At 63.3% G+C, this 243,793-nt stretch overlaps 8 protein-coding genes and 2 long non-coding RNA genes across 35 annotated transcripts; 2 read left to right on the top strand and 8 right to left on the bottom strand.

Moving 5' to 3' along the window:
• Positions 1-284: 284 nt before the first annotated feature.
• Positions 285-8,777, bottom strand: TEDC1 (tubulin epsilon and delta complex 1). Of its 8 annotated transcripts, XM_045452226.1 has the most exons (12): positions 7,763-8,774; positions 7,588-7,666; positions 6,797-6,999; positions 6,376-6,531; positions 5,166-5,264; positions 4,050-4,200; positions 3,569-3,575; positions 3,390-3,415; positions 3,263-3,276; positions 2,660-2,746; positions 2,091-2,258; positions 285-1,985 (listed from the first exon to the last, which is right to left on the bottom strand). In XM_045452226.1, the coding sequence occupies exons 1-12, from the start codon at positions 8,093-8,095 to the stop codon at positions 1,662-1,664; spliced, it is 1,647 nt and encodes a 548-aa protein (XP_045308182.1). In that variant the 5' UTR covers positions 8,096-8,774; the 3' UTR covers positions 285-1,661. The 8 variants fall into 8 exon arrangements, with proteins under 8 accessions (XP_045308182.1, XP_045308179.1, XP_045308174.1 ...); XM_045452223.1 differs by lacking the exons at positions 3,263-3,276; positions 3,390-3,415; positions 3,569-3,575; positions 4,050-4,200 and having other exon boundaries at positions 5,156-5,264; positions 7,763-8,770; XM_045452218.1 differs by lacking the exons at positions 3,263-3,276; positions 3,390-3,415; positions 3,569-3,575; positions 4,050-4,200 and having other exon boundaries at positions 6,797-7,017; positions 7,763-8,767.
• Positions 8,778-10,319: 1,542 nt separating this feature from the next.
• Positions 10,320-11,976, bottom strand: CRIP1 (cysteine rich protein 1). 2 transcript variants are annotated; one of them, XM_045452217.1, is made up of 5 exons: positions 11,851-11,976; positions 10,857-10,951; positions 10,725-10,782; positions 10,569-10,615; positions 10,320-10,448 (listed from the first exon to the last, which is right to left on the bottom strand). In XM_045452217.1, the coding sequence occupies exons 1-4, from the start codon at positions 11,888-11,890 to the stop codon at positions 10,575-10,577; spliced, it is 234 nt and encodes a 77-aa protein (XP_045308173.1). In that variant the 5' UTR covers positions 11,891-11,976; the 3' UTR covers positions 10,320-10,448; positions 10,569-10,574. The 2 variants fall into 2 exon arrangements, with proteins under 2 accessions (XP_045308173.1, XP_045308172.1); XM_045452216.1 differs by having other exon boundaries at positions 10,320-10,615.
• Positions 11,977-19,128: 7,152 nt separating this feature from the next.
• On the bottom strand, positions 19,129-24,422 carry CRIP2 (cysteine rich protein 2). 3 transcript variants are annotated; one of them, XM_045452214.1, is made up of 8 exons: positions 24,295-24,422; positions 21,460-21,554; positions 21,311-21,368; positions 20,816-20,956; positions 20,668-20,736; positions 20,493-20,587; positions 19,763-19,820; positions 19,129-19,683 (listed from the first exon to the last, which is right to left on the bottom strand). In XM_045452214.1, the coding sequence occupies exons 1-8, from the start codon at positions 24,335-24,337 to the stop codon at positions 19,616-19,618; spliced, it is 627 nt and encodes a 208-aa protein (XP_045308170.1). In that variant the 5' UTR covers positions 24,338-24,422; the 3' UTR covers positions 19,129-19,615. The 3 variants fall into 3 exon arrangements, with proteins under 3 accessions (XP_045308170.1, XP_045308169.1, XP_045308168.1); XM_045452213.1 differs by lacking the exon at positions 24,295-24,422 and adding an exon at positions 23,678-24,173; XM_045452212.1 differs by lacking the exon at positions 24,295-24,422 and adding an exon at positions 21,766-21,920.
• Positions 24,423-27,712: 3,290 nt separating this feature from the next.
• Positions 27,713-62,107, bottom strand: MTA1 (metastasis associated 1). 7 transcript variants are annotated; one of them, XM_045452208.1, is made up of 22 exons: positions 61,976-62,106; positions 49,078-49,145; positions 44,996-45,089; positions 41,299-41,349; positions 41,071-41,197; positions 40,940-41,003; positions 39,557-39,674; positions 36,956-37,058; positions 36,088-36,187; positions 35,584-35,772; positions 34,486-34,560; positions 34,332-34,390; positions 33,902-34,017; positions 33,524-33,675; positions 33,242-33,431; positions 33,009-33,098; positions 31,866-32,018; positions 31,704-31,739; positions 29,990-30,001; positions 29,065-29,096; positions 28,549-28,700; positions 27,713-28,368 (listed from the first exon to the last, which is right to left on the bottom strand). In XM_045452208.1, the coding sequence occupies exons 1-22, from the start codon at positions 62,001-62,003 to the stop codon at positions 28,218-28,220; spliced, it is 2,160 nt and encodes a 719-aa protein (XP_045308164.1). In that variant the 5' UTR covers positions 62,004-62,106; the 3' UTR covers positions 27,713-28,217. The 7 variants fall into 7 exon arrangements, with proteins under 7 accessions (XP_045308164.1, XP_045308160.1, XP_045308165.1 ...); XM_045452204.1 differs by having other exon boundaries at positions 35,584-36,187; positions 61,976-62,107; XM_045452209.1 differs by lacking the exon at positions 29,990-30,001.
• A 2,148-nt stretch (positions 62,108-64,255) lies between these two features.
• On the bottom strand, positions 64,256-83,573 carry TEX22 (testis expressed 22). The gene is made up of 7 exons (XM_045450849.1): positions 83,417-83,573; positions 82,267-82,849; positions 81,720-81,781; positions 81,303-81,508; positions 68,929-69,057; positions 68,586-68,741; positions 64,256-65,338 (listed from the first exon to the last, which is right to left on the bottom strand). Exons 1-7 carry the CDS (start codon positions 83,571-83,573, stop codon positions 65,267-65,269), a joined length of 1,365 nt encoding a protein of 454 aa, XP_045306805.1. The 3' UTR covers positions 64,256-65,266.
• Positions 82,890-138,853, bottom strand: PACS2 (phosphofurin acidic cluster sorting protein 2). Of its 8 annotated transcripts, none has more exons than XM_045452196.1 (25): positions 138,668-138,843; positions 109,975-110,062; positions 107,372-107,461; positions 106,194-106,319; positions 104,881-105,043; positions 104,052-104,125; positions 103,783-103,863; positions 102,624-102,683; positions 100,082-100,239; positions 98,138-98,228; positions 97,730-97,804; positions 96,613-96,755; positions 95,632-95,764; positions 95,275-95,379; positions 95,029-95,135; positions 94,420-94,574; positions 93,852-93,974; positions 93,440-93,548; positions 92,685-92,717; positions 89,381-89,423; positions 88,208-88,250; positions 87,886-88,021; positions 86,817-87,043; positions 86,497-86,610; positions 82,890-85,838 (listed from the first exon to the last, which is right to left on the bottom strand). In XM_045452196.1, the coding sequence occupies exons 1-25, from the start codon at positions 138,784-138,786 to the stop codon at positions 85,720-85,722; spliced, it is 2,715 nt and encodes a 904-aa protein (XP_045308152.1). In that variant the 5' UTR covers positions 138,787-138,843; the 3' UTR covers positions 82,890-85,719. The 8 variants fall into 8 exon arrangements, with proteins under 8 accessions (XP_045308152.1, XP_045308154.1, XP_045308153.1 ...); XM_045452198.1 differs by having other exon boundaries at positions 103,807-103,863; XM_045452197.1 differs by having other exon boundaries at positions 93,864-93,974; positions 138,668-138,842.
• On the bottom strand, positions 112,295-122,153 carry LOC123584373. The gene is made up of 3 exons (XR_006705380.1): positions 120,750-122,153; positions 117,029-117,033; positions 112,295-112,306 (listed from the first exon to the last, which is right to left on the bottom strand). It is a non-coding gene; the product is annotated as an uncharacterized LOC123584373 (long non-coding RNA).
• Positions 138,854-162,620: 23,767 nt separating the features above from the next.
• BRF1 (BRF1 RNA polymerase III transcription initiation factor subunit) lies at positions 162,621-224,167 on the top strand. 3 transcript variants are annotated; one of them, XM_045452188.1, is made up of 18 exons: positions 162,623-163,141; positions 169,947-170,027; positions 184,816-184,989; positions 196,424-196,455; positions 199,056-199,128; positions 205,862-206,011; positions 206,949-207,042; positions 208,850-208,976; positions 209,416-209,476; positions 209,568-209,660; positions 212,861-213,130; positions 214,337-214,398; positions 214,773-214,854; positions 214,942-214,997; positions 215,846-216,102; positions 218,883-218,934; positions 219,286-219,457; positions 219,932-224,167. In XM_045452188.1, the coding sequence occupies exons 1-18, from the start codon at positions 162,958-162,960 to the stop codon at positions 219,967-219,969; spliced, it is 2,058 nt and encodes a 685-aa protein (XP_045308144.1). In that variant the 5' UTR covers positions 162,623-162,957; the 3' UTR covers positions 219,970-224,167. The 3 variants fall into 3 exon arrangements, with proteins under 3 accessions (XP_045308146.1, XP_045308144.1, XP_045308145.1); XM_045452189.1 differs by having other exon boundaries at positions 162,625-163,141; positions 209,437-209,476; XM_045452190.1 differs by lacking the exon at positions 205,862-206,011 and having other exon boundaries at positions 162,621-163,141.
• Positions 200,565-202,780, bottom strand: BTBD6 (BTB domain containing 6). The gene is made up of 4 exons (XM_045452191.1): positions 202,288-202,780; positions 202,105-202,195; positions 201,847-201,965; positions 200,565-201,718 (listed from the first exon to the last, which is right to left on the bottom strand). The coding sequence occupies exons 1-4, from the start codon at positions 202,662-202,664 to the stop codon at positions 200,686-200,688; spliced, it is 1,620 nt and encodes a 539-aa protein (XP_045308147.1). The 5' UTR covers positions 202,665-202,780; the 3' UTR covers positions 200,565-200,685.
• A 3,534-nt stretch (positions 224,168-227,701) lies between the features above and the next one.
• On the top strand, positions 227,702-235,402 carry LOC123584367. The gene is made up of 2 exons (XR_006705379.1): positions 227,702-228,736; positions 234,312-235,402. It is a non-coding gene; the product is annotated as an uncharacterized LOC123584367 (long non-coding RNA).
• The last annotated feature ends 8,391 nt before the right edge of the window (positions 235,403-243,793 follow it).

Raw genomic sequence — 243,793 nt, 5'->3', positions numbered from 1 at the left:
CTGCGGACCTGCCGTGTCACGTGCAGAAGAGGACTAAGGTCCCTGACCGGGGCTGGGGGCCGGGGACCGTGATGGCTGCGCCCCCGCCTACAGGACGGCGGCCATGCTTCTGTGCTTCTGAGCCACTAAGCGCGTGCTAACGTGGCGGCAACAGTAGGAGCCAATGTCAGAGCCCAGCCTGCTCCCTGGACCACCGAGTGTGCCTCGCTTCCCCCCGACTTGGCCTGTGGCACCTCGTGTCTCTCAGAATCCGCGCCGAACTCCCACAGACACACAGACACACGTGGGGTCTCGAGTGGGCTGTATTGGATCCACAGAGCAGTTTGAGAAGGGACAGCTCCGGAACACCGAGTTTACATTTGGTTTCGAAAATTCGTTCTCGGGGGCCGGTGGGTGTCCTGACGCAATGGCACTCACAGAGGACAGGGAGCTTTGAGTGACTTGTTTCCAGGAAGGGTCCTGTCCAGCGGCTAGGAGGATGGGGGAGGGCCCAGCAGGCAGGGGTTCGAGAAGTGACTTCACACACTGAGGCGGCAGGTGGAGGGGCCCCGGGCCACAGCTGGAGCACGTGAGGAGCTGGGAGGGGGCCGTGTGGGGAGGGGAGAACCCGACGCCCCCCAGGGACGGGGGTCGGGGTGGGGGCAGGCTGGCCGAGACCAGGCAACACCAGCAACACGCCAGCCAGGCAGGAAGAGCCAGTGAGAGAATGTTCTCGCGGGGCCCAGGCGTGGAAGTGTCCTCGGGCCTGAACTGGCTGGCAGCAGGAGGCCGCGGACAGGCCCCTGGGCCCGCCCAGCAGCAGCCTGGGGTTCAACCGCCCTAGGACAGGGGAGCCTGGCGAGGGAGGCAGGGACGCGGCTGTCTGCGCCTGCTGGGTGAGGGGTGCCGAGAGGCTGAGCCCCCAGGATGGAGGGGGCCTGTTCCGGCAAGCTGGGGGCGCATCCCCCAGACACAGATGGCTCTTTGTCAGGGCCGAGCCCAGCTCCCCGACCGGTCTCGGGAACAAAGCCCCCTCTGTCCACAGTGGCCTCCCCCTCACCCCCAGCACCGCTCCCAGGAGAGGAGCAGAGCCCCCTACCCCCAGGCTCCCAGCCGGCGTCCCTGCCCCCCACGCACACACCAGGCACCCACAGGGCGGGGTGTGCAGTAGGGGCCCGGGGCACAGTGTGTAGGGGGCATGCGGGGCAATCCCCCGAAGGACCCCGATCCCCACGCCGTGTTGCAGGCCATGCCTGACCCGCCGCCACCTGGGCAGCGCTGGACCAGCCCAGCTTCGGCAACCACCCCCCAGGGTCCCCTTCCCCTGGGCCTGAGCACAGACCGGACCCTCCCCAACCCGCCCCAGATAGGAACCTGGAAGGGTGGCAGAGGGAGGGCCAGAACAGAGCCTCACCCCTGCAGGGAGGTCTCTACGACTTATCTCTGGGTCCTCTCTTGGTCCTGAAGGCCCATGGACTCCACACTGGGCCTGTCATGCCTGCCCCCAGTATTACTAGCCAAGGGGCTGGGCTCTGCCCCAGGTGGGGACAGCCCCAGGGCTCAGGGAGACCATGCCTGGGGCCCTGTGTCTGCGTCGTCCCTGCCACCACCCTGAAATCTGCCCCTCCGAGGCCCAACCAGGGCGGGTCAGGGCAGGTCCCCCTCGAGGTGGGCACAGGGCCTCAACGACCGGGTGGCAGGATCCAGATGAGGCCGGGCAGGGCTCCCGCCAGCCTGGCCAGTTCCTGCCGACACTGTCTCTGCAGCTGGCACAGCACCGCCTCCAGGCAGGCCTCCCGGCTCCTCAGCACCTCAATCACCTGGGCCGCCCGCAGGCCTGGGCCCCCCGAGGCTCCGGCGTCGCTCTTCACCAGCCGGCAGGGCCCGTGGGGCTGGGCTGCGGCCCCACCTCGCTCCCAGGCCCGCTGAAGAGCTGCCAGCTCGAGTCCCACGGCCTCCCGTGAGGCCCGCTGCACCGCACTCCACTCGGGCCCCCAGCCTCCAACCTGCATGGGGCAGACGGCAGCTCGTGAGCCAGGGGCGGCCACATCCTGCCCGGGACACGGCCTTCGGGCCCCCTCGGCCCCAACACCAGCCCCCAGCCCTCTCACCCTGGCCTCCCAGGCCGCCCGCCGGGGCTCCGCGGCTCCCCGCAACTCCTCCTGTAGGGTCTGCAGCTCGCGGGCCACCAGCTCCCACTCGCCAGCCCCCCGCTCGGGGATCCGCGGCACAAACGTGGGCTGCGAGGCCTCTGGAGGGCAGGTGCCCAGGACTGTGTCCTGCGGAGAGAGACCGAGTGAGTGGCAGGCAGCTTGTCCGGGCCTCGACCCCAGGTCCAGCCCCTCAGCCAACGGGGACAGAGGGCATAGAGGCCCGGGGGCAGTGGCCACCCCACCCCCACCCCCCGGTGGCACAGTGAGCTGGAAGCCAGGGAGGCACCCAGACTTGTGGACCCCTGAGGAGTCTGGGCTCCCCAGCAGCCGGGCAGGGTAGGCGACGGACAGACAGACATCCGCAAAGAGGCAGAGACTCAGAGCCAGCCGGCCTGCAAAGCCAGCTTGGTGGCTGGGTGTGTCTGTGGCCTCCCCCAACCTCCTCTTCCTGTCCGAGGACTAGGAAGACGCCCCCACCCCAGGGCTGCCGTGGTCAAGGCCGGGACAGCGAGGGGAGCCAGTCACACCATCCACCGCCAGAAGACCAGCTCCTGGCGCCTCCAATGCAGGGCTGCCTCCAGGCGCACATTCTCGCTCTCCAGCCTCCGAAGCAGCTGCAAAGCAGACCATAAACCGCGGCCGGGTCAGAACCCCAGCTGGGACCCCCAGCACCGAGCACCCGACCACCGTGCTCACCAGTCCCCCTGGCCCCACAATGGCAGAGCCACCCCCCTGCGGGCAGGATGCAGCAGCCCCACCTCCAGGCTGGGGCCTCAGAGACACCCACCGTCCCCACAGGGTCAGGGGCTGAGCCCAAGCGCCGACTCGGGACCTCTGCCCCACATCCCTCACTGACTGGGGGGCTGCACCCGGGAGACTGTAGGCAGATGAGGAGGTCCCAGAAGGGGCAGCCTGCCAGGCTCTCGGGGCGGGAAACCCTCTGTATGACCTCAGGAAGGCAGGGCGGAGGCCGGGCCTGGGCACCGGCATGCAGGGCCCAGCTGCACCCGCACAGCCCCCTGCCCGGCTCACGCAGCCCCAAACCTGCAGACCCCACGGGAACACGTGGCCGCGCGCTGGAGCGCAGCAGCACCTGCCCCAGCCTCGGCCTCCACCACCAGGGGGCCCACCGACCGGGGAGGTGCTGTTGAGGCCTCCCCCCCCCCCCACCCGCTCCATCCCGCCCCCGCTGCCCCCTCAGGAAGCCACAGGCCTGCACCTGCTGTGGCCCCTCTCTGAAGGCAGCCACCAGCCTACCATCCAGGCCACAGGCACTGCTCCTTCTGGAAGACAGGTGCGCCGGGCTTCCTGGGAACGCAGCAGCATGCTCTGAGGCCAGGACAAAGGGCCAGAGCACGGTGGCCACACGAGAGCTCTGACAAGCCGCCGCTCACGGAGGGCCAGTGCACAGGCCCTGTACGACAGGCACCCGTGACCCAGGGTCTCCCCTGGCCGGGAAGGGACCCCTGCTCTGCCCCTGCAAACAGCAAACAGGCTGCCAGCCGAGCCACCAGGGGCCTGCTTGCTGCTGCAGCAGGAACCTGGGGCTCCAGGGGTCCGGAGGCCAGGTGGGGAGCGGCCTTGAATGCCAAGCCAAGGACCCCGCCCATCGCTGTAAAGCCAGGCACAGAGAGAACCACTCTGTGGGCCCAGGGGAGCACGGCCTGGAGCCCGGAGGTTGTACGCACACGCACAGTGAAGGTGGAACGGTCCCCAGGTGCTCCCCACCTCCCAGGCTATGGGAAGGAGGGCGGGCACAGCAGGAAGAGGCAACACGCCCCCACTGTCCCCCCACGTGCAGGCCCCGTGCTGGAGTCTCCTGAGGCAGCCACCTCCCCGCCGCACCCCACTGCGCTGTGGCCAGGGCAGGCGGGGAGGCACGGGGACATGAGAAGGGCTGCAGGCCCGGCCAGTAACCAAGCACGCTCACTGCCCAGCTACTCTGCAGCACGCCTGGCCACTCACACAGCAACCATAGATCACTCCAGAAGCTTCTGGGACCCATCCCAAGAGTGCGGGCTCTTTGGGTACACCGATCCGGGCTTCTGCCAGCCACCCCTCCAGAAACCTTGGGAGGAAGCCAACCGTGACCCCCAACGACCTCATGCCGTCTGCAGTCCAGAGGCGCCCGCACGCCCCAGCTTGGGGGGGGAGGGCGCCACGGGCTCCCACCCACCACCACCACAGAGACCGGGACCCCAGGCCACATCTGGCTGAAGCCGGCGCAGCCTCAGCCCTGCTCCAACCCAGAGGGACCAAGGGCAGGAAGCCTGGGCCTCGCTGAGTCACCCGTAAAAGGCGACCTGGCCGAGGGCACCTCAGGTCGCCAAGATACCGCCTCAGCACTTCCAGAGAATGAGCGCAGCCCTGCCTGGGAGGGCTGGCCAGGTGCTGGCCAGGACTGCAGGCCTGGCAAGCGCCCCCCCCCCCCCCGGTGGCTGCCCCAACCCCACAAAGGGAGGCACAACTCTCTGAAAGCACACACCTCCCGAGCTGGGGTCCGCTGGGCCTGGAAAGAGGGGCCACACCAGCCCTGAGCCTCAGCCCACCTGCCTGGCCAAGTGCCCCCCAGGCTGGACAGTGCCAGCCTCACACTCTGGACCAGCCAGAGCCCAACCGTCAGGTGACAGCCAGCCCTGGGCCTGTCCCAGGACGTCCTGGCCATGCCAGCCTGAGGGAAGGAAACAATAATGACAGACGGGGGCATCCTGAAAAGAAAGTCAGCGAAGGACGGGGCATGCTAGACCAGCCCCCCTCCCTCGCTAACTGTGAGGGAGCCCCCACAGCTCCCCCAGCCACACGCACACACACGGCCACGTGGCCTGGAGTTCTGCAACACCGGATGGTCTGGGAGCTGGGGGAGGCCCTGAGGACATGTCTGGGACCCCCCACCAGCAAGATGGTGAGTTGGGCAGTCACCCACAGCTCAAAGCCAGTCGCCTGGGTCCTCCCCCCCCAGGACCCTCTCCACCTCGACCCCCACCACCTCACGCCGTCTGCAGTCCTGTGGCACCGACACGCACCAGCCCTCACCTGCTGGCCGCTCTCCGCGTCCCTGAGCAGCTCGGTCTCAGCAACAGACAGGTGGCCAAGGCTGCGGTCACTGTGGCAGCCGCGGGTGTATGAGTGGATCTGAAACAGGCAGCGTGAACCCCAGGTTGAGTAGGAAGGGGCGCCTCTCCCAGCTCCAGGTGAGGCTTTGGGGGCCTGCCTTGCAGACGAGGAAATGGGCCATGCCTGGCCAAGGTGGTCAGGGCAGGCCAGGGTCAGGCTCAGGACAATAGTCAGCACCGCTGGGGAGCTGGCCCTGGGCCCTGCAGGAGGCTCCTGCAGAGAGTGGGGTATGGGCAGTGCCGCCTACAGCTTCCCCATCCTGCCCAGTTCCCAGGGGTGTGGTGGAACTGGAATCGGGCATCCCTGCTTCTAAGCTCACTGACTGCCAGGTCCGTGTGGTGGGAGAAACAGCCCCTGGACAGGCTAGAAGATCCAGCGAAGACAATGGCAAGGACACAGAGTGACGGTCTGGACCTGGGGGACAGGGAAGGCTTCCCGGCAAGGTCCGGCCTCAAGGCATCACGGAGGTCACTCGTGGCCATGTCCCAAGCAGGAGGAGTGACAGGAGCCCAGTCCGAGCCGGAGCGACACAGCTCCGGAGAAGAGCTGAGGGACGAACAGGTCCCCTCCAGGGGCAGACGTGCAGGGTGGGGGGGGTCCCAGCATCAAGGAGCCCTACATCGGTGGGAGTCTGAGGCCCCCCGCCCAACCCCCTCTCAGCCCAGGTTTTGCACTGGACCTGTAAGGGTGACCTGTGCCCCACAGCTGAGCCTTAGTGGCCTTCGGGAACTCTACAGAAGCCGCCCGCTGCCCATCAGCCTCCACCCAGGATGTGGCAGAAGGAGGGGGTACCTTCCTTCCCAAAGCATGCCCAGGCAGCAGCGGCTCCCACAGCACCCAGGGCCTACTTCGTGGCTCAGAGACAGAGTCTGAGGCCTCTGATGACTTCCGGGAACAGGAAAGTCAACCCCACAGGCTCCTGGCCCCAGTGATGCCCAGCTCCACCTGCCCTATGACCCCTCCTGGGCCACCTGGAGCCCTGGGCTCAGGCTCTGGGCCACCACAGGGCAGTGGCCAACCAGTCAGCTCCCAGCCAGGCTTGGGAAGGGCCACATCCAGTCAAAGGCCAGGCTCCAGCCTGTAGTATGGACAGTAAGTGTCCCCGGGGGACAGTCCCCAGTGACGGTACCTTGCCCAGGAGGGCACACTGCTCCTGCTGACTGGTGATCAGCTTCCGCCACTGGAACCGCAGCTTTCCCATCAGCCACTGCAAGTGGCGTATGTCCACAGGGCCATCTGCTTCCACACGGGGTACAGGGGGGCCAGGCCTGGCCAGGGCTTCACACTAGAGAGGGACAAGGGTCACGCCCTGCTCCCACACCCCCAGCGGAGACCCCAGGAAAAGAGGCCCCTGGAATGAGTGCCATGGTCCTCAGGGGTGCCACACACCCACAGTCCAGTGAGCACACACCCAATACTGCCCCCAAGGGAAGGGCAGGGGAGGAGGAGAGAGCAGTGGAGAGGGCGACACCCACCCCACAGGGCTGTCCCAGGCCGCATCCAGGGTCCCGGCCAGGACCCGGCCCCACTCCCTCTCACCCCACACCCACCTCGCACAGGGGTATCTCGTCGCCCAGCCGCACGCGGGTCTGGGCCAGCAGCCGCTCGAGCAGGGGCCCGCGGGCCAGGAGCCAGGCCAAGGCCAGCAGAAGCTCGCGACTGCCCTGGGAGCCGTCCTCAGGGAGCTGTGCCAGCGCCCGCCTGGGGTAGCCCTGGGAGCGCAGCTCCGACTTCACCACTCGGACTTGGGCCTCTGTAGATGGGGGTTCGCCTGCTCAGGGAGCCACCCACTAGGAGTGCGCCACCAGACCTTCTAGGGACCCCCGCATGACCCCCAAGCAGAGGCCAGGTTTAGGAGGGGACAATCCGGGGACTTACAGGATGAGAGAGCCAAGGCTAATGGGGGCACGGCTTATGAGGTGGGCGGGGCTCTGCCAGAGCTGGGAGCGTGGTGGACTGGGTGAAGCCAGGACCCGCCTGAGGCGGGGCTTGCCAGGGGGGCGGGGCTAACCAGTTTGGGACTTTACAGGAGGCGGACCTCGTGATGTGAGTGGGAGGAGCGAAGGCCAACAGGGCGTGGCTTACTGCTGGGACGTGCTTGACCGGGGAGGGGCTTGCGTGAGTTGGACGGCCCCTGGTGGGTGGGCGGGGCAATGGCCCACCTGGGCGGGGCTTGCAGGGGGCGGGGCTAGCCGTTCAGGGCGGCCTTACAGGAGAGGGACCCAGCGAGGCGAGTGGGAGGAGCCAGGGCCCACGCGGCAAGGCTCACTCTGGGGAGTGATTAACGGGGCGGGACTTGCGTGAGTGGGCGGAGCCAGGGCCTCCCCGGAGCGGGGCTTACCCTGGGCTGGGGGCGCCGAGGCGCCGTTGGCTGACAGCGGCGAGAGCACGCGAAAGAGCAGCTGCCAGAGCGCCGGGGCCTGCGGGGATCGAAGAGCGACAGTCAGCTGGGCCGGCCGCCACCCTGCGTCCTCCCCGGCTCCTGCCGACCCGGCCCCCTGCCCCGCGGGCCTCACCGCCTCCGGACGGTCGAACTTGGCGCGGCGGAAGATCTCGGGGCTGGGCCCAGCGGGCAGCGTCCGACTCAGCGCGGCGATGGCCTCGGGCAAGGCCCCGACCGCGGCTCCCCGGTCCACCCTGCGCCGCCGCCGCCCCATGCAGCTTGCACTGACTTTCCTCGGATTGCGCGCCGCGGCCGCTGGGTCCCAGCGTCCAATCACCGCGCCGGTGCCGGCTCTGCTAGGCCCACGCCCAATCACCGAACGGGTCGAGACACGCCTCCAGCGTCGGCCCAATGAGCGGTGCCCCCGGCCTTTGAGTGCAGTCTCTTCTGTCCAGTGCGCAGGCATTTCCGGTGCTCTCGGGGCCAATTGGCGACGACAGCTCCGGGGTACGCTTTTTGTGGCCCAGTCGCTGCGACACCCCACAGCCGCCTCGTCCAGACCCCACCAATCAGCGCCTCACCCATCTTAGCGCCAAACGGCAGCCTAGCAACCCGCGGAGGGCTTTGGGCCGCGCTCGGGCGCCCCCTGCGGCCTGGAGCTCAACGCGGCCAGGCGCCGCCGACCCTCGCGGGCGTCCCTGTGCCTCAGCGAGCCCGGCCGGCCCGTTCACCAGGGGCTCCCGCGGGCTGCGGGCGGCCCCCTTCCCACCCCAAACCTACACCCGGACCCCGGCCCGGTCCTCCCGGCCTCGCTGTTCTGCACCCAGGGAGTCTCCTTCCGCCGCCGCATAGGAGCGGCCGAGGACGCGGTGCCAGGGAGGGCAGCGAAGCGCTCGCCCGCGGTCCCAGAGCCCGGCAGTGCGCACGGACGCCCCGGCTCGTGAAAGGCGCCGGGCGCGCAGCGCTGTCGCGTGTCCACGGTGCGCGTAGGAAACGCCCCACACAGCAGGTGGCGGGCGCGGGCACGCGGGGCGGCTGTAGAACCCTGCACGTCGGTTAGAGCTGACGGACGGCACGGGCGAATTTTGTACGTGTGGCACGTGAATTACACCTCAGCGAAGAGGTCGGGAGGACAGAGCCACCAGCCCTCCGACCCTCGCCCTGCCCACGCCACCCTCCTACGCTTCCTCCACCGCCCCCCCCCCCCCGCCCCGGCGGGGGCCACGCCCGCAGGAAGTGCGCCGGCGGCGGGTCCCGGCGCCCCAGGTCCCCGCCTTTGCCCTCCTCCCTCTCTCCCGCGCGGCCCGCTCCTAGGCCTGTGTTCCACCCCCATCCCCACCCCACACACCGTCGCGGGGCCGGTCACCTGCCCCGCGGGCAGGGGACACTACTGCCAGGCCCCCAGCTTCGCCGTGCCGGGTCCCGCAGGCAGGCCACTCTGCTGAGCCAGGCGTAGCGCCCTGCGGCCATCAAAATAAAGACCACACCCCTGAGCCACCCGCCCAGCCCAGCGGGTCTTCTCTCTGAGTGTGCCACCTGAAGTGCTCTCCTGCGTCCTGGCCTGGTCAGGCCCCCTCTGGCTGCAGGCCTCATCCCTTCAACTGTCCCACCTGGCTGTGGGCTACACGGGGGCAGCGCTGCCCCCCCCCCCAGCACTTGGCCCAGATTTTCCGGGGTATCCCCACTCCTCACTGTGGCACAAGACACTGCTGAATCTCAGATTCAGCCCCAGCCCCCACCCTTCCACTGTGCTGAGAAACCCCGCCTCACCTTAGCACCATCTGTTCTCTCCCACCCCCTCCCCACCAGATGCACTATGGCTCCCACCCTTTGGAGTTCTGTGAGCCACCCAACAACCCCCTCCCCCCCCCCCCCACACACACACACCCTACACGCAGCCCTTGAGGCCCCCAACAGCCCGTCCAGCTCAGCCCTGCAAGGCCTGGGTAGGGCCAAGGCCTGGGAGCGGTGGCCCTCTGCCAGGACTGGAGACTGAACGGCCAGTGGGGGTAATGAGTGTGGTCCAGTCTGCAGCTGCTGCCAGAACTGACATGGGCATTTCCAGAAAGCCCCCAACTATCCACTGCCCAGCTAGTCCTCAAATTCCCCACTTGGCCGCTGGCTACTTGCTACTCTGGAGGGAGGGCATACAAAAAGAGGGGCGGTGCTGTCCAGGCAGATGCCCCTGCAGGAACGTGGCTGGCCTGGTCCACCAAGGCAGGTGGGGAATGGAGACAAGGGTGGGCAGGAAGTGGAGAGAGCAGGCGAGGACTCCCCACCACAAGGCCCCGAAAGCTTCTCAAAAAACGGAACCAGCTTGAGCACAGCTGATTCACCCTGTGGCCGCCATCAACCGACTACCAGGCCTCATGTTCCCGCTGACCTGTTGACCCACCCTTAGCGCCATCCCTGAACCGAGGGGGCATTAGGGGGCCTGGGAGCTGGGGAGCTGAGCCACCACAGGGCCTTCCAGGATGGCCAGCCGCCTGCCTTGCAGAGGAAGCTTCAGCCTTGTGGCAGCCCCGGGGAACAGCACAGCAGGAAGAGCAGGGCTCCTGGCAGGGCCAGGAGTCAGAACCCCCAGCGGCGGCTCCCTTGAACCATCCCCCTGTCACCCTGTCAGTACACTCAGCGGGCATGTATACACACACACACACACACACACACACACACACACACAGAGGCAGGGCTTCTGAGTGCTCAGCTTTATTGAGGGCAAGGGAGACTACAGGGGAGCCCCGGGTGCCTGGGGATAAGGCCTGGAATCAGCCTGGAAGGGCAGTGGCCCGGTGGACAACCAGGGACAGCGTTTCCACGACCTGCGCAGAGAGGTCAGAGGACAGAAGTGAGTGCAGGTCCAGTGGGCACTCAGGCCTCACCCGGGAGTGCAGGGACCATCCTGAAGGCCCGAGGGTCGGCGCTGGGGGATGGGGGTGTACCTGGGTTTATTTGAAAGTGTGACTCTCAGCGCCACCCCGCCCAAAGCCTGCAGAGAAAAGAGTAGGCAGGTTACCAGGTTGGGGGGGGGGGGGGAGGTGCCGGGGAGGCTGGGGGGAGGAGGAAGGCAGCTCAGGGGCCATGCGTAGGAAGCGTACCTTTGGGCCCAAACATGGCGGCGTAGCAGGGGTGGTTGCAGTAGGGCTTGCCTTCATGCTGCAGAGACAAGGGCCATGAGGGGCTGTCGCCCCTCACCCTGCGCCCACCACTGCCCTCCGGGCCCCACCTACCTCAGCGTGGCCCCCTGATGTCAGCGTCTTTCCGCATTTCTCACACTTCAGGCAAGGCCGGTGCCAGTCCTTCCCCAGAGAGGTCACCCGCTCAGCTGCAGAGGTACATACACCCCTCCCCTACTGTAAGACATTGCTCTGGGGCCACAGGGCACACCCGTCTGCTAACAGAACAGCCTAAAGTAACAGCCTTCTCCAGCTCCTTCTGCGCATGGTCTCACCCACGCCCGCCTGGTGGCCCACCCAGGGTCTCAGCTGGCCTCCGTGCCCGTGGTGGGGAGGGGCACCCCCAGTCCCCTAGGCGTGTCCGGCCAAACAAACGGCAGGGGGCGCTGCGTGGAGCTGCGGGAAGAGGCCTCGAGGGCCAGGGTGGGGGGCCTGGGTGACCTGCGGAGGTGGTCGGAGATGGGGCCTGCAGGCGCCCTTCTCCGGGGCGAAGGCGGGGGAGTCCCTTCCCACTTCCTCCCGCCTCCCTCCTGGGTGGGCCCCGGGGCGCGGGGCAGGGAGGCGGCACCCGGGGTGTGAGCGCGCCCGGGCTCGCGCCCCGGGCGCCGGTTTCCGCGTCTGTTTCTACTTAGCTATGGGAGGGGCGGCCAGAGCGCAGCGTTTCTTCCTTGGCCGCGCGGTCCCCGCCCAGGGCGCGCCGAGGGGGAACGGGACAGTTGGGGAGATCCAGCGACGGGGAGTCCCAGAGTCAGGGAGACCCAGAGAAGGGGGGACCCGGAATCGGGGAGACCCAGCGGGACCGAAGGAGAGAGAGCGGGCCAGAGACGTCGAATCAGCAGAGACCTCGGGCCACCCCACACAGGGGTCCTGATCCGCATACCCAAGCCGTCGCCGGCAGGGCTGAAGTGTCGGCTCCCGTCACGCTGCCCCAGGGTCCCCAGCGCGCCCAGCCCTCCGGAGAAGCCCTGTTCGTAGTCCCTGGGTGCACCGCGGTCCCGGCCGGGAGTGGGCCGGGGCGGGGGGCGGGGGGCGGGAGGGGTGCGCTCACCAAAGTACACTTCCTTGTCGCACTTGGGGCACTTGGGCATGGCGGCAAGGGGTCAGGCGTGAACGGCCGGTCAGGAGCAGACAGGAGAGCCGGACTGGGTGGGTCCCGCGGGGTGTGCGCCTTTCAGGGACCCCAAGACCCCGCCCCTTTGGGACCCGCCCCTCGAGCCCCGCCCCCTGAGTCCAGGATTTGGACCCGCGGACTTGGATTCCAGGCCAACCAGCCAAGTAAGGTCATCTGGTCCACCCCCGCCTTCAGGCAGCATCGGGCCTAACCGACGACGGGGTAGGGGGGCGGTTCAAGGAGCGCACGGGATCCCTGGGGATGCGCTGAAGGGGCGGGGCTCCTCCGGGGGCTACTGCCCCGCCCCTTGCCCACGGTCCAGGATCCAGGGAAGGGGCTTCCCAGGGCCAGGAAGCCCCGGCCCCCCAGCGCCCCAGCCCCTGTCCCCAGTCCTCCGACACCAGTCCTCCGAGCCCCAGATAGCTGGGATCCAGGGAGTCACCGATAAAATGCAAATAGATGCAAACCAGCGTGTGCGAACTTCCTTCTCCCCACACACTTTGACCCGACCCTCTCCCAGACAGAGGGCTGGGGACCAGCGACGTCTCAGCCTTGTAGCCCCTCCCCCCTCCGGAGTGAATCTCCCCTCCGGCCTTCATCACACGCGGAGCTAGGACGCCCACCCCTCCCCAGCCCCCCACCCCCAAGGGACATCCCGGCCTCTGCGAGCCCTCCACCCCCGCCGCTGCCTGGGAAGTCCATTGGACAGCAGCCCGGGAAATTTGGAAGAGGGGACTTCGAGACGGGACGTCCCCTCCCTCCCCTCCGCGGTAACAGTGACCAGTGTGAGCGCGGGGGTGGGCGCGGCCACGCACAGGGCATCTCTGCGGGAAGGGCTCCTTATCTCTGCGGGAAGAGCACGAGAGCCCACGACGGGAGTGGCTCAAGTCCGACGCCCAGGGCAAGTGCGGGCCGGTGCCAGGTGGAGACCGTCCTACTCCACCCACCCTGGGAGTGGGAAGTGTCCAGGGGGCTGGCGGGGTCTCCCAGCCGCCTTTCAGCCCAGACCTAGGCTTCAGCCTGGCTGGGGTCCCGGCCTCCATGTCCCCTTAGGAAGTCCCTGCCCGCTAGGCCATTCCCTCCTGGCCACTGGCACCCTGGCCACAGTCCTCTCTGCTGGGAGCGGGGGAAGGGGGGGGGGCTGTCCCCTCTGCCTGCTCAACGGATCCTCCCCCGGCCACACCCAGTTTCTTGGCTCCTCAGCTAAGCTCCAGCCCCCTGTCGAGGCCCCAGCCCCTTGGCCCCCCAGCGCCGCAGCCCCTCCCCCCGCCCCGGCCCCCCAGCGGCCCCCCAGCGCCCCACCCTTCCTCCCTTTCTCCGGGTTGCCCGTGTCCCTCCCTTAGGCTACCACCCTCCTCCTCATCTGCTGACACACCCATCTCTCAACACCAAACCGCCCTGGGCCTACCCAGGCCCCATCTTCTTGGAAGGTGCTGGAGACCATCCTCTGACAGGACCCAGGGGCTCCTGGCCTCCCCACAGGCACTCAGCGACTCCAACGTCACCCTCCCTGAAGCCCACCTCCCCACCATAGGCCTCCGGCCTGGCACTGGGAGGGGGGAGGGAAACCATGGGTGCCCCCACCCGCACCCCCACAGGGCCCGCCCTCTGCCCCCCAAAAGAGGCCTGGCTTGGGGTAAGGGTGGCAGCGGCCAGGGACGCAGGGCCACAGAGGCCACCTCCAGAGTGAGCCCTCGGTGAGTAGGGCACACTAGCTCCCACACCCTCACGTCCTGCCCCTCATGCTTCCCTGCGTCACCCCCTCCTCCCTGGGACCCCCTTTCTGAGACCACAGTTCTGCCCCTGGCTGGGACTCTGCGAGCCCTGGGGTCTGCAAGGCTTGCACGGCATCGCTAAACGCTCGGCGGCTGGCTGTCCGCCGCCCCCAGGAGTGGGGGTGCACACCACGCGCCACCGGAGCCCCGGACTCCCACCCATCGACGCTGGCCTGCGCCAGCCTTGAAGCCTCCACACTCACTGTCACGTCTGGGCCCGTGGCCCTCCCTGCCCAGCGCTGGGGCACTTACTTGGGCACGGTTTCCAGAGGTAAGGCCACCAGCCCGACCTCCTCCACCCCCCCCATCCCATCCTTTGGTGTCTCCCTGGCCTGTGCCCGATGCTGCTGCAGACAGATAGGGTCACTAGGGTGGATCCTGACTTCCCTCGTCTCCTGGCTCCGGGATCTGGAAAGAGGCCGGGATGGGGAAGAGCAAGGGTGGGGGGATGGGCGCACAGAAACACACACAGCAGGGGACAGAAATGTAGACAGGCCCGAGAGGCCCAGAGAGGCAGGGGCTGCGGGAAGGGCCCGAGGCCCACTGGTTGGGGGCGGGGGGGGGGGGGGCTGTCACAGTGGGTCATGGGGCTCTGGTCACACACATGTTGCTCGTAGCACCAGCAGCTTCCTGAGAAGACTGCCCTGCATGGATGTGCGGCATGTGCTGGGTGGAGGCCTGGGGCTCCAGGGCAGGGCTGCCTCCACCCCTACCAGGGTGATGTGCTAGAGGGGTGCAGTGAGCCCCACAGGGAGCCCAGAAGCACCCACCTCTGTCCTGGTGCCCACGGGCATCACTGTGTGAGTGCCTTTGTCCGGGTACCCCAGCTGCCTCCCCAGGTTTCTGTCCGGCCCACAGCACCACCTTAAGGCTCCAGGCAGGTGGGGCCAGGAGCCAGCTCTGCCCACCTGTCCACCCACCCTGCCCCTGGGCTGCCCCCCACCCACACGCTGTGACTCCAGCCCCTCCCACCATGGGGGAGCATGAGACAGTACCATCCCTGGGGTGGTGAGGTTCCGGCTAGCTTTCTCTGCTGTTATTTCCTGTTGCCATGGTCACAGGGCTGCGGGGGTGGGGGCGGGGGGGGGGGGGGAAATGCCAAAAGTAGCCAAGGGCCATGTGCCTCGCCCTCTAACTGGTACACAGCAGTTTTTCCAGACATCAGACACACACACACACACACACACACACACACGCTTGCTGGAACCCTCTCAAATCTTCAGCCACAGGCTGGCAATGCTCCTCCGGTTCCCTTGGGCTCCCTACCCATCTTGCCCACCTGAGGGGATGGGAGCCCCGCACCAGCTGCAGCCCCCACCTCCTGGAGGAGATCGTGCCTCCCCCCAGAGTCTGTATCCAAGCCCGCCTCCGTCTGAGGCTCGGCTGGGTACCGGTCAGGGCCCTGACAGCTTCGCCGGAGACCTGGGCCCCACCAGGTGCAAGACGTCCTACTGCCATCAGCTCACCTGGCTCAGGGGGCACCTGTGGGCGAGGGGCACTGACCTGGCCCAGGGGCCAGTTCCAGACCCAAATCTGCCTTGCTCAGCCGCCTACCCCTTGCCCCACTGTTTTGGGGGTGCTGTTTGCATTTGTTGCCCAAACAAATGGAGGACACAGTAAGCCCCCTAATACACCCCAGGGTGTAGCCTTCCCCCACTTTGCCCCCTAGTGCTACCAGCAGGCACAGGGGCTGTGTCTGGAGCATGAGGGACAAAGTGGCCAGGACAGGAACACCGAGCAACCCAGCCACTTGCCCCAGGCTGCCTCTGTGCCCACAACATCCTGCCTGGCACAGGGACAGCATGAGGGCACCCCGGGGCCCAAAGACCTGTGGGAGGCGGCTGTGGGGTTCTGGGTGCATCAGCTGAGGCCATGTTCACCCTTCTGTCTGCACACCCCCATGCCCTTGGCTGTTCATGCACCACCCAAGCTTGGCTGGGGACCCAGATGGGAACCAGGAGGGACGTTGCCCTGCAGGACGATTCCCAAGAGGGCCCCGAGGTACCTCCACAGCAGTGCTGGGCTCCAGGCACCTGAGAGCCAGTGACCACTGAGGAGTCCCTGCCTGGGGCCAGCCACCCTCACCCACTGGGAAAGCTCTGCCCCTCAAGCTGGACAGCACCCCTGCACTCTCTTCTCTCCCGCTGTTTTCTGTGGCACTTGCTCTGGCCTCCCCCCACCATCCTTGAAGCCCCCACCCCGTGCCCTGGCCTCCAGGCCCCTTCCTCAATATGGACAAGGATGTCCCCTCCTAGGGCTGAAGGGCCAAATGCCCCAGGGCAACTGCTGGCTCCCTCTCCAGGGTCTCCCCCCTCCCCCAGGCTCAGCTGAGTCACGGACACTCAGACGTTCCCAGGGCCTATTTTCAGCAGCTTGTCCCCCGGGACCCCCCACTCTGCTCTGAGGTTCTGCCCCAGAGTGGGCCTGCTGGGCCTTCGAGGGACCTTCCTTGCCCCGAGGCAAGAGAAGGGATCAGACGCTGCACTTTCCCAGGACTTGGCTCCTGTCCACCCAGGACCCCCCAGACCAGGTGAGAGGGCAGCTCCTGTCCTCCTCTCCTGGAAGCAGAGGCGGCATGCAGAGAGGATGGGGGGCACACGTGGCCTTGAGCTCCCTCAGTCAGCCCTACCTGGAGTCGACAGTCTGGACAGATAGGGTGACCCTCCCTTCCCCCGAAGGCTGAGCCTTGTTCCAAGAATCTATGTCCGGGAGCCAAAGACCATGCAGAACCGCCTCAAATTCCAGCCTCTCAGGTCCGGCAGCTGGCCGAGCCCCTCCTCCCCACTGCCAGAGGGCAGCCAAGCCCTGGGAAAATGTGCTGTCCACACCTGGCTGCCCTGGTCCCCCGCCAGTCTTCACCTGGCCCAGCCCCCAGCAGCCCAGAGCCCGGGGCATCGGCCCTTGCTGATTTCTTGACACTCAGCCCCTGGAGCCACAGCTGGTGGTCAGTGAGCTGCTGCTTGGACCCAGGGATGGGAGGGAGTCAGTCCCCCCTCCGCCAGTCCTAAGAAATTCAGGGAGGCTGGCCTGGGCTGGGTGGGGCTCTCAGGGAGCCTCTAGCAGGGGAAGGGCTGCCTAGGGCTGATGCTGGGGTCACTGACCCAGGGGGGGCAGCTGGGCAGGGCCTGGAGGGAGAGGTGCTGGGCATCCAGGACATGGGAACCTAGGGTCTGGACTTCAGCAAAGTGGGGACAGAGGGAGGTGCAGGCAGAGCAGCCCCCCCCCCCCCGCCCCCGGCCCCACCCCGGGATGCCTGCCTGGTGACAGCAGCCAGGGCCACACTGGCCCACGTCGGGGGTGGAAGGCATGCGACCTCGCAGGGGCCTGGCCTTCCCAAGCCGGGGAAGACTGGACTGGCAGGAGGTGGGGTGCAGCTGGGGAGGAGGATGGTGAAGGAGGCCCCTGCGCCATGCGCAGCCCTGGGCTCTGGACGGGGAAGGAGGCTGTTAGATGGCATCTCGGGGCCGCCTCCCTGGCCGGCACCGAATGGAGGGAGGGGCGGCGGTGGAGGTCAGGCAAGGGGAAGTGGAGAAGGCGGCACACCCCGGCACACAGGCCCATTGCCGCCTCTCCCGCATCTTGAGGGAGCGTCCGGGGCTGTGGGCGACGGAGGAAGCACCTGACTTGCTGGGGGGCTTCCTGGAGCCGGTGCCAACGAGAAGGCCGCGGCCGCGCGGGCGCACCGCCGTCACACCGTTGTCACAACGACGCGCCTAGCGACGCGCGCGGAGACCAGTGGTAGCGGCACCGCCCGGTTTCCACGGCAACCCCTTGGAAACAAACAAGGCGGCGAGTCCTGCTCCGCCCGCAGGAAATGGGACGCGCTTTCCCGGCCGGCCCTGGGAGCCGGGGGCCGCTGCGTCCCAAAGCGGGCCGGAGCCGACCTTCCCCGAGGCGGTCCCGGCACCCTCGCCCCCGCGCTGCCAGGCGGGCTTTCACCCACCCAGGGCCCCCTCCGCCCCGGGTTTGGGGAAAGGGCGCGCCGCCCACCCCCTCTCCTCCCCACATAGTTTCCACTGGAGGCTCCCGAGGGAGGGCCCAAGTTGCGCCCTTAGCAGCTCCCCGCCCGGCAGAGGGCAGGAATTTCCCATCCGACACCGCAGCCAGGGCGGGCGTGTGCTGCTCAGAAAGTCTGGATTCTCCCCCAAAGGTCCCCCCGACCACGGAGCCACAGCCTGGGGCAGGTGGGGGCCTTCCGCCCAGCTTGCACCAGTGCCCCGGTGGTACTTGCTCTGCCCTGGGGGGGCGGGGGTGGGGTGGGGGGGACACCGGCTGCCCCTGGGGTGCCTGCCCCAGCGGCCCCTCCCCCCACCCCTCCCCCCCAGGCCACCTGCCCTGCACACTCTGGCTGCATTCCAGGGCTAGCCAGGTGAGAGGACACACTGCTGCCCACAGTGCGATGGGACGGCCCGGCATCGCCGGACACCCGAGCCGGCCGATCCACCCCCAGGGACACGCATGGCCGCTCCAAGGACAATGGCTATGGCATGCACGCAGGCTCAGCTGTGTCTGAGCTGGTGGACTGGAGGGAGAGCCGGGGAGGGGCCCTGTGCCAAGGGTTGAGGCACAGAGAGCTGGTCCTGGGGTGCAGGGCACATGGGCCCAGATGCCCCGGCTTTGAGGAGGTCAAAGCTTCTGGGGCTGCGGTGCTAGGGGCAGGTCAGGGTAGATCGGCCTGGTTTCCGCCCGGGCCTGGAGTGGAACAGAAGGTACGCCCTCTGCTGGGCTGTCCAGAAGCGGCGGAAAAAGGAAGACAGGAGGGAGGGCTCCTGACAGGTTCAAAGGGCAGAGACTGGGCTGCCTGGGGAGGCCAGGGGTGACTCCACGAACACTGCAAACCCGGACACAGGGACACCGGCTGGGAAGGAGCACCCAAACAGGGGGACTCAAGCCCTCAAGCCCTGGCCTTCAGACTGCCCCCGTTCTGTCCCTTGGCCCCCACTGATGCTGACCACACCCCTTCCCCATCCAAGCCACCACACTTCCAGGCCGGGTCCTGAGGGCCCACCTTGCCTCTGCCTCCTCCCCAGCTCCTGCACTCCTAGAGAGGACCGTCCTCCCGTCACCTGCCCCCTTTCCCCCATGTGCCACGCCCTTGGCTCTCTGTCCCAAGGCAGACCCCGCCCTGATGGATGGAGGCATCTGCTGGCTCTGGTGCCCACTGCTGACACTTCTGGGGACCAGGACCCCAAACCCAGGATGCTTCCCATGCTCCCACCTCCACCTGCTCTGGTCCCTGTCTCAGCTGCCTTTTCCACCTCGGTGCTGGCACCACGGCCCACAATGGAGCTGCCTGCCTCCCCACCCGCCCCTACCAGCCTTGGGACTAGGGCCCCACTCCCACCAGAAGCCAGCCGGCGGGTGTGGGGACCGTCTGTGGATGGGACAAGGGGTTACAGTCCCAACGTACGTCCATCCCCCAACCAGAGGCGCGGCAGGGTCCCCCAATCCTCAAACCTTTATTGACAGCAATCTCAGCAGTTACATGTGAGCCGCGTGAGGGTGTCAGGCAGGCACTGCAAGGCGGTGGGGGCGATGGGCAGAGGGCTCCTGGCAGGGACGCCCTGGGTCCGCCCTGGGAACACCGTGAAGAGCGTGGCAGCGTCACCGGCGAGGGGAGCAGAAATAACACTGTGAGGCAGGCCTGGGGCAGTAGGAGGGGGAGAGCGGGACGCCCACCTCAGACAGACCCACGGAGGGCCAGGAGACACGCGGGGCCATGTGGGACCACGTGGACACAAAAGGGGACCACGGGCAGGGGAGAGGAACGGGGATAGGCAGGCGGGCCTCCTCCCGCACAACACCCGGGCCCTGGACGTGCAGGGGGAGGACCGGACGGCTGGCCGCGCTCCCCCATAGGGCCAAGCAGTAGGCTCTGGAGCAGGGCCGGCAGAGGAGAGGCCCGGCTCCTTGGACGGGCTGCATCCCTAGGGCTGAGCTTTGCCCTCTGGGTCTCTGTCATAGATGTAGCTGCCCACGGCTCCGGTATTCACTCCTGCAGAAAAGGGCACAAAGGCGGTAGGGAGGAGTGGGGAGGAGGGCACCAGAATCCCAGGCCTCCTGGCGGCACTCACCTTTCGGTCCAAAGAGTATTCCGTAGCAGGGCTTGTGGCAGTAGGGCTGGCCATCATGCTGGGGGCGGAACAGGGACAGAGCTGAGATTTCTGCGTTCCTCTCCCCACACCCCCACCTGGCTTCCTCGTTGTCCACACACCCCGCCCTCCCTCACAGCCTTCAAGGACCCCAAAGCCATGCCAGGTGCCACTCACCTGATGGATGGGGGGATGGCGGTGGGGATGCCTGGGAGCATCCGCGCACCCGTAGGCCTCCACTCTGGCCACCGGGGGATAGCACCCACCGCTGGCTCACCCCCAACCCCACCCCCAGGCCACCCCGGGCGTCACCTCCAGGTGCCGCCCACCTCCGCAAACACGCCCCCCCACACTCCGCAGGCCCGCCCCCCCACCACTGCAGGCTCGCCCCCTCTTCTCCGCAAACCCGCCCCCCACCTCCGCAGGCCCGCCCCCCCTCCGCAAACCCACCCCCCACCTCCGCAGGCCCGCCCCCTCACCTCCGCAGGCCCGCCCCCCACCACTGCAGGCTCGCCCCCTCACCTCCGCAGGCCCGCCCCCCACCACTGCAGGCTCGCCCCCTCTTCTCCGCAAACCCGCCCCCCACTCGGCAGGCCCGCCCCCATCTCCGCAAACCCACCCCCCCACCTCCGCAGGCCCGCCCCCTCCTCCGCAAACCCGCCCCCCACCTCCGCAAACCCGCCCCCCACCTCCGCAGGCCCTACCCCCTCACCTCCGCGTGCCCGCCTGGAGTTAGCGTCTTCCCACAGCGCTCACAGCGCAGGCACGGGCGGTGCCAGTCCTTGCCCAGAGAGGTCACCTTCTCGGCTGGGAGGGGAGACAGACGGTGATGCAGAGGGGCCCTCCTCGGGCACCCCCCAGAGGCTGCTGCCGGCGCTCTCACTCACCAAAGTAGACCCTCTTGTTGCAGCGAGGACACACGTTGGGCTCCCCCGTGAACGTGGTGACGCTGGAGGCTGAGGGAAGGAGGAGTCAGGGCAGGGCACGGCCTGGCCGCTGGGACACCCCTCCGCCCGGACACGGAGCCCAGCCCACCTTTGCTGGGCCCCCTCGGGGGGCCGCCGGCCTTGCGCTCCTCAGCCCGGACCACGGGCACCTCGATGGGGCCGGTGACCTGGGGGCCCTCGGCAGAGGGTTTCTCGTAGATGTAGGAGCCGGCCCCTCCGATATTCACCCCTGCGGAGTGGCAGACACTGTAGGGCGAGCGGCCTCGCCCACCCCCAGCCCCCACACCCCACGGCACTTCTCTCCACAGCCCACTCTGGGGGGTCGGGACCCCCCCCCCCCCCGCAGAGGGTGCCAGCCGGCTGGGGCAGACTTCTGGGAGGGGCGTGGGGGACGCTAGAATCACCAGGACGGAAGAGACTGTGGGGGGAGGGTCCAGAATGGGCAAGGGGAGAAGGGGACCAGGGGACCCCGGGGCTGCTGGTGTCTTCCGGGCCCAAGTCTGTGCCGGGTCCAGGAGGCACCCCGGCCGCCCCTTCCGGGACCAGAAGGGTTCCCAGGCTGGGGGCGGGGCCCCAAGCTCACCTTTGGGTCCGAACAGCGTGGCATAGCAGGGCTTGTGGCAGAACGGCCTCCCGTCATGCTAGGCAGAGGGGTGTGGCGTGAGGGCTGGCACCCGCCCACCGCCCAGGCTTGCCTCCCACCCCCGCCCTGCCCCGGGGAAGGGGGCTCACCTCAGCGTGGCCCCCGGGGGTCAGTGTCTTGCTGCAGCGCTCACACTTGAGACAGAACTTGTGCCAGTCCTTGCCCAGAGAGCTCACCTTCTCAGCTGGGGGCAGGACAGGAGGTCAGGGCCAGTGCCCAGGGCCCTGGCGTGGGCAGACTCCTCAGCCCTCCCTCCGAGCCCCCACCACACGCCGGAACCCCCTTCTGCCCCTCAGAGCCCCTGCCGGGTCTCTCTCAGCCACCCTCACACCCCTGTGAACCCTCTCAACGACGCACCTGCCCCTCCCTCAAACCCTGGCCTCACACTCATACACCTCTCCATCCCTCACAGACTCCTGAACGCTCCCAATTGGGCCCCGAAGGGGTGGGCAGAGCCCCCTGCGGAGGGGACAACCCCAGCCTCCGGACCCTCCACGGCTGTGGACCCTCCGTGGCTGTGCCGTGCCCCCTGCACCCCATGGGACAGGATGCCTACCTGTCTATATTTGGTTTCCCCGTGATAAGGCACTGCCTCCAGCTGCTGCTTCCACACTCAAGGTCAGAGACCAGCTGCTAAGGGCCCAGTCACCCCCACCCCACCCCCTGCCCACTGGGCCACCTCCTAAAGGCCGGAAGTGTGGGGGGCCTCCCCAGGAGAGCGCGGCAGGAAAAGGGTGGTGGAGGAGAGGGCAGGAAGAAAGGCTGGAGCCAAGCCGGAATTCCGAAGGGAAGGGAAGGGAAGGGGTCTGAGCAGAAGCATGGAGGGCAGGCGGAGGGCAGGCGGACCGGGCCCCTGCCACGCTGGCCGCGCCCTAGGACCAACGGATCTTTTGGCCCCCTCGCAGCGAGGTTGCTGTGCAGGCCAGGCCTCCCCCAGGGCCCTGGCAGAGTGGAGAGAGAGGGCCCGGCCGGGTCACTCCCCACACCCAGAGGCCCATGGGTGCTGCTGCTGGTGGCCCAGGTTTGGGGCCCTGGGTGCCGGCTCCCCGTAGCCCTGGCAGGACCTGCTGGACCGCCGCCCACACCCACCCCTTCCTGGAGGCAGCTGGGGCTTGGATCCCTACGGCCACTCTACCCGAGGATGCTGGGACAGGCTGGCCAGCCACCCCTCCCGTGTCCATGCTGGGGCAGTCGGGTGCCACGCCAGCCCGGCACCCTCTCCCAGTCCTCCTGCTGGCCAGCAGCGGCCGTGGCAGCTGCACTCAGGGCTGCCAAAGCCACGCCGCACGGGCCAGCACTAGCATATGGCTACGCGGGGGCAGGGGAATGACCCTCAGACCCCACTGGGCGGGGAGATGGCCATATACTGCCAACCCCGTTGGGAAGACAGAATTGATCGGGTCTCTTGGCACGGAAGGGACCGGGGCTCCCCCACGGGCGGCACCATTGTTAAGGACACAAAGGCAAAGCATTCTGAGGCCACTCTGGGGGTGTCCTGGCCCAGGTTTCACTCTGCTCAAGGGTGTGGGCTGCTGGGGCAGGGGTGGGGTGGGGTGCCTGACTGGGGGATGGGCAGGATCCCAGGCCAAAGGCCCCCCTCCTTCCACCAGCGCCTCCCGCCCAGGACAGAAGCCAGGCGGGTCTGAGCAGCCTTTGTTTTCTGCTGGGAGCCAGTGACCGCCCAGGCAGGCAGGCAGGCAGGCAGAGACGCTTTCGCGGCTGTCCACAGAACTGTCTGCCCCAGCCCTGGAGAGCCCTGAGCTGGCCTGGTCGGGGCCAAGTAGTGGGCAGCGGGCCTGGCAGGAGGACCCCAGGGCTGTCCCCCACCGTGAGCCTTATGGGGATGAGCCCCCTCTGGGATGGGGACGGAGGACTGGGCCAGCTACTGGGGAGTCGGCCGGAAGCCCCTGGGCTCCCAGCCAGGCCAGAAGCGCTCCAGGCCAAATCCGGTCCCTCCCCTCTGGGAAGAGCAAACAACCATCCACCTCCCTCAGCAGGGAAGCCGAGTGGCTTCCTTCACCTTGGCCTGTCCACATTCCAGACCCCGACCACTGTCCCCACGATGACCAGGGAAGGGCCCCCTGTCTGTGGCTCCAGGAGGGTGTTAGTGGAAGGATCCGGGGGCAGGGACTTTGCCACCCTGGCAAAGTCGGGACAGGATCAGCCAAGAGAAGAGAGAGTGGCTGAGTAAGCCAGACAGGCGGGTGTGATCCCCAGAGAGTGGGTGAGCGCCAGGGGCTGCCGCATACCCTGGGGGGCCATCCTGGCAGAGACCCGCCACCCCCTCCCGTCTAGGGCTCTTCTGACCTTGAGGAGGCAGGGGCACTTGGCCACCCGGGCTCCAGTGTCCTCTCATGCTTGTGGGGACCCGTTTGTCATCCCACTTCACGCGCAGCAAAGTCCTGAGGGAACTCGCGCCAAGGGAGGGAGCACGTTGGGACACGCAGGAGTTGGGAGGCCAAGGTCGCCCCCGCGTGGACCGAGTCCAGACAGAGCCCATATCTGACCCGGGCCCGCTGTGGTCAGAGGTCGAGGTGGAGGCTGGGGGGTGGTCACTGCTGGGGGCCGGCCACGTGTCCACGGGAAGGGCCGTGAAAGGCAGGAGCGCACGGGAGGCTCCCAGAGCGTGCGCCCCGCCGACCCCGACCCCGCCCCGCTCGGCGCCCGCGAACCCCGCACGTCCCCCCACAGCCCGGCCTCATCCTGGGAGGATCACGCACTCCCGCGGGGCCCACCGGCCGCTGCGGGGTTCGGGCGTGGCTGCCCCCACCTCGTCCAGCTCCACCCTCCGGCCGCACCCGCGTGGGCAGCGCGCCTAGCCGGCCTCGGGGCCGCGCATCCCGGGGCCGCGCATCCCGAGGCGGGGCGCGCAGCCCGGGGCTGACCGCGAAGTGCGGCGGGCGCTGGTCCGGCCCAGCACTCACCGAAGTACACCGTCTTGTCGCACTTGGGACACTTGGAGGCCATGGTCGGTGCGCCCGTCGGCCCTCAGCCCGCGCCCTCTCCGCGCCGCCGCCACCGCGCCGCCGCCCCGCCCCGCCCGCCGGCTGCCCGCGCACCCATTGGCTCCGCGGCCGGGGCGGGGCCTCGGGAGCCCGCTCCCCGGGTCCGGCGGGGGGCGCCGCGGGGGCGGGGGCGCACCTGCCGGGGCCGCGAGGGCGGCCAGACCCGCCCGGCGCCCCGACGCCGGTGCCTCGCTCGTGTCCATGGCAACGCCGGGGCAGGGGCGGGGCGGGCGGGGGTCCGTAGCCCCCTCGGCTCGGGGGGCATTCCTGGCTGTTTAGGGCCTCGGCCCGGAAGGCCGGCCCCTGGACACGCAGACGGACGGCGGCCCTCGGCGCCGGGTGCTCCCCCCCTCCCGCCCCCGGAGGACCCCACCCACCCCGCCGCGCGCCCCCCGCCCCCCGCCCCGAGTCCCTTTGTTGCTCGGTTTCTATAGCGATGGCCGCGCGGCGGGATCGGAGCCGGCTCCCCCGCGGGGCGCGGCCACCTGGCCGGGCCCTGGTCCTGCCCCGCCGCCCGCCCCCGCCTGACACCGTCGACGGTGCTGAAGCTCAGTGGGTGGAAGGCAGGGCGCCCGACGCTTCCAAAAACAGCGGGAGAGAAACTGCTGGAAGCGAAAGAGGGGGAGGGCGCCGGGCAGCAGGGGACCTGGGCGTGCTGCCGGCTTGGGAGGCACTCTCCCCAGGCTCTCCACCCAGAGGCAGTAGAAATGGGAGAGAAGAGGGGTGACCCCCCCGCCCGGCGTGCTCTCCGTGCAGGTGCCCAGCGCGCTGGCACTGCCATCCGCCTGCGCCCCCACCACCGCTGCAGGATGCCTCCTGCATCCCTCCTCTGGACCCACTAGCTCCGTGCCCAGGGGCCTCTGACCTCCAGCCTCCTGGCCCCAAAGCCGGAGAGCTAGGGATCCCCTCAAGGTCCGCCTCCCAACAGGGGCCTGCCTGATCCCTCCCAACCCTCCCTGCCCCCATCATGGAGTCTGAAAAACCGGGTCCTGGGGCCCAGGAGGACCCCCTGGTCTCCTCCCTTGGGGCTCTACCTCCCAATAAGCCCCTCCCTGGGCCTCCAGCCTGGCAAATGGGCAGAACCCCAAGCCCAAATGACCCCATCCAGTCTGGGCAGCTCCCTCCAGGCCCCTGGGCCCCCCACTGTGTATCTTGGAGGTTCTGTGCTGGACACCGAGGTCTGCCTCCCCACCCCCACCCCCATCCTCTGCCGGATGCACCCGCCGGGCCCCTGGTGCCAGGCGTATTTGCACACTAGAGGAGTGAGCAAGCCAGTGTCCCATGGCCCCTAGAACCAGGCCCTCCAGAAGCCGGACTTTCATGGCAGTCCTGCCTTGGCCAGCTCCTGCCCTCCCCTCCCCGCCCATGCCCTGCACTCACACTCTATCCACTGCTGTTACTGTGAGGACAGCAGCCTAGAAACATGTGGTCCCAAGCCTGACTGACCAGCCTGACCAGCCCCTTTCCCGTCTGCACCCTGACTCTGGCCTCTTGCCAGGCAAGGCAGGCAAGGGGGGTGGGGAGGCCTCCGCGGTCCTCTTCCCGATAGGGTGGCCCGCGATGGGGCTCCCCCCAGGTCAGGCATGCACAGCCCCCTGCTTGCTGAGGCTCAGCATCAGGTATCAGGTGTCTTCTGTAAGGAGGCTGTGTGGGAGGGGCCCAGGGCCCAGCCCTGCCTGGAGAGTGAGGAGGCATAGCAAAGGAAACGATGTTGGAACTGGCCAGACACCCCAGGGATGGTGGGGGGGGGGGAGGCGGGGGCAGGTTGGGGGACAGGTGCCCCGCACCCAACTACAGTCAGTCCTGGGCCTGACCGGAGGCTCCCTGATGTGACAGGATTATTCTGGGTCGATGGACACCGAACAGCAGTGTCCACCTCTGAGACCACAGAAGGCTACAGATGGGGGCAGGGACCGGGCAGTGGGATGGATGAGGACAGCGGGTGTCCAGGAAAGCAGCTAGCCAGCCAGGCGTGAGCGCAGGTCCCTCCCCCGGGGCCACAGTGGCACGGCGTCCTGGCGACGTTGGCAAATAGCACCCGGGGGACATCTTGGGCCTGCTGTGGGGACCCCGGGGCCGGGCTCGGTGGTAGGTGGCAGGAAGCCCGGGAAGGACAGGGGGCTTGGAGGTGTGCAGGCCGGGGCCCCCATGGGGACGACTCCTGCTCGCCTGAAATGCCCCCCCCGTCTGAGGAGGAGGGAAGGGGGCCTAAGGAAGCTCCCTGCCCCTTCCTCAGACCCCGGGTTGGGAAGAGGCTCCCACGTAGCTCAGTTTCGTCAGCCTGGCGCCTGCCAGAGACGCCACATCTGAGTCTCGGAGCGGGCAGGGCAGGGGCACCAGGCCGCGGATTGAAGTGGCTGGGTGGGGCCACTTCTTCAACACCCCGGCCTGTCACCTTACAGGGCCCCATCACGGGCTCGAGGTGGGCAGCCAGGACTCCCTTATCTGTCTCCCGCGGGGGAGCACAAGTAGTTTCTATTTGAATTCCTGGCTGAGATGTGCACCCTGTCACAGGAGGGCTGGGAGAGCAGGAGGCGGGGCTCCGGGAGGAAGGAGGTGGGAGCCCCGCCCCAGGAGGGCCCAGCTCACCCTTCTCCGGGCCAGCTGGGGTGGCAGTGAGGTGTCCCCCCCCTCCAGACCCCTCTCCTCAGTGGTTAGACGGCTCGCACCTGCCTTGCTGGCCTGCAAAGGTGGGTGCCGAGGAATGGCCACAGGTGGAATTTCTGAAAACAACGTACTTGCTGAAATCTGAGCAAATTCTCACTCTGGAAACTCTACACCTGCTGGGGGCTGACCCTGCAGGTCTGGGCAGAAATCCTCACAGACAGCTGGGGCAGGGCTCTGCCAGGAGAGGGCGGTGGGCTGGCCTGACCCAGCTGTGCTGGCTTGCCCTGCTGGGAGCCAGGCACCTGCCAGTCTGGGTCCAAGGCCAGGTCCAGGCCACTCCCTGCCTCAGCCAGACATGGCTGTGGCCGGGGGGGGGGGGGGGGGGTGGAGGGGTCTCAGCTCCTCCATGGGAAACAGGGGGTCACTGGGCCAGGCCCTGCAGGAGACAGGTGTGGGGGTAGAGGTGAGGGAAGGACAAGACCCCAGCCCAGCCTGGAGGCCAGGAAAGCCAGGGGCCACATGCTGCTTGCTGGGGCTTTTTCTCAAGGGTCCTCCCGCCTATGGACGGTATCTCTGGCCTTGAGGTGCCCACCTGCCTGGCACACTGCCAGGCCACCCTTGACCCAACCCTGGTAAGTGAGCTCTGCCCTGGGGTGCTGGGGGGGACAGGACAGCCCCGAGGCTCAAGGCAAGGAGAGGGACAGGGGACAAAAGACACGGGAAGGGCCAGTTGGTTTTTTCTTTTTATAACTTTTTTTTTCTTTGTTTTTTTTTAATATGAAAATTACTTGAAAAGACCAGGGGCCAACCCCACCAGGCAGCTCGGCGGCCGCTGGCCATGCCGATCCTAACATTCCAGATGTAAGTTTACAGAGCTTAAGTTCATCTACAAAAAAAGTAATAAAAATAAAATTTAAAATGGCACCTTCAACAGAACACAACAAAACTTGCGGCCGCACGCGAGGCCCACAGGGTGGTGCGGGCTCCCGGGCGGCTCCTCAGCTCCGCTCCGGCCAAAAAGTAAACACAAAGCTAAAAACGACTCCCGGGCTTTCTGGGAGTAAGTGAAGGGGCACTTGCCCCCGAGGCGCCCGGAGGAGCAGTTTCTCTGCAGGGGGGGGGGGGGGGGGGGGGGGGGGGGGGGGGGGGGGAGCACTACCAAAACCGGGCAGGGGCGGGCGGGCGGGCGGGGGCGCGGGCTGTGGTCGGAGTGGCCTCGCCGGGCAGCGGGGCACCTAGTCCTCGATGACGATGGGCTCGTCATTGACAGGGGCCGGTGGGGGCGGCCGCAGGGGCAGGGCCTGGCTCTGGCGCAGGGCGATGGGCTTGTAGGGCCTACGGGCGGCACGCTTGGTCTCCGAGGACGATAGCAGCTTGCGGATCTTCCTGTGAACGCAGCGACGCCAGCAGGTGACCAGGGAGCGGAGGCCCCCTGCCCCCCTAGCCTCCAGGGAGGCCCCCCTGGATGCCCCACTCTGCCACCCTCGGGGAGGCAACCCGGCCCCCTCCCAGCCTCAGGGAGGTCCCCTGGACCCCCCACGCTGCCAGCCTTGGGGAGGCCCCCACCTGGTTTCCTCGGTGGCCATGTAGAACACATCGTCAGGAGCATCGATCCAGTTCATCCTCCGCCGCTTGACAGGGGGCAGGGAGCCCCCCCGGATCAGGCGCACTTTGGTGGGGTAGGACTTCCCATTGAGCAGGAGGTTCCGGCTTGGTCCCTGTGGCAAGGGGAGGCCTGAGGACGACGCCCTGGGGGCCTGCCTCCACGCTGCACCGCGAAACCCCCAAGGCAGCAGTCCCAGCAGGAGGCATGCAGGCCTGGCCCTCCGGGCAGGCAGGGGACCCACTGAGGGCCAGGGGCACCCCGGAGCCAGCCCCCTCCCGGTCCCGCTGAGCCTCCCTGATGCTCCTGACACAGGGCCCGACAGGGCCACCCAGGCCTCCCCGCCACCAGCCCAGGGAGCCGTGCGCGGACACACGTTGTGCTTGCGCACTGGGGCGGGGGGTCCTGTCAGGGCGGGGACGGGGACGGGGACGGGGGGCAGGGGCAGGGGTCCCGCTGGGGCCCGGCCTTGCTCTTACCATGTGCCTGGTCTGCCCGTGGTTCGCCAGACCTGACAACGGGGAGAAGAGAACGTGAGCCCCCTCAGCCAAAGGGCGGGAAACCTGGGGCCACGTCCCCCCATGGTCCCAGCCTAGCCCAAGCAGCCCCCACACGATCCCACAGCTCTTGGGGGTTCTGAGGGCCACCTCTGGCCCAGCCAGTGAGGGCGGCACTGGCATGCGCTCTAGGCGGAAGGCCAGGAGTCTCGGTTCTGACGGCACAGTCCCTGACACGCGGGCTGCCTGCCTGCCCTGGATGGGGCCGAGACGGTGGGAGCCTGGTTTACACGGCAGCCAGGCAACGCCTAGCACAGCGATAAACACAGCGGCACCAGGACCCCCTCTCCAAGGCGGCCTCTCCTCGGGCCCCACTGGGCTTCTTCCCCAGGGGCTCCAAGCATCCCTCGCCGACCCTGGGGCTAGCTGCCCTGGAGGAGCAGATGGGAGCTTCTAGCAGCGGCCAGGACGCAGGCGCTTCCACCCCACGGGCTGAGGGTCTGGGGCTGCAGGCCTCGGCCCGTGACTTGGAGAAGTCACCGTCCTAGGTCACGGTCCCCCCAGACCCCTGCCACGGGCACGCGAGGCTCCCGACTTGCGAATGCGTGCCGGTGAAGACCTGGGCAGAGAAGCCGGGTGAGCCCAGGCCTGCCACCGTCTCCCCTGCTCCACCTGTGCCAGTGAGCGTGCACACAGACGTTGAGTGTGCCCGTGTGCAAGCGAGTCCTGCCAGAGGCCCCCCCAGAACCAGCTCTTCCCAGATATGCTTCTTGGCCAAGGTCCGTTTCCCGAGCGGTTGCCCGGCCCGCCCCCCTGCAAACCCTCTCCTCGCTGGGGGAGCCCTAGGCAGGGCAGAGGGCGGGGCTCCGGCACGTGGCCTGCAGCCCCGAGACCCAGCACTACTTACCCAGGTAAGTGCCTATCAGAGCGATGGGCGCAGAGGGAAGAGAACACACGGTTAGCGTTAGTTAGACAATGAGCGTGTGTGCTGCCGGGGGCCGAGGGCGGTGGGTGCAGAGCGCATGTGCCTGGTGGGCTGGGTTAGTGAGTTAAGGCCCCAAGGGCACCCGAGTCCAGGCCCTGGCCCAGAGCTCAGCTCAGGCCTGCCCAACAGTCTGGCAATGCCCCTGGGCCTAGGCTGCCCGGTGGTGCCTCAGGTGGCCGGCCCGTGGTCTCCTGGGCAGGGGGCACCCCCGACCACACCACCACATGCTAAAACTGAGGGAGACACAGAAGCACACCGATTTGGATAAACCGACAGAAGTAATTAACTTTATCCACCCTGCTCGTGAATCACTTTTTAAAAAGGAAGTCCCAAAGACGCCCGCTGACTTCTGTGGAATGAGATCATTCACGGGTATCTAGCAGAGAGCAAGCCGGCCAGCCCCCACTGCGGAGACGGGCACGGGGTGGGGGCTGGCCGCCGAGAGAAGGGTGGGCGGGCCAGGAGTGACGGCAGGGGCACCGGGGACCCAGGGCAGGCCACAGGGAGTGCAAGGGCAGGAGCTGGCACCAGAGCCGCCGGCTGACCCCACAGGACGCGCCTGCCGGGGCTCCTGACGCGGCCGAGAGGCAAGGACGAGGCCGGGCTGGATGGGCGCCGCCTGCTGCCACCCACAGGTCCCCATGCCTGGCCCAGCACCGTGGCCGGCACCCCGAGAAGCAGCTCGTCGGTCCTGAGCCCGTGCAAGGGCTCCGGGCATGACCACGCTTGCCGGCCCACAGCGTGGAGTGCCCACGCCGAGACCCCAGTCCTCCCAAGATCGCCCCTCCTGGCCCCCCTCTGCCTCCCTCCCACACGGATCCTGCTGAGGGCTAACCCTCCAGGGCCCAGCGGCCCCTCCCTGCCACCGTGGCCACCCCTCTCCTAGCACCTTCTTTGGGAGCAGCCGAAGAGACCGTGGGTGCCCCCTGCCCAGCTAAGGGAGCAAAGCAAGGCCCCGAGTCACTGGGGGAGCGACCACAGACGGGCCCGGACAACCCAGAGTCCTGCTCCCCCAGGCACTGCCAACCTGGGTGCTTGTGGTGGCAGGGTCTCAATGCACCTGCCCCTCCTGCCCCGCACCCCCCTCCGCCGACCTCAGTCCCCTTCCCCTGGGTGTCCCACCCCACTCGGGAGAGGGTGGCGCTGCCTCGGCTCTGGAACCCCTTCCCTTGGGGCACCTCCCGGTGCCGTGCGGACCACGTGCAGCCCACAGCTCGGTCCTATCTGCCCCACTGGGGAGGCCAGGGTCCCAAAGCCCCCCCCCACCCCCCCACCCCCCACAACGGGCAGGGCGCACAAGAGGGTCGTAGGCACAGCACGGGCAGCCACGCGAGCTGAGGCTGACGGCATGCGGGTGGTCACAGCGCGATGGCAGACAGTACAGGCAGGCGGCGGGGGCGCCAGGGCCACACGAGAGGACAGTCCACTGACCGGGCACCGGGCCGGGAGGGAGGGGACGGCCCACCAGCCAGAGGCCCCGGGGCGGGGGGCGGCGTCTGGGCGAGTCGGGGGGAGCACGGGGAGCGGGGTGCGGCCCAGCCCACGTGGACTGCCCCGCGGGCGTGCCCTGAGCCGCCCGCCGTGCACCATGCACGCGAGAGCACAGCAGCCGCGCCGCGGCCGCCCCGGGCCTTACCCCTACTGGGCATCAAGAGGCGCTTCTTCATGTTGCCTGCCAGCGCCCGGCGACGGGAGAGAGAGGGAGAGAGAACACGGTCAGCACGCAGGGGTGCGGCGGGGGCGGGGCCGGGCACCCCAGGGCCGGCGGGCCGCGCCGGCCGCCCCGCCGGGGACTCACCGTCCACCCCGTTGTGCTGCTCGTAGCTCCTCTTGCCCAAGATGGTGGGGGAGCCGTTGTTGATGACGGGGGCCGACTTGGCAGGGGTCAGGCCGCTGAGCACACCGGACACGCTCTTCACGGGGTCGGGCTTGGGGGGGCGGGGGTGGGTCTCTGTCGGGAGCAACACGGGAAGGGCCCGGTCTGCGGCCAGCGAACACACACGGCAGCACCCCCGGCCCATCCCGGCGGAGGACGACCACAGGGCCCACCGGGGAGACACCCCCCATCCCGCACCCCTGGGCGTCCCGCAAGCGGGGTTGGGCCCCGCAGGTCACTGGGTAACTGCCAGCAGCTCGCAGGCTCCAGACACAGGCCCGTAAACAAGCAGGCCCATCAGAGGCGTCCAGGTCCAGGCCACCGGGGCTGATGGCAGAGGGCTGGCCGCTGGCCAGACGATGAATTAACAGCCGGGGTTGGCCCAGCCAAAGGACACGCCCCACTGAGGGCTGGCCACGGCAGGCTCAGGCTCATACCTGCCAAGGCTCCCAGCCCTTCATGGCTTTCAGGGGGGGCTGAGGCCCAGCCCCAAGACCCAGACCCTAGACATCCGATGACGCCAAACGCACTCGTGTCTACATGGGACACACTTAGCTCACGGTTCTGGAATGTCCTTCCCAGAAGGTCAGACACCTCCGTGCTGGGAGGGACTGACTCGTGACCCCGCCCCGAGCCCAGAGAGGTGGCTGGCTCTGTTCCCTCCTGCCCAAGCTCGCTGGCTGAGCCCCCAGGACAAGCTGCCTACGGCTGGCAGAGTGGTGGGCAAAGCGGAGGCAAAGGGCACTGGCCAAGGTGTTAGAGGTCCCCAGGCCACCAGAGCCCGCGCTGGGAGCTGCTGGCCAGGTGCTTCGGTTCAGCTCACCCCGCAGTGGGCCTTCCCTCAGGGACGGGCGGTGGAGAACCCCGGTGGGTGTCTGCAGGGGGCGCCTGTCCTGGGTGTGTCCAACCCAAACCCAGGACCCCCGGGCCCCTACAGGCTGCAGCAACACACAGGCAGCTCAGGGGCCTGGGCAGCGGTCGAGGGCTATGGGAAGGCATGTCCCCTCCCCCACAGGCGGCCGCTGGCTGGCCTCGCTGGCCGTGCAGGGCATGGGGGAGGCTTACCTAGGTACCGGAGCACAGCTTCCAGAGGCTTCCGCACGGCCTGCTTCAGCACCAGTGGGCTCTGGGAGGCTTCAGGCAGCCGGGCTGTGCCTGTGTGTGGGGGCCCGGCATACGTGAGAGGGGCCCGGGGCCAGAGCTCCCAATGGGGCACCCCCAGAGCACCGGCACGCCCCTCCTGCGGGGACAGGGCACAGGGCGCAGGGCTTGGGACGGAGGGGGAGGGCGCCACTCACACTCAGCCTTGATGGCCGCGCTGTTGATGGGCATGTAGGGGTGTCGGGCCGCGTGCCACGGGCGCAGGATCTCTCGGCACAGGCGCCGGGCGATGCGTGTGAGCTTGGTGGTGTGCAGGTAGAAGGCCTGTCTCGTCTTCATGGCGAACTTGGGGCTCCCGCTGCTCCGCGCTGGGATGCCATGGGGGCTCTGCGGAAGGGGGCGCGCCGCCCCGACACAGCGCCATGACCGCGGGCCGGGCGCACGGCCACGCGTGGGGGCGGGGAGGGGCGCCCACTTACCATGTTACTGCGGTTTGGTCCTGGCCTCTCTCCATCTAACCGGGTTGGCATTTTCAAGCCACCATATTTCTTCCAATATGTCCAGCAAGAGGCGCAGAGGCGACACTGCATGTTAGGGGGACCCCAAGAATACCACTGGTAAGACTGGGCGGCTACGAACAACAAAGTTGGAAATAGACGGGTCCTTAAGCAGAACCAGTGACGGCAGAGAGCATTCCACAGTGTCGCCCGCCCCCCGCCGAGCCGCCCCACCGACCCAAGACGAGGGCTTCCCCGGGCAGGGAGTGACCCCCGCCCCCCGCCCTGGCCAGGACCCCAGGACGGTGCAGGGCGCCCAGCGCTGGGGGTGGGCCCCGATGCCAGGCGGCGGGCACTTACTGTAACAGCTCTCGCAGGCTCGGCCGGCCCCAGGGCTCTGGCCTGGCGCCCCGGCCCCATTCACCACGCCTGCCTTGACGTTATTGACGCTGATCTGGTTCGGGTTTGGCTTGTTACTTAGGGTAAGGGAGAGAGGGAGGACGTCATGGGAGTGCCACGCCGCCTGTGTGCAGCTCCCCGGAAACTGAGGCTGTCAGGCACTGGCAGCCCCCGTCCACGCCCAGGGCAGGCGGTCTCTTGGCCGGCAGAGCTGTGCTCAGCTCCAAGTGGAGCCCCAGGCCGGGTGGGCTCGAGTCCTGGAGCCCGTGCTTCCTGAGAGCCACTCCACACCCGCCCCAGCGGCCGAAGGGAGGACAGGGGCCTGCCCAGTCTGCAGCCCCCAGGGTGGCGAGGACACGTGGACAGGTGGACAGGTGGAGGGCGCACTCACTAGTTGGGAATATACACTTGCTTTAACTTGCTCTCCGCCTCCGCTGCTTTCAAGCGTTTCTGGAAACAGGAGCCACGTGTGAGGGGATGCAGGTGGGGGCGGGCGGCCCACTGGCCCCGTGTCCCCAGCCCCCAGCGTCCCCACGGGCACCCACCTGCTGCACGTATCTGTCGGTGGTCTTCCACATGTAGTAGTACTCGATGATGCTGGTGAGCGACTTCCACGGCAGCTGCACGAGAGGGCGGGGCGTGAGGCCGCAGAGGGCCCCTCCCCGGCCAGGGCCCCTCCCTACCCCCCCCCCCACCCCGCCCGCCCCGGAGTCCCTTTCCCCTGCACATGCGGCCTAGCGGCGCCCCTCCCAAGGACTCCAAGTTCCCGAAGCGTCAGCAACACAACTCCCGAGTTCTGTTCGCACCGCTGCTTCCGGCACCAGCTTTGAACCCCAGGGGCTCCCGTCGGGCCAGCCCTTCCTGCTCTGCCTACGGAAACCGTGTCCTCTGAACGCAGAGGAAGCGTGTCCGTGGCATGGATTTAGCTACGACACCCGTCTGTGCTGCGTCCACTCAACCTGTCACGGAGGTGGCCGCGTGGTCTCTAAGTTGGGGCCCCCGTCCTGTGGCCGCCACGTGAGCCTGGCTGGGCGTTATCTGCGGCCCCGTCTTCTAGCGGCTGCTATCTCCTGAGAGGGCCTTGCTCCCTGTATCTGGGACTCTGAGTTACTCCTGTCAGACTCTGGGCGAGTCAGGACAGCGGCTCTCCCCTCCGCTGGGCCCCTCCACCTTTGGCGGGTCCCTTCTGCCCTCCGGAGGCTTCCCAGAAGCCAGCCCACCTGTGACGCTAAATCAGATACTGGCCTGCCTGTGTGTCCCAGCCCCACCTGGAGGTCCTGCCGGCGACCCACTGGGTTCGCTGTGGTGGAGGCTGATCTCCTTTTAGACGAGTGTGTGTTTTCGCAGGTCATAAGGGCTGGGAGGGGTCCCCGAGGGCACGGGCCCTGCTCGGACAGTCATTCCCAGGAGGGACACTCTCCAGGGACACAATACAAAGACGCCTAAAGACGAGCTCAGCTGGTTAACAGCAGCCAACAACTCACACAAGCACAGAGGTCAGTGCCGGGAGCCCGGGGTGACGCCCAGCGTGATGCCCAGAGCCGCTGACCTTGGACCTGGCAGCGGGAGCCGCAAACACACGGTGGGGCTGACACGCGGTGGCCCTGGGGAGTGGGGCCCCGAGCCCACCATGTGGCACTCACAAAGTCTTGCTGAATGTCCGTGAAGTCCTTCCCGTACTTCTCCAGGGCCTCCTCGAAAAGGCTGGCCTCCGAGGCGGACCATTCTTCCATCTCGTCCCTGCAGAGCACGGGCCCGCCCTGTGGCACCAGCGCCGAGATGGCCTTGGCAACGTCGTACACGCTCTTGTGCAGCGTGTCCATGGCATGGAACTGTATGTAGCAGGACACGCGGAGGTCACCCGGGTCGGGTCCCAGCTGCTGCGAGGACCCGCAGGCGCCCCAGGCAGGGCTGGCCAGCCCACCCACCCGGGAAGAGATGAGGACAGTCGCAGGAGGCAGCGGGGGCGCAGGAGAGATGGAGGGGGGCTCGCTCCCACGCCTAGCCCGGTGGGCTCTCCGGGAGGGCACGGGATGGATGGACGACCCCAGCCTCATGGAGCCACCTGCCGGGAGCCCGGACACAGCTGGCCCCGGCAACAACCGGACGGGGTCCTGTGCAGACGCCCCAGCATGCAGCCCCCTCACCAAGGTGATGTCCCGGGAGGCGGCCGCGGCGCTCATGTGCAGGCTGGGCTGTCGGACGGAGCTGCTGCAGTCCAGAGCTCTTGCGAAGGTGCCCACAGAGCTGGGGGGGTGGGGGCAGGGAGACACTGACCACGGGAGCCCGACGTACAGAGGGCACCCTGGCCAAACCCGGAGCACACCAAGATAAGAGGACACGGCTGGCTAGGAGGCCCCAGGTACCAGGGACAGAGCCTGCCGCCGGCCACCACTGCCTGGGGCTCCACCTCCCCAGCTCACTGCAGGGCCCTCCCTCCACAGTGAAGGCGCAGGGTCCAGAGGAGACACATGGGAGCCTTCTGGGCGCGTGGCTACCTGTGTCCCCACAGGGCCTCCCCTCCCGCTGGCCCAGCCCCAGGGCTCCACCAGGGGGTCTGCTGGAGCAAAGGCTGCTTCTTGGAGCACTGCCTCCCTTGTGGCTCTAAGGCCCGGGTCTTAAGGGCCATGTCCTCCCTTCTCAGCTACCTCCCCCCCCCCCGTCTCCAGGACAACAGCCCACAGCCCATCCAGACACAGGCCTAGCAACTCTATCCAGTCCTTCAGTCCTGGGGACCAGCCCTGTCCGTGCCTGGCCTGCAAGGCCCCGAGGTAAGCAGGCAGGTGCACGGGGCCAGCCCCTCAAAGCCAGAGCTGCCCCCAGGACCCTCAGGGCCCCCGCAGAAGCCCAGGCAGCCCCTAAGAGCAGCAGGGATGAGAAAGGCTTCCCGGACCTGTCTGGAACTGGGGAAGGGGGTGTCTCCACAAGGGGCCCAGCCAGCAGGGGCAGGGGAGCCGTTCAGCCCCTGTGCCTGGGGTCCAGGCAGAACCCCGACTGCCCCAGAGGCCCACTCACCGGGCCACCACCAGGAACTGGTCGATCTGCTTGTCTATGAGGGGGTTGTGGGCCTCCCACACCTTGGTCTCCAGTCGGGACTGGTCTCGGCCATCCTCCTCACCTACGAGAAACGCGTGATAGGCTGCCAGCAGGACCCTAAGAAGAGCCCGTGGCTTGCAGCCTTTTGGAGCCAAGGGTCCTGGGGGATCAGCCTGCCGGCTGCAGGGCCACACACACCCTTGCTTCTGCTGGGACTCGGGAGGGCTCATTGAGCCCGGGGTGCAAGGCTGCAGCACACGTTCACGCTGCTGTCGGCCCAAACTTCCAGGTCTGCTCAGCACACAACGGGTTTTCACCTCTGCAAACACAGCGCATCCCAGCCCGGCTCTGGAGGAGGCTGAGGAGGCGCCTGGGGGCCGGGGGAGCGCCTGTGGCCCGAAGCAACCAGGTGTGGGGACAAGGCAGAGGAGGCTTGCTTTGGGTCTCATCAAGCTCCTGATCCCGAGACGCCACGGGGCCACACGGTCCACTCAATGGCCAGGTCGGGGGACTCTGACGTGGCCTCGTCCAGTGCTGGCGTCTGCCACCCAAGGGCCCCTCACAGTACCCAAAAGGCTGCATTTCAGTTTATCCTCCTTCTATGTGACCCCCTGCCCCCCCGGCCGCTCCCAACACTGCAGACTCCAGGGTCGGGGCATCTCTGGGGGGCCGCGTCCTGTGCAGATGCGAGGGCAGAGCTCCTGAACCCAGCAGGCACAGCCACTTCACGGGAAGTACACTCACTCACGGAGAACAGAGCGGAGGCTGCGGGAGACGCCCGGGAAGAGCTGGCGTCCCAACGTGGCCAGCCCTTATTGGGTGAACACCTCACAGCCATTCCCGTCCGGCTCCCTGGCCGAGGCCACGTCCGCAACCAGCTCAGGCCCTCAGGCTGCACGCGTGCAGGAGACGCACTCGCTCCCCTTGACTGTGGCGGCAATGGGCTCCCTACCACGCGCAGGAGCCCTCGCGGGCACATCCCACAAAGTCGGTGCCCAGGGAGCCCACCGGGGAGCCTGGGTGAACAGGTGGCCGGGGCCCGCGGGCTGCTGTGACGCACAGGCGGAGCACGGGTGGGATGTTCCTGACGTTGTAGGCAGTGCCCTTCCTAGGGGGACTCCCCTTGAGACACCCCCCCCCCCCCAATATCTGGGGTCCAACGCCTCCTGGCCTCCATGGTTTGAGGGCCACGACCTGCAACCGGCACCTGCACCCGCGTTAGACTTTAAACGTGCTAGGGGAGCGCGTGTGCCTTCATTCACTCTGTGCCCGCCTCGCCGCGGCACCCAGGAGCTGGGGGGCGGGGGCCCCGTGCCGCTCGACCCAGGCCCGGCGCCCCCGGGGCAGCCCTCACGGCCTTCTCGGGCCTGCGGGTCCGGGGCCGAGGTCGGCTCCTGCCCGGCACCCGGGTCACGGCCCGGGAAACCGAGGCTGGCTGACATTCGAGCCGCCCGCTCGGGGTCCTTCTCCAGTTACCACCAGACGCGGCGCCCTCGGCTGGGCCGGGGAGGCGGGACCCGGCAACAGCCGCGGTCAGGCTAGCAGACAGGGGCTGCCACGGGGACACCGTCACGTGGCAAGCAGCGGAACAGTACGGGTGGGCAGGAGGTGGGGAGCGTGCGGCTCCGGGCAGCCCCCAGAAGCGGCCAAGGACCAGAGAGCGGGACACAGGGCGTAGGTCCCCCGCCACACGCCGCCTCACCTCCGACCGGCAGGGTCCTCCCGGACGCACCACCAGCCAAGGGGAAGCCAGCGTGCGAGCGCGTGTGTGTGAGCGTGTATGCACGGATGTGTGTGCACGCGTCCACACGTGTCTGTGAGCACATGCGTGTGAGCATGCGTGTCGTACGTCACGTGGGCATGTACGTGGGGGGCGGGGCACACGCGAGGCGAGACCAGACGTTTTTAAAAAACTAAACCGGCCTCAGAGAACTAGCCCGTTACGTCCGCAGAGAGAGGTCCTGAGAGAGCAGCAGAGAGGGAAGGAGGAGAGAGAGGGGCCCGAGGACCCCAGACCCGCTGGCCCAACACACAGCTCGCTGCATACAGAGCACGCACCGGTCCCGAGGAGCTCACTGAGGGCCGGGAGACCCAAGACCGCGCCTCGAGTGGGGGAGGGGGACACAGGACCGAGGCCGGGCTGGCCCCACAGGAGGAGCTCAAGTGAGGAAAACCCCCAAGGAGATCATCACGGCCTACGGGCCCTGGGGTTAGCTGTCAGTCCGGTAGGGGCACCCGCGAGGAGGGGTGGGGCCGGGGAGGCCGACGGGGTGGTTCCCCAGTGGATGGCGGCCACGGGCGGCCCATTAGACTCGAGGGGCGCAGAGCACGCAGGGCTGCGTGGGCTCCACGCCCGTGAGCCCCGGCCACCAGCACCCTAGCCGCCCACAGCTGCTTCTCAGCCGCTAGCCAGACCTCCTGCCGAGACAGGACGCACGGAATCCCGGGAGGCACTGCCCACCGGCAGAGGCAAGGTGAGCCAATTCATCCAACCAAGTTTTTTGGAAAAAAAGCTCCCAGAGCCGCGCAAATGAAACGCAGCTGGTGCGCGGACGGCCTGCTGGCGGCCCAGAGCCCTACCTTCCTTCAGCAGGTCGGTGATGTCCGCCTGGTACCGGTTCCCCACGCGGATCTCTCCCTTATCTGCCAGCAGGGTCTTCTGCTGGGGGTCGTAGACTAGAGAATAGAAGAAGAAATCCTGAAAAACAGCACACAAGACCGCGTCAGCAGGGCGCCAGAGAGGCCTCACCCGGAGCCCGCCGCCGCGGGGCCGTGAGGAAGCAGGACACACGAAACCCCACGCCGCGCAGGCTGGCAGGCCGTGGCCAGGGAGCGTCCGGCCCAGTTCACGTGCAGCCGTCACTGCGGATGCACCACGGGGCCACAGAAGGTTCTGGACTCTGTGCCCAGGGCCGTGCTTCTCAGGAACCGCGCCGAGCCGCTTTGCTCGTTTCCAGCGAGTTCAGAGGCCCGACCGGCCCACCCTCGGGGCTCACCCTGCGGTGCTCCGGTGACCCTCTGCTGCCCTAGGCCCCCAAGTCTGTTGGGCCCCCTGCAGCCACCCTGCCCGCTCTGCTTCCCTGACGCCCGAGGGGCCGTGTGCAGACAGGGCTCGTTTCTGCCACAGCTCAGCGGCCAGTCCTCACGCTTTTGAGGACAACGTGCTCCCCAAGCAGGCGAGGGGACACCAGCAAAGGGCCAGGCCCCCGCCCCGGGGACACACACGGGCCACAGCCCACAGCAGACCATCCTGTGAGACTCTGACACCACGGCTCCCTCCAGACGGCTCTCACCCGCCACCGGCTCCTGGCTCACTCAGCAGGACCGACCTGGGGCCTTGTCCCCCCCCCCCCACGGTGGCTTCCCTGACTCCCGGCGAGGAGCCTGAGAGCGGCCGCACCACCGTCCTCGCGTCTGCACCCAGTCCCCCAGCCGCCGCAGACCTGAGCTCCCCAACGAGCCGGGCTCTGCATGGTGGGAAGGGACCAGGGCTGAGAACGAGCGGGTCGCCTCGGGCCAGCCCCCTCACCTGCCCGAGGATCTCCTTGCACGGCCACCTGCCCCAACCTGTCCTTCTCATAGCGTCCCAGCCCCTCCAGACCCCTTCTCCACGTCCTCAGTGCCGGCTCTGCCCAGGCCATGCAGCTCCCCAGGGACAAACCCATTGTCTGGGAACATTTTCACCTGTCACAACTTGCGGGTGGCATCAGTGGGGACCATCCCACAAGCGCATGAGGTCCCCATGCGTGTCTGTGGGACCAGGAGGCGGTCCCGTGGCCCCAACTCCTGGCAACACTGACGATGCTGATATTACAGACTCAGGAACCCTTCCGAGGCCTGGCCGCCTTGGCTCCGGCTCGGCCCAGGGACGGTGTGAGCGGGTGGCCTGCAGGGGCACACACCCCTGGCTGAGCCCCCGCGGGGTGGCTGCGGGCTGGCAGGGGGCAGGGCGGCCAGCCTCACCTCCCGCTCCAGGTAGGACTTGAGCGACTCCGTCTCGTTGAGCAGGGTGACGCTGCATTTCCCTCTGCAAGAGAAGGGCAGGCGTCAGAGGGGCAGGGTGGACCCCGGGCACCCGCCGGGCCGCTGGGTACCTGATGTGAGTGGCCGGCAGCGACTCCAGCTGCCGCGAGAGGAACAGCTCGCGGTGCCGCAGCTGGTGCTTGAGCTTCTCAGGCAGGTCCGCCGTTTCGGGGTTCTCCACCTCCTCCTCCGTCTCCCCTGAGGGGCGAGGGTTTCCCGTGAGCTCGCCGCCCCAGGGCCCCCAGCCCGGCACCCGCCCAGCCGGCTCGTGAGGACCCTCCCGCACAGGCAGCTCTCACCTTCCTCGCCGCTGTCGGCCCCCGGTCCGGTTCTATAGCAGACTGACAGAGCTACGTGGCAGACAGACAGACAGGCGGTACCCAGACGGCAGGTTAGCAACGGAGCACTGCTGGCCCACCCGGCCACCCACGGCCCGGGGCAGCCCCAGGTCAGGTCGGCAGTGCAGCTGCTGTTCCCAGAGTGCTGACCCAGGCGCCCTCAGCCACCCCTCCGGAGCTGGCACATTGGTGCCCACAGGAAGCACACGGTACCAGGGGTCAGGGGACCTTGGAGACACGGTGGAAGTCTGGGGCGGTGCGGGGGACGAGGGGGCCAGGGCAGGGACACGCAGAGGTTGGCCACCCCACAGGGGCTGCCGCACTTGGGCAACATCTGGGAACCCCATTCTCCATCCTGGGCCCTCCCTCCGCCCCCGCCCCCCACCCACCACAGCCCTCTGCTGCCCCCCTGTGGTGACTGCAGGGAGTCCCCAGCCTCCCCCCCCCCCCCCCCCAGCCCCTTCCCCCTCCGCCCGGCTCAGGCAGAAGCCTGGGCTAGGGACACCAGGGGAGGTGGTCCTGTGTTTGCTCCAGGCGCGTGGGCCACCAGAGTCCGAGTGCCCACTACTGGCTTCATCTTCCCCTGCCTGCCCCGCCCACTCCCGCAGACCCACAGGCACAATGCACCCCCAGCCGGGGACACTGCCACTGTCCAGACACCCGCCAACCGGCCCACCTTATGCTCACGGCAGTCCTGTGATGGCACCGTGGGCCCAGGCAGCATGGCTAGGAACGGGGCCAGCGACCATCATCCTGGGACCCCCCCCCACAGTGGCTGGGAGACCCCCACCCATCGCGGCCACCATCAGCAGTGGCAAGGAGGGGCCCCAGGAGTGGCCACGGCTTGGGCCACATCAGCACCTGAGGAGACGGGGAGAGAGCGAGCTTCCCACAGCCCCTGTGCTCCAAGCCTTCCTTCGCGCCTGGTGGACCCCTGGGTGTGGGTGGCACTGGGGCACTTGGTCTCGAGGAACCCAGGGGGTCAAGGTGGGGGAAGGCAGCCTGTGGTGCAGAAAACCCTGCTCTGGGATCCAGTGTGTCCTGGTCCCGGGCCGCGTCGGGGGCCGGCCCTCCCAGGCACGGGCAGGCCCTGCACTCCCACCGCACCCCTGGGGCTGACACACACCCCGTGAGCCCCTGCAGCCTACTCTATCACCTGTGCCTGCCGTTCTCCCAGGGCAACAGGGTGCTGTCTCAGGACAGCCCTGTGCGTGCGGGCGTGTGCGTGTGTGTGAGCGTGTGTGCACGCGCAAGTCTCAGGGCAGGGGGCCGCGGCCACGTCCGCTATGGGCTGAGGAGGTTGTTGTGGTTCCCCACAAGGGGCAAGGGCTGAACAAAAGGTGGCTGGGAGACCTCAGGAAGGGCTTCACTGCTGCGGGGACGCCCACGTGGCCTGGGACACCTGGCCCATGCTGGGGGCTGGACGCCCTGGCAGTGGTGGGCAGGGCTTCTGTCTCAGGCCCTCAGACCCAGAAGAGACCCCAGCAGCTGACTGGCCATGCGGGCCAGGGGCCTGCCTGACCAAGCAGCGGGCCCCCTGGGTGTCTCCCTTTCACCAGAAGGGTCCCCGGGAAACCCCAGAGTATCCTCACACCCTCCCCTCGATGCTGGGCTGGGGCCTGGGCAGAAGGGCGGATCAGCCTCATCCTAGCCACAGCAAGCTCACGGAGGGACACACGAGCAGAGACAGCCCCATGCAACACGGTTCCCGGGAACACCACTGCAAGACAGAGCGGCCGGCACAAAGCACGGGGCTTCCCAGAAAGTACCAGCAGGGCCCTGCTCTGACAAGGCCATGCCACCGGCCTCACTGGGCCCCGTCACACATGACATGCACCCCGGGACAGCGCTCTGGGGAGCCTCGGAGGCCACTGCCCTCCCAGCAGCTCCAACGTGGTCGTCCTGGCAACAGCGCCCCCCAGGTCCTTCCTAGAGCCCTCTTGGCCACCAGCTGACCTCTGGGGGGCCTGGCAGCAGGAAAGCCCGGCCCTGAGGCCACGGTGGGCCACCACGTACTGAGGGGGTGAGGACTGCGGTCGCTCTGGGCGAGGCAGCGGACACGGGTGAAGAGATCCTCAAGCATCAACACTGCAAGTCAACAGTGACTCCACCCAACCTGGGCCACAGACACCGGGGTCTGGCCAGCCCACCCCTCAAAGTCCCTCCCACCCTGCGGCATGGAACAGAGACCACCATTGCTGATGCCTATAGGGCCAGCAACCGAACAGACCCGTCCTCCGGACTGTGGGCCCAAGACCCCCGGCTCTCTGCCCCGACACCCACAGCCAGGAGGGCAGGGGTGGCGGGTGCAGGCTTTGGGGCTGAAGATCGAGAATGTATGCTTCCCGGGGGCGCTTCATCGTCCACAATTAGACACAGAGCCACCTGTGTCACAAGAAGGCCACCGGTTATAGGACACGCACCGAAGCCTGGACCCGCGGTCTCCCCCTGACCACAGACGTCCTCTCGGTGGACATCTCCTGGGAGGCCAGGCGAGGCGAGGCCAGCACAGAACGGGCTGCACTGATCCTGGCGAGGGTGCGGCCCCCCGTGCCAGACCTCACTGCTTCTCTCCTCACCCCTGAAGCCTTGGGAGACCCAGTCCTGGAGCACCCTCTGACCCCTCCAGGACCCACGGAGGAGCCCGACCTGGCCTGGGCGTCCTGCCTCTCACAGCACCGTGCTGGGGACACAGGCAGAGGGGGTCCCTGGCCTGACTGCTGCCCTGACCTGGAGCCTGACCAGGAAGTCGTGACTCCCCCGTGTCTGGACCTCCACCCAGAGGAACCAGGGTCGATTGGGCGGGGGGGAGGGGGGCGCACAGGGGAGGCCTTCACCCATGCAGGAACGATACCCGGTAAACTCCCTAAGAACGGTTCCTGTCCCCTGGCTGGACGGCCCTGTAGGCAAGCACCTGGGAGCCAGGGTAAGTCACAGTCATGACCACTGGTGTGCCCCCCCACCCCAGGAGGGAAAGTCTGGGACCCCTCCCCTCGCTGCCTGGTGGGAGGGGCCGTGCGGGACCCGGGGCTGGCGGTGCACACAGGCAGCCGCACCCCCACGTACGTGGGAGCAGACGCAGGCCGGGCCCCCGGGGATGCCTGTTTTCAATCAGGAGCCTTGGCCACCGATGGGGAGGGAGACCTCAGGGCTCCTGCCAGGCTGCTGGGAGCCCCCCCAACGTCAGTGACTCCGAGACTCAGGCTTGAACTACAAACAGAGAGACTCTGGTTCTAAAAGCACTTTCCAGACACCAGTGTAAACCTCCTGGCCAAGTGGAAAGGAGTGAGGTGTAGCGGGACCAGCAGAGTCCTCGCCCCCGCCCCCTGCAGCCCCCTCCCACCTGGCCTCCCTGAAACATCCCAGGACGGCTCGATCATATCAGGAAAAGTCCTGCAGCAAGCACACAGCAGGCCCACCTTTCAGAGAAGGGGACCCCGGGGGGATGAGCACAGAGACCCCATGCACCCAGAGCCCAGGTTACAGCTACAGGACAGGTGGCCTCACCAGCCCAGGACCCCACGAGCCGACCCAGGGAGGGGCGGGGGAGGTGGGGGCCAGCCCAGGGGGAAGCAGGAGGGGAAGGTGGGGGCTGGGCCCAGGGGGAGGGGGCGGGGAAGGTGGGCCCCCGCGCCCTGCAGGAAAGGCCCAGACTCACTGGCGTGCTTGTCGGCCAGGGCGATGAGGGTGCTGGAGATGTCCCGCCTCCGGTAGAAGCACACCACCTTGGCCTCCACGTTCCCGTTGGCGGTCTGGAACAGCAAGGCAGGGTCTGAGGACTACCCCCCACCCCCCACCCCCCACCAACTGACAGCCCCCAGCAGGGCCGACTCTCACATGGGACCCTGAGTGTGACCAGGAACAGGCCCATCACAGGAGGGGCCGTGCCCGGGAAGATGCGGGGCAGTGACACCTCCAGCTGACTGGGGACGGGTTGCACAGACCTAAGCCCAGCCTGTGTCCCTCCCCTCCAGATCTGTCTCCCCCCCATCCCCCTCTCTGTGCCCCTCCCTTCCAGACCTGTCTCCCCTGCCAATCCCCTCCCCGTGCCCCTTCCCTCCAGGTCCGTCTTCCCTCTCTCCCCACTGTGCTGTCTCCAGGACACAGGTGGACCCCAGCCCACCAGCCGGGCTCACTTCTGCTGGACTCCGTGTCCCTCCCCCAGGCCTTGCTTGCTCAGGGCCAGCAACTGGTGGACATTCGGCCGAAGGCGGCCGTGCCTCGGCTCCTGGAACACCCTGCCTTTCCAGCACCCCTCTGGGTGCGACCAAGGCCAGCTGACCACTGACCCCGGTGCCAGGGAGCAGCCCCCAAGGGGCTGGGAGCAGCTGATGCGTGCCCTGGGGACGATGCTGCCATCCCAGGGCTCAGAGACGCCTTCAAGGGCTTTCAAAGACTTTGGCCAACACGGGAAGAGAGCAAGACGCTGAGGGAGTCTGCTGGGTTAGGATTAGGAACAGACCCTTCCTCAACTAACGGGAGCTTCCAGAACCTTCAATGACACCAGGCTCACGACCACCACTCCAACCTTCCCAGGGTGCAGCGTTCTAGCGTTTACATCCTGAAACGAAGTCGTCTCTAGGTCGAGTGTGGACCGTCCGGCTCATTCCACGGAGCCAATAGCCTCTTAGGAAGTCTGGTGATGTGTCACACACTGAGCCCCGGGCACTCCCCGAGGCTAGGAGACCACCCTCTGCCTAGGAGAACCGACCACCTTCCAGGAAAGCAGGGTAGCTGCGACGAACGCTCCCTGGAGCCCGCGGACGCCCCGGTGTCCAGAGCGCGCTGCGTGCCCCACGGCAGTCACGCCCTCGTAAACGGCTTCAGTGCTGGGAGACGCTTAAAGCCACCTCGGCCACGGGGCCCGCGTGGAACAGTGTCTCCTAGAAATGGTTCCCAGGACGGCCTGCCGGGCTCCAGGTGAGGAGAAGCCTCACGGGGACCGCCCCCCAGGACCGTCGTCAGGGCCGCGGCAGCGTCAAGGGCGAAGTCTGACACGACAGCCACCGGACCTGTGAGCTCGGGAGCGGCGCCCCCTCGTCCGTGGGGGGCCGGAGGGTGGCCCGCTGTCTTCAGGGCCCAGGTCCACCACGGAGCTCGCCTGGCAGGGTCTGTGGGGCGCGGCCCTCGGCCCCCACTCGTGGTGGCCCTGGTGGCCCGGCCCAGGCCCGACCCTGGAGACCCAGCACGTGCACACCTCTCCCCCACACGCCCAGGAGGATGGCTGGCAGCTGGGGGGCAGGGGCTCTCCGCGTGCTCCGTGACCCCCCTTCATCCACCTTCTGTGCTGTGCTGGCCTGACATTTCCACACGCCCCCACAAAGCCAGACGCCAGTCTTCCAAAATTTGGCTTCTCATTCCAGGACGGCCTCCCCGCCAGGACCCCAGGACCCCCCCCCCCCCCCCCCCGGTTCCCACACCCCAGACGCCAGGCCCCGCCCCTTTTCTTTCAAGCCCACGGTTTCCTTCAGCCCCTCCAGCCCCTTCGGGACCTAACTTCCCGTGGAGACAAAGCCAGCGCAAGAGAGACTCAGGCACGGTTCTGAGAAGAAAACGTGACAATTACTTTGAAGGTTTACAAAAGCCCAGAGTCCCGGGAGGGGTGGGGACCTTTGTCACCCGCCACCGCACAACACAGGCTAGGCTTCACAGGAGGAGGTGGAATATCCAAGAAGAGGTCCCCAAAGAGCAGACCCCTGAGCCAATATGACCACTGCTGTGGCTTTTTTGACAGGTTTTAAAAGAAAACTCATTTTAGAATCGTTCCCAACTTACAGAGAAGTGGGGGGGGGGGGGGGGGGCAGGGGCAGTGCGCTGCCCCTGCCCCCCCCCCCCCCCCCCCCGCCGATTCACCCACTCTTTCTTGTCTGCAGGTGCCAGTGCTGCCCGGGCCCCAGCCCGCTGTCCCACGTCTCAGGCAGGGCCTGGGCTCACCCTCAACTCATCACCTAACCCTGGGCTCTGGCTTTACTGCCAACAGTTCCAGGTTTTACCTTCCACCTTTCTGTGGACACGATGTTACCCGCCCCCCCCCCCGGACAGACAGGGCTTTTGCTAAAATTCAAGGCCTTCCTTGGACACCTGACTCCCCTGGGCCGTTCCCCCCTGACCACGCCCAACGGACAATGTGGGGAACACACCAGGGACGCATGGGGGACACTGCTCTGGGGTCCAGGGCTCGGGGTGGGGGGGGGGCAGTGGCCAGGGTGGGACCGCCAGGGAGGAGGGCCCGCAAACTGACCCCCTTGCGGCCCCTGCTGGGACCCACTCGCCTGGCCCCACTCTGAGTGGCTCCAGAATCCACTTCAGCCGGGCCTCAGTCCCACGTCCCGTGGGGCGGCAGGGGGAGGCTGATAGGGGCTGAAGATGTGCCCACCAGCGTCCGAGCCTGCAGGCCACCCCGTCCTTTTACATGTGACCCCAGGAAGGTCTCTCTGCCCCCACCCGGACCTGACCTGTAAGGGGGTCCACAGGCACACAAACCCAGGGGTCCGACCAGGCTCAGAGCTGACGAACATCGGCAACCGCCCCTGCTCTTGTCGGTGCCTCCCGGTCACACAACGGGCTCTCCATGTCGCAGCCCAAGCGAGGGGCAGGGACTGCGCCAGCCCGCTCAGCGAGGCCACCTACAGCCATCTACAGTCACCTGCCCCGGGCTGCAAAACCCACTGTCAGTGGCAACTCCAGCTGGCAGCCTGGGGACGGGGGGGGGGGGGGGGGGTGAGGACCCCCGCCTCCCCCAGCCACGCGCTTTCGCGCGACTGCCCCCTAAGCAACCTCTCTCTGTTGCTTCCTTGTGACCCAAGTCAGCACAAGCTGACACGCGTGGGTGGGTGACCGGCTAAGGATGCCGCCCGCCCCTCCTCCTGGGGCCCCTGCGAGCAGGTTCCTGCCAACGAGGCGCCCGCGGGGCACAGGGCCCGGCAGCACAGTGGCCTCAACACGTCCTGGTCGCCCGCCCCGGACCTGAGACCTGCGGACCTGGCCTCAGGGCACAGGCTCCCCACCCCCCCACCCCCCCCGCGGTGCTGCCACTGCTGGAGGCTCTTGGGGGCACAGGTGCCCCTAAGTCCGGCCTTCTCACCCCTCCCCGCCTCCTGCCAAGCATCCCAAGCCACACTGCCACCAAGCCTGAGGAAAGCAGCTTCAGGGAGGGCCTCGAAGAGCACAGCACGGTCTTCCATGGCCAGTAAGCGACCGCCGCAGCCCTGCCCCCCAGGAACCAGGGGAGGGAAGGGCCCACGGGGCCAGGGAGTGCACTGACCCGATGCCCCCGCACCGTGACCACAGTGGACACGCGGGAGGCGTGGGCCCAGCGCCCGGCCCCAGTCATGGCCTCACCCCACGCCCGCCCAGCCTGGGAGGGCCTGCCAGAGGCTCCAGGGACGTGGATCGAGGGGAGGACGGTGCACGTGAGCAGGAAGGAGGCAACGTATGGGCAGGGCCCACAGGGGACCGTGGCTGCCCAGGCAGCTTCCTTCCTTCTACAGCGGGGCCTCCGGAACCTCCAGCCCAGACACCGCTGGGACGCTCCTGTCCCGTTTGAGCCCCTGCCAGGCACACCCGTCACAAGGCCACGGGGGCACCACCGCCCGACTCTCCAAGGAAAGGAACCGGTTCCAGGCCAGTGAGCCTTGGTACAAAGCTACCAGAGGGTCTATGGCCAGCCCCAGAGCCCCCCGCCAGCAGGACCCCCAGCATGCACACACACACACGCACACACACGCGTGCTCACGCTACCTTGTTGAGTTCCTCGATTCTGCGGATCAGGTACGGGTTGCTAGAAGAGTTCTCGAAATAGACGTAGTCTGCAAACAGGAAGAGAGAGTGTCACCCACAGCACTGAGCCCTGGGGAGCAGAGAACAGGAGGACACAAAGAATATGGGGTCCACACCATCCCAGTGGGGAGAGGAAGTAACCAGAGACATGTCAGCGGGTGCTGGGCACGGGCTCAAGATGAGGTGGGAGGGGGCCGCCCCAGACAGGAGCCCACCCCCCAAGCCCCATCCCTGGGGCCCTACACCAGCCGCCCACTGGGAGCTCTATCCTCCCAGGAGGGGCTAGGGGGACCACACTGCAGCTCTGCCCTGGGGACAGCTTCCCAGGGGCCACTGCTGCCTGAAAGGTGGGCCCTGAGTCACACAGGCTGGGAGGGCAGGACAGCCAAGCACTGCCACCACGAGCCCCAGAGACCATGGCAGCATGCTGGGCGGGGGGCCAGCAGGCCCCTGCATCTCCTCCCCCTGCCCCGATGAGCCCCTGGCAGTGAGCGGAGGCCAGGGCCTGGGGCGAGGATGGTGCCAGGTGCCAGAGGAACAAGGCCCAGACGAGCTACCACCCGGCGGGCCCCCCAAAATGCCAGGTCAGCACGGGCTTCCCTCAGGCTCCATCTCGGGGAGACCTGCCCTGGGAGGCTCACACGGAAAGCCCAGGATGGCCGTGAGACCACCGAGTTGCCAGCGGGGCCCCCTGGCTGACGCCTAGGCAAGCTGGGGGAGGTTCGGCACCGGGGACGGCTCCGCCTGCCCCTCGGTGCCCACAGGGCCGGCCTGCGGGGGACGGCTGGTCGGGAGGCCGGCCTGAGCCGGAATCTGGTTAAGGCCCGGACACGGCCCAATGCCCACACTGAGCACAGATTCTGCGGAAGGACCTGGCCTGGCCCACCCGTGCTGCCTGGGACCCCGAGGAGGGGCCCGAACGAGCACGTGTCGCCTGCGGGGCTCCCCGGTACAGCCGGAGGACACGGCTGCATCGGACGCGGCCGTGCCCCCACCGGAGCCCCACGGGACCAAAAGGCAAAGACACCAACAACCCAGAGGGGCACGCTCATGGGTTAGGGGAAAACAGGGGTCAAGGAGGGGCCGTGGACGGGCACGAGGTCCGCTTTGAGGGAGACGGAAATTCTCCGCATGCGGAGCGTGGCGCCGCGGCTCAGCTCGCAAAAGAGGAAACTTCAGGGAACTGCACGCTCGCGACGGGTGGATTCTCGGAAACGCACTGTTCACGCACCGGTCTCACGCTGACCTTCTAAGCTTCTGTTCGAAGAAACTAAAGAACGAGTTAAACCAAAAACGTCATTCACGTGCACTCCAACCCGGAGACAGCCCAGCCGCTCGCGATTCCAGCGGCCGACCCCTCCGAGGGCGCCTCCCAGGGTGGCGGGCAGGGGGCCCGGGGAGCAGGAGCCACAGAGCCCCACACGCTCCCCGGAATTCACAAAACCGTGCACTCGAGGAGCGCGCGTGGTTGCGCGTCAGCTACGCTGCGGGTGACGGGAAACCGAGCGACGCAAGACCGCAGATAACGAGCCAAACGCAGGACAAGTGAAAACAAGGGCGAGAGGAAGCGAAGGAAGGACGCGGCTTCACTGCGACACCGGTAAGCGGGCACACCCAGGGTGGGCTGACCGAGGAGCCAGAGACCTGAGCTAGGGACGCCGGGGCGGGGGCGGGGGCGGAGGCGAGGGCGACGGGGGGCGACGGGCACTGGGCACGGCTTTGCGCCGGGAACGGAGCCCGGGGAAGACTGAGCAACGCTTCCCAGACACGAAGCCCCGAGCTCTCTGCAGAGAAGCCGGTACCCTGACGTCTGCTAAAGGAACTGGGCTCATAGATAAAACACCTTCCAAAGTCAACCAAGAAAGTAAAAAGAGACGACAGACAGACAGACGGCCCTCCAGGCCCAGACGGCGTCACCGGGGAACCCACCAGACGCAGGAGCGGGATCTGACGCCAGCTCGTCCAGAGAGCAGACGCGGAGGGACGCGGAGGAAACGGTCCCCACCGGCCCTCGCGGCCACGACGCCGGCACCGCGGCCACGGAGCGCGGGACAACAAAGCGGCTCAAGGGAGCGGCAGCAGGCCCAGGCCAGGCGTACACGGAGGGGACGATGCGTCGCAGCCACCGGGACCCCCCTGAAAACGCCAAGGCCCACGGCAGCCGGGCAGGGAAGGAAGGCGGTGCGGCCGTCGCGGTGGATGCGGGACAGACACGTGCTCCCGACGAAAACTCTCTCAGGAAACTGGAAATCGGGGGAAGCGTCGTCAACCCCATAAAAGGCGCACGTGGAAAATCTAGAGCTGACGTCACACCCGACGATGAAGAACCACGCCTTCCCCCCCAAATCAGGAGTGACGTGAGCACATCGGCTCTCCCTGCTGTGCACACTCCGTCGCCAAAGTCCGTGAGGAAGAGAGGTGCAGACACCGGGAAGGGCCCTCCGTCTGCAGAAGACATGCTGTCCTCACGGAAATTCCCCGAGTCCACACAAAAGCCACTGAAACGAATGAGGGTTTAGCCAGCTCCCGGAACAGAAAACAGCATGTGGACGCTACTATTTGCAATAGGCCCGAGGAGCCTTAAATACCTAAGTATCCATTTGAGAAAAGGCCTACGGATCTTCAAACATCGAAGCCCCGCGCACGGATCTGGCAACTACAAAACACTGGGGAGGAAAATGAGCGAAAAAAGGGCTCACGGGTTAGGATGCAGGCCAGGTGGCAAAGACCTGAGGCCTGCAGGGCAGGACGCTGCAGCAGGAGTATTTTGTAGGTACGAACGCAACACTCCCACACGTGAAACAGTAATAATCAGACACAGTCTTTTATGATTTTTTTAAAAACTTTTTAATGTTTATTTTATTTATTTTTGACAGAGAGAGACAGAATCCGAAGCAGGCTCCGGGCTCCGAGCCATCAGCGCAGAGCCCGACGCGGGGCTCGAACCTATAAACCACGGGATCATGACCTGAGCTGAAGTCGGACGCTCAGGTCCTGAGCTGCCCAGGCACCCCTCAAACACAATCTTTTGGAACAACACAAGCCTACTAATGAGAAGAACTGAACTGTTTTGGGGGAGGACCTTTTGCTTCCCCGCGGTCCAGAGTCGGCGTCGAGCACCACCCAGACCGACAGCGATGCCCGTCAAGCGCTGACGTGTGGCGCGGCGGGTGTGGCCAAGCACGGTATCTACGGGCAAGCATACGCTCTCCTGGGCACATTCACCGCTTGGAAAGCCTACGCCAAGCTCCATCACGTTTTTCTCCTTGACGTTCTCCTTTCAGCAGACAGGAAGGCCTGGACTGTCCACACCCTGCGTGTCCGCATGTCCCAAAGGAGAGTATGGCCCCTAACCTGCTCCTGGGGGGTAACCCCAAGCCCTTGGGAGTCCCACGCCTGGTGAGCCACGGCTCACTGGGGATGCGCGGCCACACGCACACAAGGTCGGGCGAGCACGCTTCAGGCACGTGGTCACGGGTGGTGGCCAGAGAACCGAGCACTGTCCGTGGATCACTGGGAGAGGCCGGCTGAAAGCCTGATGTGCTCGTTACTTCCGCTGACTTGGGTGCGGATGCTTCTGTTGCAACCAACCGCAAGGAGGGGTATGAAGGCCTCAAGGAGCCCTCGGGCCCACAGTGGCGCAGCAGGAGACCCTCCACAGCAGGGGACGCGGGAGCTGCTGGCAGTCAGGCCTTGGAAACACAGAAAGTCCCTCGGGGCGTGAATGGGGTCCGGAAGCACTGTCGGAGCCCTAGATGAGGTCCCTGTACGTGGGACTGGGGCGGAGATCTGCCTCTCGTCGTAACCAGGACGCTGAGGAAACTACGCAGAGAGGCCGGAGCTTCGGACGTGAGTTGTCACCAAAATGGCTTTACCAGCAGAAGTTCGCACACGTGCAATTTTACATAATTTTCAGATGACCTCACAAAAGACCCCGACCACGTATGCGGCAAGAACTAGTTTCCAAAGGCACACGATGAAAACGGTGGTTCAGAGCAGTCCTTCGCATCCCCCAAACTTCAGTTTCGGCCCTGAATTTAAGAAGTCACAAGAAGGAGCACCTGGGTGGCTCAGTCAGTTAAGCGTCTGACTTCAGCTCAGGTCATGATCTCACGGTTCGCGGGTTCGAGCCCCACGTCGGGCTCTGTGCTGACAGCTCAGAGCCTGGAGCCCGTTTTGGATTCTGTGTCTCCCTCTCTAGCTGCCCCTCCCCGTCTCACACTCTGTCTCTCTCAAAAATAAATGTTAAAAAAAAACATTGTTTTTAAAGAAATTAAAATTTAACAACCAGGGGGCGCCTGGGTGACTCCGTTGGTTAAGCATCTGTTTCTTGGTTTCGGCTCAGGTCATGATCTCAACAGTTCGCAGGTTCAAGCCCCGCATCAGGCTCTGTGCTGACAGCACGAAGCCTGCTTGGGATTCTGTCTTCCTCTATCTCTGCCTCAAAATAAACGAATAAACGTTAAAAAAAAAAAAAAAAAAAATTTAACCGTGGCTGCGCCATGGAGCTGCCCAGCGGGGCAAGGAAGACACCAGCTTATACTTCAGACGGACAAGAATTCTGTGAACCGGGCTGCCCAGAGGTGTCCGACCGGCCGTCGGCTCAGGTCATGATCTTGGGGTCCGAGGTCAAGTCCCGTGTCAGTCGGGCTCATAGCGAGAAAACGGTTTCAGAACTGTCTCTCTCTGCCCCCCCCCCCACCCCTGCTCTCGCACACTCTCAAAATAAATAAAAATTAAAAAAAATAATAATTCACAGAAGTGACGGTGTGTAAGTCCATGAGGTCAGAGGAAGGTCACGCTGATGCATGGGTCGATGAGGCAGGAGGGACTCACACTTGTCACCAAGCGCGGCTTGGAGCCCCGTCCGCATAGTCACGTCACACGCGAGACATGGGTCCCAGACAGGGTTCCCGAGAGAAACGCACTGGGGGGAGGGGGGCATGCGCGGACCGGGTGGGAGGAGGCACCGGGGTCCCGAGGTCACGCAGCCCCGCTGGTCCCGTGGGGAGCTGGCTGCGAGGAGCCGCTCCTTTGGAGACCCTGCGCTTCTGCTGACAACTGTCCGCGCTGAGCTGTGGGGACGCGATGCACACGTGCTGCCTGCCCCCCGGCCCCCGGTTCCCGCGAGGGGACGGTGCGGCACGGAGACCCGCGTGACTCACCCCGACCCCAGGCCGCGGGTGACCCCAGCCCCTGCCACTCAGCCCGCCGGCGTGGCTCAAAAGCAGCCAGAGGCTGCCCGCAAATGAGCCAGCCAGGCAGCGTCTGAGTGACACCGCAGCGTGGACCCTCTCGGAACCCACCTACAACAGCTCGACACCACCCGACCCGCACTCCGCTGCTGCTTTTCTGTGGGGAAAATCTACGGGAGAGCCGACTCATCCCGACAGGCTCGGCAGCCGGGGAGAGGGACGAGCCCGGGAGCCCACAGTCCTGGCCCCGAGGCTGCCCACGTGGACCAGTGGCAGGAACCGTGGACACGTGGCAAACCGATGTGACAACAGAGCCAGCACGTCCAGTGAGAAAGGAAGATCATTTTTTTAATGTTTATTTTTAAGAGAATGAGGGCAAGAGGGCAGAGAGAGAGAATCCCACAGCACAGAGCCCCATGTGGGGCTCGAACCCACGAACCGTGAGATCATGACCCGAGCCGAAGTCGGATGCTCAACCGACTGAGCCGCCCAGGCTCCGACACTCACAACGTCAACAAACGATAATGGACGCTCATGAACGTGCCAAAAAAAAAGTGAGAGTCCCAACCCTGACCTCACACAAAATTTAACCTACAATGGATCACAAACTCAAAAGTAAAACCCAAAACTATGAAACTTCTATGAGGAAACAGGGCGAGAATATTTGTGAGCCTGGGCCAGGCAGGTTTTGTGGAGGCGCCAAATACACACATTATAAAACACAAAACCTGTAAGACACGCCCCCGAAAACCAGAGCGTGAAAGCAGCTCCCACAATTCAACAGGAAGAAAAACAAGCACCCCGAGTTTTAAACCGGGGCAAAAGCCCGCGCACACACCCGCCCGCCCAGGCCCGGCGCGCCCTGGGGGAGCCGAGGTGCAGCGCTGCCGGCGGGACGCGAGACGGCCCGGCCATCCCGCCACGCAGCATCTGCGTGTCACCAAGTGAAATCCGCGCTCCCGGTCCAAACACACAGCCCCGCTCCTGGGCGCTTTCATCCGGAAGTCGGGACACACGCAGAACTCAGCACGGGAGTCCACGCTCATCGTCGCCCAAAACTGAGGACGGCCCCGCCAGGGTCTGCGTGCCTCCAAAATTCACGCGGAAACCCTCACCCCCCCTCCCCCGGGAGATGGTGCCGAGAGGTGGGCCTTCGGGGGGTGCCTAGGTCACGAGCGGGTCCCCTCAGCCAGGAAAGCGACCTCACCAGACACCAGACCTGCTGGAGCCTTGCCCTTGGACGCCCAGTCTCCGGGCCGTGAAAAATAAATGTGTCCGTTACAGGCGGCCCCACCTGTGTCACAGCCGGAGCGGACGGAGACAGGCCCAACTGTCCACCGGCTGCTGACACGGGCAGGAACGCCGGACACGTTACACTCAGGGAGGGGAGCCAGGCTCAAAACGCCGCGCACGGTGTGGCTCCACTTCCGGGGCGTGCCGCACAACACAGACTAGCAGGAACGCACGCAGGTCCGCGGCTGTCGCGAGCTGGGGGGAGCAAGGGCTCAGAAAACAGACGAGGAGGAAGTTTGTGGGGCCGTGGAAATGTTCTCCAGGGCTGAGGTGGGCACACACCTGCCATCTGTCAGAGTCAAAGACTGTCCCCGAGAAAGCACTTAACTCCGTACAAGCCCGACCTCAACAAGCCCGACTTCAGAGAGAGTGAGCAGGGGAGGAGCAGAAAGAGAGGAGAGAGAGAGAATCCCAAGCAGGCTCCGAGCTGTCAGCACAGAGCCTGATGCAGGGCTTGACCCCACGCACCGTGAGGTCATGACCTGAGCTGCAATCGAGAGTCATGAGCCACCAGGCGCCCCTACCAGCCTGACTCTAAGTGTTAGGATGCCATGCACAGGGCACGCCCCTCTGTGACTGCGCTCTACGATGTCTGCTAACACCCAGCGGCTTCGAAGGGACAGAGGGTCAGGGGCTGCCGGCCCGATCAGCACAGGACCTGGTTCTGTGTCTGCTTCCGTTCAGCGTCCGCTGCTGATTCACTCACTGAGCTCAGGGCCAGCGGCTCTGTAACCAGCACCGAAGGAGCTTTCCTGACGCAGGCGTGTTCCCCGCGAGGCCCCCCTGCGCGTACAAACACCAGACCGGATGGCACTCGAAACAATACAACGAAAATGTATGAAACCACGGTACCAGACAGGCCAGAAGGACCCCGGTTTACAGGGCACAAGGCGTCACCTCCTTCGATCCCAGCTGGGGACCTGCTCGTCGGGCACTCACTTCTCACAGCTCTGCACGGCTGCCACAAGGACCGATCTGGGCCACAGATCAACGTGGGGAGTAGGCGGAGGCAGTGGTATGGGACCAGCAGGGATCGTGGGGACGGTGCCCGCTGAGGGCAGACCCAGAGAAGCAGAGGGTGGTCCTGGCAATGAGACCAGCCCGCAGGGACGGGGGCCACGGGCAGCCGGGGTGGGGGGGGTTGGCAAAAGGAGGTCCCACAAGAACACGGACACCCAGCTGTGCCCGGCACATCACCGGAAGGCCCCGCCGCCCGCCCTCCACGCCCTGATTGTCAGAGTCCCTCCAGAAGTGGCTCCCACCAGGTCTGTGGGGGCCGGGGACCCCTCCCCCAGGCCCGGGCTCCCCCTCTGCCCCTCCACACTGGGGACACCTGCAAGCCCAGCATTTTACTTTTTCCAAATGTGGGGATGAATCAGGAGAAACCAGCAGTAGCCGGCCAGGCACAGAGCCCTCGAGCCCCGGCCGCCACGTGGAACCTGACTCGCGTCTCTGTGTGACTCTCTCCCAAATAGTGCACAGGAGTCCCAGGACTCCCGCCTGCTAACCCTACGGGCCCTGCAAGCTGACGGCCTGGCCACCTTCACGCAGGCATCCCTCTCCCGTCCCTTCCCTGGAAGGCTAGCCAGCAGCACGTCACCGTCCCCGTGGCAGTCTGGGGACCAGAGCCTGCCTGGAGGGGGAGGTACCGATGACACAGGGGCAGCAGCTGACGTCCACTTCGTGCAGGTGGCCAGATGGCGGAGGGCTCCCAGGCACGGGGCCTGAGTGGGCAGGGTCCCCCATGTTCCTCCGGACACATCACCATCCAGATCCCCCTCTGCCACCGCCTCCCTCTTCTTTGAAGATCCTGCTGGTTCTGCTGCCTCAAATGAAAGGTGAGTGGGAGTCGCGCAGAGGGTGGCTCACCACGGCCACGTCACAGGCGGCCTCCTGGGAAGTCCGGCCCTGCAGAGGGCGGGGGTCCCTGCCAGGAGGTGCTGCTGTCTGCACCCTGACCTGGGGGTTCAGCCAGGTGGGCCCTGTGGCTCGGGGCTGGGACAGGGCCAGGCGGGTGGGTTACAAGCCCTCTAAGACTTTGGACTGGACCCTCCGCTCCTCGGAAGCCGTTAAGCAGTTTTAAGCAGCGAGACAGCTTAGAAGGATCATCTCCTAAGGCAGGTCACAGACCACAGACCTGGGGGCCAGCCTGGGGGCCGCGGTGCGTGTGGGGCAGGCAGGCGGTGCCCATGGGCGCCTGAATTGGCAGCGGGGACTAGAGGGACCCTGGGATGTCCTCAGAGCCCAGCCCAGACCCTCGGCCCCCCCAAAGACAGCACCCCTGGTCCACCCGTGCACAGAGCCCTCGGGAGCCCTGAGAAAGCTGCATTCCGAGTCTGATTTGGGCCCGCTTGGCCCTGGATGGTCGCTGGGGGGACTGAGAGGACACGAGGGTCCCAGGGAAGCTGGGACCCCAGGCAGCAGAGCCGGCAGGCTGGGCAGAGGGAACAGGGGCAGCCCTCCCCTCGGACAGGGGGCCACAGGGCGCCCACTGTGCCTGGCGTGACCAGCCCCACATCCACACCTCCAGACCACAGCGCCCACCCTGAGCTGGCGGCCCGTCCCTCGGGCCCTGGGCACGAGGGATTCCGTTCCGTGGACCGTTTACTCCAACATCCTTCGTCAACAGCTTCTTTTGTATTAAGCCACAGCTTCGTGGCCAAATTCTTCTCTCAAGAGACCTGGGATGCCAAAGCAGCGCTGGCTGCCGCGGAGGGCCCACCCGAGGGACAAGACCGGGGGCGGCGGACACGCAGGGGCCTCGAGCGCTTCCCCGCCGGCTCTGCAAGTCTGGGATCCTCAGGTGTACAGACTCCCCACCTGGTCAGAACCTTAAAGCGCAGGGACAACGGCAGAGGCACGGCTGACGGGAGGACAGGGTTCCGAGGGGCACAGAGCCTAGAGCACGGACCCAAGGGAACACTGCCAAGCGGCCAGGAGCGCCAGCACATCCCGGCACCTTTTGAAAGTACGTTTTTAAAAGCCAATTACTACCCAAAAGAATGGGTGTTAGCTTCTTGCAATGAAAGAAAGGAAAGGAGGGGGGGAACCCCAAGGAAAAGCTTATATTCTGTCAATCAAAAAGAAATGCCCCAAAGCCTAACCATGTTATCAGGTGGCTCACGTCCCGACTTACGCTCTTCATGTCTCAAACCTCACTCGACACCTTTGCCTTAAGTTGCAGAGAGAAGAATCGCCCCGAGGTGCCCTCAGCCCACGGCCCGTTCCAGAAGCCTGCTGAGGCCTGGGAAGACAGACCCTGGAGGAGCAGAGGTCATGGACCCTGACCCTGCCACCCACGGCCAGGCCCCGCCTTGCCACACTCGTAGCCGCCAACAGAAGGCCTCTGTCGGCAGCCAGGTCACTTCCCTGGGAAGAGCCAGGCCCTGTCCCCTCCCCGGCTGACCCACTCCACCCAGCTGGTCAGCTGGCACAAAGCCGCCACCCGGCCTCCGCCCCGCCCAGACCTCCTGGCAGGGCCTCGGAGCAGCCTGCCAGGTAAAATGCAGGACACCCAGATAAGTCTGCATTTGTGCTGAGGATTTTCTAGCATCTATGTGTCCTCTGCAATATTTGGGACACGGTTCTAGTCAGAAACTGCTTATGTGACATTCAAATCTAGCTGGTGTCCTACTCTCTCCTCGCTGGATCCGGCATCTCAGGAAAAGGCTCTGTTCCCAGGGTCCTGAGTGGAGATAACAAGGGGCGGGGGGTGTCCCTTTCTCAGAATGTCCCTGCGGCAACCCCCACCACACCAGGGCCGCCCAGACAGGGCCATCGGCTTGGGGCCAGAGGGCTACGTCTTCCAGACGCCCCCTCCCTAAGCAAGTGGTGCTGAAGGACAGGACACCAACCTGCCAACAACCCCCCCCCCCCGCCCCGCGACCACCAGCTCTGCCAGGACCCAGGCAGCAGCGACCCCGAGACCCCGTCCGCAAACCACGAGCAAACACCACTTCTGCGGGAACCCACAGGGGGTTCGAGTGGGAGCGTGTGGTCACACCTGCGGAGCACAGAGATCCTTGTCCACTGGGGGAAACGGAGGCGCGGGAAGGTCTGAGCGGTGGCCAGGCCCCCACCAAGTTCGGAGCCAGACAGGCCTAAAGGCCAAGCAGCCCCGCCCACACACCAAGGGTCCCAGGGGCCTGTGGCCTGGTGGGGGCTCTGCTAAAGCCCCCTAGCCCAGAAGGCCTGAGCTGAAGGCACAGTAGCTGCCAGTCGAGGGCCTCCGGCCCTGCAGAGGGGACACGATGCCCAGGGGCCCCCGGCCCACCACCCCACCTAGCACCTCTCTCGTCTGCATCCAGGGGCCAGTGCCTCTGTTCCTGTGATCATGTCTTCATTTATTCAACGGCCCTTGTGGCCCAGACAGCGCGTGGGAACCAGGTGCAAGCCAGGGCCTACGGGGCCTTGTCACTAGTCAGTGGGAGCCATGGGGGCCTTGAGCCAGGAAGGGGGGTTCTGCACTGCAGGAAGGTGGTGCCTGGAGGGTACGTACAGGGGGGGCAGGATGGAAAGACTTCTCTACAACACAGGGAGGAGTCCTGAGCCGCAGCGACGGGGGGCGGAGGGGGCCAGCTGAGGGAGGGGCCAGGGGCTCCTGGGATGGAGGAGGGCCAGTCGGCCCCCGGGGGCCAGGCACCTGTCAAGGTGCCTAGCTGGCAGTGTGATGAGGAAGAACCTCTGGGGTGACACTCCAGCCTTGTCCTCAAGGTGGGAGATGAACAGCCCCTCTGTTCCAGGCCCCTGCACCCCTGCCTGCTGCCCACACACCCTGCTGCTAATAGGATGTAGGCTCCCATTCCCAGGACTGCCTCTGAGTTGGGGGGTGGGGGGTGGGGGGTGGGGGGGGGTATTGATGGCCAGGCAGGTGCCGTGCTGACCCACTGCACAGATGAGGGCAAGCCCAAGGTCATCACAAGGCTGGCCCAACTGGAGGGAGACGTGAGACCCAGGCCCCAGGGGGGCCAGCCAGTCAGTGAGGAGGGGAGACTGGGCCAGAGTCCACCCAGAGGGTTCCCAATCCTGACATACTCCACCAAAGGAGGGCGACCAAGCATCTGGAGGTCTCGGGAAGGGTGGGCACCAAAGGAATGCGGGGGCAGGAAGGGCACCCCGCCTCCCTGTGGAAGTGCCGAACGAGGACAAGCCCGGAACCCCAAGGAACAAAGTGGGGCCCAACGCTGGGGGCTTCCTAGGACCCAAACCAAGGGAGGAAGTGGGGGAAGCCTCCCCCAGGGCCCCAGCCAACTCAGCACCACCCCCATCCCCACCCAGGGCTCCTTGCCTGTCCCCAACCCTTGCAAAGCACCTCTTTGCTGGACTGGGGCAACAGGAGGCGGTGAAAAGTTTTGGGGTGCATCAGAAGTGTGCTCAGGGTAAGCGCAGCCCGCTGAGGGCCCCACAGAGGGAATCCTGCTGGGGGAAGCCCCCAAGCACAGAGCAGGCCCTCCTGGGCTCCCAGGGAGGAATGTGGCCCCGGTATGGGGCTCCCCACCCCAGCACTGGAGCCAACCAACCCCCAAGGCCCTCCACACCGCAAAGGCCCGGAAACTTGGTCCGGTGGGTGGGTGGGTGGGGGGGGCAGCCTGAACCTCCCAAGACCATGTGCTCTGGCTCAGGGGGAGGGGGGCTCAAGCCAGCCCCAGCCGCAGGCTCTCAGGCTCACCAGGCCCAAAGGATGCTCAGCGCTGCCCAGCGTCTCCGTGCCCGGGGCCCAACAGACCAGCCGCTGGGCCCCCAACAGGTGGGCAGAGCCCCCGCCTCCCTGCAGCCCGCTCGGCCACCACCACCCACTGGCCCCCGTCGGCGCCGGGCCCAGGGGCCATTTCGGGTTGCGGACTGGGGCGAGCGGGGCCAGGGCAGAGGTGGCGACGGAGGAGCAGGCCGCTCAGAAAAGATGGAGTGGGAAGGGGAAGGCGGCGAGGGCGGGGGTGCCGCGGGGAGCGGGGGGGGGGGGGGGGGGGGCCCGCTGGGGTGGGAGGAAGGATGGTCGGCGCTGGGGCGGGCCTGCGGTGGGGGAGGGGTGCAGGGGTGGAGGGAGGGGACCAGAAGTGGGCCGCGGGGGGGCCGTGCGGCCGGCGCGGCGGGCGGAGCGGGTGGGGGAGGGGATGGAGGAAAATGGGGGAAGGGGAGGGACGAGACGGGGGCCCGGGCAGGGGTGACGGGGGCCCGGGGTGGAGGGGGGGGGAGGGAGGTGGTGCTGGCGCGGGCCCGGGACGACGGTGTGGGGCCGGAGGCCCGGGGAGCCGGGGGCAGGCCCGGGGGACCGGGGGACGGGGGGGGGGGTGGGGGCGGCCGGCGGGGACCGGGGGCCGAGCCCGGGCCCGAAGCGCATAAAGGCGGGCGGCGGGCGGCGGCGGCGGCCTTACCTCCGACCCTGTACATGTTGGCGGCCATGTCCGGGCCGGCGGCGGCGGAGGGCCGGGCGCGCGGGGGCGCGGGGCGCGGGGCCTGGAGGCGGAGGCGCGGGGCGCGGGGCGCGGGCGCGGGCGGGGGGCGGGCGGTTTAAAGGGGCCGCCGCCGCCGCCGCCGCCGAGGCCGCCGAGGCCGCGCAGGGACCGAGGGCCGCGGCGCGGGCGGGAGAGGAAGAGGAGGAGCGGCCGCGGGCAGGGGAGGGGCCTCGGGCGCCGCCGCCCACCGCGCGGCCGTTACCCGGCCGGCCCTCCCCGCGCCGCCGCGCGCCCCCCGCCCCGGGCGCGTCCTTCCGGCAGCCCCCGGCGCGCCGGCCAGGGTGAGCCCTCCCCGCGCGCCCCCTGCTCGGTGGGTCCTCCCACAACCCGCCCGCCCCCCCCCCCCCCCCCCCGCCCCGGGGCTTCCCTGTGCCTGGGTCTTCCTGGCATCCCCAGCGCCCGCCCGTTACCCGGGTGGGTCCTGCCCCTGCACCCAGCCTGCTCCCCCCTCCCCAGGTGGGTCCTCCCCGTGCCTCCACACCCGGGCCCTGCCAGCATCCCTGGCGCCCCTTCCCGCAATGGCCATCACAGCCTCCACGCTGGTCCAGAGCCCCTCCCAGGGCCTCCAGCCCCCTCTCTCCCACTCTCCCCTCCCCGGAGAAGGTGGCTCTCCCAAGTCCCCCCCCCCCCCCCCCCCGCCCCCGCTCCCCCCCCCCCCCCCACCTGCCCTGAATCCAGGCCGCCCAGCCTCAGCCACATGGCCCTGCTGCTGCACACCTCCCTTCCGGGCCTGGCTCTCTCCACCCACCCCAGGGGGGGTCTTTGTCTCTGCCCTCACTGCCCAGCCCCCATGGCCATGCTTGGACACTGGTGGTGCCCCCATCCACATGGGCAAGTTCCCCGGCTGGTGCGGCCTCCCTGAACTGTGGCCTCATGAAAAGGCCAAGCCCAGTCTGCCGCCCATGAGGTTGGGGAGGTGGGCCCTGAGGCTGGAAGGACCGCCTCTGTGTGGAACAAGGTACCTGCTTCTCTTAGCCCCCCTCAGGATCCCAACTGGGCACGTGTGTGCTTGTCACTTAAGGTCCAAGGATTGTGGAGGATGCAAGGCTGGTGGGCCCAGCCTGAAAGAGCATGAGGGGGAGGGGGTGGCATCCCAGGGGGAGAGAAGCAGGTGTCCCAGCCGAAGTTTGGAGCCAGGAGCGACATCACTCTTGAGGGGCAAGGAAAAGGAAGTATCTGGTCTCCACCTTGGTGGTCTGAGCAACATTGTGTGTTCCTGCCCTTTAAACGCAGCAGGGGCAGGTCTGTGGCTAGAGGGGGTGCAGTTTAGTTGAGGGACCCCCCCCCCAGGCTGAGCACAGGTCTCCGCAGCAGTGGGGGCGGCAGGGACAGAGCCATATAGGAACCCCACCCCATAGGGTCCCTGCAGGGGACTAGGAAGGTGGGCAGGAGCCCAGAGCCAGGTGGGGTTCCAAGGAGGGTAGTGCAGCCCAGGGCTCCAGAAGAGGAAATGCCCACTCACTCTCTGAGGAAGTTAGCCAGGAGGGCAGCCGAGGGGCAGGGGGGTTATGGTAGCTGGAGGAGGGGGGAAGGAGGAGTTCAGGTGCAGGACTCGGGGCAAACACGCTGAGGTGGTTTCCCCAAACGGGACCGGGGAGGTGGTCGTGGAGCGGCGTCCCTCCCCCACCATAGGCCCCCTTCCCGACGCCCTAGCCTGAACCTCCTCATCTGGACGGCGAAGCCGCGTCGTGAAATCTTCCAATACGGAACAAGTTGGCCAAAAAGTCACAACTACCAAAAAGTGCCCAGCTGGCCACTGGGGGTGGAGAGAGCCCAAAACGTCCATCGTGTCTTGTAAAGTGCCTGCCTGTGCCTTGGTCCCAGACACGGGAAGGGCTTCATCCTGAGCACCGAGGCCCTGCCCCAGCTGGGAAGGCAGACGCTGACCTCCCTGCAAGGGGACAGGGGTGGGGAGGCGCAGCTGGGGATGGGCGGGCAGGGCCCTCGCGTGGGAGGCAGGGCCACCAGAGGCCAGCATCTCAGGGAAGCCGTCCGGATCCTGAGCTTCCCCACAAAAGGTAAGGATACGCCCCTCACAGAGCGGAGTGGCATTGAAGAAGACCTCAGGAGACACCACCGAGCCCCTGCCAGCTTCCACGTGGCTTTCTCCCCTTTCCAGACTAACATCCAGCGCCCTGCCCTAAACCAGCCCTGAGGCGGTCGACAGAGCCCGGGTAAAGTGCAGAAATTCAATGTCAATTGCAGAAATTCTATGAATTCATCCATTAGTTAGCAGTGCAAACAGACATTCACAGGGATGTTCTGTGCGGCAAAGTCCACACGTCCAACAACAGAGAAGCTGGAAGAGGGAGGGAGGAGGCGAGGGGCCAGCGCAAACCCCGTAGAGAATGCTCCTGAAGCAGAAGACGACTCCCCAGGAGTGCCACCAGTCACGAACGAACACAAGAGGAACGTGCGATCACTAATCAGAAGCCCGAGTAGTGGATGACAAAACAGCAGACTGGAAGCAAGATTAACAGCCGAGGAAACTCGCTTCCTCACAATCACAGCATTCTGGAATAAGTCTGAAGCAGCACGGGGCACGACGTCAGATTACCGATGGGGCAGAGGCTGGAGACCATCTGCGGGCAAGACAAAGCAACGGAAACAAGAATCTGTTCGACCGTTACTTGGGGAACGTCTGCTTGGTGCCACAGTTTAGACGGGCGGGGGGGCAGGGGGTAAGGAGACACGATCTCTGCCCTCGGGGAGCACGCAGCCCAGTGGGGAGGAAGGCAGGGATGATAATACACGATGAGGTCACGTGTCCTGAAGAGGGTGGGGGGACAATTGTTGAGAGAGGTCAGGACGTTGGGAAGGAGGGACCCTCAGCCCTGCGCAGGTGCGGCACCCCTCAGGGCCCACGGGGCGCGGGCTTCGCCACTGGAGGGCTCGGAGTGACCTTTCTTCGGGGGACCCCTGGCGGTGGCACCCGGTGGGGGCTAAGAAGATGCAGAGGCTCCAGTGGCAGAGGGCTCGGAGGGGGCGCAGAGATCGGTGTCCGGGAGTGACAAGGGGCCTGCAGGCCGTGCTTGGCAGGATCTGCACTGAGGCCTACCGCACCTGAACCCGGCTGTCAGGGGTCAGTAGAACTGTTTATCGGGACGCACAGATCGCAGACACAGCAGACGTGGACAGAAAGCCAGGTTGACCCTCACTTCTGCAGTGACACTCAGAGCGGGAAGACCCAGCCCTGAGGGAAAGATGGTGTCACCCAAGACAGGAAGGGTCCCCGGCCAGCTCTGGTGTGGGTCTAAGGGCCTCAGGAAAACCTCTGTAAACCTAGAAGAATCCAAGAAATAAAGATCTTCAGACACATAAACCCAGACCTTAAATGCAGTCAATGAGGACAGAACCCAAACAAAGCCTGAGTGGCCATGTGGGGGTGGTGAGCTCAGGCCGGTGTAGACCTGAGACCCCCGCCAGCCCCCAGTGGGGGCAGGGCCCGCTCCGCAGCCCTGGAAGTCAGACATCAGCCAGCGCTGTCTGAGGGGAGCCCGCTGCCAAAGCCACGTGACAGTAGCTCTTGATTTTTGCAATTTCTAAAAATAAACTTAGGAGAAGCTTTTAAACTTGGGGTGAAGACGCATCTAATTCAGCACTCATGTTTTCCCTTTAAATTAATTTTTTTTTTAACCTTCAAGGGGGAGCTCTCTACTTTATTCCCACGTGCCCTCTGCCCTCTGCCTAGGCCTCTAGAAACCCCCGGGTGACCTTCACCTGACATCGGTGGCCTTGTCTTGATGAAATTGTGGGTGAGATTTTAAAACTTTATCCTCAGGTTGTTCAACAGTGAACACACGTGCTCTTGCAAAGCCAACGAAGTCCCTTTTCTCAGCAGGGGCAATGCTGGCCCTGGGAGGACACGAACAACACGTCCCAGGCACACAGCAGTTCTGGGGCGCTGCACGCTCCCCCCCTTCCCACCTGGCACGTCCACAGCGGCCTCTGCTCTCTGTCCCAAGCTGGCCTGCCTCGTGAGCACAGACAGGTGCTAGGACACCATGCGGTCAGCACGGGCAAGCCCGCGTGTGGGACGCTGTCCCCCCTGCTGCCAGAGCTCCCCAATGCCCTCAGCCCAGCGATGTCTCCAAAGGTCTTCCCTAACTCAGAGGTGTTCCCTGATGGCCCACCACCTGGGGGTTCCCCGTGAGTCCTGGGAGGGACGCGTTGTCGCTACCGGAGCCGGAAGAGACACCCGCCTGGCTGAAAGGAAGGGAAGGAGCCGGGAAGAGTGGACGTACGGTGGGGAGCACTGCGGTGTCCCTCAGGGGGGCCCGGGGGATGCCCTCACCAGACGGATGCCCCCCAGGACTCTCCCTCCCCGCTCATCCTACTGCCATGCACCATCTGCTGGATGGACCCCCCTGCCTCCCCGGGACGCTCGGCCGGGGCACTGTGGACACCTGGGGCCCCGTCATTCTTGGTTGCAGGGGGGTTCTGTGCTCTGCGGGATTGAAACAGCACTCCGGTTCTGCCCACTCGATGCCAGGGCCGCCTGCGCAAAGCAGAGCGCCCCCCAAAAGATGCCCGCGTCCTCACCCTGAACCAGCGCGCGTGCCTGTCCGCGTCCTCGCCTTGAACCTGCATATGCCAGGTTCCACGGAGCGGGGTGGTGGAGGGGGGGCTGGGACTGCCAAGGCAGGACTTCAGAGTAGCCGCAGGACCAGGGGGCCGACATCAGCACGGGGGCCTGAAGTTGGAAGACGTAGAAGCCCCCGCGAGAAGACGTGCGGCAGGGACAGAGGGACTCTATGCTGCTGGCTTTGAAGGTGGGGGAAAGGGCCACAGGCCGAGGGTTGCAGGCAGCTTCTAGAAGCTGCAAAAGGCCAGACAGATTCTCTCCAAGACCTCCGGAAGGGAAGGCAGCCCTGCCCGCACCCAGGCTGAGATCTGCTTTGGCCTCTGCAGACCTCACGGTCCCTGCGTCTGCTTGAGGACGTGAAGTCTGTGGCCGTCTGTTAGGGCGGCCGTAGGAACCAACGGTCCCAGTGACAGCAAGACCGTCTGCAGGTGGTGAGTGACCCCTGTCCTGGGCCCCGCTCTCCTGGGGAAGGTCCCCACCTGCCCCGCCGCCCAACCTCTCTGCTCCGCCGCTGTGGTGGGGAGTGGGGGGTGCCTGGCTCCCAGCTGGGGAGACCTCATGCAGGGGAGAGGCCCTGACGCCGCCTGGAAGGCAAAGGCCTGGCTCTTCCAGCATCCTGGACCCACCACCCGCTGACTGCAGCCTTGAGAGGCTCCCCAGGCAAGACCAGAACTGGTAGCTCAGCCCAGTGAACCGCTGGCTCTCTAGTGACAACATGGGAGTCCTTTAAAGTCACTGGGCGACAAAGAACATCAAAGTACGTGTCACTCTGTCCTAGCTGTTGACACTTTAGCTCCCACTCTGGACCGTGAGCACTGGTGGGGGTGGGGGGGTCTTCCTGCCCAGCATGGAGCCTGGCGCCTGACACCCACCCCCCACTACGTCATCGGAGGTCCCTAGCGAGGAGGGGGAGGGGATCACGATGTCCCCCAGGCCCTGCCTAGACCTCACCCCAGGGTCCTGTGGGGCAGCAGCATCGGGGCAGGACGCTCTGGGAGGGAGGCCGGTGTGTGCAGAGCCCAGGCCTGGGGTCCTTCGCCTCATCTTGTCCACAGTTCCCTCCCCCCAGCTGCCCCCACACAGAAGCCCGGTCAGCCCGAGAGTCCATCACCAAATCCAGGGGATGGTGCCCGCCACCCACTCTTGTCTGTCCAGTGCCCCCGAGGGCTGGGAGCCTGCGGTCACTTCCCTCCTTCCTGCCCTCTCCAGCTTGATCTCTCCGAATGTGGTTCTGCCTCGTCACCCCGGCTCAGGACTCCCCACCCCCCCCCCCCAACCTCCAGAAGCAGACACCATGGACCACAGTGGGTCCAGGGCCAGCTCTCCATGGTCACCCCGGGCCCTCTGCCCACCAAGCACTGTATGGAGGTGGGGAGGCACCACCTCCTCCAGGAAGCCTCCCTCTGTGTTCAGCACCCTGTCCGTGTTCTGCTCCCCCAGGGTTACGTGTGCCCCTTTGGGCCTTCCGGGGGAACGGGGCCCAACATAAGACCTGGTGTCCCCAAACTGGGTGGCATCAGTACCCAGCAGCTCATGACATTAAATGCCACCCTCCTGGAGGACAGGGCTGGGCAGAGGACTTGGTCATGACCAGGCTCTGTACGTGGGGCCTGTGAGGGCAACATGCCCCACTCCGAGTCCCAACCCCCCCTGCCCTGGAGCCACTCGCAGCTGCTTGACCCCAGGGAGGTGTGGGGGGCTATCCTGGAAGGCCCCACCCTGCCCTGTCCCCCAGGCCCCTCCCCGTGGCCTCCTGGAGGCTGGGCTGGGGCCAGGCACCCCTCCCACAGATGGCCTCCAAGGCCTCGGGCAGCCAGAGGGTCCAGGAGGACCTGTTCTCCCATCTGAAGACGCGTGAGCCCCTGGTGCCCCCCTCCCCGTGCCCCCCAGGAAAGGCGCTGAAAGACAGACACTGGGCTCTTAGGAGGGCGGGGACCTCGAGACCTGCGCCTCCAAAGTCACGGTCTGCCAGAAGGGCGCGCTCGGGGCCAGGAAGGCTTGGAAGGCGTTGGCGGCCTCGGAGGGCCTCGGAGCGTGGGGGAGGAGCACGTCCTTGTCCACGTCCTCGGACACCAGCTGGGCCACGAGCCGCGAGAGGTCCTGAGGGCAACCGCGGGGTCAGGGGGCGGGGCGAGCCGGGGAGAGGAGTCGCCGGGCAAGGGCTGTCTCCGCCCCGCGCCGCCCGCCCCCTGCAGTCCCCTCCCCACCGCCGCCCCGCGCCTCCCGCCCCCTCCCGTCCCCCCGCCCCGCCGCCGCCGCCGCCCCGCGCCCCCCTCCCCCCGCACACCCTGGAGTGGGAGGGGGGCCCGGCGGTCCCCGGCCTCTCCCGGCCGCCCTGCACGGCCAGTCGCCGGCGCTCGTCGATGCTGACGCTCCAGCGGTGGCTCGGGCGCCCGCTCTCGGCCGGCTGGCACACCTGCGGGGACACGGAGGCGGTGGGCGCGGGCCACACCTGCGGGCCGCTGACCCTCTGCCCCTCACCTCGCGCGCCGAGGTGCAGTCTGCTCTCTCCTCCCCGGGCTCGGGCTCAGCCTCCGGGTGTCCGCGCTGCGGCCTCAGGCCCCGTGGCCCACGGCGGCTCTGCGCCTGGGGCCCCGGCCCCACCACCTGCCTGCTTTCCTGCTCGAGGGTCGGCCCCTGGACCGCGAAGTCCGCACAGCCAAGGCCCCGGCCCTCCCCACTGGTGCCTGGAGGTGGGAGGCGGGGGGGGGGGGGGGGGGGCCTCCCGAGCTGGCCCGCGGGAGCCTCAGGAGAGATGGCACCCACAGGTGGGCCGCTGCGTCTCAAGTCCCTCTGGAGTGATCATAAGGAGACTGGGGGACAGGAAAGAGCCCCCCCCCCACCTTGTTCTGGAAAAGGAAGACGGAGTGTGGGAAAGAACCACTCAGACAGCAAGCGGAGCTCAGCGCAAATGTGGGTGGCTCAGACAGGTGGTGCTGCCCCTCCCTCCCTGTGGCCACAGCACTTTGGCGGTTCCTGCTAGGGTCTGCTGCCCCAGGATGGGGGGGGGGGGGCAGGTCCGCAGCAGAGCACCTGCTCTGAGGATGCCTGTGTGCTCCAGGGCGCCCCTTGGGTCCCCACCACTGGCTGTGAGCGCGGCGCCCCCAGGGGGACCCCTGACACTGGGAGGCAAGCAGAGGACACACAGGTCCTGCTGACCTCAGACCCCCGAGTGGAGAGCGAGGGTTCGCGCTGTGGATCAAGGAAATCGTTACAGAGCGTCGTTATGGCAAATGTGACTGATAATCAGGACTGGCAAGACGCCAAAAACCCGGCACCTGGGGGCTCAGTCGGTTAAGCGTCCAACTCTTGGTTTGGGCTCAGGTCACGATCTCACAGTTCGTGGGATGGAGTCCCAAGTCGAGCTCTGTGCTGACAGTGGGAGTCTGCTTGGGATTCTCTCTCTCCCTCTCTGCCCCTTCTCTGCACACACGTGCATGTGTGCACGCTCTCTTTCTCTCTCAAAATAAATACACTTAAAAGAGAAAAAAGATTAAAAAAACAAAAACGAAGAGATCATAACTAGGTAACAAATCACGAGGAAACTAGATCATCCGTGTAGGCCAACATCCAGTGAATCAAAGGTTCGGGAGGAGAGTGCCACAAGAATGGGTGCACGCACGCACTTCCAGAGTCGAGAGGAACGGGGCTCCAGGCTGGAAGGGCTCACACAGGACGAGAGGAGACCGACCTGCACCAGGGGTAGAGCTGTGCCATCAGAACAGTGGCGGTGGAGGAAGAGCTCAGAAAGTCGCAGAGACTGAAAGGCAGGGCACATACAAAGGACCTGAGGTCCGCACCGTCTAGGGCATTGGGCAGCAACACTAGAGTTTAGAGGCAATACGACAATGCCTCACAGATCCTGAAAGGAGGATTTCCCACTGAGAAATGCCATGCAAGTGTGGAGGCAGAATAAAGACAGTTTAACAACTTTATAGTCGAGGACTCAAACGTCTTCTGGACCCTTCTGGGCAGCTGTTAGATGAGGCAGTCCACCGAAACAAGGGAGCAAACCAGTGAGTGGGGAGTCTGAGGGCCCAGGAACAGGGGTCCTGCGGAGGAGGGGCTGGCGGGGCGCCCCAGACGAGCAGCCTCCCCTGGGAACAGAGCTGGCCTCCGGACGTCCCCCCAAGCGCAGCCTGTGGGACTCCGGAGCGGCCACGGGCAGTTGTCCACATGCCTGGGGCTCTGAGGAGGAGTGAGCTTCATTAGCACAGGCACAGCAGCTTCTGGATGTGGCTGGGGTCCCCAAGGAGAGTGTGCATAGTGAGGACAGGATCCCCAATCCTGGAATCACAATTCAGGGAGGCCGATTCTCAGGTCATGGGTAGCACTGGGAGGGACAGAGGGAGACAGCACTACGCAGCCACCCTGAGGGGCCCTGCCTGATGTGTCAGGGTATTTGTGGGAAGTATCCAGCGTTGGGGGAATTTCGGGAAAGGATTAATAACCTGTGCGTAGCAGATGAGGGGGGTGTGTGCCACGATGAACTCCAGGGAGAAACGAAGCACTGTGTGTGTGTGTGTGTGTGTGTGTGTGTGTACGTGCTGGTCATGGTGCTCTGTGCTCAGTGGACGTGCTACGTGGGTGAAGTCCACGTAGTCACTGGACAGCACACACTGCAAGCGGATTTAGGGAAAAAGCCTGAAACCACACAGTGGGGGCGGGGAGGGCGGTGCCGTACCCTCAGTCTCTAGGAGGCAACAGCATCAGAGAGTGAGGAAGCGAGAAGCAGCAGTGCCCGCATGCTCGTTAAAACTGTGGGAGCAGCCACGAGAGCTGGAAGAGTGGGTGCAGGGCAGTGCCACTTGCGACCCCAAGGGCCGGGGCAGGGCTCTTGTTCCAAATTACGCGTGCGTGCGCATTAATAAAAGTAGCACAAAATCTTAAAAATAAAGACTTCGGTAATTAAGATGAGTGATCTAATAGTCACGGAACACGCGCGCGTGACTTTGACCCACGGAGAACCACGCACGCTCTCACCCGACAAGTGGAGCACCGCACACATCAGCCTGGTTTCAGGCCACCGACAAAGCAGATGCGCCAGCACGGGACTCGTACGGGTCACAGTAGGCGAGCGCAAAGCCACACAACGCAATTAACAATTAATGGCAGAGGCATATTGGCGTGGGCTTTCCAAAACACCCTTGTCATCCACGCGCATGAAAAGGAAAATCCGTACTATATGCCGACTCACTTAGAAACGAGCGAGGATCCAGGGTGCACTCCTGTCCTGTGAAGATGAAGTTTTAAATGCTGGAAAGTTAGAAAAAAAAAAAAAGCCACAGACCAGATTGCAAAGCAGGAAATTCAAGAAGCTAGGAAAAGAACAACAAGAGAAATTCACTGCAAGTTAAAGGCAGAAGGAGCAAAGATTAATGAATAAGTCCACAGGGGACAATTATCACCAGCTGGCTTTCTGAAAACCCAGCAGGACAGAGCGACGTGAGTCCCCCCGGCCCCAGGCACGGTCCCCGTCATGTCGGCCCATCTCCTCCTGCCACGAGCTGTAAGTCCACGTACTTCAGACGCTCTCCTACCCAGTTCTGGACACGGCTCTCCTGCTGCTGTGAAGCGCCTCTCTGTGGACTCTGGTTGGGAACGTCATACGTGCCACAGGCATTCCTTCCAGACGTCTTAGAATGTGTGTCTCTGAAGCCTTGGAGAACTGCAGTCAGATTTGTCAGCATTTCCCCTCGTGGGTTCTGTGCGTGGCCCCAGGGAGGAATTTCCCACTGAGAATTCTTTTTTTTTTTTTTTTTTTTTTAATGTTTAACGTTTATTTACTTTTGAGACAGAGAGGGAGAGAGAGAGAGAGAGAGAGCGAGCTGGGGAGGGGCAGAGAAAGAGGGAACACAGAATCCGAAGCAGGCTCCAGGCTCTGAGCTGTGAGCACAGAGCCCGACGTGGGGCTCGAACTCACGTGATCCTTAAGATCACGACCTGAGCTAAAGTCAGATACCCAACCGACTGAGCCACCCAGGCGCCCCTCCGTGAGATTCTGACAACGCTCTCACACACCCTCCTGGCACATCCGTGGTTTGGTCCTAACACTTGGTGTGCGTTTGAGGACACATGAGGAGTCTACCTTATGATCTCCTCAACGGGCAGCCAGTTGCCCCGACACCATTCGTGGGAAAGTCTGTTTCCTCACTGTTCTGCGATCCGTGCGAAGCACAGATCAAATCCCCAGACTTACACAGGGGCCCGTTTCCAGACTATTGGCACTGGATCGTGGACCACTTGCGCGGTCTGTCTGTCCCAACGCCGTACAATTTTAATTGCTGGAGCTTAGAGCAGACAAGCGTTGCCTGCTCTTCTGTTTCAAAATTCGTGTCTGGTTTCTTTTCCAAGCAAATTTGCAAAAAAACATCTTTATTTTTTCAAATAGTATCTTTACTATGCAGTGATGTATGCACATTTCTGAACCCTGAATAAAGGAAGCCACGCTGCACACATACGGCGCCACTTGCTTCCTTCACTCACGAGCATGTCTGCCGGGTCACCCTGCTGCCACGTGGAGAGGCACCCACCCGCTCTAACTCCAGGCCGAAAGGCAGTTTGGCACCAAAGCAGGCCGCGAACAGATGGGAGACTGTGCGTGGGAGGTCCCCATCCCACTTGGTTGGAACGTTCCCACGTTTCTCTCCCTGCACATTCGTGAGCACATCGAGGGACCGGGTTGTTTTTAATCCATCTGACAACGGCCGCCTTGTGAGTGGGGCGTCTGGTCTCCGTGCGTCCATCGACCGGACCGACATGGGCGATTACACCTGCTGTGGGACCTCGTGCTTTGTCTTGTCCCTCCCTCGGTGTACTCACCGCCCACACGCAAACTCGCCGAACTCTAAGCTCACGGAGGGGCCCATCGGGGGGGACACCAGCGCCACTTGCAGATGCCGTCCTGACGCTCGCGCCATCATGGGCGCACATCCGCCCACCCCGAGTCTCTTCCTTCTTGGCACCCCCCTCCCGTCTGAGATCACCTTCCCGCTCTGTGAGCTCTGTTCTTCACAACCGGGGTGAGGTCCTGCTGGGGCAAATTTGTTTTCTCCTATTTTGCCTACCCTTTTATTTATTTATTTTGCCCTCTTCTTAAAAGATTACTCTTGCTGGGCACGAAATTCCAGATTGACGGTTATGTGCTCCGCCGAGTCAAGCTTCTATATTGTTAATGCCAGGCTGTCACGCCCTTCCAGACTCTGTCTCCTCTTTGATTGTTCCTGACATCTGATCTTTGCCCCTGGTGCCCTGCAGCCGCACTATGGCGGCTCTTGCTATAGACTCCCCTCATTCCTCCTGCTCTTGGTTTGCTGGGCACGTGACTCCGTTAGACTGCCCGTGTTAGCCAGCCTCCACGGTGGCATCCAGAGATTGGTGCCCCTGGTGCTCAGGCCCTGTGTCCTCCCTGCCACGTTACGTAGTGGTGACCTTGAATCCACTAGGAAGTTGTAGACACGATGGAGTGTGAGTCCGAGGCAGTCCCAAGACGCTGAAGCTTCCTCCTTGTTCTCTCCTGAACCATCCACTCTGGGGGAAGCCAGCCTCGGCACACGAGGACTCGAGCAGCCCCAGGAAGAGGGCGCATGGTGAGGAGCTGAGACCTCCTGCCCACGGCCAGCACTGACTCACCAGCCGTGCGAATGAGCCACCGGGGAAGTGGGTTCTCCAGGCTTATTCAACTTTCAGATGACGATGGCTCTGACGTCTTGCCTGTAACCAGAGCCAAAGCCACCCAGCTAAGCAGTTCCCAAGTCCCTGACCTATAGAAACTGGGACAAACATGTTTATTGTTGTTTTAAGCTGCTAAGTCTTAGGGGCACTCGTTACACAGCAACAGGTAACTAAAACGTGAGTGGAAACATAGGTACGTTTAGGGTAAAATTTTCAAGATTCATGGAAAGCTTTTTGTTTTTTTTTAATAGTATTGCACTGAGTTAGTTACTTTGGGGGAACGTGGCAGGTTCAAAACACGAACTCTTCCCATCAAATAAGGTGGTAAAGCTTCCCGTTAGGTATCCTCTGTGCCACTCAGTCTCGTGCCACAGGATTCATCCCAAGAACAGACTCATTCTCAGGGACTTTGCAGTTTCTGTTGTTAAAGGGAATGCATCCTTTTCCCCACTTACATTTTCCGGCTGGTTATCTTTAGTATGTGGGAAAACCATGAAGTTTTCGACGGAGATCATGTATCCACGCTTCCTCTCTTACCAGTGGCCTTTTCTCTTAAGGGGCTGGCACGGATTCCCTAGATAGACGATGGATTAGCTGCAAGAGTGACCGTTTCATCTTTTCTTCTCAGGTATTTATGGCTTTCGTTTGCCTGACTTCCATACGGGCCGGGTTCCCGGTGTGTCCATCGTCATGGTGACGCCCTGCGTTCCTGCCTGCTGCCCGCGCCTGTGAGAAACACTTCTGGTGAAGACCACTCAGGGCTCTTGATAGCCGTGCTTTAGCGGGTTATAGACCTATCCACCTCTCCCTACCTTACTAAGAATCAGCAGCTTTTCCCCGCATACTCATTACACTGCAATTTTACAAAATTGTTTTTAATTGTCATATTTGTTTTAAAATTTTTTTTCCAACGTTTTTTATTTATTTTTGGGACAGAGAGAGACAGAGCATGAACGGGGGAGGGGCAGAGAGAGAGGGAGACACAGAATCGGAAACAGGCTCCAGGCTCCGAGCCATCAGCCCAGAGCCCGACGCGGGGCTCGAACTCACGGACCGCGGGATCGTGACCTGGCTGAAGTCGGACGCTTAACTGACTGCGCCACCCAGGCGCCCCTTTGTTTTGTTTTAAAGAAAAGGTACTGGAATTTGTTTTTCAGTATCTACTGAAGTAATCACACGGTCTTCCTTCTCGGTTAACGTAGACCATTTTACCAAATGGGTTTCTAAATTCCTTTGTCCTTGGGGGACGGTATTTTTGGTACATACACAACTGTATTTACTCGATACGTAGTCATCTTGCACCTACTCTGCCGGCCCCCTCCCCCCACACCATCCTAGGCACTGGGCGCAGGGCTGTGAGGACACAAAGTCCCTGGTCTCCTGGAGGGTGGAAGCCTGGGAGGCATCACGGTCGCGAAGGCTGGTCTCTCCGATGCTGCTGGCTTTACCTACCCCGCATTCAGGCGCTCTCCACCTGCGCCACAGTCGGATGGGCCCATCACTCCCGCCTGCCCTAGTCCCAGCCCTGCTCTCCCGCGGCACTGGCGTCAGGGTGCAGCCTGCTCTGTACGCACAAGTGGCTTCTACGCTTTCAACCTCCCCGCCGGGGAGAGCTCATTTCCTAATCGCTGGGACTGCCCACCCTTACGCTCTTCATGTAGGGCATTTCTGGGACAACTTTAGAATTCTCTTTGCCGTCTTCAGGTTTTTAAGAGTTAATTCGGGTGACGCAAATTCAGATGATCAGCTTTCACCTTTGCTTAATAACGCTGTGAGGTTTCACCGCTAACTGCCCTTCCCGCGAGCACTGCGCCGCAGGCCCGGCCTTTCCGCCGCCGCCGCCCTCACTCTCTTTCAGCCGCATGCGGGTCTTTCTGGAAGGCTCCTCGGCTTCTCCTCTCCTCTCCCACTTCCTACCTCTCTCTCTGATTTTCCAGGCGATTTCCTCCATTTCATATTCCAACCCTTCTGCCGCACATTTCAATTCTGTTGTTTATTTATTAAGAGCTCTGTATGATTTGCTGAAAGTGTATTTTTAAAAAAACAGAATCCTTGGGGCGCCGGGGTGGCTCAGTCGGTTAAGTGTCCGACTTCAGCTCAGTTCACGATCTCGCGGTCCGCGAGTTCGAGCCCCGCGTCGGGCTCTGGGCTGATGGCTCGGAGCCTGGAGCCTGCTTCCGATTCTGTGTCTCCCTCTCTCTCTGCCCCTCCCCCGTTCATGCTGTGTCTCCCTCTGTCTCAAAAACAAACACACGTTAAAAAAAAAAAATTAAAAAAAAAAAAAACAAAAAAAAACAGAACCCTTTCCAAGTCATACGGAAGGGAGTGTCTCTCTTCCAGATCCCAGGGTTTCACGTGAACACTTTGGAAGCTTTCTGCTCCCCGAACCGCCTGGCCCTCTTGCCTCGGAGTCCTCGCCAGCTGTTGCTTGCAGCTCGGCAGAAGGGGCACGGCCTGCCGGGCATGGCGTCAGCAGAGAGGTGACCGTGACATCTGTCAGCTCTTGGTCACCTGCTGCCTCCCGCTTTCCTCCTGGGCTGCTCCCGCCGCTCTGGGGCTCCGACCCAGGGGCGTCTCCTTCTCAAGCACCACTCTTGCCCTGTGTCAGGGCTTCAGCAGGGATGAGGGCGCTGTTACTTGTTGACTCCCTAAAGTCCAACGGGAGGAAAAGGCAATTCTCTGCTGTGTGCGTGTCAGAGCTGGATGCTTGACCGACGAGCCCGACACCCCAACCTTTCCCTTTCTTTCTGGCCTCTGGAGCCCCCGTCTCTGCAAGAAGCCCTCTGTTCTGACAACTGGGTTTCCGAGCAGGTTGCTGCCGTCTGGCCTCTGTCCCTCGGGCCTCGCCCCTGGTGCCTCTGCCAGCTGCTGGGAGTCAGGGCAGGAAGGGCCTGGGGACAGCTCCTGTTATCTCCTGACCTCAGTGTCCAGTGCAGACTGGCCCCAGCCCCGCAGGGGCAGCTGGTGGGGCTCCAAGATCCAGGCAGCCTCGCTCCGTCTCTCTCCAGACCTTCCAGAACTTCCATCAGGCTCACGCTGCTCTCGAGCGCCCGCCCGCCTGCTGGTTACTTGCACGTTGCTCACCAGCACTTCCTGCCGGGGCCTTGAGCAGCTGCCTGTGCTCCCCTTGCTTCCTGACTGTCTACGTTTTCTTCTTCTGTGTGGTAAATGACACACAAACGTCATCATTTACGGCGCACGGTGCAGCGTCATGAAGCACATTCAGCCCACCAGCACCGTCCGTCGCCACTCACTCCCCACCCCCATCCTATTTTCTGTCTCCGGGAGTCTGACCACTCTAGGGACCTCAAACATGTGGATCACGCGGTGTCTGTCCTCCCGTGTCCGAAGCATAACGTCTTGCTGGTTCGTCCGCACGGTAACATCTGGCTGAGCAACATTCCGTGGTAGTACACCTCGCATGCACCCGTGGACGGACACCCAGGCTGCTTCCGCCTCGTGGCAAGTGTGAATCACGCCGCCGCGAACACGGGTGTGCTAGAGTCCCTGCTTTTCGGTTCTTTTGGATTCGTGCCCAGAGCGGGGCTTGCTGGATTCCAGGGTAGTTCTGTGCCTCGTCTCGTGAGGGACTCCACACTGCTTCCACGGTGGCCGCGCCACTCCACACTCCCACCAGCATGCACAGGGCTCCGGTCTCCCCACAACCTCGCCAGTACTCCTTTCTTTTCTTCTGGCGGTAGCCACCCTCGCGGGCGTGACGAGCTGTGTGCTGTGGTTTTCCTTTCCACTGCCGGCCCAGGGCTGATGATGTTGGGCGCTTTTTACATCTTTCTTGACCATCGGTATAACTTTGGAGAAATGTCCAGGCCCTTTGCCCATTTTTGCCTCAGGTTGCTGTTCTGTTTAGAGTTTCAGCAGCTCATTACGCATTCTGGACGTTCTAGATGTTCATCCTTTATCAGATGTGTGCTTTGCAAATGTTCTCCCATTCCACAGGTTGACTTTTCCGTGTCCTCTGATGACCAAAAGGTTTTAATTTTGATGACGCCTAATTCAGCTATTTTTACTTTTGTTGCCGGAGCTGCTGGCATCCAAGAAATCACTGCCAAGTCCAACATGAAGCTTTCCCGTCTTCTCCTAGGAGTTTTGCGGTTGTAGGTGTGTAATCCACTCTGAGTTAACTTTTGCATGTGGTGTTAGGCGACAGTCTGGGTTCATGCTTTCACTTGTGTAAACTCAGCGTTCCTGGTGCCGAGCGAGGACAAGACCACCCCCACCCTTTCTCATCGAGTGTCATGGCGCATCGATCAGCCATCTCTGCCTTTGTTCCTGGCGTGCATTTTACTCCCCTCAGCTTTGTCGGTCTTCCACATGTGGTCACGTGTAACCGTTGTTTCTTTCACGGCTCCGGGACTTTGAGGCTAGGTTAGAAAGGCCATCCTACGCCCCTGGTGTTGGATGAGGCGTGGCTACAACTGTCCGTCTCTGGAGAGCTACGCCACTGCCAAGCGTGATTCACCGTAAAGCCCATCTCCCCCACCGATTTGAGACACCATCTTAACCCTACACTAGGTGTCTGTGGGCATTTGAGTCAATTTCCAGACTTTCTAGTTGGTTCTGATAACCATGCATCACACGCCAGGACTCCACTGCTTTGATAACCAACGCTCTGCAGTATGATTTCACGTCTGCTAGGGCTGAACCTACTCTTGCTTATTTTTCCATTCGACCAGTTTGACGTACCGAGAAAGAGCAGGCAAAAATTTAGCATTATTTCAGTTTATCCGTTTCAGTAATCTCTACACCCAACCCAGGGCTCGAACTCACAACCCCAAGATGAAAACTTGCACGCTCCACTGACTGAGCCAGCCAGCACCCCAAACATTTAGCACGCTTATCGCTGATGGTGCTGAAGTGTGAAACCTCTACGGAGGCCTCTCAGTGCTGGTGTCTCCCTGCTGTCAGTTTCTCGGTGATGCTTTGGGGCGCTTTAAAGCTTCTCTCCAACAGGTTCGCCTGTTTCCTGTTCAGCGTATTCCTTTTCCACTCGTTCATCTCCTACAGCCTGTCGCTAAGCACGCGGGCTCTGCACACAGCTGTGTGTGTCCTCTCCGCTTGCCTGGGCCCCAGTCCGTTCTCCCGCACCGAACAGGCACAACCACACGTCGCCCCTGGTGCTGGTGTCACCTCGGCCGCGTTCACGTCCCTCTCGTTTGGCTGCAGGACTAATTCTTCCAAGATGGCACAGGTCACCGTGAGGATGGTGACACAGCTACTGCTGGGGCTCTTCTGGGTCCTTTTTCCCCTAGCTGTCCTGCCCTTCTGCGGGATAGAGGTTTTCTTCAAATGTACAGTACCCTTGGCCATTACTTCTATTTCACAGGGCACACGTGGACTAGGGCTCGGGGGCTGGGGCAGCGACCTTTTTCTGCTGCCTCCCATCTCACAGCCCGAAGCGGGCCCTCTTTCTCTGCCCACGCTGTGATCTGCCACCACAAGGTGACTCCTGTCGGCCAGCCCTCCCATCCTGTTCTGTTCGGTGGTCATTTCAGCGAGATTGTTGGGAAGCAGGCGTGCGTCAGCCGGCCCAGCCCTCGGGGAGAGGCTGGGTGGCGGCAGACCGTCCATCAGGGGAAGTCTCGTTAGACCTCGGTCCCAACTTGAGGTCAATGACCTCTTGTGGGCATGTCATTACCATGTGGGGCGACGGGGACCGTGCTGACCCCTGCGGATGAAGGCGGTTCTGTGGGGCTCGGGAGGGGATGACACAGGGACGAGAGGAGTGCTGAGGCTGACTGACGTCTGCCAGGCGGGAGGCTCCCTGGGAGGCTGGCCTGGGAAGGTCTGGAGGAAGAGCACTCCACACTGGGGGGGGAACAAAGAGAAGGGACACCCGGCAAGACATCGACACAGAGTAGCCCCTCAAGACCACAGTGGGCAGCTGACGTTCCCCCGGGGCTGAAGCAGAGGAGGGCAGCGGCAGGACAACGTGGGAGGCAGTGCCCCCAAACCAGAAAACTGGAGGTCTGCAGAGATGGATGTGTGCCCTCTTCTGGCCTCTGCCCAACTCCCTCTCCCCTGGCCACCTCCCGCTGGACGGTTCTTTCCCGCTCCCCTGCTGCCCCCTCGGCCCCTGCCCGCCCACCTCTCTGAACCTCACACTCGAGCGGTGGCCTCTGCCCAAGAGCTGCCAGTGTGCCCCCAAGTCCCCACCGCCTATTTGGGACGCAGGCTCCTGAGTCACGCCCTCCTTGTGACAGTGACACGTCTGTGTGTTTAAGTCCCGGACAGCCCGTCCCGAGAGTCAGCCCCACACAGGGGGGTCTGCCTGCCTGCCCCCCAGGACCCTCACAGGCACTCGGTTGGGGGCCACGGCGGCAGCTCCGGGAGCCCGCTGCCCTTCTCCCGCCAACTTTTTATGTAAACCTTCGACCGCAGCAAGTGCGCATGCACACAGACCCAAGTGCACAGCCTGACAGGCTCCCGCTCACCACACTGCCGAGCCGGTCACACCTGGGAAGCACCCTGCTGAGTCCGACCCTGGCGCACAGGCAGCCACACAGAACCTCCGGGGGGTCTGGCTCCTCTGCTCCTGAAGCACCCCCCTGGGGCTGGGGCGGCAGCGCCCTGGCCCCCGTCATGGCTCCTGGAACCTGGCAGGCAGCTGCTCACTTGCCCGGCATGAGGCCGGGGACAGACAGATGCCTCCAGTTTGGGGCCATCACAGGCAGAGGCTCCAGTGACATTTTGGTTACGGTTTGGGGACAAACCCCGCTGACTGCCTGCCTGCCTGGTCACAGGGTGGCTGTCGGGGGGCCGCCCTCTCGGCCCAGGGTGCGATGCTGGGGCGGACTGAGGCAGGCCCCTCCGACAAGCCCAGCAGAAACAGACAGTATGGTGGCCGCCCAGCGGACACTGTGTGCCTCCCATCAGGTGCGATTCGGCCCTCCGTGAGGCTTGAGGAGCCCCTTCTACCGCACGCTGCGACCAACCCACCTGCAAAGCCAGTTCTGGGGTCCCGCTTACCCAGTCCTGAGTCTGCAGTACCTGTCGCCCTCCGCTCTGGGCACCGGGCTGGCCCCAAGCCGTGGTCGCACTCACAGGGGGAGGGGGCTGCCCGAGCTCTTGGCGCAGCGGCAGCCCCGACTTCTTCCCCAGCGAGGCGTTAGCCAAATGCTTCCGGCTGTCCATGTCCAGCCCCTCGGCCTGCTTGTCTGCACCTCCCGGGCTCCCTGGGCCCCCAAGCAGGTGGAGGAAGCGTCAGGCTCTGCTGGGCTCACCTTCCCACCACCAGCCAGACAGCGCTGGGCAGGCCTCAGGCTAGTGGGTGACCTGGGTCCCTCAGCTCCTCCTGCCATTCCCCCCTCCCCCCACCCACATGCTACTGGCTGGAGTAGCTACAGTGCCCTGCCTGTCCCCTCTCCCGGCACCCAGGTTTCCCACCTTGGCTCCAGCCCAGTGTGGGGTGGGGTATGTGCCCCAGCCGACAGCCGACCTCTGGGGACCTACAGAGAAGGCCAGGAACGACCGAGACCGCAGAACGAAGGGCCCCACGGCTCTCCCTGACTCCTTCCTCCCACCCGCTGTGACCTCACCTTGACTCCGCCCGGACCACACCCCAAGGCTGGCCCTCTACCCTCCAGGGGCTCTGCGGGGACCACGGAGTGGGCTGAGGGTGGGGGGGGGGAAATCAGGGCAAGGGTCAGAAAGGCACAGCGTAGAAGGTCGGGAGGGGGGACCATTAGGGAGGCAGCAGTCACTGGTGGAGGAGTAGGGTACGTGGGGGGGGGGGGGGGTAGCGAGGTGGGGGAGGGGCTGGGTACGCTGGGTGTAGGGGGCGGGGAAGGGTGGGGTACGCTGGGGGTAGGGGACGGAGAAGGGCAGGGCACGTGGGGGGTAGCGAGGTGGGGGAGGGGCCGGGTACGCTGGGTGTAGGGGGCGGGGAAGGGTGGGGTACGCTGGGGGTAGGGAGGCGGGGAGGGGTGCGTACTCTGGGGGTTTGGGGTGGGGCACGCGGTGAGGTACGCAAGGAGTGACGGAGGCGGAGAGGTGGGGCTCGCTGCGGGAGCAGAGGCGGGCAGACGTCGGGTACACCAAGAGCTTGGGATGGGGTGCGCTGCGGGGCGGGGGACGGGAGGCTGAGGGCGCGCCCTCGCGCGTGGGGGCCGTCAAAGAATAGGGGTGGAGCCCACAGTCGTTCGGGGAGCCCCCGAGGGGGCGGAGCCGAGCCCAGCGGAAGCTCTGCTGCGGCTGGCTCCGCCCTGCCGCTTCCGCTTCCGCTTCCGCCCCGGGCCGCGCCTGCGCCCTGGTCCCCGCGGTCCGCCGCGGGGCGGGCGGATCTTTTCTCTTCCCAGGCCTGTCTGGAGTGTGACCTGGCGCCGCTCGGACGGTGGGGGGTTCGTCTCGCAGATGCTGCCCTCCTCCGCCCCTGGGGCGTGTCCGAGGCGCCGCTCGGAGCTCGGGGCTCCTCGGCCGGAGCCCTCCCCGGGCCCCGGTCGTTCGGACCACAGGCTCTGTCCCCTCCTGGGTCCCAGGCGGCGCCCCCACCTCCCTGGCGGCCCTCGGGACGGGGCCTGGGGCGCGCGGGCGGCCCGGGAGGAATCACACAGCAGGCGTGGGAAGGCCTGGGGTTGCTCCCCAGGTTTATTAGTGTTTTGCATCAGCACCTTAAAATAGTCCACGTGGTCACATACGTGACAGATTAGAATCTATTCCCCAAAAAGGTTATTTACATTAATCCTGTGTTTCATTTAAAAAGAAAAAAAAACAAAACAAAAACCCTAGCAACACGTACATCCTAGAAACTAAACAATGCACGACGATGGATGGGGGTCTGCAGAAACGTAGAGGGGCACCCCTTGGCCTACAGGTTGGGACCCGGCGGTGGCAACCAAGGCCAGGCAGGTGACGTGTGGGGACGCGGTCTCCCTCAACCCGTGGGGGGCGGGTCTGGGGAAGGCGGTGAGGGACAAGCTCAGGTCAGGCGGCTGGCCCACAGAAGCAGGTGGCCCTGTCTCCTAAGGAGGAATCTGCCCCAGGGCAAAGGCCAGACCCCGGAGAGTGGCCAGGTCTTCCCGTCTGGGAGTGAGCACAGTGCCAACCGGGGACCCTCCCCGAGCTGCAGCCACGACGACACTGACTCAGGATGCTGGCCCGCAAGCCCTGAGGAGATGCCCCCCCGGGGCTGCTGATGTGGGAGGAGAGAGGAAGCAGTGGGCCAGGCTGGAGGGTGGTGGCTGGCCCCCACCTGGCCTTGCCCGGTGGTGACTGGCGGCTGCTCCTGCCCAGGACCCACATGCCTCGCACCCCACACCGCCCTCCGTGTGCTTGCAGCTGCACTGACTCGGTCACAGATGGCTTTGGCTTCTGTGTCATCTTCCTTTGAGGGACAAAGTGCTTTCACGTGGGTCCTCAGAACAGCTCCATGAGGTAGGCAGGGCGCATGTGACCAATAGGAAAACCGAGGCACAGGTCTCTGAGAGAGTCACGGTGGCTGGGGCTGTCTGTGTGACCTCCTGGGCCCTGGGGACGGTGTGGTGGGTGAGCCCCATAGCACTTAGGCACAGGACAGACGGCAGCCGGGCTCTGTAGGCCCAGGGGCATAGGGTGGGGGCGCTGCGGGCCCTCCCGTGTGCCCGAGGACACAGCTACGGAAGTGGATGGGGAGGCACATTTGGGGGGGATGGTCCCACGACAGGGTGGATGTGACTGCTCTCTCTGGTCCCTTCCTCCAAAGCAAGCTTTGGGGCTAGAAGCTACGTCAGGAGCCTCACCCGTACCTCCTTCCTGCGGAGTTTGACCTTCGGAAAGGAACCTTAAGGAACCCAAGGCCCTGAGGCCCAGCGGTGGGAGCGAGAGCAGCGAGGCTCACGGTCCCAGGGCCTGCTTCTGAGGACGGCTGCTGGCAGACATCTGGCCCGGGCGCAGGCTGCCTGAGGCGCTGGGCTCAGGGGCCAGCCTCCAACCCTGGTCCTTCTGAGCCAGGGGTCAGCCTGGTCCCCAGTGCTGTCAGAGGAGGAGTTCAGGCCATCCTGGGGAAGGTCCTGCCCGCGGGCAACCCTGAGGCGGGGCCACACACAAGGTCAGGCCCTGTCCCGTTCCCTAGCTAGCCCAGGGACCCCTTCCTGCCTTGGGGGAGGAAGGAAGCCGGTAGGTCACAGGTAAGGAGGGCGGGCCACCTCACTCCCCCAGGGTCATACCTGCCTGTGCCACGGGCACTGTTTTCCGAGCACAGCCTGCATGGCGCCGTGGGCGGGCTACCGCAGGGTCCCGGAGCCACAGCTGCCAAAGGAGGGGAAGTGGTGGGCTCTTCCTGTGGACACCGGGCTGGACTCTGGCTGCAGGTCAGGGTGTCCCTTTCCTGCTGCATGGGAAGGCAGGGGGCAAGGCTACCACCAGGGTGGGGCCCAGACCCAGACCCTCACTCTAGGGAGCTTGGCGCAGAGAAGCCAGGGCTCCCTGCCTCTTCGGGGTACTCCCAGCGGTACCTACGGCTCCAGTGGGCTTGGCGCCTGTGCTCAGGCTGTGCTACCTGAGCTCGTGCTGGCCACAGAAGTGGGCGTGGGCCCAGACACCCCTCAGCCGGTAGGTGGGCCCAGGGGGCTGGGCGGGAGGAGGCGGCTGAGTGGGCTGGGGCCAACTTCGGGGCCACTGTGCTTGCTGAGCTTGGGGCAGAGGCAACCAGCAGAAGTGACAGCTCGAGAACAGCCAGAGGGAGAGTGGCGGGGGGGGGGGGGGGGGGGGGGGCGAGGCGGGTGCTCTGGTGGGGGGGCTAGGACATGCGACAGCGACAGCGCTGGCTGGCTCCGCCCCAGCCCCAGGGGGCCGCTGGGACGTCAGAAGAGCAATGTCCCTTTGGCAGCTACCTTGTAACGTGTAGTTAAAAGCATTAAAAATATCTGCTACTAGAAAACCCCCACTGCCCGCGAGGCTGGAGTTTATTGGGAACCACAAGTGGGCGGTGCTGGGGCGTCTCCCGCCTGGTGGGCGGCTGGGCCCAGGCCTGGGCTGTCTGGCCTCCAGCCTCTGGCCACCCAGCTCCGTGTCTGGGCCCGTAGGCAGCCCGTGGATCTGCGCGCTGCCCGCCTGACCCCAGCTCCCTGAGGAAGCAGTCCTGGCTTTCAGGAAGGACAGGACGTGTAGGTGAGGACCCTTCTCGCTGGGGGGGCTCGGGAGGTCCTGAGGCCAAAACACACCTTTCGTGATTCTCAGAGCTCAGCGCTGTCCGCCTGACCTCCCACCCCGCCGGCACATCTGGTCATCGAGCAGGGCAGTTACCCGGCCCCGGTGGGGGAACCTCCCCGTGAGTTTCCAGGTTTAGAGCACATTCATACTTAAGACTGTTTCTCTTTGTGTTTTTAAGTGTCTCCGTAGTAAACTGAAATGTTAACAGAAAAGCAGCTGGGCCCTCCTGGCGCGCGCCGTCCAGGGCTCCGGGGTGGGGCTAGCAGGCGGACTTGGAGTGTCCGAAGATGCAGATGGGGAAGTGCTTGACATGGGAGGACCACTGGGCCGCCAGCTGGAAGAACTTGACGTCATTCCACTCCACACCGTCGATGAGGACTGTGGGGACAGGACCGCCTGACCCATCTGCCCAGCACGCCCCAGGACAGGGCTGGGGGAGCCCCCCCCCACCCCCGGCTCCCAGCCACCAGCGGTGGCCAGCTTCTCCCTGCCCACGAGGACCTGCTCTTCCACAGCCCCTCCGCCCTGGCTGGGGTCTGCAAAAACGGATTAAAACGCCGTGCTCCTAAAGCAGAAAAGCAACAGAGGAAGGCAGAGCAGTTCTGGACCACAGTGGTCGTCAGACTGGAGCTCCTGGAGAGAAAACCGTGCCGGGCTCCATACGCTGAATTAATTAGCTGCAGAGTATCTTCTATAAAAAGTCTGAGATACACCAATCAATCTCTTGGGAGAACAGAAAGGACTGAGAAATTACTTCTGAGAATAGAATTTAAAAAGCTCTCCTCCGCACACAAGTGCTTTATCCAAACGTGTGATACGCATTTCATGGCAAAACGAAAGCGTTTCCAGAGGTGAATTTTCAAGAGCACTTCAGCCTTCCCTGGCTCACTTTCATACTTTAGACAGGACCGATGGGACCTTGGGTCAAGGACCTGACTCCCCACGGGTTCCCCTCTGAAGGAAGGACATGTGGACAGGTGACCTCTCACGAGTCCTGAGAGCCTCCCGCCACCCCGCCCCCTCGCCCAGCACTCACCCCTCAGCATGTTCTGCTGGTGCTTGGCCGTGCAGATCAGGCGGCTGATACCCTCGATGCACTGGCTCTTGGACTCCACGTCCTTGTCCTTGGCTTTCTTGGGCAGAAACATCACTAGGAGGGAAAGGGCTGCAGGGCTCAGCCACAGCCCTCGGAACCCAGCCTCCCTGAGCCACCCCCATTCCACAGTGGCCATGGCCGCCAGCCCTCCCACCCGCCCAGGTAGCCTCTGGCTGTGGCTGTGGTTGTGGCGACCTCGGGACCTGCAGGGCTGCCCCTCCGACTACCCCCCGACGGTCAGCCTGCCACCCCCACCTCACCCTTCTTGTTCTTCTCCTTGGTGACCACGGTCATGGACATGGCAGGCGTGGCCACAGCCTCGCCGCTGCCGGGCAGCCTGCTGACCTGGAGAGACCGGAAGGTGCACTTGAGCGTGTTTTTGGTGGCCGGCAGGTCCTTCTTCTCCACCTCTCTCTTCCTGTCTGCGGGCGGGGCTGCTGTCCAGTAATCCACCTGCAGCCCCATCAGCTCGGCGCCGACGCCCTGGCTGCGAAAGCAGAGGGGGCCTCACTCCTCTGTCCTGGCTCGGTGGCCGGCACGGGCGAGGAGGTGCCAGCTGGCGTCCGTGCTGCTCAATGTGGGGGGGGGATGACCCGCAGTGGGCGCCCAGCAGAGTGGAGCCCCAGTCCTGGAGCCCACTGCGGTCCATCCCCTGGGCTCTTGGGACAGCCCGGTCTGGGCCTTGCGGGTGGGCACAGCGGCCGGGCCGAGGTCACCCAGGGGCGCCTGGGTCCACCACCCGTCTGCCCTGTCAAGCCACCCCTTTGATTCTAGAGGGTCGAGGTCAACCAGCCTCAGCTGAGGTGTGCCCCCGCCCCCCAGCCGTGGGAGCTGGGAGCAGCCCTGTGACCCTGTGACCCACGTGGGTGTGAGGACATCCTCAGACCCCTCAAGTTTTGTTTGGGTGAGTTCTACTCAAGAGAGAGCCCAGGGCGGCCGGGAGAGCTGCTGAACACCCCACGCCCTGGTCCCTACAGGGACCCACATCCAGCCACATCTTCCCCGACCCCCCCCCCCCCGCCACCGTGCATGCGGAGCACCCCCCACTCACTTACTCGGTGTGGTTTCGGTCCCTGGCGCCATGAGGGCTGGGGGGGGACACACCAGGCCAGGGCCTGCGCTGCCCCTACCTCATGGGGCACCCGGTCCCAAGCAAGCCCGTGTCTTCCCAGAGGCTGTTCTGAGCCCACCCTCTGGCCAGACCCTCGGGCTTCCTGGCGTCCCAGAGGTGCGGCCAGCGGCCGGGAGCTACTGTCCGCATTCTCTGGCCATCGGGGGTGCTCTCAGATCGGGTGGGGCGGGGCACCTGTGTGGCACGGCCACGTTTACCTGGGGGAGGACAGGCCCCCGCTCACTGACGGGGAGGAAGGCGGGGTAGGTGAGGCCTCCTTGGCCGCGGGAGACGTGGACGGCGGGGTGGACGAGAGCACGCTGGAGCCCGAGGGGGCTGCGTCATCCGAGTCACCTTTGGGAAGAGATTGGGCAGCCTTGAGTGCCCCTGTGTCTCTGCCCCCAGGGCAGCCCCAGGGGCCGGGGAGGGCCCGTGCGGGGAGGTGGGAGACCCCGAGCTGGAGAGGAGCCGCCGGGCCTCCCACGGTGGGGCGTCCCTCCCCTTCCTGGCCCCGAGGGCAGGGAGCGTGGGTGGGGTCACCTGATGTGGCTGAGGACGGTTCCACAATTCCAACCTTCACCACCTAAAAGGCAACGGGACGCTGGCTGGCAGCAGTACCAGATCGTCGGCCAGCCCGACTGTCGGTGCCAGGGCTCCAGACGCAGGCCCAGTGCCGTCCTCCCTCCGCCGCCCAGCCGCTGCGTCCTGCCCCAGCCTCCCTGGGAGCTCCTGGGGTGCGGCAGTGACCCAGTTCTTCCTGTCCGCGGCACAGGACCCTCCCACGGCACGGGTGTGCTGGGGAGACTCCACAGAGCTGCGGTACCCCTCCGTGGCCATCCCGCCACCCGGGGGTGGGGGGCACAGGCTCCACACTCCGGCCCTCAGCAAACCGTGAGCGTGTGTGGCCAGCCTGGCCCAGAGGTTGGTGAGACCCGGGCACTGGTATGCGGAACCCCTGCCCGGCGAGGGGCAGAGGTGGCCCTGGGGCCTGCCCCGGGCGCCCGGTCAGACAGACGCCATTCCAGACGGCCGTGCGGGCCAACCAGCGCGGGAGTCAGGAGTCGCGTTAAGCAGGGACTCGTGCCTCGGTTACACAACAGTGTTTTAAGTGTCCACGGCGGGGGCCTGCCCGTCACTACAGAAGGTTCCCGGAGACCGGCTGGACTCCTTCCCTCCCAGGAGGGTCGGCAGTGGCCCTGACGCCTGGCCAGGGTAAAACCACGGCCTGCTGGCCTGCTGCGCCTGGGCCCTGTCTGCCCCTGGCTCTCGAAGCAGGTGCCTGGGCCAGGGGCCACGTGGGGCGGTAAGAGGCCGTGAAGCGTGGCATGGCCCGGCCGGCGCATCGGAAGTGAACTTCCCGATTCACACACACCGCAATCCCCACTGAGCCGCCTGGCGTGGAGGCAGCCCCGCCCCACAGCTCCTGAGGGACAGAAGCATCCTTCTGCCCCTCCCGGGGCACCCACCCACAGCCGAGTCTGACACAGGCCTCGTGCCCAGTCAGTGCCGAGAAGCGGCCCCTCCTCGCCTCTAGGTGAGCTGTCTGCGTGCACAGCTCAGAGAGCTCACGGCCCAGCCCTGCTCCACACAGGGAGAAAACAAGAAGCTTTAAGAGGGCTGGGGGGCAGATTTTAAGGAATCCTCTGCGCAAATTGGTGAAGAAGGTTCTGGAACTTAAAGGTAGTGCAAGCATCCCAGCAGAGAAGTACTCACCCCTACAAAGGGGATGAACTTTTGTGAAGATTCCTCGTCAGGGCTAAGAACACAAGAAACACACAGTTACTCCTCTCTCGGTGTGGCCGGCAGTGCCCGCACCACGCCCACACCCGTCCCTGCAGCGGCCCGACCTCCGACCCCAGGGTCATCTCTCTGCACCTAAGGTCAAGAGGCCAGCAGGGAGCTCCACGGGAGCCCAGCTTCCTGGGGGAATCTGTTGTCCATCCCAGGTGCCTGGTGCCCTGAGGGCCTGCATTCCGGCTGGGCCCCCAGACCGAGGCTTCCCACGTGTGTCCCGGGACACCACCCCCCGCCCCGGCCCTGGACACTGGTCTTCCTCCAACACTGGGGGGGGACCACAGCCGGGGTGTCTAGGTTTTCTCCAGATAGTCCGGGTGACGTCCAGGGCAACTAGAGAGGGGAGACTGGGGCAGCGGCGGGTCCCAGGCCTCTGGCCTGCACACACCGTGCTCTGACAGAGCGACACCCCAAGAGCAGCCAGAAGGGGAGACTGAGGCTTCAGGGCCAGGCCGTGGTCGGAGGCTAGCCAGCACTGGTGGCAGAGGAGGTGCCACACGGCTTCCCTGAGATCGCTGGTCACAGCCCATCCTCGGTGAAGGCAGCCATGTCCCAGGGCCCTCGGGGGGAGGAGGGCAGAAGCCAAGGGGATGTGGACCCCCTTCTGTCTTTCGTGGTCCAGGCGGGCACCCGTCCTGCCGCCCATTTCTGTACCGGACATTTGGATGATGGGCCTCCACCTCGGGGCCTGGGCTGCAGCCTGAGTCGCTCTCCCCGGGGAGGGCTCGGCCACCGGGTGCACTTGGCCTCTAAGAGCGTCTCCCGGCCTGGGGAAGACCCACAGGGCAGGCCCAGTCCCGGGCCTCCTGTCCCTCCTGCGGCCTCCTTGCCTCTCCGGGCCATCCTCCCAGCTCTGCTTCAGCCTCACGTCCCCAAACCTCAGAGCTCACCCTCAGAAAGCTGTGCCCAAGGCGCTGGCCGGAAGGGGTCCCCGGGCACAGGGCCATTCAGGAGAAGTCCCTGCAGATGGCAGGCTCTCCAGCCCGCCCTTGTGGGGACAGAAGTCCGTGCCTGGCCAGCACTCTCCACTAGACACGCACAGGGGCCAGCACGGAATGCACGCACGGCGCCCAAGGCGGTCCCGGCAGGAGCCGCTGCCCCCGCCCTGCGGCCTGGCACCCGCGTGAGGGGACAGCAGCCGGCAGGCCCCTGGGCACCACCTGGACACGGGGGCCTCCGCCCCAGCATCGCCCGTCACGCCTCCGAAGAAGGCCCGGCAGACGTCTCTGGACAAAAGAACCTACGGATTCGGGCCGTCCCACTGAAATGACCAAATCCCCAGCCTTTCTGACCTAAGGGGAATAGAGTTTATCCATTTCAGAGAACAGCAATTCGAACCCTGTGCCCGGCCGGCTTTCGCATGCGAGACGGCGCAAGACGGGGTCCTCGGGGGGTCCCCAGCCCGGCGTGGGGGAGGCTCCGCCCCACAGGGCCCCAGGACCCTCCCCACGAGCAGCACGCAGGGAAGGCAGACAGAGGCCTGCAGGGGCGGACAGGAAGCGCGGCCACACAGGGATGTTGCTGGACTCTGACAAGCCAAGCTGAGCCGCTGGGCCATGCAGACAACACTCGGCACTCGACACGCGCCCAGCGCGACAGGGGTGACACCGGCTTGCCTAAACTCGGGACGCAGACGAACACGCGTGTGCCTCTGTGGTGAGGGCCCCTGGGTCTGGCTCATGAGACCACAAAACGTGCCTCAACAGGACACTGGGGGCACAGAGCTGAGGGGTGCTGAGAACACGGGGCGCTGGGCGTTCCCCACCCCGGTGCCCTGAGGGAGCCTCCCGGGCCACACGCAGCCTTTGTGGTCTGACCACAGGCCACAGACCGGGTGCTGTGTAGACCGTCCGTGCAGGTGTTCTCACAGGGGCAAGTGGAGACAGGCCCCGAGGGCCACGCCCACCGCGCACCTGCTGCTGGTCTCCTGACCCATCTGTTCTCTGTCACCATCTGCTGACCCCCTGGTCCTGGGCTCTGAGGGTGGCCAACACGCTGGGCCTTCACGGGGCTCCACCCAGGGTGTCTGGAGCCCCCACCCCAGGTGCCGGTGTCACCACTGTGACGCACAGGTGGGGGCAGGAGGCACGGGACGAGGGCCAGGCTTCCCTAAAGCCCTGGCTTGAGGCTCAGAGGAGCCAGCGTGGGAGACGAGACGCTGTGGCCAGGCAGCGAAGCAGGCTGCGGGCTTCTGCGGCGGTCGGCGGGCACACCGCGGCTGGCCTTTCTTTAGTCACAAAGGCTTGTTTAGCAGGACAACGTGGGGGCTCAGACCCCTCCTCCTGGTCTCTCTCGGGGTTCAGCAGGAGCGCTGCCTAGAGCCCGGTGACCCTGCCCTGGCTGGGCTTTCCCAGGAGAGAAAGAACCCAAGACCCGGGGTGGGAACAGGGTCCCAGGGGAGGGACCTGGCAGGCAGGCCACCAGGCCAGGAAAGGGGGCCCCAAATGAAACGGCCGCTCTAGGCAGGTCCCGGTGTTTGGTTCCCAACGTGCAGGTTTTCAGAGGGTGGAGCCACCTGGGGGTGGGGGGGAAGCCCTTCACTGCACATAGGGGGTCTTAGTGGTCTGGCCACCTGTCCAGTTCAGCCACAAGAGTCGGCTGGGAAACCCTCTGTGCTGCCGTCCGCAGCCCCGGGGCCCAGGCCGGGGCGAGGCTCCGAGTGTGTGCCACCCCAGGGCAGGCCCCCCACCCTTCTGCCTGGATACCCCGCCTGCAGGATCAGCATTCATGCTGTCCTTGCGGGGGATGGGGGGAGCCCGCGAGCCAGGTTCACAAATACACTGAGCCAATAAGGAGGCCCACACGCGGCCGATGTGGCATCAGTGGACAGTGTCTGGTGGTGGTACCCCATGAACCTGCTTCTAATTTGAGAGGTGGGGCCAGCGTGGCTTCAGAAACACAGACACTCGCTGAGGGACTAAATGTGGCCACGTCTTCAGCTCAGACTCTGCACTGAAACGGACAGAGGAAAGCCTGTCCAGCCCGATGTCTTGGTTCCTTCAACCGGGTGGGGGCCCAAGAGCAAAGTCCTGACCGGGGTGGGGGCGGCCACCTGCCTGCTGCCCAGCTGGCAGGCCCTGCCTGGCAAGGCGCCGCCCCTCCCCAGCCCACAGAGAGGTGGCTGGAGGGTAAGTGACGCACCCCACCTGCTCACGCTGCTAAACAGCCCTAAAGACCAGCCTGGGGACAGGGGACAGGGGTGCAGACCCAGGGACAGCGGTACCTGAGGGTAAAGTCAAAATGAAAGTTCTTTTTCCTTTTCAGAAAGCCACCAAGAGAGAAAACACAGACACGTTACTGTGCTGAGGGACAGGACGTGCCTGCAGGTGCAACTTGGGGACGGCACGGCCCTCGCTCAGGAAGAGCCGGAGCTGCGGGCTGACCCCTCGGGAGGGCCGGCCGTCCCGTGCCCCTCGGACACCGGCAGAGACGCTGCGGTCTGCGGGGCCTGCCCTGCAGCCCACCTCCCCACCTCCCCACCTCCCGGGCCCTGGCCCTCGCCCACTTGGGCCTGGCAGCCAGACCTCTGTCCGCCCTCAGCCCCAGCGCCCGCTGCTGCCCGGCGTCCTGCCCCAGGGCAGAGCGAGAACTGTCTGCCGGCTGGGAAGCCGGGCAGTCGAAGGAGCCTGTGCCTGCGTTCCAGCAAGCAGGTCGCTGCTAGGGCTGGGCGGTGTGACCGCTGCCTCTGACCCTTCACGGTGAGAAATTCCAACATACGAAATGGAAAACACCAGACTGCCTTCTTCTGACCGATACGGCGGAGGGCCTGGGGCTCCCAGGCCCACCCGAGGCTTCCCCCAAGCCCAGCCAGGTTTGTCCCTGAAGGCCACCCCGAGGAGCCCCCGGTGTGCTGCCCAGGGGGCCGAGAGCCGCAGCCACGGTGGCCCGTGTCTGCGGCGTGGAGCCGGGTGTACCGGTACCCACCCTCCCCCTCCAGCCCCGGCCACGGCCTGCCCAGCCCGGGGCCCAACGAGGTACCTCTTCTGCTTGTAGGTCAGCATGGCCTCCGCGATGGGCAACTGGTGGGCGCAGTTGGCACCCGCGATGTACTGCGTGATCCTCGACACGATGTCCGGGGTGTCCTGCGCTGCAGGAGGAAGCCGGGCAGGGTCCGTGGGGTGCCACGCCTCTCCCCCAACTCCACCTGTCTGCCCAGGGCCCGGCCCAGGAGCAGTGGCCATGCTGAGGGCGCCAGAGGGGGCCCTCTGCCCTCCCCGCTCAAGGGTTCCCGGGCAAGGGCAGCAAGGCCGCTCCAAGTCCCCAGGAGCCCCCACCCCGGGCCCCAGCGGCCAGCCCCGAGGCCCGCGGTGGACAGAGGAGGGCACCCAGCTGCTTCTCACAGAGGCGCGGCGGGGGCGGGGAAGCCTCTCGGCCTCACCGGCCAGCTCACCCCGGGCCTCACCGGCGCTCTGGGCCTCCAGCTTGTTGAACAGGTCTTTCCAGGCCAGGTCCTGGAAGAAGTTGTTGTAGCGGTAGTCCACGGAGCCCAGGTACCTGGCCACAGGGTGGGAGCCTGCGAGCCACGGGGGGGGGGGGGGGTCAGGCCACGGAGTCCGTGGCGTCCACCCGGACAGACGTGCTGTGTGGCCCCGCCAGAGCCCTCCCCATGGGCTGGGGGGCGTCCTGCAGACCACAAGTGGGGCTCGGGCGCCAATGAGTCTTCCCCCAGGATCCAGCACTTTCCGACGTGCTGACGTTTACGGGTTTGGTCATAAAACGAATGGCGTAAGCAAAAACGAAGAGTGCGGTCACCCAGGGTTTGATGACGTAAAAGGCCTTGTGACCACCCCCACCCGATCTGTGACGACAGCATCACGTGAGGTGCGTGCGGGGCCAGCACGAGAGGGGCGCGTGTGGCGCATCGCCCCCCACCCAGCGGGACGAGGAGGACCCACCCCGTCCGCGAGCCCCCCGCCCAGCGGGACGAGGAGGACCCACCCCGTCCGCGAGCCCCTCACCCAGCGGGATGATGAGGAAGCGCATGTAACCCAGCCAGTCGGGCGTCTTGTGGGACAGCTGCTCCACGAAGAGCCGCAGGACGGCGCTGAGGTAATGCTGCGCGCCCGCCACGGCAATCTTCACGGGGGTCGGGGGCTGGGAGTTGCAGTTGCAGCTGAGGCCCCGAGGGCAGGACACAGAGGGGACAGAGGCCTCAGGGCGCCGTCCCTGCTGCCAGGACCACCCCACTGCGCCCAAGGGGTGTCCCCAGGGCCCCGGGCACACACACCGCTCAGGACGAAGGGAGCACCGTGCCCCCTGCGCCCCGAGGGGGGCCGACACCCAGGACCCCCAGAGAGCAGGAGCACCGTGCCCCCTGGGCGGGGGGGAGGGGGGCCTGCTGGCCACACCCAGGAGGCCCCCGATGGTGGGTCTCTGCCAGGAGCCCCCCTGCACCGCAGGAACTCCCACCAGCGCCCAGATCTGGACAGAGGATGGGGCCGTGGGGAGCCGGTGGGCGGGCACATCTGGAACCCGCCCGCAGCCCCCAGGGCAGAGCCACAGGCAAGGCTGGGGCGCAGGGACCCCGACGGACACCCGGCTGCCACACGTGTGGCAGCTGGACTCACTATCTCTGTATCCGCGAGACGATGGTGCTGAAGGCCGCCTGCACGTCAGCCGCGGAGCACGTGCACACCACGGGGAGCGCGTGTCTCTGCAGGACTTCCGACAGGAACTGGGAGCGAGGGGCGGGCGGAGCCTCAAAGCTCCACCCGGCCTCGCAAGGACGGGCACGTGCTCTCCGCCCCCGCAGGGAGGATACACCCCCCCCCCCCCCCCCCCCCGCGCCGCAGAAAGGACAGCCCCCTCCCCACCTGCCCCTGCCAGTCGGAGGTGTTGACGAGAATGATGTTTTCAGGTAGCTGGTCGTCAGAAATGAGGATGTGGTTGAGCTGGTCGTACACGGTCTTCCTGGGGATCTGCAGACACAGGCCCGTCCACACCAGGTGGGAAGGGCGCCGCGTCCTGTCGCCCGCCCAGCTGACCCCTGCCCCAGCGGCCACCCGGGAGGGGGGAAGGACAGCCCGGTCCCGTTCCTGCTCAGGAACCTGGCTCTGCCTTGGACAGAGGTCACTGGGCTGTAGACACTGTGGGTCGGTCAGATCCCACCCTCGAGCTGCCCGGCCCGGGTGGGTCGGAGGTGTCCGTGGCCTCCTCTCCTGGAGACGCACCTGCAGCTGGCTCCTCGTGTCCGGGCAGCGCTCGTTGTCCAGGCTGTTGGCCCGCTCGTTCTGTGGCCGGGCCGGCTGCCGCTCCTTCAGGGATGTGCTGCGGCCCCGGCGACCAGCCTGCTTCCCCTCGGACCTGTGGGGGACCAGGACAGGCTGGGGCAGGCCCACGTGCTCACTGCCCAGGGAAGGGGGCTCTCAGCGGTGGGGCTGTGGTGGATTCTCGTGGGGCGGGTGGCGGGCGAGGGGCTCATCTGTGGGGTGAGTGTGGAGGCCACGAGCACACACGCACGTGCTTTAAACCCGGCATGAGGCCCGATTAAACGTGTGCAAGCAGAGAAGGAGTGGGGGCACCACAGCAGCCCCGCTGTCCCTCCGGGGCCTGGCCGCCCTGCAGAGGGACGTCCTGGGGTGGGAACGGGGGTTCTGGCCGTGGTGCAGGCACAAGGCCGACCGCGGCTGGGAGTTCGGCTAGGTGCCCGAGGTGAGGAAGGGCACATCACAGGGAGGGGCACAGAGACGACCCCCAGACTGACCAAGATGGTGGGGGGGGGGACAGGTGAGACAGCCTCTGAGTGTGTCTTCCCATGCAAAGCTGCAACTCAGACCCCCACTTCGATGGCTCTGAGAGGCAGGTCCAGGCCCCCCCCTCCCCCCCAGGGCTCCAGCGTTGGACTGGAGCCACTGTCTGGGGGCTCCTGACCTTGACGGCACTGGGTACCCCCTCCCACACCGGCATCTGGTGTCACACAGGTCCACAAGGTACAGGTGGCAGAAAATGTGAGACGGCCACAGGAACCACACCTCAGCCCCAGCAGGCCTGCTGGCTGCAGACAGGGTGCAAGGGGTCCACTGTGGACCCCGGGGTGGGCCGAGATCTCTGTGCTTCTAAGTGACTCTCATCTGGTCAGACGGGGCCCTGCCCACCACACCGGCCCACGTGGGCAATGCCCGGCCAACAGCCTCCCCAGGGCATGCTGTCACCTGGTGGAGGGGATGACGAGGGACTCCGTCTTGGTGATCCGCCCACTGGGCGGCAGCTTCTCGGTGAACATGTCCAGGGCGGAGGTCTCCACCTCCGGGCTGTCCTCCGGCTGTGCAGGCTGCTCCCCAGGGGCGGGGGTGCTCTGATGTGCAGAGAAGGAGGCTCGTTGGGAATGCGCACCCTGTGGGGGCCTCCCGAGGGCCGGCCTCACACCCGGCAAGTCCCTGGTTTGGGTGGGGGTGTCTGGGCCTTTTTCGGGTTCGCAACTTCCTGCACGTGGTATGGACGTGCTGGCCTGGGGAGCCGAGCTGACCCCCACATCCAACCACAGGGCTCCTGGTCTCAGCTGCTGGGGAGACCAGCACCAAACCTCCTCCAAATCTCCCTAAAACCTGCCCTCTGGTCCCAGACATCTTCCTTGAGAACCTCCATGAGAGAACAGGGGCCAGAACCCAGCATTCAGTGTCTATGCTGACAGCAAAGCAGGGGGACACCCACTGTCCCCAGTGATCCGGGGGGTCCTGACCATGCCCTGAGGGTAGAGGTGAATCCAGGGGGCCCTGATTGTCACCCAGGATCGAAGCAAATCAGGGGAACCCTGACTGATCCTCTGCCTGGGGATAAATCCAGGAGAGTCCTGAAAGTCCCCTGAGATGGGGGTGAATCCAGGGGAACCCTGGCCATCTCCCAGGGTGGGGGTGAATCCAGGGGGCCCTGACCATCCCCTGGGGCGGGGGTGATTCCAGGGGGCCCTGACCATCCCCTGGAGTGGGGGTGAATCCAGGGGAACCCTAACCCATCCCCCAGGGAGGGGGTGAATCCAGGGGAACCCTGAGCATCCCCCAGGGTGGGGGTGAATCCAGGGGAACCCTGAGCATCCCCCAGGGTGGGGGTGAATCCAGGGGAACCCTAACCCATCCCCCAGGGAGGGGGTGAATCCAGGGGAACCCTGGCCATCCCCCAGGGTGGGGGTGAATCCAGGGGGCCCTGACCACACCCTGGGGTGTAAGGTAAGGACCTGAGTGTCAAGCCCTGCCCCGCGGGCTCAGACCCCTAAAGACAGTGTGTTAGTGGGCTTTGTGCTTGCACAAACAAACGTGCTCTGGGCCTGCTCACGTGGGTCACTGTGTCAGAGACGCTGTCGCTCGGCTGCTTGCCTCCCAGGGCCCGGGTCTTCTCGGGCACATCAGCCTGTGTGGACCAGATGGGAATCAGGGCATATTTAATGGTGGGCACGGAGGCTGGCTCCCCTCCGGGCAGGGGGATCTGGGATTGGGGGGCAGCCTGGGAAGACTGGCCAGGGCTTCCTTAGACTGAAGGCTCAGATCACCCCGTGACAGTGACTTGGCATCAGGCAGGGAGATTCCAGCCACACGCAGACCCAGGAGCACGGTTAGCTCTGGCCTGGTCTGACACTGGTGTGTAAGCAACACCCTGAGGGATCAGAGACGAGAAACTCTGGAAGGCCCACCCGCGGTCTGCGCTCCCATCAAGGGTGGGCACTGCCACGTCCAGCCCGCTCACCGGACTCGGGGGCTCCTTGTGGCTCCGGACGCTGTGGACGCTCCCGATTTCCGTCTGCGAGCTGGAGTGTGACAGCCCTTCGAAGTAGGGCCTGGGCGTGGGGACGGAGACAGGTCACCCTCCAGGGCCCTCCCCAGGCTGAAGGCTCAGCCATTGTGCCCTGGGGTCTGGCGGCCACACAGGGCTGGGATGGGGCAAGGGAACCACAGCCCAGGAGAGGTTGCCCTGCGGCCCACATCAGCTCCTCCAGTGGCTCTGACACCCACAGCACAGGACCTCACCCCCGAGCCCCGCCCCCTCCTGGCCTGACACCCACAGCCCAGGACCTCACCCCCGAGCCCCGCCCTCTCCTGGCCTGACACCCACAGCCCAGGACCTCACCCCCGAGCCCCGCCCCCTCCTGGCCTGACACCCACAGCCCAGGACCTCACCCCAAGCCCCGCCCTCTCCTGGCCTGACACCCACAGCCCAGGACCTCACCCCCAAGCCCCGCCCCCTCCTGGCCTGACACCCACAGCCCAGGACCTCACCCCCGAGCCCCGCCCCCTCCTGGCCTGACACCCACAGCCCAGGACCTCACCCCCGAGCCCCGCCCCCTCCTGGCCTGACACCCACAGCCCAGGACCTCACCCCAAGCTCCGCCCTCTCCTGGCCTGACACCCACAGCCCAGGACCTCACCCCCAAGCCCCGCCCCCTCCTGGCCTGACACCCATGGCCCAGGACCTCATCCCTGGTCCTGCCCTGCCCCCTCCTGGCCTGCACCCGGGCTGCACCCAGCAGTTCTGTTGGAGGGCCAGCAGGCCAGCCAGGGGACCTCAGGCTCCTCGGCCAGCTGGCAGGAACACAGGCTCAACAGCGCAATGACGGTGGGGTCAGCAGGATCTAGCAACCCCAGGCAGACCAGGCCAAGTACCTTGTCCCCAGCAGACAGCTGGGGAGAGGGTGGGGCGGACTCATAGATTCGAAGAGACTTAGAAGCCTTTCAAGCTGATACGGTGGACAGGGGGCACATGGTCTGGTGCCAAAGCCACCAGGGAAAGAGAAATGTGGGAGTGAGGGCAGAAACAGTGCCCGAGACATCCACGCAGACTCCCAGAACTGTGAGCACCAGCTGCCCGTGACCTGGAGGTGGCCTGGGTCAGCCAGCGGCCGACAGGAGCAGGGCCTGTCCCAGCGGACGGGGGCAAAGCCCAAGGGGCCTCGGGAGGTGGGTGGGCAGCAGGCAAGAAGCTGGGGCCCTGGAGCCACAGTGAAGGCCAGAGGTGGACACCTGAACCAGAGCCCGCAGATGCCACAGGCGCACCCACAGTAGGACAACCAGAGGCTCAGCAGCTGCACAGAAAGCCCACCCTCCCCCCAAGTGCGCGTCTCCATCCAACCACACATCCGCCACCATGTGGGAAACAAAACCAGGAGGCCACGTGGCCCCCTCTTGGCAGCCGGCCCGGACCCCACAGTGAGGCCCCCAAGATGGGCCACACGCACTCCTGCCCTCCCCTGCCCCGGCCAGGCAGATGCCCTGCTCCTTGGAGACATGCCCGCTCCCCTCCCCTGTGCACAGGGAAGCCCTGCGGTCCCAGCAGCCCGTCTCCCCACTGCACAGAAGGGCCTCTCCCGTGACGGTCGCCTCAGCCCGGCTGGGACCTCAGGAAGACCCCTGAGCACCCTCCATACGCAGAGCCCCTGCCTCTCCATCCCTGACCCTGCAAGGCCTCCAAACTGGTCTCCTGTCTTCATGCTCCCAAGCGCATTCCAGAGAGACCCCTCCAGAACACAGGCTCCCCGTCCCACCCCGCCACAGCCTGCGTCCCCTGCCACATGTGGGGGGCCGTGGAGTGCTCACCTGGGGTTCCACAGAGATCCCTCCAGAACACAGCCTCCCCATCCCCCGCCCCGCCACAGCCTGTGCCCCCTGCCACACCAGGGGGCCACGGGGTGCTCACCTGAGCTTTGGTTTGGGGGTGCTGAGGACACTGTCATCATCCTCCAGGTCAGGGCCGCTGTCACTGGGGTTCTCCATGTCCAGCGTGTCATACAGAAGGTCCAGGTCCTCCTCCGCCTCGGGGACACGCTCTGCAGGGTCCTGCTCTGAGTCCAGGACCTACGATGACGTCAGACGTGTGAGCGCACGCACGAGGGGTGGGTGGGGGTCCCCTCGGCAGGACAGGTGGGAAAAGGACGCAGAGCCGCCGAGCACCCTTTGTCCAGCAGGTGCCAGAAGCCCAGCTGTGCCAGACGCCGGGGTGACCCCTGGGGCCTCCAGTCACGGGGTGCCGGCACGGCTGGGCCACTCCTCCCCCTGTGACTCAAGCTTCCACACAGAAGTGCGCAGCTGGCACAGGCCAGCACCGCAGCCACACGGGAGATGTTCCCTCCCCAGGGCCTCCCTGGCCTCTCACTGTCCCCTCTCCTCCTCAGGCACCCACTGAACCGACTTCTGTCCCGTGCGTTCGTCCTCTTCCGGAACGTCAAGGAGGTGGAGCCACACGGAGAGCGGCCCTCTGCGGCCCTCTGACTCGGCGCGGCGCGGTAAGACCCATCTGCGCTGTGTCTGCCCGCAGCGAGGCCTCGCCACCGCCCGCCCCGTCCGCGGGCTAGCCACCGCCAGGGGGTGGACGTTCTGGGGTTTGCCGCTGTAGACGAAGCCTCTGTGACCGTTGAGTCTGCGTGGACGCGCCCGGGGCTCTCGTAGGTAAACGCCAAGAATGCCATCACTGGTGGAAGCGCCCGGAGGAGGGCCTGCTGCACACCCCCGCCAGCGTCTCCCTGCTCCGCTCGAAGCCGCAGCTGCCGGCGGGCGTCGCGTGGGGCTCGGTGAGGTTCTCGCTTGCGCCTCCGGGACGCCTCGTGATGCCGGGCACCTTCTCGTGGGTTTGCGGGCTGTTTATGTATCTTCTTCGGAGAAAACGTCTCGTCAGACCCTCTGACCAACTGTTACGCTGGACGATTCATTTCTTACCCGTGTCGTCTTCGTATTTGGGGTTGTACGTTTTCCATCTTCTGGGTACTGGTCTCTTACGGGATCTACGATTTGTAAAACCCTTCCATCTTATGGCCACCATTTCATCTTCTGGAAGGTTGTTCGGAGCACATGAGGTTTATGTTTTGATGGGGTCTGAGCCCTGGTTTTCTCTTTGGCTCCCGTGCTTCTGTGTCCTACCGCCAAGCCCACTCCTCTGTTTTCTCCTAAGACTTCCACAGTGTAAGTTCTTATATTTAGGTCTTTGGTCCATTTTGAGTTGGTGTTTGTACATGGTGTGAGGTAAGGGTCCAACTTCACCCTTCAGCACTTGGAAATCTAGTGGTACCATCGCTATTTGCCGAAAAGCCTATTTCCCCCCATCGGGTGGTCTTGGCATCCTTGCCAGAAATCAATTGAACACAAGTAGAAGGATTCAGGGCGCCTGGGTGGCTCAGTCAGTTAAGCGTCCGGCTTCGGCTCAGGTCACGATCTCCCGGTCTGTGAGTTCCAGCCCCGCGTCAGGCTCTGTGCTGACAGCTCGGAGCCTGGAGCCTGCTTCGGATTCTGCGTCTCCCTCTCTCTCTCTGCCCCTCCCCCACTCACGCTCTGTCCTTCTCTCGCTCAAAAATAAATAAATGTTAAAAAAAATTTAAATGGATTCACTTCCGGTCTCGCTGATCATACGGTCTTGATTACCACACCTCTTCCTGAGTTTTGAAATTAGAAAGCATCATTGCTTCAATTTCGTTCTTTTTAACGATCGCTTATTCTGTTTGTTCTGGGTCCCTTGCGTTTCCATGTAAGTTTCAGGACTAGCTGGCCTACCAACAGGCAGCTGGGGATTTGCCAGGGACCCTCCCGAATCTGTGGAGCGATCTGGAGAACCCGATTCCAGTGCCTGCGTCGGAGAGCAGCTGACCTCCCGGAGCTTCACATGTGTGGACGGGTGGCCATCGCCCTCACTTCTGTCACAACCACGTGTGCCAGTGACACCTGGGACACTTACCTGCCACCTCTCCCGGGTAGATCCGGAACCTGTGGACTAGCTTTCCTCTGCCCACACGGAAGGTAAAACCAAAGCATTTGTCTTCTGGTTACAAAAGTGAGCAAACCCATCACCACACACTTGGGGTGGCAAACAGCTAAGAGAGGGAGCTCCAGTGCCACGGCGCGTCCGCGGTGGGGGGCGGGTGTGTGGCGATGGGGCCCACAGAAGCTAGTCTCTGCTCAACTCCGCAAACCTGAAGCTGCTCTAAACGTACAGTTGGCTTAGAACCAACAGGAAACACAGAACTCCTGGTCACAGCCCGAATGACGTCCAGCCTCCCTCCTGGTCTGTTCCCTGGGTTGTGATTCGAGAGACACGTAGGCAGCCGCTGCTCGACCCCCGAGGTATCACGGGAGCCCAGGGGGCCACAGGACGGTCAGAGGCAGAGCCAGGATGTGGCCCGGGTGCCCCCAGAGCCCTCGCCTCATCAGGACACCCCACCGTGGGCCTGGGGGGCAGACAGGATCTCACTCACCTCATCTGACACTTTAAACCTCCGCAGCAAGGCCACGACCTTCTGCTTGAAGTTTTGTTGCTGCAAGGCAAGTGGGACAGAATCAGAACCGCAGGGGGTGGGTTCCCCGCCAAGGACACAGCGGGCTGCCAGGGGCAGCCGGCAGGAGAGAGGGGCCTGGCGCACAGTCTGTACGGGCTCCCGCGAGCGCGGCTGTCGCCCGCCAACAGCGCTGACCCTTCGCAAGCATTAAGAACCACAGCCGCACCGGACTTAGTAACAGACCCAGGAGGGGCGCAGGGAGGGCGTGTGCCGTCCCTATGGCTCTTCCCTCGGCCTCCTGTGGCTGGCCCCTTGCCACGGCACTGCCTCCCTCCTGTAGGACCCAGGGGTGGGCACGGGCTGGGCAGGGGAGGCAGCGAGGGCTCCGCAGAGACCCCAAGCTTCCTGTGTGCCCAGCGCTGCGCTGGGCCTCAGAGTCTGAGCTCTGGCCATGACTGAGGCAGCCGCCCTCAGCCACCCTCAAGGGGAGCCATGCTCCCCTGCACGGACACCCAGTGTAAACAGAGGCTCACACAGGTGCTGCCGTGCCCCCAGCCGGGGCCTCCAGAGGAGGTGGGGAGGTGTCTGGGCTTGTGCCCCGTGGCCTTTTACCCCGTGTCCAGCACCGTGCTGGGGGGCCTCAGCCCACATGTAGCAGTGGCTTGGCTCTGGGAGCTCTCCCGGGGTGGGCGTCCTGTGATGGGCCTCCACCTCCGTCTGGAGCTCCCCCCACCCGCCTACAGGCCTGCCCAGGCCCCAGGGCCTCTGTGCTGGGCAGGCCCAGAGGCTGAACAGAAACAAGGGACTGGCCTCACTCAGGGAAGGGGACAGCCTCCCAGCTCTGTTCCTCTGCTCTTGGAGTGGCCGGAGCAGGACGGGGGTAGCCCCGCCTCCTCCCCTGCCCCCCAGGGCCAGGAGCCACTGGCCCCCCCGGGCTGAGCTCTAGGACCCCCTGCCAGAGAATAAAGAACAATGGCCAGCGGCTCCTGGAGTCGTGGCCTGGGCCTCAGGGGAAGCCAGCAGAGCCAGATCAGGGGGACCTGGACGGCACCTCACCTCCCGACCCCCCACCCAGGGCCCCCCCAACCCCGACCCCCCCCACCCTGCCCCAGTGTTAGTAAAACCAGTTTCCACCGACCCTGGTCATGGACGCCGTTCTTACTATCGATCGCCGCTGCTTCTTGGGCTTGCCCACATCGAAGTCCTCCTCGTCCAAGTCCTGGGGAGACACGGAGCCCCGGGCTGGGAGGACTGCCCTCCCCCCTCTGCTTCCCCTCCCAGTGCCTCCCGCACGCGGGCCCCTCAGGAGGGTCCAGGGCTGTCTGCCGGGGGCTGTGCGGCTGCGGGGAGCCCTGAGGCCACATCTCCCAGGTGGCCGCACGTCCCGCACACCAGGCCCCAGGTTACCTGCCCTTGCACGGCATCGTCACTGGCCTCCTGCTCAGAGGAGAAGCTCTCATACTCCTCCTCAGAGTAGTTATCTACGGAACGAGCAAATGGAACAGGGAGTGCCTTGAGATTCCGACCGGTGTCCCGGCAATGAGGCAGCAGCCAGAGGACCGGGCCCTGGGCACCCGCAGCCCCCACGGGCACTTCCAGGTGGGGGCAGGGCCGCACCTCCCGGCTCCCACAGCGGCCCCCGTGGGCCTCAGACAATTCAGCCTGGATCTCGTGCCTGACTGGCTCCCCCACATGCCCTCCCACACCTCAGGGGAACAGTGGCCCCATCATGACGGTGGCAACAGCCACGCCAGGATCTGTGCCAGACTCCGGAAGGCATCATGGCCAACCCTGTGACCTCCTGCTGAGCTTGCAGCTGTGGGGCACAGGGACAGGACATGCGGCACGGGGTGTGGGACATGGGGATGGGACACACGGGACACGGGGTGCGGGGCGCGGGGATGGGACACGGGACACGGGGTGCGGGGATGGGACGCGGGACACGGGGTGCGGGGCGCGGGGATGGGACGCGGGACACGGGGTATATAGGGCGCAGGGATGGGACGTGGGACACGGGGTGCGGGGCGCGGGGATGGGACACGGGACACGGGGTGCGGGGCGCGGGGATGGGACGCGGGACACGGGGTATATAGGGCGCGGGGATGGGACCCCCAGCCTAGGTTCCCAGAGCAGGCACGATGTTGCCGTGAGGGTGCAGTCCAGAGGGAAACCCACCAACCCTCTCAGCCCCCCGCCCCGGCTTCTCAAACCCGGCAGGACGGGAAGGCAGACACACCTGTGGACTTGGCCTTGGGCCCAGCCTGCATGGCACTGTCCTCGTGGTCAATGGGCTGGCTGGACAGGGAGAAGATCCAGATCTCGGCCACCTTCACGGAGGCCTCCTTGACGCTGCTGCAGAGGCTCAGGACCTGGCCGCCCTCGGAAGGGTGCTGCATCACCTGGGGGCGGGGCAGGGCTGGGCGCTAGAAAGCGCACCGGGCAGCGCCACCTTCCGGGTGCACGTGAGCAACGGCACGCGGCAGGCAAGAGACACAACCGTGGGGCAGCCTGACAAGGGGAGGCACGGGACACGGGTGTGGGGGCCGCGGGAGGCCACTGGCCAAGAACGGGGCGGGGGGGGGGTCGGCACTAGGCTCTGCCACTGGGGACTGGAGGCTGTCAGAGAGGGGAGGGGCTTGGCCGCAGCGAACAGCGTGTGAGGCTGTGGCTGTGGGCCACCGACCCCGGAGACCCAAGTCCAGGGACCTGTGTCTGTGGGGGACCAAGGAGGACCGGCCAGCAGCGTGGGCCGGGAGTCTCGTGCGGCAGAGCCAACGCCCGCCAGGCTGGCCCACCTGGCCGGTGAGTCCTTAGAGCCATTCCGGTCGGGAGAAATTTCCAGCAGACCAGGGAGAGGGGCACCGCCTCCGCGCACCCCGTGCGCCAGCCCGGGTGAAAGCCTGCACCCCACACCCGTCTCTCAACCCAGTACCGCCACTGTCCGAGCCCCGCATGGGGGTCCCGGGCCAGATGAGAAGGGCCGAGGGGCACAGGGTCAGGCTGGTCAACCCACTCACACGTGGCGCCCTGCCCTGCCCTGCCCTGCCCCAGGCGGGCACCAGCACAGCTCCGTGTGGGCACCAAAGTGGCCTGGACAGCCCGGACCGCCACCCCATGATGGTGGAGGCCCCGCAGCACAAGACACACCAGGGCCCTCACCACAGCTCCCAGAAGCCCGGGCTCCTGAGCCCCACACCTGCCACACCTGGGACGCCAGGTCCCCCAGGACAAGGTGGCATCGGGCAGTCGGGTTCCATTCTGACCAACAGCGCTTGTTTCCAAGGGAGCTTCCTGACGTTCAGGTCACCCCCTGACCCAGAGCATCCCGGGCAGTGCCGGCAGAAGGGAACGGGGCTGTCCCGGGAGGGAGCAGCTGGGGTGGGGGCCCCCGCAGGGACGCTCTTTCCGGGAGGCCGCAGGACGGACCCACGCCGGGCCAGGATCTACCCTCGGCCAAAGAGCAGCCGTCACAGCAGAGCCCAGCCACACAGGCGGTCGGGTCGGGGCGCACGGGGCGGGGGGCAGCCGGCTGAGCGGGGACGCGCTCACCTCGGCCATGTTGATGGAGCCCGCCGCCAGCGTCTTGTAGCCCAAGATGGTCCGGTTTTTGTACCGCTTTCTCCGCTGCAGCATAATCTGGAGCTTGTTGCCTTCTCTTTTCAAGAAATGAGGGTACTGCAGAGAAGGGAAGTCACGGCTGCCCTATGTGCCAGCCGCCACTCCTCGCTGGGCCACCGTGGGCCTCAGTCCGGGACACGGTAAAAGCCGCCGCTGGCGGATGTGAGCGGACTGCCAGGGTCTCTGGGCGGTCGGCGGGGCGGTGGCCACCCAGCACAGCTGCCCACGGCGCAGACTGCAGAGGGCGTGGGCCCGTGAGTGGTGCTGGTCCAGGCTGCCGCGCAGAGCACGCCAGGGGCTGCAACAACAGGGCTCACGTGCGAGGAGCAGAGGCCACACCCCTGCACGCGGCTGTCCAGACCGCAGAGCCGTGCACTTGCGAGGGTGAACAGCTCTCTGATAAAACTGGCCCCCGAAAAAACTCAACACATAACCCAGAAGGTCCTGTGGTGGCGTCAGAATTAGGGTCACGTGCACAGCCAGGCAGGCCCGGGGGGCCGGCGGGAGGCAGGGGCCGGCGGGGTTCTCGCCGGCCTCGCTCAACCACAGCCCTCTGTGACACACTCACCAGGAGAGAAGGTTTTCAACGGGACGTGAGCTGATGCCCACACGGTATTCATCTTTAAAGCGAGTGTGTTAACAGGACAGCAGCACCCCCTTAAAACAACCCCCCAGAGAGAGAGGAAGGCAGGAGAGCAGCTGTGCAGGCCGGCCCTCGGTGGGGGGGGGAGGCGCCAGGGCAGGGGTTCTGGTTCTCGCTGGGGGGGCCCGTGCCGCGGTCGCACCAAACCCAGCATACTTCACAGGGGTCTGAACTTGCAGCACTGAGGGTCCATATGTTCCCCCCACCTCTTCTAAACACCGGAACAAAATAGTCTTTTTAAAAAGTTTTTCTTTCTTCATCTAAGGAATCTCTACACCCAGCGTGGGGCTCGAACGCACAACCTCCACCGACTGATCCAGCCGGGGGCCCCCCAAACGGCCTTTTGAGGGTGAGTCTAGGCCTCACTATGTTCTCTTCACGGCAGGAACAGGAGGGAAAGCTCGATCTAACAAAGCACACGCATCTTCTAAGGCTCTGGCTGAGCCCGAGGGGAGGACAGGCCCACCTGCAGGGAGAAGGTCAGCGCCAGGTCGGTCTCCACTTGTCCACTGGGGGGCAGCACGATCTCGTGGGACCGCAGGATCCGTTTGGAGCCCTGGGACACAACAGGACAGCTTCTCACTCACAAGAGAAACTGGCTAAGGACGTCACGTCGGCTCCCCGAAAACATCGGGATGAAAAGCCACAAGTCGGAGGGGGGAAGGCACAAGCTCACGGGATTCCCAAAGGCACCGTTGGGGAGACTTCCCAAGAGCCTTAAAAACGTCCATGTCCTTGACCCTCCAAGTCCTCCTGTAGCTGACCAAGAATGGTCCCTGCCACACCTCATGTGACTACCAAAATGCCGCAGCGGGGTCAGGGGGTAAATGGACGGCACCTGTTCAGGTGTGTGAGACGCCAAGCATTTCTGAGGGGTGACTGCCTCCCCAGAAAGCAAAATGTGGTACAAGGTGTGATAATTAACACACGGCAGCGCCGTCACTGGGACCAGATGAGAAGTCTAGAAACACAACCGAAAATACACAGATAGATGCACAAAACACAAACTCAGTGGATAATGAGCTCTCGGGTCACTAGGAAAACTAATCACTAAATACCTGTGGTAAGAAAATAAGTCATTTGCACAAAACATACAGGTCTTTACCTCAAGTCCTCTACCAAAATAAACCCCAAAGGCATTGAAGATGTTTCTCACAGTACCGTTTTAAAAGTGACTGTCCTAGGGGCGCCTGGTGGCTCAGCTGGTTAAGCGAGCAACTTCGGCTCAAGTCGTGATCTCACGGTTTGTGAGTTCAAGCCCCATGTCGGGCTCTGTGCCAACAGCTTGGAGCCTGGAGCTTGCTACGGATTCTGTGCCTCCCCCCCCCTCCAAATAAACATGAAAAAAATTGTTTTCTTTAATTTTTTTTAACAGTTCATTTATTTTTAAATGTTTATTTATGTTTGACAGAGAGACAGAGACAGAGCATGAGGAGGGGAAGAGCAGAGAGAGACGGAGACACAGAATCTAAAGCAGGCTCCAGGCTCTGAAATGTCAGCGCAGAGCCTGACATGGGGCTCGAACCCACAAACCGGGAGACCATGACCTGAGCTGAAGTCAGATGCTCGACTGACTGAGCCACCCAGGTGCCAGGTGCCCCCCTCCCCCGCCAAAATTTTTTTAAACAGCTGTCCCAACATGGACAGACCGGGAGGCTGAATGCTGATTGCAGGAAGCCACGGGACGGACATGGTGTGGCCCCACGTCTGCAGGGCACCAAGGGCAGGTGGGTTCAGAGCCACAAAAGAGAACTGCGGCTACGGGGGGAAGGGGCTCCTGTGGCGTCTGACCAAGACGAGGGTGCAGAGCAGCAGCTGAGGGCAGCAGCGGGTGTGGGTCCAGGACAAAAACAACAGACGTGTGAGCTGACGGGAGTGACGGAGAGGGAGGGGTCCTGGGCACAGCTGTGGGTCCGGGTGGACGGCCTGTGGACCACATGGCATTGGCTGCTCCAGCCCACACGGAGCTATGGAGCACGCGGACCAGCACCCGTCGCCTGAGCTCACGGGGTCCGTGAACGTGGGCTCTGGCAGCCGGGGACGGGGGTGCAGCAGGCACTCCGTCCCGTGGGGCGTCTGACGGCTGGGGCCCTAACAGGACAGGCACAGCTGAGGGGGCCCCTCGAAGGAGGAGCCAGCACACGCAGCTGCCTGTGAGCATGGCCACTGGGGGAGAGAGGTGCCGACAGGGCGGACCCCATCCGTAGGGGGGACACGTCCGCCAAGGGCCACGGGAGGCACCTTACGAGCAGCAGGGGGCTGAGAGCCCTCCTGACTCGGGAGCGGACGAGGAACTGGTGTCCCTGAAGGGGTCAAGGAAGCACACACGGCACCTCGTCCAGGGCGGCTGGCGGCTGGGTGAAGGCAGTGCTGAGGGTCGCTGCCCCCCAGGGTGGGGGCCCAGGTCAGGTCCTCCTGGAGAGCGATTTGCTTCAAGGCAAGATCCCGTGAGGATCAGAGGGACAGAGAGGGGCCTGAGGACGAGAGGCGGGCACAGCTAGACCAGCCCCGGGTCAGAGGTTGGCAGAGAAGGGCCAGCGGGCACTGGGCGCACATGTGAGGGTGTGCGTGGCACAATTCTGTTCTGGGAAGGCCCTTGTGCAAGTGACCTGCACACACACGCTCGCGTCCCTCCACCCTCCCCAGCCGCCAGCCCTTCACGCGGACAGGACTGCACCCTGGTTGTGTGGGGTCCAACCGTGCCAGAGCGCCAGGACCCTCCTCCAGGTCAAGCACCCGGGGCAGAGAGCTGGCGGTGTGGCCGTGCCCCCATCTCCTGCACGGCACAGGCACCCTGGGTGGACTGCCCTCACCTGCATCTTTTTTTTTTAATTTTTAAAAAAAAAATTTTTTTTTCAACGTTTATTTATTTTTGGGACAGAAAGAGACAGAGCATGAACGGGGGAGGGGCAGAGAGAGAGGGAGACACAGAATCGGAAACAGGCTCCAGGCTCTGAGCCGTCAGCCCAGAGCCCGACGCGGGGCTCGAACTCCCGGACCGCGAGATCGCGACCTGGCTGAAGTCGGATGCTTAACCGACTGCGCCACCCAGGCGCCCCATGCCCTCACCTGCATCTTGACGGCAATCACCACCGAGACCAGCTCCTTCTCCAGCTCCGTGAACACCACCAGCTTCTTCAAGGTCAGGCTGCACAACCTGCAGGGGCCAAAGGGCTGCTCAGCAGGGCCAGCGCCCTCCCACAGCCCCTCGAGCCCTAGGAAGGCCTGCCCTGGGCAGCTCCAGCCCCAGATGTGGCCCTCGCATCTCCCCAGGGAACTCAGCTAGGCCCAGGGCCACCCTCAAGGCTCCCTGCAGGTGGTGGGTGCCACTGGGCATCCCCTTGCTCCGGAGGGTCGCAGGGTGCGGGTCTCCTGCTTGTGGGGGCGCTCGATGCACGTCTGGGGGCAGGGCAGCCCGGGAAGGGGCGCAGACCAGGGAAGCCCCCCCCCAGGTACCGGCCGCCCACCTGCAGTCCCAGCTTCCAGCCTCCACAGGCCCCGCCCACCCGGCCCCGCCCCCTCGTCTCGACCCCGCCCTCGCCCCAGGCCTCCTGCCGGCCTCCGCCCTGAGCTTCCCTGAGCTTCCGGAACCCTCCCTTTCCCCACTCACCCTCCCACCCCCAGAGCAGGGGACTGGGAAGGGGGGGGGGGCGAGGGCGGGGCCCAGGTGGCCTGGGGGCACGCACGCACTGTGCCCCGCCGTCAGTGGGGTCCCTTTCTTCTGCTGTTGCTGCGGCGTGTGCCTCGCCCACCTGACATTACAGGACCCCGTCCACGCAGCCTTGCCTCCCGGGAGGCATTGGGGCCTGCCCAGAACAACCCCACCAGGGGGTCCAGGCAGGGGAGCGGGGCTGCGGGGAGGGGAGGGGGCGGGGGCGGGGGTGGGGTGGGCATCACAGAACTCAGCGGGACCCCTCTCCACAGCTCCCTGAAGCCCCGGCCCGGTTTCCCGCCCGGAGGAGGCCAGTGGGCTGCTGACGCGACAGCACCACACCCAGGAGCGCCACCAGCCAGGGCTGCCGCAGCCGGCCACACAGCTCGGGGAGCCGGGCCGAGTCGTAGACACCTGTGCCGGAACCCCACGGGCCCTATTTGGGAAAGGCACTCTGTCCGTGCCCAGCTGAGTCGTCACTCAGTCCCCGAAGCGTGCGTCTAACCCCAAGAGGCAGGACAGGTGCGGCCGTGCCAGGACGACGGGTGCGGCCATCTGCTGACTTCGGAGACTCTTCCTGTTCACATTTCTACATCTGGACAGCAGGCAGCGACCGTGCGAGGCAGGTGGGTTCAGGTCTGGATATAGGCCTGCGTGTGGTCAACGGTGTGGCCTTGGAAGGTTCCGTGGGCTCCCTGAGCACTCGCCAACCACCCACGGGGCAGAGATAGCCACCATGGTCCTGGGCATGGAGCTGAGACCCCACTGCCATTGTGGGCATGAAGTGAAGAAGGACCCTGCTGTTGTGTGTTTCATTAGATTCTGTATTTATCTAGCTGACATCCTTTAATTACGGGGCCAACTCCTGGCCAGAACCGCTTCCATCTCCCCTGAATCCACAGCCCATACTCTGAACCCCTCCTTAACCAACCCTCAACACCAACCTAATGTCCCTCTGCCCTAAACACCCAGGGCCAGCCCCCAGGACCTGCTGCCTCCTGTTTCCAGGGGCTGGTGAAGGACAGTAAACTCTCCTCTCAACGGCAGTCACGTCTCTGATAAGCTAAGACCGGCACACGCCACCCATTCCCATCCCGGGCCGAACGCCAGCCTGTCACAACGCGGCACTCAGGGCCACGTGGCGGATGATGGTGACGGCACTGCACTCCACTGAGCCCGCAGGGACCAGGAGACGGTCGTGAGGGCCTCCCCCGGCAGCGAGGCAGGTGACTCGGCAGCAGGAGGGCTCCAGGCTGCGATGTGTCCCTGACGGCCCCGGACACGCGTGCGCCCTGGGGAAGCCCAGCCTGCTCTGCCCGGCCGGCAGCTCTGAGTCTGCAGGAAACAGACTGCCAAGACGTCGCGTACAACTGGCATTGCTTCATCTTTAAAGAACAGAAGTCACGTAAAGTGTGTTCTCTGACCAACAGACTCAGCTAGAAATCAATACTAAAGGGGCACCTGGCCTCCTTGGTCGGTGGAGCACGAGACTCTTGATCTCAAGGTGGTGAGTTCGAGCCCCACGTTGGCCGTGGAGTCTACTTAAAACCAAAACAAAAAACCCAAACAGACAAAAAGAAATCAACAGTAGACAGGTGGCTGGAAACGCCAACCACTGGGGACAGCAGGCAGCGCTCGGACCCAGGAGGAAAGCTCAGAGGAGACCAGAAGTACCTTGTGGGGGTCGTGAGTGAGATGGGAGCGGAGACCCCTGGGAGGCAGCTACAGCCACTCTTGTGCTCGCTCACACTGGGCAGTGAGAAAGGCCTCAAGTGCCCAGGCTGGGCTCCACCTCAAGATCTTGGGAAAGGAGCCAACAGAACCCAGAGCGAGCGGGCAAGGAAGTAAGGAGACAAAAGCAGTAACAAGAAATCGAAGATAGAAAAACAATACGGGAATAAAATATAGAGTAAAGGATAAAACAAAACGAAAAGCTGCTTCTTTGGGAAGAGCAATGGAACTGATCAAACCCCTAGCCTAACAAAGAAAAAAGAGGACAGAACCACCAATACCAGAAATGAAAGAAGGTCACAGCATGTCAGGGACAAGGACCCCGGTAGACAGCGGGAAGTCTGGGGGCTGGCACACGACGTAACGATACGTAACAGTGTGCGACGCGACCCCGAACCTACAAACCGCCGCGGACCATGAACAGATCATCCCAACAGCCTAATCCATTAGAGAAACCGAAGAGCAAAACACCTCCTGAAAAAGAAAACTCCAGGTGGATTTAACCAGACACCAAAAGATGAAACCACACCAATTGCGTGTAGTATCTTCCAGAAAAGAGAAGAGGAAGGAATACTTCTCAACTCATTTTATGAGGTCAGCAATTACCCTGATACCAACACCAGACAAAAACATACAAAAAAAGAAACCTATAAACCAATATTCCTTTATGAACACAGACGTAAAGATCTTCAACAAAATATTAGCACACTGAACTCATCACGTATGGAAAGAAATGAGTATAACATGTCACGACTACGTGGGTCTGTTCCAGGAAGGCAAGACTTATCAACATTTATAACCAATCAGTGTAATTAACCCCGTCAACAGGCTAAATAAGAAAAACCATAAAATCTCCTCAACTGACTTTTAAAAATTGACAAAATTCAATCCCATTTGTGATCAAAACTCTTGGCGAACTAGGGGCAGACGGGAACATGCTGAGTGGCCAATGTCGTGCTGGCGGCAGGACGGGCCAGCACCTGAGACGGAGAGGCAGGCCTCCCCCTCACCGGGGGTAGGCTGTCCCCTGCAGCACAGCACAGAGCTGAAGGCCTGCCTATGCAACAAGGCAAGAAAAGGAAAAACACAGCTCTTGTTTGCATAACACAATAGTTTATGCAGAATAGCCCAAGGAATGTGGGAAAATGTGGAAGCCCCCAAACTAATGAGCTCACTAGCAAGATCATATGATACAAGTTCAACAGATAAATAGTCCCATTTCTACATATTGGCAATGAACAACTGAAAGTCAGTTTCCTGAAACTGCCATTTGTAGGAACTCCAAAAACAAAAAGGAAACACCCGAGCGTAACAAGACCAGTGTGGGACATGCCAGCTAATGAAAGGGGCCAGCCAAGGGTTCAGCAAGTGGACCTGAGCCACTGCATGGGGCATCAGTGTTCCCCAGACTAGACCTGCAGGCTTAGCACCCGTGAAGTCCCAGCACCACTCTTTGGTAGCTACCAGTAAGCTGGCTTTTAAGTTCACGCAGAATGGCAAAGGAACTAGGGTGATCAAAAGGACTCTAGGGGCTCCTGGGTGGCTCCGTCGGTTGGGTATCCAACTTCGGCTCGGGTCATGATCTTGAGGTTCTTGACTTTGAGCCCTGGGTCCGGCTCTGTGCTGGCAGCTCAGAACCTGGAGCCTGCTTCGGATTCTGTGTCTCCCTCTCCCTCCCTCTCTCTCTCTCTCTCTTTCTCAAAAATAAACAAACATTAAAAAAAAAAAAAGGACTCTGAAGAGGAGAACCGAGGAAGGTGAGGGCTGTCCAGATCTGCAGGGACTTGCACGCTGCTCGCAGGGCAGAGGCAGGGAGGTACAGGACAGACACAGGAAGTCCACTGTGCTAGACTTCACCAAAATTTTGTGAAAAATGGAAAGGGGCTAGGACTGGCAGAAAATACTTGCACATTGCATATCTGACCAAGGGTTTAATCCACAATATATAAAGAACCCTCAAAACTCAACAGTAGGAAAATAAAGAATCCAATTAAAAAACAGGCAAAAGATTTGCAGATGCTTCACCAAAAAAGACATACAGACAGTAAAGCAGCCCATGAAAAGATGGAAATGAAAACCAACAAGGTCCCTGCCCCACCCCTACTGCAGGGGTGGTTCTGGGTGGACTGTCCAGTGTCCTGAGCCTGGTTGAGGGGGTCACAGGGACCTCGAAGCTGTGGACAAACACGGCGGCAGGCTGAGCTTTACTGTAAGTTGTGAACAGTAAGTTTTCAAAAATTAAAAGATGCCACAAGACCCAAGGGAGGCCTTATCTGGGTCCTGCTGTGAATAAACGAATTATCTGAAATGCCCACACAGCCCCTCTTTGGGTCTCGAGCTCCTCAGGGCTTTTCACGACGCCTGTTTCTAGACAACTGGTTAGACTGGGCAGGGGCCGGGGTGGGCCCAGCATCTGCTTTCCACAGCTGGGACGGAGACGACTGTGTCTGGCTGGGGAGTACAGTGGCACCCCACTCTGATGTGTCCTCGTCACAGTGACCCCTCGAGAGGCCACAAACAGAGCCTCGGGCTTTCTGTGGGAAGGGAAGGGTGTCTCTTCTCGAAGCCTCTGCAGGCGACTCGTGGCCGTGCAGAGGGTCCGTCTACGCTGCCGCTGACCGGCCTGCCTCCAGAGTTACGCCTCCCAGATGGGCAGGACAATCACAAGCCGTTTGGATTTCCCTCTTTTTTCTTTCTTTTTTTTAAAATTCTAAGATACGTTTGAGCTGATGCGACTTGTGCGAACAACATGAGAGGCATACAAGGAGTCATTAGCATACAGACACTGAGCCAGATGGAAGAAACATTACTTGTTTTTATACAAGATGGGTTCGGAGAGAAAGGCCCGAGGGCTGGGTTACAGATTATAGCCAAGGACGAGATTCATTGCATAACACCAGGCCCGCAAGGAAATCATGAGCAAATCCGCTGAAAACACCCCACCAACGATGATTCATCACTAAGCTGGGGCTGTTACTGTGTCAGACGCCCTGCAACGCAGCAGCCTCAGCAGTAACAGAAACGGAGGCCGCGCTGTCAGTACGCCCACCGTGCCCCCAATGGGCGAAAACCCTGCATCCCATCCGAGGGACACCGGCCCCCCGCCTGCCCTCTCCTCCCTCTGGGATGGCGTCTGCTCGGGACTGGAAAGCCCACTGCACAGCCAACCCCGGAGGAGCGCTGTCTGGCTTTCTGAGACACAGAAGCGTGGGGCCTCCAGAAGCACCGCGGTGACATCACTAACACCCACCCATCCCACGCCGGAAATCAATAACCCCTCTGCGTTGACTTCAGATCTTTTTAAAGAGATCGCGGCCAGAACCACAGACACCCGCCAATGTACCTCCCCGCCCCGCCCTCCTTCCCCTTTGCGGGAGCCACCATGGGGGGGGGGGGTCTCCTTCCAGGAGTCGGCCAGCCGTCCCCCAACTGGCCCCCCCCACCCTTTCCCCCCAGAGGCCACAGTCCTGCCTGGCAGGCAGCCGGGTGAGGCCCCTGAACAGCCAGGTGGTGGAACCTGAGCAGGGGTGACGTGTGGCTCCCCCTTTGCTCGTTCCTTCTCCAGGCCGCGGTGTCCGGGCCCAGGCAGCCACCCTGACCCAGACATGGACGCGACGTGCCGTCCCTGGACCACAAACACCTGCGGGGCTACCCCAGGTGGGGGGTGGGGGTGGGGAGGCTCAGTTTCTGGTTCCCCGATGGTGCCAGACTGCCAGGCACACTGTTGTCACCACACACACACACACACACACACGCGGCAGGGCATGGTTTCTGAGGTGGCACGGCGCACGTCACACGGCCTACGTGTCTGTGACGTGTCCTCTCCACCCCACACCTGGTTTCTCTCGGACTGCGGCAGTGCTGGACCACCTGATAAACGCGCACTCCCGTACCATGCGAGCACGTGGCCTGTCCACCCTCTCCGGGTGCCTGCAGACGCACAACACGCTCTGGTCCACACGTGCTCCGAGGGGCAGCCACATGCAGGGGGCTGCGTGGTCCGGGCTCCGCCCAGGGCTCCCAGGTTACGGGACTAACGTGCATCCTACTGGCCCAGGGGGGTGCTGACCCGCACACACACTCGGGGGCCCGGGACGGCCACCAGGACCCAGGCGGCTTCCAAAGGCGGGAAGTCCAAGACCAGGACGCCGGCAGGACCGCACCTGGGACAAGGGTCCGTCCCAGGCCTCTGTCCTCGGCTCGCGGGCGGTGGCCCTCACACCCCCTCCCTTTGCACACGTGTCCGTGGCTGTGCTGCGCTAGGACCCGCCTAACGGCCTCGTGTTTCCCAAACGTCCTGACGAACGGTCTCACCATCTCAACTTACCACCTCTGCAAGGCTCTGACCACACTCGCCCCCGAGGTGCTTCTGGAGTTAGGGATTCGACGTGTGATTCGAGGGGGAGGCAGTGCGGCTCGGGACGCTCACCAACGCCCCGAAGCAGCAGTCTTTCCGTCTGGGTCTGTGTTTCCCCCTTGCGCTTGCTGCCGGGAGGTGCCCATGGCCACGAGCATGGCCTGCAGCCGTCCGTGCCCTCCGCCCGTCCCTCTCGTGCGGTGTCTTCTTACCGCCCAGGACTCATCTACTCTGGAGGCATTCACGGCAGATACCATCTCCTGGCCGCAGGCGGTCACGCGAAGGTGCTTCCCGCGTGCTTACGTAATAAACGTGTCTCATGGTTTAGGCCTCGGGGCGCACTCTCGCGCTCTGTTCTTTGAGCCCGGCCCCCTCCTCCCAACCGCTCCTCCTGCTTTGACGCCCAGGGCATTCGGCGCCCCGGGCCGTGCTGTGTGTGCAGAGCCGGCGGTCCCCTAGTTCAAGGGCTCGTCCTGTCCTTACGGACGCCCGGGCCCTCTCCGAAGCCTGCCGTGGTCCCAAAGGTGATTCTGCGCTCATCTGTCTCACGTACTTGCGCCAAAGTCACAGTATTAATTAGTACAGCCTATTTAAACAAACACCCGTCTGCTGAGGAAGGAAGGTATGCCGCCAACGCGGACACCCTTCACTCTCGCCTGAAGCCACCGGTCTGTTCCACGTAACCTGTAGGCTTGGCTCGCAGGGGTCTTTCCCTGCCTGGGTCCTCGTGTGCTGACTTCTGTCTGGGCAGTGGAGTCTGTGCACCCCTCACCCAGGTGCTTCCTGTCCTGGGGCAAGGGCCACGTGCCTTCAAGGCCCGCGTCCACTTGATTCCTAGACAGACACCCCTTGCTCGCGTGACTAACGCTGCTTTTATCTTCCAGCTGTTACTGCAGGCACTTCGACACGGACCCTGGACGCTGACCTTGGACCAATCAACATTACAGAACTCCTGTCTTCAGGGTCCTACTGCCCTTATAAAGTGGACGCCTTTCCAGTCTCTGCAGCACTTTGTAGGAGACAGGACTTACTTCTTAAGGAGTTGGTGAAATTCACCAATAAAACCATCCGACGCTGTTTAGGGAACAGGAGGTTTTAACGCAACTTGACTAAATTGTAGTTAATTCACGTTTTCTCTTTCACGAAGTCAGTTTCTCAGTCATAATCTCACCAACTGCCCTCTCAGGATTCGTATCAATCGCCGTTGTCTGCCGCGCTCCTGACGTTTCCCTGCCAGCTCCTCCCCACCACGTCTGTATGTGCGCTCTCCGACTCTTCCCCCCTTTTGCCAAAGGCTGGCCACGTTCTCGGCCTTTCCCCGCAGTGGGCCTCCGGCTTCGTGAAGTCACCATTGTTTCTATCTCATGACGCTGGCTCTTTGCGACCTCCATTTTTCGGTCTGTCTTAGACTCCCGTTGTTCTCCACGTGCCCGTGACGGGACGCTCACTAGGTCCCCAACATCTGCACTCCGAGTGGGGGTGTCAGTGCTCGGGAGCGACGCTGGCGTGGGGGCAGCAACACGGGGTTCTGGACTCCACCGTCCCATGCGCACCACCTCCGCGAGGGGTTGGGGAGGGCGGCCCCTGTTTCCTGCGACCCCACCACGGACGTGCCGCTGGGGCCCACCAGCCATCCCCGGCCCCCTCCCCGGCTCCAGCCCGGCCCTGGGGCCTCCCTCATGCAAGTGGACCTCCCGGGGACCTCCTTGCGTTTGTTCAAGCGTGGGTGTGCGCCCAACAACGGTTTCCTCCTCTCTCTCCAAGGCAGCCGGCCTGGCCCCGGGTAAGGTCATCCTGGGTGTGTGTGTGCGGGGGGCGGTTAACGTGAGACGCCTGTGCTCCTGGCAAGGGGGAGTCCGTGTCTCTGCGTACGAGGCCCTGAACACACACTTCGCTCCTCAGGGTCTCTGGTTCCCGCCGTGAGGGAAGAGCCCACCCACAGGGCAGCCAGCCACGGCAGTCGGCAGAGGCTCCCCTGACCCAGGACAACTGGACGCCTGGGCCGGGCTGTAATCGGGCTGGAGCAGGCGCCAGGCCCCCTGCCCCCGGGCCTCTGTCCTGCACCAGCTCCGGGCGCTACGGCTTCCGAGTGTTCTACGGTCAGTGGTCCTCATGGGGGGCCAGGGGGTCAACAGGACGGAGCCCCTCGAAGGAGGGCAGGCCTCCTGGCTGCCGCAGGGAGCCCCCCCACGCCCAGGCCACGAACAGAAGGGCCGGCCTGGGCGCCGGGCAGAGGATGGACACCTGGGTCGTGAGGGCCAGCGTCTGGAAGAGGAAGGTACCGGCAGGGGAGAGGGGACAGCAGTTGGGGGCAAGGGTGGAAGCGAGATGGTTGCACAGGAGAGGGGACTCGGGGGGGGGGCCACGACCACTCGAGGTGACCTGTACTGGCAAGGGCACAGGACCTGGAGGGCGGGGACCAAGTCAAGTGCGGGATCGAGGTGAGTGTGAACTGAGCCATGGGACCCCGGGACAGAAGGCTGGCAGGGAGGCCAGGGCGGGGAGCAGAGCACCCTGGGAAAGCGAGAGTGGGGTGCAGGGGCCTCCCCCTGGGCCTCTCAACATGGCCCCACAGGCCAGAACACGCATGGCCGGGGGGGGGGGGGGGGCAGGGTGAGGCGCTCCGCCCTGGGGTCAGGGAAGGTGCCCTGGGGCGGGCAGGTGACAGGGGCCAACACCGTTCCCTCAGGGCGGTGACACGAGGTAGGGGACAAGATCCCGAGGCCCCCTGGTTTCAGTGAGTTGCAGAATAAGTGAAATTACAGAAACTTCACAGAAACCTGGTTTTGCAGAAATTTTATACACGCGAAGCCTGCAAGGCCTTTCCACCTCCACCGGAGAGCGTCTTGTGGTGGCTGGGAGGACGCCCACCCACCCCTCCCCCAGTCCTGACCTTTGGGACCCACGCGCTGGCCCCACTGCTCCCCATTGCTGGGCCAGCACCTGCACCCCCGCCCCCCAGGACCTCAATTCCAAGCTGGAGGAAAAGCCCCGAGGGGGGGAGACAGAGCTGGGAGCAGCACAGGGAAGAGGGACCCCCCCCCCCACACACACACATCCTCACGTGTGACACAAACCAGAGACGGGAGCCCGTGCAGATGCAGCGGCCTGGGAGGTGTGTGTGCCACTAACCAAATTACTCACAAGGAGCTGCGTGGGGACAGTTCTCCAAAGGTGGGGTCTGAGTGGGGCACCACGGGGGTCCCTCGGGCTCCAGGAGGTCAAGGGACAGAGGAAGATCAGTCCCCACCTGTGGGGGGTCTGGTTGGCCTGGGGCTTTGGAGACCACACCTCAGTCTGCAGGCAGACCTGTCACGTGTCTCGTGGGCTCCCCTCTGGGTCTCCAGCTGAGTCCAGCCGGACACTGAGGGTCAGAGCTGGTCGACACCACGGTTTCAAGTCCCGACCCCTCCCTCTGTGAGCGTTAATCGCTACAGCATGATTTTGGGGGACAGTTTGGCAATGTCCAGTTCCCTTTATTGAAGTAAAACATACGTAACATAAAATTTACCATTTTTAATTGTGCGGTTGGGAGGCATTAAGCACGTTCTCACTGTCACACGTCCATCACCACCGTCCGTCTCTAGAACTTTCCATCGTCCCCAACCTGAAACTCTGTTCCCGTTCAACGCTCACCACCACCCCCCTCTGTCCTGCTCTGTGTCCGTATGGACCCGACCCCTCTAGGGACCTCGCAGGAGTGGAATCTGTGTCCTCTAGGACTGGCTTGTCCCTCAGTGCAGTGTCCTCGCAGCTCACCCACGTGTGAGCAGGGCCAGAATCTCCTCCATCTCTAAGGCCTGTTTATTCACTCACCCCGTGATGGACACGGGCCGCTTCCGTGGCCCAGCTACTGTGCATCATCATGCTGTTTCCAGTTCCTTCGGGACACCCAGCCGGGAGCGCGGCTGCTGGGGGCTCTGTGCTCAGCACCCCCCTATGACCCCCAGGCTACACCAATTACGTTCCCCCAACAGGGCACGGGGTTCTGGTTTTTAACGTTGGGTCAAAAACTTTCGCCAGCAGGGTTCTCCCACAAACAGGGCTCCACAACGCCACGTGACCCCCAGGCCCGTCCAGAGAGTGGGGACACCCACGTGCCACACTCACTCGCTGCAGACTCTGGGCAGACAGTGCGTGGAGAACACACTGACCCCTCAGAGCGGAGGGGCCAACATGTCAGGGGCCGCGTCCCCACCTGGGCCCTGCCCGCAGCTCGGCGCCTGCATGGCCGGGGGAGGGGCCCAGATGACGCATCCTGCCGGGAGGAGCGCCAAGACCCCCGTCTTCTCCACAGGCTGTGCCTGCTCCTGGGGTACCAGGGCTCCTGCAAGGGGCCTCCAGTTTCTTTTTTGTCTGTTTCCACCTGTTTCAGCTCCAGTCTCCAGTTCTTCTCAGCTTCGTCTGGCCCCTCGTGCTGAGCCTTCTGCGTCTGCCATGGAGTTCCAGCAGCCACGGCGGAATGTTCTGGAATGTTCTTTCACCAGACCCCCCCATCCCCATTTCACAGATGCAGGCGTGTGCCACTGTTGAGTTCTGCCCCCTGCCCACCCACTCTCCCTTGCTCTGCTGGGCCTGGAGGCTGGTGGCTGCTAGAATCTAGAGCAGGGACCAGGAGGCCACCAGGCTCCAGCCTCTGCCCTGGGCGTCTGTGCCTCGGCTCCACCCTCCCACTACTGGTTGACCCGGTGGCCCTGGTCCTCCTCCCAGGGCTCCTCCTGAGGCTCCAGCCCTCCTTGGCTCTGCCGGGCCTCAGGAGGGGGCACACCAACCTGTGCCCGCTCTGGTCTTCTGTACCCTTCCCGCTAAGATGGAAAGTTCCCGACATGCAGCCTCTCTCCAATGCGTGGCCTGTGTCCTCCAGACCACCCAGGGGTGAAGCCCAGGCCTCCTGCCCCTGCCTCTCTCCATCTCCTGGATGCCCTCCGTTCTGTCCTCCTCTGCATCTGCGCCGTGGCCCCGTGCGGTCCTGCTGGTGCCCGCTGGTATGGAGATGCCTCGCTGCCAGAGCCTGGTGCCTGGCCCCGTCCGGCCTCTGGGCAGGCCCGACGGGCAGCGTCGACCGAGACTTCCCACACTGCCGGCCCAGGATCCGAGCCGGCCCGCGCTCAGCCGCCTTGTGACCCCCGCCACCCCACCCCCCGCCCCGGGCGGCGACCAGGGCCCTGCCGCCGCCGTGTCACTGCCTCTTCTCCCCTCACCGAGGGCCCTCGGGGCTGGGAAACGTTCGCTTCCCACCGTCTGGACTGGCCCCAGCAAGCAGAACAGCACCCCGCGCACACAGGCAGGCCCTCGCCCAGGAAGACGAGAGCCAGGGACACCAAGCCGCGTGGAGGAAGGCGCAAGACCCCAACTCTTCCTGAGATGGGAAATGCGGACGCCAGCACAGAGAGGTCAGAGATGGACCACAGATGCGGGAAGACAGCTGCTAGCAGACAAAGGGCCAAAGTCCCGGGAACAAAGCCTCTCACAGAAGCACAACAAAGAGACAAACAATCCACAGAACGGGGGCGACGGCCACGAAGAGGCGACCCACAGAAGTGCAGACCCACGACCCCAATGACCTCAGGCTCCAGAACCTTCCGGGGCTCTGCTCACCCCTTGCTGCCCGGAGCCCCGAGGGCACAGCAGTTCGTACTTCTCACCCCCCACCGCGAGGGACACCTCCCGTGTGCACCTCGGATTTGTGAAATGAGTCAGGGCAGAAGACCCTCAGCCCCCAGTGAGCGGCCCCCAGGAGGGGCGGGCTGTCCCCCGAGACGTCCACACGCCCGCCCGTCCGCCACACGCCGCAGCCCACCGCCCGCCACCGCTCCTGAGCCGTGAGCCTGGCTCCCCCACCCCCGCTGGTCGCCGGGGTCCAGGCAGACCACGCGTCACACGGGCTCGCCTGCTGCTGGTCTCGAATCGATGACCACCCGAGCCCCGTGTCTTAGAATCACTCTCAGAATCACCGTTTTAAAGTGTTTGAGTCGGTGGCACTTAGTACATGGAGAACGTTGAGCGGTCGCCGCCTCCAACTCCAGAACATTCTCGTCAGCCTGCAGAGAAGGCCCTGCCCCTCGGCCATCACCCCCATGGCCTCCCCCAGCCCCTGGCGGCCAGCGGTCTGCTCTCCCCTGAGGGTCCGCCTGCTGGGACGGTTTGCAGAAAGGGAACCACACAACAGGCGGCCACAGCGCCTGCTTCTCCACCGAGGGCCTTTTCCAGACTCGTCCTCCGTGGGCAGGTAGCCCTCTCTGCACGTCTTGTTCGTGCACCATCCACCGATGGATGCGCGGGTCGTCCACGCCTTCTGGCAACCGTGAGTAGCGCTGTGAACATTTGGAGGAGTCCCCCCTTATCCGAGAGGGGCGCGCTCTGAGACCCCCCGAATCCTCGGGCAGTCCTGACCCCCACACGCACATGCTTCTCCTCTCCACACACAGCCGGGATAAGGGTGAACTTACAAACCAGGCACGGGAAGGGGTCAGCAACTGTGGCCGGCCGTAACAGGACAATCCTAGCGATACGCCGCAAGGGAGGCCGCGTGACCGTGGTGTCCCGCGGCCCGGGATGACGGGGGACGTGAGATGCCAGGGACGAGGCGAGCGAGGTGAGTGGCGCTGGCTTGTGAACAAGCGTGAGGCAGCACTGCCCTCCAAGCACCGTCGGGGGGACCACCACCCTGCCCCAGGTGGCGGCTGACGCCCGTGACGGACTGCTGGGCGGGCTTCGGCTGGAGTCCCTGCCCCTCTCAGGAAAGACCGGTTTGCTGGGCCACGTGGTAACTCTGCTCAACCTTCTGAGGGCCTGCACACTGCTCCAGGGCGGCCGAGCAGGGACCCCGCCAGGCCCGGCCCTCTGGATGGCACCCGGCGCCTGCAGGGACGAGATCACTTTATGGGTTTCTACAAAACAAGCAGCACCGGGGCTGGCCCTCTGAGCAGAGGCCGACTTCTACTGTTTTCCTCCAGGCACCGGGGGAACGGTTGAAACCGCGGCCACGCGTGGGGCGCACCTCCGGGGTCCCAAACGCGCTGACTCTGCGTTTGGCAGGAGGGAAAACAAGGGGCCCTTTGTCTTCAGGAGCTGACCCGCCTGTGCGGTCGCGTGTCTGCCCCGGTGGGAGCGGGGGCTCTGTGCTGGCAGCGGGCCGGGGGCGCCCACGCTCTGCCCACCTCTCGGGGAGCAGCCAGCCCAGGAGCGGGGCCGGGGCGGACGCGGAAGGCCAGCCTGCCCCACGCGGGCTCCAAAAGTGCCGCAAGTCTACGCAGCCGGACCACGGCCTAGTCTCGGGGCCAGGCTGGGGCACGTGGAGGCCTGGAGCCTAGCGTTTGGCCCAACGTGCTTCCTGTAGAAACGTGCCAGCAACGGCGAGCCGTGGCCAGTTTACAAGAGCAAGCTCCACAGAGCGCTAAGGGCTCCTGTTCCACCCACGTCCTGAGCATAGGTCACCTGCCCCTGGCAGCCCAGGGTGGCCGCTCGCTCTCACCGGCCCGGCTCAGCTTTCTCTGCTGTCCGAGCCTTATCTGGACACGGCTGCTTCCTGCTAATCCGGAGGCAAGGTCAGAGGTGCCGTCTCAGTGTCTCTGCTGGCTGGCATGTGGGGCCAGAGTGGCCTCTGTCACCGAAGCTGGGAAGCCCTGCAAGGGGGACGGAGGAGGAGCGGCTGGGTCGCTGTGAGCCCACCTTCGGGCCCCAGCCCAGCCAGCCTGCCCACGGTGGGGCCAGGGCACAGGAGGAAGGGGCGAAGGAGCCGGTCCCCGAGCGAGGTGTTGCTGTCAGAGGCCAGCGTGGCCACCCGCAGGGAGGAGCCGGGCACTCGCAGAGAGCACTGCGTGTCTGTCAGGGAGAGCTTCAAGGGGGCCTGGGACCCCGAAACTCCAGCCAGCCAGCAATACAACCATGTTACACAAGGGCATTGGCTGTCGGCCAATGCCTGCTCTGGGACCAGCCACGGGGAGGTCTCCTGGGCCAGTGTCCTCCACCTGGGTGACCCAAATGCCCCAGAGGTCACCCTCGGCCCCTCATCCTCCAGCCCAGCAGCCTCAGGCATGAGGGGAACCCCACATGGTCTCCGGCAGGCGAGGCCCTGCCCAGCGCTCTCCCTCCCGCCTGCTGAGGCCTTTACTTTAGCAGAGGCGGCCCCGGCCAGCGCCTGGGAAGAGAAGGACGCCATCCGGCAACGGGGTGGGGACGGCAGGCTGGGGAGCCCCCAGGGCACCTCGGTCGAACCCTGTGTCCCTCCAGAGTGGCCTGCAGGCTGGACTTCAGGGACATAACGATGGTCCTGGGTGGCCCTGCTCCAGGCAGGTGATGCTCGGCCAGCTGCCGGCCCTAGGGTCTGTCCAGACAGGGTCAAGTGCCAGCCTTTCTCTGGCCAAAATCCACCCGCTTCCTGCCCCTCCCTGACAAGGGCAGGGAGGGGTGTGAGCACACTCGGTGGTGAGCCTGGAAGGGGGCGGCCTCACTTTCCAGCTCCTCTGGCTCCGCCAGGGGCTCACCCCCCCCAGCCAGGCTTGCCCCAGGCACGTCCCCAGGCTAACCCAGAAAGCAGCTGGAACCTTCTCTCTGGGGACAGCAAGTGCCCCATGTTGGACAGTACCACCCTGAGCGATGGGTGTCCACGAAGGCCAAGAGGAGCGGGACCCACGCTGACGGCGGGGCGCTGTGCCACAGGCTGTCCCCCCCACGGGCAGGCTCAGTGGAGCGGCAGAACCAGCCCTGCTGGGCATGGAGCGCTTCCAGCTCGTCTAACGACAACAGTGCGCCTGGGGCAGCCCGACCTCCCAGAGGTGAAGGGTGGCGTGGGACCCCGAGGGGCAGCGGGTGGGTGGGAGTCACGAGGCGAAGGAGCTTCTGTGGTCCCGGCACCTCTGACGCCTTACACCAGGGGTGGCCCAGCAGAGCCCCGGGCCGAGTGGGTGCTCCCACCTGGAGCCCCTGCCAGCACACAGCACAGAGCCCCGGCACCGCACCCCCCACGCCGGGCTCTGCTGGGCCCCAGGTCGAGGCAGATAAGGAGCCGCGAGGCCGCCCGCAGGAGGCCTGTGTCGGGGAGCGGGAGAGTGCACGGCTGCGGGCATCCCCCCAAAACCCCGGGGGGGCAGTGCGTGCCACACGCTAAATTTTGTTTCCCCCCAAATTCGTGCTGAAACGGCCCCCCACCTCTGGCATCATGGCAGTAGGAGGTGGGACCTGGGCGGTGAGGCCCGGGCGGGATGGACCCCAGGCTGCTGGACTAGGACCCCCACAGGCACTGCTCCATTTGTGCCGTGAGGCGTCCCTAGGGAAGCCTCCACCAAGGAAGCCCAGGTGCCCCAGGACTGCTCCCCTCCCCACCGAGAGGGCAGCGGGGGTCCGTCCCGCAGGAGCGTGCTGCATCTGCGACGACTGCGTCAGGGGCCGGGTGGCAGGGCGGTAACGTGCAGGCTGGCCCGATCCGGGACAAGGAGAGGGACAGCGGTGACGCTGACCGCGGATTCGTGCCGTGCGCACCAAAACCACAGGAAGCCCTTCCAAGCAACCAGAGAGAACTCCTTCCCCACGAGGAACCTCGAGCAGGCTTGTCCCCAACTTCTCAAAATAGCTGCAGAGGCCAGAAGACAGAAGCGTCCGAGGGCCCCGGGAGGGCGGGGCAGAGGCGAGGCCGTCCCCTGTGGCTGTCTCGCAGGGGCCAGGGCGGCTGTGGGGGGGGGGGGGGCGGCTTTCCCTTCAAAGGCAGTACAAGCCAGTAACAGACAAATGGACAGAAAGCTTTCCTGGACACGCTAATGAAGGGAGGCAAACGAATCTTGATCGGTTTCCTAGGAGGAAAACGACCAAAACAGCAAAGGGGAGGAAGCGTAAGGAGAGTGCAGGTGTGACGGGTGCCGCAGAAGTACAGACCTGGGAGTCAGAAGGGGGTCTGTGCGTGGGAGCGGCCCTCCCGGGCGGGGCGGGGACCACCGCGGACACAGCCGGCCAGGCGGTGCTGAGGACAGAAAGGACAAGGGGCCTGTCACCAGGAAGCCGAGCCGCGGCCAGCTCCAGCCACGCCAGACCACCTGCGCAGGACGGCAGGCGGCGCAGCCCCGGCGGTGACCGGGGAAGTGGGCCAGGGTCCCCGGGTGGGGACGCGTCGCCAGAGGCCTACGAGCAGGCCGCGCGGCTCCGGCCGGAAAAGGACACGAGACAAAGTCTCCGGGAAGCCCCGTCCACCCCTCTCACAAACCTGTCTTGGGCTTCTCGCACATCCAGCCCACCTGGCTGCCCCCCCCCCCCCCCCGCCCAGGAGCCACCAGGCTGCCAGCAACACACAGACCACGCGCTGCCTCCGCCAGCACCAGGACCCCCTCCCTCACCCCGTGCCAGCCCCCAGCCCAGCAGCCCCTCCTCCCCACTGGTTCCACCCGCGAACACCCACTTGGTCAGCAGCTGTGCACCTGAGACGCTGGCCACGGCCACGGACTACCCACCCAGGTCCACGGCAAGGCCATGTGGGCTCTGGCGCTCCCGGGTCTGTGTCCCACTCTGGGCCCCTGTCTCACCACCCCCTGCTCTGCCACGTCTGAGAATCAGGTGATCGATCCAGGAGAAGCCACACCCCTCACCCCCTTCCTCCCAATGACTCCAAGCCCCCCCTCCCCCAGCCGCCACCACCCCCCTCCTCTCCCAGACGGTGCCCACCCCTCCCATTGTCTCCTGGCCGCACCCCAGCAGGCTCAGCCCCAGCCAGAGACACTCCTGGACAGTCCCAACAAGGGGTCTGTGCTCACACATTTCCCAGTAGCAGCCTCCTTGGTCTCTGGCACCCAGGGAGGTTCTCGCCCTTCCAGACAGTGCGTGCTGGGCCCCTCTTCTCAGCCACACCCTGAGGGAGCGCCTCAGATTTGCCGGGGCCCCCGTCACCTGAGGGGCAGGGTCACACCGAGGTCAGGCCAACGGTCAGGCGGACTGGCCTGCAGGCTCGGCCACTTCCCACCACCCTCTGCGGGCACAGCAGTGACCGCTCAGGGCCCCCAGCTCCCCGCGCCAAGCCAGGATCGTGCCCACAGCCCACTGGGTGGCCGGGATGAAAAAGCCAAGGTGCCATCACGTGGGACCAGGTGCGCTGGCTCAGGGGGGCCCTGCCTCACAGCCCTTCCTCTCTGGAGGGGCTGCGAGACCCCAAAAGGGAAAGGGCAAGGTGGGGTGCCACGTGGAGCCGGCGTGAGGCGGGTGCAGGTGCCGGTGGGCGCTCGCCCCTCCTCTGCACCCGCCCTGAGTTCCAGCTGCAGATGTCCGCTGCCCGGCAGGCTGGAGACGGGCGCCACGGGCGTGCCTGTCGGCTCTGCAGACGAGGCAGCCTTCTGTGTGCTGTGGACCCGCTGGGCACCGGGAGCCTCGGGTCTGGGGACAGCGCTGGGCCCCACCACATCCCCCGCCATTCCCGTTTCGAGGGGCCCTCTGGCTGCTTACACCACAGCAACGCCCCCCACCCCCCACCCTGCCCAGGGGACACTGAGGACCCCAGCCCCGGAAACTCCTGGAGCTCCTGAAGGCCACCACACCCCCACCCCGTGTCCTTTCCACAAGCATCAGCCAGCCCGGTGCCCAGGACGGTGCTGGAGGGCGGGGGGCCACAGGGAGGGGACAGCAGGCTGGGCCTGGTTCCAGGGGCTTCTCATCCAGGCAGGAAAGGCAACAGCTGCTGGGGAGCAAATCTCAAATGACGCCCAGAATGCCAAGCTGGGCGTCTGTAGCGGGCGGGAGGGAGCAGGGGGTTGGGACAGGGCCGCGTGGGGGCCCAGGGCCTCTACACTACAGTGCACGGCCCAGTGAGGACGAGGACCCCCGCCCTGGCTTCACCATGCCCTAGTGCCCTACGGCACCATGGCTCAGGGCTCTGTCAGCCGGGGGAGGGGCCTGAAGGTCACCGCCGAGTCCCCTGCTGTGGGACTCTGGGTCGAGGAGCTGGCCTGCCTTTCTCTTTGGGCCGCAGGCCGCGCTCTTGGGAGAAGGGACCTCATCCTCCCCTCCTCTTGAGGGAACCAGAAAACCCCCAAGGAGCAAATTCACCAGGAGCTCTCTCCTAAACCAATCCAATCAGACACGTTTTCTGTTTGTTCCCAACACGAGGATCACTGCCCAGCGAGCTCCCTGTGAGCAGACAGGCGCTGGGGCGCGACCACGAAGGTCCTCGGGGTGGTATTTTCTCACCCACCGGGCCGGCCTTCTCCGCCTGAAGACCCCGCCCCGGGGCTCCTATTTCAGGGACGGCACGTGTGGACACCCCAGCTTTCAAGTGACCGTGAGGCCAGGCCAGCAGTTTCCTGCGTCCCCCACGGCGGCGGCTGGTGACGCAGCTGTCCCCTCCCTGGTGGGCCTCCGCCGTGGTGGCACAGAATGGAATGTCCTCCTGCCCACGGGAGCAGCCTGCCCCGGGCAGGGTGGTCACCACCTATTCTTGAGGAAGTGATTCTCCAAGAGGCAAAGCAGGAAAGAGGAACGCAGCTGTGGTCGACTCTGCTGGTTCAGAAGACGGCAGAGGCAGGGCCTCACTGCTGGGCAGAGGGCTCGGCGTCCACACCGGCTTCTCCCGGAGAACCCTCACCACGGCCCTCACGCCTGGCCTGCCGCTGCACGCGGCTTTTATCTGCCGAGATCGATGCCACCAGCGATCCTCAGGGGGCTCAGCTGTCGACAGTTCTGCTCCAGACCCAGACCACGAATAAACACACAACCGGAACGTTCCATGACCTGCCAGGTGGCTTTCCAGAACCCACGGATGGGTCTGGCCCATGCCTCCCGGCACACGCGGGCAAGTCGGAGGCGAAGGTGGCAGACGCCCCGCCCAGACCCCAAGGCCTCAGCCTCCTGCCTCCTCACCGGGGCGCCCAGCAGGGCCCCTCCCTCAGCTGCAGTGCTCACAATGCTGAACTCAGACCAGGAAGGCAGCCTCCACCGTCACAGTGCAGCCTGGTAGGGAGCCAGGACCCGGTGCCCCTTGTGTGCAAACAGCCCGTCACCCCCCGCGACACCCCTTCTGTCCCAGGAAGCCCCGTCGTCTTCCCTTCCTCCCAAGGGCTCGCCCTGACCAGGCCCTGTCCGCCCTCCCAGCCACCTGCTCAGCCCCCCATCCTCACTCCTCTCTCAGGGGCCCCACACCCACAAATGAGTTCATCGTCCTGCCCCCGGATGCTCCGTCGGACAAGTGCTACGTTTGTAAACACAGTCCCCGCGCTCGCGCATTTCCTGGCAGAACCAGCCAGAGAAGAGGGTGTGCCGACCTGTCCCTACTAACCTCCAGTTACGCTGCGGCCGGCTGAAGCCTAAGCTAGGATCCAGCCAGAGCCTGCACGCTCCTGAAGGGCCCTCTGCGATGGCCTAGGACCCCCGGGGACCCCAGAGGACAGTGAGCTGGCCGCAGGCGAGGTCACCAGAGCCGGCCCTCGGCAGGACACCTGCCTGAGGCACTTCTGGGGGCCCTGGAGACCCACAACGTCCCCTCCCGGGTGGGCAGGGATGAGCGTGTGAGCACGGAGGCACCGCCCAGCTGAGGGCGGAAGTGCGAGGCCGGGGCACCTGCAGAGCCGTGCTCCACGTGCAGCCCCTGCCACCCGGGAGGGCACGCCGTGCCACAGACGCTCACTCGAAACCAGGGAGGTCCCAACCTTCCAGGACACAACCGGGAGGTACGGTCACGGGCGCGAGATCTGCCACAGTCACGCGGCAACACGAGACTCAAATTACATGACGGATCCTAGCAAATACATCAGAAGAAATGAAAACTATCTGGAGAAAAAACTCAGGGAAAGAGGCAGGCGCCCCAGCTGTCCACGGTTCGAGGCTCTGACTCACAGAGGTCACCCCAGAGGTCACCTGAGGGCCTGCCTGGGGGCGCCAGCACCGTCCCAGTGGGGACAACATGTGCCCTACGAATTGAGCTGAGCAACCGGGGACAGGAAGGAGGTGGCTGCCACACGAGGATGGAGACCGTGCAGCCCACACAGGGCAGAGCCGGGCTGGCGCTTCGGTGAAGGGTACGACCACGTCTGAGCAGAGGGGGTGCCTCTGAGGGCCTGCCCGGTGGGGGGGGCAGGGGGGAGGGAGGGGACGAGGGCCTGTGGGGGCGGGGGTGGGGGGCAGAGACAGGGGCTGAACCCCCTGCCAGCAGGACTCCACCCACAGAGAGGGCAGAGGGTGACACTGTGGACAGACACCGCACTGTTCACCCCAGACCCCACGATGTGTGTGTGCGGGGGGGGGGGGGGGGGGTGCATGCTGGAACGGTGGTGTTGCCACGTGGAAAGCAGACACGGAGCCAGCTGACAGCTGGCCGTGAGACCCTCGAGGCACCTCCCTTGCTGCCAGGAGCACAAGCCAGCTGGGAGGAGAGGCTGGGCCAGTTCCTCCCGAGCCCCTCCCAGCCCACCTGCCGATGGGGCAGCAGAGCCCCGCGTGTGCCCACCGCCCGTCCCGGCCCCCCGCCCTCGTCTCCCACCATCGGGACAACAGCGCCCACAGGCTCTCGGCACCACGGCTGGGTGCTACCTGTGCCTGGCCAGGGGGCAGGTGCGCCAGTCCCTGGTGCCCCCGCCGCCACAGGGGACCCACCCTGGCCAGAGCGGCAGGAGACCCGGGGCCGCGGCCTTGACTCCATGGGGCGCCAACCGCCAGGCGAGCAGCAGCTGGGCTTTGTACGCGTGCCTCCCTGCCTGTCAGGTGCGCAGCTGCCCTTTCCCCAGAGGGAGACGGGGCCGGAGACACCGACAAACAGAGCGCTTCCACCAGACGGAAGTGCAGACGGTGCGGCTCGGGTACAGTCCCCCTGGACCGAGGCACCTCGAGGCCAGACAGCAGCCGGGCCTCTAAATACACGCCCACACCATCTCTAAGGCTGACTTTCCACTGCAAGGCTGCCTAGCAGTCGCGGGAGCCGATGAGGCGCAGGTGCGGTCTGGCAGTTCCGCGCGCTTGCCGCGCCCTGCTCCGCCAGCGGGGACGCACGGATGTGCCAGTTCCCAGAGCACGGCAGCCTCGGGCCGGCCACGATGCTGGATGACACTGGGCTGTGCCCGCGGGGAGGGCACGCTCAACCCGTGGGCTCTGGGCGCACACGGTCTGCCCACCCTGCCTGCATCCCAGCACCCGTCTCTGTGATGGGTCACTCTGGCCGGGCCGCATGCTGCCTGGGCTCCCGACGGACCCTCGCGATCTGACCCATCACAGGGTCAAAAAAAACACATCGTTTTTCCCAATTGAACAGCCGCTCTCTGGAGCGGTCTCCCTACCCCAGGGACACCCGCCCTCACCCGGCCCTCCCAGGCGGGACGGCCAGCATGTGGGGCAGGAGCGCGGAGAGCTGCTTCTGGAGCCCAGCCGAGGGGTCCCCACCCAACCGTCACATGAGACCACCCTGCCCCCCCCACCCCCCAGCAAAGCAGCTGTGAGCTCCCTTAAGGCAGCTGCTTCCTGCCACACAAAGGCCAATTCTGCACAGGAAGCAGACCACACGGCCCAGGTGCACACTCATGGGTGGGCTGCAGCGAGAGGCACTGGATGCCCAAGTGCCCCCCACAGATGCCAGCCCACGGGCCACAGAGGGCCAGCTTCCTCGGTCTCCCCTCCGAGCCGACTTCATCCTTCATTCGCGGCAAGCACCGCGGCCCCCCCCCCCCCCACCTCCACCCGTGCACACATCCACCCCGCCCCAGCCGCCAGCCAAGTCCACGGCGCCCGGCCTGCGCCGCTCCCCCAGCACACACCCACACACTCGAAACAAAACCCACACTCGTGAGCAGAGCACCCCCGTTCAGCTCCAGGAGCTCCCCAAGCAGGCGCACCATGTCCACACCGAGCCCTGGGTGGAAGGCGGCACAGTGCCCACCGGCTGCCCCGTGGGACGCGGGCAGAGGTAGAAGGAAGAGCTGAGAACCAGCCACCGTCACGGGGACACGCAAAACCTACCCGGCGGTGGTCTCTGTGACCACCCGGCGGGATGGTCGCATCCGGACGGGGCTCCAGAGGCCAGCAGGGACGGCGCTGAAGACAGGGTGGCTGGCACTTCCCAGAACTGGTCAAAACCACCGACCCACGAAGTTGGAGAACCCCAACCGTGACCAGGCAGCATCAGAAGAAAGCCACACCTGGAGGCGACAGAGAGGCGATCGCGGAGGACAGACCTTCAAATGAGTCTCACCTGACCGACAGCCGACTTCTCACCAGCAAAACTGAGCACAAAGTCAGGAAGATACGCCCTCCACGTGCAGAGGGGAGATGCCACCTGCACGTCCACAGCCACAGGACACCCTCCAGAAAAAAGGACAAACGTTCCACATACACAGAAAAGCAGTCGGTTATCAACACGACCTCGCTAAAGAAAATCCTGAAGATGCCTTCTCGGACATAAAGAGGAGGAGAACTATTCCAGGTTCTGAAATAAAGGAAAGGAAGTGGTGAGTTTTGCAGTTAATCGAGTGCTAACAGAAGAGCGGAGTGAACAACCCCTCCCGGGCTCACGAGCACGGTGACGTACACCAAACAGGAGCGTGTAAGCATGAAAGGGTTGGGTCAGAATGCCGGGTTGTAAGGTCCGTCCCTGCGTCTGCCAGGAACAGAAGAAAGGTAAGTTAACTTGAAAATACAGCCAGTATGCAAACTGCAACGTACACAGTAATCACGAAGACACAGAAACAGTGGTAAGTTTCGAGCTAATGTATGATGGAGAAATAGAATGAGAAAAAAGCCCGTTCAAAATAAGGTAAGACCAAAGAGAAAAACAAACACAGAAAGTAGAAAGCCGATGAGCACAAAACGTAAACAGGTAGATGCGAACCGAAACGTCAATAATTTAGGCAAAAGGCCTAAATCATTCCAGTTAAAAAATAAAGATTCTCAGATTCCAGTTAAAAAATAAAGATTCTCAGCGTGAACATAAACTAGATCCATGCCGAATAACCAAAGATACATCTCACACGAAAGGACACACGAAAGTCTAAACAAAAAAGGTGGAAAAAGAAGTAACACATAGTGCTTTCCAGAAGCTCAGAGAGCTTTCCTGTCACTAAAGTCCACGTTCAGACAGTCATATGTGCTCAAAGTTCAAAACCCCTGGAAGGTATCATAATCCAAACACGTATGTACCTAAGAGCTTAGTCTCAAAATGACACAAGTCCAAGAGAAACAGATCAATCCACCATCAGAAGGTTTTAACACACTTCTCCGGGAGACAAAAAGGGGAAGAGATCTGAAGACGGCAGTGAACCAAGCCTGAAGGGCGCGGACAGACATCAAACGCCATCAACTGCCAGAAACGCATTCCTTTTCGGGACAAACAGAACATGTATGAAAACTGACCTCAGACTGAGCCATAAGGCAAGTCACGAAAAACATTATGGACCTGGTGTCATGCTGACCACTCTCTCTGACCACAACATAATTAGGTTAGAAAAGAACAGTCAGAAGAAGAGAGATGAGCTGCATCATGGAAAACTAGGAAACAAACCCATATGTCTGCGTATCAAGAAACTTGGACACGTGCGATTCCGACAGGTTACGGAGAGAATGGTGGAGAATCCGAAGAATATTTTACGTGGAACGACTCTGTGAGGCACAGCTGATTTCCAAAGTACAGATGCTTATGTGAGAGGAAACGAGGAGGAAAACGAGGAGCCACACATTTATCAAAAGAAACTACAACACGAACAGCAATGTAAGCCTGAGAATCAGAAACGGCAGAAAACAAGGAACCAGTATTCATTTCATCCACTGCTGAGCCCTCGGTGAGACAGAGACAAGCTTTCTTGTCCACCTGCACAGACAGCCAGTGTGACAAACTGAGGGGACAGCACTACAGACCCTGCGGGCGTTAGAAAATAAAAATAAGAGAATGTTGTGAGCGACTATATGCCAATAAACTCAAACATCTGGACAAAATGGACACATTCTCAGGAAAACATATTTTAAAACGCCAACTCAAAGGGGGGAAAGTGTCCTACAGCTACGGAAGCCACTGAATCTGGGCAGTGCCTATAGAGCAATCCCACGCTGAGGGTCCTTTCTGGGTGGCTTCCCACAAACATTCCGCGATGAAGCAGCCCCAGTCTTGCATACGGGACACCACAAAGCAGCAAAAGGAGACACCCTCTGAAGCGTGTTCTACAAAGTGTCTTGGCATCAGAATCTGGTGAGACTGCAGACCACACACGCACACACACAGATCCTAAACAAAATCTTCGTCGTCTAAACCCGCCAGCGAACGAGAAGGGTGACACTGCACGACCAGGCTGGAATTTTTCCAAGAACAGAAGGTTAGTTTAATACTAGAAAATCCATTTACGTAACGTAATGTACCGCGACAGCAAGTCAAGGAGAATCAGATGATGCTCTTAATTTAAAAAAAAAACCTGTTTGGTTATATTCAACATCCAGGCACAATAATCCCAGAAAAGACCCTCAGGAGAAGCCATCACCCAGCTGTCGGAATGGCTAGAAGTCACAAGACGACGGAACACAGGACGCAGCTAGTGGCAGCAGCAGACAGTGCCACCACTTCAGAAAACTGGCACACGCCACCCCCCCCCCCCCCGTGGCCAGTTGTCACCAAGGACAAGTGACAGCCCTGCCCCAAATGGCCATGGCAGCTGTGAACCCAAGAGCCTCACCCTGGAAACAACCCACACGCCTGACGACAGGACAGGTAGAAACAAGGCGCGGTTTCTTCCCACCGCGGGATACCTACCGTGCACACCCAGAGGAGGGAGCCGTGGACACGGACTTGGCGCGCGTGAGCCCAAGAGCCACCGGCTGCCTGATCCCACTGCAGGGAGGCCCCAGAACAACGGAACTAGCCTGCAGGTGCGAGCGGCCGCTCCCGTCTTGCTGGGGTGTGGCCGACGGGCACACAGCCACCAGATGTCCCCTGCCAGCTGGACAACCTCCTCCCTCCACCATGTGAACCAAACCGCAATTCGGTCCCTGAAATGGGCCAAGGATGCGAACAAGGGGTTCACAGAGGTAAAGATCGGGGTGAACAATAAGCAGGGGAAAGGATGACCAGCCCCCCAAAATTTAAAAACTAATCGATAACCTGAACAGGAAAGAAAAAATAAATGGGGCACGCAAGGGTATAAAGTGACCCAGAATCTGCTGGGGCCCAGGGGTAGGGGAGGGGCCACCTGCGGAACCCCGGCCATGGCGCAGACAGGAGGCGACAGGGAAGGGCGCCACGCCACTGCTGATGGCCACCAGGGAAGAGTGCACCTGTGACGGTCTCCTCGGGGAAAGCCACCGACTCAGGGCTCCCTGGAGTTCCAGCCTCACCCCTCGCACAGGCCCCGGGGAGAGCAGGGAGCTTCCGCCACGACCAGGAAGGGAAGGGCGAGAGACGGGAGCCAGAAAGGCAAAGGTGCACACCTCGCAGACCGCCAAGGAACACGCATCATTGGAAGAAGACGGCCCTAACGCTTGTGGCTGGGGAAGGATTACCGTCCCCTCGAGAAACTGCCCAGGCTCAAGGGGGGACAAAATGAAAACAAGGAGGAGAAAGAAAAGTTGGCAGAAGAAGGGGCCTGCAATTTTGCGGACGAGGAAGCGCAAACGGCATCAGTAATCAGAGAAATTCGAATCAAAACCACGAGACCGTTTCACACCCACCAGACTGGCAAAAATTAAAAGTCAGGCAAAGTGTTGGCAAGAATGTGGAGCGCTGGGGACTCTCCTCCCCGCCGCTGGGGGCTGGAGTTGGCACAGCCACTGTGGGAAGCCTCCTGGTAGTAACACCGCGCACACACCCCCAAACCCTACTACGGGCACGTGCTTGCGGCGGGCCTGGCCGCCCCCTGGACACACACGTGCACAGGACGGGGACTCGACGCCGACAGCAGCGCATCCGACATTGCTGAAAAGCTGGAAACAGGTGAAAGGTCCCCTGAAGAGCAGAGGCCCATGTTGTCATCTCGCAGGGACAGCCACGGGTACGCTGTCACTCAAGAACTTAAAGACTGGGTGAAAGCAAGACACGCAAACGAACAGAGAAAGCATGACCCCTTTAGGTACGAAAAACAGTCCTGCGCAGAAGGTATGGGCAGGGGACGGGCACCGCCTCTCAGGGAGGGGCCACACTCACCAGGACAGGCGGGGGGGGGGCGTGTGCTATAACCCATGTTCCCTATGTTCAACCCATAAACTCTGCCTGCCTCCCCTGATGGCTGTCGTGCTCACCCCAGAGAACACCACCCGCCATCACCCCTCCCCTTCGGCCCAGGCTGCACACCCCACCCCCGTCCCCTGACGCTCACCAGAGCGGGCTCCCCAGACCATCTCCACAAGGTGTTGCAAGGGCCCTAAATCCAGCTCCTACCCTCCTGGCCTCTCCTGCAACCTCCCCCCACCACCCTCCAGTTAAACTTCAGCGGTCTGTTGGGGAGCCCCAGGAAGCAGCTGGAGAGGTGCGGCAAACAGAGGCCACGCTCTGCACTCTGTCGGGGGGCACCTGGTGTAGCAAGGGGGCACTGACGGAAGGCAGCCAGCACGAGAGATCTAAGGGCTGGTGGCGGTGGTGACAGTGCCGAGGGACAGACACATCGGGGGGAAGAGCTGCCCATATTGACCCCTGGCTGTGGGACTCGACCCTAGGGCAAATGCCAGGATGGGAAAGGGTGAGGAGATGCTCCTCAGCTTGGCTGCAAGGCTCAGAGACCTCCCAGAAGGAGAGGTAAGCAGGTGGGTTTGGAGTCATTGGCCCCCAACCCCGGCTACCACCGACCCTCAGGTCTCACAGGGTCACCGCGTCCTCCAGGAGGCCCCACGCAGATCTGGCAGGTATACGGAGGGCCCGTCCTTTCCACTTGGCACAGCCAGTGCCCTGAGCTCCCAGCTCTGCACCCCCAGGGAGCACACCCCACAGACTGGCATCCCCAAAACCTCGCTCTGCGACACCTATAGAACGAGCTGTGTCCCCTTCAGCAACACACCACCCACTCTCCCCATGTCTGGATGTCAATCCTGAGGTCCTCACCACGAGGTCTCCCTAGGGAGTGCAGCCCTCCAGGCCTGACCCTAGTGCAAGTCTGCCTCTTCCCTCCAGCCTGAGAACTTCAGCGTCAGGGACCACTGAGTCTGGAAGAAACCGAGGGAGCACCGAGCTGGCAAGAAAAACAGGGAGGCTGCCAGTCTGAGTGGAGGTGACCTCGCTACAGCACTGGCCTGTGGGGAGACCTGGTCTAGCTGTTCCCACTGGGGTCCAGCCACTTCCCCACTGAGGCGGGGGGTGCAGTCCTTTGCCATGGCAAAACTAACAGCCTGGTGCAAAGCGCCCTGCTCACGGACACGAAGGTGTCTCTAAACTAGGAAACACGGCGCACACAGGTAAAGGGCCAGCAGGACTGAGCAGGCAGCACCAGGCCCCCAAGACCACCAATAAAAAGCTGTGCGCTGGATGAAAGAATAAAATCACGGTCCCAACTTCAGGTGTCCTCTGGACACTGTGTGCCCTGCGGGTCACTCCCAGGACACTGGGACTTGACAGTGTGGCTGCACGCAAAAGGAAATCTGACAGCAGTGGAGAGAGGAGGCGCCCTGAGTCAACTCCAGCACCAGCACCGCATCAGTGGACAGGTGCAATGATGCCGCCTGGGAGCGAAACCAGGTGAGCCTCAGAAGACCGCGGGACCTGACACACCCGCGCCACTCCCTCCCGGCGGTGCCAGGACCTCAGAGGCCCTCCACGCGTCAGAGATCGCTCCCATTGAATGCGCATGCCGGAGTGGAGCGCGCAAACGCGAGGCCCGGGGTGGGGGGCCCCGGGTGGACGGGCGGTTCGGGTGGAGACCCCGGGCACGAGGACCCGGGGGACGGCCCCGAGCACGAGGTGCCGGGTGGAGTCCCGGATGGACAGTCTCGGGAGGGGACGGCCCAGGGCGCAGGTCCCGAGTGGACGGTGCGAGGCGGACGGTCCCGGGTGGGGACGGCGCGGTGCGCAGGGCCCGGATGGACAGCCCCGGGCAGGCGGTCCCGGGAACAGGTCCCGGGTGTCCGGCAGGTGCGCGCGGGAACAAAGCGGCCGGGCGGCGGCGTACCTGGGCACGCAGCTGGGGCTGGAGCCGTCCACCTCCCAGGTGGCGAACAGGTTCATGGGCACGGGCGTGTTGAGCGCGGCGGGCGCGCCGGCCAGGCCCAAGCGGCCCCGCTCGGCCATGGCGCCGGCCCCGCCGCTCCCTCGGCGGCCTGGGCTGCGGCCGGGCCGCGGACGCGCGGCGGGCGGGCGGGCGGGCGGGCCGGGCGCGCAGAGGGCGGCGGCGCGGTCACATGGCTGCCGGCGGCGGGGACGGCCGGGCGGGCGGCGGACGGGCCCGCGGGCGGCAACCAGGCTGCGGCCGCCCCGCCCCGCGCCGCGAGCCCCGCCCCTCCCCGCGCTGCGCGCCCCCGCCGCGCGCCCCGCCCCCGCCCCGCCGCCGCCGCCGATTGGCTGAGCGGGCGCGCGCTCACCGCCTCGAGCCCAATCGAGGCCCGCGGAGCGCTGGCCGGAAGTGCGGGGACGCTCGCGCTCCCCGCCGCCGACTCGAGAGGCGTCCCCCGGCCCGCGACCCTCGGGAGCGCGCGCCCGCGCCTGCGCACAGGCCCCGCCCCGCCTGCCCCACCCCGCCCCGCCCCCAGGGAGCCTCCGGGTGGCACCCCCCACCCCCCACTCCGCACCCCGCACCCCGCACCCCGCACCCCGCACCGCCGTCGCCTCCACACACGCACCCCGCCGGTCCGCCCGCCACACGCGCTCCCGCGTCCCCGGCCGCCAGCACCCGCCCAGCACCGCAGTCCCGCGCACTCGCGTGTCCGCGGCGCCCCCCAGGGGCACTCGCTGTCGCCCCGCGTGCCCCGTGTCCCCACGCACCCACTGGGGGCCCTCCGCGCACGTCCCGTGTCCCCTGCGCAGTGGGCCCCGGGCTCCTCCCGCCCCCCGCGAACTCTCCGTGGTCCCCCCACCTGGCGGGCTCGGGGCGGGCTCCGGGTGGGCCGCTCGGACCGGGGCCGCCGGTCGCCCTGCCCTAGCCCTCCGGGGGCCCTGCCTGCAGGGGCGCTGGGGGGCGCCGCGTCTGGCCCGCTGTGTGGAGCTGATGCTCCCAGGCCCCTCCGCAGTGTGTTCTTTGTGCCCAGAACCCCGTTACCCCCCTCTGCGTTCCTTAGGCGAGACAATGGAGAACAATTGGGGGCAGGGGCGGCTCTTGGCCCTGGAGCTCACAGTGGACTTGGGGACCCAGGCCGATAGGGGACCATGCCCAGGGCAACCCACTCGGCCCACGGGGCAGGCAGGGTGGGGAAAGGCCCTGGGAAAGGACGTCCAGATTCCAGGGCCCAAGGAGGAGTCCCCACCCCGTCCCTTTGGCGGTGGTCTGGGTCAGTGGCCAGATGCCGCCCTGGGATGTAGGAAAAGCTTCTCTGGCATCTGTTCTGTTCCCCCAGTATCTACGGTATTACAGTGGCTTTTCCTTCCGTTCCTGCCTGTTTTGTTGTCTACAAAGAGTTTTATTGAAACAAGTCCAGGCCAAGCAAACCCTCTTTCTTTCCTGGCCCTTGGGGTTCACCATCTCGGTGCCCGTGTCTCCTGCAGAGGACCCCAGGCCACTCCCCCTCTGTGCGAGCCCCGCCTCCCGCTGGAGCGCCCTCTGTGGAGCTACGAACAGCTGGGACTGCTTAAAGCCAGGCCACACTCGGGAGAGAACAAGAGAATCTGTGTTTCCCCGCTCCTGCCCCTTCGGGGTGGCGCAGTCTGAAGCCATGAGGGTCTGTGTGTCCTCAGCCAGCTGGCGGGGTATTGTCTTAGAGGGACCGCTCCCGCCAGGCACAGTGCCCGGCGTGGGCCTCCTACCTGTGAGGTGGAGGATGGGGACAGGACTGTTCAGAGAGGACACAGCAGCCTCGCGTGAGGACAGGCCCTTTGGTGGCAGGAGACTGACAGCCATCGACCTCGGCTTGTCGTGTGCGGTGCTGCGGGGCAGCGTGCGGTTTGGGCGCAGTCAGCTGGGTGGGCCGCCTGACACTCTGTCTGGGTCCGCCAGCGCCTTGCCCAGGCAAGGATTGGGGGGGGGGGGGCATGTGAGGAAATGCGGGACAAGTAGGCAGCGCACATGGGGGCCGGACACCGGCTGCCCCCTCTAGCAGAGCTGTAAACCTCCCGTGCGCCAGCCACCCCGGTGAGCCCTTCACGGACATGGCGGTCCTGTCCGCATCCCTGCTTTACCGCTGAGGAAACTGAGGCTGAGAGGAGGTGCCCAGGTGTGTGTGCCCGCTGCCTGGCCCAGAGCCACCCCAAGTGGACCCCCAGGGCGGAAGTTCTTAAATACCTCTTCAAGTCGGGGAGGCAGAGGCGCACGATGCCGAGCACCACACCTGTGATGCTGTCTGTGCTGGTTTTGTTTTTTCGAGCTGGGACGATATGGACACCAGAGTGTTAGTGGTAATGAGGTTGTGGCCTTTTGTATTTTCCAAACTTTCCACGATCGACAGGTAACACTTTGGTGACGGGGGTACCTTTCTGGCCGGGACCTCTCACTTGCATTGTCATTCCCTGTACTTGAAAACGAGTCTTTGTTCATGATCCACTCGTGCATTGTCCCAGGATGAGTGCCTGGGGGGCGGGGCCGTGCCCCTCCAGGGAAGCTGGGCGTGGCGGTGCACACCCCTAAATGCTTGACACCCCCAAATGCTGGCGGCACGTCTGCTTTCTGGTGGCTGTTTCGTTAAGGCAGGAACTTCGCTGAAGAGGAACTCCTCTGGACAGCTGGGGGGCTGGGTGTGGCGGGGCAGGGACCCCTGAGGAGGGGTCGTTCAGACCCTGGAGCGGAGAAGGACTCTGTGAAGACCTGTATGAGGACCTGACGGGCACCCTAGCCTGCCACCTTTCCTCAGATGAATTAAAGCCTCGGGTTTCCAACCCGTGCGATGGAATCCGGCCGTACTGCACGTGCTAGGAGGTCCAGCTCAAAGCCCCTTTTACGGGGTCCCACCCATCGTCACCGAGAGCCCCTCTGCCTGCAGGTCGGGGCTCCGGCCCTTCTAGTTGGGCAGTCTGGACCTCTGGCACTTCGGGACCTCATTCATCTGTTCAGCCTGACTTTAGATGGACACCCGTGTCCAGGCGGGGGACACGACGAGGGCATCAGGCAGGTGTGGCCCCACTGGCGAGAGGTTCCCTGCAGTTGTGGGGACTGCTGCGCTCCCCTTGGCCCAGGAACCACTTATGCATCCCCACACCAGGAGAGCCACAGCGTCACGGGCACGATGGGCCACAGAGGGCACGCTGGGGCCTGACTGCCGCTGTGCTCACCTAAAGAGGCTGGCCCGCTCCTGTGCACCGTCTGGGGCGGCTCGGCCTGTCGGGTGCGCGGCCAGGGCACCGCTCAGCCGGATGGCCTCAGCCGGCTCCAGCCTGCAGCTGCGCAGGCCTTCTCTTCCTCGCGGAGCCGGGTCGGGGAAGCCGGGTGGAACGAGCCGTTGTCTAGGCTCTGCTCCTGGCAGGGGGCGGATGGCCTGTGTCACACCCACTCCCCTGGGTGGACCGGTGGTGTGTCCCAGCCCCCAGTGCTGAGGTAGGGGCAGAAACTTTGCACAGAAGGCAGGGCAGGTGGCCGGGAGCGGCCAGGAAGGCAGGCCTCTTACGGGGAGAGGAACAGCGGTCCCCAGGGACCCAGGCAGCCTCCCGGCACAGGGCAGGTGCCCGGGCACCGAGATGGATAGGAAGGCTGCCCCGCGGCACGGCTGAGACGCTCCGTGAGGATCGGAACAGGGACGTGGGCACTTGGCAGCCGCGCTGCGTGGGGTGCGTGGGGTGCGTGGGCTCACCGGAAGGGCACAGCCGGCTGTTGGTGTTCGTACCCCATGAACCACGGCTGCTGGCTCGCCGCTGTAGAAGTTACACATCCCAGGTGAGCCTCACAGAGGTGAGTCAGACGTTCAGGTGTGGGTTCACTTAATAAATGATGACCTGGGGGTGCCTGGGTGGCCCGGGCTCAGGTCATGCCCTCGTGGTTTGTGAGTTCGAGCCCCGCGTCGGGCTCTGTGCTGACAGCTCGGAGCCTGGAGCCTTTCTACCTCTGTGTCTCCCTCTCTCTCTACCGCTCCCCCGCTCATGTTCTGTCTCTTTCTCTCTCTCTCAAAAATAAATAATAAACATTGAAAAAATTTTTTTTTAATTCAAAAAAAAATGATGAGTAAGCCAGCGTCAAACCCTGAGAACACAGGAAAGAAGAGACAGTTTTCCTGCCCTCAAGGAGCTTACATTCCCCCAGACAGAGGTCGCGGCCTGAGCTGAGACCAAGAGTCAGAGGCCCAACCTAGTGAGCCTCCAGGCGCCCTCCCGTCTTATCCTAAGTGTGCATCAGGAAAGCACTGCGGGGAGGGGCCACCTGCTTCCAGCTTCTAAAGCACTGTGGGGGCAAAAGTGGATGGGCGAGACGCTGGGGCTCATGGACAGAGGGGAGGCAGGAAGAGGAAGGACATGGCTGTGGGTGGCCAGGGCTTTGAAGGAAGAGTCAACAGGGTTGGCGAATAGGCTGGACGAGGAAGATGAGGACAGTGGTCACTGTGCTGCTCACTGCAGGGGGAGGGGAGGGGAGGGCTGGGGCGTGAGGAGGGGGAGACAGGCTGTACCCGGTAGGCAGGTGATGACGGTCTTAGTGGGCATGTTTTGTTTTTTTTTTTTTTTTCAACGTTTACTTATTTTTGGGACAGAGAGAGACAGAGCATGAACGGGGGAGGGGCAGAGAGAGAGGGAGACACAGAATCGGAAACAGGCTCCAGGCTCCGAGCCATCAGCCCAGAGCCCGACGCGGGGCTCGAACTCACGGACCGCGAGACCGCGACCTGGCTGAAGTCGGACGCTTAACCGACTGCGCCACCCAGGAGCCCCAGTGGGCATGTTTATAACGCAATGTTGATAACGAACATAGTGTATCCAGATAAGTCCCTCCAGCGCACAGGTGGCACCCTCTGCCTGAGGGCAGGTGTAAGGGAAACCCAGGCAGGGCAAGGAAAGTCCTAGAAACCGGGAAGAAGGGAGCAGCGTGCCGGGCCCTGACCAAGCCCGAGAAGGCTGATCCACCTGGAATCCCGGAGACAGGGGAGCCCGTTCGTTCGTGGCCCCACTCGGTCAGAGGGGAAGCTCTACGCGAGTCTGTCGAACGGCGGGGTGAGTGAGGAGGGGCTCACGTGGCAGGGGGCAAGCTGGGGCGTGGCACCCTGCACGCAAACCACCAGCACGTGGGAAATGACAGGGAAGCTCGCGTCCTGTTTAGAACAGCAAAAGAAAAATAAAATACCTGGGCACAAACTTTGTAACTTTCGAACGCGTTAAAGTTCTATCGAGGGAAGTAAGAGAGGCTGGCTCGCTCCTGACTTCGCCTGAATGGTGATCCACACCAGAACGCGGACGTGGAAAGGGTCGAATTAATTCTCCGATGTGTGTGCAGTGCTGAGTGTGAGCATATGGCCGGGACAGGCTGCTTTCTCCGGAGAAGAGGGAGGAGGGGCCGCATTCACGCGAGGAGAGGAGGGTGTGACTGGCGTCCCCATGATGTGCGGCCAACGGGGCGAGACGGGGTACCCAAAGTATGGTATCGGGACAACGGGCTGAGCTTAAAAAAAAAAAAACAACGAAAACGTAGTCTTTACCTCACTTTTTACACCAAAATAAATTCCAGATGGAGCAAGAATCTAATCGTGAAACATGAAACTCTAACGGCTCTAGAAAAACACTGGAAAAAAAGTTTCTGATCTTGGAGTGAGGAGGCCTTTTACAAGCAAACCACCAAACCATAAAAGATGAGATCCATAACTTTGTCTATTTTCCGAAAAAGAAACCAAAAGAGCACAAAACTTGGAAAAAACGCAAAAGATCTATCAAAAGACCGTTTTTTTTTTTTGTTTTGTTTTTTATCACATAAAGAGCTCTCGCAGATCAGTAAATAAAAAGAAGACCCAGGTAGAAAAATCAGCAAAAGATACGACCCCATTGTGCAGCCCCTTCTAAAAATTAAATTCTATAAATTCACAGTCAAATAATTGTTGTGAAAAACGAAGGCAACAAACACACGGTACTCTTGCTGGTAAGTTGAATGCGTTTGAGGACGCTCTCTGCTCATGAGCTGTCTGTGTCTGCTGTATTGGTGCCGCTGAAGATGCGACTTGTCCCTCTTGCCGGGCTCACGGTCAGGGCAGCACCTGGGCAGCTAGAAGTCGGCGGTGGTGGGAGCATTGACACCCCAGACGCTGGCAGACAGGCGGGGCTGGAGTCCCTTCTCTCTTTGTGGCCAAACTTCTGGAAGGCATCAGCCAGGGAGCTCATCCCACAAGAACTTGCCTCTTGGGGCGCCTGGGGGGGGCTCAGTCGGTTAAGCGTCCGACTCTTGATTTCGGCTCAGGTCATGATCCCAAGGTTTGTGAGTTGGAGCCCCGTGTTAGGCTTTGCGCTGACAGCACTCAGCCTCCTTGGGATTCTCTCTCTCCCTCTCTCTCTACCCCTTCCACCCCCCCCCTCAAATAAATTAACTTAAAAAAAAAACTTGCCTACCACGACTTGTCACCCACTGTCACGGTTCCTGCAGCGTGTGTGATGTCATACTTTCTGGATGTTTATCACCTCCAAAGGAATTCCATCAGGGTCAGGAAAGTTAAAAAAAAAATTTTTAAAGTCTATTTATTTATTTTTGAGAGAGAGACAGCCAGCGTGAGCAGGGGAGGGGCAGAGAGAGAGGGAGAGAGAGAATCTCAAGCGGGCCCTGACACAGGGCTCAAACCCACGAAACCGTGAGATCAAGACCTGAGCTGAAACCAAGAGTCGCACACTTAACCTGCTGAGCCCCCCAGGCGCCCAGGAAAATTATGTTTTAAAGAGCATTCGACGCAGTGGCCGATGCTCCACTTGCCGAAAGCAGAGACGAAGGTTCTGAAACAAAGCCGGGTGCGTGGCATGCACTGTGGTTTTTCCCGAAGTTTGCTGGACAAGAGCTCATTCCCTCCTCCTGCCCCGAGCACCCTCTCTGAGTTATCATCACACCCCAACCCACAGCTCCGAAGGCGCCACCGGAGGCCTGGGATCCGACAGAAAACGCGCACAGGGCCCCACCTGCATGTCACAGAGAAAAGGCCTCGGATGACGGCAGGAACGAGGGACAGGGACAGGGCACTCTGGATGGGGGGGGCGTGCCCCGCCGCTCCAGACTTTACGTGTGCACGGACAGTGGCTTCCGTCCGGCACCAGGTCCCCCGTCGGGTCTTCCTGACTTCGGACCGGCTGTGGCTCCCACCCCTTCCTGAAGGCCCCTGGGCTCCTCCTGCCGATAGCCACCCACGCGGTCCTCGCCTCTGAGCCAGGAGGCAGCTGCCACGGACGTGGCCCGCGTGGCTTTCGAGGCTGGGTCACAACAGGCGCCCAGCTCCACCGGCGCTCTCCCTGCCCCCCAGCTCTCCCTCCCTCCCTTCTCTGTCTGTCTGTCTCTCTCTCCCTGCCTTGTGAGCGCATCGCAAGAGGGTCCTCACCGGGAACCTAACTGGCCGGCTCCCGGACCTCAGGTTTCTGGCCTCCAGAGCCACGAGAGACGGACGACTGTTTAAGGCGGCCAGTCTGTGGGATTTGCCGTGGCGGCTCCAGTGGACTCGTGTTCTCTCTCTCCACCTGCCCCGCCCCGCACTGGTACAGGGTGGGTGAGCGCGTGGAGGCGCCCAGCCCCCGCTTCCCACCCCGGAGCCGTGAGGAGAGGGAGCCGGCCTGCTAAGCCCTAATCAAGTGCTCGTTCCGGGACCACATAAGTGTCCTGGGTGGATTTTCTAACGGCTTTGTTGCGGTAGAAATAGCACACGACAAAATCCCCCCATTTAGCATATCCGATTCAATGATTTTAGTACGTTTGTAAGGTCGTGCAACCATCACCACACAACTGGAGGCCGGTCTCAGCATCCCCAAACTTCCCCTGTTCTCCCTCCAGCCCCCGTCAACCACTGTCCGCTTTCTGCCTTCCTAGGAGAAGAACTGTGTAATAGAGTACCTCTTGACAACTTAAAACTCTTAAAGACATTGGTAAAGACCCTGAGAAGACTTTCTGGAACGGCCAGACTCTTTTTCCAGGGTGACTTCGCCACATTTTCACCAACAACAGCTGAAGGCTCCTGTTTCTGCACGTTCTCACCAACGCTTGTCTTTTTCCTTGCACTAGTGGGTGTGAAATAGCATCTCATCGTCCTTGGATTTGCACTTCCCCGATGACTAATGATTTGAGCCTCTTTTCATGTGCTTATTGGCCATTTTTGCGTCTTCTTTGGTGAAATGTCTACTCAAACCTTTTAATGGGGTTGTTTGTATTTTTATTATTGAATTTTAAGAGTTTAAAAAATTTATTTACATCCAAGTTAGCATATGGTGCAACAATGATTTCGGGAGTAGCTTCCTTAGTGCCCCTGACCCATTTAGCCCATCCCCCCTCCCACAACCCCTCCCGGAACCCTCTCTTTGCTCTCCATATTTAAGAGTCTCATGTTTTTGTTCCCCTCTCTGTTTTTATATTATTTTTGCTTCCCTTCCCTAATGTTCACCTGTTCTGTGTCTTAAAGTCCTCACATGAGTGAAGTCATATGATTTTTGTCTTTCTCCGACTGACTCATGTCACTTGGCATAATACCCTCCAGTTCCATCCACGTAGCTGCAAATGGCAAGATTTCATTCTTTTTGATTGCCGAGTAATACTCCCTTGTATACATAGACCACATCTTCTGTATCCATTCATCCATCGATGGACATTCGGGCTCTTTCCGTACTTTGGCTATCGTCGACAGGGCTGCTATAAACATGGGGGTGCGTGTGCCGCTTCGAAACAGAATGCCTGTATCCCGTGGATAAATGCCTAGTAGTGCAATTGCTGGGTCGTAGGGTAGTTCCATTTTTAGTTTTTTGAAGAACCTCCATACTGTTTTCCAGAGTGGCTGCACCAGCTTGCATTCCCACCAGCGGTGCAGAAGTGTTCCTCTTTCTCCACATCCTCGCCAACATCTATTGTTGCCTGAGTTGTTAGCCATTCTGACTGGTGTGAGGTGGTATCTCCTTGTGGTTTTGATTTGTATTTCCCGGATGATGAGTGATGTGGAGCATTTTTTCCTGTGTCGGTTGGCCATCTGGATGTCTTCTTTGGAGAAGTGTCTATTCATGTCTTTTGCCCATTTCTTCACTGGATTATTTGTTTTTTGGGTGTTGAGTTTGAGAAGTTCTTTATAGATTTTGGATACTAACCCTTTATCTGATACGTGGTTTGCAAATATCTTCTCCCATTCTGTCAGTTGCCTTTTAGTTTTGCTGATCGTTTCCTTCGCTGCGCAGAAGCTTTTTATTTTGATGAGGTCCCAGTAGTTCATTTCTGCTTTTGTTTCCCTTGCCTCCAGGGACGTGTTGAGGAAGAAGTTGCTGCGGCCAAGATCAAAGAGGTATTTGCCTGCTTTCTCCTCGAGGATTTTGATGGCTTCCTGTCTTACATTGAGGTCTTTCATCCACTTTGAGTTCATTTTTGTGTCTGGTGTAAGAAAGTGGTCCAGGTTCATTCTTCTGCATGTTGCCCTCCAGTTTTCGCAGCACCGCTTGCTGAAGAGACTGTCTTTATTCCATTGGATATTCTTTCCTGTTTTGTCAAAGATGAGTTGGCCATACGTTTGTCGGTCCGTTCCTGGGTTCTCTATTCTGTTCCGTTGATCTGTGTCTGTTTTTGTGCCAGTGCCATACTGTCTTGATGACTACAGCTTTGTGATACAGCTTGAAGTCTGGGAATGTGATGCCTCCTGCTTTGGCTTTCTTTTTCAAGATCGTTTTGGCTATTCGGGGTCTTTTCTGGTCTCAGGAAAATTCTGGGATTATTCGTTCTAGTTCTGTGAAGAATGCTGGTGTTATTTTGATAGGGATTGCATTGCATTGTAGATTGCTTTGGGTAGTACAGACATTTTAACAATATTTGTTCTTCTAATCCATGACATGCTGCCATTGTTTTGAGCCACTACATTTTGGGGCAACATTTTTTTACTGAACAATAGATAACAGAAACTGACTGCCATATGCAAAGGCACAGAAGCGTGTTTACAGAGGCACAGGGCACCCCACCCACTGCATTGGAGGCACAGAGTATAGTAAAAGGGGAGAGACAGAGTCATAAGCACTGTCCCGAGAGGCCTACAGCCCCTTTGTCTATGCATACATACACACGTTTCTCCAAAATCTGGGTTGAAATATACATAGCATATTTTTCTCACCTAACAACACACTATGAACATTTTTTACAACCTTAAGTGTTTTTTCTGGAGTGTGGTTTCCAATAGCCTTTTGGTGTTCTGTGATGTGGATACACTATAATCTGTTTACCCAGCTGTCCATCTGGGGCATTTAGACCAACATCATGTATTGGCAAAACATTACTAACATCCCATTAAAATGGTCCATTAATCCTTAAAACATTAGTAGGAACTATGGGAAGAAAAAGATTATATTGCCATTAATTTTTTTAAGCTTATTTATTTATTTTGAGAGAGACAGAGAGAACTCAAGTGTGAGCGGGGGAAGGGCAGAGTGAGAGAGAATCCCAAGCAGGCTCTGCACCGTCAGCACACAGCCCAGCGTGGGGCTCCGTCTCACAGACCGTGAGATCATGGCCTGAGCCGAAGCCAAAAGTCAAGAGCCTAACTGACTGAGCCCCCAGGCGCCCCATATATTGTCATCATGAATAGAATTTGTTTATATCCTGACAAAGCACAAGAGAAAGCCCTTGCGATAGTGTTGTGACTAACCAAAGCTGGGACCGTTGCGTGTCCTAAGACGTAAAGGGAAGGTCCATCCCCCAAACGGCAAACAATGAAACAAAATACCTCTCAGGGCAGAGAGAGCAGGATGGCCCCAATATCTGTTCTCTCCTCTCCTGTGGGGACAGAGCCCTTGATTTAGGGCTGGAGGTAAGACCCCCCCCAAAAGGGCAAGCCCCCTTCTTAGCCTTGTAGCAGAAGCTGGGCAGGCGCGTGTGTTGTGAAGGAATATTTGAGTGTGTGGACAGTGACACGTTGTTTCTCAGTGAGGGTACTGATCGACCGCGTATAGATCCAAAGAGGACAACAGGGGAGGGGGACAGTCCCCGCGTGCATGCATGTGACCGGCCACAGGCGCCCAGATCAGACACTCCCCCCGGGTGTGTGCAGGGGGTTTCCGGGGAGACTGGCGTGTGGCTGGTGGCCGGGTGAAGCCGGGGCGGCCCCAGTGTGGTGCCCCATCCAGTCCAGGCCCAGATAGAACTGAAGGTGAAGGAAGGAGGGATTCATCCCCTTTTCCAGCCTCACCGTTGTGTGTGGGGGGGTCCCCGTCTCACGTCCTGTCCTAGGACCCAGACTTCCACCATCATCTCCCCCCGGCTCTCAGGCCTCGGGACTCGGGCTGTGTCACACCGCAGGCTCCCCAGGGCTCCAGCGTGCAGACGGCAGGTCGTGGGACTTCTCAGGCCTGGTGCTCCCCCCCCGCCAGGGCCCCATCGCACTGTTGCATCATAAATCTCCTTGTATATGGACATCCTGTTGGTTCCGTGCCTCTGGAGAGCCCGGACTTTTGCAAGGAGCTGGAGAAGCTGATTTAAGTCCCCCTGGAGGGACCACCGTGTGGCTGTCCCTGAGAAAGCATCCTGAGTGTTTTCACCGGAGCCACGGGTGCCTGCTGTCTCCTCCCGCCACGCTCAGGGGATGTGACATGGGGGGAAGGGGCTGGAAGCCACACAGACATTATTATTACCACACTTTGGGAGAAGGGGATTAATCTTAACCAATGTACGATGTCTCACGAGGTGGCCGTGACCAAAGCCATGCAAGAATCCAAGAGGAGACTGAGGTACAGAGCCAGCGTGGGGCGTGTGGCCTCTCCTCGGGGCCACGGGCAAGATCAGGTCCCAGCCTTCTCCTCACAAAACACCGACAGGAAACCCAGACGGACGACACAGGGAAATGCGAAAAGCATCAAATGCAGCAAAGCCCCCGTGAGACCCAAGGGGACTTCCCAAGTATAGAGAAGGACACTGCTGGCTGAGAGCCTGGAAGTGTCAGATGTGTCCGCAGCCATAGACCCACTGCCAGCAAAGTTAAAGGGTAAACAGAGGGAGCGTGTCTGTGGCATGAATCGCAGGCCCAAGGTCAATATCCTTAGTGCATGACAGTCTCCTGCAGACGGGTAGGACGAGCGCAGAGGCCAGGTAAGGCACCCTGTCCATGGGGTGGACCGGCTGAAGGTCACGGGTGAGGAGTCCCACACGTGGACATGCTCGTATTGCCCATCAGATTGTGGGAGTTGGACACCAGGGTCCCCTCCCAGGCGCCAGGAAGGGGGTGGTGGTGGGTGTCAGCGCACCGGAGGGCTACATCAGGTCCCTGTTCAGAAACCGCTGGAAGGGGGGTCCGGAAAAGACCCTGCGGGTGGCGGAGCCCTGTCGCAACATCTGCTGGTGGCCCCGAGGTCACCCACACGGACCAGCAGGGGGCAGTGTGTGCCTGGAGACCCAGCCAGCTCAGCTTGGGAGACTGACACCTGGAGTGAGAGCCGGGGTCACAGAGCAAGGCACGGTTAGGTCGCCGGGCACAGACACCCCAGGAAACACTCGACGGCCACGAGGGATGGTGAGTTTACACGTGGCTAAAAGTGGAATGTATCACACGATCCTATTTGGCTAACAGATGTGTGTTTAAATGCATGCGCGTGTCTGGGGCGCCTGGGTGGCGCAGTCGGTTAAGCGTCCGACTTCAGCCAGGTCACGATCTCGCGGTCCGTGAGTTCGAGCCCCGCGTCGGGCTCTGGGCTGATGGCTCAGAGCCTGGAGCCTGTTTCCGATTCTGTGTCTCCCTCTCTCTCTGCCCCTCCCCCGTTCATGCTCTGTCTCTCTCTGTCCCAAAAAATAAATAAACGTTGAAAAAAAAAATGCATGCGCGTGTCAAGTATACATTTACATGCAAAAGACCTATTTTTAAGTTAGAAATGGGGGTGCCTGGGGGGCTCAGCGGGTTGAGCCTCCCACCTCAGCTCGGGTCATGATCTCACAGTTCGTGAGTTTGAGCCCCTCTTCTGGCTCTGTGCTGACAGCTCAGAGGCTGCTTGGGATCCTCCCTCCCTCTCTCCCTCTCTTAAAATAAGTAAATAAATTTGGGGTGGGGGAAGAAATTACCTCTATGGTGGGAATTCAGTTGGTTTAGTTTTTCCTCTTTTTTTTAAAGTTTATTTATTTGGAGAGAGAAAGAGCTAAAGTGGGGCAGGAGCAGAGAGAGAGAGAGAGAGAGAGAGAGAGCGCGCGCACATGGGAGGGGCAGAGAGAGAGGGAGAGAGAGAATCCCAGGCAGGCTCCCCACTGTCAGCACAGAGCCCAACACGGGGCTCGAACTCACAGACCTCAAGATCCTGCCCCGAGCTGAGATCAAGTGTCAGACGCTCAACCCACTTAGCCCTCCAGGCACCCCGTGAAAGCAACAGAATTTCTTAAGTCAAAGAAGCACAAGTGGGCCAGACGGAGGTGGGCTCGGAGGGCTGGGCTTGCTCTGGATGACAGAGCTAGCCTAGAGGAGAGCAGGCGCGGGACTGCCCTTGTCCGGAGAGGAAATCTTATCACCCAGCGGGTAACTAGTGGGCGTCCTACTCTTGCGGCCAGGAGATCATGTCTTGGTACCTACTGTCAAGTCTTGCCATAGACTGGGGCTGGCAAACGTGGGTCCAGCTACCCTACTGACAATGCACGCTGATCTGGCTAACCCAGAACGATCCTGGCTCAGGGGCTATGGCACCCCTGTGATGTCCCTTCCCCAGGTCCTTCCCTTCTTGGGACATGTGTTGGGGTCACCGGGGTCAGCCGAGGCTTGGAGACATGGGGACATCGGGAGAACCCTGGTTCTTGATCTTGGGGTCCCATCCCCAAGGATTCCCAGCTCAGAGGAACCAGGCCCCTCTCTGGGATCTTCTGCACCCTGTGCATGACAAGCTGATCAGGACCCCCAGTGAAGCCCTGGGGACACTCAGGGAAGGTGACACCTTGACTGTAGGTGGCCTCAGAGCATGGGGCCATGCAGCACTGGGGGCCTCTTCAGGCTCTTCACTTGCCATGTCTGATCTTTACCGGGTACATGTTAACTCGGCCTTAAAAATCTGTTTGCAGGGCGCCTGGGAGGCTCAGTCGGTTGAATGTCCAACTCTTGATTTAGGCTCGGGTCACGGTCCCAGGGTCGTGGGATCAAGCCTGTGTCAGGTTGTGGGCTGAGCGTGGTGCCTGCTGGAGATTCTCTCTCTCTCTCCCTCCCTGCCTCTGCCCCTCTCCCCTGCTGGTATGCTGTCTGCAAAATAAAGAGCAAAAGTAACTGATTAATCAATTAATTTTTAAAAATCCGTTGGCAGCTGTGAAAGTGGAGGTGATTTCTAACTTGCTAAATTGTAACCTTCCAGCCTTCATTCCCCCAGCCCCCTGCGGTGTATCCCCTGTCTATGGACGAGGCGCCTTCTCCAAGCCGATGGAGCCACAAAAGGGCTCCATCCCCAAAGGCAGCAGCCACAGCCATGTACCTATTCGAAATACGATCTCGGTATATCTCAGGACATTCTCGACATCATGAGCTTAGGAACTTTCCACTGGGCTGCAGAAGTCAGCCCTCGAAAGAGTTGTAGAAAGGGGTCTAGGGAGGGAGGGCCCAGAGAGATGCTGGTGGGGCAGCTGACATCTGACCAGGGGACCCGCTGCACAGGGGACTCCTCCAACCCCCTCTGGAGGGAACAGGACTGAGTTGCAGAGGTCAGGAGGCTGTGTCCCAGAGGTGGGAATGAGTGCCCCGGGCCTCAGCTTCTGTGGAGGAAGATGGGCTCACACAGTGAGGGCAAGATGAACAGACAGCTACTGGGATGTGTGTTCTGAGCTGTCTGTAATCAGAACTACTGTCTGCAGGATAGTGCTCCCTACGGATAGCAGGACAGTACTCCCCATGGACAGCAGGGCAGTGCTCCTTATGGACAACAGGACAATTGCTCCCTGTGGACAGCAGGACGTTACTCCCTGTGGACAGCAGGGCAGTGCTCCCTATGGGCAGCAGGACAATTGCTCTCTATGGATAGCAGGACAGTACTCCCCATGGACAGCAGGGAAGTGCTCCTTATGGACAACAGGACAATTGCTCCCTGTGGACAGCAGGACAGTGATCCCCGTGGACAGCAGGACGTTGCTCCCCGTGGACAGCAGGGCAGTGCTCCCTATGGGCAGCAGGACAATTGCTCTCTACGGATAGCAGGACAGTACTCCCCCTGGATAGCAGGACGGTGCTCCCCGTGGACAGCAGGACAATGCTGTGTTGGAGGTGTCATCACTCCCAGTACGCAGACGAGGAGCTGGGGACTCGGAGAGCTTGCCATAGCCGTGTACAGGGTGGAACGGGGAGGTGATGGAAGCCTTCATGCCCAGCCTCAGTCCTCACCCCTGTGCTGATGGCTGCCCATGGGGAAGTGTTAATTTAAAGCCCTACGACCCAGCAATTGCACTACTAGGTATTTATCCCAAGGATCAATTGGGATCTGAAGGGGCACGTGCACCCCCACGTTTATAGCAGCCCTGTCGACAATAGCCAAAGTACGGCAAGAGCCCAAATGTCCATCGATGGATGAATGGATAAAGAAGATGTGGTATAGATAGGCAGTGGAGTATTACTCAGCAATCAAAAAGAATGAAATCTTGCCATTGGCAACTACGTGGATGGAACTGGAGGGTATTAAGCTAAGCGAAATTAGTCAGAGAAAGACACATATCCTATGACTTCACTCATGAGAAATTTAAGAAACAAAACAGATGAACACATGGGAAGTTGGGGGGCGGGGAGGAGAAAGGGAAACAAACCATAAGAGACTCTTAAGGATAGAGAACACACTGAGGGCTGCTGGAGGGGAGGTGGGTGGGGGATGGGCTGGATGGGTGATGAGTACTAAGGACGGCACCCGTTGGGATGAGCCCTGGGTGATGTACGTAAGTGATGAAGCCCTCACTTCTAGCCCCGAAACCGATATTGCCCTGTATGTTAACTAACTAGAGTTTAAATAAAAAGTTGAAAAGTGGGGCGCCTGGGTGGCTCCGCCGGTTGAGCAGCCGACTTCGGCTCAGGTCACGATCTCACGGTCCGTGAGTTCGAGCCCCGCGTCGGGCTCTGTGCTGACGGCTCGGAGCCCGGAGCCTGCTTCGGATTCTGCGTCTCCCTCTCTCTCTCTGCTCCTCCCCCGTTCGTGCTCTGTGTCTCTCTGTCTCAAAAATAAATAAACATTTAAAAAAATTTTTGAAAAGAAAAAAAAAAGACATCAAATCATCATAAAATGTAGAAAATTTAAAAACATGACTAAAACAAAAGGCCAGCAGGACGGGACAATCTGTGCAGCCTCGTCTTTCCCCTGAAACCGGACTCTGACTGGCCCGGCTGTTTTCCTCGGGCCCTGAGAGAAGAAAACCCTTTCTGCTTTGTTTCACGGAGGCATTCAGCTCAGATTAAATAAAGCTGGTGTCTCTCCAGTCTGACAGCCACACTGCTTTCTGGGGTCCCCTCTAAAGCCGTGCCAGGCCCCGCCGGGGCCCGGCCTGACTGCTCTTGTGTCCCTGGAGCCAGAGAGGTCAGGAGAAAACGGGGGGCCCTTTCCGTGGTTGACTAGAGATCATGGCTTAACCTTCCTGCGCCTGGCTTGCCTTTGCCAACCTGCCCCTGCTGGGTGCCCAGGTGACCCGCCCTGCTGGGTGGCCTCTGTGTCCCCACACGTACTAAACTTGTCGGTACAGGATCTCGCCTGGTAGTCTTCAGGGTCGCTGAGCATCTCGGAGTGGCAGCTGCTGGCGGTGCCGGGGGGAGCCTGACAGACGTCCCGGAGACAGCTTCCCTACACCCTCACTCCGCACCGGCCCCGCGCTTTATAACCTCATTCCACCTTGGGGTGGCTCGCTCCACTCTGTGGGCCGTCTGAGCAAAGTCTTCTCGGCCCTGACGGCACCCACTTCTCCCCATTACCCAAACCAGCCACACTCTTCAAAACTCTTGCCCTTGTGGGTGTTGTCCCCCCCCCTCGCCCTGCCCCTTTGTTCAGCGAAACCCCAGTCCGGCCTTGCCCAACAGGGAGCTTCCCCGGGACCCCTCTGATGTACCGAGCGAGGACAGGACTCAGCGGCCACAAGGATCCAGGCTGAGTTCCACCCTCGTCTCCTGTTGGCCGTGTGATTTGAGGCTGTCACAGGGGTTCCATGGAGATAACAGTACCTGTTACCACCGGGTTTGAGTCGGATTGTGCACGGAGAGAACGGTTTGCATAGAACCCAGTAGCAGAGAGATATCTGAGAAACCCCCAAGTTTCATTCCCCAAACGTAAGCAACAGACTACCAAGTAACCCATGGGTCAAAGAAGAAATCAAAAGGAGAGTTAGAAAGAATTTCAAATTGAATGGAATGAAAACTGAACGCATCAAAACTTGTGGGATTCGCTAAAAAAAAACAGGACTTGCAGGGGAAAGTCCAGCTCCGTGACACCTCTGTCATGGAGGAGAGACTATGTTGACGAGCTCGTCGCCCACGTTACAAAACGAGCGGAAAAAGAACGAATTAAACCCCAATTAAGCAAAGAGAGAGATAAACATCAGAGCAGAAATCAATGAAGTGGAAAACGGGAACACGACAAAGAAAATCGATCAACCAAATGTGCTTCTTTGAGAAGGTCGGTAACACTGAGAATGCTCCAGATGGATCGCGACAGAGGACAAGAATGGCCAGTTCCAGAGAGGGGGATGTGAGAGGGACAGGAAGAACCAAACTTACCAAATAACCTTGGGTCCGACAAGAAACCAGAAGGGAAACTGATCGGATTATACATTTTTTTTTTTAATTTTTTTTTTCAACGTTTATTTATTTTTGGGACAGAGAGAGACAGAGCATGAACGGGGGAGGGGCAGAGAGAGAGGGAGACACAGAATCGGAAACAGGCTCCAGGCTCTGAGCCATCAGCCCAGAGCCCGACGCGGGGCTCGAACTCCCGGACCGCGAGATCGTGACCTGGCTGAAGTCGGACGCTCAACCGACTGCGCCACCCAGGCGCCCCGGATTATACATTTTAATATGTGTGGTCGCTACATGCCAGTTATATCCCAATAAAGCTGTAAACAAAACCCAAAAGCATCCTGGGGAGAAATTTAGAGAGACCTAAATAAAAGGCAAGGGAAAGGAAAAGACAAGCAGAGGCATCGGAGGTGTCACAGGCAACGGAGCTCAAGGCTTGTCCTGGAGGGTCCCGGGCCCCTGGTGACTCTCAGATTTCCGGCTTGGCCCCTGACAGGCGACACCTGCAGACATTTCTGAGCACCCTCACAAAGCCTGAAGTAAAGCCTGGAGTCCAATCGAAGCCTGGTTGTATCAGGGAGGGGACCCCGGCCCCACGTGGCTGACAATAAAAATGAGCTTTCTCTGAATGACAAAAGCAGCTCCCAGAGCCTTGCAGCTTTCCGTCAGATGGTCACCATTTATCCCCAAATGATCGGGTGTGCCAGGAGGCAGGCTCTCCCAGACTTAGAATACGCAGCACTCATGAGTCTGCGGGCCACCACGTATGAGAATCCTTGCGACGGCCTTGAAATAGGATTAATACGTGAAGGCAACAAGTGGGAAACACGGAGAATTTCATCGGAGGATTGACCTCCAAAGAAGAAGAACCAGACGGATGTTCCAGAGCTGAAACACGAAATAGACCAAAATCAGATCGCGTAGATGGTTTTAACAGCAGGTTACAGGGAGCAGAGGAGGGGACTGGTGGAGTGGCGCTGCGTGAGCAGGGCGCGCCAGCTGGATGCCTGGAGGGCGGACGCGGAGTGCAGCGTGAGAGGCACACAGGACAGAGTGAGCGTCTACCCTGGGTTAGAGGGAGTCCCAGGAGCAGAGGCTGAGAGACAGCGGTGCGGGAGCCATATTGGAACGATACTGGCCAAGAATTAAAAAAAAGAAAGAAAAAAGGGGCACGTGGGTGGCTCCGTGGGTTAAGCGTCCGACTTCGGCTCAGGTCATGGTCTCGCGGTCCATGAGTTCGAGCCTGGAGCCTGCTTCGGACTCTGTGTCTCCCTCCTCTCTGTCCCTCCCCGGCTCATGCTCTGTCTCTCTCTGTCTCAAAAATAAATAAACGTCAAAAAAATTTTTTTTAAAAAGAAAAAAAAGATGAAAGACAAAAACCATAGATTCAAGACACTCACTGTAGGAATTTTGATTAGCGTAAATACAAAGAAAATATACCTAGAAACAACCTAATAAAACTCAAAAGTCAAGGATGCCTGGGTGGCTCAGTCAGTTGAGCATCCAACTCTTTTTTTTTTTTTTTTTAATTTTTTTTTTCAACGTTTATTTATTTTTGGGACAGAGAGAGACAGAGCATGAACGGGGGAGGGGCAGAGAGAGAGGGAGACACAGAATCGGAAACAGGCTCCAGGCTCCGAGCCATCAGCCCAGAGCCTGATGCGGGGCTCGAACTCACGGACCGCGAGATCGTGACCTGGCTGAAGTCGGACGCTTAACCGACTGCGCCACCCAGGCGTCTGAGCATCCAACTCTTGATGTCAGCTCTGGTCATGATCCCAGGGTCGTGGGATCGAGTCTTGCATTGGGCTTCAAGCTGACAGCCTGCTTGGGATTCTCTTTCTCTCTGCCTCTGCCTCTCCTCTGCTCTCTCTCTCTCTCTCTCTCTAAAATAGTAAAAAAAAACCCTGCAAAAATAAAATTTTATTTATTTAAGTTGACTTATTTTGAGAGGGGGAAGGGAGGGGCAGAGGGAGAGAGAGAGAGATCCAAGCAGGCTCCATGCCGTCAAACACGGGGCTCAAACTCACAAACTGTGACATCATGACCTGAGTGGAAATCAAGAATCAGACACTTAAGAGACTGAGCCACCCAGGTGACCCTGAAAACCAAAATTTTAAAAGCGTCCGGGGAAAATTGGGACAGAAAGAGACAGCAGAATTTTCAGCAGAAATAATGGAAGCAGGAAGACAATGCAATGACGTTTTGGAAGTGCTGAATGGCGAGCACCACCGCCCTTCGATCCTGCGTGGGGGCCCCTGTCCCCTGTCCCGTGGCCCAGCTGCACCCTGGAGCCCCACCTGGCCCCACACTGAGGGACGCTACCTGTGCCCTCTCCCCGTCCCCTACTTCAGGGTGGCAGGTGCTGGCCCTGTGAAGTCTGCAGCCAGGCTCCAGAGGGTGGGCTCCCCAGCAGGTGTCCCCCCCCCCCCCACAGGACCCAGCAGGGACCCCCGGCAGGAGGCCTGGACAGCTGCCTCCCGGGGTCAGCCAGGCCCCTTTCTCCGGAGGCCCGCTGCTCCCACTCAGGGCTCCGGCCGATGGGGACCCCCCTCCTCGCCTGGGACGGCCTCCCTCCTCTCTGCAGGCACCCAGGATAGGTAGCTGGAGAGAGCGGAGAGAGAGAGCCACGCTCCGGGACACCCCCCTGCTCTGCGGCTGCAGTCTTGGGCTTGCCCTGGGGCTCTGTCCCCGTAGCTTAGCGTCTGCTCTTGTGTGGGTGATGCTTCACTCTCCAGGACCCCCCACCCCGGGCCAAGGGGGTCTTGTCCACACTGGCCACGGCTGGGGCCTCCCGGGAACATGCTGTGGCTCGAGTCTGAGCCCCTGGCGCGGCCGTGGCAGGTCAGAGGCGGGTGGCCTCGCCAGGGCAGGTGAGGTGTGTGGCCTGTGCCACCTTCAAACGCTCCTGGGGCGCCCGGGAGCTCAGCCGGTTCAGCGGTGCCGGGCTCTTGATTCCGGCTCAGGTCACGGCGTCACAGTTTGTGAGTTTGAGCCCCGTGCCGGACAGCGTGCAGCCGGCCTGGGATTCTTCCTCTCCCCCTCTCTCTCTGACCCTCCCCCCGCTCTCTCAAAATAAGTAAATAAACATTTAAAAATAAAACAAGATAAAATGAAATAAAATAAAATGTGTTCCCACGTCCTCCTCCTCCCCCATCCCCCTTGAGTGTGGGTGCCCGCTGTGGGGTCGGCCATCAGAGCCCTGCAGCCTCTGTCCCCGTTCTGGGCTCCGTGGCTGTGGGAGACGCGCCGGCAGCTGGACCGGCCCGAGCCACCCGAGTCAGAGTGACCGCAACGTCACGGGAGACCCCGAGCCACATCCGCCCGGCCAGCCTCTCCCGGACCCCCAGCCCTGAGAAGTGGCCTGAGATGACAGGTGTTAGCCATTTTAAGCCGCTCAGCTGTGTGGCGATTTGTCACGCAGCAGTGAGAATTAATGTGCCATGTTGAGGGAGTGCAGACTCTGTGCTCCCTCGGTGCTCCCCTGGGGTCTTCCTGGGGAGCATCCACATGGTGGGGATCACCACTGCACCAACCTGTTTCCTGACTCTGCAGTGAAAAAGGACGTCTCAGAACAAGCAAATCTCAGAGAAAGAAGGGGGAGTTGTAGGAGGCCAGAGGCGAGGCTGTTTCTGTGCGCGTTACAAGCCGCTGCTTACGAGCGATATAAAATCTGCTCAGCATTGAGATGACCTCTAGGCCGGGGGAGGGTGGGGGAATGGAGCCTGAGCAGACCCGGGCCCGTGTCCCTCACAACAAGACAAACAAATCAAAGACGTAACAAATCAAAACAAGGCAAAGAGATGAACCAAGCAGCCGTGGTGGGAAAATGCCACACTTTGGTATGGCTGAGTGATTTTTTCCGCTTTTCTCCCTAGTTTCAGTTATGTTTGAAATATCTTTATTTAGAAAAGCCACTAGTTGAGGCTTTTCAAAGCAGGGAAGTTCTCCTGGCTGTAACCCCCTCCCGGGTGGCTGTGCCTGTTGTCATCACTCACACAGGCACTGTTTTCAAGCTGCTTGCTCGTCCACACCCTGCGGTGAGGGCAGCAGGCCGGGCTCTGGCAGGTGCCCGTGAGGTCCAGGACTGCACACCAGGGAAGGGTCTCAGATGCCAGCCACCGCCCCTCACAACATGCAGCCACAGGAGACTTACCATATCCTCTTGTATTTGATTCCATTAGCCTTGGTCTTGTTTTTACTTTTAGCTTTTAATGCTACTTGGAATTTATTTTTATTTATTAAAAAAATTTTTTTAATGTTTATTCATTTTTGAGAGACAGAGAGAGACAGAGCATGAGCGGGGGAGGGGCAGAGAGAGGGGGAGACCCAGAATCCGAAGCAGGCCCCAGGCTCCGAGCTGTCAGCACAGAGACTGACGCGGGGCTCGAACCCACGAACCACGAGATCTTGACCTGAGCCGAAGTCGGGTGCTCAACTGACTGAGCCACCCAGGTGCCCCTGGAATTTATTTTTAGGGGCTCAATTTACCCTTTTCCTACTCTAACTGGAGGAACATGCAATACCACTGAAGAGTCTATCTCTTCCTTAATGACTCGAGGCCCCTAAATTTCTTTTCTTTTTTTAAGTTTATTTATTAAGAGAGAGAGAAAGAGAAAGAGAATTAGTGGGGGAGAGGCAGAGAGGGAGAGAAGGAGAATCTCAGGCAGGTTCTACTGACATTTGTAGCCTGATGCGGGGCTCAAATCCGCCAACAGTGAGATCATGACCAGAGCTGAAATCAAGAGTCAGAGGCTTACCTGACTGAGCCACCTGCCCATTCCAGAGGCCCCTAAATTTCTGTGTACCGTTGGGTTTGTTTGTGGACTGCTGGTTTTATTCCACTTGTCCATTTGTCTGCCCCTGTACAAATATCACGTGGTTTTATTGCCTGTAATTCGACGTAATATTTTTATGTACAGGAGGGCAATTTTCCCCTCCTTCAGTTTTTTTCTTTTTATTTAAAAAGGTGTTTCATTTTGAAGGAGGGTACACACAAGCAAGGTAGGGCAGAGACGAAGAATGGCTCTGCCTCAGGACAGAGCCCGATGCTGGGCTTGAACTCACAAACTATGAGATCATGACCTGAGCTAAAAACCAGGCACTTAACCAACTGAGCCACCCAGGCGCTGCTTCCCTTTGCCTTGCAGAGTTTGACTATATTTGTGAACGCACTCTTCCGGATGGCTTTGGGATCAGCTTATCAAGCAAGTTATTTGAAAATCTCGTTGACATTTTGATTGGGATTTAAATGGACTTTACAGATTGCCTGCGGAACGGTTTGTGTGTTTACTTGGTCGCCTCCAAGTGGGAACAGGGCGTTGTCTGATGGTCTGAGCTCGGGCTGCGTCCTACAGACAAACTTGGCAGTTTAAACACTGGCGCCCCGCATGTTTCTTCTCAGGCTATTCTCAGGGGAGCCGGGGGGTCGCGGTGACTGCATATATTTGCAGATATTTGCGGGTCGGGGGACACAGAAGCCTGCGACGGGTAACACACTTTCCACAAGCAGCTGTCAGGCAGCGGGGACTTCTGGGGGCACACACAGCACGGGACAGGGGGCGCATGGGGGCGTCCGGGCACCGTCAGGCGGAAGCCGGGGAGCCGGGGCGAATCGCGAGGCGGGCCTGCCTGTGCAGGGGAAGAAGCGGGCGCCCGGGCCCGGCGTCTCCACCCCCGACCCACGCCGCCAGGCGAGCCAGCACCGCCGCACACACCTGTCCGGGCACCGCCCACCGCTCCGCGTTGGGTCCCAGGGGGCGCTCCCAACCAAAGCTCCGCCCATCGCTCTGACTCCGCCCACCGCCCCCTTCCCAGGCGGCTCTCCCCACCAAAGCCTCGCCCACCGGCCTGGACCCGCCCACCGCTCCCGGAGACTTCTTTGGTGTCGCTCACCACCAAAGCCCCGCCCACCACCTGCGGCCCCGCCCACAGCTCCGAGTCCGGTCCTAGGGGGCACTCACCACTCAAAGTTCCGCCCATCGCTCCCCGTCCCGTCCCAGGGGGCGGGCCCCCAAAGCCCCGCCCACCACTCAGGGCTCCTACCGTAGCTCTGGGTTCCGGTCCTGGGGGCATTCACCACTCAAAGCCCCGCCGATCGCCTTGGTCCCGCCCACCGCTCCCGGTCCCATTCCCGGAGGCTCTCGGCACCAAAGCCCCGCCCGCAGCCCCTGGCCCCGCCCACTGCTGACGCTCGCGCGCCGCCTGGGAGGCCTGCTGGTTAGTGGTTCTGAGGCCCGGTAGCGGCGTCCGGGTCCGCAGGTTGCGGGTTCGAGTCCTCGAGGCCCCGCCGCAGCCCCGGTGTCCGTCCCCGACGCGCGGGAGAGACCGTTGCGGGCGGCGCGACCGCGGCGTTCGCGGCGAATCTGCCGCTGCGAATCGGAGGGCTTGGCGGCGGCGGCGGCGGCCTCGCGAGAGTCGGGCGGGCCGACGCGCGGGCGGGCGGACCGGGGCCGGGGCCGGGGCCTGGGCCGGGAGCGGGCGACGAGCCCGCGCGAGAGCCGCCGGCATGACGGGCCGCGTGTGCCGCGGCTGCGGCGGCACGGACATCGAGCTTGACGCGGCGCGCGGCGACGCCGTGTGCACCGGCTGCGGCTCGGTGCTCGAGGACAACATCATCGTGTCCGAGGTGCAGTTCGTGGAGAACAGCGGCGGCGGCTCGTCGGCCGTGGGCCAGTTCGTGTCTCTGGACGGTGGGTCCGCGCCGGGTCCGGGGGACGCGGGAGGGGGCCGGGGGACGCGGGGGGCGCGGGGGGGGGCGCCGGGGATGGTGCCAGAGGACACCGGGGGACGCGGGGGGCGCGCCAGGGGACAGCGGGGGGGGGGGCGCGGGTAGCCGGTGGGGTCCGGAGGACCGCCCCCTGTGAACTATGTGCCCGCAGTTTTTTTAAATAACGGAATTTAAAAGGGAGGAACACGATGACCGTGTCCGGTCCTGTCTCTCTAAGTGTGTGGTAACGCTGGCTTCATCTGGGTCCAGCGCTGTGACTGTCACCGCAGCTAGGTTCAGGGGTAAAGAAAAGTTGCACAGCTCCAAATGTCGCCCGCAGGCTCTCCCAGCCTCCCTGTCCCCGGCCCTGCCGCTAGTGGATGTGCTCTTGGTCCCCCACCTTTGGGGACTGGCATCTTCCCCCAGCCTGGTGCCTGTGACTTCACCCAGGGTGTCGGGCTGAGGTCGGAGGACGGTGGTCACTTTGGGGTGGCGAGGAGCGGAGCTGCTGGAAACAGCGTGTGGCCCTTTCTGCGAACCTGTTTTCATTTCTCTGGGGCTGATGCCTCTGGTACAGAGCGAGCTGTGCTAAGGACTATCTTTTAAAATTCAGCGTTTGATTGTTCACTGCTGGGATGTAGTAATACGGGTTTTTGTCGTTGGCCTGCTTCCTGTGACTTTGCTAAACTTAGCTGTGAGTTCTGGGAGTTCTCGGCATCTCTTGGCATTTTGTATTCAGACCGTCCTGTTGTTTGTAAACAGGGGCTGTTTATTTCTTCCTTTTGTTTCTCTTTCTTGCCTTATAGCCGGACTCAGGGAAGGGCTCAGCGTCCCCCACTCAGTGTTGACGTTTAGCTGCAGGCTTGGGTAGATGTCTCTTAGTAAAGTTGGGGAGGCCCTCTCTCTGCTCCTGGTTTTTTGAGAGTTTTCATCACGAGTGGCTGTTGGAATTCGTCCAGTGCTTTTCTCTCATCACCTCACATCCTCGCGGTTTTCTTCTGAATCAGCGTGGCCGTGGCCGCGCTTCGAGTGCCGCACCTGCCTTGCTGGGGCAGACTTACCTAGCTCGGCTATGCTGAGGGGTTAGGTCTGCTGATACTTTGTTGAGAGTCTGGACGTGGAATGTGGAATGTCGGTGCATAGATTTCCTGCAGTGTCTCATCTTCTGGAACGGGTTGGAGAATGTCCCCTTCTCTTACGTTCTTCAGAAGAGACCGTGTAGAACCGGGAAACCGTTCTTCCGGGAACGTTTGGTGGAATTCACCAGTGTAGCCCTCTGGGCCTAAAAGGCTTTTTGTTTTTGTTTTTCCCTCAGAAGGTTTTTAACGTCAGATGCAGTATCTTTAATCGTTGTAGGTTGTAGTCATGTTTTAGGTTAAGTCTTTCCCCGTGGGTGAGCGTGTGGTTCCGAGGACTCGGTCCCCCCTCGATCAAAGTTGTTCAGTTGATGCGTTCAGAGCAGGCGGCACCAGTCCCTCCTCATCCTTCTGATGTCTGCGGGGTCTCTAGTGATGTCCCTGATTTCTTCTCTTTCTCCCTTTGTCTCCCCCACCGGAAGTGTATCGCTTTAATTGAGCTTTGCAAAGAAGTGGCTTTGGGCCTCGCTGACTCCTGTGTCCTGCTCTCTCCCATCACCTCTGGTGCAGTGCGCACGTCTTTGTGTTCTGGGGCAACTTCCGGGGCTGCCGGGGTGCGGGCTCCCCAGCACTGCTGTCGTTTTGTCCCACGTTGTCAGGCGGTGCCTCCCGTCACTGGAAAGAGAGGAACGGGACGGTAGTCAGAACACATGGTGGCAGGAGCTGACCCTTAGGGTTCTCCACGGGGAGGCCCTGTGCTGATGCGGGCACCCGCGCGCCTGATGACGGCGCCGGCCCTCCCTGCAGACGGGGAACAGGCTGCGGAGGCGGTGGACGCCCCGCCGGTCCTGGACGTGAGAGATGTGCTCTCACCCGTGTGCGGCGAAGTTGGTGGCACAGCCTGGTGAGCACGGGCTCAGAGCCGGTGCTGTCGGAAGGCATGCCGTAAAGGGGGTGCAAAGGTACTTCCCCAGGCCAGGGCTGGCTCTGTCCTGTGGGTCTGTTCCCTGGCAGGAGCCCGTCCAGGAGAGGGGAGGGGCGTCGGTAGCCCCTCTGCCGCCTGGCCCCCTCCCTTCCCCCTCAGGGCAGTGGTGGCTGGGCCGTGGCCTGGGGTTACTCCCTGAGCGAGTGCCCGCTGGATCTTCTCCGGTCTTCCTGCACTCCCCCCTCGCCCTGAGAGCTGACCTGGCCCTCTGAGCTGCCCTCACTGGGTCCCATGGTCAACTTTCCTGAGCATCCATTCTCAGTGTTTGAGCGTGGACAGTTAGGGGTGTACTACCTGGGACTGTGTGAAGTAGATACCGGGGCCGTGTGGCCGGAGGCCCTGCCACTGTGGGCTCCTGGCCGTCCAGGGGTCTTTCCCAGTGGGCGCCCATTGTGCGCCGGGCCTGGACTCGAGAGCTCCAGTCACCCTGATTCCCTGGATCCCAGACCAGCAAAGCGTGAGGCCAGCGTCCGGGGGTGGCAGCGTGAGCGGTGCTAGGGACGTCCGGGCCGAGTCCTTCAGCTGCCGGGCACAGGCGACAGGGAGGCGACCGGCTGGCAGAAGGTGTGGGCACCTGGGGACTGCGGGCCGTTCAGTGTGGCCAGAGTGGCTGGGGTCTTAGCGAGGCCCTGAGGAAGGGTCCTGCCACTCTCCCGGGAGGGGCTCGCCTCCAGCGTGTCCGGGACCGCGGGGGCAGAGCGGGGCTTCCCAGCAGGGCACGAAGGATCGACTCTGAGTGTCCTGTGCCGCGTGTCCACCCGAGGGCCTCCAAGCCCCAGCTCCTTCCCTGGGGCGCCCTCGGCTCCCGCCAGCCTCCCCCTGGGGTTGTCAGAGCCCTCCAGAGGGCTCCGCACCAGGCAACCCGTGGCTGCTGCTTCCTTGGGGCCCCTCCCAGGGAGGCGGGGGGGGGGGGGTGGGGAGTGGGGGGGCCTTCCCACAGCTTCCATAACCACAGCTTCTCCTGGCTGCAGACCGCGTCTTTCAAGCAGGGTGTTTGTAAGTGCTAGTGTCACCGTTCAGGGTCGTGATGCACTTCGCACACATTTGGGGTGGATGAACCCCCAGTTGTGTTTGCACCCCTGGCCCTGGATGGGGAGGGCCGCCTGCCCTAAGGGGGGGGGACCTGCACCCACCTGCCTAGTGCGCCCTGCCCATACGTGGCTCTCCCGGGACGGCCCACCGGTGTCCTGGGCCGCTGAGCGCCGGGTGCTGTCCTGGCCGAGCTCTGGTCCCAGAGGCGGAAGGTCCTGCATCTGCTCTGTCCTGTGGCCCCTCAAAGCCCCGTGGAGCTCCTGGCCAAAGTGCCGCTTCGCAGGAAACGCTGGCCGGGCTGTCCTAGAGGCCCATGGAGAGAGAGGACTCTTCTTGTTAAGATGTCGTTTGCACCCTTTTTCGTTCTCTACGCTCCGTGCTGCGTGGTTTCCCTACGGAGCAAGCTGTTTGGGAGCCGCGCCGGCTTGAGCGCAGTCTCGGCTGTGGCCTGCGCCCAGCTGTTTATCCCTCCCTGGATCTGTGTCCAGGCTGCATCCCGGGACCCGGGACTCCCTGCGGTCCTGTCGAGGGCCTGCTGGCGGCCCCAGAGGAGCATGTGTCCATGTGGGGGCTCCGGCCGCTCCCAGGGCCTCTCTTGAGAAGAAGTTAGATAGACACCCCTCCCTTAAAATTAAGTTAATAGAAAGCGATGGAAGTTTTTGCTTACGAGTGTTGATGGGGCTTGTGGGTGAGACGGGGGACAGACAGATCTGTACGAGCGTCTCTCTGGGGTGCTGAGGCGTCTCGGTCGTGCCGGGGCCCCGCCTCATCCCTGCCTTTCTCTCCCTGGTGTTACTGGCTCGGTCCCTGACGCCCAGCCTGGGGGGCTCATGGTGCGCCCGTCTCCAGGGTCGGACCGCGGTGCCCTCCTGCTCCCGCTGCCACAGGCGGCATCAGGCGCCCCACCGCTGTCCACGAGGGGGCGGTCTTGGCCTGGCCGTACCTTCCACCAGCTGATTCCAGCGTGGATTTTTGCCACAGGAGCTTGTTAGAGAAAAGGTCCGAGGTGGGACAAGTAGACGGAATAGTGTCACGTTGTGCAGGCTGAGACCGGCGTATGTCAGCAGTGGTGACCGGAGGTAACACTCCGGCTGGTTTCAAACTTCGGGGGAGCCTTAGGCTCATGGTTTTAGGGGGGCGAGGTTTGCTAAATACGCACTTTTTGTACGACCCACGGGCGCATTCGAGACTCTGTCTCTCATAACCAGACCCCAGTGGGTGGTGTTTGCTGAGTACGAGAATCAGTTTGCCTCAGTGTGGCAAGCAGGCTTGGACACCCCCATCCCGCCCTGCTGCAGAGAAGTGGGTCTGCGGAGGGGACCGGATCCCCATGTCTCCCGGAAGCACACAACGAGGAGCATGGCCAGTGTGCGTGCGAGGGTGCACCAGTGTATGTGTGCGTCCGTGTGAGCAGGAGTCAGGAGACCGGCCCCAGAGGTGCCCTGGCCCCGGGCAGGGGGACTGGGTCCTCAGGGAGAGGCAGGGAAGGGTGGCACAGACATGGAAGTGCAGTGAGGGGGCGGGGGGTCCCGGACGGTGCAGGGGAGAGTAATGGAGGAGGGGGAGGAGGGGGCACGTGGGCGGGTGACCTCTGGTGGCTTTGCGAGATCTCCGCTCGACCGGAACGAAGCCCCCGCTCTTCGTAGGCACAGCCTCCCTCAGTGACCCGCCCCGGCCGCCTTCTGTCTGTGTCTAAGCAGGGGGTGTTGGCTCCCAGGGTCCTTGTTCCCAGAAGGTGGGGCTTTACAGCATTTCATCACCCTTTTCCTCATGCAGTAGCCCCATCATTTATTGAAAGCATACATCCATCTTAATTAAAACAGCATGGCGATGTTTCTGTTTTTCTAAAATAGAAGTTGGGGGTGCCGGAAACAGGGGCCACGATGTGGGTGTCCTGGTCAGGTGCTGTGAGTGACTGGGTCTTCCCCCGTGGTTCTTGTACGTTAAAGGTTGCACAGGTGAAGATCCTAGAGTTGTAAAAAGCACCACCACCAAAACGGGAAGGGAGCAGACGCGGGGCCCTGACCTTGGTCCAGGGAGCCTGTGATGGGCTCTGGAGCCGCGAGGCGGCGCACGGCCGATTTGGGAAGCCCTTTGCGGCTGGTGCAGGTGGATGAAGCCCCTCTGGACCCTGCAGCTCTCCAGCCCCCAGCATGCCCTGCTTGAGCCTCCCCAGCCCTGTGAGGACACCCAGCCGGTCCCTCTCCCTTCCCCATCCTCTGCGACCAGCCTCTCAAGGACGTGAAGTCTGTGGCCGTCTGTCAGGGCGGCCGTAGGAACCAACGGTCCCAGTGACAGCAAAACTGTCTGCAGGTGGTGAGCGACCCCGTCCTGGGCCCCGCTCTCCTGGGGAAGGTCCCCACCTGCCCTGCCCCCCAACCCCTCTGCTCCGCCGCTGTGCTGGGGAGTGCGGGTGCCCGGCCCCCTGACAGCTGGCTCCCAGCTCCGCGCTCCGGCCAGCCCGCCCGCCCGTGGCCCAGCAGCTGCTCAACAGAGCCCACTCGTTGCTCTTCTCAAAGCTTTCTTGGCCAATCTTACTCCTTCTCACTGCTGGCTAAACTTTGGAACCACTTTGCTGAGATCCTTAAGGAATCTCGCTCGTGTTGCTTCGGGCCCCGGTCGCCGTCACAGGTGTGCCGGAGGTCACGCTTCCTCTGCTCTGCCTGTGTGGTGCCTGCCCGCGGGCGACCCGAGGTCCCTGCTGGCCCCAGGAGGCGGGGGGGGGGGGGCACATGCTTCCCTGGGGACCTGCTCCCAGACTTCAGGGATCTGGGTGCCCAGGTCCCTGCCACTTCTGAGTTTCCCTGTCGCTTCCACCTGTGTCTCAGTCCCTCCAGCACCCCCTGTGTCATGTGGCTGAGCGTGGGAGACGTCCCCTAGCTGCAGAGGCCTCTAATCCTTTGGTGTCACACGCGTTGGCCTGTAGCATGGGCAGCATTTCCCTGCTTGTTCGTGGCTTCCTGAGCACTCCCTCTGTGGCTGCGGCAGCGGGGTTTCTAGGTCTAGCACACAATCCAGACCTCTGCCTGGCTGTCGTCACGGGGTGACAGGGCAGAAGTCCCAGCCCCAGTGTCTGCAGAGCAGAGAGTGCGGGACTTCCTGGGACATCTGAGCCTCGCTGGGAGATGCAGGGCAGGGTGCCCGCAGGCCCGGCTACGGCCACCTTCGGGGTGGGCTCTCTAGGCTGCCGTTCTGGGGGTGGGCAGCACACAGGTGGCCAGAGGTGTGAGTGCCTCCCGTAGACCAGGTGGCTCAGAGGCTCTGGGCCGCATAGGGCGTGGCCTGGGACGTGGCCCGTACCCTCCGGAAGCCCACAGTCCTGTGGGGAGATGGACGCACTAGCCAGTGGTCACTGTGCAGGTGTAGCTCCTGTGAACGGGCTGGCCCAGAGCGCGCAGAGGGCCGAGGGGAGAGCTGTAGTTCGGAGGTGAGCTGTGCTCTCTCTGGCCACCATGTGGCAGTGGTCTGGAACGTGCTTAGAGAGTGCCGGTGGCCGTGGTCCACCTGCCGCGGCTCCAGGTCGAGGCCGCCACCCCGTTGGCACGGCAGAGGGAGAGGCCCCGATCGTGGCTGCCTCGCACTGTGAATGCTGGTCCCGCTGGCTCCTGGCTCCAGAGACGCCCCATGCAGGGAAGGTCTGTCGGTGTGGATCTTTTTTGCCAGGTTTTGACTAATCAGGCTGGTTGTTTTTCTAGGTGCCGGCAAAACCCCAACCCTGGGCGGCGGCTTCCACGTGAACCTGGGGAAGGAGTCGAGAGCACAGACCCTGCAGAACGGTATTTCCTGTGGCGGGGGCTCTGGAGGAGGGCAGCTGTCGGGGGTGGATGGAGGTGGGGTGGAGGGCAAGAGCGGGTGGCCTGCGGTGGCCCCTGGCTAGCACCTTCAGCACCGTGCTGAATAGAAGGGCCTTTTTCCTGATTCCAGGGGAAAGCATCCAGTCTCGCAGCGCTGAGGATGCTTTGAGCTGTGGTCAGCTCAGGCAGGGACACATTCTGCCAGCACTTCTCAGACATGTGCTTGAGGACACTCTCGGGAGCGATCGTGTGTCCCCTTGCTCTGTGGTCTTAAAGGCATACCTCAGAGACACTTCAGGGTCCGCTCCAGACCGCCACAATACAGTGAACATCACAACTTTTTGTAACGGGTTTCCCAGCACACGTAGAAATTACATCTGCACAATATTCTAGTCTCGGTCTCAAGTATGCACTAGCGTTAGGTCTAAAAAGTCAGTGTTTATATCTCAATTTAAAAATACTCTGTTGCTAAAAAAGTGCTAACCGTCATCTGAGCTCTCAGTCAGTCATCATTTTGCTGGTGGAGGGCCTGCCTCGATGGTACTGGCTGCTGACAGGTAGGCGGTGGGTGGAGGCTGGGGAGGCCGTGGGGACTTCAGAAAACAAGGCGACAATGAAGTCTGCCGCAGGGATGGACTCTCGGTCGTGAGCAACTTCTCTGTAGCCTGCGGTGGTCTCTGAGAGCGTTTGGCCCACAGTAGAACTTCTTTGAGAATGGGAGCCCGGCCTCTCAAACCCTGCAGCCGCGATATCCGCAAGTTGATGTGATCGTCTGCGTCCTCTGTTGTCGTGTCAACGATCTTCACGTCATCTCCGCCAGCAATGGATTCCATGTCAAGAGTCCACGTTCTTTGCTCGCCCATCAGAAGCAACGCCTCATCCTTTCTAGTTCGATCATGAGATTGTAGCGTCTCCAGGCCTCCTTTCCAGTTCTGGTTGTCTTGCTGTGTCCACCACGTCTGCAGTGACTTCCTCCTCTGGAGTTTGGAACCCCTCACGGTCACTCACGAGGGCCGGAATCAACTTCCTCCAGACCCCTGTTGGTGTTCTGAGCCCTTTCCATGAGCCGCATGAGCCATTAATGTTCTGGGTTTTCTAAATGTTTACTTAGAGAGAGTGAGTGGGGGAGGAGCAGAGAGACAGGGGGACAGAGGATCTGAAGCGGGCTCTGCGCTGACAGCAGTGAGTCCAACGTGGGGCTCAAACTCATGAACCACGAGATCATGACCTTGGCCGAAATCAGGCGCTCAACCAACTGAGCCACCCAGGTGCCCCAAACCATGAATGTTTTTAATAGCATCCAGAGTGGTGAATACTTTCCAGAAGGTTTTCAGTGTACTTTCCCCAGATCTGTCAAGAGGAATCACCGTCTATGGCAGTTACAGCCTTCCAACATGCATTTCTTTTTTTTTTTTTAATTTTTTTTAACGTTTATTTATTTTTGAGAGAGAGAGAGAGATACAATGTGCAAGCAGGGGAGGGGCAGAGAGAGAGGGAGACACAGAATCCGAGGCAGGCTCCAGGCTCCGAGCTGTCGGCACAGAGCCCGACGCGGGGCTCGAACCCATGGACTGCGAGATCATGACCTGAGCCGAAGTCGGACACTTAACGGACTGAGCCACCCACGCCTTGACATGCATTTCTTAAGCAACAAGACTCGAAAGTCAAAGCGCCTCCTCGATCCACGGGCTGCGGGACGGATGCTGTGCTATCAGCGATGGACGCAACCTTGCTCTCTTTGTCCGTCTCCATCAGAGCTCTTGGGCGCCCGGGGGCTTTGTCCACGGGCAGTAACTTTTTGGAAGAAATCTTTCTTTTTCTGAGCAGCAGGTCTCCACAGCGGGCTTCAGATATTCAGTAAACCGCGTTGTGAACAGATGTGCTGCCGTCCGGGCTTCGTGTGCCGTCGATAGGGCGCGGGCAGAACACAGGGTAACTTCAAGGGCCCCAGGGTTTCCAGGACGCTATGCGAACCCTGGCCTCCGCTTCAAGTCCGCGGCTGCCTTGACCCCAGCAGGACGGTCAGCCTGTCCTCTGAAGCCCTGAAGCCAGGCGTTGACCTTGCTTCCGAGCTGTGGAAGTCCTCGATGGCGTCTGCTCCCTAGAGAAGGCTGTTTCGTCTACACTGACGGTCTGTTGCTTAGCGGGGCCACTTCGTTCACGATCCTCGCTCGGGCTCCGGACAACTTGCCGCACTTCTGCATCGTCAGCGCTCGCGGCCTCACCTCGCGCTTGTGTGTTAGGACACGGCTTCTTTGCTTAAGCCTCCCGAACCCGCCTCTGCCAACCTCAGACTTTCCGCTGCAGCTTTCTCCCCTCTCGGCCGTCAGAGAATGGGAGAGTCCGGGCCCTGCTCCGGATCAGGCTCCGGCTTTAGGGATCACCGTTGCGGCTGGTTTGAGCTTCTACGTAGACCACTCAAACTTTCTCCGCCTCGGCAGTGAGGCTGCCTCCCTTTCTTATCACACGTGTGCTCACTGGAGGGGAACTTTTAATTTCCTTCAAGAACGTTCCCGCTGCGCTCGCAGCTCGGCTCGCGGTTGGACGCAAGAGGCCAAGCTTTCGGCCCGTCTCGGCTTCCGACGTGCCCTCCTCACTCAGCGGCCTCATTTCTAGCTTTGACGGTGAGAGACACACGACACGTTTACCTGCACACTTAGAGGCCACCGTAGGGTTAGTAGTTGGCCTGATGTCAGTACTGTTGTGTCTCAGGGGCCAGGGAAGCCCCGGCAGAGGGAGGGAGGGAGACGGGAGAGCGGCCGGTGGGGGGAGTGTCGGTGCGCACACGACGTTTATCAAGGCCACCGTCTTACACGGGTGGGGTTCATGGAGGCCCGAAACAGTTACAACGGTAACATTGGAGATCGCCGGCCACAGATCACCGTAACAGATAAAACAACCATGAAAAAGTTTGAAGTATCGGGAGAATCACCAAAATGTGACACAGAGACACAAAGTGAGCAGATGCTGCTGGAGACACGGCACAGTCTTGCCGGGGGCCTTCTGTTCCTAAACACCGCGTCTGCGAAGTGCCAACAAGGCGTGCCCGTGCCCGTGCCGGGAGGGCAGGCTGCGCGGCGTGGGGTGTCCCAGCTGCAGCCCGCCGTCTGCTGCGCCGCATCACACTCAAGGACCCATCTCCCCTGTGGGTGGGTGTGGCCAGCATCACACGTGCCACCGTCACCATCGCCGGCCGCGGCGCCCGACCGCCAGGAGGGCAGTTCGTGGGCTTGGAATGATTGCGTAACGGGATGCTTTTACATTTCTTTCGTGCTTTTTTCTCTATGCCATGGGTTTATTATTAGCATAGTTAGTTTTTATTAGAGATCATACCGTGCGTAGGACCTGTCCCCTGACACGGTCGGTGGCCACTTGTCCTGTGGTCGGGACAGCACCAGGGGCTCCTTTCACAAGGGAGGGTCAGGCCACCACCTGGTGCTGGCCCAGCTCCGCCCCTTCACTGTGGCTGGTGCCGTCCCGTGCTGGTGTTCTGTGTGCCGACTTCAAGGTGGACCCGAGTGAAGGGAGGCCGTCACACGGTCTTGTGCTTGCAGCAAAATCGGAAACTAACAGGACAGAAATAATCCATCTTATTGAAGATAGTTAGCCTTGGTTAAGTAAGAAATCAAAACAACTTGCAGAACCCTCAGAGCGGGGCCACAGCGAGGTCTGAGGCCAAGGCATTTGGGGGAGCGCTGGGCGGCCCCAGGGGCCGGGCCTTTCCTCGGGGCTCTTGCCTGCGGAAAGCAGCCTGCGCCGGGCGCCTGCAGGAGGGCCCGCCGACCCTCCGCCCACCTGGGCAGGTGTCCCCTCCCGCCACCGTCGGCATCCGGTCTTTGCTCGGGCGGGGGCTCTGGGGGACAGGGAGGCCGGCGGGCCCAGCCCCCGGTTCTGCTGCTTTTGCTTGGCGCTTGGGGCCTGGCCGTGAGGCTGCGCTGGGTTGACCTCCTGTCCTCGGAGATCTTTCTTTGCTCTCGGCCCTGGTGAGTTTAGGGCAATTTTATTTCCTCCTGTCCTTTTCCGTAGCTCCTGGGGGAGGCGGAAAGGGCAGACCCCAGCAGGCTTTCCGGGCGTTGTCTGAGAGGTGCGGCCGGTACGCTTCTTTTTTTTTTTTTTTTTTTTTTTTTTTCAACGTTTATTTATTTTTGGGACAGAGAGAGACAGAGCATGAACGGGGGAGGGGCAGAGAGAGAGAGAGACACAGAATCGGAAACAGGCTCCAGGCTCTGAGCCATCAGCCCAGAGCCCGACGCGGGGCTCGAACTCACGGACCGCGAGATCGTGACCTGGCTGAAGTCGGACGCTTAACCGACTGCGCCACCCAGGCGCCCCATGCCGGTACGCTTCTGATGTGCTGGGGCTGCCCCCGCCTCGCGCTTCGTGGTCCGTATTTCACTTTCGAAATTCCCGTTATCGCTGCCTGCTGCTTCCCGCGTAGCTTCTCCGTCTGCTCCTTCTCGTGTCCCTCACCTCCCCTGGCCCTGGTTTGGAAGTGCTGTGCTGACCCCTCCGTCCTGGTGCCCTGGGGCGTGTGCGACCGTCCCCCACCCAGCCGTGGGTCTGGGTGCAGTCTGGGCGTGTGGCTTCAGCCCCCACGGTGGTTGCCGATCCGTTTGCCCTGATGAGAAAACAGGAAAATTGGAAAATGGGCTGAGACGGCTCCCAGCAGCGCCCTGCTCGTTCTTTACGCTCACGTAGTTTGCCGGCTCCTGGCGCCCCTCCTGTGTGGCCCTTGTGCCCACACCTTTCCAGGGTCCGTCTCTGGTTTTGTTGGGAACGCTACCAGGTTGTGCTTAGCAGGTTAGCCACCTCCTCTGGGCTGTGTTGGGGGGCTGAGCAGGACGCAGGGATGTGATGTCACCAGCATGGGAAGGTTGCTGCCAGTCTGAGTTTTGATCTCTCTCGTCATCTCTCCTAACCGGCCCCTTGGGGGTTTTCCCTCCGTCTCTGGACTTCGGAGGCACCACCGGGCTGGAGCGTTCTTCGTTGACTTGAGAGCCCTTTTACTTGGGAGCCGTTTCTATTCTATTCTTTTTGTGTCTGTTTTTCTTGGTGTAACATATGCATAGTCAGGTGCATAAAACATACTGACCTTAGGTGAACTGCTTTGTAAACTTACACAGATCAGGTGTGCCTCACGGATCAAGGTAGAACATGCTTCTTTTTAAAAGAAAAGTTTTCGGGGCGCCTGGGTGGCGCAGTCGGTTAAGCGTCCGACTTCAGCCAGGTCACGATCTCGCGGTCCGTGAGTTCGCGCCCCGCGTCAGGCTCTGGGTTGATGGCTCAGAGCCTGGAGCCTGTTTCCGATTCTGTGTCTCCCTCTCTCTCTGACCCTCCCCTGTTCATGCTCTGTCTCTCTCTGTCCCCAAAATAAATAAACGTTGAAAAAAAAATTTTTAAAGAAAAGTTTTTTTTTTTTTTTTTTTAATGTTTATTTTTGAGAGAGAGAGAAGGAGCATGAGCAGGGGAGGGGCAGAGAGAGAGAGAGAGAGACAGAATCAGAAACAGGCTCCAGGCTCCCGAGCTGTCGGCACAGAGCCTAACACGGGGCTCGAACCCACAAGTTGTGAGATCACGACCTGAGCCGAAATCAAGAGTCGGACACTCAACAAGCTGAGCCGCCCGAGCGCCCTGAACATACTTGAACCCCAGAAAGCTCCTTGCTGTCCGTTGGATTTATGTGTTTTTCTGCTGCAGATGATTGGGATCCTGGAAAACGCCCTTTCTTGTGCACATCGGTACTTTGTTTTGGGCCGTTGGGACTTCACTGTGTGAATACAGCACAGTTTGTTCACCCACTTTTCCTGTCGGTGGGTGTTTGGGGCTTCCTTTCTGGCTGCTGTACGTGAGCTGCCGGGCACCTCCTTGCACTCCGTCCTCTGGTCGACGCCCCTTGGGGGTGTGCTTGTGAGTGGGGCTTCTGGGGCCGCAGGCATGCGCTCACGTTCGGTAGATGCGCCGGAGGCTTTCCAGCACGGTTGTGCCGCGTCACCCTCCCGGCTGCAACCACGCGGGAGCACAGGGGCCGTGTCCGCACTCGGTGTCGGTGCTTTTGCTGACTCCGGTCTTTCTGCTGGGTGTGTGCTTTCGTTTGCTTTGCCTGGTGAGTGGCTGCGTGGAACACCTTCGTGTGTGCTTTTTGGCCATTCAGAGATCCTTCTTTTGTGAGGTTTTTTTAAAAAATCTGAGTTATCATTTTCTTACTGCTTTGTAGATGTTTTGATACATTCTGCATTTGAGCCCTTGGTTGGAGGTGCACATTCTGAATCCCTTTCCCAGCTGGTGACTTGTCTTTTCACTTAAGTCTCAACATTTTTTCTGGATGAGTAGAAATTTCTTAATTTTAATGAAGTCCCAACATGTTGCCTTTTTTACGGTTGGGGGTTTTGTGACTGAAGACATTCTTGTCTACCCCGAGATCTGCAGACACTCTCTTGTGTTTTCACCTAGAACCTTTGTTGTTTTGTATTTCGCAGGTAGGTTTGGGATTTCCCTCGGATGAATTTTGTATCTATGGTGTGAGGTAGGGGTTGAGGCTTACATTTTTCAATGTGGACGTATAATTGTCCCATTCGCCAAGAAGACCGTCCTTTCTGAAACCAGGACGCTGAACCGGTCCATTCGTCACAAGTCAAGTGACTGTGTAGGGATAAGTCCATTCCACACTCCTGTGCTGGTGCCACACTGTCTTGACCGCCGTGGTGTCCTTGTGGAAGTCCCACAGTGTAGCTTTGCGGCACTGCCCCTCTTCAGGGTGGTCTCGGCCCTTCTAGCTCCTTTGCGTGGCAGAGTAAATGTTAGAATCGGCTTGTCGGTTTCCACAGGAAAACTTGCCCAGACTGTGGTTGGGATTACCTGGGCGCTGTAGATCAGTTACTCATGAAATCTGGTCATGCATGGCTGCTTCTTGGTTAACAGTCACGTGATGTGTGATAGTCATTTGCTACCTCTCTCTTCCCCATCTGTACGCCATCATTTGTTTCCAGGGCTTTGTTACCCATTATTGCCGTGTGGCCGCTCTCCCTGGGGTGATGTTGGGCAGAGTGGTGACCGTGCATGTTCCTGTCTGTCTCCTGACCTTGGTGTGATGGTGACCACCAGCTTGTTGTCAGGAAGAATCACGTTAGCATTTTGTCACATGCTCCTTTGCCTTTGTTGCAATGATTATATGCGTTTTCTATTTGTTTTGTTGACGTGATGAAGTACACTGAGTTTGTGAGGTTAAACGCACCTTGCCCCTCTGGCCAAGACCCTGCAGGGTCGCGCTGCATTGTTCCTTGCTCTCTGCAAGGGCTCCTGTGTGACCTACCAGTGTCTTCTTAAGCATGTGGGAATGGGAAGTCCTCTGGGCCTTGACCTTTCTTTGTGAGAGGTTTTAATTATGCTTAAAGATTAAAGATGCATCTTCTTGATTGGGACTACTTTTCCTAGGGTTTTAGTGGGACCAATTATCTTCCTGCTCTCTCTTGTCGGTTTTGGTAAGATGTCCTCGACTTGTCTTCGAGTAACTCAGACTGTCCTGAGACTCATTTGCCACACCCTCCCCCTGTGCCCCTGGGTCTCCTGATTTGGGAGGACGGCCTGTCTTCATTCGTGGCCTCGGTCATCTGGGCTTTCTCCCTTTTTTCTTAACTGCATTCATCTCTCCAGAGCCTCGGTGTGGGGTCATCTGTCCTGTTTGTGTGTCTCTTGCTTGATCGGAGCCTTCTCTCCATTGTCTCCTCCCTTTTACATCTTCTGTTCAGTCCCTTGTTCCTTTTTAGTTTTTTAACTTGGGAGCTGTGGCCACTGTTTCAGGCTTTTCTTTTTCTTTTTTGATATTTGTAATTACAGCTGTTCATTGCTGCAAGCTTTGCTCCATCTGGAACCCGCAAATTTAGAGACTGCTATTTCTCCTTTCTGTTCTTTTTTTTTTTTTTTTTTTTTTTTTAGTTTTTTTAAATGTTTATTGGTTTTTTTTGCAAGAGGCAGAGAGCAGGAGTGGGGGAGGCGGGGAGAAAGGGGGACAGAGGATCCGAAGCAGGCTCTGCACTGACAGCAGCGAGCTTGATGTGGGGCTTGAACTCACAAAATCTGAGATCATGACCTGAGCCAAAGGCAGATGCTTAACTGACTGAGCCACCCAGACATCCCATGAGGTTTATTTCTTTTTATTTTTAGAGAGAGAGAGAGAGAGAGAGCACAAGTACATGCAGGGGAGGGGCAGAGAGAGAGAGGCTGAGAGAGAATTCCAAAGCAGGCTCCACACTGTCAGCCCAGAGCCTGACGCGGGGCTCGAACTCACGAACTGTGAGATCATGACCTGAGCAGAAATCAAGAGTCAGATGCTTAGCTGACTGAGCCACCCAGGCGCCCCCTCTGGGTTTTTTTTGTTTTTTTGTTTTTTGTTTTTTTAATTCTTTTTAAATGACCTCTGGTCTCCCAGCAGAGTTGCAGAGACAGCCCCGAGTGTGCCCCCATGGCTGCCCTAATTCGGACATCTTGCTTGGCCTGGCTATGGGGCTGGCCCTTGTCCCTGGTCTCCTCCTGTGTGTGACCATTTCTCCCAGCTAGACGCACCTGGAGAGTGCTGGCCTGTTGTAGAAGCCGCCGGGGTTGGAGCTGGCTGTGGGTTTGGGGTGACTCTGCCAAGGCGGCCCCCCTGTCCTTGCCCCACGCCAGGTGTACCTGGCCTCCCGTGACCGGGCGCTGGCCATCTGGGCCCCGAGGCTGCCACGTTCCTCCCTCTCCCGTCCTGTGCTCCGTAGAGATCAGTCCCGAGGGCCACGCAGCGCCTGGCAGGGCTGCAGGGAGATAACGTCCCGCTGCCCCCGCAACACTTGCTGTCCGCTGGCCTCCTGCACCACCCGCTGGGCCCCTCCCTCAGCTCTGTGCCTGCCGGACTGCTGTCCTTCTTGTGGGGTCCGTTGTCCTCGTGCCGCGTCCTTGTTCTTCCTGATGATCCCTCCCGCAGGAGCCCACCCCCTGTCTGGAGGCAGAGGCCTCGCGAGCCAGCTGCGAGCCCCCTCCCCACCCCGGACCCCGCCGGCGGCCACTCTTCCTCCACGCCCGAGCTCACTGTCGAGGTCTTTATCTGTGTCCACACGGCTCCCAGTTAATTTTGAGTTTGAAAAAAGTTTAGCGATTGTGCTTTTAATTTTCCAGGGCTGTGTCTTTCTTTTAATTTTTTAACTCTTGTAGACAGCGTGTGCGCGTGCACGCGTGTGCGTGGGGAAGGGGCAGAGGGAGGGAGGGAGGGAGAGAGAATCCCAAGCAGGCTCTGTGCGGTCAGTGCTGAGCCTGACGAGGGGCTCGATCCCACAGCTCTGGGATCATGACCTGAGCCGAAATCAAGCGTCAGATGCTCAACTCTCTGTGCTCCACTGGGAGGACCGAGATCTTTGTAATATTGGAGGAGGCCGTGGGCTTTACAGGCCTCCTTCCGTTACCAGTCGGCTTGTGGAACTTGGGGTTTCTTCTCCCTTTTGTTGCCGTTTTCCACAGAGGTCAGTGACCGTTAGGGTCCGCTCTCGCTCACACACGCAAGTCTGAGGCGGAGCCCTTCGCCTCTGTGGCCGCGCAGGCCTCTGGCAGCCCCCGGCAGCCCGGATCCAGTCACAGGAGTCGGTGTGACCCCCGTCCCCGCAGCACCGGCCTGACCTTGGGGCCCGGCTGGCGTCGTGGAGGTCCTCCTGGCCTTGGGGGTTGGGAGGTGGAGGCACCCTGTGGATGGAAGGTGTGCAGATTCTTGAGCCGTTCGGAGTCAGACCCTTCCTCCCGCACGTTCTCCGGGGCGCTGGGCCCCGGCCCTGCCCTGTGTTCGTGTTCCTGCCCTCCTGACCCTTGGCGTGGGCCGGGGAGGATGCCGTCCCGCCCCCGGCTTGAATGGAAACGCGGGCCTCGCCTCACAAAATGCCAAAATTTTGAAGGCACCTGTGTGCTAGTGTGTTTCCTTTTTTAAAAAATTTTTATTTGGGGAGAGGGCGGAGAGAGAGAGAGAGAGGCAGAGAAGGTGAGAGAGAGAATCCCGACAAGCGGCTTGATCCCATGGCCCTGGGACCATGACCTGAGCCGAAGTCCGACGCTCACCTGACCGAGCCCCCCGGGCGCCCCAGGTGTGTTTACTTTTAGCATTCGTTTATTGGGAGGAAGCCTAAAGGGAAGAAGCTGTGGTTCGTTGATCAGGAATCGGTTGTACACAAGTTCATGCTTACCAGCATCTTTGTGTCTTTGTGCTTGTGTCCCTGCGTCATGTGACTTCTCAGTCTGCCGTGGTGCTGGCTGACCTCGCATGAATTAAAAACTCATTGTGGGGGGGGGGGGTGAGTGGGGAGTGACTGCTAATGAGGACAGGGTTTCTTTTGGGATGATGAATTGTGAATATGCCACAACCGTCGAATCATACTTCCGGTGAGAAGATATTACGGTGTGTGAATTATGTGCAATGAAGCTGCGATAACATAACGTATCACAGTAGTTCTGTGTCCCCAAGCCGGCAGGGAGTCCCCTCCTGCCCGCTCTGCTCTGAGAGCACACCCTCCCACCCCCCCCCCCGCCAAGCCCCACAGAGCCGGCAGGTGGGGCCCCTGCTGCTCTGTGTTGTCCCAGCGGCTCTGCTCGCCTCCGGGCTTGCTGGGCTGAGTGCGAGCCTGCCGATCGGGGGTGGCGCTAGGCCCTGCTGCCCTTCTGTCCAGTCAGGGCCGTGGCCCTGGGGACAGTGGCCCTGATCCCGTGTCGGTTCAGCCGGAATGGAGGGCTCCAGGCAGGGCGGGGGTGTGTCACCGGGAGGGCGTGCCGACCGTCGGGTCCCCCTGCTGCCAGATCACATGCCGGATGCCGGCTCCTCGGGGCGCCGGCTCCCCGGGTGCCTGCCTGTGGCTGGCGGTCGTCGTCAGCAGCATGCCTAGGGTGGGCGGGCCGGACCGTGAGCCACACAGCCCTCGCCTTCCCCTTGCCAGACAGGGGCCGGGGGGGGCGGGGGCGGTCAGCACTTCGCTGTTCGTGGGTGAAGCACAGGTCCCTGGCTTCTCTCCTTGGCCCAGCTCAGGGTGGCCTTTGCCAGAAGAGTGGGTCTGGGGAGCCAGCAGGTGTTAGGTGGAGTGGGGAGTCTGCGTGGCGGCCAGGGTGGGTGGACAGCCCGCCACACTGCAGCTCTTGCTGCGTCCCTGCCACAGGCTCCGGCCACACGGCCCGCGGTGACTTCTCCTGTGCCGGCACGGCACGTCTGCGTCCTCTCCCGCTGCTGCTGTAGCTCGTGGGATGTGCTCGTCCAGGAAGAGGGGTGTGTGTGGGCTGTGTCCCAGACTGGTCGCCGTCCCGGCCGTCCTGTCACCTGGCAGCCCCCCGCCTCCCCGGATCTGCCTGCTGCTGCTCCCGCCCTTGCACGATGGCACACGGCAGGCCGGGGCAGCGGCTCTTGGTGGACAGGCTGGCGGGGAGGCCAGCTGGCCCTGCTGGGGAGGCCGGGCAGGCACGAGCCAGCCTCCTGGCCGTCGGAGCAGGAGGCCAGTCCGGGGAACTCAGCTGTGGGACGGGTGTTCCCGTGGGGGCCCACGGCCGGCGGGCAGTCTCGTCTGTCCCTGTCAGGAGGCCGTGTCTGTGCGGAGCGTGTCACAGGGAGCAGCCCCAGGCTGGCCAGCCCACAAGCCCTTTGCTGCCACCCTGAGCTCAGGGGCCTCGGGAGGAGCAACTGCTCAGGCTGCAGACCCTTGCTCCCCAAGCGCAGAGCGGTGACAGTCCTAGGGACCTTGGGAGAGAGGTGACAGTCCTAGGGACACTGAGAGAGTGGTGACAGTCCTAGAGACACTGGGAGAGAGGTGACAGTCCTAGGGACCCGGGAGTGCGGTGACAGTCCTAGGACCCTGGGAGAGCGGTGACAGTCCTAGGGACCCGGAGAGCGGTGACAGTCCTAGGGACACTGGGAGAGAGGTGACAGTCCTAGGGACCCTGGGAGAGCGGTGACAGTCCTAGGGACCTTGGGAGAGCAGTGACAGTCCTAGGGACCCAGGAGAGAGGTGACAGTCCTAGGGACCCTGGGAGAGCGGTGACAGTCCTAGGGACACTGGGAGAGAGGTGACAGTCCTAGGGACACTGGGAGAGAGGTGACAGTCCTAGGGACCCGGGAGTGCAGTGACAGTCCTAGGACCCTGGGAGAGCGGTGACAGTCCTAGGGACCCGGAGAGCGGTGACAGTCCTAGGGACACTGGGAGAGCGGTGACAGTCCTAGGGACCCTGGGAGAGCGGTGACAGTCCTAGGGACCTTGGGAGAGCAGTGACAGTCCTAGGGACCCGGGAGAGCGGTGACAGTCCTAGGGACCTTGGGAGAGCAGTGACAGTCCTAGGGACCCAGGAGAGAGGTGACAGTCCTAGGGACACTGGGAGAGCGGTGACAGTCCTAGGGACACTGGGAGAGTGGTGACAGTCCTAGGGACACTGGGAGAGAGGTGACAGTCCTAGGGACCCGGGAGTGCGGTGACAGTCCTAGGACCCTGGGAGAGCGGTGACAGTCTTAGGGATCCGGGAGTGCGGTGACAGTCCTAGGGACCCTGGGAGAGCGGTGACAGTCCTAGGGACCCGGGAGAGCGGTGACAGTCCTAGGGACCCTGGGAGAGCGGTGACAGTCCTAGGGACACTGGGAGAGAGGTGACAGTCCTAGGGACCTGGGAGAGAGGTGACAGTCCTAGGGACCCTGGGAGAGCGGTGACAGTCCTAGGGACCTTGGGAGAGCAGTGACAGTCCTAGGGACCCAGGAGAGAGGTGACAGTCCTAGGGACACTGGGAGAGCAGTGACAGTCCTAGGGACCCTGGGAGAGAGGTGACAGTCCTAGGGACCCGGGAGTGCGGTGACAGTCCTAGGACCCTGGGAGAGCAGTGACAGTCCTAGGGACCCGGGAGAGCGGTGACAGTCCTAGGGACCCGGGAGAGCGGTGACAGTCCTAGGGACACTGGGAGAGCGGTGACAGTCCTAGGACCCTGGGAGAGAGGTGACAGTCCTAGGGACCCGGGAGTGCGGTGACAGTCCTAGGACCCTGGGAGAGCGGTAGCGGTGACAGTCCTAGGGATCCGGGAGTGCGGTGACAGTCCTAGGGACCCGGGAGAGCGGTGACAGTCCTAGGGACCCGGGAGAGCGGTGACAGTCCTAGGGACACTGGGAGAGAGGTGACAGTCCTAGGGACCCTGGGAGAGCGGTGACAGTCCTAGGGACCCAGGAGAGAGGTGACAGTCCTAGGGACCCTGGGAGAGCGGTGACAGTCCTAGGGACACTGGGAGAGCGGTGACAGTCCTAGGGACACTGGGAGAGAGGTGACAGTCCTAGGGACCCGGGAGTGCGGTGACAGTCCTAGGACCCTGGGAGAGCGGTGACAGTCCTAGGGACCTGGAGAGCGGTGACAGTCCTAGGGACACTGGGAGAGAGGTGACAGTCCTAGGGACCCGGGAGTGCGGTGACAGTCCTAGGACCCTGGGAGAGCGGTGACAGTCCTAGGGACCTGGAGAGCGGTGACAGTCCTAGGGACACTGGGAGAGAGGTGACAGTCCTAGGGACCCTGGGAGAGCAGTGACAGTCCTAGGGACCTTGGGAGAGCAGTGACAGTCCTAGGGACCCAGGAGAGAGGTGACAGTCCTAGGGACACTGGGAGAGAGGTGACAGTCCTAGGGACACTGGGAGAGAGGTGACAGTCCTAGGGACCCGGGAGTGCAGTGACAGTCGTAGGGACCCTGGGAGAGCGGTGACAGTCCTAGGGACCCAGGAGAGAGGTGACAGTCCCAGGGACCCAGGAGTGCGGTGACAGTCCTAGGGACCCAGGAGAGTGGTGACAGTCCTAGGGACACTGGGAGAGAGGTGACAGTCCTAGGGACACTGGGAGAGAGGTGACAGTCCTAGGGACCTGGGAGAGAGGTGACAGTCCTAGGGACCCTGGGAGAGCGGTGACAGTCCTAGGGACCTTGGGAGAGCGGTGACAGTCCTAGGGACACTGGGAGAGAGGTGACAGTCCTAGGGACCTGGGAGAGAGGTGACAGTCCTAGGGACCCTGGGAGAGCGGTGACAGTCCTAGGGACCTTGGGAGAGCAGTGACAGTCCTAGGGACCCAGGAGAGAGGTGACAGTCCTAGGGACACTGGGAGAGAGGTGACAGTCCTAGGGACCCGGGAGTGCGGTGACAGTCCTAGGACCCTGGGAGAGCGGTGACAGTCCTAGGGACCCGGGAGAGCGGTGACAGTCCTAGGGACCTGGGAGAGAGGTGACAGTCCTAGGGACCCGGGAGAGAGGTGGACAGTCCTAGGGACCCTGGGAGAGCGGTGACAGTCCTAGGGACCTTGGGAGAGCAGTGACAGTCCTAGGGACCTTGGGAGAGTGGTGACAGTCCTAGGGACCCAGGAGAGAGGTGGACAGTCCTAGGGACCCTGGGAGAGCGGTGACAGTCCTAGGGACCTTGGGAGAGCAGTGACAGTCCTAGGGACCCAGGAGAGAGGTGACAGTCCTAGGGACACTGGGAGAGCGGTGACAGTCCTAGGGACACTGGGAGAGTGGTGACAGTCCTAGGGACACTGGGAGAGAGGTGACAGTCCTGGGGACCTTGGGAGAGCGGTGACAGTCCTAGGGACCCTGGGAGAGCGGTGACAGTCCTAGGGACCCGGGAGAGCGGTGACAGTCCTAGGGACCCTGGGGACTTCACACCCGCGCCCACATGTAAAGCTTGGAACCCGCACAAAGTGCACTTGAAAACGTGGAAGGGAAAGGGCCGGTCTGTCCTAACCTTGGGAATCGTGGTAACGTCTCTGTTGTATCCTAGGGAGGCGTCAGATCCATCACCTGGGGAACCAGCTGCAGCTGAACCAGCACTGCCTGGACACAGCCTTCAACTTCTTCAAGATGGCCGTGAGCAAGCACCTGACCCGCGGCCGGAAAATGGCCCACGTGATCGCGGCCTGCCTCTACCTGGTGTGCCGGACGGAAGGCACCCCGCGTATCCTTTGGTTTGGGGGCCTCTCGGAGGAACCCCGTCTCGGCGCTCTCTGGGTTGGCCTCCCTCCGTTGGGCTCAGCAGTTGCAGTATCCTGGCGTATTTCGTGGAGGCGCCCTAGTGGGTGAGCGCAGGCCTTCCTGGATCGAGATAGCCTTCCGCCACTTGGGAGGGGAGGCGCCCGGCCCGTTGGCCCCCGGGGAGGACAGGGTGCACTCCGCCGTCAGGCCAGTGATCCGCCGCCTCGGGGAGGACGCGGCGTGTTCTGTTACTGCACTGAGACCGACCCTGCGGACGCTCCCGCGTGCCCAGAACTCAGTGCGTCGCGCCCCCTGGAAAGCCCTCCCGGGGCCGCTCGCCCCCACCCTGGCTGTCCGCCCTCCCTGCCTGCCTGTGTGTCTTTTCCACCATCACTCGGCTCCCTTGGCCCGTCCTGCGTGGGACCCCTGCTCCTGGTCCCGTGTCCTTGTTTCGAGATAGCACGTCCCCCAGCGGCTTCCTGCAGGTGGTCTCCCTTCTGCCTGTCCTCTCGGGGACAGCCCGGCGGGCTGCGGGTTGCACACCGGTCTCTGGAATGTGGACGGGGGTGCCCACCGCGCTCGGGCGCCCTGACCCTTGGCCCCGTGCGTGAGGCCGGTGTGCGGTCCCCTGGAGGGCTTAGCACCTCCTCATTGTTCTCTCTGAGCTGCGGGCCCGGAGCCCCTGCCGCTCGCGATTCCTTCCTTGGCGTCACCCTCGTTCCTGGGGTGGCCCACCACCTGCTTTCCGGCCTTCTCTTCCTTCGTTCCTGCTCACTTACTTTCTGCTTTCCTCACGGGCTCCTCTCGTGGCATGTGTGTCCCCAGTGGATTCCTGTCCGTCACAGCTGCCCTCACGGGCGGGGGGCCCCAGCCACGGCTCCTGTGAAGTAAGCATGGGCTGCTGGAAGGGTCGTGGCGTGCGTGGCTGGGCCTGTTGGCCGCCGTTCCGATCGGGCAACCCTCAGCACCGGAGGCTTTCACTGAAACGTCCTAAGGTTTTGGAAGGTTCTCACTCCAGCATCCCACGTCGAAAGCACACGCATGCTCTGAGCGGGCACGGGTCTCGGGTTCCCAGCACAGCGCCCCGGCAGAAGATGGTGTAGGCGCCTCGCCTGCGTCCTACCCTGGCCCCCGCGCACCGAGCAGCGAGAGGCCCGGCCAGCCTAGCACTGAGGAGGGCGGCACAGGGGAGGCGCGTGGCGCTCCAGTCGGGCTGGCTCTGCGTCTCCGGGAGTACGGAGCGCGGGGAGCAGGGTGAGGGTGTGCAGGCCAGGCTCTGGGATCCGTCCCTTCCCCACCGCCCCCACCTCTGGTCCCCGCCCCAGTCCGGCGAGCAGAGAGAGGCATCCTCAGAGGTGCTGGCCTGTGACCCCCAATGGGAGAGGCCACAGGGTCAGGGGGGCGGGGGCGGGCTGGGGTAGAGCCAGGAGAGCCTGGGGGGCGGGAGAGGGCAGAGGCGGGGGGGGGGGGGATGCTGGGGCAGAGCCGGGACCAGGGGAGCCGGGGAGGGCCGGGACCAGGCTCCCTTGCTGTTGCCGGATCAGGTGTGACCTGCGTCCGCGTTTGTCACGCACGCATCCACGGGAGCTGCCGCAGCGGGTGTTGAAGCCTGTGACATTTACCGGGTTCCAGCTGAGCTGCCGGCAGGCCTGTATGTGAGCGGCTGGCTTTGCGCCACGACTCCGGGTGTGCACACGGAGGCTTCTGTCACTCGCGACCTGCCGCCACCCACAGGGGCCCCGGGTGGGAGGGACAGATGTGCGCGGATCGTCCCACGGCCGACCGCGCCCTGCACACGGCCGCTGACCGCAGACCTGTCTCCTCTGCCGGGTTCCAGACCCCTGGGGCCTGTTAGTAGCGGGTTTGGTTCGCAGGCCTGGGCTGGGTTTCCAGAGCCTGACTGCTGTGACTCCGGCCACCCTGTGTCCCCCTCCTCACGCCCAGCTGAGGACCGCGTCTCTTGCTTTAGAGGGCGGTGCAGTCGGAGACTCTCCCTTCTGCCATGGGCCCCCCAGCCCCCCTTTACCTGCTTCCCTCTGCCCCTCCCCCCGTGTGCCCAAGGACAACCAAGGAGTTGAAACATGTTTTTAAATAGCTCTTTTCTAGACGAGTTTTAGGTTCACAGTGCAACTGAGGGGAAGGTACAGAGATTTCCCAAGTGCCCCCCAACCTCCCCCAGAACGGACACCCCCACCAGATAGTGCGTGGATTACAGTGATGGACACATCAGCACTCGGCGTCCGTGGCTTACCTTGGAGCTCACGCTCGCTGTGGTGCCTTCTGTGGGTTTGGGCAGACGTGTAATGACACGTATGTGTCACCGTGTAGCCTACAGGGAGCCCGTGGTCGAAAGGAGGCCTCGGGGTGGCTGGTTGGCACGTATCGGAGGGTGGCCGGCATCACCTGGCACCAGAAAGTTGCAGGTTCAAAGCCACGGTAGGCTGACGTGAAGAGGGCGGCCCGCCCCCGGTGTCTGTCGGCTAGCCAGGGGGCTTCGGGAACCCTGGGGACCGTCTGCCGGTGTCGGGTGACACGGAGCGCGTCCCCACCCTGGGGCCCAGCTGTCCTGCCCGGCTCGGTGTGCAGGTGTGTCCTGGGTCGAGGCCAGTAGCCTCCCCTCCTGGCTGCGTCCATTGTGGTGGGGCCTCTCTGTGGGCAGAGCTCTTACTGAGGGCCACCTTAACGTCTTGTCCTTTATGGCTGATCTGTGCACCTGTTTAAGAGGCCTTTGTTCCACATCGTGGAAATACCCTCCTGGTGTCCCTTCCCGAAGCTTTTGGTTCTATGTGTCCCCTTGGAGTTTGGGATTTCTGTGGGGCTGGCTTCACTGTGTTGTCTGTCGTGAGGAAAGGGTCGGGTTCCTCTCCACGGGGCGTCTAGCGCGCGGCGCACGTGGGCCCGATGCTGGCGTCTCCGAGCCCTCCTCTGGTCCCCTTGCCTGTCCTGGGCCGACCCCGGGCGGCTAGAAGCTGCAGGTTTGGAGCAGTCTGAGGACCCCGTGCGTGTCAGGAGGCCTCCGGCTCCAGCGTCTCAGCGTCTGCGCGGTGTGCGGCCCTCTGTTCTTCTGCGTGAGTTTTCCAAGCAGCCTGTTTCCGTGAAAAGTCTTCCGGGATTTTCTGGGCTTTATGGATCAGTTTGTGGGAAATTGAGGTTGACGTTCGTTTTAACAGTACTGAATGTTCCAGGCAACGAACAGCCCTGTTTCTTCCGGTGTTTTGTACTCCAGGGCTGCTTTGTTGTTTTTGAGGAGGCCTCTCCTGCCCCTCGTTAGATTTGTTCCCAAGTCTGTTTTGCGCTAACGTAGATGGCGTCTTGTGTGTGTACAAGTACAGTTGAGTTCGTATGCTTTAAAAAAAAATTTTTTTTTAACGTTTACTTATTTTTGAGAGAGAGACAGAGCGCGAGCAGGGGAGGGGCAGAGAGAGAGAGGGAGACACAGAATGCGAAGCAGGCTCCAGGCTCTGAGCTGTCAGCACAGAGCCCGATGCGGGGCTCGAACTCACAGACGGCAAGATCATGACCTGAGCCGAAGCCGGACACCTAACCGACTGAGCCACCCAGGCGGCCTGTGTATATGTTTTTAAGTTTACTTATTTATTCAAGCAATCTCTACACCCAACATGGGGCTCGAACTCATGACCCCGAGATCGAGAGCTGCGCGCTCTTCCAACTGAGCCAGCTGGGCACCCTGAGGTTTGTATGTTGACATTATGTCCAAGTCTACAAAATTCAGTTATTAATCTTACGATTTGACTGTTGGGATCTCTTGCTTTTTTAACCCACTCAGTTGTGTGTGTGGCACCTTTTCTTTCCTTCTATTTTTTTGGGGGGTTTGATTGACTATTTTTCTAGCTTCTGGAGACCGATGCTTAGGTTCTTGATTTTAGTCTTTTTTGTTTTTCCCAATAAGAGCCTTACAGACTGTCCCTTCCCCTCCAGGCAGATTTTAATTACGTGGCGCAGTCCTGATGTGTCACTCAGAGTCGTGTTGCCCATTTTGACAGTGGTTGGGGGTTTCCTCCCTATCTCTGGATTATCGGTTTGCAGCGTAACCGTGTGGTCCGAGGACACTCACCGAGCGCTCCCCCGCTCCGGCGCTCCACGGTGTGTGCACAGCTCAGCGCACGGGCTGCTCTGGTGGGGGTGCGTGTGCGTTTCACAAGAATGTGCGTCTGTGGTCGTTGCGTGCGTTGGCTGATTGTGCGCCTTGAATCCCTGCTCGTGTCTGCCTCTTCTGCAGGACGGTTACAGCCTCCCGCCGCCCCTGTGGGCTGGGCTGCGACTTTCCCCTTGACCCCACCAACGCCCGTCCCATGCCGGAGCTGCGTCGTGGGGAGGGCGCAGACCCACCTCTGGGGGGTGGGCCCTGGGTGCCACGGGACGCCCACCTGCTTCCTGAGCGCTTCTCCCCTCACTCGTACCCTGTCTGATGCGCCGCAAGTGAACTTGCTCCCTTCTGCCCACTTAGTGTTCGCGGGGTCTGTTTCCATCTTAAAAGTCACTCCTTCCTGATATGTTTAAGATGTGTCTCTTGTGAGCAATGCAGAATCATGTGTTTTTCTCTGATTTTTTAATTCAGTTTTGAAATATTTTTTGTTGGAGAATTTCATCCATTTACATTAAACGTGCCGATGGGTATATTTGCATTTAATTCCACTACTGGTTTTCTGTTTGCTACATTTGTTCTTTGTTGTTTTTTTCTCACGATGTCTTAGAGAAATCAAGTATTTTATTAGTCCAGTTTCCTTTATTTTGTAAATTTTTTTAATGTTTGTTTTTGAGAGAGAGAGAGACAGACGGCAAGAGCGTTTATGCACGCACGAGTAGGGGAGGGGCAGAGAGAGAGGGAAACCCAGAATCTGAAGCAGCTCCAGGCCGTGAGCTGTCAGCACAGAGCCTGACGTGGGACTTGAACCCACAAACCGTGAGATCACGACCTGAGCCACCGTCGGCTGCCTAGCCAACTGAGACCCCCAGGCACACCCATACTCTTTTCCTCTAAACACCTTGTCCATTATGCATGTATTTGTCATTGTTTTGCCCACTAGCCTAGGTTATGTGCCCCTGTGCCTCTGACTTCTCAGGTTCTACCTTAGACTAGGGTACCAGTACTCCCCAGGCACGTGGACTGGCCCAGGCGTCCCCGTGGCCACTGCTCCCACTGCTGCTGGAGGTTAGTGCTCATTCAGATTTCCCAGTTTTGACCGTTCCATCCCGTATTTCTCTGCATCATCTGGGACCATTTTCCTCCCGTCTTAGGAACTCCACTCTTATTTTTAGTGTGTCCGCTGGAAGGAAGATTCTCTCTGCTGCTGTTTGAGACATCGTTTTTTTATTTACTTCTTTTTTCAAATGTTTATTTTATTTTATTTTTATTTATTTTGATAGAGAGTGAGCCGGAAGGGCGGGGTGGGTGTCTGGAGAGAGAGAATCCCAAGCAGGCTCTGCGCTGTCAGCACAGGGCCCAACACGGGCCTCGATCTCACGACCATTGAGATCATGACCTGAGCCCAGATGAAGAATCGGACGCTTACCCGGTTGAGCCCCCGGGTGCCCCCAGAACATGTTTATTTTGAAAGCTGTTTGGGTAGCCTGTAGGTGTTTCCTGCGGCCCTCCCGGGTCATCCCTGCCCACCCCCAGTCAGGGCTGGTCGCTGGTCTGCATCATCTTGTCTCTTTCTCAGGGCAGCCAGCCTGTCGTCCCTGCTTTTAGGGAGTATGTTTGTCCAGCCTAGTGTCCGTGGGGCGTCTCTAGAATCGGTGGCATCATGTGTTTTATGTGTCCCAGGGGGGTCTGAGGCCGCGTCCCGTCCCGTCCGTGTGTCCCAGGGGGGTCTGAGGCCGCGTCCCGTCCCGTCCGTGTGTCCCAGGGGGGTCTGAGGCCGCGTCCCGTCCCGTCCGTGTGTCCCAGGGGGGTCTGAGGCCGCGTCCCGTCCCGTCCGTGTGTCCCAGGGGGGTCTGAGGCCGCGTCCCGTCCCGTCCGTGTGTCCCAGGGGGGTCTGAGGCCGCGTCCCGTCCCGTCCGTGTGTCCCAGGGGGGTCTGAGGCCGCGTCCCGTCCCGTCCGTGTGTCCCAGGGGGGTCTGAGGCCGCGTCCCGTCCCGTCCGTGTGTCCCAGGGGGGTCTGAGGCCGCGTCCCGTCCCGTCCGTGTGTCCCAGGGGGGTCTGAGGCCGCGTCCCGTCCCGTCCGTGTGTCCCAGGGGGGTCTGAGGCCGCGTCCCGTCCCGTCCGTGTGTCCCAGGGGGGTCTGAGGCCGCGTCCCGTCCCGTCCGTGTGTCCCAGGGGGGTCTGAGGCCGCGTCCCGTCCCGTCCGTGTGTCCCAGGGGGGTCTGAGGCCGCGTCCCGTCCCGTCCGTGTGTCCCAGGGGGGTCTGAGGCCGCGTCCCGTCCCAGCTGGGGTTCCCCGCATCCTCTCATCCCGCCTGGTCTTGGGTCACATGCACATCTCACGTCCCACCTTGGGTTCTGCATTTTCCCTTCTGTTTTGTATTTTTTTTCTTCTTCTCCTCTCTCTGTTTCAATCTGAGTGTTTTCAGTAACCTACCTTTGGATTCCCTCAACCCTTCCTTTGCTGTGTCTTACCGGGTATTAGACCCGTCTAGTAATTTCTTAATTTCAATTACTGTTTCTCATTAGATTCTAAGTCTTTGGTGAAGTGGCCCATCTCTGTAGTTACACAAAGGTCTTTAGTAACTCCCATCAGTAGGATCATCGGTGGTTCTGGCTGTACTGGTTTGGGGGTGTTTGGTCATGCCTGTTCTCTCGTTTGGCAAGTTTTTATTAAACTGATAGGTACTGTGTTTGAGAACTTGAGGGGCTGTGGGCAGTTGCCCCCCGAGGGGGTTTGCTGTCCTCGGAGGGGCGGGCAGTGTGGGGAGCAAGCCCTGCTCCAGCAGAGGCTGGTCGCCCGGGGCCCGACTGCCAGCCTCATTTCGTCGGCCACCTCGCCGGGTGCTGCCTGCCCTTGGAAGTGCCCGGACTTAAAGTCCACCTTCCTGCAGGGGGCGCCGTGCTTTGTCCCGGGGCAGCTGGTCCCCTGAGCGGGAGCACGGACTGCTGGCGTGGCCCTCCTTCTTTTGAGGGTCTTCCCCACAGCGGGGCTCCCAGTTGCTCCCCTGCCTTTTATCTATTTTTCCGCTTGTTCCCCACCCCCAACCACCGCCTGCTTCCGAGCGCCGGGCCCCTGGGTGCGTTTGTCTCCAGCCTGTGGGCACGCCTTTCGACACTTAAGTCAGGGCCTGCTCCTTCCTTCCCTGGACTCTCCGTGGCTTTCCCCGTGGCACAGAATCCCTGTCCTCTGTGGCCAGCGGGCTGCAGCTTCCAGCTCCTGTCTCCCTCGCCCTCCCTGTCTTCCCAGCCACAGCAGCTCCTGGCTGCCACCCCCTGTGCCTCAGGTGTGCTGACCTCCTCCGAGCTCCCAGTCACAGGTGCCGGCTAGCCTGCCACCAGCCAGTGGGGGAGCAGGTGCCTCCCGCAGCACAGAGGTGGGCACGGTGCCTGAGTGCAGACCGCGTCCGGGGCCTGTGCTGCTCAGCCCCTCGCTGAGCCTGAGCCCTGGGCACATACAGGTGTGCTTGAACCAGAAGCTGCCAGCGCGGGATGGACCATCTCAGCGTGGTTGGGGAGGGAGCCGAGACCTTTGGCCAGGGCCGGGGCGGGCTGGGGTGTGGGCCTGAGCTCTGCACCTCCCTGGCACTTGGGGAGGCAGGGCCGGCGGTGAGCCAGCACATACGGCCGGCCTGGAATCCGGCCCTGGGCCCTTCCCACACTTCTTCCGGGCAGGCAGCTGGCACAGGCCATGGCATGGAGCTGGGAGGGTGGGCTGCGGGCACCTCCAGAGTGTGGGAATGTCCTGCAGAGTGACGATGACTGCCCGTGTCAATTATTTGAGGAGTCGTGTACATAAGGGAGAGCCCACCACAGGATGCCTCAGCCTCAGGCCCGGTGCGGGGGGAGCAGGGTCGGCGTGCGGGGACCGGGCGCTCAGAGCCCTGCAGGGCACTTCCGTCTTTACCAGGCACAACTCTTCAGTGGACGGGGTGTTCGGTGTTCCTGGTGGCCCTTGTCCTTCGTGGGGCGTGGCTGTGAGCTCCTGTCTAAGCAGGAGTGTGTCGGGCTCATAAATAATCGCCTGGGGAGAGATCAGTCAGGGCCAGAGCCACCCTGCGGAAGGGGGTGTGGGTGGACGGGGGGACAGGGGGTGGGTGCCGGGCAGGCCGGCCTCCGTGGGGCGGACGCGTCTGCTCCTGGTGCGGAGGGCGCCGCCGTCCCCGGGGCCCCACCCGTCTGTCCCTGCCGGGCCCGGGAGCTGCGGTGCCAGTTGGGAGCTCCGCTGCCCCGACCGTTCCCGCCACCGTGAGCTGGAAGTGTGGTGTCTGTGCACGTGCTCGACCTGTCACACCTCCCGTTGGCCTGCATGCTGATGCCATTTTCCTCGTCTCTCTTTGGGCACCCTGAGGAAACACTGCCACCTGAGGCCGTGTAGGCAAACGTCATGGTCTTTTAACTGTTTGCTCTGCCGTCATTAAATCTCTGTAAACTTTCCCACTTACTCAAAACGGGTCTCCGTGTAAATCGAGCCTCATCTGATTGTTCTTCCGGCACCGCGCACGCCAGCCAGGTGGTCCCCCGTCCCTCTCGTGGTGGATCCGGACGCCGGGGCGTTGCTGGCCCAGCGTGGGCCGCCCCACCGTGGCACTGGAGCCCCCTGTACACGTCCTCAAAATCCTCTGTGGGGCCACGGGAGCGCCGGCGTTTTGGTCCGTGCGGACAGTGTTTGTATTCGCACATCTCTTCGCAGGCCGACACCCCAAGCTGGTGCTCCCTGAGCGGAAGTGCCACCTAGCAGAGCATGTCAGGGACCAGGGGAGGCCGCCAGGCTCCAGGCCACCGGAAGGTGTGCCCAGCACCCCGTCCTGCTGACCTTTTATGATTCCAGCACACGTGAAGGGGGGCTGGTGCCCCTGTGCCAGGAAGGTGGGGGGCGCCGCCTCGCAGGCGGTGGAGACACAGGCCCGCTGGCCGGCCAGATGAGACTTTCCAGAGCCACCGGCACATCCCCACGTGCCCCTCAGCCGGGGGACCTGCTGTGGGCCGGGCCCCGGGGGCACTCGCGAGGACAGCGCGGGCGCCCGTGTGGGGAAGCACGTCGTTCACGCGGTCCTTGCTGCCCGGCCGGCGAGCACCGGCTGCGTGTGTGCGTCTCCTCCGGTGTCACGAGGAGAGCAGCCGCGTCTCCTTGGCTGCGCCTGGAGTCCGGTCTCCTGTTTGAAACACGCACACTCCCCCGGGGGTTGCTGCGGGGATCGCACACCTCCCCAGCCTCGCGCTGCTCGGCCCACGGCAGAGGGAGGTGCAGACGCCCGCCTGCCCCCACGCGCCCTTCGGCTGCCAAGTCACTGGCTGACCGGATCTCCGTGTTTGTCTGTGTTTCTTCTTTTCCCTTGGAGGGGAGATCGGCATAAAACAAAACGCTCGGGGGTTTTGACAGACGTACGTCTCTGCAGCAGGACGCAGGGCAACCCGGTCCCTTCTGGTCGGGCCACCCCCCCGCCGCCCCCGAGGCACCCACTGAGGATTCTCACGGGCTAATTCGGCTTCTTCCAGACGTCAGGTGAAGGGAAGGCCTCTTCTGTCAGGTTTCTGTCACTAGGCGAGCTTGCGGGCCGCGCTGTGGCGCACGCTCTGTGTGGGAGTGCACGCCCCGCCACGGCGCTGCTGGGGGCGGTCGTCTGGGCTCTTCTGGCCTTCTGGCTGTTTGTACGAAGCCCTGTGCGGATGCGCATCCGCCTGCTGTGAGCGAGAGCCCCGCCGGGAGGAGCTGGCCGGAGGCGGGCGCGGGGTCAGCCTTAGAGGAAGCCGGCCGGCCACCCGCCATCGGGCCGTCCCGCTGCGCCCCGGCCCGCGGAGCGCGTGAGGCCGGCATTGGGTGCTGCGGGGGGCACATTGTTTGCCTTTCTCTTGCAAGGTCTTTCTTATGTGCTTATTGGCTCCTGGCTTCTCCCTGTGAAGTGTCTGTGCAAAACTTTTACTCATCTTTTTGCCTTTGTTTTGTTATTACTTTGTAATAGATTTCATTTTTCAGAGCAGTTGTAGGTTAAGGAAAAATGGTGAGTCCCCCATGCGCCTCTGTCCCCTCCCCCCCCACCCCTCCATTTCCCTGTCAACACCTGCGTTAGTGCGTAGACACCTGCGAAAGTCACGGCTGACGGCCCGGCGTCACGTTGTCCTTACCGCAGGCCCACGCCTGACACCAGGGCTCGCTCCCGTCACGTGCTGTGGTGCCTTCCGTGGGTCTAACAGGTGTGCGGTCAGTGCCGCGTGTCCGCGACCAGGAACGTCACAGGCAGTGGCTTCGCCGCCCCGGACGGCCCCTGTGCTCCACCTGTGCGCCCCTCCCCCACCCGGGCAACCTCCCACGCCTTCACCGTCTCTGGGGCTTTGCCTTTTCCGACCGGCACGGACACGGAGTCTTGTGGTTCCCGCCTCTTGGCTCGGCTCATTTCTTGTGTCCTTTTTGGCGTCCCTCCTGTAGCTCGACTTCCTTTCCTCTCCTGGTCTCCCTTCCTCCCCGGCCTCTTTGCTCCCGGCCTTCCCTGGCGTATCCCGCTTAAGGGTGTGCCTTCAGAGACTGAGAAACACGGTGCCTTTTAGCCAAGGACCTTCAAGGTGGGGGCGGGATGTCTGGGACCTTGTGCAAAGCTGTGGCCTCGGGGAGCCCTTTCTTCTTGATGCGTTGGGCCCGGGGTTGCCCTCCCGATGCCTGGTCTGGGCTCTGACTGAGCACGTGGGGATTTCTCGTCCTCACCTTCTCAGAGCCACAGCAGACCCGTGAGTGACATGGAGTTTCTCTTCTCTTGACGAGCCGCCCTACTCGGTGGCTTGTGTTTTGTGTTTTTGTGTACGTGTCCAGCTGAGTTTCCTCACTTAGGACATAATCTGGTGACTCTTTAATCACCTGCTGAGAGTGAGCACAGGTCCCGTGCCAGAGTCTCCACAGCTGCCCCCTCAAGCACCGGCACTCTGGAGGTGCCTGCCAGCCACCAAGGGCGGGTGGCCCTCCGTCCACGTGTCTGTTCCCCAGGAGCCACGAGTCGTGGGGCAGAGGCCACGTGTAGTGCCTGGGTGGCTGTCAGTAGGTGCTCGAGGGACAGACCGAGTGTCGTCACGCGCTTCTGGGCTGTGCCACACGGGGTGTGGGGCCTGTGAGGACTGCATTCACGGCCCCTCTCCCCCTGTCCTGGGAGCGGTTCACAGAGGTCTCCGTGAGCAGCCCCGATGCCTCACTCCTCTCGATCCGTGCCGAGCTTAGATTCACAACAAGGTCCGGTGGCCGGGTGTGTGGTGGGTGCCTCTGGGAGGCTGTCGGGTAACTGGGGGTCCATGGCTTGAGTGCACGTGTTCCTTGACTCCTGCCACAGACATGCTCCTCGACCTCAGTGATCTGCTCCAGGTAGACTGGTTTCCTTCCTGAGCCCTTTTCCCAAGGGAGGCTGGGACTGGGGCACAGGATGCGCCAGGGTGTGGTCTGTTTCAGAGCTGGGAGGGGGCAGTAAACACGGGTCACGCTGTGGTCCTGGGAGCCGGGCGGCCTCGGCCTCAGAACCAGTGGGGAGACCCAGGTGTACTTGGTCCGAGACAAGGGAGATTCTTTAAAACGAGGGGGGGGGGGTGTCACGGCACAGACGTGTCCACGGTGTGAGGGGGTGTGCGGGGCGCTCCTGGATTCCACGCCTGCGTGGAAAGCGTGGTCGGGTCCCGGTGCACCTGGGCCGCAGGGCCCCCCAGTGCTGACGAGGCCAGGCTTCCACGAAAACCAGACGCCACCTGCGTGTTCGCCGTCCTAGCTGTCCTCGTAAATGGCGTCTCTCAGGAGTCCTCTGAGATGCTCTGGCCAAGCTAACAGTCATCTGTTGGGATCGTGGAAATGGAACACTGCACGTGCGGTACCAAGGGGGCGGGGGGGGGGGGGTGTGGCCTCACGGGCCCGGTTCCGTCCCGGGACTTCCCACAAAGGACGGAGTGCGTCTGGTGTAGGGCAGATGCTCGGAAGCCCTTAGGCAAAGCCTGGATGGGTCAGGGTGGTGTTCTGGCGGTTTCTTGCTTCACACCGTTGGAAATGGGAAACCAGCGCAGGGCCAGACAGAAGGGGTGCGTGTTCTTGCTCATCCGGGCTGGCCCGAGGCCCCGGGGGAAGCCGCTGCGCTGGCCGGCTGAACCCGCACAATTTACTGTGAGCTTTTATTGCCCGAGATGGCGGGGTGTGCCTCGGGCCCCTGGGCCAGCCTGCTGGGTGGGTGTGGGGGGACCTGGGCAGAGCCGGCCAGTACCCCCAAGCCGGCCCCAGGCTCCGGGCCGCGTCCCTTCCCATCAGCGGGGTCTCCCTGGGGCCGGGACGGGCGCAGCACACACAGGACGTGTTTGTGTGCTTGTCTGTGGGTGTGGGGCAGCGTGTCGGGTGAGGGTCTCGCCCGGGGCTCTGGCTGCCGGGGCCTGACGCGGGTGCTCCCATCCGTTCTTGTGTGAACGCTCGCCGAGGGGACCTTTCTCCCCGGGCTCGGCCCCCGCTCAGGCGTGGCTGGTACAGGAGCACTCAGGGCCGTCTGGGCGGAGAGCCCATCTGCCAGGTGGACAGGACGGGGGGTGCTGGCTAGCCATGCCCGGCTGTACCGGCCGCCTTCACAGAGACAAGGCACAAACACCTCAGAGCTCCGAGCGCGTGCTGGTGCACGTTAGCGTCTCTGGCAATAACCGTGTGTGTTGTGCGGGTGTGGCCTTTCAACGATTTGACTTTCCATCTGAAGTCTGTTCAGAGGACTGTTTCCTGCAGATCTTCACCTGCTCAGGACACAGGCAGGGTGGGAGGTGTGAAGGGGGACCGGCGGGTGCTGCAGTGGGAGGAGACGGTGAGGGGGACGCTGAGCTCCACTCTGCTCCAGACGGGCATGGAGTCAGGAGGGTCAAGTTGCAGGAACTCGGGGGAGCCCAGCAAAGGCTGGGGCGCTCACAGAACGTCCGCACACACGGACACACTGAGACGCAGCACGCGTGGGCAGGCTGAGGGCGGAATCCCTTCGGAAGACACGCTCCGTAAGCCGCCAGCCCTGCGAAGGGGGGCTTCTCCCAGGAGGAGGCCTGGACGTGAAGTGCGGGTCTGCCCAAGCTGGCACCTCCCATGTCCTCTGAGGGGGCTTTGTACCGTCCCTTAGCGCTCCCGCCTGTGCTGCCTGAGAGGCCTTTTCTGGTGTCCCCTTGGGCCCCGGCGAAAGGGCCCTCATCCGGGCCTTCATAGGCCGGGCTTGATTAGGCAGAGAAACTCCCTGGGGAGACCAGAGACAGGGCCAAGGCCAGGATACTGAGGCCTGAGAGTCCCAGGGGAGGGGCAGGAGGGCACCAAGCCTGAGCTTTTCCCAATTCTGCACCCCACCTGAGCGGACCGGCTTCTTCCATGCCTGCGGTCAAGCATACCCCTCAGAGGCCCCCCTCCCACAATATGCCCAGGCCGGCACGGGGCAGGCTCTCAGGGCGGCCGAGGCCCAGCCGCACTGGAGGGTCGCGTCCAGGAGTACATGACTGGGTGCTGCGGTTGGTCAGGTGCTGGGCTCCACAGCGGATTTGGACTCGAGGTGGGAGTGGGTGGCGTGTCGCTGAGATCTGCGGAGACCCACGGCCACGACTGAGCTGCTCCCGGCGAGGGGCCGAGGCCATGGCTCCCGGGCCCGTTGGGAGGACGGCACGCCGTGGCCAGCAGGCCCCGAACGTGCGGGCGCACGCCACTCTGAATCACACACCTTGCACTCCGCGTGCTTCTGCTTTGCTAACTGTCTCTCAGGCAGCTCCTTTCCTCAGCAAATCGTCACTGCTGAGACGGTGGTGGGGCCTGGAAAGCTGCCTGGGGCTGGGAAGCAGGGCCCCGGGCTGCCGTGGGCTCATGGGGGCTGGCAGGGAGCTCTTACCTGGGCTCTGCGGACTCAACAACGATGTGCGTATTTTAAGAGAAAAAAGCAAACGTTTCCTAAATTGCTAATCTCAGTAGTGGTTTTCTCGTGGCAGGTGAACGTTTACGTGCTGGGGAAGACCTTCCTCCTCCTGGCGAGAGAGCTCTGCATCAACGCGCCAGCAATAGGTATGGCGGGGCTGGCGGGGGGCGGCGGGGGGCGGGAGGGGGGCGTGCTCGGACGGGAGGCGGTCACGTACGGGCACAGCAGCTCCGCCAGGTAGGAAGCAACCCTGTCCGAGAGCAGCCCGGAACCCCACAGCCTGGGGGTTACCCCCGGTATAAGACCAGAGCGCCCTGCGGTTGGTTGTGGGTGAGCGCGCAGAGAGCGAGCGGTGCTGCTGCCTTGGGGGCCCGCCCGCCTCGTGAGAACAGGGCTGGAGGCAGGTGCCTCGGGGAGGCCAGGACCCCTGCAGACGGAGTGCCGCTTTCCTAGCCACATTCCGCCTTCACCGGAGCCTTACCAAGGACTGTTTTCAGCCCGCTCGGAGGGCTTGCTCCCGATTTTGCCCACGAAGGAGGCTCAGTGTGCAGGGGCCAGGCAGGGCGGGCTGGGGGCGCGGTGCTGGGTAACCCACAGGACGGTCCCCTGAAGCCGGGAGGGGTCTTGCAGGACAGGCCCGGAGGCCAGAAGGGCTGCTGGATGGAGTAGCCACACAGCTGTGGCTCTCTGCTCCCAGCCCAGACCCTCTCCCGAGAGGCCACGTTCCTGTGGCCAGTGACACGGTCCCTCCCTGTGGAGGTGAAGATAAGGTTGTTTTCAGAAACAAAGCGACCACCGATAGAGTGTGTGGCCTGGGAGGATAGAGACAAGGGGCTCAAAGAGCCTGCTTAACCCCAAAGCCCGCCTGGGCAGGGGCCATCCAAGGCCCGCCAGGGAAGCTGCTGCCGAGCCTGAGGCAGGAGACTGGCGCTCAGGGTCTGGAGGCGTGGACCCAGCAGAGAGCCCCACTTTACCCCCCTCAAATCTGAGCTTCACAGCAGGGCTTTGTGTGAGCGGCTACGACGCTCTAGGAAGTACAGACGCAAGCACACACCCAGCTTTTTCCAGAGCCTTCTAAAGCAATAAGCACGCCCTGGTGGTGGCAGCCCGGCTTGCCAGCAGAGGGCACGCTCAGGGACAGACGGGGCCTGCCAGGGAGGCCGTTCGATTCTAACCAGCACGGGAGGGTTTGCTGTGTGCTGGAGGGGAGTCCCTCTCCACAGACACGTGGGAAAGCGCGTGCCTGGCTTAACGCTCCCTTGGACGTTCATCTGCTGGTGGCTTTTGTCTTGCTGAAACTCTGAGACCCGGCTAGAAAGACTACGTTAGGTGGCTTCTTCCAATTTTGGTTTTGAAGGGAAGGTTTTAGGTTAAGCGTAGTACCGCTCCGAATCTGTGAGGGTGGGAGCCGGCGAAGCCCACGGGGCACGCAGCGTGGGCACCACCGGGAGGGGCCCGAAGCCCATCTCGGAACCCCAGAGCTGCCCGGCGGCCCGGACTCCGAAACCCGGGCAGGGCCGTGGCTGCGCAGCACAGCCTGTGTGTCCCCGCTCTGGCCGCAGCCGACCGCGTACAAGAGACGTACAAACTAAGCAAGGTCTTTAATGACGTCGGCGAGGCGGTCGGCGGGGGGTGACGGGGTAGCACGGCCTCCTGCACGTCCCTTCCCCTCCCAGCGCCCCTCGCGGCGTACCCGTGCCACCTCAGGCATAGAAGATGAGCTCTGGGATCTGCCCACCCTGGACCCCGGTCCCGTTGGTGCTGTCCGACGAGCACTGGAACTGGAAGGTCACCTTCCCGCACTGCACTTCCGTCATGCCTTCCTGCCCGAAGTAGCTGAGCTCGCTGCCATCCAGGACCGCGCTGGCCGTGTAGAAGGTGTCCTGCTCCACCTGCACGGGGTGCTCAAACCAGACCGAGAAGGTGTTGCTGGAGCCGTCCGAGACGAACTTGGTCAGGTTCTGAGCCAGGACCACCCCCAGCCGCTTCAGTTCGATCTTCACGCTGTACTCGGCCTTCCCGGAGCTGGAGCCGTACAAGCCCAGCCCTGCCACGAACACCCTTCGGTCCACGGCAAACTGGATGCTGTCACAGCGCCCGCGGTAGCGCCACTGGTTGCTGCGGTAGGCGGAGGACTGGAAACGGTGGCACCTCTGCGGGGCGAGGCCCTTCCTCTTGGTCAGCGGGAAGCTGAGGAGGGGCTTGTTGGCGGCCGTGTACCACAGGAAGATGCTGTGGGTCTCCTCCAGCGTCAGGATGTCCGACTGGGCAGCGCCGTTGGCGAACTCCTCCAGGGTCATGGTCGGAATCCGGACCAGGTAGAGGACGGGCCCCAGCACGTGCCTCTTGTTACGCGGGGTGGCCGGCAGGCCCTGCCTCTTGCACTCGGCTTCCGCCCAGCTCAGGACGGCCTCGAAGACCACGGCCTCCTTGGCGTTGAGGGCTTCCCGCGTCACGATGATCTCCAGCGTCTGCCAGTCAATCTCACAGAAGCCTTCAGACCTCAGAGCCATCTCCGCCTGAGCATCGATGACCTCCCAGCAGCGCTGGGTCAGCTCGGGCTCCTCAAACAGCCGGCTCTGGGACAGCAGGACACAGGCGTTTTTGGCTTCCAGGCTGGTCTCCAGGAAATTAACACAGGCTTTAGCTAGTGCCGGCACGATGTACTTCTTGGCAGCGTAGAGAGTGGCCAGCACCGTGTCGGCTTCCAGATCGATCTCGTCACTGTACATGTACCTAGGCGGGGCGGGGACCGTGTCACAGGCTGCGTGGGGCATGCCCCCAAGAAGCTGCAGGGTGCCCGCTGGCGGCAGCCAGGCAGCAAGGAGCCACCCCCTCCTCGCGGACTCGTGCAGCAGACTTACTTTAACAAGATTAGGAAGGCTGCGGGCTCCACGTCGGGGATGTGGATTTCTGACTTGACTTCTGCCAAATCGCCATAAAACATGGCATAGAAGACAGAGCTCCCAACGGCCAAGACGTACTGTGGATGACACAGGAGCTGCCCTGAGCCCCGGACCCTCCCTGCCCCCAGCGGATGCCGCACCCGGGGTACAGGGCAGCCCCTACTCAGGCGGTGGCCAGTCGCCTCTGCGGGCTTACAGGGCCAAGCCTCTACCAACCTTGTGGGCGGGCACCCTGCGGGCCGCTCCCGGGGGCCCCACGATGAAGTGGACGTCAGCCATGAGCTCGTTGTTGAACATCAGCGCGTTCCTGCAAAGGGCAGAGGCACACGGCTCGGGGCTCGGGGGTCGGGCCGGGGCGCGGGGCGCGGGGTGCGGGGTGCGGGCGCGGCCCGGGCTCACCTCTCGCGCAGGGTCGGGTGGAAGGACTGCCAGTTGGGACTCTCCAAGTTGTTGTTGTCGGGCGCGGGCGGCGCGGGCGCGGGCGGCGGCGGGACGGGCGGCGGGGCGCTGGGCGGGCCCTTCCTGCCCGTGGCGGCGGCGGCGGCGTTGCTGTTAGCGATGTCCGTGGCGGTGGCGGTGGCGGTGGCGGCCGCGGCGCCGGCGGCCGGGTACAGCTCCGCGGCCATCTTCGCGGGCAGGGCGGCCTCCGCGCGCGACGGTGGCGCGCCGTGCACCCTCGCGCCGCGCCGGGGCCGGGGGGGCGGCTCTGCGAGCACCAGGAGCGCCGTGAGGCACTGCGCCACCCGGCCGTGCAGGCAGGCCAGGGGCAGCAGCATGGGGCCGCGGCGGGCGCTGCTGCCTCGGGCCGCCCCGCCCCGCCCGCCGGCCCGCAGCCCGCAGCCCGGCCGCAGGGGGCGCCGTCCGGCCCACCCTCGCCCCTGCCGCCGCGGCGCCCGCGCGTCACGCCGCGTCACGCCGCGTCACGCCGGCCCGGCTCCGCCCCGCCCCCTCGCCGACGGCGTGCGCGGCCTGAGCCGCCCCGCCCGCTCGCCGACGGCGTGCGCGCGCGCGCGCGCGCGGCCTGGGTCCCGCCCCCGCGGGCTGTGGCTGGCAGAGACGGCGGCGCAGGCGCAGGCGGGAGCGCTCGGGGAGCCGTGGCTCTGCGCGCACGGTCTGCCCTTGGTGGCCGGTGCCTGTGCGCGGGCCCGGGTCTTCCGGTTTCCGCGAGCTGGAGTTCGGTTGCGTTGCGTTGAGGGTTTGTGCGTGCTTGACGCTCGCTAGCCGGTCCTTCCCAGATGCGGGGTCCGCTCTCCTCCGGCGCGGCTTACCGTACCCGCCCCCCCACCGAGGCCCGCGGCGGGTCCGGGGATGCGGGGGCGGGGGGCGCCAGGCCTTGTCCCTCCCGCGTGGGGCCCGTCCCCGCGCCGCGCCCCTGTGGGCTGGCGTCCACCCGTCCGTGTGGACCGTTGTTTCCCGCCCACCTGCAGTGCGGGCTGCTTGCTAACTAAACGCGGGGCTCTGGCGGCTTACCTAGGAGGCTGCGCCTTACTCTCCGCGGTTTGTTCGGTTTGTTCGTGTGCGTGCCTGCCAGCTCGCACTCTCCGTCCTGGGAGGCCGCTCTCGGGGTCCCTGGGGGGTGGGGGCGCCTCTTTCCGTCCTTCCCCCCATTCTCAGGTTGGGGAGATCTGGCGGAATCTCACATCGCCGCGGGTTTAGTGTCTCCTCTTGGCGCTTCTCACCAATCCCGTCCATCCTGCGTGGTCTTCTGTAAGCTGCTTTTCTTTCCTTCGTAAAGTCTGCCTCTCGGCCCGTTTCACTGCCTGTGCCGGGCTGGCGGCGCCGCACCACCTTTGTCACCGGCCCTGGGGGAGAGGGTTCAACCTACCCTCTCCTGCAAATTGTCTGTTTTCCTGGACTTGTTGAGGTGTCCTGGTACCCTCCCCCCCCTCCCCCCACCACGTGCCTGGGCAGTCGGGAGCTACAGCACACTTGGCCATGGGCTCCGTTTGGATTTGGTTTGTGATTTGGTTGCTGAAAAACGTATTATTGGGAGAGAAGATACATCTTATTTTATTTTTAAGCCTGTTTTTGAGCGAGTGAGAGTAAGTAAGTGCACGCACTGGGGGGAGGGGAGTGAGCAAGTGACTGGCAGAGACAGGGAGGGACAGAGAATCCAAAGCAGGCTCCATGCTGTCAGTACAAAGCCCACCAGGGAGCTCCAGCCCACAATCTGAGAGATCACGACCTGAGCCGAAATGGGATGCTTAACGACTGAGCCACCCAGGCGCCCCGAGGGAAGATACATTTTAAGAATAGATGTTATTGTTACGATTTGGAACTGTCTTAATTAGAACATCAGAGCTAGAGGTGAAAACTTTGACGCTGATTAATTTCTGATGTAGAAAGCTGAGCTTAACTACTTGTAAAAGATTGGAGACAGGGGCGCCTGGGTGGCGCAGTCGGTTAAGCGTCCGACTTCAGCCAGGTCACGATCTCGCGGTCCGTGAGTTCGAGCCCCGCGTCGGGCTCTGGGCTGATGGCTCAGAGCCTGGAGCCTGTTTCCGATTCTGTGTCTCTCTCTGCCCCTCCCCCGTTCATGCTCTGTCTCTCTCTGTCCCAAAAATAAATAAACGTTGAAAAAAAAAATTAAAAAAAAAAAAAAAAGAAGGAAAAAAAAAAAAAAAAGATTGGAGACAGATGTGCCAGAAGATGGTGGGAGGGCCTGGGCTGAGGTGGCAGGCAGCGCCTCTTGGTTGTGCTTTGCCACTGGAGTGCCACCAGCCGTCCAGCCCCATGTGCCCCACACAGGGAGTTGCTACCACTGACTCACCTTTCCAGAGACTGCTCAGCGCCCCGGGCCTCCCCCGGCCTCTGGAAAGGTAGGCGAGTGGCCGCTGCTCAGCAGCACCCCCCTGTGGTCAGTGTGGGAGGTGTCACTCCAGCCCTTGGAGTCCTTGGGGACCCAGACTGCCTCAGGGCCAGCTGCCAGTCTCTGTGTTTCCTCATGTGAGCCAGGACTGGCGGAGGATGCGAGGGGGTGCTTACAAAGGGGGTGCGGGTAGGCCCTCATGGGCTTCCAGGGGTCAGAGCTCAGTCAGGTAGGCCCTTGGAGATGCCGGGAGGCCGGGAGAGTGATGGGGCCAGAGCCCCAGAGGAGGGTGCTTGGTTGGTGGACGGCCAGGGTCACCTGCTAGTGCCGCTGACCAGTCCCAGGACCTTGCCGGTCTGCCCTTCCTCCTCCTCCACCCTCTGACCGCACATGCCTGCTTTCTGGCTCGCCCGTGGCCCCCTCAGGCCTCAGCAGCGGCCCCTCTTGAGCAAGGTCTTCCCAGATGATCCTGTCCAAAGGAGGTTTTGTTTGTGGTGTTCTGTCGTGGACCCTGTGCCACTCTGTCTGTGCACCCACAGCAGTGCCGTGGCCCACTGAATTCGTCAAGTTCCTTGGTCTCACCCGCCCGGGGGGCTGGAAGTGTCGTAAGCCTAGGGCACTAAGCCTAGGGAGTCTTCTAGCTCGTAGCTTAGAGCAGGGCGCGAGCGAGGCGGAGCGTGTGTGCGCGCGTATGTCCGGGTCCCCCCGAGCCCTCCCTCGCTAAGGAGCGTGTGGTTATTTAAAGAGATGTACCCACGCCCGTAGCCAGAAGAGCAGCGTGTTTCACAAGAGTAAACGCGGTAAATAAGCGGCTGACGAACGTGCCGTGTCTCACTCGTAGTCCACGACCTGCCACACAAAGCAGCAAGGCGTGGCGTGTGCACCTGCACAAGCACGAGGGATGCCCGCACGGGCCTAGCGTCCTGCCCCAGGAAGCAGCTGTGGGAGGGACGTGGGTGAGCGGCCCCAGCCGAGGGGCAGGGGGCCCCGGGGAGCCCGTGCGGCGGAAGGACTGGGAAGGGTCGCCCCGACGGGGAGATGGCATGCTGCGTCGTTCCCGTGCGCTGTCCGGGTCTGGAGCATGCACGTTCCTCGAGGCCTGTGGGGCGAGGCCTGCTCCTGTCCCAGGACGCAGTAGCACTGAGGCCCACGTGTCTGCTGCAGACCCGTGCCTGTACATCCCACGCTTTGCCCACCTGCTGGAGTTTGGGGAGAAGAACCACGAGGTGTCCATGACGGCCCTGAGGCTCCTGCAGAGGATGAAGAGGGACTGGATGCACACTGGCCGGCGCCCCTCGGGCCTCTGTGGAGCAGGTGTGGCGGCCTTGCTGGCCGCGGTGGTGGTTTCCATCCTGACTTCTGCAGGCCGGGCACGTGGGTGGTGGGCGGGCTGTCTCCACAGCGACCCTGGCCGCCGAGGACTGCCAGCTGCTCCCTGCACTGACTCTCAGTCACAGGGGCAGGGCAGGACTCGTGGAGGCCGCGGCCAGCCCTGCCCTGGCCCCGCAGCCCGGTCGTTACTGCAGAAGGTGTCCGGGCCCCTCTGGCTGACTCCTTGACCCCCGAAAGGGTAGCTGTCTGGGTTGCCCTCTCGGTGGCAGCTGCCTGCAAACAGTCCCGCAACCCTGTCCTCCGTGTCTCGGGGTCTGACGCGGGCCTGGGTCTGGAGCCCTCCCCGGCAGGCCCCCACCCTGGCACCCACCGGCTCCCTACCTGCCCAGAGCGCCAAGGGCCTGCGTTCCCGCGCTCGGCTGCCAGTAGGATCGTTTCCCATCTCGGAGCCCGCTTTCCAAGTGCACTGCCCACTCGGGGCCTGTCCGAGAACCAGCCTGGCTGCGGCCGCCACGTGGGGCCCACCGCCTTTTCTCCCCGACCCTGGGCCGTGTCCCCGGAAGCCTCACCTCCGCTGCCAACCAGTGTGCCTGTTCGAGTCACCTGAGAGTCAGCTCGCTGGTTTGCGGGGTGACGTGAGGTTCTCAGGTGGAGCTGAATTCTCCCCGTGTGGAGGACGGAGTGTGTGATGAGCACTTTCTACGTTGATAGATCACCGCGTGGTTGCACGCGAAGCCGTGTACAGCTTTCAGGGGCTGTGACGGTCACATGCCGTGTAAGCGTTCCCCACGGTGAGGCTGGGGACTCGGCGCCTGCAGGCCCCCCAGGCAGGGCTCTCCCCGCCGCAGGTCATCGGCCCCGAGTGCTGGGCTGCTGCGCACCTGTTCCGATTCCTGACTCCCGTCGTGCCCCCCTCCAGCGCTTCTGGTTGCAGCCAGGATGCACGATTTCCGGAGAACCGTCAAAGAGGTCATCGGCGTGGTCAAGGTGTGCGAGTCCACGTTGCGGAAGAGGTAGGTGGCTCTAGTCTGTGGCCTGGGGCACAGACGCTTCATCCGTCGGGCCCAGCCAGGCCCGTTGGTCAGAGCCACCTCCCGGGGGGCTCCTCGGGGTGGGGGCCACCCGCCTCCCTCCCGGGCGTCTCGGTCAGTGCTGGCACCACGCCGGCTGCACGTGCAGTGTCTCTCTAAGGTAGGTTGACGTGGACTGTGGCGGCCCGGGTGCCTGGTCCCCCCACCCGGGGGGACGCCTGGCTGACACCGAGGGCCACTGTGCCATGCGTCCGGGTGCCCACGAGCTCCTGCTTTGGGGTGTGGTGTTCGTGGGGTGGCACAGCTCAGCATCAGGTGCATGTGGGCTGAAGCCCAATTGCCAGCAGACCTGTAACTGTGCCTGTTCTCACAACGGATCTGGAACATTCGATGGCTTGTTTTCTTTTTTATTTTTCTTTTTTTTTTTTTCAACGTTTATTTATTTTTGGGACAGAGAGAGACAGAGCATGAACGGGGGAGGGGCAGAGAGAGAGGGAGACACAGAATCGGAAACAGGCTCCAGGCTCTGAGCCATCAGCCCAGAGCCTGACGCGGGGCTCGAACTCACGGACCGCGAGATCGTGACCTGGCTGAAGTCGGACGCTTAACCGACTGCGCCACCCAGGTGCCCCTTGATGGCTTGTTTTCAGTGGAGGTCGTATCCTGTGGCAGTTTTCAAAGGCAGATAGTAAGGCATTTTGTTTGTTCAACCTCTAATTCTCTTCAAAAAAGTTAAAAAAAAAATTTTTTTTTCATGTTTGTTTTCGAGAGGGAGAGAGCACGAGCAGAGAAGGGGCAGAGAGAGAGAGAGGGAGAGAATCTCAAGTAGGCTTTGCATGGTCAGCACAGAGCCCGACGTGGGGCTCAATCCCGTGACCCTGGGATCATGACCTGAGCCGAAATCAAGAACTGGACCCCCAACCGACAGAGCCCCCAGGCGCCCCAGACCATGCATTTTTAAAACCACACTACTCCACTTTGGAGAGTCATTGTTCTTCAGTGAGTAACACTGGAGACTTTTAAGCCACGGTGGCGTGAACGTAATCGTAGTTTGGAAAGTCAATCTGTTCAGAACGGGTTCACTGAAGGTACAGAGCACTACTCGTTCATCCAGGAACATACATACGTTCGTTCGTTTGTTTAGCGTTTATTTTTGAGAGAGAACTCGTGCGTGCACGAGTGGGGGCAGGGCAGAGAGGGAGACACTCTGAAACTGCGAGATCATGACCTGAGCCCAAGTCAGACGCTTAACCAACTGAGCCACCCAGGTGTCCCCCCCCCCCCCAAGTTTTTTATTGAACATTTTGTAGGTTGGGGGCACCTGGGTGGTTCAGTCAGTTGAGGGTCTGAATCTCGATTTCAGCCATGGGATCGAGCCCCTGTCAGGCTGACTGTGGAGCCTGCTTGGGATTCTCTCTTTCTCTCCCTCCACCTTGCTGGTCCTTGATCTCTCTCTCTCTCTCAAATAATAAAAAACTAAAAAAACCAAAAAAAACCCGTGTCTTGTTGGGTGTGTGATGTAGGGAATCGAGCTTGAGTCAGCACATACCTAGGGCTGCTGGCTTGGCCTCCTTCCTTCTGGTCCTCCTCTGAGTCTCCCCATGGGAGTGACAAGGGGAGCTTATCCCTTGTCCAGCAACAAGGGCAGGTGACCCCTGCCCACCCTGCCTTCCTCCCCAGGGCCCCGCTGTGGGGGGCGGCGAGCAGGGCCTGGTGACCAGCAAGTGGGGCCACAGTGCCCGATGGCCGTCTCCAGGGCCCTTGTCTCCCTGTGACTCTCTTGTCCCAGGCTGACGGAGTTCGAAGACACGCCCACCAGCCAGCTGACCGTGGACGAGTTCATGAAGATCGATCTGGAGGAGGAGTGTGACCCCCCTTCATACACAGCTGGGCAGCGGAAGCTGCGCCTGAAGCAGGCGAGTCCCCGTGTCCGTCCAGCACTCGAGTCCCTCGAGGCGCTTCCTAGATCTCGTGTCACATTCCTGCTTCGGGACGAGAAGCTTAGTTACGAAGGCTAGACTGGGTCTGTGTCCACACAGCTCGCAGGGAGAGGCGGACAGATGGGTGGGTGAGCAGGGGGTGGGGCACAAGGGCCGGCTCTCCCCAGGCCGTGGTCCCCACGCCGTCGCAGGGCGTTTCGCGTACAATGCCTTGGGCAGGCGCTGCCTGGCTCCGGGGCCTGGTCGTTAACGTTGACCTGGACGGCTGGGGTCCAGGGCCGCTGCTCCGGGTGCAGCCTGCGGGGCCCCCGGATGACGCCCGGGAGGAGGGTCTGGCCAAGGCCCGGTGGGCTGCGAGGAGAGGCGGGGTGTGCACGCCGCGTACCTCTTTCCCGCCTGCCTGTCTCCGCTGAAGGTTCTGGATGCTTTGTTTCAGCTTGAACAAGTTCTGTCCAAAAAACTGGAGGAAGTTGAAGGTGAGCAGCCGATCTTACCGCTACGGATGCCTCGTGTTCCTTAGAACAGGGGGCTTTGTACTCACGGTTCGCTTCTAATTTCCTGCTGCAGGTGAGATATCCACCTACCAGGACGCGATTGAGAACGAGCTGGAGAGCAGCCGGCCCAAGGCAAAGGGGGCCCTCGCCAACCTGACCAGAGACGGTGAGTCCCGCCGGGGCCCCCGCGGCCTCGAGGGGCCGGCCCCCGCCCTGCCGCCACCCCTTCCGTGGCCGAGGGATCCCGCCTCACAGGGCCCCGCTCCCAGCCCTGGCCGCCAGCCGCCTCCTGGCCCTGACGTGTCCAGATGCTCCCGGGACCCCCGCCCGCCCGCCCCCCACCCAGGTTCCAGCCCCGCCACCCAGATCTTCCTTCCAGACTGTCCTGCTGCCTCCCTCCAGACCCCTCCCCGCTGTTGCCCGCCCCGTGCCCTCCTCAGCCTCCCCGGGGCTTCCTCTGTGTCGTGGCTCACGTGAACCTTCTCGGGTACACTTGGTCTTCCTTTGTCCCCCGGACGCCCCCGTGTCGCCTTCCTTCCGGGTGCCCTGGGGACCCCGTCTGGAGGTCCCTGGTCTGCCAGCGCCAGGTGCTCGCTCTCACCGCCCGCCCCTCTTCCCCGGGGTCACTTCCTCCTAGCGCCTCTGGCCCGCCCCACGCCGCCTCCCGAGGACCAGCGTCTTCCCGCCCTCGGGTTTTCCTCGGCCGCCCGCTGGTCCGGTGACCCACCGTCCGTGGCCGCTGTCAGCGGTGTCCTGCCCCGTCTTCACCGCTGCCGTGCGTGGGAGACCGCGGTCTCCCCGTGCTGCCCTGGGCTCCCTCGTGTCGGGAATCCCGTTACCGCTCCCGGTGCTGCGCTCTTGGTCCCCAGGTTTTCCTCGTGAGTCGCGCGGGTGGCAGCGGGCACAGCCTCCTGCGGGACACGGGGCGGCTCTGGGTCGAGATGCCACCTTGCCCCGTGAAGGAAATGCTCAGGCCTGGCTTCCACCGGGTCTGGGCTCCGTGAGCGTGACCCACTGCCGGGATGGCACCCTGTCGTCGGGCCTCCCCGTCTGGGCCCCCGGCACCGTCCACACAGACGGGCAGAGCTGTCTCAGGACACGTTTGATTTCGTTATCTCTGTGGGATTTGCGCTCTCCTCTCCTCGCCTAGTGTTGTTTTCTGGTGTTCTGGTCGGTTCGCGGTTCCCCACGAGGCCCGTCGGTCTGTTCATCCTGCCGCCTTCCCGTCGCTGAGCCAGGAACTCCGGCTCTTCCAGCTTCGCCCGTGTCCTGACCTTCAGGGTCACCGCTGGGGGCGGCTCGCGTGCAGGGCCCGTGAGCCCGTCCCGAGCGGCAGACGCTCACGCCTCTGGCTGGCGCTGCTCTCGGAGGCCGAGGTTTCCGTGGTCGTCTCCGTGTTTGGCACACAGCCCGAGCCCGTCCTCGGTGCTCCTGTGTGCTCGTGGCCCACCCCGGGTCTGTGGCTGGAGATGCCCGTGGGCTTGGGTCGGGCTGGGTCATCGCAGGTTCTGCTCCTCGCTCGCTCTGCCCGGTGACCCCTCAGGGACAGAGGCGGCCGGTGTCGGCCGCCCCCGGTGCGACGCCTGCGGCCGCCGTATTCTGACAGGCCGGTGTGTCCGGAGGGCCGTCCTCGGGGCTGCGTGCACGCCCCATCCCGTCCGCGTGCGCTGCTCCGCTCCCCTTCCTCGGCGCTTTCGTGCGGCGGCGTCTTGTGGCGGAGAATCGGACGCTGCCTCGTTGCCTGGCCTGAAGCTTTTTCTCCCGTAGCAGGTGCGGCTGGTTTCTGTCCGTCACCGAGACTTGTTACTTGTCCCTTCTCTGCGCCGGGGGCCCCCTTGGCCCCCCTCCCCCCCACCCCCACGGGAGGGCCGTGCGGGTGGCAGGGGCCGGGTCCTCCGGGCAGGCATCAGGGCAGAGCTGTTCGTCCGGAGGGATCCTCACCCCACACGCGTTTCCTGCTCCAGGGCATCAGTGGTTTCGTCCCCCCAGGGCTGCGTCGGTTGGGACGCGACGTTCTCGTGTCAGTCGTCGCTCACACGAGCTTTAAGTGTGACGCGTTCCAAACCGGAGTAAGGTCTTCCTTTTTTTTCTTTTAACGTTTAATTTTGAGAGAGAACCAGCAGGGAGGAGCAGAGAGAGAGAGAATCTGAAGTGGGCTTTGCACAGAGAACGGAGAACCTGACGTGGGGCTTGAACTCACGGACCACGAGATCGTGACCTGTGTCGAAGTCGGACCCTTAACCGACTGAGCCACCCAGGCGCCCCAGAGTGAGGTCTCACGTAAACTTTAAACTCTGTGAGGAACCACGCACGTCGTTGGTGACTCGTCAGTGGTTTTACTGAGGCGTCACTGACGCACGACAAACCGCAAACTTAGAAGGCGGCGTTTTGGTGAGATGGACAAGGCCCCCCCCTCCCCCCCCCCCCCCCCCCCCCCCGACGCCCTGGGCCTGTGTCAGCCCGCGCATCGCAGGCAGCCCTCGGAGGTCGGTTGTACTTCCTGGCGTTTTTCCTCCATGGGTCACGAGGCCCGTCCTGACGCGCGTCCGGCCGCTCTGCTGTGTGGGAGCGCGCGGGTCGGGTGCACAGCGGCCCCGTCTGTGGTGCGTGGCGGGCCCGACGTACGCCCGGGTCGTTAGTCTAGCCGGGGCTGACGCACACGTGGGGTGTTTTCTGGGTTTGGGTTGTCGCGCACACAGCGCCGCGAACGTCTGCGCAGGTGACCGCGTGGGCGTCTACCTCCTCTCTGCCGGGCGAGCGCCGAGGAGCGGACTTGCTGGCCGGTGCGGGGCACGTGCCCCTGTCTCGGAGGGGCCGCCGCGTGTGTGCCCCGCCGGGTGTGGGAGCCGCTTCCCGACGCCACTGTCGGCCTGGCGGGAGGGTGATGGCGCCCGCGGAAGCCGCGGCCGGTGCTGACGGGCCGCGTGCTTTCTTCTTCCGGACCCTCGAGTGTCGCCCGCGTGTCCCGGACGCCCGTTGCTCACGGGAGGGCCACGCTCTCCAGCTGGCTGCGGTCGAAGCGACCGATGTTTTGTGGGTTGCTTCCCGAGTCACTTCCTAGATGTGACTAGGAACTTTTGCCTAACCTAAAGCCACGGTATTTTCCCCCGTTAAAAAAAATTTTTAGCCGTTAAATTTGAGTGAATTTTTGCACAAAGCGTGAGGCACAGGCCGAGGGCCGTGCTTAGGTGCGTGGACGTTGGGCTCCCTCTGTGACGAGGCGCGTCTTTGAGCCCCTCTTTCGTCGGTTGCTCACTGATGTTAACGAAGTAACTGCTGGCTGGACGGCGATGCTTCTCTGCACAGCGGTGGGGCCCTCTGCCTTTCCACGCGGTTCACAGGCGGTGTGTGCGATTGGGTCCCTAGGCTCCGTGGAGGACACCACGTCCAGTGTATTTGGGGAAGACGATGCCGAGGACGAGGAGTTGGAAGCCGCTGCCAGCCACCTGAACAAGGACTTTTACCAGGAGATCCTTGGTAGCGGCTTGTCCAGCAGTTCCGACGGGGCCGGAGACCCCGAGGGGGGCGCCAGGCCCCCTGCCCTGGAGTCCCTGCTTGGCCCCCTGCCCACCGCGGCCAGCCTGGGCATCTCAGACTCCATCCGAGAGTGCATCTCCTCCCAGAGCCAGGACCCCAGTGAGTGCCTGGGGGCCTTGGGGAGAGGAGGGGGGGCTCCTCTGGGCAGGCAGGCGGGACCATGGCCGGCAGGTAGCAGGTCCAGATCGCCCGTCCCCAGCTGGGGGAGGTGGGGTGCAGCCTTACGGAAGGGTGGGCACCGCGCCTGCCGTGTGTGAGCCGTCGGTGTTCCCGGCACGGGCTCGTCACCGCCCTCAGAACCCTTCCCCAGTGGCCCGCTGGCTTAGTCCGGGCCAGAGCCCTCTGCTGGCCGGGGGTCCTCCTGCCCGAGCTCCTCCACGGTCCCCGCCGGTTGGGCTTCGGCGCTGGCGGTGCTGGTGGCCTGGCAGGAGCGTTGCCCTCACCCTGCTGGGAGAGGCCTGGGGCGCAGGCTGTCCCGGTTCTGCCGCGTCTTCCTCCCTCGGGTGTCCCCAGACTGCAGGGTGCAGGCCCTGCCTCGTCTCCGGGCACCAAGGGCTGGGCCAGGAGCCCCTGTGAGGCTGTGCCACCCAGACGTTCATCACATACCCTGTAGCCAGGTGTGGCGATGGGCGGGCACGTGCCTGCCCTGATGGCGGTGACGCCTAGGGTGAGAGGGACAGCGACACAGCCCGAGCCCGGTGTGCAGGTTGTACCGCAAGGGCCTGTGCGAAGGCCCTGAGGCAGGAGGAGACCATTCTTGCAGGGGCCGAGGGAGCCGGCATCGAGGCAGAGCAGGGAGGCGTGTGAGCGACGTGTCTGAGAGCCAGGGGGAGTCCACGCAGGGCCTTGGCCGTGGAGCGACAGTGTGGCCCACGGGCTGTGGGTGGAATCGGGAGGAGCGGCAGAGGACCGTCTGGCGATGGGGGCTGCAGAGAGCAGCGGCTGCCCCGTTTTTCCGGGCCATGCAGACTGTGCTGTTGACCCAGCTGAGGCAGGAGGGGAGTGGCCAGCGGGGCCTGGGGACGTCCCGAGCGTGTCACTGGGGACTCTCCGCGGCCCCTCTCCTGCTCCGGAGATGCTGCTGTCGTCCGGGAGCCGCAGGGACTGGCGGGGCGCCGCCTCGGCCGTGGCTCTGGTCTAGCGTCCTTCCTGCACAAGCGCTGGTGTGAGAGCCACGCGCTGTCCCCCGCGGGGCCGCCGTCCGCCCTCGGCCAGAGCCCCCGAGTCCTGAGACAGCCCGGGGGAGTGTGCACTTGGTCACCGGTTATTGACCCCAAATGACACCGGTGTCGTGCTTCCCCGTAGCGGACGCGTGTGGGGACGGCGAGCTGGACCTCAGTGGCATCGACGACCTGGAGATCGACAGGGTGAGTGTGCGTGCAGCCTCCGCCCGTGCGGCACGTGGTCTGTGCTGGCCACACCGCCCTGCCCTCCCGCGGGTGGGGCGTCCCCACACCGGGCCACCACACGGCCCCCGGGACCTTTATCAGTTCCCGGGGGGGGAGGGGGGCACCGTGTCCTCAGCTCAGTTCCTTCTCAGGGACCTGTGCCCCCGCACTCTGGCCTGGCTCCTGTGCCCCTGCTGTTGGCCTTGGAAGGGGTGGAGGGCGACGGGGTCCCCGACCGGCTCCCCCCAGTGAGCCTATAGCCTCGTGGGTCAGAGGTCCACCCCTGACCAGTGTGTACAAGCAGGAAGGGTGTTGGTGGCCGAGACCTGAGTGTGGTGCCGTGTTCTGCCCAGTACATCCTGAACGAGGCGGAAGCCCGCGTGAAGGCCGAGCTGTGGATGCGGGAGAACGCGGAGTACCTGCGGGAGCAGAGGGGTAAGCGCCCGCCCAGCCGCCCGCCCGCCCGCCCGGGAGCCTGGGCCACGGGGCCCCTGCTGATCCTGCCATTTGGGGACTTTTCAGAGAAAGAAGCAAGAATAGCAAAGGAGAAGGAGCTTGGCATCTACAAGGAGCACAAGGTAGGTAGGGGCACCCGGTGCGCGTGGGGGCCGGTCTTGCTTCCCCCCCCCCCCCCCCCCGCCAAGTCACGCCAGGGCTCCCGGGGCGCGGCACAGACCTGTGCCCCTGGCCGCTGGGCCCTGACGGTGCTGGCCTCCCCTCGGACAGATGTGCCGTTCGGCTTTGGGGAAGATCCTAGGCAGGCTGAATTGGGGCCTTGTGACCTCCGTGGACACCCTGTCCCGGCTCTGGGAGCTGAGAGAACCTGCAGTCACACTTCCCTTCCTGTTGGTGGTCACAGTGATGTGGCCTGCTGCTCGTGTGGCCGGATGGGGAGCACCTTTCTGGGGCAGGGGGTGAAGGAGGCCGGCGTGGCCCTGGAGCTTGGGGGTCAGGGTGTGGGGCCCCTGGCAGCATGGCAGGGAGGAGCCGGCAGGAGGCACAGTTAGGCCCTTGTGCGTGGTGTGGCACCCAGGACGAGGTCCGTCCCCACTGGGTGACGCCTCCTGAGGTCAGGGAGCACCCTGTGTGCCCTTCGGGTATCTGCGTGGTGGGCTCGTAGGCGGTCGAGTTGGCCCCACACCCCGAGACCTGCCCCCGGCCGGTGGTGATGGTGAGCTGCCAGGGCACAGTGGGGTGCAGCCGGCTTCCGCCGTTCCAAGAGGAGGTGGGAGCCGCCCTCGGGGGGGCCCCGGCCCTGCACACCTCGGCTCCCCCGGGCGGGGGTCCCCAGGAGACCCTGGTTGCCGAGCCCCCCCCCCCACCTGCCGCTGTCCAGCCGGCTGTGCCCCCACATCCCACGCGGCACCTAGCAGGCTTACGGGCGCTGAGGTCCCCGTGGGGTGGTGACATCCCCGTTTCCGTTGAGCCCAAGAAGTCCTGCAAACGCCGGGAGCCGATCCAGGCCAGCACGGCCGGGGAGGCCATCGAGAAGATGCTGGAGCAGAAGAAAATCTCCAGCAAGATCAACTACAGCGTGCTGCGGGACCTCAACAGCAAGGGCGGGGGCGGTCTGCAGGAGGAGGACGCACAGCCCGAGGGGCGGGCCGCCACCCGGAAGCTGTCTCGGAGGAAAACGCCCGCCAGGAGGCACAGGGCCGACCCCCTGACCAGCGTGGGGAAGAGGTACTACTGGGCCCGGTGGGCCGGGTGTTGGTTCTGAGCAGGGCGGGAGGCCTGGGCTGGCATTCGGCCCCCAAGTGCTGGAGACGAACGTCCGCCTGGCGCTGCGCCCGCTGCCCTGCGCGCTCCCGTTTGTGCTGACCAGGGGCTCCGGCCCTGGAAAGGGGCTGTGGCCTCAGGGTGTGTTCTGCTCACGGAGCGGGTGAGCCGGCCTGTCCTCCAGGAGGGGCTCTCTGCGCCCCGTGCCCTGGCTGCACGCCTCTCTCTGCCGAGAAGGGGGGCGGGCGGAGAGCACATGCTGTGGGGGGGGAGCGGGTCAGGGGAGGAGCTGGGAGCGGCAGAGCAGGCCAGCGCCCTGGGCCCAGGGGGTCACGCAGGGCGTCGTACGCCCCCCCCCCCCCCCCCCCCCCCGCGCAGAGGCGCCCTGGAGGGCCTGCGGGGGCGGGGTGGCCCCACTCCCCCGCCCTCACCTCCTCCCCAGACCTCTGTCGCTCCCGGTTTTTAACCCTAACTCAACCGAGAAGTGAAAATGTTTTTGGTGTGTTTTTTTGTCTCAAGGGGGACTAAATGTCTTTCGTGGTTTCTGTGACCCTTTTTTTTTTTAAGCTCTGTTTAAGTAAACTCCGTACCCAACGTGGGTCTTGAACTCACCACTCTGAGACCAAGAGTCGCGTGCTCCGCCGACTGAGCCGGCCTGGCGCCCCTTGGGACGCTGCTTTTTTTGTAATTTTTTTTAAGTTTATTTTTATTTATTTTGAGAGAGAGAGTGTGTGAGAGGGGCAGAGGAAGGGCGAGAGAGAGACAGAATCCCAAGCAGGTTCTGTGCTGTCAGCACAGAGCCCGACATGGGGCTCAAACCCACAAACCGTGAGATCATGACCTGAGCCGAAATCAAGAATCAGATGCTTGACTGACTGAGCTGCCCAGGCGCCCGTGACACTTTCTCTAGAAGTTGGTTATTCTGCTCCCTGGTTCCTGATCGCCCAGCGCGGCCTGCCACAGACCGGCACCCCCGTGATCCCTTCTGGTCGTGGTCTGGGGCCTGGGGAGGTGTCCCCAGCCTGTCCCCTGCCTACTTGCCGGACCCCCAGAGCGGCGCCCTGAGCCCTCAGGAACCTGGCGCCCTCCCGCACGGGGCCTTCCTGCCGGGCTGCTCAGGCTGCCCCGGGCTGAGTAGGTGCGTCACCCCCGCCACGGCCCATGGCACCCCGTCCACGGCACACAGGGGCTGCTTTGTCTCTGGCCGCCAGTGGACAGCGTGCGGGCGAGCCCCCGTCTCCTGGGTCAGCCGTGCCCTCTCGGCGCCAGTGCGTCTGTGACCCGGGCTGTGAGAGGGTGAGCGGGCTGGGGTTATGGGCCGAGGGGAGGAGCGTGCTTCCTTCCCGGGGGCTCGCAGACCCTCCTCCGGGCTGCTTGGCCTGTACCCCCGCCTCCCCGCTGGCCGTCCCACGCGCCCTTGACTGCCGTGACTCTTCCCCAGCCAGGTGGGTGGACAGGCCAGCTTCCCGGTGGGGACCGGGAGTCCACCTCTGTGGGAACCGCCCTCCCTGCACCGGGCCCGTGGTCTCGGCCGGCACGGCCACACGTTTGCCGGTCTCCTGCCCGGAGGCCGCCGGCCTGAGGCCGTGCCAAGCGGAAACCTCCCACGAGCGCTCCGAGGGCCTGTCCACCTGTCAGAGCTGCCCTGGTGTCCACTCCCAGTGTCCCAGGGCTCGTTGGCACATCGCAGTGGTGGGGTGTGCTCGGTCATCTGAGGCCTGTCTGGATGCTTCCCCCCGCCGGCCCTGGGGCAGGGTCCCTGAGCACAGATGGCTTCCATGGCCGGGCCGTGGGAGGGGAGCCTGCCTCCTCTCAGTTGGGGTCTCACTGTCGCCCCGGACAGGTCGGCGTTGTCCGGGGGGTCTTGGTGTTCTTCTCCTTCCTCCGTTCCTTGCAAGTGACAGTGTGGCCGGTGTCCCGGCTTTTGTGTTTGGAGGGTCTGGGGGGAGGGGGCTGGGCCCCCACTCCTCCAGGCATCCAGCCACGGGAGGAGCAGGGCTGTGGTTAGCTGCTGCCCGCAGCCCCCACACGCCGGTCCAGAACCTAGGCTGGCAGAGCCCGAGGGCAGCCCGACATCAGGTCCGCGTTCATCAGATATCGATGGACGTGAGTCACGGCCCAGGGCTGTCTCCTGTCGGCTTGCGTGGCGTTTTAGCTAAAACTGGCATTTGCTGCCAACGTCGTAAAGAAGCTTTCACCGAAGAACCCTGCTTTCCGGCTTCTGCCAGGGGCCCTGCTCCCGCCCCGATTCCCAGCACGGCGGCTGTGCCCCCACGTGGTACGGTGCCAGTGCCTGGCCTTTGGGGGTGGGGACTCGGAGATAGATGCCGTCCCCCTCACGGGTCTGTATCACGTGGACGCACGACCTGTTCAAACGACCGGCTGGAGCCGCGCGCGTTCGCATAGGAGAAGCCGCCTAGCGGCATAGGTGCGGGGGTGGGGGGGGCGGGGGGGGACCTGCTCACTGAGAGAAAAGGCAGAAGGAGGGGCCGGAGGGCAGAGGGAACCAGGGCAGGTCACAGCTTGAGGCCCACAGGGTCCACTGGGAAGGGTGACCACAGAGCGGGCCCCGGGGAGGCGGTCAGGGCCGCCGGGGGCCAGGGGAGCCGAAGCAGGAGGGGCTGGGCACTGAGAGCACGCCGTGCTCGCGGAGGAGTGGCTGGCCACGCCTCTCACCCGGGCCCCCTGTGTCCCGACCGGTGGCTCTGGCCCGGGCTGACGCCCTGCGATGCGCTTTCTTCCAGGTTGAGGCCAATGGTGTCTGCGCAGCCGGCCAAGAAGGCGGCCGCAAGAGAGGTACGTGATGCGGCCGCAGCCGGGGGCGGGGGCCTCGAATACCGAGCTGTGAGCAGCTGAGAAGTCGGGCCGGCCCAGGCCCGGGGAGGCTGGAAGCCTGCAGGTGGCAGGGCAAGTGTCCGAGGAGCAGGCCTGCCACTCTGGGGTTGCACTGCCAGGCTGTGTCATCAGACAGCGTGCCCTCAGGGCGAGGCTTTCTGGGCACTGATGTGGGCGTGGGCTGAAGGGTGGGGCGGGGGGCCACTTGGGAGGTCAGGGGCTCTGGGTGTCCTCGCTGACCACTCTGGGAGCACAGGGACCCCCCCCCCCCCCAGGGCAGGCGGCCTCTAGAGCCTGTCCCCTCACGTGCAGCCCTTGCCCCTGAGCCCGTCCACCCTGGGAGCCGAGCCCGCCAAGCCCACGGCGGTGCTGGTGGAGAGCGGGCCCGTGTCGTACCACCCCGAGGACGACCCCGATGAGGACGACCCCGACGAGGACGACGGGGAGCCCTGTGTCAGCGCCCTGCAGATGATGGGCAGTGGCGGTGAGGAGGCAACACAGGCACTGGGCGGGGCAGGGGTGCTTCAGAGAGAGGGAGAGGGAGAGGGAGAGAGAACCAGCGGGGGAGGGGCAGAGAGAGGGGGAGAGTCCCAAGCAGGCTCCGTGACGCAGAGCCTGATGCAGGGCTCGAACCCGTGAACCGTGAGGTCGTGACCTGAGCTGAAGTTGGGCGCTCGACTGACTGAGCCGCCCAGGCACCCAGGCCTGTCAGCTTCAAACGCGGTCTTTGTGTCCAGAAGGAGGTTGGGCCTGGGGCGTTCACAGCTCGGCTCCGTCCGTTCTGAGAACATCAAGTACTGGAGGTCGCCGACCGGGCCCTCCCCGATGTGAAGGCCGCGGGCTCCGGGTTGCAGGAGGGCCGCCTGGCCGGCGGGAGCAGGGCTCCCACCCGCCACCCCACTCCCACGGCGCTCTGCCAGGCACCCGGGTGGCCACGGTTCCTTTCTGCGTTCCACAGATTATGGTTGTGACGGCGAGGAGGACGACGGGTACTGAGCCGTGGCCCTGCAGCCGTGGCGTCTGGCAGTGGGGGCCTCGGTGGGCCCGCCTGCCCCGCAGCCCTCACCGCAGGCACTCAGCACCTCCGTGGCACTGGCTGCCAGGACCACGTCGGGAGCGTCGTCGGGAGCGTTTCTGCCCAGCAGGGGACTGGACCGCTGCCTGTGCGTCTGGTCCGATGTGTCTTGTCCCGTGGAAGGAAACTGAGGCGCGAGAAGGCCCGCTTTTCGGAGCGAGTGGAGGGCTCCTTGTGGAGCCGGGTGCCTTGGCCCCCACCCCTCCCCGGGGCTGAGAAGCACTGCACCAGCCCCACCCCTGCGGGGCCAGGGCCACTCTGTGCCTGTGGCTGTGTCTTCAGCCAGACCTCGGACTCTGGCCCGCTCCTGGCCCACGACAGGACAGTTGGCTCCATGGCCCCTGGGTGCACAGCTGCCCTGGGCAGTGCCCGCACAGTCTCTGGTGGCTGCCCAGGGTGTTGGGCTGGCCCTGCTGCATGGAGCCAGACCCAGGAGCTGGAACTGGAACCGGGAGCCGGCGCTGGAGCCAGGAGCCGGAGCCGGAACCGGAACCGGGAGCCAGAGCCGGAACCGGGAACTGGGAGCCGGAGCCGGGAGCCGGAGCCCAAGCTGGAACCAGGAGCCAGAACCGGAACCAAGAGCCAGAGCCAGAGCTGGAACTGGAGCCAGAGCCGTAGGTGCTCCTTGCTTGACCTGGGATCTGGCTCAGTGGCCACAGAGGAATGACAGGCAGAGGGTCTTCAAGCCTGGCCACTCTGCTCTGGATGGTTCCTGCTGCCCTTGACCACCCCTAAGGACCAGGCCTCGTCGTTGGAAGGCCCAGCGACCACTTTCAGGGTCTCCACTTGGGCGTTGCTGCTCTGGACATGGCCACGGAGGCAGGGCAGATGTTTTTGCTGCTCGAGGCCCCAGACCTGGCCACCCTGCCCCCCCCCCCCCCCCGCCCCCGACAGTGGCAGAGTGGGGCCACACTGCCTTCCCAGGGGCCAGCCCTCAGTCTCCAGGGCTGGGCCAGACCCCTCCTGAACGCAGCAGTCTGTAGGTAGGGAACTTTGAGGTCTTGACTGCACGTGTCTGTACCCTGCAGCCAGCCTGGACCCCGGGGCTCCTTAAAAGCCAGAGAGGAGAGTGAGTTTAGCGAAACAGAAAGATCCGTTACTTAAGCAGAAATTGGCTGAGGCTATGGTCTGTGCCTTCACATCTGGGGCTGTGGCCTGCCTTGGAGGAGTGAGGCCACGGCCAGTGGGGGTGGGAGGAGCATACAGTGTGCAGGCTGGACTCACGCCTGACCCTGTCGTCAGATGCACTATGGGGACGTGGTTCGGGTTCATTGGCAATCCCCTTGTGCCCAGCCCCGTAGGAAGTCCCAGAGTCTGCTCCTGGCCCCGGTCTCTCGTGGAGCCACAGGGCAGGGAGAGCTTGGCTGCAGCGGCTCTTAGAGCAGCCCCAGGCTCTGGCTTCCTGGCAGGGCCGGCGGGGTGGGGGGGTTCACCGAGCCACTCGGGGAGCAGAAGGTGGGCTGAGCCTGGCCATGGATGACTGGCTCTGGGGACTTCCAGGTGGAGGTGTGGCTGTGGCCACGGAGGTGACAGAACCATCCTCTGGCAGACGGGGCTGCCTCCCCAGCAGGGCGAGCAAGGCAGGCTTCGGGACGGGGCTCTGGCAGGACACATCCCTAAGGGGCTGGACAGAGGAGGTTCCCACGGAGGAAGAGTCCTCTGTCCCAGTGGGGATGGGGTTTCTGTGGGGGTGTGCAGAGGGCTGGGGTCCTCGGAGAGGATGTGGTGAGGAGAACAGTGAGGCCCGGGCCGTGACCGAGGTGCCATGACCTGGGGCTGGCAGCCAGCAGCCCTGTGCTCTGTGTCCAGGTCGCCACTGCCACCGGCGTGGGCTTGCAGGGGACACACAGGCCCGTGTGCCCCTCTGCCCCATACCTTGGCGCCCCTCGTCCAACACTGAGGATGCCCTACGTCTGGTCACCGGGTGTGGCTCTCTTCAGGGGGCCGTGAGGGGGCTGTCCCTGGCAGGTGCGGGCTGCAGCTAATGGGACAGGGCACCAACATCACCTTGCCTGCCCCCCCAACCTGGGTCCCTGCGGGCTGGGCCGCAGGAATCTGCACCCAGAAAGCTTGGGAGGCCTAGGTGCCCCGGCCAGGGAGGGGCAGGGACCTCACTCCGTCTGAGGGTCAGGGTCACTGAGGTGCTGAGAGCCAGTGGGCGGTCAGACCCAGGCTGGGATCAAGCCCCAAGGGGGTGTGTCTGGCAGTGGGCCTGCCTGGGGTGCCACCCCTGCCCCCTGCACTACAGACAGGTAGGTGCCGGTTCTGCCCTAATCTTGGCCGAGACCAGAGAGGCACGGGAGCCTACGTCACTTCCCAGGTCACCCAGCGTGGAGGTGGCCTCCCTGGGACCCATCCTGACGGCCGCCCCCTTCCCGGGTGCTGGGGCCTGGCCATACCCGCTCTCGGATGCCTGCCCCCGGGGCCTGGCCAGTGACAGCAGGCATCCCGAGAAGAACGCAGGGCTCCCCGCTGGCTCCCTGCGGTGCCGGGGGTCCCTAGGGGGCAGGCGGGCCGCCGTGAGCATGTGTGCACCCGTGGGCACACAGACGGGTTCTGGGCAGCCTGGCGGTGCGCGCTTGTCCTCTGACCCTGCAGAGCTGGGCGGCCTGCCGGTGGGGCCAGGGTCCTCGTGGGGCGCAGGAGGCAGCAAGCAGGCGTGTCTGGCAGGCTCCAGGTGGGAGCGCTGTGCCCGTTGGCTCCCGGCCCCCTGAGCCCAGCTCCCCCTGGCCAGCACGTGCAGCGCGGCCGGACGGGGCACCGCGCGCGAGCATACGCACGGGTACAGGCCCGGCCCCACGCAGGCGGGCACGTGCACATGCAGGTCTGTCGGGGGCCAGGCCAGGGCGGGCAGGCGGGCCCGATGCTGGCTGAGGTCAGACGGCCGTGGGCCTGCTGCTCTCGCTGGTGCTTCCCACGGGGCACCTCCCCGGTCTCCAGGGAGGGCGGGGGACGGCCGAGACCTGGGTGTGTGGGGCACCTGCTTGTGCCCCGCCACACCCTGTGCTGTGTGACCTGGCGCCAGTCCGTCCCTGAGCGGGAGTCAGAACTACAGGGTACCTTCTAGATGGCCGCAGGGAGGTGGGCGGGCCACAGCCCCTCCCAGGCATGGGGGGACAGGTCTGTGACTCCCTTCCCCACCCGGGGCTCTCCGGCAGGGCGGCCTCTCGGGACTGCCAGCTAGATCATTCCCAGGCATCCTGGGCAGACAGCGAGAGCCCCGAGGGCAGAGAGGCAGGCAAGGAGGGAGGTTGGCCTGATGGGAGAGCCCTCTGCGTCTGTCTCTCAAGGGCTGTCCCCAGAGCATGACATCGGTGCATTTCCTCCAAAACGCTGTGCTCAGCCCCACCCTCCCGCACCTGCCCTGCTGGCCACCGTCACCAGTGATTTGGGGCTCACACCAGCCTGCGTGTCCTCAGGCCTCGTGTGCCCTAGGCTCACACACCCCGCCTCCCCGCTGCTCCCGCCGGGTGCCTCCTGCAGCCCCAAGTGGTTCTGGACTGGTCAGGCCCCTAAGTGGGCAGAAGTGCCGATGGCCCGAGGGCAGCGTGGGTCTCTGGAGGAGGGGCTGGGCAGCCCCCAGGGTGTCCTGCTGGGTGCCGTCGCCCTCCGTCCCGCCCTCCCTGGACCGGGCCTGGATGGCAGCAACCTCTGCCGCCTCCGCCCTCCAGCATCCTGCCCTCCCACCCCTCTGTCCACCTCTGGGCGGCTGCAGCACCGAGCGGGGGGTGTCCCCCGTGGTGCCTTCCAGGCAGGGTCCGGGGCTGCTTCCTGGGGAGGGGCTGACCGGTGAGAGGCTGGGGGGGTGGGGGGAGAGGCTCTTGTCACTGGCCTGGGTCTGGGCTGCCTGCCCCTGCCCCCACCAGGCCGCAGGTGTTCCAGTGGGGCAAACTCAGGGACTTGAACTGCAGGCCACACACACAGCCACCAGGGAGATGAGGTCCTTCGGGCTGACCGCGTCACTGTCCTCAGCCCTGCCCTGCTCCCTGGCCGCTCGCCCCCTCGGGCGCCCAGGCCCAGCCTTGCCTGGCTCCACAGGCAGGTTCAGCTGAGGCCCCCGCTCCCCCTGCAGCCCAGAAATGCTACATTCCCCGAATAATAAAGACTAGGAGACTTGAAGCTGTGGAGTGTCCCTGGTCTTTGTCCACGGCGTGTCAAGGCCTCTAACACATCGTTGCGGGGCCCGCCCGGCTGGGCCCCCCACCCGCCACGCGCACGCGGAGTCGCCATCTTCCACACGCCGGGCCTGTCCCCTTCCCGGATCGGAGGGCCCCCTCGCCAGCAAGGTGGCAGAGACGGGCACGGAGAGGAGGCCCCGCAGGAGCAGGCTGCTGGGCCTCCTGGACACTCCTCGGCGCCCCAGGCCCTCCCAGCCCCTGGCCCAGCAGACCGGCTGAGCTCTCGGCCTGCAACCCTGCGGACGCTACACCCCCAGCTGCCTGCGACCCTAGAGAGCCCCTTCCCCCACGGGGCTGGTCCCAATTACGCTACCCCCGTCCTGCAGCCGCACTCCTAGGGGCAGGGGGTGACCTAGGACCAGCTGGGCTTGGGGAGGACTTGCCCAGCGGGGGGGGCACGACCCTCTGCCTGTCCCCTGCCCTGCAAGAGGACTGATGGCCCTTCTTGTGCCACCCACCCCCCCCCCCCCCAGTCCCAGCACCAGCACCGAGTGCTTGCCCACACCCGGGCGCTAAGCCGCCACTTGAGCAGGACTCTCGGCCACCCTGCGCGTGCGTCCCGGCCCCTTGGGGATGCCAGGCTCCGTGTGGGGGCCATGCTGGTGTGTGGCCAGCAGCTTCCCTGACTGGTCAGGGCCTCTCTGTGCCTACGTGCCTAGAGGGTTGGCTCGTCCCTGGGGAGGCCTGGGCCCCAGCCAGGCTGGCAAAGGGTAGTGGCCAAGGGACCGGCTCCAAAGTCTCAGGCCCTTCAAAGGGACGTGGGCGGTGGCAAAGTGGAGAGTCTTTATGGCTTTCCGGCCGGCAGAGGAACCTGACTCAGGAAGCCATTGTCCCCATACAATGGGCCTGGCTGGGACCTATGAAGGCAGGGGGCCCCAGATTGGTGGGACCTGACCTTGACCCTGATCAGCCACCGATAGTCCCCAGCACCTTCTCACGGCCACCGCGGCTGGCCCTGGCCAGGAAAGGGGACAGCTGTGCCTGAGGGCTAGAGCACCACCAGGGAGGGGCGGTGATGGGTGGGGAACGCTGCCGGAGCAACCCCGGGGGGCCGTGGTGGAGGCGCCCTGCAGCCCAGGTCGTCTCACAGGTGGGCAGGGAGGAGCTGATCAGCAGGGTCAGGAGGGGTAGGTCACCTTCCATCACAGGGAACAAACCGCTGAGGCCACAGAGATCCCGTCAGCGAGCACCCAGGAGGCCCTAACTGGATGGAAGGCAGCGCCTCCCTGCCAGACGACGAGGGGGCTGCCCTCGGTCGCGAGGGGCCTTTGCACCAGCCAGGCCGAGTCCTCGCTCCCCTCCTTCGGGAGGTCACAGCGAACAAGGACGTCGTCTGCCACGCACCCACTTGGCGGGGCCTGAGAAGATGAGCGCCTGGCGTATCGCAGGGGGACGGCCACTGTGGCCCCCGCGCCTGCCCTCGGCGGCGACGTGGCGCTGAGCGGGCAGCGGGGGACGTGCCCCTCAGGCAGGAGGCCACGGGGCCGCCAGGGCCAGACGTCGGCAGGACCTGCAGGGTCCCAGCAGGGCCCGACTGCGGGTGATCGCGAGTCCCGGCAGAGGGTGGTGGGCGTGGCGGGGGAGCCAGGATCAGCACCTGCGCCTGCACAGCCCCACCCGGGCCCCAGGTGGGCGCGTGTGCGTTACACACTCAGGCGCGCACACACACCTCGTGTTCGTCATGTCCGTGAGGGGGAAGCGGGGGTGTTCGCTCACGTCTCCGTGCCCGTCGCCCTCACATCTCCCTGAGGCCTCCCCACACGAGCCCCTGGAGCGTTTCCTCCGACCACACACGCAGGACTCTGGAGAATGTGTATTTCTCGGCCGTCGGCTCACAGATGTATCGCTCCGCCAGCGTCGGCAAAGCCTCACGACAAAGGTTTGCGCTGACGTTGTCCGTGGGCACGTGGCGGGGAGGGCACGGCCTCTGCGCTGTGGGGCAATCCAGCAGGCAGGGGGTGGGAGACGCGCAGAGGAGGTGTGCGGCCAGCTGGAGCACAGACAGGCGGGCCGCTGGGGGCACGGGAAGCCCAGGCAGGGTCTGAGCAGATGGGCCCCGTGGGCCTGGACAGCGGGTCTGTACAAGGTGCAGGGTGGCTGGGAGAAGAGTGTGGGATGACGGGGAGGCCGCAGAAAAGGGGTGGAAGTCTGGAGCCCGTCGGCCCGGGGATGGCATTCCAGGCCCCCCGGGGGCAACCCCAGCCTGGCCCTGGGCAGGGCTGCTGTCCACAGACAGATTTTCCAAACCGTCGCGGACCCCAGGCTGGGAACGGGAACGCTGGGGAGAGGCGTGGCGGTCACGTGGCCCAGAGGAAGGCGCTGGCACGCGAGGTTCAACAGCCGCCGGGCACCCCCTCGCCTCCTGTGCGGGCTCTGTGAGTGCCCGGGGGCTGCCGGGCCCCAGCCAGCAGGCGGCGCTGCAGGACGGCCCGGCGGGCTCCCGTGGGTCAGGGAGCCTCCGGCTGCTGCTGGTGCAGGAAGAGAGAGCCCTCTTGCGGGGGGGGGGGGGGGGGGGGGGGGGGGGTCTCGTGTGTGCCTGTGCACGTGCGTGGGCCAGTGCCCTGAGGAGCCCTGCTCCTGGGGGAGGGGGGCACTTCTCTGGGAAGGAGTCCCCCCAGGTGTGTGGCTCCTCTGCCATTGACACCTGCACCAGGTGGTCTGATGCAGGCAGAGGTGCCCCTCTAGATCAGACTAAGACCGCCTGCTGGGCCCTCTCCACTCAACCTTCAGCTTCACTTCCTGTCTCACCCGCACAGCATCCCCCGGACCCCTAGGTAAGGGGCGGGTTCTGTGGTAGACAGCGGGCTCCGGGTTCCCGCGGAGGGTCCAGACTTCGTGGAGACCTCTAAGCTCCATGCAGTGGTGACATCCCTCCCTTGGGAGGCCCTGGAGTGAGGGGGGGGGGGGGGTGTCGGGGTTAGTCAGGAAGACTTCCTGGAGGAGGAAGGGTCCACACCAGGACTCAAAGGAGAAGAAGCTGGTCAGGCCACAGTGGGGCACAGAAGAGGCAGGTGGGCCACCAACCTGGTGACAGAGGGCATTGGAGAGGAGGGGGACATTAGGTCAAAGCCTCTGGGGGTGGGGGAGGTCAGGATGGGGTGTTGTGTTTCTTGCAGAGGAGCGGGGAGGGGAGTCTCGAGTCCGTGGGTGGGGAGCAAGTGTGTGTCCGTCCAAAGAGGTGGGCAGAGGAGGTGTGTGCTTGACCCTGGTGGACCCTGCACCCTGGCTGCTCACCCGACTGACTGGCTTTGGGCACTCGGGATCGCAAGGAGGGCAGACAGCCCTGGTGGCTGGGGTTGGGGTTGGGAGGGACCCGCAAGTCTTTCCCGAGGGCAGAGCCGGACCCTAAACCACGGGAAAGACGGTGGGTGGAGTGTGGCGGAAGGGCAGGGCTGGAGCAGGCCAGGGCTCCCGGGAATGGGGTTCCGAGTGGCCTTGCCAGCCAGGTGCAGGCTTGGGTGAGAGCAGGAGGGCATAGGTGGGGGAGTGGTGTGCGTATGAGGGGGGGGCAGGGTGTCCCCAGGCCAGGCTCCCAGTGAGTCACTGCTGACCCGTCGTCCCGGCGCCGCGGGGGCCCAGGCTGGGCTGGCCGCAGGAAGCTGATAAAGGGCCAGAGTCAAAAGCCTCCAGGCCTCCCACTTCCTGCAGCCCCAGGAGCAGGGTGTGGCGCTCGGGGGGGGGGGGGGGGGGGGGGGGGGGGGGGGGGGCGGGTCCTGGCGGGCATCTGTTGATGCAGGCTCAGGTGTCCGTGGCCTGGCTGGAGGGCCCACAAAACAACACAAATTGTGACCTACGACTGCCCGGCTCTGCCTTCAGAGGATGTGATCGGGGACGTCGTGGTGGGCCCAGGCAGCCTCCGGCAGCCGTGGGCGGGAAGGCCAGCGGCAGCTTAGAGGTGTGGGATCAAGGGGCAGAGGGGAAGGGGTGGCCAGGGCAAGGACACGGCCAGGGCCAGGACAGGGGCAGGCAGGCCAAGCGGGCGCACGTTTACCTGAGGGCCACTCTGTCACCTGAAGGTCAGGTGTGTGTCCACCTGTCCGGCCACAGAGGGGTCATGGTGACCCAGGAGATGGGGTGCTCCTGGGAGGCAGGAGGGGCAGGAGGTCAGCTGGCAGGGGCGCTGAGGCACCCAAGTTGCGTGGGCGACCCCATGGAGCCACTCCCAGTGACAGCAGCGCCTCTGCCATGCCTGTGGTGACGACCCGCCAGCCCACGGGTAGGGATGTCACCATGAGCAAGAGCGACCTCGCCCCACGCCACCTACGCTGGTCCTGCTTCCTCAGGGCCACATCCCAGCACCACCATCACCACGGTCACCCCACCGACCCAACCTCTGGGGCCTTGGCAGAGTCACCACGCTTGCGCTCTCCCTGCCAAGGATGGCAGCCAACGGCCACCTTCGCCAAAGCCACAGCCACCATCACGGCCAGGCGTCCCACGCAAACAAGGCCACGGAAGCACAGCGAGGCGCCGACGTGCCCCAGCGTCAGGACTTCTGACGCCTTTTGGGGTAAATCCCAAAGACCACGCCCCCTGCAGAGCGTGTCTCCCTTCGCCGGCGCGAGGGCCAGGCGGCCCCGGGCAGCCCGCGGTCCCGCACCACCAAGGCCCGGGGGCGGGGCCGCGCGGGGGCGGGGCCGCTCCCGCGCTGAGCTCTCGGATTGGCCCCGCGCGGCCGGCAGGGGCGGGCCGGCCGCCCATTGGTCCGCAGCCGGAGGGGAGGGGCCGCCGTCAGCCCCGCGCTCCCGCGGCGCGTCCCGGAGCCGGGCGAGCGCGCGGACGTCGGGCGGCGGGGTGTTCGGATCGGGCCGGGCGTGCGGGGCGGGCCCGGCGTGAGGGGCGGGCCGGGCGTCAGTCCCCGCGCCGCGCGCCGCGGCGCGGGGCCTTATCAGCGGGGGCAGCTGGCGGCCCGTCAGTGCGCGAGCGCCCCGGCCCAATTCAATGGCCATTGTCCGCCGGCCCCTTTGTTCGGGAGGCGGCCACTTCCTGCGGGGCCGGGCTCGGGCGGGGGGGCAGGAAACGCTCCGAGCCGAGGACCAGACGCTGAGGCCGCCCCAGCCAGGGGTCAGAGGCGACGGCCACCTGCCCCGGGGGGCGCCCTGGGCTTGGGGCCGGGGGACTGCGAACAGATGCAGGGGCTTGGCCAGGGCTCAGCTCGGTCCCGTCCTCGGAGCCTCAGTCTGCCCGTCTATAGGGTGGGTGGACGGGCCAGAAGGTCCCCTCCTGCGGAGGTGATGGTGGGGGCTGGGCTCATGAGATCAGATCCTGTAGAGACGGGGGAGGGGCAGAGGAAGCCGGAGGGATATCCTCAGGCAGAGGGGTGCCCCTCCCAGGCCTGCCCTCTTCCCCCATCCCTGACTGGGGATGACCGGCTCCTAGAGGCTCAGAACAGCAGCAGACAGGACTCGGGTTCCAGGGGATGGAAATCCAACTCCCACTGCCTCTGCAGGAGGAGAGAGAGTCCACTCAGGACTCCAGGCTGACAATCAGGACTGGGACCTGGGGTGGGGGGCGGGGTTAGTGAGGGAAACAGTGGCCCAGGTGCTGCCCCACCTGGGGCCAGGCCTCCCATTCCGCCCTCCCCTGGGCTCTGCTGGGCAGTTCTGCTCACAGAGGACCGGCTGTCTTCTTGGGGTCCCTCACCAGGGCCCGGTGGGCGCGGAGCGGGGGCGGGCGGGGGGGGGGCAGCCCCGTGTAGCACTCTGATTGGCTGGACCTTGATCACATGCTCACCCACAGCTGGGAGTGGGGTCTAGGGTTGGGTGGGAGATGGGACTGGCCCAGCACCAGAGCCCACCATTCCCGCCCAAGCGAGTCAAGGCACAGATGGTCACAGCCTCTGCCGCTGTCCCCCCCCATGCGGCGTGGACCTTCCTTGACCAGCCCCCATCCTGCCCGTCTCCCCAGTGCCCTGGAATCTCTTGCACTTCCTTCCTCTGAAGCCCCCGTGTGGCCTGTGCTGCCTTCCCCCGCCAACCTCAACCCAACTCAATGGGAAAAAACTGCTGGCATTTCAATGGCAGAACTTGATGAAAAGTTGGTGACCAAAGGCTTGGACGAGCTGGCAGAGGACCAGGGGGACAGTGGGCAACCCGGAAATTAAATGCTGCAGGAGACTGCCGTCCGAGGCCAGAGGAGCCAGGGGAAGGTTGCCACCCAGCCCCCATGTGGCTGAGTCCCCACGGGGACAGACTGCTGGAGGTGCTCCTCTGTGACCCTGGGCAAGCCTTGTACCCCTCTGAACTCCTTAGCTATCACGCGGGGGTTTGTGCGAGTGAAGCGAGGCGCCAGACAGAGAGCACCCAGCTCAGCACTGGAACTTAGGTGCTTTACAAAGGGCAGAGCACTTACCAAGGAACTGAGCACCCACCAGGGGAAGAGGGGCGCCATGCCCCCCAGGGGTTCTTGGCCTTAGGAGCCGGAGGTCACAAGGTCTAGGAGAGGCTCCAACTTGAACCTGTGTGAAAGGCAGACGCCAAGTGGGTGTCTGGTGCGGAAGAGATCTGGGGGGACACAGCTGTGAGGGACACGGGAATGGGCCAGAGGGGTGGGGAGAGCCCCAATCCCCCCACAGGGTGCCTGCCCAAAGAGAGCAGAGGGGGGGGCGGGAGGAGTCTGCCCACACGCCCCCACCCCCTCGGGCTGTGCTCTCCGCCAGGTGGGTGGGCACCTGGCCGGGAGCAGCCAATGCCACGGGGTCCAGAGGGTGTCGAGCAGGCTCAGCGGCGGGATTTCTGAGCGGAGCCTTGCCACATGGCCACGTGGGCCAGCCCGGCAGGGGTGTCGGGGACACGCAAGGAGAGGTCTGTGTGTCACCCAAAGCAAGGCGGTCAGCCCTACTATCCCTGCACTGTGGGGGCCCTGAAGGGGGAGGGCAAGGGCGGGAGAAAGGTGTGCCCCGGCAGGACCCCAGAACTCCAGAGGAGGAGTGGTCTGGCCATGGTGGGTTTTGGTGCGGCGGAGGGTGGGGTGGGGGGGTGGCAAAAACCTCAGGAGAAGCCACGAGGGTGGTTAGCGAGGGCCTGGCCCAGGGAAGACCAAGGAGTGTCCACAGGGAGCGGCAGTGGCTGGGCGGCTCAAGGACACGTGGCCCTTTGGCCCTGGAGACTACAGAAAGGTTAGAATAAAGTCAGGAGATGGGCTGACAGGCCGAGGGCCCTGGAGAACACGTCAGCGTGGGAGGGACACAGCAAAGGACTCTTCAGCCGGCAGCCCCGTTGTCCCGGGTGGAGACCAGCATCCTTACTGCGTTTCCAAAGGAGAACAATTCAGCGGGAGCCGGGCCCCGGGTCGGTCCCGGCCGCCTGGTCTGCCCCCTGCCCCCTGTGGGGTACAGGGGTCAAATCTCCTGCCCCGAGGCCCTGCCCTCACCCCTCTTCTCCACAAGGGAAAGACCTCAGAGGGTGCCCTCGGGCTCCTCCTGCTACCACAAGAGACTGCCCCCACCGGATGGGCAGGTCTGACATCCCCTAGGGTCTGGGCCTGCCTGAGCCATTCGGGACCGTTTGTCACCTCACCCAGCGCCACCTTCAGCCTCAGCCCCGGCATGGTGGTCCTCACTGGCCATCACTCCCCAGCCTCCCTATATCTGAGGGTGCCCCCCACACTCTACCCTCTGCCCTACACTGGGGAAGCGGCCCAGGCCATGGCCACAGCCATGCCTGCCTCGAACCTGCCCCCCCCCCAACACCCAGTGCCCACGGCCTGCCCTCACTATGGCCCCTCGGTACTCAAGCCCACAGGCACCCTGTCCCTCACTTCTCTGGAGCGGGGACCCACTGTCCCCCAAGACGCTCTCCTCAACCTCCCCATGGCTGGTTCCTGTATAGCTGTTAGCCTTTCGCTCGGGTCCCCCTCCTCCAGAAAGCCCGCCGTGGCATCTCCCAGCCCTGTTGCTGCCTGTCTAGCTCCAGCCGCTCTGCACACGTTGAAGCTGCTGGGGTCGGGCTGCAGCTCAGAGGACGGATGGCTGGTGGACCTTGCCTGGCCCTGGGGGTCCGGGGGGTGGGGGGCGTGCAGGGCCCCAGCGGCACCCAGCCCTGGCGGACTTGGCTAGGGGCTCCTCTTTGTGGGAGGTCTCTGCGTGAATCACCCTCAGGCCCAGGCACAAATGCAGGAAATCGCCATTCTATGAGACTCTATTTTCTCCCACAGAGGGGAAAGTCTGTCACACGAAGGGCATTGTTCCCCTGCTGGTGCTTTCCGGGTGGGCACGGTCCGCGATGGGGCTTGCGCGTTCTGGGGGCTCCTGGCCGAACCGTTTCCCTTCGAGACCCAGGGGCGCCTAGACGTTGGGAATATGGGGCCACGGCGCAGCCACCAGCTTCAGGGGGACACGGACCCGCCCGCAAGGCGGTGCGGGTCCCGGGAGCCTGGGTCCGCACAGCGTCGGGGCCCGAGTGAGGTCAGGGCCAGGGTTCTGCCTGACGCCCACACGCTCTCTGCCCGTCTGTGGGCCTCGGGGTCCCGTCCAGGCTCCAGCTCAACCTTGCCTCCCCCTCTCCAGGAGGGCCGCCCCAAACCCACCCTGCGCCCCCTGCAGCCTTTGAGACCTGGCCCGGGGCTGTGGCCCTACCGCCCCTGGGCTCTGGGCTGCACGAGCCACTCTGTCCTGGGGAGACCCCGACACAGTCGGGCAGCAGAGGGGCAGGCAGTCCCCACGTGACGCCACCCCGGCCACTCGGTCCCGTTGCTGCCCTCGGGGCTGACGTCAAGTCCCACGTGGGGCACGCGCGGCACACGCGGCACATGGGGTGACGGGGCCGGGGCGTTGCTTACAGCTCAGCTCAGTCGTACACGGGAAATGGCAGGTGCATTGAGGGGCTCCCACGAGCCCCCGAGGAGCCCCGGGAAGGGCTGTGGACAGCTGACGCCCCACTTCTCACATCCTGGAGGATCCCAGTGAGGAGCCCGGGAGTGTCGGGGTGCAGGTGCCACAGACCCAGGGCCACCCGACACTGAGCCCCCAGTTAGAGGTAGGAGCAGCGGGAGAGGGGCAGGGCTCAGGCCGGAGGGGTGGGAAGCCACGCAGCCAGGAGGGCAGGCCCGGGGTGGGCGTCGGGGCCTTAGGAAGGGTGGTGGCAAGGAGGAGGCGGGGGGCGCGGCCTCCGTGTGAGCAGGAGGACGCCCCGACCCCCGGCGCACGCACTTGAGTCCCAGCCCGGCAGCCTCCGTGATGCAGTCGGCAAGGCCAGGCCAAGGAAGAGCCCAGCCTGAGGGAAGAAGGGCGTAATATGGCCCGGGTGTCCCGGGCAGGACAGACTGACAGACTGGAGGGGGGGGGCACAGGAAACCAGAGGCAGGAGCCCAAGTCTCAGAGAGAGCTGGTGGAGACACAGGTCCTGATGCCACTGAACCACGGGGCTCAGGAGGTGTCCCCAGAGAAGGAACCAGGGAAGGTCATGGCAAGGCCTCTCCTGGAACAGGGCGGGGTGCAGAGCCGGCAGCCGCACCGGGGCAGAGACAGCGGTGGGAGGAGGGACGGCACGATCGAGTTCCCTCCGAGAACAAAACAGAGAAGGGACTCTTCAGAGAAGATTTGCCTAAATTACAGACGCAGGACTCAGGTGGAGAGGACTTTCAGGGGGCACGGGGGCCGTGGGGGTGGAGTGTGGCCTCTTATCACCCGGCTCACACAGGCCCTCCTCCATCCTTCCTGCCCCCCGGCCTCCACCTTTCGTCCTCACCCCCTGACACGCCTCCTCCCGCTTGGTTGTTGTGAAGCGAATCGTAGGTATGGCTTCATATTTCAGTTTGTATCGCTAAGAGACTACTTCCCAGAAAGGGACTACAGGGCCCTCAGCACACTGGTGCCCAGTCTGGTTCCAGTTTCCTGGACAGTCGGTCTGATGAGGGCCCGCGCGTGGCCCGCGTGTTGTAACTCCTTCACGTGTCTCTCAGATCTCAGTGTCCTCAGGTCCTCCCTCGCAGTTGTCTAGCATTTGGGCCCCGACCACATATCTGCCGTGGACCAACTGTTGAGTGTGGCCACGGTAGGCGCGGGACGTCGCTCATCAGCGTGTTCTCCTGTTTGGAAGTGCGTGGTTTCTGATTGTTGTTTTATCGTATATACTTTTTTATTGCAGTAAAACATACCAAGCATAAAATGGACTGTTATAACCATTTTAAAATACAAGCATCACAAAGGACAAAGAGGAATATCAGTAGGTGTGACATGACTCTCAGATCAGAGAACAGAACACATATGCAACTAAAAACATAGCTTCAGAAAACAAAAAGCCACAGATGACAAGCGACCTGCTCCAACTCCTCTCTGCACACAGACAGCTCGAGCAGCCACAAGCAAAGATGTGAACAATTTGGATAATGCAATAAACTGAGGCACACTCTTTTCTAGTACAAATGGGACACTCTCCAAAGCAACACGTTTTGGGTCCCAAAAGAGGCCTCAGGACACCTTCGGAAGTAGAAGCAGCCACACGGGAGGCAGGCAGACAAGGAGGCGACGAACTGCCTGCCCACTGCCCCTAGTGCTGCAGAAAGTGGTTCCAACCTAGAACTCCATACCCAGCCGAGCCATCGTCGGAGTCTGAGACGGAACAGAAAACGTTCTGAGACATGCGAGCTGTCACGCTATCTGCCACGTGCGTGTGCTCTCTCAAAGACCTGCTCCAGGAAAACGAGCGTGCAAACCGAGAAAGAGAGAAGCCCAGCATGCGGACCCCAGTGTCTCACACAGGAGCCCCAGGAAGGGAGCCCCAGGGCTGTGGGGGCAGGGGCCTGCGGGACAGCTGTGCCTCGTGAGGGTCGGCCGTCCGGACTGGGCAGCTGAGGACACAGCTTCCCCCAGGAGCAGCGGCTCTGACACGTGCCTGACCTACGCCAGAGGGCGCGCAGAGGACCCTGGTGGGTCAGAAGCAGACACGCGGGGCAGCCCATCCTCCTAGCCCTGCCTTCTGCCCCGCCCGGGCCGTGGGCGCCTGGGCGTCCAGAGATCATCTGCGTCCCTGCCCGCCGACTGGGAGGCCGAGGCTCTGCGGTGTGTCTCCTCCTGGGGGGCCTTCAGCTGAGCCGCTCGTCAAAACAGGGAGAACGTAGGCCGGGGACGTACACCAAGCGCTAAAAGCCAGGGGACAGGACACGACGCCTGGAGGAAGCTGCTTTGCTGGGACAGTCCCCCCAGCGGCTTCCGGGGAACCAAAAATGCGCTTTCGTATCGGGCTCCTGCATGTCTCTTTTGCTGTTTTTTTTAACTGGTTTTTTATATTCTCCTCCACGCACAACACTTCGCACTTTACCGTCTGAAAACCAGCGGTGCCGCTTCCCCAGGCACACGCAGCACAGCACTGCCGGGGAGGCACTGGCAGCAGTGGGGGGCGCAGGTCCCCAACAGCAGGGGGGCATCCACAACAGCGGGGGGGGGGGGTGTCCCCAACAGCAGGGGATTCGAGTCCACAAAGAGGCACCCCAGAGAGATCCAGGCAGATCTGGGTGCACGAGGGGGCTCCGTCTGGGCGCGGGGAGCCTGTACGCATGTTCTCCCAGGTCATCACAGACCCAGCGGCCATTCCGATTCAAATCCCTCCTGTGGGTTTTATCCCATTTGTTCTAGCGCTTGTAAGGAAAAGTGGAGGTTAATGATAAATAAGCTAATTCTGAAGGAAAACAGGCAAAGGAAAGAGGTGGAACTGTGGAGTCAGACCCGAAGTCAGCAGCGACACCGGGCGGCACTGGCACGGGCATCGGCAGAGTGGCAGGAAGAAAGCCCGAGCGGCCCGGCCATGCGGTCCGGCCTCTCTGGGGGACCAGGGCTCAGAGGCGGTGGGCGGGGTCAGCGTGGGCTCCGTCCACAAGGCTCAGGCCAGAGAAAAGACCCCGATACGAAAACCTGGGCCCCCCGGGGCTGGACGGTGACACCGGACCCCCCCATCCGTGACACACCTGCCCAGGCACAGACGGGGCCACAGTTACAGGAAACAGGACGGCGAGTGTGCACGAGGGACCGCCTGTAACGCCCCGACAGAGGCTGAGACATCGCGGCGGGAAACAGGGACGGTGCCGCCGAGAAGGCGGGGGCGGGAGAGGAGGCACGGGCTCCCCGGGGTCAGAGACACGACGGCAGCAGTTTGGAAGATGGGTTGAAAGTTAAAATTGAGAAACGCTCCCATTCAGCAGAACGGAAGGGCAGACATACAAACAACAGACCACAGACGTGTGATCTGACATCCAGCCAACGGGGTTCCGAAGCGGTGAGCAAACGGAAGGGAGAAAATGCCAGAAGGTTTCACAAACTGCAGGGCGCACGTTTGCAAACAGATGGGTCGCTGGCTGAGGACCCGGAAGCCCATCCCAGAGCGGACGCGATGGGACTTCAGGATCCAAACGCAGCCAGAGGGGCACAGGCCCCCCCAAAGGGTCAGGGACTGGCTCAGCCGTTCCTGTGATGCCAGAAGCCCTGGGCAGCCGCGTCTTCAAGCTGGGACACCCGCCCAGATCTCAGCTGCTGAGGACACCCAATACTTGGCTTTTTGGAGACACCTCTCACACGAGGAGGGTGTGGCCGGCAAAACGAGGAAGCAGACCAGGGAGGAGGAAGGCACGGGTCAGTGACGCTAGGCTGGAAGTCATCAGGGAGACGAGGGACCCCTGGGTCCTGGAGAAGGGGCACCAGTCCAGGGTGGCCGCCACATAAGACCCATCGCAGGATGACCAGGGGCGGTGACCTGGGTTCTCCGGAGAAACAGACGGATATATAAATGTCTGTGTGTATAAAAGTCACTCTCAGGGACGGGTCCCCCCGTGCTCGTGCTGTCACTCTCAGGGACGGGTCCCCCCGTGCTCGTGCTGTCACTCTCAGGGACGGGTCCCCCCGTGCTCGTGCTGTCACTCTAGGGACAGGTCCCCCCGTGCTCGTGCTGTCACTCTCAGGGACGGGTCCCCCCGTGCTCGTGCCGCCACTCTAGGGACGGGTCCCCCCGTGCTCGTGCCGCCACTCTCAGGGACATGTCCCCCCCCTGCTCGTGCTGTCACTCTAGGGACGTGTCCCCCCCTGCTCGTGCTGTCACTCTAGGGACGGGTCCCCCCGTGCTCGTGCTGCCACTCTAGGGACGGGTCCCCCCGTGCTCGTGCTGTCACTCTCAGGGACGTGTCCCCCCCCTGCTCATGTTGTCACTCTAGGGACGGGTCCCCCCGTGCTCGTGCCGTCACTCGAGGGACAGGTCCCCCCGTGCTCGTGCTGTCACTCTCAGGGACGGGTCCCCCCCTGCTCGTGCTGTCACTCTCAGGGACGGGTCCCCCCGTGCTCGTGCTGTCACTCTAGGGACAGGTCCCCCCGTGCTCGTGCTGTCACTCTCAGGGACGGGTCCCCCCGTGCTCGTGCCGCCACTCTAGGGACGGGTCCCCCCGTGCTCGTGCCGCCACTCTCAGGGACATGTCCCCCCCCTGCTCGTGCTGTCACTCTAGGGACGTGTCCCCCCCTGCTCGTGCTGTCACTCTAGGGACGGGTCCCCCCGTGCTCGTGCTGCCACTCTAGGGACGGGTCCCCCCGTGCTCGTGCTGTCACTCTCAGGGACGTGTCCCCCCCCTGCTCATGTTGTCACTCTAGGGACGGGTCCCCCCGTGCTCGTGCCGTCACTCGAGGGACAGGTCCCCCCGTGCTCGTGCTGTCACTCTCAGGGACGGGTCCCCCCCTGCTCGTGCTGTCACTCTAGGGACAGGTCCCCCCCGTGCTCGTGCTGCCACTCTAGGGACGGGTCCCCCCGTGCTCGTGCCGCCACTCTTAGGGACAGGTCCCCCCGTGCTCGTGCCACCACTCTCAGGGACGGGTCCCCCCCCTGCTCGTGCTGTCACTCTAGGGACGGGTCCCCCCGTGCTCGTGCTGTCACTCTCAGGGACAGGTCCCCACCCGCTCGTGCTGCCACTCTAGGGACGGGTCCCTCCGTGCTCATGCTGTCACTCTAGGGACGGGTCCCCCCGTGCTCGTGCCGCCACTCTCAGGGACGTGACCCCCCCGTGCTCATGCCGTCACTCGAGGGACGGGTCCCCCCGTGCTCATGCCGCCACTCTCAGGGACGGGTCCCCCCGTGCTCGTGCCGCCACTCTCAGGGACGGGTCCCCCCCCTGCTTGTGCTGTCACTCTAGGGACGTGTCCCCCCCTGCTCGTGCTGTCACTCTAGGGACAGGTCCCCCCGTGCTCGTGCTGCCACTCTAGGGACGTGTCCCCCCCTGCTCGTGCTGCCACTCTCAGGGACAGGTCCCCCCGTGCTCGTGCTGTCACTCTAGGGACGGGTCCCCCCGTGCTCGTGCCGCCACTCTCAGGGACGTGTCCCCCCCTGCTCATGTTGTCACTCTAGGGACGGGTCCCCCCGTGCTCGTGCTGCCACTCTCAGGGACGGGTCCCCCCGTGCTCGTGCTGTCACTCTCAGGGACGGGTCCCCCCCTGCTCGTGCTGTCACTCTAGGGACAGGTCCCCCCCTGCTCGTGCTGCCACTCTCAGGGACGGGTTCCCCCCCTGCTCGTGCTGTCACTCTAGGGACAGGTCCCCCCCTGCTTGTGCTGCCACTCTCAGGGACGTCTCCCCCCCCTGCTCATGTTGTCACTCTAGGGACGGGTCCCCCCGTGCTCGTGCTGTCACTCTCAGGGACGGGTTCCCCCCCTGCTCGTGCTGTCACTGTAGGGACGGGTCCCCCCGTGCTCGTGCCGTCACTCGAGGGACAGGTCCCCCCGTGCTCGTGCCGCCACTCTCAGGGACGTGACCCCCCCTGCTCATGCTGTCACTCTAGGGACGGGTCCCCCCGTGCTCGTGCCGCCACTCTAGGGACGGGTCCCCCCGTGCTCGTGCCGCCACTCTAGGGACGGGTCCCCCCGTGCTCATGCTGTCACTCTAGGGACGGGTCCCCCCGTGCTCGTGCTGCCACTCTCAGGGACGGGTCCCCCCGTGCTCGTGCTGCCACTCTAGGGACGGGTCCCCCCCCTGCTCGTGCTGTCACTCTAGGGACGGGTCCCCCCGTGCTCGTGCTGTCACTCTAGGGACAGGTCCCCCCCTGCTCGTGCTGCCACTCTCAGGGACGTGTCCCCCCCCGCTCGTGCTGTCACTCTAGGGACGGGTCCCCCCCCTGCTCGTGCTGTCACTCTAGGGACGGGTCCCCCCCCGCTCGTGCTGTCACTCTAGGGACGGGTCCCCCCCCTGCTCGTGCTGTCACTCTAGGGACGGGTCCCCCCGTGCTCATGCCGCCACTCTCAGGGACGGGTCCCCCCGTGCTCGTGCTGCCACTCTCAGGGAAGGGTCCCCCCGTGCTCGTGCTGTCACTCTCAGGGACGGGTCCCCCCCTGCTCGTGCTGTCACTCTAGGGACAGGTCCCTCCGTGCTCGTGCCGCCACTCTCAGGGACGTGACCCCCCCTGCTCATGCTGTCACTCTAGGGACGGGTCCCCCCGTGCTCGTGCTGTCACTTGAGGGACGGGTCCCCCCGTGCTCGTACCGTCACTCGAGGGACGGGTCCCCCGTGCTCGTGCTGGCCACAAAGCCCCACGACCGGACCCAGGAGAGCCGGCCGTGGGTCCCGCTCTGAGCCCAAAGGTGGGAGGAGACCCGTGTCCCACCTGGAAGACGGGCAGAGGGGGCGGGTTCTCCCCCTCCGCCTTCGTCTTCAGGCCCCAACTGATCGGACGAGGCCCACCCACACCGGGGCGGCCTCCGTTTCCCTCAGTTCGCCGAGTCAGATGTCCGTCTCACCCAGAAACGCCGGGCGTAACGTTCCACCAAATACCCGGGCCCCTGCGGCGCAGCCACGCTGACGCGGAAGACGAGCCATCGCAGGAGAAGGAAAGAGAAGGGATGATTACACGAGAAGATTAAGCGTGGAAGGAAGTACAAACAGGACGCTCTTCTGAACGTGCTATAAAGTGCACACTCCCTCGAAGGAGACAAACGTCCAGCGCCGAGTTGGCAGGGGGTCCCAAGCTGGACGCCCCGGGAGGGGAAACGGGGGAGCTGAAGTCCCCCGGCCGTGGGGCTGAGGCAGTGGACGCTCCCCTCCGTCCGCTCCGCGGCCACCTGACCTCCTCCTCACCCTTGTGGTCTGTGCTCAGGGAAGGCAATGTCCCCCGGCCAGACCTCGGAGGAGAACGGTCACTGGTCCTCAGAGCGGGGCCTCCCGGGCAAGGGTTTCCTCTCAATCGCAAAGCCCCTCCCATGTACTGATGCCACGGGGTCTGCAGACAAGGCTGGGACCACGGTAGCCACCCTGTGACCGTGAGGTTGAGCGGGGCTGACGTGCTGTGCGTGGCGGAGCTCGGGGACAGCTTTGGGGCCTCCTCCTTGCAGACTTCTCACGAGAGATGGTCGACCCCGTGCCGTCTGAACTCCTGTGGGCGGCTCCCCTGTCTGTCTGTGGCTGAGCCTGTCGTAACCAATGCGTTACACATACCGTGTGGTCGGGAAAAAAATACCTTCAACCCGTAACTGCACAAACAGCCAGGCGCCTGGGTGGCTCAGGCGGTTCAGCGTCTGACTCTGGATTTTGGTTCAGGTCGCGGTCCCAGGGTAACGGGATTGAGACCCGTGTTGGGCTGGCGCTGAGTGTGGAGCCTGCTTGAGATTCTCTCTCCTTCTGCCCCACCCCGCTTGCACTCTTCCTCTCTCTCTCTCCAATAATAAAATCAAAGATAAGCAAAAACCCCAAGACAAAACACACAGCCATCACCCGAAGTCCCTTCCTAACTGATGTGAAAAGAAGAAAGAGGCTTCTCCGGGCGCCCGGAAGGATCAGGGGTTTGGTACCTTCTCCCCATTGCCGCCCCTAGTGCTCCCCCAGGCTCACGGAGGTTGGGGAGCTGAGCCCCCCAGAAACGTGAGGCTTCAGCCCCAGCAGGAGCCTTGCTGCCCCTGGGTCCTCTGCACAGGTGCCCACCTCGCTCGGCCCCTTTGCTTAGCGGAGAAGACCCACCCACACCAAGCCTGGAGGCCCTCTGCCCACGGCTGGCTGCAGAGACACAGAGGTCAGGACACACACGCGCACGGGCAGGCCACCAGCGACCACTGAGTGACGTGGGGCACGATGGCGCGTGCTCCGTAACTCAGCTGCTCCCTGCCTTCAGGTATCCCTGCTCACCTGTGTGTGGAGCCCAGACGCACCCCTACAGCTCCACACCGTCACCCTCGGGGCCCCACCCACACCTCGTCCTCACGCCTGAGAGCCGGTGGGCTTCCGTGCCTGTGCCCCTGAACTTGCCCCTCCCTGACTGTCCTCTGGCTCAGCCCCTCCACACATTAGCTGTGAACCTGCTTTACGCGCCCAGGCCCGGCTGCACTGCTCCTGCCGGCCCACTCCTCTGGCCCTCGCTCCTGGTGCTGCCCCCCACCCCGAGTCTCTCCCACCAGGAGCCCCCGACCAGCATCCCCACCTCTCTGGACCATGGCTTACCCATCACCCTCACTACGAAAAGGCTGAACCTTGGAGGAGGCCAGTGTCTGCCTGTCTATCTGCCCAGGCTGCTGGCTACTGCCTGAGAGCACCCTGCAGCCTGGTGCCACCGGAAAGCCCTGCTGGCCAGGCCATCAGGGCTCACAGTCCCCTTCCCCGTGGGACCACTGTGCAGCCGGTGAGCCCGCCCCTGCTCCTGCAGAGAGTAGGAGGCAGCAGCCAGCGGCAGCCTCCGGGGGCCCCGCCAGCGCCCGCCCGGCACCGAGGAGCAGGGCCTTCGGGAGCCCCGGCGGCATCCCACCGCCCCAGGGCCTCCTGACACAGGACTGCCCTGCTCCCCGTGTCCACACCCTGGTCCCCAGCACTGGGGCAACGGAACCGTATGTGGCACGGAATGCTTAAGTCCTTCACTGAGATGGGGAGATAAGCCTGGAGTATCGGGGTGGGCCAGGTAATCACAACGTCCTTATAAGGGGGGGGGGGGGGAGGAGGAGGAGACGTAATGATGGGAGCAGAGTCAGGGAGAGGGTCAAGGGGCATGGGCACCTCTAGAAGCAGAAAAGGCCAGCCCAGGTGCTCTCCTGGAGCCTCCAGAAGGAAAGTGGCCCCGGTGACGGCTGAGCCCAGTGAGGCCTGTGTTGGACCCCTGCCCTCAGAGCTGCAGGATAAAAAATCTGTGCTGCCTTAAGCCACCAGTTTGGCCTCCATGGCGCTGGGGCACGGACACGGGGGCTCCGTACCAGCTCAGCCTCCGGATGGGGCTGAGCAGGGCCTCCGGAGGCGGCTTTGGGATGGGACCCAGTTGCTGAGGGCCGAGGGCTTCTTCTGTCCTGACCCTTCCTCTTCCTCCAGGTCTCTGGGAGCGGCGCCTCCTTGGCTAGACTGCCCCCCAGCCTGCCCCCGCCCCCTGCAGAGGGGGGTACTCGGCCCAGTGCCTGTTACCAGGGACCCCCGGTTCCGGGCCGCCTGGATGAGGTAGGCACTTCAGAACGATGGCTGGATTCACACCTTCCCAGAGAGACTCACCGCCACCCGTGGCCTCCTGACCCCAGGTCCACATTTAGGGTGCACATCCACGTCCAGGACTAAGGGGAAGGGCCCCAGGGCACGTGGGGGATGGGGCTGGGGGAGACGCCTTGAGCGGTTTTACAGTTTTTCCCCTTTTAAAGAAACTGAAATCCACATGACGTTAACCCTCTCACCCTGTATGCACCCCAGTGGTCTTCCCCACCCACTGCCTGGCTCTAGAACTCGGGCTCCGCCCCTAGAGGGAACCTCATCCCCAGGAGCAGCCCCCGCACCCCAGCCCCTGGCGATCCCTAAACTGCTGTCTGTCTCTGGATTTGCCTGTTTTGCCTCACGTCCATGGGATCATATACGACGTGGCCTCTTGCGTCTGGCTTCCCTCACTCGGCATGACACCGAGTTCACCCGTGTATCTGACTTTCCCTCCTTTTTATGACCCAACAGACACTCTCCCTTAGGGGGAGAGCACAGCGCTCACCTGCTGGCGCGCCGAGGGAGGTGCGCGTTGCCTCCGGCTGCCAGTAGGGCGGCGGAGAGAGGGCGTCCCGAGCCGTCCAGCCGGGAGTGTACTCAGCAGGGCGGACGGCAACTCTACACGGCTGCTGCTAGTTCCCGGAGGAGCAGCACCTCGCTGCTACTGAAGGGACGTAAGTTCCGCAGTCTAGGCTACGAGCCGCTGATGTGATGCAAACAGTGCTTTCCGCCTCGATGCGAAGGAGACATGCTCTGTGAGACGCTGCGTCTTCCCAGATGCTCTGCCCAGGCCGGGGCTCTTGCCAGCTCAGCTCTGTGATTTGTCCTGTGCTCCGGGAAGGGAGCGTCCCTGGGCCCGGAGTATGTGCAGGAGAAGTGCACCTGGCTGCTGGGTGGGGTGGGGCCAGCTTCCGGGAGGGGCCCTGGTGTTCGTCTCTCTGCCCGCCCGCCCCCCCCCCCCCCACCGCCAGGACACTAGGCGGTGGCGAAGGCTGGGAGGGACAAACCCCTAAAGGGTTATTGGGGGCCCGGTGCTCCAGAGCCCTGTGAGGTCCCTTCCCTGGAACCCGGGCAGCCCAGGACTCTCTCTGTGACACAGGACGCAGTGCAAATGGTGCTGCACGGCCTCGTGACCACGTGCTGGGGGAGCTGCTGTCGCGGGAGAACCCCACTGCTCCGAGACTG

The sequence above is a fragment of the Leopardus geoffroyi genome, chromosome B3 (assembly GCF_018350155.1).
Source record: "Leopardus geoffroyi isolate Oge1 chromosome B3, O.geoffroyi_Oge1_pat1.0, whole genome shotgun sequence".
Taxonomy (NCBI): domain Eukaryota; kingdom Metazoa; phylum Chordata; class Mammalia; order Carnivora; family Felidae; genus Leopardus; species Leopardus geoffroyi.
This window is presented reverse-complemented; position numbering and strand designations above follow the sequence as displayed.

Excerpts from the sequence above, each read along its gene's own strand:
- TEX22 (XM_045450849.1), bottom strand. The coding sequence starts at position 83,573 with ATGTGGGTCCTGGGCAGGAGCAGCCGCCAGTCACCACCGGGCAAGGCC. Across the intron at positions 81,782-82,266 it reads CCCCACCCCAAACCCCCAGA|GTCCCCAGAGGTCGGCTGTC; the intron begins GTACGCACCCCT and ends CCTTCTCTGTAG. Across the intron at positions 81,509-81,719 it reads CACACTGGGCTGGAGCCAAG|GGAGCCCGGGAGGTGCAGAC; the intron begins GTGGGAAACCTG and ends TTGGGGGCCCAG.
- TEDC1 (XM_045452226.1), bottom strand. The coding sequence starts at position 8,095 with ATGCCTGCGCACTGGACAGAAGAGACTGCACTCAAAGGCCGGGGGCAC. Across the intron at positions 2,259-2,659 it reads TGGTCTTCTGGCGGTGGATG|GACACAGTCCTGGGCACCTG; the intron begins GTGTGACTGGCT and ends CTCTCTCCGCAG. Across the intron at positions 1,986-2,090 it reads GGGCGGCCTGGGAGGCCAGG|GTTGGAGGCTGGGGGCCCGA; the intron begins GTGAGAGGGCTG and ends TGCCCCATGCAG.
- PACS2 (XM_045452196.1), bottom strand. The coding sequence starts at position 138,786 with ATGGCCGAGCGGGGCCGCTTGGGCCTGGCCGGCGCGCCCGCCGCGCTC. Across the intron at positions 100,240-102,623 it reads GGTTTAAAGTGTCAGATGAG|GTCCTGGACTCAGAGCAGGA; the intron begins GTGAGTGAGATC and ends ACGTCATCGTAG. Across the intron at positions 88,022-88,207 it reads ACCGTCCTCAGCCACATCAG|GTGACTCGGATGACGCAGCC; the intron begins GTGACCCCACCC and ends CTCTTCCCAAAG.
- MTA1 (XM_045452204.1), bottom strand. The coding sequence starts at position 62,003 with ATGGCCGCCAACATGTACAGGGTCGGAG. Across the intron at positions 45,090-49,077 it reads GAATCGAGGAACTCAACAAG|ACCGCCAACGGGAACGTGGA; the intron begins GTAGCGTGAGCA and ends TTGCTGTTCCAG. Across the intron at positions 34,391-34,485 it reads CCGACAGATACGTGCAGCAG|AAACGCTTGAAAGCAGCGGA; the intron begins GTGGGTGCCCGT and ends TCCTGTTTCCAG.
- CRIP2 (XM_045452213.1), bottom strand. The coding sequence starts at position 23,870 with ATGGGCTCTGTCTGGACTCGGTCCACGCGGGGGCGACCTTGGCCTCCC. Across the intron at positions 20,957-21,310 it reads CACGCTGTTCGGACCCAAAG|GGGTGAATATCGGAGGGGCC; the intron begins GTGAGCTTGGGG and ends GCCACTCCGCAG. Across the intron at positions 19,684-19,762 it reads AATACTCTTTGGACCGAAAG|GAGTGAATACCGGAGCCGTG; the intron begins GTGAGTGCCGCC and ends CCTTTTCTGCAG.
- BRF1 (XM_045452188.1), top strand. The coding sequence starts at position 162,958 with ATGACGGGCCGCGTGTGCCGCGGCTGCGGCGGCACGGACATCGAGCTT. Across the intron at positions 163,142-169,946 it reads CCAGTTCGTGTCTCTGGACG|GTGCCGGCAAAACCCCAACC; the intron begins GTGGGTCCGCGC and ends TTGTTTTTCTAG. Across the intron at positions 209,477-209,567 it reads AAAACTGGAGGAAGTTGAAG|GTGAGATATCCACCTACCAG; the intron begins GTGAGCAGCCGA and ends TTCCTGCTGCAG.
- BTBD6 (XM_045452191.1), bottom strand. The coding sequence starts at position 202,664 with ATGCTGCTGCCCCTGGCCTGCCTGCACGGCCGGGTGGCGCAGTGCCTC. Across the intron at positions 202,196-202,287 it reads CACCCGACCCTGCGCGAGAG|GAACGCGCTGATGTTCAACA; the intron begins GTGAGCCCGGGC and ends TGCCCTTTGCAG. Across the intron at positions 201,966-202,104 it reads GCAGGGTGCCCGCCCACAAG|TACGTCTTGGCCGTTGGGAG; the intron begins GTTGGTAGAGGC and ends TGTCATCCACAG.
- CRIP1 (XM_045452216.1), bottom strand. The coding sequence starts at position 11,890 with ATGCCCAAGTGCCCCAAGTGCGACAAGGAAGTGTACTTTG. Across the intron at positions 10,783-10,856 it reads CATCAGGGGGCCACGCTGAG|CATGAAGGCAAGCCCTACTG; the intron begins GTAGGTGGGGCC and ends TTGTCTCTGCAG. Across the intron at positions 10,616-10,724 it reads CGCCATGTTTGGGCCCAAAG|GCTTTGGGCGGGGTGGCGCT; the intron begins GTACGCTTCCTA and ends TTTTCTCTGCAG.